This window comes from Ascaphus truei, chromosome 6, assembly GCF_040206685.1.
Source record: "Ascaphus truei isolate aAscTru1 chromosome 6, aAscTru1.hap1, whole genome shotgun sequence".
In the NCBI taxonomy this organism is placed as follows: Eukaryota; Metazoa; Chordata; class Amphibia; order Anura; family Ascaphidae; genus Ascaphus; species Ascaphus truei.
In genome coordinates this window covers 123,666,106-123,954,463 of record NC_134488.1, presented here as the reverse complement: position 1 = coordinate 123,954,463, position 288,358 = coordinate 123,666,106, and the positions used below count along the sequence as shown (strand labels likewise).

At 44.5% G+C, this 288,358-nt stretch overlaps 6 protein-coding genes across 10 annotated transcripts; 2 read left to right on the top strand and 4 right to left on the bottom strand.

Annotated features, from left to right (window-relative positions):
• Positions 1-6,649: 6,649 nt before the first annotated feature.
• Positions 6,650-13,570, bottom strand: LOC142496566 (chymotrypsin inhibitor-like). The gene is made up of 5 exons (XM_075603232.1): positions 13,517-13,570; positions 12,625-12,679; positions 9,642-9,683; positions 8,116-8,205; positions 6,650-7,033 (listed from the first exon to the last, which is right to left on the bottom strand). Exons 2-5 carry the CDS (start codon positions 12,656-12,658, stop codon positions 6,834-6,836), a joined length of 366 nt encoding a protein of 121 aa, XP_075459347.1. The 5' UTR covers positions 12,659-12,679; positions 13,517-13,570; the 3' UTR covers positions 6,650-6,833.
• Positions 13,571-29,213: 15,643 nt separating this feature from the next.
• Positions 29,214-36,899, bottom strand: LOC142498155 (venom serine protease inhibitor-like). The gene is made up of 5 exons (XM_075606664.1): positions 36,679-36,899; positions 36,229-36,282; positions 33,229-33,276; positions 30,495-30,680; positions 29,214-29,272 (listed from the first exon to the last, which is right to left on the bottom strand). Exons 2-5 carry the CDS (start codon positions 36,266-36,268, stop codon positions 29,214-29,216), a joined length of 333 nt encoding a protein of 110 aa, XP_075462779.1. The 5' UTR covers positions 36,269-36,282; positions 36,679-36,899.
• Positions 36,900-47,242: 10,343 nt separating this feature from the next.
• Positions 47,243-60,196, bottom strand: LOC142497830 (cysteine-rich venom protein 6-like). Of its 3 annotated transcripts, none has more exons than XM_075606190.1 (5): positions 59,789-60,196; positions 59,339-59,392; positions 55,820-55,867; positions 49,606-49,791; positions 47,243-47,938 (listed from the first exon to the last, which is right to left on the bottom strand). In XM_075606190.1, the coding sequence occupies exons 2-5, from the start codon at positions 59,376-59,378 to the stop codon at positions 47,922-47,924; spliced, it is 291 nt and encodes a 96-aa protein (XP_075462305.1). In that variant the 5' UTR covers positions 59,379-59,392; positions 59,789-60,196; the 3' UTR covers positions 47,243-47,921. The 3 variants fall into 3 exon arrangements, with proteins under 3 accessions (XP_075462305.1, XP_075462304.1, XP_075462303.1); XM_075606189.1 differs by having other exon boundaries at positions 47,243-47,983; positions 59,789-60,195; XM_075606188.1 differs by having other exon boundaries at positions 47,245-47,898; positions 59,789-60,188.
• A 19,369-nt stretch (positions 60,197-79,565) lies between these two features.
• Positions 79,566-242,029, bottom strand: LOC142497828 (zonadhesin-like). Its single transcript, XM_075606185.1, has 28 exons — positions 241,867-242,029; positions 229,683-229,839; positions 211,202-211,246; positions 208,121-208,171; positions 197,949-198,137; positions 197,097-197,282; positions 196,243-196,431; positions 187,219-187,407; positions 178,895-179,083; positions 177,464-177,652; positions 176,601-176,789; positions 175,164-175,352; positions 174,306-174,494; positions 173,452-173,640; positions 162,313-162,381; positions 157,207-157,395; positions 156,510-156,572; positions 131,077-131,265; positions 130,514-130,702; positions 129,636-129,701; positions 114,087-114,275; positions 113,524-113,712; positions 112,647-112,712; positions 107,780-107,968; positions 106,944-107,132; positions 106,082-106,270; positions 98,631-98,816; positions 79,566-80,153 (listed from the first exon to the last, which is right to left on the bottom strand). Exons 3-28 carry the CDS (start codon positions 211,236-211,238, stop codon positions 80,089-80,091), a joined length of 4,002 nt encoding a protein of 1,333 aa, XP_075462300.1. The 5' UTR covers positions 211,239-211,246; positions 229,683-229,839; positions 241,867-242,029; the 3' UTR covers positions 79,566-80,088.
• On the top strand, positions 241,977-253,667 carry LOC142497829 (tRNA selenocysteine 1-associated protein 1-like). 2 transcript variants are annotated; one of them, XM_075606187.1, is made up of 7 exons: positions 241,977-241,998; positions 245,419-245,516; positions 246,106-246,205; positions 246,770-246,822; positions 249,027-249,174; positions 251,699-251,732; positions 252,870-253,667. In XM_075606187.1, the coding sequence occupies exons 2-7, from the start codon at positions 245,431-245,433 to the stop codon at positions 253,004-253,006; spliced, it is 558 nt and encodes a 185-aa protein (XP_075462302.1). In that variant the 5' UTR covers positions 241,977-241,998; positions 245,419-245,430; the 3' UTR covers positions 253,007-253,667. The 2 variants fall into 2 exon arrangements, with proteins under 2 accessions (XP_075462302.1, XP_075462301.1); XM_075606186.1 differs by lacking the exon at positions 241,977-241,998 and adding an exon at positions 242,549-242,661.
• A 20,289-nt stretch (positions 253,668-273,956) lies between these two features.
• On the top strand, positions 273,957-287,152 carry LOC142497827 (tRNA selenocysteine 1-associated protein 1-like). Of its 2 annotated transcripts, XM_075606184.1 has the most exons (8): positions 273,957-274,584; positions 274,651-274,692; positions 275,595-275,692; positions 276,926-277,025; positions 277,596-277,648; positions 281,995-282,136; positions 285,437-285,470; positions 286,354-287,152. In XM_075606184.1, exons 2-8 carry the CDS (start codon positions 274,669-274,671, stop codon positions 286,488-286,490), a joined length of 588 nt encoding a protein of 195 aa, XP_075462299.1. In that variant the 5' UTR covers positions 273,957-274,584; positions 274,651-274,668; the 3' UTR covers positions 286,491-287,152. The 2 variants fall into 2 exon arrangements, with proteins under 2 accessions (XP_075462299.1, XP_075462298.1); XM_075606183.1 differs by having other exon boundaries at positions 273,958-274,692.
• The last annotated feature ends 1,206 nt before the right edge of the window (positions 287,153-288,358 follow it).

Below are 288,358 nucleotides of genomic sequence, written 5' to 3'. Positions count from 1 at the left end.
AATGTGCCAAATAACTATTATCCAGATATGGATAATAGAATAGTTGCCCATTATTAAACACATAAAACATGCATAAATCAAAACATGAATTTTTAATCTTAAAATCACCACATTGCATGTTTAAATAAATCCAGCAGCCATTGTAAATATAAACCAACAAAAATGCAGCTCCACAAATGTCTATGAAATGTCACACAATTGCATTGATGTGTACATGATGCAATTCATCTGTGCATCATGAAACACTATGAAAAATATATGTAACAATAAAATACAATATGAACAATGTCCCCTAACCAGCAATGCCATCATGACAATCAAATAGAAACTAAGCAACATCAATACAATTAGCATCAATCAATTAATCCATTTCCTCAAACAATTACGATGCAACGCAAATCAATTATACAATTCCCTACTCAATTCCTAAAGCCAAACCATTGCCAAAACAATTCTAATTTAAAGAAACCACCATCATTCTAATCTAAGCACCATAAAGAAGTCATTACAATTAACATGTAACTAAAAACAAATTACATTATTCACAACAATTACAAAATAAAGCAGATAAATACATTAGCCATACATGAAAAGAACATAAACTTTGGCAAACCAATCAATTATTATCCCTGTATGTCTATCCATATAGATAGATATACATAAAATACAGGGGCAATAATACAGCATAAAAAACAATGCATTTGCATATAAACTTCACATACAATACACCCATTCAGTGTCCGTGAATGTATGTATATACATAGATACATTCACGGGCATTAAATGGGACTTTAAAAATAAAAGACATGAATGAAAAATCAAAAAAACCTGTAAAAGTTAAAATAATAAACTTTTCTTTTGTTTACTCACCTTTAGATGCCCACTCACCGAAATCCAGGCGACCGGGAAGCACAGGAACCAATCCACAGGTAAACCATAAAATAATAAACCATTACAAAATCCACGTCTGTGTCTTTTTCTTCTATTTGTAATCCTTCCCGTCTGTCTTGGGGTCTTATTTTATTCTTTGGGGTCTTGTGGGGTCTTCTCCGGCTTCTTCCGTCTTCTTCTGTCTTCTTACGTCATGCCCTTCTTCTCTTCTTAGGAGGGGAGATGTTCCCTCCTCTGCGACTAGCTTCAAAATGAGGCGACATAGGCTTTTATAGGCCTATGACATCACATTTTGCTCAAATGTTTCCCAAGTGATTTGGACGGACAAAAAAATTTTGATGACGTCATTTAAAGGCAATGAAAGCACAACAAATCAGAACGGCTGTGCTTCAATTGCCTTTAAGATGACGTCATGAAAACTAACATGGCCACCCTCACATGGTACAGTAGCCAATCAGAGCGTGGGAACTACATCCCAACTCTGATACCCGATGAGACCTGCAGGTGGTCTCCAGAGGTCCCACGCGGAACCACGGAACAAACCCTGAATGTAAAAAAAAATAAACCTGACCTATACATTCAATACATACCCCCCCCCCCCCCCAACACCTACAGTACAATAATGTGCAAAATAACTATTATCCAGATAGGGATAATAGATTATTTGCCCATTATTAAAAACATTAACTAGCATATTCAAATAAATTAAGTACTACTGATCTCATAAATAAGAAGTCTCCGTCGCCAGAAACATCCTTGTCTTGCCCACAAAATACATAGCCAAAACAAAGCCAATACATTGCAATTACATTCAGATATCAATTAACCCCTTAAACACCTTATCGGATAATAACCGCAAAGGTAATTAAAGGGTTAAGCCACACTGGCCCGATACCCACCTTTCACCCATGAATTTGTACAGTGGCTTCATCATGCAAAAAAAAAATATATATATATATACAGAGAGAGATATATATATATATATATATAGACACACACACATGATGAACCAATATACAAATAAATGTAGAAGGGTTATCAAAACCATGCTGTACTCAAAATAACAGTTCTCCATAAATATACACTACAATACAATTAATTTCCTTTCATAATCCTAACTGATATTACAATCAAAAAGATCATATGCCAATCAAAAACCTCAAATCACAATCAACACATTGCATTTACATTGTATATATGATGCATACAATCTAAGCACCATATAGATTCTGCAACTGAATGTTAACAATAACATTGCAAACAAAATACAGATACCTCCCAACAACTATACAATTTAAACCAATCCACTAAACATAAATCAATTACCATTCATTAATGACATCCCTAAACAATTTACATTCCATCCCTAACAATTAAACAATTAACAAATTCAAGCCTTTAACATAACAATTTAGCCTGTGAAAAAATATAAGTACCAACAAGAATACAAAATTGAAAACCAAGGCTAACCCTGACCTCAAGTACACAGTACGATATCAACAATTACATCTATCTAATTTTAAAATACTTTAAACACACATTGAAGCATAGCAGCATAGACAAATTAATTTAAAACATATCAAATCAAGCTTTTAAAACAACATAATTTCTTACCCTGTATGTATGTATCTCTCATACATACATACATACATACATACAGTGGCAAGAAATGATATACCAAAAATAAAAAAATACACATGTTAAAAAAGCATTTAAAAAAATTAACAAGTTAAATAAAATAAATTTCTTTAGTTCACTTACCATTACTTGACCCCACCGACTCCCGTTGAACAGCTTACTCACGAACAAAACCACCAGGCACAGGAACCCATAAAATAAAAAACCATAAAAAAATAAACATTACACTAAAAATCCAAATCAATCCACGGGTCTTCTAATTGTAATCCATCTTCATCTGTATTCTTCTTTCTTCTATCTTCTTCCGGGGTCTTCTTCCCATCTTCGGCCACGCCCTGTCCTTCTTCTTCTGTAGGAGGTCCTTCCTCCTCGGCGGCTGGCTTCAAAATGAGACGACATAGGCTTTTAAAGGCCTATGACGTCACATTTTCGTCATATGGTTCCCACGGCCCTGATTGGCCCGTGAAAACCATGTGTTTTGTCCGATAAAAAAAAAATGATGACGTCACTTAAAGGCAATGAAAGCACAGCCAATCAGAATGGCTTTGCTTCAATTGCCTTTAAGATGACGTCATGAAAAGAAACATGGCCGTCCTCACATGGTACGTTAGTCAATCAGAGCGTGAGAACTCCATCCCTACTCTGATTGGCTCTAGTATACCATGTGACAGAGGCTTGGGGGAGAGCAGATGTGACGTAATTGAAAGCCTGTCACATGGTACTAGAACCAATCAGAGATGGGATGGAGTTCCCACGCTATACAGTGTTCGACAAACCTATACATTTGCACGCCCCGGGCGAGTGGATTTAACATCGTGGCTAGCTCCTATTGGCCCAAGCAGCACACGTGTGGTACTAGGTGGCGAGTAGATTTTTTTGTTCGGCGAGTAGATTTTTGGGTGATTTGTCGACCACTGTATATATATATATATACTTAGTTAATGGTGGGTAAAAAAACTGACAAAAACCCTCCACAGCAAAGCAAATAGCAAATGGAAATATTACTGTATGCTCATTTGCCACAGCCTTCTTGGCTCCCTGGCGTCACGTGGGGTCCCCTAAGGCTCATGGGACTTGTATTCCCTGCTTAGAGCCCTCCTCTCATTGGTGGTGTTTCGCGCGCTTGCACTGCGGATACGCGAGCTACCAGGGGCCTCCCGTCGCATCGTCCTCACTGCGCATGCGCAAGGCAACTGACATGGCGGCGCCCTGCACCGGAAACCACCGGGAGCGCCCGGCCACACAATCATCGCCGCAACAGCTCCCCCAGCAACCACCCACACCTGCGGCCCGCCAACGGGTCCGCCATGGGGCTCGGCGGCACCCGCGATCACTCGGCAGCACCCGCGATCGCGAGCAAGGTGAGGGGGGGCGACAGGCAGAGGAGGACCTGGCTACATCCTCCCGCTGGTAAAAACCCAAACAGGTCACACAACAGGTTGCCCTAAGGCTGGCCTACACTCTTCCTCTTCCCCTTGGGGGAGAGTGAGTGTGTACCTTTCCCCTGCTCCTAATAGAGGTTCAGGGAAGAGCAAGCACTGCTGCGGGTCCCTTGACCTGTAGTGAATGTCCATGGTCCATCCTACAGCTGGGTAGCCGATCCAGAGACTGCATTGGGCAGTCAACTGCCGTGGCTGTCAGTGTTAATAGAATTAACCGTTCCTGTTATTTTACCTCCTGCCTGGTGTTTGATTTTACTGGGGAAGGAGAGAGGATTGTTTCTATCGTAGGAGATCACCTACATATATCTGGAGCCTGCGGCAGATTGAGGCGCTGTACCACTGAGACCAATGTGGGGTATGTACTCAAGAAACCTGTCCTGTGTCCCCACAACCATCGACTGACGACTCAGCCCTCCTGCTTACCAAAAGGTAGCATGCGTCACACATGATGTAATGGCAGCATCTCCTACCGGGTGGGGGAAACACTGCTACATATATATATATATATATATATATGTTATATATATATATATATATATCTACATACACACATATTGTATAGATACTGAAATGCATAATTGTATTGTTTACTAAGTTATGTATATATAAATAATTTTTAAGATTTATGTAGAAACAGAGGAGAGGTTTATTTATTATTTATTTAAATTTTTTCTAACGCTAAAATATAAACATTGGTTTGAATATATTTTGTTGGGGACGCAGGGTTAGGGAAGTACGTTTGGTCCTAGTGGACCTGAGGGAACGAGCCTGAGAAAGAGATCCTAACCCCAAAACGTTGCCCCCTTCATCCCTCCCACTCCACCTTTCCCCCCTCTACTCCCCACTTTCCCCTTGTTGTTTTCCCTGTCTTTTCCCCTTCCCCTGTGTTATTCCCCCACAATTTGTATTTTTGGCTAATTTGTGTATTTTTGTGATATCCACATTTATTATTCCATTTTGATTATATCTTTTGCTTCTATTAAATTTTTCATTTCAGCTTATTCCCACGTTTGAGAGTATTCTATAAGTCAGTGTGTGCTGGAACATGCTATCGTATTTTGGTTATTATTTTGGAGGAATTAGGGTCCTCTTTGTTCCTTTTGCACCCTGCATTTAGTCCATTTTCAATTTTGAGTGCTGTCTATCCCTTCTGTTCCTTACCAACACAGAAGGGGGACTGATGCAGAGTTACAGAACACAGAGGCAGCCATGACTTGAGTCTGACACCCAATTTTGTGCTGGAAATGCTGGATCCAAGTGCTGACTGCAGCGCCTAAGATTGTGAGTGGGAATTTTTTCCAATTTTAATCTCTACTATTGTAATAAAAATAATCTGCACCATGAGAGGGGTGTTGTGTGCTCTCCCCACCCACCACCCACTACCGTTCAATGTACAGTATTCGTTCTTTTTAACATGCTCGCCTGAATCTTTTCTTATACTGAGAGTGAATCAGATTAGGCCCAAGTAATTTATTTTACCCTGGGATTCTGCAGTTCAAGGTTCTGTACTAGTAGTTATATTTGTCCTCACGAAAGGCAGGTTTGATGTAGGTTGCAATTCCCTTTAGTGAACCACGATCAGATTTCTTCGTAGATTAAATTATATTGTACAGTGCTTCCAAACCCGCACAGGTTTCCTCTCCAAGCGCCGGAAGAATAAAGATAGGAGGTTTTGAAATCTTTGTACATAGAGACATCTGAAATTGCTGCTGCGAGTATTTGCAGCTTGGATCTAAAAGTTAGGCCAGGTCCCCGCTGGCTACTGCGGCGCCCACTGTGGTGGACGCGGCAGGGACAAGAACCGCCCCACAAAGGGCCGCGCTGCGCCGACAGTTTCTTTCGATCTCAAGAGAATTGAGATCAGGACTCGCGACGGAGCACTAGGCCACGCCCCACTCAGCAGTTCAGCCAATGAGGACGGACCTGTCGGGTGACATCACACCCTCCCCTGTCTTTCCCCCTGCAGCTCACTGCAGACCGGGGGAATCGCAGGCAAGCGTGAGCGGGGCCATAGCCATACATTCACCTACTGTGCATTTATGTGTATGCAAAACCACCAGCTGCCACTGCACATTCAATTGCAATGGTTTATGAGAGAGGTGTGTGGGTGCCCCCTGAAACCTCCCTTCAAACAACACATGGAGAGCACCTATGCTCAAAAAAGAACCCACCTAAGATACATGGGAGATATGCTAATAGGATATGCAAAGTATATTGTAATAATTGATATTAGCAGGTATCTCAGGTGGGCTCTTTTTTGATCATCGGTGTCTCCCCATGTGCTGTTTCAAGGTTGGTTTCAGGAGATATACATAGCATTTGGGGTGATCTATATTTTTACCCTAAAATGTAATCTATGAAGAATGTCAATGTTAGCCCACTAAGACATATCACCGCCTACATCGAATAATCACCGCCTACATCGATTAAACCATCTTTAGGTGGAGTATTTTTGTCTAATTGCCATGGAATACTTTAATTTAAATTCCATGAGCCGATAACATGGAGTTTTATGGAAGAATATGAAGAGGGATAATTTGAAGTATATTAATATCTTACACATTCGACAGTACCTTTTCAGGTAACAGTTAAGCTGCCAGATATAAGTTGTCATTAACCTTATCAGCCTAAATACTCAGTCAGATATATACAAAGTTATCAAATTTACCTTCAAACTTTATTTTGAAAAGTTATTTCACTGAAACATTTATCATGCATTTTAATTAGTTCTTAAGGATTATAAAAGGAGCCCATTAATGATTGTTCCTAAGCAGAGTGAGGAGTGGATGGCAGCAGCATTTACACTCCTGGAATGCACCGCTGTGTTGAATTTGCATCGTATGATAGCTGGACGGAACAGGCTCAACTGCAATTTTCCGGGAGAACGCAGGCTCCGCTGCTGTTATGCATGTAGCCTCCTGTACAGAAGCAGCCTGTAACACAAACAGCAGGGCACTTCATGTTTGGAGATACGTATGCCACAGGTGGGAGGCCACAGGTGGGAGGAGTAAAGCAGCCAGAGGCACACTCCAAATACATGCTGTGTTCAGGGCAAGGTTCCCCTGTAAGTCAAAAAAGAAACAAATTAAGGGAGTTAACAGCTGTAGGAAAAATAATTCAATAACAGACTAGTTACAGATGTAGCCAGACTTTCTGTGCTTGCGGCCGTGGAGACAAATGCTGCCACCTGCGGCCCCTCCGCAGCGCCCCCAGCAAATCTTGTAGCTCAGAAGGATTGACGCTGTGGGGTTCCATATTATTTAATGGGACCCTCAACGTTAACCCTTCGCTTTATGGGCCCACCCTGCAGCGAGAGAAACCCGTACTCACATTTCAGATGAGCTGTGCGGGTCCCTATCTGCCATCTCTGCCTCTCTCTGCCGGGATCTGTGTCTCCCCGCGCATTTAAGGTAAACAGGGCTGTAGTTCCCTCCCTCTTGATGATGTAGGTGCCCTTATATGGAGCTCTAAATCCCGAGAGAGAGGCTATATGGCATCTGTTCTGGACAGGAAACACAGTCCAGCTCCCTTCATGATGTAGATGCCCATATATGGCCGTACAGCCCCCTCATGCTGTAGATGCCCATATAAGGGCAACTACATCAAGAACGGGGAAGGAACTACAGCCCTGCTTACCTTCAGTGACAGACCCACCAGAGAGATGCTGCAACAGCAGACAGGGAGCTGCGCTGCCCATCGGAAATGTGAGGATCCCTTTTCTCTCCCGGCAGATGGTCCAGGAAGATTAACACTGCAGGATCCCATTCAAAGGCATTGAAACCTGGCAGAGTTATTCCTCCTGGGAAACTTACTGTCCCTGTGGCTGCGAGAGCTATAGCCACAATGTGGACGCACTCCAGCTGCACCACAGCTGTGTAAATCGCGGCACAGCAGACAGTATGTCTGGCTACATCTGTATAGACAATGCACCCTTCCCTACACCTACACTTTTCAATCCTCTTTTATACAAACATATGGTACTGTGGCAATGCACAGGTATGCCTTTCAGAAACCCCTGCCATTCATAAGGTTATGAACAAACTAATGTCAGGAGTCTTTCTGTTCTGTACAAGCAAGAATTCAGCACGCCTATCACATCTTCCTATATTATTTGTATAAAAGTGTAGCCAGGCCGCTCTCTTACCTCCGGGCTGCGTGTAGAGGACGGCTCCTTGGGTAGATTGCGGTGGTGTTTGTGTGCTGCCAGTGGGTTGCTGGGGGTCCGCGGTGGTACCTAAAAGAGGGAGCCGCCATCTTGAGTCTGTCGCACACGCGCATTGAAGCCTCGTGCATGCACAGGGCTAGATAGTGTGGTGGCCAACCGGAATAGGCTTACCAAGGGGACTACAAGTCCCAGCAGCCTCAGGGGCTGCTAGACATGTGTGGCAGGAGGACCAATAGGGCTCCTGAAAGCGTGGAGGGAGAAGTGGTTACATTTGGCGCAAATACAACGCCAAAGCAGGACGGAGAGGAGAGAGGTAGGTCCCAGGTGCCAATAGCCCTGGGATTAGGCCAGCTTTCCCTGTAGGCCCAAGTTAGTCCCGACTCACAGTAGGCACCTACATAGGGAAGCCCATAAGTAGGGACACTTTCAATGTATTGCATTGTGCCAGGGCCACAGTGTCTACGCCACACTGTAACAGTTAATCTCCGGCCCGGGATCAGATTCAGGCCACAGTATAAGAGACTCTTTATGATGGGATGCTCCTGCTGGAGGCCACCCCACGCAGAGGCGGAAGGCGTCATTTGAACAGACTGACCATTGACTGTTGTTCAGCTGCACCCGGGTGCTGGGGCCCCGGGCAGGTATACCAACATGTGCACCAACAGTCCACAGGCTAGCGCTACGCCTTATACAGTACTTGAGTGGGAGTGATATTGTAGGAAGGACACTAGGGCTCTGGTGCCCCTGCACCCCAAGTACAAGGCAAATACCTTGCAGGGATATATATATATATATTCATCTACATAGAGAATGCTTTGCACTGTATTTGTCATGCTGATTAGGTGTCTAGTTAGTACTGTTATACCATAACTTGTGTGTGTAATTACTGGGTACATTGTTCATGTGAGGGGCTATCCCGCTACGCTGGTATCCCTCACAGCTGGAGGTGCTGCACCAAGGAGATAGCACTATCACCCCAGGCTCCCAGTGGTGGAGGCCCAGGCCCTCTGTGAGCCAACAGGTTAAGGCAGTACCAGTAGTCCCTTTAATTACAGGGGGAACCAGGGCTACATAAGTAAAATGGAAATGGTGCACAACTCTCTATTTAGAATAAATAAAGGAAATGTCTTGACTGTTTTCATTATGATGAATGGTTAGGGGGGTTATTTAGTTGTTTGCCTTTAGTAAACATATAGTATCGGTTATACATTGTTGACCAAGCATTGTCCCTGGCCAGTGCTTGGCCTTTCATGTGTTATTTATCCAAGCATTCCTAGATGCTAATTTGGGAAAATCTGATACAAAAATAAAACTGTATCCATGTAATGAGATATTTTCTCTGATAAATCAGAAGGGTTTTTACTTTGTCAAAACTGACAGTGCTTTCCTGTACCTTTGTGTACTAATTTTGTGAATGGGAGACTTTGATACGGAAGATATTCTCACGACCCCTTTTCTCACCCGCCACACACATACTATCTCTTTAAAATAATTTAGGTTCTTACCGAGGGATAAACCAAATTCAGTCACCAGAAGCAGACTAATAACTGCAGGAAAGAAACAGAAACATGTCATTAGTGTCACGGAAAAGTAATTAGAATAATAATTTATTTGTAGAAGTTCTAATTTAGGTTAACATACATTTAGTCCCGTTTACCTTTCTAAAACAAAGTCAAACTTTATTTGAAGATAGCTATTGTATCTGTCATCAAAGTCACCAAGGGTAATGAATTCCACACTGTAAATGCCCTTACTGTAACAAAAAAAATCTTTCCTTTGTTGCTGGCGAAATCTCTTTCCTCCAACCTTAAGGGATGAATGTACGGAGAAGTGAAACTCCAATGCAATGCCTCAAAGATCCTGACTCAAGTCACATGGAATACAGGCTAATAAATTCCTTTTTAGTAGAAATCAGGATATATGTTCGTTTATTGAAATGTACCTTACTTATGAGGAGAGGCTAGTTAAATTAGATTTATTTACATTACAAAAGAGGCGTCTAAGAGGGGATATGATAACTATATACAAATATATTCAGGGACAATACAAGGAGCTTTCAAAAGAACTATTCATCCCACAGGTAGTACAAAGGACTCGGGGCCATCCCTTAAGGTTGGAGGAAAGGAAATTTCACCAGCAACAAAGGAAAGGGTTCTTTACTGTAAGGGCAGTTAAAATGTGGAATTCATTACCCATGGAGACTGTGATGGCAGATACAATAGATTTGTTCAAAAAAAGGTTGGACATCTTTTTAGATGGGAAAGGTATATAGGGATATACCAAATAAGTATACATGGGAAGGATGTTGATCCAGGGATTCATCCGATTGCCAATTCTTGGAGTCAGGAAGGAATTAATTTTTCCCCTTAATGGGTTTTTTTTTTTTGACTTCCTCTGGATCAATAAGTAAGTATAGAAATAGGATAAAGTATCTGTTGTCTAAATTTAGTATAGGTTGAACTTGATGGACCTACGTCTTTTTTCAACCTCATCTACTATGTAACTATGTAACTATGTAACTATGTACCTCTGGATCAAGATATGAGTGTGCTGAGCTAGACACCCAAATGGAGCCCCGCAGCCAGGCTGGGACAGCAGGTGGGCTCATATAAAACACAGCAGCTCTAGATCCAGGTAAGAAACAAATAACGTAACCTCCATAGGCAGGGACCCCAGATCTCGAACAACTTTAGCCCAACCTGAAACTTTCCCTTTATTAAAACTCTCTGTTCTCTATCCTTCAACCACTTTTCAATCCAAGTGCAACTATTTTTACTGTCCAATTTGCTTTATTATGTACACTAACCTCTTGTGTGGAACCGTATCAAAAGCCTTTGCAAAAACTAAGAAGACCACATCAAGTGCATTACTCTGGTCTAAATTACTACTTACCTCCTCAATTAAACAAATAAGATTAGTTTGGCACGACCTACAGTATCCTTCATAAATCCATGCTGATTATCACAAATTATTTTATTATCCATTAGGAATTCCTGAAAATTATCCTGTACTAAACATTCAAGTAGTTTCCCCACTATTGAAGTCAGGCTTACAGGTCTGTAATTCCCCGGTTGTGATCTAGCTCCCATTTAAAATATAGGCACCGCATCTGCTTTACGCCAATCTTGTGGGACCAGTACTGCTGCTTCTGGTACCAGTAAAATAAAACAGTAAATCTACTGGTCCTTATACTGTTGTCCCCCGTATGCAAGCCTGCTGCCCAGGAAAGCTCCCTCAGTTTCACTGGAGCGGCAGAACCCTCATGCCTCCTCCAGAATGCCTCCATTTAAAAACATAAAATCCAATAAAATGAAACAATGCTCTCTCTCTTCTCCTTCTCTCTCCTCCCTCCCTCACCTATCTCTCCCTCTCCAGCATTTTGATAGAACTTATACAAAAAAAAAAAAAATAGCGGGCAACTTTACAATAGGAAAATAATGCATTATGAACAATTTGGGCCGTTTTGCTATATATATATATTATATATATATATCAATATATCAGCTTTGTTATTTCAACTAATACATTCCACATTCCCCCTCCCCAATTCTTTTCCATGGCTGTTTCCTGATATCTGACCATAAACAGGTGCAGTGCTCTGTGTTACAAGTGAACAATAATTATTATTGTTATCGCAGCATTTTGGCTATCCTATTAAAATATAAATATGTGTCAGTAAATATTAATGCTGCTTATTACCGGACTTATCCCATGATCTTAGAAAATAAATAGGTAAAGTCCTGTGAGTGAGCAATGAGCACTGATGCTGGATATTAAAGGACTTGTCCCTAAATGTAAATAGCTGCAGAAGTATTTCTTGTTATCACAACTCTGTCCCTGGTATGATAAATCATAAATATGCTCATTGTTTTATGGATCAATCGGCTGTATTGCTGGCTGCGGTGATTCATCCCTGGATGCTAAAATATATGACACTGTGTGCTCATTTGCATGTTATTTCCCAGAATCCCTGGCTATAGTGGAAGCGCTGTATGCTAAGAGATAATTGTGAAAAGCAGTGTTACCGACCTGTCGGAGACATGTGAATGTGCTCACAAGTGACATTTGTATTTGCTGTACACTGTACGGTGGAGGAGTTGTGTTACTTTTTTTTACTCACCATAACTTACATAATTTGTGGTTGAAACCTATTTCAACTTTACATTGCAAAGCCAGTATAACTAGTCTCACACCAAAGAGGCCACAGGGAGAGGATCAAACCAGCTGTCTGTGAGTTGGGTTAATGGCTGTGCTGAAAGCTGTGTAGCCCATCAGGCATAAGCTTATAGGGGTCCATGTTAAAATGGACATGAAGTGAAAGGTGACACTGTGTGCTCATTTGCATTTCATTACCCAGAATCCCTGGCTGCAGTGAAAGCACTGTATGCTAAGAGATAATGGGGAAAGGCAGGCTTGCAGACCTGTCTGAGACATGTGAATATGCTCACAAGTGATATTTTATTTACAAAATATAAATCCCAAACTTACCCAGTACTCGAGTCATAGCTTTACCAGAATTCATCACTGCGACGTTCCAAGACACCTAAAGAAATCAATAAATAGATTCAATACTTTGTCACAGAAATACTGTAATCCAGCAGGGAATTATCAAAGCGTTACCTGATTTATCAGGATGTAGCCAGGTCCTCCGGTCACCCCCCTTGTCTCCGGTTTTCCCCCTTACCTCCGGGTTGGGTAGTAGGGCTGCGGCGACGGCCCCGTCGCTGGGGGCTCCTGGTAGTAGTTGCACAGGACGCCGCCATTGTGCTGGGAGGGTCGCGCATGCGCGGTGACCGTAGAGTGGTGACTGGCTCTGCAGATAGTCGCGCATGCGCAGTAAGAAGCGTGTGAACCGCAGCCAATCCGGAAAGACTATTGGCCGAGGAATACAAGTCCCAGGAACCTAAGGGGTGACCACCTGATGCCAGGGAGCGAATAGGGAGCAAGGGTTCTTTGGCAAGACAGAATACAGTCACTGACTAGGGACCACGTTAGCCAGTGGGTGCTGGGAGAGCAAGGGGAGAGGAGGTGCGTGGGTACAGGGGACAGTGACCCGCTGCATATGCCAGAATACCCCCTAGGCCCCAGTGCAGGCCCTGAGACACCACTAGCTTGTGGTTGCTGCACCCACAGATAGGGTTGCTGCCCTTAGATAGGGACCTGGCCTGTTTAGTGATAGTAGCAGTCAGGGACACAGTACTTCCCTGAGGTTACTGGAAGTTTGGGATCAGAGTAAGCTGCGGAGTCAAGACTCATGAGAGGCGATCACTACTCCCCTTTCCCCACTGAACAACCCAGGGCTCCAGTTGAGACTCTAATCCCTGGCCCCGGGAACGCTGACAGCTGCCCTGATTACCACTAAGAAATAAATATATCTTACCTTATTCTCTTCCTCTGAGACTTTCAGATTCTCGCTTCACTTGCAGGTTTTGTCATCTTTTATAGCGATTCCATGTTGGGAAAAAAATGAATAAATGCCAAAGGTGTGTCAATGAGGAAGCATTAATTGCTCCCTTCCTCTACCACCTGTGATTGTGTCATGGAGATTACTGTGTTCTCTTACCCAACTTGTGTACGAACGTCACAGAATGCATTTTTCTTCAGGCAGGTATTGTTACTTTGTGCACATCTTAAAACACACCTGCTTAATGAAGCATATGAGTAGCTCTGTGGTTGATACTATACACCTCATACATGTAGCCCACCTTCCCCCATGTCTAGGTTCACTACGTGTGGAACTCTGTTACCTGTAGACTCACAGGAGGCCTGATCCTCCGCTACAAGGAGCCTGGGGTGTACCTGGTTCGTCCAGTGACAGCGCCTTCACCTGTGAAGAATCCTAGCACTGCTGAATACCCCTTGCACAGGACCCAATGCAATACACACACGCTTGTATATATATATATAACAGGTTTACTGAACACAGATCAGAAAATAGATAACTGCTAAAAATGGATAACATAGGCCTCTCACATCCGTAACCCCACAGTGCCCCCAACCACCTTGGCCACACCCTGGTGGGGTTTCCCCCAAAGAACTGCGGTGCCCTGGGCACCTAACCACCCGGTGTCCACAGGAGCCAACTCACCCACTGTGTGTGTGACAGCGCTGTCCACAATAAGGGTGTTGTTGTTGATGCACTTGTTGAGGTATCTGCCCAGGTGCTCCAGCACCCGGGTATGGCCGAAGAGTAAACAAGGATCCACTGATCCAGCGATGATGTCGTCAGCGAAGCCTCTGTGTGGAGTGGACTCCCGCTGAAGTGTCCCACCATGAAGAGAGTCTCTAATTCGTTGGTGGTCTGGTCCGACCACAGGCCGCAGATACTGCAAGGCATCTTTCTTTGTCCCTGATCATTTGCAACTACAGGGCAGTGTCCCTATCTATTGGGCCTGTCTCTATAGCAGCCACAAGCTTATGGGGGAGTCGGGGCCTAGCTGGGGCCTATAAGGGTGTCTCTGGCCTAATGCAGGGGCCTACTGACACCCTGCACACACACCCTCGCCCTTCTGTGTCCCAGCCTTGACTGGCGTGGTCTGCAGAGCGCACCAATTGTATCCGTTCCTTACAGGACAATCCGGGCGCCATATTGGCTGCTGCGGGCTATGTGTCTCTACTCCCAAAGGCTCATGAGAGTTTTAGTTCCCCTGCGGAGCTATGTGAGTGGCCGCCGCTTGCAATGCATCCTGCGCACGTGCAAGGTGTACCAAGATGGGCGCCGGACCTGGAATGCTCTCCGCATGTGCAATAGCTCTAAAGCGCATGCGCAACTATTAACAACATGGTGGCACCCTGCTAAGGGAGCCACCGCAAACCTCTGGCAACCTGGTTGCCCTTTCAAATCCCGCAGCGCTCCGGCAGCCTTCCCCACACGCCACTGACCTCTGCCTCCACCTGCGCTGCCAGCCGAAGCTACACCGGGAGGTAAGGGGACAGAAAGGAACCAAGGGGGAGGCAGGCTATATACATAAACCTTGGCCCCTTGCAGATGCACTTACCAGAATACCTTCCTACTGTCTGTGTACATTCATCCTACTTACCAATTAGATTGTAAGCTCTTCGGGGCAGGAACTCTTTTTCCTAAATTTAACTTTTATGTCTTAAGCCCTTCTCCCATTATGTAATATTATTAATAATTGTTTATTCTTGTATAGCATTGCTAGGTTCCAAGTTGGGAAACAAATGAGAAATTGCCAAAGGTGAGCCAACGAGGAAGCATGAATTGCTCCCTTCCTCTACCACCTGTGATTGTGTCATAGAGAACATCTCTTACCCAACTTGTGTACGAACGTCACAGAATACATTATCCAAATTACCCTGTCATTCTCCAGACAGGTACAGTATTTGTTTCCTTGTACACATCTTAAAACACACGTGCTTAACGAAGCATATGTGTAGCTCTGTGGCTGATATTATACACCTCATACATAAACCTTGGCCCCTTGCAGACGCACTTACAGTACCAGAACACCTTCCTACTTTCTCTGTACATTCCGCCTACTTACCAATTAGATTCTAAGCTCTTCGGGACAAGGAGTCCTTTTCCTAAATTTTACTTTTATGTCTTAAGCGCTTCTTCCCATTATGTAATAACAGAGACATTTTGCAAACACAGCCCTTGCCCCGTGGAGCTTACAATCTCTGTTTTTTTTGGTGCATGAGGCAAAGGAAGATAAAGTGACTTGCCGAAGGTCAAAAAGAGCCGACACCGGGAATTGAACCAGGTTCCCCAGCTCACAAACTCAGTGTCCGTCAGTTCCCCTGCTCTTTTTACTCACTGAGCCACTCCTGTATGTAAACACATACACATACACATACACATACACATACACATACACATACACATACACATACACATACACATACACATACACATACACATACACATACACATACACATACACATACACATACACATACACATACACATACACATACACATACACATACACATACACATACACATACTGTATAGTATCTTAGCATTACCACCATTAAAGATGAGCTAATGTCACAACAGTTCTTCTAAACCCAATTTAGCACGAGATTTATTATAATCCCTATAGTTTCCACAATAAGTGTTTAGGTTTTACCGTAAAATGTTTGGATTCTATTTTCAAATAGGGCAAAAAATGGGATATAAACATATAGTAGGGTCAATTTGTATCTACCAAAGTCTCCTAGCTGCAAAACGGGGTTAAAAAAGGGCACCAAATGGAATAGAGAAAAGCATTCCCAATGAAACCAGTTGGATTTTCTACTTTGATAAATCTGGTGCAGTGTTTTGTATCCCCCGTGGTTTTTTTATTTTAACCATCGGGGTCAAGAGTGACTGAGAAATTGAACAAAAACATTTCCATTAAAAAATATATATATGTTGTTCTTCTTAGCAGTAAGTGTTACTTTCAACTGTAGCAGGAAAACAGTGATCCTGGGGGCTCTTCAGCTGAGCAGCTCAGTGAGTATAGACAATGTCTCTGTAAACAGTGATACTGAAGGGCCTATGCACTAAAGTCCAACAGAAAAAATCGCCAGGGATTTTAAATCGCCATTTTTGACAGCGTTGCTAGGACGGTATGCAGAAAGCCCCGAATACTAGTGATATCAACATTTCAACAAATGGTGAGTAGCCGGCGGCATGGTGATCTGCCGTCCGAAAAGGGCTTACCCGGCGAGTTGATTCTGATGCAGAGAGAGAGAGACGCCTCTCTCTCAGTGCAATATATTTTAATTTAAATTGATTTGAGGTCCGGGGATCCCCTTCTTCCCGAGATAAAGGCTCAGTTATGGGGTGCCGGTATCTCCTATGCAGTGAAATGTCCCGGTTACGTGACATGCAGAGCAGATACCGGCACCCACTAACGGGACCTGTATCTTGGGAAGCAGGGGGTCCCCGGACCTCAAATCAACGCGGTTCAGCTACAGAGACGCCCTGCTCATCTACACTAGTAATAAAATTTAAATATGTAGTAAAAAAACAATACACAACACATCCCATGCCCCCACATAAAAACATTTTTTATTTTTTTAGACACAGGATTAATACCACAGGCCGGCAGGGGATCCCAGGAGACTCCGTATGCAGGGAGACAGGTTGATAGTTAGAAAGACAGGTAGGGTCAAGCTTGCTGTTTTTGAGTAATGGTATGACTGTTGCATGTTTGAAGGAGGAGGGAAAGGTACCAGAATAGAGTGAAGAGTTAAAAATCTGTGAAAGCGTAGGGATTACAGAAAGATCAAGAGGTTTTAGGAGATGGGAGGGAATGGGATCAAGAGGGCAGGTTGTAGAGGGAGAAGAGGAGATCAGCAGTGACACATCCTCCTCCAAAGGAAAACAAGGGGAGCGCAGATCAACAGATGAATGCAGATATCAATAAAATAAATAAAATAAAATGGCAGAATGGTTAACGATGTAGCCAAACTTACCTAACACCTCAGTCATGCACACGGGCTAAAAATGAACCACAGTCAATGCACTTGCTGTAACATAGTCTACACATGGTGGTGAAAGCATATATAGTAAAATTACTCACATGGCCCTGTGTGAGTGTGGAGTCTTCAATGGTTTCTTTTCTTACTCCTTCTGCCCGGCTGGGCCTCTACTTGTTCTTTAGTCTGGCTCTTCCTCATACAGAGTTGCAGGATAGTCCCCCAGTTTAATAGTAGAATGCAGAGAGAGAGGATGTTGAAAGTAAGTCTTGTAGTATTTATTAAAACAATAGTAATAATACACACTTACATATCTAAAACATCCTGTTGGGTGTAGAAAAGTCTGTGTGGGTGGTTGCACCAGAGCGCTCGCTACATCACAGTACTGTAAGTGCATTGTCTGCGTTTCATTTTTGAATGATATCTGCATTGATCTGTTGATCTGCGCCCCCTTGTTTTCTATCTTCACAATTTCTACCGGGATCATGGAAAGATTCCCTTTAGGGTTCTGAGCTACGGACTGTGGACTCCGAAGCTGTATACCATCATTGGGGTATACGCATGGGCCCTCTAGCACGGTAATACAAGTGCTTTTTATCTTTTGTCTTAGTCAGAGAGAGCACCCTAGTATTATTTTTGCTAATACATTCTCCTTCGAGACAGTGAAAAAAGAGTCAAGGAAGGCAGGAGGAAAGCTAGGAAGCGTTGTGGGATGAGATGAGGCAACAGAGGGGATGTTCTGACGTATGGATTCCACATTTTCCTTAAAATAGTCATCAAAGTCCTGAGGTGCGATGGAGGAAGAAGAGGAGGCAGCCAAGGGTGGTCTGAGTAGAGAGTCAAAGACAGAGAAGAGTCAGCGTGGGTTAGACTTGTGCATGTTGATTAGTGAAGAAATGTAGGTTTGTTTAGCCTGAGAGAGGGCAGTCTGTGAGATTATAATATTTCCTCAAGAGGCCTTCAGAGGAACGAGTGGAGGAACGCAGCATGCACGTGTGGGAATTTAGCCAGGGTCTAGGGTTAGAAGGGCGAGGACGGCAGAGAGAAAGCGGGGCATGTAGATCAAGAGAGGAGGATAAGGCAGAGTTGTAGTTCCTGACCAGGTTGTCAGGGTCTGTAGCAGGACTGAGAGATGAGAGGAGGAGCGTAAAGTGGACTCAAATGCTGGTAGGTTAATAGAGTGCAGGTTTCTGCAGAAACGAGGGGAAGATGGAGATGGGGAGAAGTGAGAGAGAGAAAATGAGATGAGGTGATGGTCAGAGAGAGGCAAGGGGGAAATGGAGAAATCAGTGAGAGAAAAGTTTTTAGTGAACACCAGGTCTACGTAGTGGCCATCCTTGTGGGTGCTGGCTGCAGTCCACTGTAGAAGGCCAAAAGAAGAGGTTAGAGAGAGAAAGCGGGACGCCCAAGGGAGAGAGGGGTCATCAATGTGGCAATTGAAGTCACCAAGGAGAAGAACAGGGGAGTCTGAGCAGAGAAAGAGAGCCAGGATTCAAATTGAGAGAAAAGCAGAAGGTGGATGGGTAGAGGTAGGTGGGCGATAGATGACCGCCACATGGACAGGGAGAGGAGAGATCTGGACAGTGTGAGCCTCAAAGGAAAAGCAAGAGATGGAGGAATAGGAAGGGTTCGGTAACGGCAGAGAGGAGAGCAGGAGCCCCACTCCTCCATCCCTGCCATCAAGGCATGGAGTGTGGGAGAGAGAAAGGCCAACTTAAGAGATGGCAGCTTCCAGAGCAGAGTCAGATTGAGTGAGCCAGATCTCAGTTATAGCAAAAAGGTGCAGAGAGTGAGAGAGAAAGAAGTCATGCCCAGAGAGGCACTTGTTAGAAAGGGAGTGAGCATTCCAAATGGAAAAGAAGAAAGGGAGAGAGGAGGAAGGTTGGCAGGGGATGTGTATGAGGTTGGAGGGGTTGACACTAGAAGGAGTAGAAGTGGCATTTGGCAGGCGAGGACTAGAGAATTTGGAAATAAGGCAGGGACAATGATTGGGAGAGATATCCAGAAGCAAGGAGGAGAAGCATGGATAGAAAGAGGATGTGTGAGGAGGATTTGTAGGGGTGTGTTTTAGTGCAGGGTGTATAGCTGTGTGGTGTCAGAGGGCACAGGAAAGAAAGGAGTTCATGTGAACTGAGAGGTGACGAAGAAAGGAGAGATGGAGAAATATGAATAGTGTTAGAGACATAATGAAGGTGGTGGAAGTAAGTGCATAATTCGAAAAGAAGTGAGGTCACAGCAAATATAAAAAGTAAAGGCGTCATCACAGCAATAGTTAAGTGTTGAGATGTGCAGTCTGGGATAGATAATATCCTCCTTTCCAGTGTCGATCAAAATCAGGAATCAGGGCCAGTAGGTGTTGTCCACTTTTTCACTCCTTTTGAACTCCCTTTTAAACTCCACTATGCTTGCCACTTAAATGGGCCACTTGACATGGGACTGCAGACCCAGTGGTTATTACACCCTTCCCTTATATGTCAGCATTAATCTTATCTCCTAATGGTGCCTCAGACTCCCTGAAGAGTTACCTACTGTAAGAAAAAGTTATGATGTGCGTGATTATAGAGTGCTGTACAGTTATCTTCCCTAATCTGTGTATGGGTGGTGGAGCTGTATTTGCCCCAGCAACACTGCTTACAGAAGGGCCTACAGTGCCCCCGAAAGCTTGCTATTCTTTTGTAACCCAAGTCAGCTATTAAGGTATGATCGTTACCCTTCCTTGTTCGGAAATCTGCCCTCACACACAGTAATGCAAGAGTTATTTCAATCTCTTCCTGCTGTTGTAATGTGTTTAGAACTAATTTCCAATGCACATAGTAATTAATGTTAATGCACTGTGATTATGAAAAGGATGAAAGGGAAGATATGTGGCAATAAAATTTCCCCATGGCATTTTACATTGCATAGCAGGAATTCTGCTGAAAGAAGAAAATGTCAGGTGTTGTTGTGTTGTTGGGATTATGGTGGGATTATGATGGGATCTTTGTGTTGTAATTGTTTTGTCTATATCGAAGGTTATGATAAATAGATCCTTTTATCATTATGGGAAGGCAATGTGGTTCTATTTTTAAAAGTACATTGTTTATTGTTTTATGTGTCACTTTTTAAAGCTTAGTCGGATACTCTTACGTGAAGTTGGTTTACTTTGTGATTGAGAACATCCAGAAGTGGTCAGAGAAAAGCTTTTGAAGGAGGTTGAGCTTGGTCTAGAGGAGTTCTTTGGTGATTTAATCTCAGGGAGCTTTTAACCATGTTTCAGTTTTTGAGGGTGAGGAGCCGCTGCTTGGAGGGATTGTCTTTGCCCTCTCCAGAGTGTGGAACTCACTTTTTCCAGATATAAATGGCTAGATTGGGGCTGTGGCCGAATATTATTAAAAGTATTGGCTGAAGGGAGTTGATTCGTTTCAAGTCCTATGTTAGGTCAAAATTATTTTTAAATATCTAGTTTACTAGTGTGCATGGGACAAGTGTTTTTTCATATTTATTTTTTGAGGCAATCAACATACCTCGTTTGGATAATTAGACAGTCTCTTTTTTGTTTACTGGGACCACAAACGTGTTACAGTTAAAATAAATGGAAAACAGCCATTCTTTTGTAAGGACCAAATGGATGTTAGGTGGTTTGGTTTGGGAGGTATGAGGTGAGTGCAAGTGTTCCCGGCAGGGTCTTAATACAGTAGGTTGGTTAAGGGTCTGGATATTCTGGTAATTCATGAGGTGGTAATGACTTGGTTAAATCTCAATGCTATAATTGATAGGGGTAATAAAAAGGGATTTCATTTGAATTTGGGGTTTTTTTCCCCTAAAGTTCAAATTGTTTGGGGCAATGTGGTACCAATGCAAGTATGGAGACATTCCAAAAGCTTGTGGCTAATGATAAATGCTGGATAAATTAACACGTTGGTATTATCTATCATTTAAAAAAATAGAGGGTTATTTTCAGCCAAACATGAGAAAATGGAGAAGATGTAATCCATCTGAATAATATTGTCTTGGATATTTTGAATGAAGGTCTGCCAGAAAGCTCTTAACAGGCTTGTAAGAAGCATACTTTAAGGTGTTAAACAGGCGCACTCATGATAGTGGTCCTGGCCAAAGAGGGGACCCCATACAGGGACCATGGGGTTTTAGTGTGTTATGTTATCTGCTGTATGTTATCAACTGTTTTAACTAATGCTTAATAACGACTGTGGCCTATTCATCCACTGATCATTACCAATGTATTATTGGTGCTGGCAACATAAGTAATAGAGGAATCAACTATGCAACAGTCATGTTATCACACATGTTGCACATCATATTTATGCGGGACGCAAGGCTGAGGTGGGGATGTCAGAATACCCGCATCCGGATTACAGAGTCGTAGTCATGTAGCTAGGTCAGGGTAGGAGAGGTTAGAATGGTCGTGATACTCGTCGTGGTCTAGGATTGGAGAAGTCGGATGGTCGTTGTACATAGCCAGGGTCCAGGGGTAGAGAAGGTGGGAATCCAAATACAAGCTGAGGACAAAGGTAGAGAAATCAAGGCAGAATGCAAGAGCAACAGCAGGGCAACAGGATGCTTGAGGCAAGCACTTCGAAACATAAACAGAAGTTTATGCTCAGCCAATTTGCCTCAGGGCTGGCTGAGCATAAAAGGATCAGGAAGCCAATGAGAATGCTGCAGGCGATGAGTCATGAATAATCACAGATAGGTTGTCCAGTGATAGGTAGGGGCAAAGTGCACCACAGATGTGGAGTAATTGATGTTGCTAACCCCTTTCGTGTACCTGGGGATGTGTAGCCGGCGTGAAGTGTGAGCAGGAGCCCCTCCGTTGCGTCATGGGACGCGGTGCAGGGGCGAAGCCTAGGTCCGGTACTGGTAGTGGGAATGTGGCACTTGCGCGAGAAGCATCATGTGCGACGTCACAGGGGCGGGGCCTAAGGCCGGTCCGTGAGATGTCCCTCTGACTGACCGCACGACTCCTGTGCAGAGCCTCAGAGTGAGGTGCGTCACCCCTCCCGTCACGGGATGCGTCACGGGGGTGGGACCGAGGTCCAATCCTCACACCGGCTAGTCATGGAGGCTGATGGAGCTACAGGCAGTTAGAGGTGCGACTAGGTTGCCGGAGCTCCTCGGCAGAACACCGGTTAGGGCTCCGCCATCTTGGGAATGTTGTACATGCTCATCGAGTGCATTGCACATGCGCAGTACAGTAGTTACTGTGGCCATTACAGGGACAGGCTACGCAAGGGAACTAGAGCTCACAGCAGCCTCAGGGGCTGCTAGAAAAGTGGCGCGCAACAGCCAATGGGGCTGGAGGATTCCCCATGCACATTTGGCACGCTGGCCCCTCGCGCTCTGTCGGGAGCTGGACACAGAAAGATGAGGTAGTGTATCAGGTGCCAGTGGCCCCAAGACTAGGCCTAGAGTCTCCCAGGTCCCAGCTAGGCCCGGCTCATATTAGCTTGTGGGTGCTTCAGGGAAGGCACCTAGACAAGGACGCTACCCCATTTGCTGTTTAGTGTGAGGGACACAGTGAAGACGCTGCACGGGGACTTGTGGCCTTTGATCTGGGACCAGACCACCATCTTTCATCTGAGATACTCTTAAAGGTGAGACACTCTAATGGGAGTTCAACCCACGCATAGGCGGAGTCTTCGTTGGATCAGATGGATCCTTTTATCAGTGGTGGTACCCAGGTGCTGGACTGTCCAGCAGGTATCATCTTCTACATGTGCCACACACACTCTGTCGGTACCACTAATCCACACACATTCAAATTATGCATTTCCTTCCACCAGCCTCATCATGTCTCTAACTCTATTCATATTTCGCCATCTCTCCTTACTTCACCACTTCTCTGTTCACATGAACTCCTTTCTTACCTGCGTCCTCTGTCACCATACAGCTATACCTCCTGCACTAAAAGACACCCCTACAAATCATCCTCACACATTCTCTTTCTGTCCATGCTTCTCCTCCTCGCTTCTGGGGATATCTCTCCCAATCCTGGTCCCTGCCTTATTTCTACTTGCTCTCGTCCTCGCCTTCCACATGCAACTTCTACTCCTTCTGGTGTAAACCCCTCCAACCTCATACCCATCCTCTGCCACCCTCCCTCCTCTCTCCCTTTCTCCTGTGCCCTTTGGAATGCTCGCTCCCTTTCTAACAAGTTCCTCTCTGTGCATGACTTCTTTCTCTCTCACTCTCTGCTCCTATTTGCCATAACTGAGACCTGGCTCACTCAGTCTGACTCTGCTCTGGAAGCTGCCCGCTCTTATGGTGGCCTTTCCTTCTCCCACACTCCGCGCCCTGATGGCAGGGGAGGAGGCGTGGGGCTCCTGCTCTCCTCTCTCTGCCACTACCGAACCGTTCCTATTCCTCCATCTCTCGCTTTTCCCACCTTTGAGGTTTACACAGTCCAGATCTTCTCTCCTCTCCCTGTCCATGTGGCGGTTATCTATCGCCCACCTTCCTCTACTCATCCCCCTTCTGCCTTTCTCTCTCACTTTGAATCCTGGCTCTCTTTCTTTCTCTCCTCAGACTCCCCTGTTCTTCTCCTTGGGGACTTCAATTGCCACATTGATGACCCCTCTCTCCCTTGGGCTTCCCGCTTTCTTTCTCTAACCTCTTCTTTTGGCCTTCAACAGTGGACTGAAGCCAGCACCCACAAGGATGGACACTACCTAGACCTGGTTTTCACTAAAAACTTCTCTCTCTCCTATTTCTCCATTTCCCCTTTTCCTCTCTCTGACCATCACCTCATCTCATTTTCGCTCTCTCATTTCTCTCCATCTCCATCTCCACCTAGCTCTCGTTTTTGCAGAAACCTGCGCTCTATTAACGTACCAGCTCTTGATTCCACTTTACGCTCCTCCCTCTCCTCTCTCAGTTCTGCTTCAGACCCTGACAACCTGGTCAGGAACTACAACTCTGTCTTATCTTCCTCTCTTGATCTTCATGCCCCGCTTTCTCTCTGCCGTCCTCGCCCTTCTAACCCCAGACCCTGGCTAAACTCCCATACACGCATGCTGCGTTCCTCCACTCGTTCCTCTGAACGCCTCTGGAGGAAATCTCATACGCTTGCAGACTTCATTCACTAGAAATTTATGCTATCCTGTTTCAACTCTGCCCTCTCTCAGGCTAAACAAACCTACTTTTCATCACTAATCAACACACACAAGTCTAACCCACGCCGTCTCTTTTCTGTCTTTGACTCTCTACTCAGACCACCCTCAGCTGCCTCCTCTTCTTCCTCCATCTGACCTCAGGACTTTGCTGACTTTTTTAAGGAAAAGGTGGAATCCATACGGCAGAACATCCTATCTGTTGTCTCCTCCCATCCCACAATGCTTCCCAACTCGCCTCCTGCCTTTCTTGACTCTTTTTCCGCTATCTTGGAGGAGGATGTGTCACTGCTGATCTCCTCTTCTCCCTCTACCACTTGCCCTCTTGATCCCATTCCCTCCCATCTCCTAAAACCTCTTGCTCCTACTATAATCCCTATGCTCACACAGATCTTTAACTCTTCCCTCTACTCTGGTACCTTTCCATCCTCCTTCAAGCATGCAACCGTTATACCATTACTCAAAAACAGCAAGCTTGACCCTACCTGTCCTTCTAACTATCGACCTGTCTCCCTCCTGCCTTTTGCCTCCAAACTCCTTGAACGTCTTGTATTCTCTCGATTGCTACACTTTCTCAACACCTATTCTCTCCTAGACCCTCTACAATCTGGCTTCCGCACTGCTCACTCTACTGAAACATCCCTCACTAAAATAACTGACGACCTCCATGCTGCCAAAGACAGAGGTCATTACACTCTGCTCATACTACTCGACCTCGCAGCATTCGACACCGTGGACCACCCTCTTCTCCTTCACATTCTCCATACTCTTGGTATTCGGAATAAAGCTTTATCCTGGATCTCCTCTTACCTCTCCCATCGTACTTTCAGTGTCTCTTTTGCCTCCTCTATTGATCTCTCTGTGGGGGAACCCCAGGGCTCTGTCCTGGGACCCCTTCTCCTTTCTCTTTACACACTCTCTAGGTGACCTAATCACATCTTTTGGGTTTAAATATCACCTCTATGCTGATGACACACAAATTTACCTTTCAACCCCTGACCTTACACCTGCTATACAGACCAAAGTTTCTGAATGCCTCTCTGGAATATCATCCTGGATGGCCATCCGCCGACTGAAACTTAACATGGCAAAAACAGAGCTCCTTATACTTCCTCCCAAACCTGGCCCTACTACCTCCTTCCACATTGCTATTGGAAAACGATCATTCACCCAGTAGCCCAAGCACGCTGCCTAGGGGTTACACTTGATTCCTCTCTCTCATTCTCCTCTCATATTCAAAACGTTTCTAAAACTTGTCGTTTTTTCCTCCGCAATATCACAAAGATACGCCCTTTCCTTTGTTACTCGACTGCTAAAACTCTGACACAGGCCCTCATTCTCTCACATCTCGATTACTGCAACCTCCTGCTGTCCGGCCTTCCTGCCTCTCACCTGTCTCCCCTACAATCTATCCTAAACGCTGCTGCCAGAATCACTCTACTCTTTCCTAAATCTGTCTCCGCATCTCCCCTCCTGAAATCCCTCTCCTGGCTTCCGATTAAATCCCGTATCTCACACTCAATTCTCCTGCTCACTTTTAAAGCTTTACATTCTTCTGCCCCTCCTTACATCTCAGCCCTAATTTCTCGCTATGCACCATCCCGACTCTTGCGTTCTTCTCAAGGATGTCTTCTTTCTACCCCCTTTGTATCTAAAGCTCTCTCCCGCCTTAAACCTTTCTCACTTTCTGCCCCACACCTCTGGAATGCCCTTCCCCTCAATACCCAACTAGCACCCTCTCTATCCACCTTTAAGACCCACCTTAAGACACATCTGCTTAAAGAAGCATATGAATAGCACTGGATAATCATGGACACGATACATAAAGCTTGGCCCCCTGCAGACGCACTTACTAGAATTCCCTCCTACTGTCTCTGTACGTTCTCCCTACCTACCAATTAGATTGTAAGCTCCTCGGAGCAGGGACTCCTTCCTTAATGTTACTTTTACAATGTGTCTGAAGCACTTATTCCCATGATCTGTTATTTATATTATTTGTTATTTATATGATATGTATTACTACTGTGAAGCGCTATGTACATTTATGGCGCTATATAAATAAAGACATACAATACAATACAATACACATTGGGGTGGGCTTTGTTCTGTGGACACCGGGTGGTTAGGTGCCCAGGGCACCTCAGTACTTTGGGGGAACATCATCAGGGTGTGGATAAGGTGGTGGACAGTGGGGCACTGTGTGGGGTACGGCCGTGGGAGGCCTGTATGGTTTATGTTATTAGTTATGTGTTACCAGTAAAGATCAGTTGTTATATCACTGTGTGTATAATTATTCTTTACTGGGTGTTCCTGGGAAGGGGTTATTCAACTGCGTTTGGATCCATCTCAGGTGGAGGCGCTGTCATCAGATCTACTGTAATCACCCCAGGCTCCCTGCAGCGGAGGATCAGCCCTCCTGTGAGCCACTCAGGTAACGCACCACACGTAGTTTCCCTTAGACACGGGAAGGGAGCTACATATACATGTCCCGCGATGTGCTCAGAACAATTTGTCACAGTGAGATGATCACATAAAAATACACTCTGTATGCATATTAGTGCTTTCCTGGGATAGACTTGAAAATGACATCCACTCATTCCTCGGTTATACCAGGCTAGAGTTCGTACCTAGAATAGGGGTGCGAATTTTTCACCCACAAATCTAAAAAGAGCTAATTCAGCTTCAGCGCTTTTATTTCCATTTCAGAAAGTCCCCCAAAATATTCCCACTTTTATTTTGCATAAGAGATTTGGTAATCCGTCATCAAATTGCAGTTGTAATAAGCTCATGAAGCAAAATGCAAACACTATCAATCTTTATAGCTGCAGCCTTCTGCGCTATTCCATGGCAAGAATCTTTTCTCAGAGCCCTTAATCAGCAGCTGTTCATATTACTAGGTTCAATGGTTCTGGACTTGATGTAATAATATGCAGCCTACAGTGTATGTACTAAGATTATATTTTAGAAAATGTTGTGCATTGAAATTTCAAAATCAGTGCAAAAAACAACTCCATGTTTATCAGAAAATCTCATTAATCTGATAATGCTGCGTCGAAGCAATTGTGTTATCTTATTAGTGGCATAACATACAAGAGAACCAGATGATGTATTTACTCCTTCTGCGTTTTCAGTCGCGCATACGCCTACTGACACTATGTGACACATACAGTACACAAACGCATTCAGGGGTTATTTATATAACATGGTGTACTGTGGTGCATATCTGCTGGTTCCAGAAGGTGTGAGTCTCTGCCGATGGTACTGGGGAGTGGCAACAGGGCAGGCTTCAGCTTTTCTTCCATGATGCAGCGCCTCCAGTCTGCGAGTCCCCGGCCAAGGACAAGGGTTATTCCCACAGATAATCCTCAAACACAGATAGTCCAGAGATGGTACAACAGGTTTTTATTGCAGTCTCCATACTGCTCCTCCTGGTCCCTGGAACAGACCCAAGTGGCTTGAGGCCCAAAGATCCCCTCCATAACCCCCTTGCCCCCTGATGGGGTAAGGTGGAAGCACTCCCACTCTTCAAAGGGAGGGAAGGGACAGACACAATTTGGTGGGGTCCGCTTTTATACTTGGGTTGGGGTTTGTAACTCTGCCCCATAACAGGGCAGGTTCAGGTACTGACAGGCATCACACCACTACCATGTGATCCAGTCAGTACCCTCCCAGGCATGACACTCCAAACTGCAAGTAAGCCTGCACCTGGATAGGGTAACATTGTATCTATCCAGGCTGCAACTGCAAGCTAGGCCCCGTGCTTGTGTTTAACCCCATTACTGTCTGTTCTTATCAGGACATAGTATTAAGGCCAGGGAAAGGGGGCCTAGGCTACATTTATATAACTTTCCCACCTGCAAATTTGATGAACAAAAATTGTCACCTTAAATGCATTTTTCATTAACTTCACAAGTTCATACCCCTTTTTGTTTGAGGCAGCATTATATATCAATGGATCACACAGCAGAGTGCAGAGTGCAGAGTCGAGAGGCCTCTGTCTGCATATGGGAGAAGAAGTGGGTCAGTGAGTATAGACACTGAACTGGCACTGTTTGAAGCACGAACCTGGTTCAATTCCCGGTGTCGACTCCTAGTATCCTTGGGCAAGTCACTTTATCTCCCTGTGCCTTAGGCACCAAAAAACATAGATTGTAAGCTCCATGGGGCAGGGACTGTGTCTGCAAAATGTCTCTGTAAAGCGCTACGAAAAAACTAGCAGCACTATACAAGAACAAGCAAATATTATATATCATATTCATTACAGAATATAAATCATTATGCAGAAAATTTACTTTTATTGAGATTCAATTGTGCCAGGAAAAGGTAAGAAACACAGATATACAGGGAGAAGGTGTGAGAGGCGTAAAGCCCCCCATTCTTACAGATTATATGTCTTTCTCATAAAGGATACATGAAAAGAGTTCAGCTGCAGCTGCTCAATCACAATATTTCACATACTGACAGATACCAGAACTGTCAGATAGGTACATATCCTCGCAGAAACATCCCGGGACACAGAGTTTTTCACATACGGAGGGTGGATCAAAACGATTGGCAGGCAGAGCCACACTCATTATAAACTCTGTATTCCCCAACGCATTCTGCAAGAAGTAAGGAAAATACTGTGGTTAGGTATCAGAGTATAGATGATAAATTCCCCACTCCTTATCATCAGAGTAATGACTAAACTAGAAGGAAAGCCAATCACAGTTCCGCTTATAACACTATATGTGCATTGAGTTCTCACATACAGTATGGTGAATACCAGCACAGCATCCTGATACATTACTCTATACTGTATATTATGGAAAGAGAAAAACCCGGGCGCTACCTGTATGTATAATAAGTACGGGATAAAGGTATAATAACAACTTTAGAAGTTCATAAGGTATCCCTCTGATTCTTAGTCTCCTCCTGTGACTCAAACAACCCCAAAAAAGGATCTACCCAGGATCCTTAGTAAACAGGGAAACAAGAGAGAGAGATGGGGGAGCACAGGTGGAAGGGTGAAATGGAACAAAATATGGTTCAGGTGTGTTAAGCCCTGAAGCAATGACAATGGTGTTTTAAAGTGTATATTAACTCTTAACACTCACACGGCCTTGTGCAAATGCTGTCGCATCAAGGTATCTTTAGGTCTTCTCCTCTCTATCTTGTGGAGTCTTTCTTCACTCTCCGTCTGCAAACTTCTTCTCCTTCTTTGATGTGGTGTCACCTTTGTATTCAAAGAATCAGAGCAGGTATATGCAAACACATGGCGTTTCAGGACAGACACATCCTCTCCTCAGACCTGACACATCCTCTCCAGGTGAGTGAGGACGTGTCAGGTCTGAGGAGAGGATGTGTCTGTCCTGAAACGCCACGTGTTTGCATATACCTGCTCTGATTCTTTGAATACAAAGGTGACACCACATCAAAGAAGAAGGAGAAGAAGTTTGCAGACGGAGAGTGAAGAAAGACTCCACAAGATAGAGAGGAGAAGACCTAAAGATACCTTGATGCGACAGCATTTGCACAAGGCCGTGTGAGTGTTAAGAGTTAATATACACTTTTAAACCCCATTGTCATTGCTTCAGGGCTTAACACACCTGAACCATATTTTGTTCCATTTCAACCTTCCACCTGTGCTCCCCCATCTCTCTCTCTTGTTTCCCTCTATACTGTATATGCCTGTATGTCAGTTTGGAACCATGACAGGCTGCATGGACCCTACTCCTCATCTATACCTATGTTCCCCTACAGATCCCTTCTTTTGAATCATAGGAAGGTGATACAATTTTCTTAAGTAGACAATACAATCCTGCCCCAATCATGTTATATCACCTTTGCCAATGGAACATTGGTTCTTTTCCACACAAAGATCGGAGTCCTCACGAAGCAGCACAAAACTGTCATTACAGGCGCATCCTGGTTTGCACACGCCCGTACAAACTGGAGGATTTTGATGATTATCGCAAGTCAAACGGCAAGCGGACCCACATTTTTTATATTCCTGGTTTCGAGGGCAATCTGTTGGGTGTCAATAAAGAAGAAGTGTTAGACGGTCTATAAATTCATTAACCTGCCGCACAGTATTTGCTCAGTGGCGCTATTTCATAAGATACCAGCACCAGAAGGCGTCTTGTAGAATAACAACACTTAGCAAATATGGGCTGTAATGAGAATGGAGTTTTCTTGTGTTTCTCATGGCCTAGGTGCATGATGAGTTAACTTTTGTCTCTAAGATATGCTTATATGTAGTTTATTTTTCCGTGATGGAAAATAACTGTTAGATGGCTCTGAAAGAGGTGGTTATCAGAAGCCCACTCCCCTGGTTTCTGAAAATAACTGTTAGATGGCTCTGAAAGAGGTGGTTATCAGAAGCCCACTCCCCTGGTTTCTGAAAATAACTGTTAGATGGCTCTGAAAGAGGTGGTTATCAGAAGCCCACTCCCCTGGTTTCTGAAAATAACTGTTAGATGGCTCTGAAAGAGGTGGTTATCAGAAGCCCACTCCCCTGGTTTCTCCGTAGTTGGGATGTTGGCTGAATGCCTGGATGTGTTCTCTGATACATTTGTACAGCACAGAAATGTGCCAGATCTGTGCCTGTGGCAGACTTAGCTGGAGATGTACACAGCACTGTGCACAGGACTAATGTGATCACAGAATAACAACCACCAGGCATTCTATTTCAATGAAAATGGTGGGGGGTCCCCTGTTTGACATTGAGCGATATCCTGACAGAGTTCCATAGAATGCTGATTTATACTCGAAGCTAAGTGACCAATACATTGTATTTACTAATAACAACTGGTGTTGGTATTATTCATGTGTGCACTCGTGGCTCAGATTGACAACCCTAATCAACCTCTTGAATAAGAAAATGTTGTTGTTAGAATATGGGTCTAAATATTTTACAGACCTCTCTAAAAATGTAAGGGCTTAGTTACTAACGTTTTACAGAATTGCAGCAGAGTTATCAAAGGAAACACTCCAGTGGTTGGTGATTTTTGCATTACTATACCCCCAGTTTAGTAAATAGACCCTCTGGTATTCAGTCATATTGGGTCAAAAATTGTCTGTGCTAAAAAGTAATACAAACCTTCATTACATGTGTGTTGTCTGTATGAAGGTTGTTATCTAACTTAAAACATGTAACGCATCATTTATTGTTTGAAATTATTTTTTACACATCCCACATGTTGAATACCTGATACAATTTTAATGAAAACAGAATTATGTGTATTTTTTATTTATAACTAGTGTTGGCGTATATAAATTATTAGTGTAATATTACTTATAATAGCCATGCTGTGCAAATAATATATTTTGTTAACCCATAGAAAGACCCCTAATTCCCTGGTCGTAGCCAGGAAGGTACCCACCGTGCACCACCACACCTCAGGGAGGGTAACGCTACCTGCTACCTTCACACACTTTGGGGTGGGAATTGTTCTGTAGATACCAGCTCTTCCAAGTGCCCAGGGCACCCTCAGTATTTTGGGGGAACATACAGGGGCACTGTGGTACTGTGTTATTGTGTTATTGCATTGTGTCTACTGTATTCTTTGCCATACTGTGGGACCACAGTAAAGACGGGTTATATAATATCTGGTGCGATATTGTTTATTGCTGGGTATATTGTTTCATATGCAGAGAAATCCCGCTCACGGTGGGATCCTCATACGTGGAGGCGCTGCAACGCGAGGTATATCACCCCAGGCTCCCAAGAAGCAGAGGCTTTGGCCTCCTGTAAGCCTCACAGGTAACAGCAGCACGCGTAATCGTGCCATCGCGGTTTCCCTAGTATGCTAGCTGGTATCTAGCACTCTGCTCTCCATTTTTAATGCCCGTGATCATAAATCAAGTAATGTTTTAATGATGCAGGGCATACAAACACGGAAGAAAAGCCGTCGGAATAAGCTTCATACATGTTTTATACGGGACGCACACAAGGTATTCCAGGATTTCTGTGTCTGTTTAGCAGGATTTTGCTCTTTATTTACTTTCTTTAATAGCTCCAATACTGTCCCTGTTAGCTCAAGAAAATGAGTTCTCCTGTTGGAAGTGTGATTGTCCGACCCTTATCTTACAGCATAAACATTTTTACATTGACATTCAGGGACAGTTATCCTTATACACAGCACAGGGTGCACAGTGACCCGGGCAAAATTATGAGTCTGACCTCTAATCCAAGCCAGACGGCTTCTCCAAAAATACTGGACTCAATGGTGAAAGGTGCGTCAGGTCACTATGTCCAGAGAGGTAATACCGAACACATACATGTCCAGTATTACAGTACCTCTTATTTTTTACTGGACAGAGTGTCCAAATACAGGACAGTCCAGTTCAATACCTAACACCTGGCAACCCAACTAATCCAGTAAACTGCTGCTAAAAGTTCTGACTGTGATATGTATCTAGTTATGCTGCCTAATTAATCTCATTATTTAAGCTTCTTGCACAGTCCGGGCCAGTGCTCTGCTAGGCATGTCATACTTAACTAAATGTGTCCTTCTGCCTAGTATGTTTTAATGCAGCAGTGTCACTGTCTGTGCTGTATCATACAGTAACTTACGCGGGACAGGGGAAGAGTTTTCCATATTCACCACGGGCAGGAGAAGTCCTGCAAGAAACAATTAATATTATTAAATGAACCTTTCTTTCTATAGAACAAATATGTGTGAGCAGTAACGTTGACACAAAATATAATGAATATTTGCCACACAAATGCTGCATGGTGTGTGAGCGGGGATGAGTATAACTATCTGTTCCTGCAAATTACATTCTAATTACTGTACTGTAGGTGCAGAGGTTTGTGTGGGACCTTTAATACCGGCTCTTACAGCATCCGGGTCTGCATATTATACATACAAGTGTGTGCATATTATAATACATACTAGTGTCTGCATATTATAATACATACAGGTGTGTGCATATAATACATACATACAGGTGTCTGCATATTATAATACATACAGGTGTGTGCATATTATAATACATACAGGTGTCTGCATATTATAATACATACAGGTGTGTGCATATTATAATACATACAGGTGTCTGCATATTATAATACATACAGGTGTGTGCATATTATAATACATACAGGTGTGTGCATATTATAATACATACAGGTGTCTGCATATTATACATACTAGTGTCTGCATATTATACATACAGGTGTCTGCATATTATAATACATACAGGTGTCTGCATATTATAATACATACAGGTGTGTGCATATAATACATACATACAGGTGTCTGCATATTATAATACATACAGGTGTGTGCATATTATAATACATACAGGTGTGTGCATATAATACATACATACAGGTGTCTGCATATTATAATACATACAGGTGTCTGCATATTATACATACAAGTGTCTGCATATTATACATACAAGTGTCTGCATATTATAATACATACAGGTGTCTGCATATTATAATACATACAGGTGTGTGCATATAATACATACATACAGGTGTCTGCATATTATAATACATACAGGTGTGTGCATATTATAATACATACAGGTGTGTGCATATAATACATACATACAGGTGTCTGCATATTATAATACATACAGGTGTCTGCATATTATACATACATACAGGTGTCTGCATATTATACATACACACAGGTGTCTGCATATTATACATACACACAGGTGTCTGCATATTATACATACATACAGGTGTCTGCATATTATATATACATACAGGTGTATGCATATTATACATACAGGTGCCTGCATATTATACATACAGGTGTCTGCATATTATAATACTGTACATACAGGTGTGTGCATATTATAATACATACAGGTATCTGCATATTATACATATAAGTGTCTGCATACTATAATACATACAGGTGCGTGCATATTATAATACGATGAGAGAGAAAAGAAGGCCCTAAAAAAGCACTCTAGTATGTGTATTAGTACAAATCACATAATGTTTATTAATGTGTTGTCACAGAACAAAAAATGGTTAAAACAAAGCACAGAAATGGTTAAAATACAGCATGGATCCCCTGTTCATTACAAAGCTAGACACATCCTCCAAAAAGATGCCCAAAATACACTCAGATAGTGTTCTGAAATACCTGACAAGGTAAACCAGGTGTGACACCCAACAGACTAAATAGTCACGTCTAGGGCTATGTGATCATCAGCAAAAAATCAAATATGCCTACTATCCCCTGCAGTATAGGGTTTGTCTAGAGCGACAAAGAGTAGCAAGTGAGTAACAGCAGAGATACACAAAATACAGCCTGCAAAGCACATGAACACTATCTGAGTGTATTTTGGGCATCTTTTTGGAGGATGTGTCTAGCTTTGTAATGAACAGGGGATCCATGCTGTATTTTAACCATTTCTGTGCTTTGTTTTAACCATTTTTTGTTCTGTGACAACACATTAATAAACATTATGTGATTTGTACTAATACACATACTAGAGCGCTTTTTTAGGGCCTTCTTTTCTCTCTCATCCTATTTAACTGCCCTTATAGCACCACCGACCCATCACTGTATTTTGGATTTATCCAGTGTCGGTATTTAGCTGTGTTTATATGTCTTGCGGATGCGGGGTCCTTTCTTTTTCTCTTGCATATTATAATACATACAGGTGTGTGCATATTATAATATATACAGGTGTGTGCATATTATAAGACATACAGGTGTCAGCATATTATAATACATACAGGTGTGTGCATATTATAATACATACAGGTGTCTGCATATTATAATACATACAGGTGTCTGCATATTATACATACAAGTGTCTGCATATTATACATACAGGTGTCTGCATATTATACATACAAGTGTCTGCATATTATACATACTGTACAAGTGTCTGCATATTATACATACAAGTGTCTGCATATTATAATACATACAGGTGCCTGCATATTATAATAAATACAGGTGCCTGCATATTATAATACTTACAGGTGTCTGCATTATATGATACATACAGGTGCCTGCATATTATGATACATACAGGTGCCTGCATATTATGATACATACAGATGCCTGCATATTATAATACATACAGGTGTCTGCATATTATATACACACAGATGTCTGCATATTATATACATACAGGTGTCTGCATATTATAATACATACAGGTGTCTGCCTATTATGATACATACAGGTGCCTGCATATTATAATAAATACAGGTGCATGCATATTATAATACATACAGGTGTCTGCATATTATATACACACAGATGTCTGCATATTATATACATACAGGTGTCTGCATATTATAATACATACAGGTGTCTGCCTATTATGATACATACAGGTGCCTGCATATTATAATACTTACAGGTGCCTGCATATTATAATACATACAGGTGCTTGCTTATTATAATACATACAGGTGCCTGCTTATTATAATAAATACAGATGTCTGCATATTATAATACATACAGGTGCCTGCATATTATATTCATACAGTATAGGTGTTTGCATATTATAATACATCCATGTGTCTGTATATTATAATACATACAGTTATTACACAATTTGTCTTTTTTTAATCCTTACTTACCCAGTGCCAGCATGAGGGAAGTTGTGCTGAAATGTAACATTTTGGCGTTTTAATCTGAAAGATAAAAGGTAATCGTTAATGATATGGTAGAAATGATAACAATATGCAGTGGGATATCTCAAAGCCTTATATAAGATCCACTCCATTTCTCAGTTACTATGTGGCAGTTGTGTGTAAATACTCTGCACTGGAGCAAAAGGAGAGTGAATCCCTGCTTAACCGCAAAACTGTGTAGGATATTAAGGATAAACAACCACAATAATCAAAGTATAACGGACGCAAAAACATCCCACAGCACAAAACAACCAAATCAGGAGCAAAAAAGCAAGAAAGAGTTACCAGATTTATCACAGAAAAAAATGATCAATTTAGAGAGTCTCCCCACTGCAAACCGGGGGCAAAAAAGTGTGGTGCAATTATTTATAGATTATGTTGCAGAAAGATGTATACCTGAACCGTGGAAATGGTTTCTCCTGTCAGTCTGCTGCTGTTGTATTTGTTGTGCACCAGATGTCCCCCAGTTTTATAGCCAGGCACCTTCCACTTCTTCCTCTTTTGATGCTCTCCTGAACTCAGCTCCTGATGGACGAAACCTCAAATCCAACAGGATTTATAAGAAGTCACCCAGGGATGGGGAGTGAGGGTAACACATGGGAAAACTGCCAATAGTTATTAGGAGGAAGATAGTATGTGAGACACACAATGCTTATCGCTCTCCTAATTATTCTAATTAAAATATTCTTATCTCATGGTGCATAGGGTAGAGTTAACATGGACACAAAAATCCAAGTGGGGTAGAGACCCTCAATTGGACAAGAAACCCAAAATTGCACTCTATGAGAATAAAACACTTAATGGGACTAAAAAATATATCCCAGGCTGATAGCCAAAAGTGCTACACGACGCAAAACAAAAAAGAATTTATTAAATACATGAGGGAGCAATATCAGGGAGTGTGGGGTATAAATAAGGGTGTGTTTAAATATACGGTAAATGGTGGCCAGAATAGAGAGTGTTCTCTCTCACTCATCAGGTATAATTCACATATAGGGAAAGCCAATGCTAAAGCTTATAGGGTATGTCCCTTCAGAGAATACCTGGTGGTGCAATGAGGTATAATCAGCCAAACTCCTGACAAGGTATACGATAGAAAATTATACCAACAGCAGGAGATAGTATCTCTATTATTGCTCCCTCATGTATTTAATAAATTCTTTTTTGTTTTGCGTTGTGTAGCACTTTTGGCTATCAGCCTGGGCTATATTGTTTAGTCCCATTAAGTGTTTTATTCTCATAGAGTGCAATTTTGGGTTTCTTGTCCAATTGAGGGTCTCTACACCACTTGGATTTTTGTGTCCGGAAGATAGTATGTGCCAGCTTCTGGTATTATGTGGTTCCTTATTTACCATTCGGGTTACATAAAGTTTGAAAGGAAGTAATGACAGAACAGCCCCCAAGGTATCATTAATTACAGCAACTGTCTTCCCTGTTGACTGAAATATTTTAACTTAACCCTTTCCCTGACAGGGAGCTTAGCAATGCATTGCCGGCCTCACTGGGTGTGAAAGGTTTATAGTAAAATGAAAGGTTGGAATGACCCCATGGATGACTGGCCTAGGAGTGGAGTGGCCCTAAAAGGTTCATTGGGGTTTGTTTTCACATTGTTATAGGAGTAGGGGTTGGCAGAATGGAAAAGGGGTGCTGTTAGGTGCTATAAGCTCTTGTGTCAGGAGCTTAGTTCAGTTGGAGGGATCCGCTGAAAACGTGTGGGACTGCTCATTCATTTAGGGTAATTGAATCAGCCATGAAGAGAGGAGCTGAGATAAGTGGAGGTTCCAGAGTGGGTCATGGGAGTGGAAATTTGAACAGCGGCCGTGTGTTGCACAGAGTTGAGCCAGGGGAGACATGGTGGGCAGAGCCAGAAGGAGGGTGGGCAGAGCCAGAAGGAGGGTGGGCAGAGCCAGTAGGAGGGTGGGCGGAAGAGAGATTTCTCAATGAGTAAGTGTCTCCAGATGTATATATGTCCCTGCTAATTCGTTAGGGAGACATGTCTGTGCTGAAAGGAGCACACCTGAGGTACCTGGGTGGGAGATATGCTAATGACTATGCAAAGTATATTTAAATTAATCCCATCCCGCTCTCCTTAAGAAGGATTTCCATACCAAATATATAGGGTTGATAAACCTGAGGTACCAATCACTGGAATGGTGACAGACCCAACAGGATTAGAATCCACAGCCACTGCTTTCCTAGGAAAAATCCCTAGCACCTCACACCTTTAAGGAATATCTATTTTATTGACTGTGTAATCTCGTTTATACAGATTATATAGGGAGGCATTAAAACCCTTGTATGTACCTATCTATTTAAATGGACAGGGTCTCTTTGTAAAGAAGCCATGGGATTTAATGCATTTTGAATGATCAAATGGCTGAGACCATAATTCCCGTCACTAACACTTATCTAGTGAACCCCCATATTATATACGGGGGGCTGAAACCTCGCTAGTTTATCTGGTAATGCAGCGTGGAAGCAATTGTGTTATCTTATTAGTGGCATAATATACCAGAAGAACCTGATAACGCATTTCTGTATTCTGCGTTTTCAGTCGCGCATACGCATAATGACACTGTGTGACACATACACAAACATACTGACACTGTGTGACACATACACAAACATACTGACACTGTGTGACACATACACACACACATACTGACACTGTGTGTGACACATACACAAACATACTGACACTGTGTGACACATACACAAACATACTGACACTGTGTGACACATACACAAACATACAAACACTGTGTGACACATACACAAACATACTGATACTGTGTGACACATACACAAACATACTGACACTGTGTGACGCATACACAAACATACTGACACTGTGTGACACATACACAAACATACTGACACTGTGTGACACATACACAAACATACTGACACTGTGTGACACATACACAAACAAACTGATACTGTGTGTGACACATACACAAACATACTGATACTGTGTGACACATACACAAACATACTGACACTGTGTGACACATACACACACACATACTGACACTGTGTGACACATACACAAACATACTGACACTGTGTGAAACATACACAAACATACTGACACTGTGTGACACATACACAAATATACTGATACTGTGTGTGACACATACACAAACATACTGATATTGTGTGACACATACACAAACATACTGATATTGTGTGACACATACAAAAACATACTGACACTGTGTGACACATACACACACATACTGACACTGTGTGACACATACACACACATACTGACACTGTGTGTGACACATACACAAACATACTGATACTGTGTGACATATACACAAACATACTGACACTGTGTGACACATACACACACATACTGACACTGTGTGACATACACACACATACTGACACTGTGTGTGACACATACACAAACATACTGACACTGTGTGACACATACACAAACATACTGACACTGTGTGACACATACACAAACATACTGACACTGTGTGACACATACACAAACATACTGACACTGTGTGACACATACACAAACATACTGATACTGTGTGACACATACACAAACATACTGACACTGTGTGTGACACATACACAAACATACTGACACTGTGTGTGACACATACACAAACATACTGACACTGTGTGTGACACATACACAAACATACTGACAATGTGTGTGACACATACACAAACATACTGACACTGTGTGACACGTACACAAACATACTGACACTGTGTGTGACACATACACAAACATACTGACACTGTGTGTGACACATACACAAACATACTGACACTGTGTGTGACACATACACAAACATACTGACACTGTGTGTGACAAATACACAAACATACTGACACTGTGTGTGACACATACACAAACATACTGACACTGTGTGTGACACATACACAAACATATTGACACTGTGTGTGACACATATACAAACTTACTGATACTGTGTGACACATACACAAACATACTGACACTGTGTGTGACACATACACAAACATACTGACACTGTGTGACACATGCACAAACATACTGACACTATGTGTGACACATACACAAACATACTGACACTGTGTGTGACACATACACAAACATACTGACACTGTGTGACACATACACAAACATACTGTTACTGTGTGACACATACACAAACATACTGATACTGTGTGACACACACAAACATACTGACACTGTGTGACACATACACAAACATACTGACACTGTGTGTGACACATACACAAACATACTGACACTGTGTGACACATACACAAACATACTGATACTGTGTGACACATACACAAACATACTGACACTGTGTGTGACACATACACAAACATACTGACACTGTGTGTGACACATACACAAACATACTGACACTGTGTGTGACACATACACAAACATACTGACAATGTGTGTGACACATACACAAACATACTGACACTGTGTGACACGTACACAAACATACTGACACTGTGTGTGACACATACACAAACATACTGACACTGTGTGTGACACATACACACACATACTGATACTGTGTGACACATACACAAACATACTGACACTGTGTGACACATACACAAACATACTGACACTGTGTGTGACACATACACAAACATACTGACACTGTGTGTGACAAATACACAAACATACTGACACTGTGTGTGACACATACACAAACATACTGACACTGTGTGTGACACATACACAAACATATTGACACGGTGTGTGACACATATACAAACATACTGATACTGTGTGACACATACACAAACATACTGACACTGTGTGTGACACATACACAAACATACTGACACTGTGTGACACATGCACAAACATACTGACACTATGTGTGACACATACACAAACATACTGACACTGTGTGTGACACATACACAAACATACTGACACTGTGTGACACATACACAAACATACTGTTACTGTGTAACACATACACAAACATACTGATACTGTGTGACACACACAAACATACTGACACTGTGTGACACATACACAAACATACTGACACTGTGTGTGACACATACACAAACATACTGACACTGTGTGACACATACACACACATACTGATACTGTGTGACACATACACAAACATACTGACACGGTGTACACATACACAAACATACTGACACTGTGTGACATACACAAACATACTGACACTGTGTGACACAAACACAAACATACTGACTCTGTGTGAGACATACACAAACATACTGACACTGTGTGACACATACACAAACATACTGACTCTTTGTGACACATACACAAACATACTGACACTGTGTGACACATACACACACATACTGATACTGTGTGACACATACACAAACATACTGACACGGTGTACACATACACAAACATACTGACACTGTGTGACATACACAAACATACTGACACTGTGTGACACATACACAAACATACTGACTCTGTGTGAGACATACACAAACATACTGACACAGTGTGACACATATACAAACATACTGACACTTTGTGACACATACACAAACATACTGACACTGTGTGACGCACACAAACATACTGACACTGTGTGTGACGCACACAAACATACTGACACTGTGTGACACATACACAAACATACTGACACGGTGTACACATACACAAACATACTGACACTGTGTGACATACACAAACATACTGACACTGTGTGACACATACACAAACATATTGACTGTGTGAGACATACACAAACATACTGACACTGTGTGACACATACACAAACATACTGACACAGTGTGACACATACACAAACAAATTGACACTTTGTGACACATACACAAACATACTGACACTGTGTGACACATACATAAACATACTGACACTGTGTGACACATACACAAACATACTGACACTGTGTGACACATACACAAACGCACATGGGGGTTATTTATATAACTTTCCCTCCTGCAAGAAAGAAGGCACAGAGCTCACCAAGGTTGAAGTAGTATATTTATTTATTTATTTATAAAATATTTTACCAGGAAGTAATACATTGAGAGTTTCCTCTCGTTTTCAAGTATGTCCTGGGCACCGAGTTAAGACAAATAATACATGTTTACAAATACAGTTACATAATGAGCAGGGTATACATTATATACAAGACATTGCCTGCACGGTTAAAGATAATTTATATTATGGGCGAATGAAACAGTTACAGACCAGATTAAAATGTGTGACAGCCTTAGATTTGAAAGAACTTAGACTGGTGGTGGATGTAAGAGTCTCTGGTAGGTTGTTCCAGTTTTGGGGTGCTCGGTAAGAGGAGGAGGGGCCGGATACTTTGTTGAGCCTTGGGGCCATGAACAGTCTTTGGGAGTCTGATCTCAGGTGATAGGTGCTGCATGTGGTAGGGGTGAGGAGCTTGTTCAGGTAGCTGGGTAGCTTGCCCATAAAGAATTTGAAGGCAAGACTGGAAAAGTGAACTTTGCGCCGAGACTCGAGTGATGACCAATCTAGTTCTTTGAGCATTTCGCAGTGATGTGTGTTGTAGTTGCATTGGAGAACAAAACAACAAATTGAATTGTAGAGGGTGTTAAGTTTGCTAAGATGGGTTTGAGGTGCCAAGCCATATACTATGTCTCCATAGTCAATAATTGGCATTAGCATCTGCTGTGCGATACGTTTTCTGACCAGGAGACTTAGGGAGGATTTGTTCCTATAAAGTACCCCTAGTTTGGCATAGGTCTTGGTTGTCAGGGTATCAATGTGCATCCCGAATGTTAAGTGGGAGTCAAATCATATGCCCAGGTATTTAAAACTAGTAACAGGAGTTAGGGTGGTGTTAGTGTTGGTCCTAATCTGGAGCTCAGTCGCTGGAAGCTTTAAAAATTTAATCTTGGTCCCAAACACCATTGTTACAGTCTTGTCAGTGTTTAAAAACAGTTTGTTTTGGCAAATCCAGTTTTCGAGTCTGAAAAGGTCAGACTGAAGTATGTGTTGAAAGTCAGAGAGGCTATGGCTGTGTGCATATAGGATTGTGTCATCTGCATACATGTGTATTGAGGCATCCTGACAAGCTGTGGGAAGATCATTGATGAGCACTGAGAAGAGTAGGGGCCCCAGAACAGAGCCTTGCGGGACGCCACAGGTGATATCCAGGGGGTTAGAGTTAGAGCCAGAGATGGACACATGTTGGGATCTACCTGATAGGTAGAACTGAAACCAGCTTAAAGCATGCTTCCCTATTCCAGAGCTCTGGAGTTTGTTGAGCAGGAGAGCATGATCAACTGTGTCAAAAGCCTTTGCAAAATCTAGGAATACTGCACCAGTAAGTTGTCCCCGTTCCATTCCACATTGGATTTCATTGCAAACTTTTAGCAGGGTAGTTACGGTAGAGTGCTTGGGGCGAAAGCCAGATTGGAATTGGCTAGGGAAATTTGTCTTGTTATAGTAATCGCTTAATTGGGAGTAGACACATTTTTCCATGACTTTGGATAGGAATGGGAGAAGGGAGATTGGTCTGTAATTTGAGACAGTGTTTTTGTCCCCACTTTTGAAGATTGGGACAACTCTGGCAGCTTTCCAGGTCTTAGGGATATGGCCTGCAGATAGGATAGAGTTGACTATGGAAGCAGTTGGTTTGGCAATGGCTGGGGCACCAAGTCTTAGGAACCTAGATTGTAGTAAGTCAGGTCCACATTGGCTGCATAGTTTTAATTTGAGAAGCGCTTGTTTAATCTCCTCTTCGGATACTGGGCCAAATTGAAAATTGTGCGCAATGTTGGGAGGGGGTGGGGCTTTAGGGGTACTCCCAGGATGAGACTCAGGTTTGTGGTTTGGGTTGCGTTTTGCTAATAAGTTAGTAGCCCACCCCACAAAGTAATCATTGAATGCATTTGCAATGTCGGTGGGGTTTGTCAGACTAATATAGATCTTGGAAAAAATTACTTGGGTGTTGATGGTTAGAAGGCTGGAATATGTTGTTGATAACCTTCCAGAAGTTAGCTGGGTTTGATGTGTTCTGGAGGAGATTGTCAGAGTAATATTGTGCTTTTGCATGCCTTGTTTGCCTTGTGCACATGTTCCACAGGCATCTGAGATCCTTGGTAGTGCCAGTTATTTTGTGGCTTTTTCATAAGGCATCCCTGAACTGGTAGAGTGCTATAAGGTCAGGTGTAACCCATGGAAGGTGGGCACCCTGTACCCTTAGTCTGCGTAGTGGAGCATGGGTATCACAGAGTTTTAAGAACTCGGATTGGAAATAGTCAAGCGCAGAAACAGGGTCAGGAATTAAATTGATTCTGTGCCAAGGGCAGTTGGTAAGGTCAGCCAGAAACTGTTGTGGGTTAAAGTTTCTAAATGTCCTAGTGAGGAGAACTTTAGGGCTTGATTGGGGCAGTTTAATTTTCCTTACACAGTACACTATTGCATGGTCACTGAAAATGTCAGGAAGGATGCCAGAGGATTGGATTCTGCTGCGATTTGAGGAGAGAATCCAGTCAAGCAAGGAATGGTTGTGCGATTTCAGGTTTGTTCGTGTGGGTTGGGAAATGAGTTGCGATAGTTTAAGCGACTTTATTTGTGTGTGGATTTTGTGGTTTTTAGGGTCAAGCCAATTGAAGTTGAAATCCCAAAGAACTAGCAGCTCACTCTTCTCATTCAGAGAGGAAATGGAGCCAAGAAACTGGGTGATATCAGTCAGAGATTGTAGAGGGGCTTTAGGGGGGGCGGTAGATGCCAGCAATCAGGATGGGCTTAGAGAAGGGGAGGCAGATTCTGCCAACTAGGATTTCAAAAGAGGTTGGTCTTGGGGGGCAATTTAACAGTGTAAATTGTAAGGTGTCTGCAATATAAATTAACACCCCTTCTCCTCTCTTTAACCTATCTCTCCTAAAAATGGAGTATCCCTGAATGGCAATATGTGCATCAGGAGTTTTAGGGGTTAGCCGTGTTTCTGTAAGAACGATGGCTTTTGGTTTATGCATAAGGCACCATGCCCTTAGTTCATCCAGTTTGGGCAGCAGACTCCGGATATTTATATGGGCGAGAGATAGCCCTTTTTGGATTGAGGGGGGTATTCTCAGGGGTATGGGACAGAGTTGAAGTGGGAGGACCTGGGTTAGGTTCATTATCACCTGCTAAAGAGAGTAATAGTATGAGTAGAAATTTGAGTACTTGTTTGCAAGTTGTAACTTTATGATGTTTGCCATTTGAGTGTGCTGTTGTTGGTGTGCTTGTTTTTAGGGTTCTCCACCAACATTCAGTAGATAGTGCAAGGCTTTTGAGTAATCCAGGGTGTATGGTGATGTTGGGCGTGGGCCAGGAGGGAGGCGTTTGTAGTGGATAGAGAGAATAACATTTCATTGAGGCAATGAGAAAGAACAAAGTGGAGGTTCATTATGCCAGAGGCAGGTAATGCTGCATGGAGCTGTTTTGAGCCAAGTATGTGTGTGCGCAGACTAAACAGCAGGGATCATAGTGTGATCAGAATAGCTCACCGTTTGTTGCCATGCGTAGAAGAGTTTGCAGAAGGATGCAGTCCCCAGTCACACTATAGTCTAACTATATTTCTCACTTAAAAGCTCACTTTAAATGCCTCACTATCTAATGCCAATGCAGTCCCTGCAAATGCAGGAGGGGGGTATAAACTATTTAAATTACGAATACTGGAAAACAGATATTTTATATGTAAGTTGCTACATGCGTTTTTTTAACTACTATACGCTATATATATATATATATATATATATATATATATATATATATATATAGCGTATAGTAGTTAAAAACGCATGTAGCAACTTACATATAAAATATCTGTTTTCCAGTAAATTCTTAATTTAAATAGTGAAGTCCATGCTGCCCGTTGGTGATTGCAGAGGAGATTGCGCAGAGCTCAAGACAGGCGGTGACGAAGCAGATTAGTCTGTGAAACGCATTGTGGTAGAGCATCGTGAGCGTTCTGTGCAGACAAGCCTGTTGGCTATTTTCCGGCTGTTTCGAGAGAGACACTGTGAGTTTCGGAGACGTGCTAGGTAATGGCGTACAGGTTACGCTTCATTGCGCATACACCGAAGTAGCTGAACAAGATGGAGACACAATTCGATGCCAGCGTGCGGGAGAGAATGTCTCCTGCTCGGCGCCATCTCCTCTGCAATCACCAACGGGCAGCATTGTCTTCACTATTTAAGAATTTACTGGAGAACAGATATTTTATATGTAAGTTGCTACATGCGTTTTTTTATACTGTACATTATATACTGTACTACTTCAACCTTGGTGCGCTCTGTGCCTTCTTTCTTCTATGTTTGATCCACCTGTGGAGTGATCTTCAGTGGATTTTTCAGTGCAGGAGGGGAATACCTCCATGCACAGGAGCAGCCCAAGGAGGGAGTTGATTTACACCTAAGACTGTAGGAAGCATGAGCGCGGATCAGAAATCTCTCTGTCACCTTCAGCGTTGCGTTGTCATGGCAACGCGTCATCGCGTGACGTCACAGCATCATTTGACATTGGGTCACCATGACAACGCCACAGTGCAGGAGGAGGGCGCTCTGGAAAACGTAAGACCCCCCTATCACAATTTACTCAAACTCATACTCTCACCCTTTTTGCGGGGCCCGGAGCATCAAACTGCACAGCACAGTGCACACTACACTGTCCCCTGCAAGCACATCATTCATTACAGCATATAAATAATTTTTACAGAAACATTAAAGCAGATTGACTTTTATTGAAATGCAATTGTGCCAGGAAAAGGTAAGAAACACAGATATACAGGGAGAAGGTGTAAGAGGCGTAAAGCCCCCCATTCTTACAGATAATATGTCTTTCTCATAAAGGAGGAAAAGAAGGGATCCAGCGCTCCACGGATTTCTGAATAAGAAAGATTTATTGTGCCACACAACGTTTCGACCTTATGGTCTTTATCAAGATGCCTAGTCACTTGATAAAGATCATAAGGTCGAAACGTTGTGTGGCACAATAAATCTTTCTTATTCAGAAATCCGTGGAGCACTGGATCCCTTCTTTTCCTCAGTGTACTTTGGAGTTTTGGCAGGTACTTCCTTGAACCAGCAGCACCGGTAAATTGTATGCATCTTTCTCTTTTTTGTGGAGTGCAGCCTTAACCCCTCTTACAGTTTCTCATAAAGGATACATGAAAAGAGTTCAGCTGCAGCTGCTCAATCACAATATTTCATATAGACACAGATACCAGAACTGTTAGATAGGTACATATCTTCGCAGAAACATCCCGGGACACAGAGTGCTTCACATGTGGAGGGTGGATCAAAGCGAATGGCACAAGTGATGGGGCCGGCAGAGCCACACTCATTATAAACTCTGTGTTCCCCAACGCATTCTGCAAGAATATTTGCGCCCTGGTGTGTTTAAGACATTTGGGAAGATGCCTTGTGCTGGAGCAGAATCAATTTCCAGGCTTGTATTGCTTGGAGGTGATTTGTTTCACTATATGAAGCGGTTTATTCCTCACTATTAAATTTTCACTTTCTTTTTTGTTCAATTTGAGTAATCACACATTAATGCACTCTTGGGTATCTCTTTAGGTTACTGTTTGTTCTTGTGTTATTTTTCTTCTTTTTTCGTTGTCTTGTTTTTGGTGCATACTGTAAGGAGTAGGGAAACACAGTCATGTTGTGTCTGGGTCTGGATGACAAAACCCCATTCATTATCATCCCAGATATGACAAAACTGGAAGGAAAGCAAATCCTAGTTATATATAAAACACTATTTCTGTACTGCACTCTTACATACAGTTATCACGCACAGGGACTGCTGCATTACAGGCAACTTCGTAGCAGTCAGCTGTGCAGGCACCATCACAGGACCTCATCCTATAACAAGCCACCTGTCTCTCTACTCAGGGCTTCACAACTAACCTGCTACCTTGGAGGCGGGTTGTATGGCCCCCCTGTTTTTGATTACTCCTGACCCTGATTCCTGCTTCGTCCAACTACCCCTCTGACACCAGGCTTGACCCTTGCCTCGTCTTACTTCTCCCTGCCTTCAGACAGCCCTGACCCCTGCTTCGTCTGACGTCTCTCTGCCTGCCGCCAGCCCTGACCCCTGCCTCGTCCTACGACCTATCTGCCTGCCGCCAGCCCTGACTCATGCCTCATCTTACTACCTCTCTGCCTGTCACCAGCCTGACCCCTTCCTTGTCTGACTACCCTCTGCTGCCAGCCCTGACCCCTGTCTTGTATGACTTCTCTCTGTCTGCCACCAGCCCTCTGACCTCTGCCTCGTCTTACTACTCCCTGCCTGCTGCCAGCCCTGACCTCTGCCTTGTCTTACTACCCTCTGCCTGCTGCCAGCCCAGACTCCTGCCTCGTCCTACTACCTATCTGCCTGCCGCCAGCCCTGACCCCTGCTTAATCTCCATACACCTTTGCCTACCCAGATCGCTGGGTACAGAGTTATGACAATGTTACATTAAGTGAACAGGGTTATACATTATGAATAAAGACATTTCATGAATTGTTAAAGATAAAATATATTATAAGTGTGACCCTTTGGAACCTCGAGAGGCTTCATGGGCTCTGCACCACTTATCATACCTATGTTCCCATATATACATCCCTTGTGGTGAATCTTTAGGACCCTGGTACCATTTATTATTAAGTGTATTCTGCAGTTGTCGTGTGTTTGCCTATCAATGGAATAAATCTCAGTTTATTTTGCTTAACTTGTTCTGCTCAATTGGGATCCACAAAATATAAATTTGTTAAGAAGTGCGTCCATCGTGACAAGCTTTTAAAACACATCTGCGTTGCCCCAAAGGCGCACAGCCTGATGGCCCCCCCCCCCCAAAGAACTGCTCCCCTCTGCACAGGACCAGCGTGCTAAGGGCTAACATGTGCTTGATCTTTGTTGAATCGGCAACCCCACCCACTGGAATGTTAATGAGCCATGGGGACACAAAGGAAAGATCTTTTTGTCCACTCCAGCGTACATCTGCGTTGCCCCAAAGGCGCAAAGTCTTTGGTGCAGCCGAAGGGCAGCCAAAGGGCGTGAGCCGTTTGCTGATGTTAGTTAATGTTAAAGCTGCTCTATTTCTATCTGAAACTCAAAAGCCCTTTATCCCCTGTACCCAATTTTCCTACTTTATCTGTCCATGAAATGTCTGTGAAGTGACTGTATAACCCTGTTCTTTTATTGCAACCGTGTATTTTTTATAACTCTGTGCCCAGGACATACTTGAAAATGAGACGTAACTCCCAATGTATTACTTCCTGGTAACACATTTTTATAAATAAGAACATTTATTTATCTACTGTAGATAATGCAATCCCGCACCAGTATTTGTGTATCACCTTGTAAAACAGGACACTGTGTTTTTTCCACACAAAGATAGGAGTCCTCTTTGAGCAGCACCAATCCATCGCTACAGAAGCATCCAAGTTTGCATAGTCTGGAACAAGGTGGGGGATCTTGGTAATTATCACAAGTCAAAGGGCAAGAGGATGAACATTTCGAATATGTCATGTTCTTCGGGCAACCTGTTGGGTGTCAATAAAGGAGAAGTGTTAGACCTCCAATAAATTCACTAACTGTAAACATGATACACCGCATTTATATATCTGAAACTTTCTATAACCTTTAGTATTTTATGGACCTGTAGCACAGCAAGGTCCATATTTACTAAACTGTGTTATTCCACAAGATTCCTTCCAGTGCCTGATGACACCTTAGGGGTTCTGTCACTTAATTAGGCTGTAAGGTTTCTTGCTTCTCCTGCAAGTATCTTGTGAAGTAGCACCACTTAATAAATATGGGCTTAAATACGTTACAGACAAAGGGTTATTTACTTACATTTCCCTGGCCACAAACCTAGGAGTAGATCCACAGATTTCTGTTAAATCTGGGCAATAAATATAACGTTACCTAATTCGGTAACGTCCATTGGTTTTCCTGAGTTTAACCGGCAGCGACAAAGCTAAATATATGCAAACCCAGCGCCGTTGGGATCACATGGCGATCAGCCTATGCTAATGAGACGTTGGCACGGCCTTGCGTTGGCTTCCAATAACATGGCGTTATTCCTGTGTTACCCATAGGGGGCATTACTTCTGTCAGGTCCCTGAAAAAGTGTTTAATTAAAGTAGAAAGAGAGAAGACAGGAGAGGTAAATAAGGCAGTAATTAACAGTATGATAGTGAAATCAGACCTAACTGTGGTCTTACACTTACCCAGACCCTGTAACAGACCCATATCAGGGCCTGGGTGGGTGTAACGCCACCTTTACCTAACGTAACATTAAATCCCTGCGGTAACTATAACGGAGCTCTGGGGATCGACGCTGTTAGAGAGAACACCTCTTCTGCATATCGTTAGCACTAACGCTCGTTATAGCAACGCAAGGGCCCGTTACGGCAGAAAACAGCGCTTAATGCAGAGTTACAGAGCTTTGAAGATCCCCGTTAGCACTTAACGATACGTTAACTGAAGTTAACATATTAAGTATTTAATGGACCGCCGCGCGTGTGTGTGTGTGTGTGTGTGTGTGTGTGTGTGTGTGTGTGTGTGTGTGTGTGTGTGTGTGTGTGTGTGTGTGTGTGTGTGTGTGTGTGTGTGTGTGTTCTCAGTAAGCAGCTCAGTGCTGCATAAGGACTCCAATGTGTTGGTACAAAACACAGTGGCCAGATACATGAAACTCTCTCACTGACTCCTATCTCCCTCACTCCACCCGTTTTTCTCACTCTCCCTGTTCCTCACTCCTACCTCTCTCTCAATCTCATTCCCACTTCTCTCACTCCTGTCTCTCTCACTCGCCCCACTCTCTCGCTTCACCCTCTGGCGTCTTCTTCCCTCTCTCACTGTCACGGGAGACTCCTGTGGCGGGTAGGATCTCGGTGGCTGGAACAGCAGGAGCCTAGTAGGGGTCACAATCAGAGGGTCCGAGGCAGGCGGCAGACAGCGCAGTCGGATGACAAGCAGAGATCCGAGGCAGGAGGCAGATAGCGCAGTCAGGTAACAAGCAGAGGTCGGCAACGAGGAGACTGGAACAGGACAGGCGGGGCAGGACAGGTCCGGGAGCAGGGACTGAGAACAGAGAGCAGGGACTGAAACCGGGGAGCAAGGAACAAACAGGGACAAGCCAGATTACCAGCAGGGGCCTTTACTAAGAACAGAATCAAAATACAGGAACAGATCAGGATCAAAGACAGAGGCATGTGCAATAGGAGTCTGACTCGAAACAAAGGCAAGGGAAACAGACAGGAAGCAGAACTATAAGACAGAGAGAGGAGCAACAAGAAGACAGACAGACAGGGGAACCCAGAGCAAACAGAAGGCAGCAGCACACCCGGTGGATAAAGAAGCTATGGCTAGGCAGGAAGTCTAGGCGACCCTGACATTACTCCCCCCTCTCAAGAGCGTTCTCCGGACGATCCTCCAGGCTCTTCCCGGAAGCCTTGATGAAAAGTGGACTCAAGATGACCCACCTCTGGTGGTTTGTCAGCGGGCAGAGGGTACTCCACAGGTACATTGGGTGCTGCAAGGAACCTCCGAATGGGTGCGTTCAACCCAAATGCAGGGGCAGAGACATCAGGAACATGGGCATCAAGGACGGGTGCAGCGTTTCCACATGAGTCAGTGGGGACACAGAGTTCACTCTCCATGGTCTCCTCTTGCGACTGCCGTTTCGTGGTATCACCCAATGAAAGACCAGCTATTTGAGTTTTCAGCTCTTGAAGCTGTCCTTCTGCACTTCTTTTCACACTCAAAGCATTTGTCAGTTCAGCTTCTTTGGAGTTGAGTCGCGACTCCATCTCTCCCAGCTGACTTGGAACAAGGCTTAAATGTGTTTCTTTTTCTTTATTTCTGACCTGTAGCTGCCGGTACTCCTCCCAGACCTTGTCCAGCTCCAGCTGCAGCCGGGCCTCCTCATGGGCTGTGTGATTCAACACTTTGCAGGCATCAGCCATCTTGACCCCATAGCGCAGTGTCAGGCTAGACACTTGATGGACGGACACCTCCTCCCTCTCTTTTTTGGCAAGCTGTGTCTTGACCTCAGCGATTTGCGCCTGCAGCGCTGTGAGATACTGTGATGTGTGTTCAGCTGTCAGCTTTAGCTCTTTCATTTTTAGATGTTGTTGCAATTTCCACTCCTCAGTGAGAGATCCCTGGTTAAGTGTATCCTGCAATTCTCTTCTCAGGGCTTTCCTCTCTTCACTGTGATCATTTTGAGCTTGCTTCCATGCATCCCTCATCACATCTTGGAGCTCTGCAAATTCCTTTGCTAGGGTCTCAGCCGCATGTCTTTTCCATGTCTCTTTCTCGTGAGTGTACTGGCTGGTATGGATGGAGCAGTGTCTGTGCTCCTCTAACTCTTGCTTCAGTTTCTGGACCGCCGTGTGCTCCCTCTCATACAGGGTCACCTGGGCTGTAAGCTCCTCCACCAGTGAGGCTCTGGTTATGCTCAGTGTGGCCTACAGTCCCTCATGCTGTTCTGTGGGGACACACTGGGTACTCAAATACTCTTGCAGCATCTTTACTTTGTAGGCAGTCTGGAAACTTTCTTCCTGCAGAACTCGCTGCTTTTCCTCAGCATTCACCCATCTCTCCTTGGTGTCCTGCAGATGTGTACGCAATTCTTGCAGCTGACTCTGCAGCATATTTTCTGCTTGTGTGCGCTGCTCCAGCGAGACACGTTTTTCTTGCAGCACTCTCTCTGCATTCTGCAGTGCTGTCTGCACGTCTAACTTTTCCTGGGCTAACTGTTTCTTCTCCTCTCCCAATTCATGAAGTTTCTTATCTCATTCACTGACTTAGACATAGAGATTCTTGCACTATTGGGTTACAGTTTCAAGACTGCTATTTAACCCTCTGAAGATCTCTCTCAATGAGCATAGTTCTGTGTTTAAGTGGCAACTCTTCTCCGTGGAGGCTTCCAGCTCTGTAGTAAGCCTGTGAACCTCTTTCTGAGATGCTTCCAGTGCTGTGCCAACTTGAGCCATGAAACTCTGGTACTGGGCATTATCTGCGTAAGCCTTCTCCAGCTTACTTGACAAGATCACCCTGTCATTCTCCAACTGATACTTTTCTTTTTCCAAGTCACCCTCTGCTTTTTCCAGTGCTAATTCATGGAGTCTTTTATCTCCTTCACTGGCTTGGACAAAGAAGTTCTTACTCATTTGGTTTATAGTTTCAAACCTACTATTTAACTCTTCTGAGGCATCTCTCATAGAGCGTATCTCTGTTTTCAAGTAGCATCTCTCCTTCCGAACGACTTCCATCTCTTTTTTGAAGTAGCAAATCTCCTCCTGGGAGACTTTAAGCTCTGTATTAAGCTTGTCAATTTCCTTCATAGAGATTTCCAGGAATTCGTTACTTTTAGAAGCGAGGCGCTGATCCTCAGCAGCATCAGCATATGCCCTCTCCAGCTCACCTGACATGACATCCAGGTTACTCTCCAACTGGTGCTTTTCTTTTTCCTGGAGAACACACTTAGCAATTGCTGAGGATAGACAGCTCTGTAATGCAGCCTTGGCTTCTTGTGCTTTATCTAAACGTCCATGAAGACAATCAATCTCTTTTCGTGCAGAATGAAGTGTCTGAGTTAGGGCATCTTTTCCTTGATTAAGTACTTCTTTCTTTTCTTCCACTATTCTTGGGATAAGTCGGTGAGTTGCCTTAAGCTGCAGCATACCTCTTTCATCAAATGCAGACTCTGGGGTTAAAGGTTCATCCTTAATTCCTTCTGCAACTTCCACAGTAATACAGTACCTCCTTTCTTTTTCTTCTTCTTCCTTGCTTTGAGAAGTTCTGAAGAATCAGTGGTACTGTGTTCACATTTACTGCTCAAGACTGTTTTCAGAGTGGGAGCCATAACTTCGGACATACTGTAAGGAAACCAAACTTCCCAAGAAACCAGTAAAGCAGAAAATGTGTCTTTAATGCAGAAGCATTAGAATGAACAACAAGAATATTAGACAAAGAGAGACACAAGATAGGAGAGATGACCTTTTGAGACCTTAGCATCAGTCACAGAGATATCATAAATGCAAGGAAAAAACATAGACAGAGAAACCTGTAGTTATATCTGAAACTTTAGATATCAGGTGTAGGGATATCATATAAAACAGAAAACCTGCAGTTAAATATGAATCTTTAGACATCAGGCATAGGGATATCATATAGACAGAGAAAACCTGCAGTTAAATCTGAAACTTCAGACATCAGGCGTAGGGATATCATATAGACAGAGAAAAACCTGAAGTTAAATCTGAATCTTTAGAAATCAGACATAGAAATATCATAGACAGCAGGAAACTACTACAGAGAAAACTTGCAGTTAGATCCGAAACTTTTGACATCAGACATAGGAATATCAGACAGAGAAACCTGCAGTTAAATCTGAAACTTTAGATATCAGGCGTAGGGATATCAGACAGAGAACCCTGCAGTTAAATCTGAAACCCTTGATATCTGGTATAGGGATATCACACTTTGCAGAGAAACAAACTTCAGGGGAACTTGCAGGTAACCCTGAAACCTTAGATCCAATCATAGGAAGAACTACAGATTGCAGGAACAAAATAATGGAAGCACTCTTGTCTTTTGAAATGGGAACCCTGTGAACAGCAGTGGTCCAACCAGGGATGCAGAGACAAGCCTTGTCCAGGGAATGAAAGTCAGAGTCTAAAAAGGTGGCAACAGGTACTGCAAGGGTTAACCCAGGCACTGCACAAAAGAAAAAACCTCAAAGAAAGGTGCACTAGTCTTTCCAGCAAAAATGTATTCCCCCTCTCCCTCTCACTTTACTCCACTCTCTTTTTCGCTCTCACTTCCCCTTCATTTACTATTACTGCCACAAATAGTAAAGAAAAAGCAACAGTAATATGAGGGAAATGATAATATATTCAATATAATTGTGTGTGTGTGTGTGTGTGTGTGTGTGTGTGTGTGTGTGTGTGTGTGTGTGTGTGTGTGTGTGTGTGTGTGTGTGTGTGTGTGTGTGTGTGTGTGTGTGTGTGTGTGTGTGTGTGTGTATGCGTGTGTGTGTGTGTGTCTGTGTGTGTGTGTGTGTATGTGTGTATGTGTATGTATGTATGTGTGTACAATTGTCCCCCGGCACCCAATGTACTCTGGGGACACTCACTGTTGGTTTCAGGTTGGGGCCTATATTACCGTGTGGTACCAATATTATTGTGTGCAGTAAAGGTTGTTAGCATATATGTGTGTGCGTGCATCATTAGTATTGTTCCTGTAAGAGGATAATCCCACCCCATTGAGATCCCTTGCAGGTGGAGGCGCTGTCACCCGCCGAATCAGGTACACCCCAGGCTCCCAGCGACGAGGTTCAGGCCTCCTCTGAATCACAGGTAACGCACCAAACACACCGTAGCCACCACATCTTCCATAGGGGGGAGGGGGGAGGAATGTGCTACATCATTATTTAAGCTTCATACACAGTCCGGGCCAGTGCTCTGCTAGGCGTGGCATACTTAACTAAATGTGTCCTTCTGCCTTGTATGTTTTAATGCAGCAGTGTCACTGTCTGTGCTGTATCATACAGTAACTTACGCGGGACAGGGGAAGAGTTTTCCATATTCACCACGGGCAGGAGAAGTCCTGCAAGAAACAATTAGTATTATTAAATGAACCTTTCTTTCTATAGAACAAATATGTGTGAGCACAAAATATAATGAATATTTGCCACACAAATGCTGCACGGTGTGTGAGCGGGGATGTGTATAACCATCTTTCCTGCAAATTACATTCTAATTACTGTACTATAGGTGCAGAGGTTTGTGTGGGATCTTTAATACCGGCTCTTACAGCATCCGGGCCTGCATATTATACATACAGGTGCCTGCATATTATATATACAGGTGCCTGCATATTATATATACAAGTGTATGCATATTATATATACAATTGTATGCATATTATACATACAGGTGCCTGCATATTATACATACAGGTGTGTGCATATTATACATACAGGTGCCTGCATATTATACATACAGGTGTCTGCATATTATACATACAGGTGCCTGCATATTATACATACAGGTGCCTGCATATTATACATACAGGTGTGTGCATATTATACATACAGGTGCCTGCATATTATACATACAGGTGTGTGCATATTATACATACAGGTGCCTGCATATGATACATACAGGTGTCTGCATATTATACATACAGGTGCCTGCATATTATACATACAGGTGTCTGCATATTATAATACATACAGGTGTCTGCATATTATAATACATACAGGTGTCTGCATATTATATATACAAGTGTCTGCATATTATACATACAGGTGTCTGCATATTATACATACAGGTGTCTGCATATTATACATACAGGTGTCTGCATATTATAATACATACAGGTGTCTGCATATTATACATACACGTGCCTGCATATTATACATACAGGTGTCTGCATATTATAATACATACAGGTGTCTGCATATTATACATACAGGTGTCTGCATATTATACATACAGGTGTCTGCATATTATATATACAGGTGTCTGCATATTATACATACAGGTGTCTGCATATTATAATACATACAGGTGTCTGCATATTATACATACAGGTGTCTGCATATTATACATACAGGTGTCTGCATATTATACATACAGGTGTCTGCATATTATAATACATACAGGTGTCTGCATATTGTACATACAGGTGTCTGCATATTATAATACATACAGGTGTCTGCATATTATACATACAGGTGCCTGCATATTATACATACAGGTGTCTGCATATTATACATACAGGTGCCTGCATATTATACATACACGTGCCTGCATATTATACATACAGGTGTCTGCATATTATACATACAGGTGTCTGCATATTATAATACATACAGGTGTCTGCATATTGTACATACAGGTGTCTGCATATTATAATACATACAGGTGTCTGCATATTATACATACAGGTGCCTGCATATTATACATACACGTGCCTGCATATTATACATACAGGTGTCTGCATATTATAATACATACAGGTGTCTGCATATTATACATACAGATGTCTGCATATTATACATACAGGTGTCTGCATATTATATACACAGGTGTCTGCATATTATACATACAGGTGTCTGCATATTATAATACATACAGGTGTCTGCATATTATACATACAGGTGTCTGCATATTATACATACAGGTGTCTGCATATTATACATACAGGTGTCTGCATATTATACATACAGGTGTCTGCATATTATAATACATACAGGTGTCTGCATATTGTACATACAGGTGTCTGCATATTATAATACATACAGGTGTCTGCATATTATACATACAAGTGCCTGCATATTATACATACAGGTGTCTGCATATTATAATACATACAGGTGTCTGCATATTATACATACAGGTGCCTGCATATTATACATACACGTGCCTGCATATTATAATACATACAGGTGTCTGCATATTATACATACAGGTGTCTGCATATTATAATACATACAGGTGTCTGCATATTATAATACATACAGGTGTCTGCATATTATAATACATACCGGTGTCTGCATATTATAATACATACAGGTGTCTGCATATTATAATACATACCGGTGTCTGCATATTATAATACATACAGGTGTCTGCATATTATAATACATACCGGTGTCTGCATATTATAATACATACAGGTGTCTGCATATTATAATACATTCAGGTGTCTGCATAATATAATACATACAGGTGTCTGCATATTATAATACATACAGGTGTCTGCATATTATAATACATACAGGTGTCTGCATATTATACATACAAGTGTCTGCATATTATACATACAAGTGTCTGCATATTATAATACATACAGGTGTCTGCATATTATACATACAAATGTCTGCATATTATACATACAAGTGTCTGCATATTATAATACATACAGGTGTCTGCATATTATAATACATACAGGTGTCTGCATATTATACATACAAGTGTCTGCATATTATACATACAAGTGTCTGCATATTATAATACATACAGGTGTCTGCATATTATAATACATACAGGTGTGTGCATATTATAATACATACAGGTGTCTGCATATTATACATACAAGTGTCTGCATATTATACATACAAGTGTCTGCATATTATAATACATACAGGTGTGTGCATATTATAATACATACAGGTGTCTGCATATTATACATACAAGTGTCTGCATATTCTACATACAGGTGTCTGCATATTATAATACATACAGGTGTCTGCATATTATAATACATACAGGTGTCTGCATATTATAATACATACAGGTGTCTGCATATTATACATACAAGTGTCTGCATATTATAATACATACAGGTGTCTGCATATTATAATACATACAGGTGTGTGCATATTATAATACATACAGGTGTCTGCATATTATACATACACGTGCCTGCATATTATACATACAAGTGTCTGCATATTATACATACAAGTGTCTGCATATTATAATACATACAGGTGTCTGCATATTATACATACAAGTGTCTGCATATTATAATACATACAGGTGTCTGCATATTATACATACAAGTGTCTGCATATTATACATACAGGTGTCTGCATATTATAATACATACAGGTGTCTGCATATTATACATACAGGTGTCTGCATATTATACATACAGGTGTCTGCATATTATAATACATACAGGTGTCTGCATATTATAATACATACAGGTGTCTGCATATTATACATACAAGTGTCTGCATATTATAATACATACAGGTATCTGCATATTATAATACATACAGGTGTGTGCATATTATAATACATACAGGTGTCTGCATATTATACATACAAGTGTCTGCATATTCTACATACAGGTGTCTGCATATTATAATACATATACGTGCCTGCATATTATAATACAAACAGGTGCCTGCATATTATAATACATATAGGTGCCTGCATATTATAATACATGCAGGTGTCTGCATATTATGATACATACAGGTGCCTGCATATAATAATAGATGTTTGCATAATATAATACAGACAGTTATTACACAATCTGTCCTTTTTAATCCTTACTTACCCAGTGCCAGCATGAGGGAAGTTGTGCTGAAATGTAACATTTTGGCGTTTTAATCTGAAAGATAAAAGGTTATCGTTAATGATATGGTAGAAATGATAACAATATGCAGTGGGATATCTCAAAGCCTTATATAAGATTCACTCCATTTCTCAGTCAACATGAGGCAGTTGTGTATAAATACTGCACTGGAGCAAAAGGAGAGTGAATCCCTGCTTAACCGCAAAACTGTGTAGGATATTAAGGATAAACAACCACAACAATCAAAGTATAACGGACACAAAAAAAATCCCACAGCACAAAACAACCAAATCAGGAGCAAAAGAGCAAGAAAATGACACCAGATTTATCACAGAAAAAAATGATCAATTTATAAGAGTCTCCCCACTGCAAACCGGGGGCAAAAAAGTGTGGTGCAATTATTTATAGATTATGTTGCAGAAAGATGTATACCTGAACCGTGGAAATGGTTTCTCCTGTCAGTCTGCTGCTGTGGTATTTGTTGTGCACCAGATGTCCCCCAGTTTTATAGCCAGGCACCTTCCACTTCTTCCTCTTTTGATGCTCTCCTGAACTCAGCTCCTGATGGACGAAACCTCAAATCCAACAGGATTTATAAGAAGTCAGCCAGGGATAGGGAGTGAGGGTAACACATGGGAAAACTGCCAATAGTTATTAGGAGGGAGATAATATGTGTCAGCTTCTGGTATTATGTGGTTTCTTATGTCGTGGAAAAAAACTCAGTCCCACACTTTTTCTTTTTAGGCAAAAACAATCTGTTAACAAACTTTATTGCAGCAGCTGCTTGCAAGAGTGCATTTAATGCAAATCAAAACATTGCTGTCTGACTTAACACAAAGGCACTTCACTATAGGCTCTAAGCAAGTTATATTACAGTAGAAGAAGAGGCGGGCATACATAATTTTGCAATGTCTGCCCTTATGACTTCATCGGGCATCATACTTTTCTTTATCTTGTTTTTCTTGCAGTTACTTGGTTATACATTTTGCAATATATTTTAGCAGATTAAACAAAAAGAAAACTCATGTGCTAAGCTACCTCATCTTTCTCAAGGCCGACTGCTGGTACATCTCTGACTCTACAAGGAGGGGTAATAGATAAGACGAGGGGCCGAGCTAAACAAAGAAATTACAGTTTCAGCATTAAGGAAAGTGCGAAGGAAAAATGTGTTTTACACACACACACAATTTCACTTAACCCATAATGCAATGAAACAAAAAACATAACTCTTCTTATAGCTATGTGTAGCCCTTTCCCCCTAAATAGAGAAACTACCGGTGCTGCCATTACCTGTTGGCTCACAGGGGGCCCAAACCTCCGCCATGCAAGGGATCCCAGCGTAGTGGGAGGAGCCCCTCACAGGAACCAATAGTTATAGTAAACACACACAGTAACACATACATTATAGTGAACACCCCGCCCAGTACCACCAGTGATGTCCCAAAGTACATTGGGTGCTAGGCACCAATACCCTGCTGTCTCTTTCCCGATGTCAAGCCCACCAAAAAGTGTAGAGAGTAGCGATATCCTGTGAACTGTTGGTGCACTTTGTAGAGGTACCTGCCGAGTACTCCAGGCCGCGATCAACGTGTGGCGCCTTCACTGTGTCCCTGACACTACTGTAAAATGGGGAAGTGTCCTTATCTAAGTGCCTTCCCTGAAGCAGCCACAAGCTACACGTGATTGGGGCCTATCTGGGACCTAAGGGGATTCTCTGGCCTAGTCTGAGTGCCACTGATACTCAGACCCTACCTTCCCCTTGTCTGTCCTGGCTCCAATTGCCTGGCGTGGCTTCAAGCATGCGAAAAAAACGTATCTAACTTTCCTCAGAGGATCCTTACACCCTATTGGCTGAGCTGCGCCCCATGGCCTATGCCCCAAAGCCCTATGGGGCTTGTAGTACCCATGCGGAGCCTGTATGTAATGGCCACCGCAACTGTGGAGCCTCTGCGCATGCACGAGCTCCTGATTACCGCTGGGACTCTTCTGCGCATGCATGCCCTATCTGTCATGGCGGCCCCTGCTAGCCGGGTGCGCCACGGAGCCTCCGGAGCGACGGAGCTCCCTCTCCTTGCGTGCGCCGCCCTGCAGTGCCCCTGACAGCCGTCACAGTCTCCCCCTTTCCTGCATCGGAGGAATGGGGGGGGGCAAGGGGGACATGGCTAAATATGGAAAACAAAAACCTGGTTATAGCTATGCATAGAAATAATGTGAAAATATTATTCTTCCACACTTATTTACCATTCGGGTTACATAAAGTTTGAAAGGAAGTAATGACAGAACAGCCCTACAGTAAGGTATCATTAATTACAGCAACTGTCTTCCCTGTTGACTGAAAAGTCAAATATTTTAACTTAACCCTTTCAATGACAGGGAGCTTAGCAATGCATTGCCGGCCTCTCTGGGGGTGAGAGGGTTATAGTAAAATGAAAGATTGGAATGACCCCATGGATGACTGGCCTAGGAGTGGAGTGGCCCTAAAAGGTTCATTGGTGTTTGTTTTCACATTGTTATAGGAGTAGGGGTTGGCAGAATGGAAAAGGGGTGCTGTTAGGTGCTATAAGCTCTTGTGTCAGGAGCTTAGTTCAGTTGGAGGGATCCGCTGAAAACGTGTGGGACTGCTCATTCATTTAGGGTAATTGAATCAGCCGTGAAGAGAGGAGCTGAGATAAGTGGAGGTTCCACAGTGGGTCATGGGAGGGGAAATTTGAACAGCGGCCGTGTGTTGCCCAGAGCTGAGCCAGTGGAGACGTGGTGGGCAGAGCCAGTAGGAGGGTGGGCAGAGCCAGTAGGAGGGTGGGCGGAAGAGAGATTTCTCAATTAGTAAGTGTCTCCAGTTGTATATGTGTCCCTGCAAATAAATTAGGGAGACATGTCTGTGCTGAAAAGGAGCACACCTGAGGTACCTGGGTGGGAGATATGCTAACGGCTATGCAAAGTATATTTAAATTAATCCCATCCCGCTCTCCCTAAGAAGGATTTCCATACCAACTATATAGGGTTGATAAGCCTGAGGTACCAATGGCTGGAATGGTGTCAGACCCAACAGGATTAGAATCCACAGCCACTGCTTTCCTAGGCCAAATCCCTAGCACCTCACACATTTAAGGGATATCTATTTTGTTGACTGTGTAATCTCGTTTATACAGATTACTAGCTGAGAGACCCGGCGTTGCCCGGGAGTACAATTTCCCGCTCCCCCCCTCTCTCTCCACTCCCCCTGTCTGTTTCTCCACACACACACACATTGCCCCCCCCCACACACACCCTGCCACCCCCCCACACACACACACACACACTATCCCCACACACACACACACACACACACTGTCCCCCACACACACACACACACTGCCCCCCCACACACACACGCACACACACTGTCCCCCCCCCCCACCACACACAAACACTGCCCCCCCCTTGCAGCAGGGAAGTTGCGGGGCCTGTCCAGCTGAGTGGGGAGAGTGACGGCCACCAGGAGGGGGGAAGGTGAGCTGCAGTCCGGCTGAGGGGGAAGAGTGACTGAATTCCGGGAGGGGGGAGGTGAGCAGCGGTCCAGCTGAGGGGGAAGAGTGATGGCCACCGGGAGGGGAGAAGGTGAGCTGCGGTCCGACTGAGGGGGAAGAGTGACGGCCACTGGGAGGGGGCAAGGTGAGCTGCGGTCCACCTGACGGGGGAGAGTGACGGCCACCGGAGGCGGAGGAGGGGGGGGGTGTGTTGTGTGTGGTGTTGGACAGAGGCGCACGCGGTCACGGTGTGAGGAGAGTGTGCATGTGTGTCCCTTCTCCCTGCCTGGCTCCTGGAGATGAGTAGCGGGCGTGCGGAGTGCAGACAGACATGAGGTGATTTTGTAGTGTTGATGGTGACATGTTTTTAATGCGGATATTTTCAGAAGGTGAAGGTGGGAAGGGATTGTTCATGGTGCGGGAAGGCGGACATTTTGTGAAGAGTGTAAATTTTTGAAGTAGACGGGCATGAGGTGTTTTGGGAGTGTTGATGATGATGGTGTGTGTGTGTGTGTGTGTGTGTGTGCGTGCGTGCGTGCGTACGTGGGTGCGTGCGTGCGTGTGTGTGTGTGTAGGACTCCAATGTGTTGGTACAAAACACAGTGGCCAGATACATGAAACTCTCTCACTGACTCCTATCTCCCTCACTCCCCCCTCTTTTCTCACTCTCCCTGTTCCTCACTCCTACCTCTCTCTCAATCTCATTCCCACTTCTCTCACTCCTGTCTCTCTCACTCGCCCCACTCTCTCGCTTCACCCTCTGGCTCCTCTCATTCCTCCCTCTCTCACTGTCACGGGAGACTCCTGTGGCGGGTAGGATCTCGGTGGCCGGAACAGCAGGAGCGTAGTAGGGGTCAAAATCAGAGGGTCCGAGGCAGGCGGCAGACAGCGCAGTCGGATGACAAGCAGAGGTCCGAGGCAGGAGGCAGATAGCGCAGTCAGGTAACAAGCAGAGGTCGGCAACGAGGAGACTGGAACAGGACAGGCGGGGCAGGGGAAGAGAGTGGCAGTTGGGTGACGTCAGACCCACCAATCTGATTGGCCAGAGGCTGAGGACCAATCAGATTCACCGCAGATAGCACTAACCTTTTGATTTGATATATTACTAGCTGAGAGACCCGGCGTTGCCTGGGAGTACAATTTCCCACTCCCCCCTGTCTCTCTCCACTCCCCCTGTCTGTTTCTCCACACACACACACACTGTCCCCCTCCCCCACACACACACACTGTCCCCCCCCCACACACACACACACACTGTCGTCGTCCCCCACACACACATACTGTCCCCCCCCCACACACACACACACTGTCCCCCCCACACACACACTGCCCCCCCCCCCCACACACACAGTCCCCCCACACACACACATACTGCCCCCCCCCACACACACACACACTGTCCCCCCCACCACACACACACACTGCCCCCCCCCCCACACACCACGCACACACACACTGCCCCCTCCACCACACACACATTGTCTGTCCCCCCCCACACACACACACACTGCCCCCCCACCAACACACACACTGTCCCCCCCACACACACACACACTGTCGTCGTCCCCCACACACACACACTGTCCCCCACATGCACACACATTGTCTCCCCCCCCACACACACACTGTCCCCCCCCAAACACACACTGTCCCCCCTACCACACACACACACACACACACACGCACACACTGTCGTCCCCCCACCACACACACACACACACACACACGCACACACTGTCGTCCCCCCACCACACACACACACACACACACACACTGTCGTCGTCCCCACACACACACGCTGTCTGTCCCCCACACACACACACTGTCCCCCCCACACACTGCCCCCCCACACTGTCCCCCAACCCCCACACACACTGTGTCCCCTTCTCTCCCCCCCTACACATACACACACACACAAAGCCCTATCCCGTTACAGGACCACAAAGCCCCCTCCCCTCTGCCAGGACTCATAGCACCACTCCTCTCTCCCGCGCTCCTCTGATTGTTGCGCACCTAGCCCTTCTTTGCTCTCCCTCCTCCCGTCCGGGGAGCGGTGCTCATTTGCCCCCTCTCTGCAACTGTGAGCGCAAGCCACCGGGAAGCTTGCAGCAGGGAAGGTGCGGGGGCCTGTCCAGCTGAGGGGGGAGAGTGACGGCCACCAGGAGGGAGGAAGGTGAGCTGCGGTCTGGCTGAGGGGGAAGAGTGATGGCCACCGGGAGGGGGGAGGTGAGCTGCGGTCTGGCTGAGGGGGAAGAGTGATGGCCACCGGGAGGGGGGAAGGTGAGCTGCGGTCCGGCTAAGGGGGAAGAGTGATGGCCACCGGGAGGGGGGAAGGTGAGCTGCGGTCCGGCTGATGGGAGAGAGTGACGGCCATCGGGGGGGGGGGTGTGTGTGGTGTTGGTCAGAGGCGCATGTGGTCACGGTGTGAGGAGAGTGTGTGTGTGTGTCCCTTCTCCCTGCCTGGCTCCTGGAGATGAGTAGCAGGCGTGCGGAGTGCAGACGGACATGAGGTGATTTTGTAATGTTTATGGTGACATGTTTTAACTGCGGACATTTTGAGTAGGTGAAGGCAGGGAGGGAGTGTTCATGGTGCGGGAAGGCGGACATTTTGTGAAGGGTGAAAATTTTTGAAGCAGACGGGCATGAGGTGATTTGGGAGTGTTGATGATGTGTGTGTGTGTGTGTGTGTGTGTGTGTGTGTGTGTGTGTGTGTGTGTGTGTGTGTGTGTGTGTGTGTGTGTGTGTGTGGCCGGCCGGCCGAGGGGGGAAGAGAGTGGCAGTTGGGTGACGTCAGACCCACCAATCTGATTGGCCAGAGGCTGAGGACCAATCAGATTCACCGCAGATAGCACTAACCTTTCGATTTTATATATTAAGAAGATATAGGGAGGAATTAAATCCCTTGTATGTACCTATCTATTTAAATGGACAGCGTCTCTTTGTAAAGAAGCCATAGGATTTAATGCATTTTGAATCATCAAATGGCTAAGACCATAATTCCATCACTAACACTTATCTAGTGAACCCCCATATTATATATGGGGGGCTGAAACCTCGCTAGTTTATCTGGTAATGCAGCGTGGAAGCAATTGTGTTATCTTATTAGTGGCATAATATACCAGAAGAACCTGATTACGCATTTCTTCCTTCTGCATTTTCAGTCACGCATACGCATGCTGACACTGTGTGACACATACACAAACATACTGACACTGTGTGACACATACACAAACATACTGATACTGTGTGACACATACACAAACATACTGACACTGTGTGACACTTACACAAACATACTGACACTGTGTGACACATACACAAACATACTGATACTGTGTGACACATACACAAACATACTGACACTGTGTGTGACAATTAATTTGTACACTTTATTTACTTTTGTTCTCTATAATATATTAAAGTCTCACTACACTTGTTTGTTTATGTAAGGGCTCTCACCCCTGCACGATCATTCAGGTCTCCTTGGGCATCAGGCTGTCTTTTTCCACTCCAGGGCAGGTCTGATGCCTGTGCCCCCCCCGCCCCCCCCAGACATCTGACGTCATCGTGTCACGTCGTGAGGGCACGCTAACGTCACCAGGGGAGCCTTTTCTGCCAGTGAGGGGGCTGCTCCCTGAGTGTCCAGCATCCTGGACAGCCATCTTTTCCTGCTACAGGCATTGGGGAGGCTGTCTCCTCGTGGAGCCCTGGGATCCTCCCCTGGTCGCGCATGACGTCATCACGCCACGTCGCGCTGGTGCTCTGATGTCATGATGGGGGCGTCGACATCCAGGAGCTAGGCAGCAGTGATCGTGGAGGGGTGAGTACCCATTTGTGTATAAATAGTGGTATGTTTAGTATGTTCTGTAGCCCTCTCCTTGATAAAGGCAATCTATTGCTGAAACGTTGGACCTTTGGTGGCACAATAAACTGCACCTTTAGCAAGACCGTGTGCCTGCTTCCATTCCTTTGCTCAAGTACTTCTGGGATGTCTGGACCTCCCTGGACACAGCGCACCGGCAGATAAGTACCCCCCTCCAGCACCTACCAGCGGTGTGCATGTGCTTCTATATAAGAAGTATATATACGCATCATTATACTTTAAATACATAATTGGGTATTATAGGTATATTGACGATCTGTTCTTTGTGTGGAAAGGCACTGAGGACCAGCTACTGTCATTTTTTGATTATTTACACAATCTCCCTTCTCCTGTACAGCTTACTAATGTCTGGAGCTCTAAGAAATTATCCTTTCTAGACGTCATGATTTCCCAAGAAAATGGTGAGTTCCACACAGACCTTTACAGAAAAGATACTGACAGAAATGCCCTGTTACGTGCTGACAGTCACCAACCCCCAACTCTCATCAATGCCCTGCCTTTCTCACAAAAAGTGAGGGTTTCTAGGATCACTAGTCGACAGGATAAACTAGCACTGGCTATGGATGACCTTCGTGAGAGGTTCACTAAAAGGGGATATACCCCGGCAGTGCTTGATGCAGCCCTTAACAAAGAGGTGATTCCTAATAGGGCGACTAAGGATGAGAAACGTATTGTATTCACCACCACATACAATAGGGCTAGTCATTTTGTCAGATTTATTATCAGGAAACATTGGCACCTGCTGCAGAATGATGATGTGTTAGCAGATAGTTGACGTACACCCCTTTTGGTTGCTTATAGGAGAGGGAGAAATCTGTCAGACAACTTGATACATGCTGACAACAAAGACAACTACCATACGCCCCACTTCCTAGAAGGCGGTAAACAGGGTAACTTCCGGTGTATGAATTGTTCAGTGTGTAACAGTCTTATTACCGGGGACGTATTTTGTCATCCACATACTGTAGTGGTAAAAAAATCACTATTCATAATCGTATAACATGTAGATCTACATTTGTGGTGTACATCATCAGGTGCCCATGTGGTCTTGTCTATGTAGGCAAGACTACACGCATGCTTAAAGTGAGATACATTGAACACAAAAGTGTGATACGTAAGGCCCGGGCCATAGAGGGGTGAGGAGCTCCGAGACGTGCTGACGCTCGCCTGCTGAAATCTGCGCGATTTCATGCCCATGCAGGCGAGCCAGCGGGCGCGATCGGAGGCGGGGGGAGACTGAGGGAGGCGGGGCAGTGACGTCGCTGGGCCAATCGCCCGCGATGCACTGACGTTGACGTCACGGCGCCGTAACGTTGACGAAGCTCCGCGCTGATTGGATGTTTTCAGCCGACAGCATGCTGAAAAACAGCTTGGCGCTCGGCTGAAAACTCCAGCGCCTCAGCATGCCTGCGGACGCTCGCGTGAGCCCCCTCTAAAGGCATCCTCATTGAGGATGCAGGGGCTTAGCGTGGAGCGTCCGCACGGCTCAGCACGGCTTGTCCTTCTATGGACTCAGCCTAAGGGTACGGACCCCACTGTACTGGTACAACACTATGTTGAACACAGACACACTGTGGCATCCCTTAGAGTGATGGGGATTGAACAAATAGCACCAAGACAGGGATACGCTGATAGAGAAACCTTTTTACTGAGGCGTGAGGCTTTTTGGATCCACACATTGCAGACAAGTAATGGCAGGGGTCTTAATGAACAACAAAATTTCAAATGCTTTCTCGACAGGAGGTAGCTGAAGGACTCTGTAAGGCTCTGTGCGTCTCGCCATGGACCCCTGCGACCCATTATGAACACTATGCTCCTCTAAGGATTGCTGTATATGCATTAATCTATATGTGTCATGTATCCTTTCAGGTTCTCATTCTATACACAATGCTGCTAGCATAAATACAGTTCTACACCATTTTTAGACACTTTATCAGGTGACACTGTGGTTATACAATTAATTTGTACACTTTCTTTACTTTTGTTCTCTATAATATATTAAAGTCTCACTACACTTGTTTGTTTATGTAAGGGCTCTCACCCCTGCACGATCATTCAGGTCTCCTTGGGCATCAGGCTGTCTTTTTCCACTCCAGGGCAGGTCTGATGCCTGTGCCCCCCCCCCCCACCACGGACGTCTGATGTCTGACGTCATCACGTCATGTCGTGAGGGCATGCTGATGTCACCAGGGGAGCCTCTGCTGCCAGTGAGGGGGCTGCTCCCTGAGTGTCCAGCATCCTGCAGGACAGCCATCTTATTCCTGATACAGGCATTGGGGAGGCTGTCTCCTCGTGGAGCCCTGGGATCCTCCCCTGGTGGCGCATGACGTCATCACGCCACGTCGCGCTGGTGCTCTGATGTCACGATGGGGGCGTCGACATCCAGGAGCTAGGAAGCAGTGATCGTGGAGGGGTGAGTACCCATTTGTGTATAAATAGTGGTATGTTTAGTATGTTCTGTAGCCCTCTCCTTGATAAAGGCAATCTATTGCCGAAATGTTGGACCTTTGGTGGCACAATAAACTGCACCTTTAGCAAGACCGTGTGCCTGCTTCCATTCCTTTGCTGTGACACATACACAAACATACTGACACTGTGTGTGACACATACACAAACATACTGACACTGTGTGTGACACATACACAAACATACTGACACTGTGTGTGACACATACACAAACATACTGACACTGTGTGTGACACATACACAAACATACTGACACTGTGTGTGCCACATACACAAACATAATGACACTGTGTGTGACACATACACAAACATACTGACACTGTGTGCGACACATACACAAACATACTGACACTGTGTGTGACACATACACAAACATACTGACACTGTGTGTGACACATACACAAATATACTGACACTGTGTGACACATACACAAACATACTGACACTGTGTGTGACACAGTGTCAGTATGTTTGTGTAACAGTGGAGTTATCCCTGTTCAGGAAATGTGCCTCTAATCCAGCAGTGTGGTGGTTAACTGCTGGTAGTCAATTATCCAACACCACCTGCCTGATTAGCTTCTTAGAAAAGCCTGACTTTTGAGACAGGGAGGGAGATTGTGAGACTGACCATGGGGACAGATGTCTTGAGCCTGCCAGAAGAAACAGCTTGAGCCTGCCAGAAGAAACAGCAGAGCTGCTTGCAAGACACAGGGGAAACACCTCTAAACCTGAACAGAGAAGACTTTCCCTCCAACCACAAGAAACAGATAAGCCTTTCCTTTATAAGACTTTTGGTATATCTGCTCATATCAAGATATATGTTTGGGGCTGGGAGACATGCTTATCTAATGGGGGTTGTGGACTGCATAGGTTTCACTAGAAATACTCCCAAGTGAATAGAAGCTTTGCTTGACCCCTTGTTTTGATGGTTTTCTGATGTTAAGGAAACCGGCGCAATAAAAGCTTTATTTCATTTCACCATAACAAGTCTCCCTTGCATACCTTTGTGCGCGTTCCTCCTACATATGGTGTCAGAAGTGGGATGAGAGGTGGACCTTGAAGTTAAAAGGGGCCCGAAGCTTGACTATGAATTTTTTTTTGTGCTTTTTGCCTACAAACAGCCTGAGCAACATAAACAAAGATCTCATGCAGCAGAGATAAGAATTAAAGGGATACACACCCAGGCTGGAAATCTACACTGCACTGAAACTTACAAAACCCCAGGTGGACTCTTTTCCCTGATTCCAAGAGGAGAGAGAGAGACCGTGCTGAAGCAGGTAAACCTTATTTGCCTATCACAAATAATTTGTAATATGGTCATTGAAATAGGGGTTTTTCCTTCCAGCTGTAGTCAGGGATCAAGAAGTAAGTTAGCCCTTAAAAGCGATAGGCGTCCCCATATATAGACTAGAATACTTTGAACAGAGTGATACATGTGGTATTTAAATTGTCGAATACCGTGCGATATTGGTACAAATGCTACCCCTTCCTCCCCACCCCCGTTCTCCCTCCTCTCTATTGTTCCACAACCAGTTTATTTGTATTACTGTATCCCCTTTCCTTTTGTGTAGTATGTTGTTTTTACGTCATTTTGTATGTTTGAAAATGCTCTATAAAAACTTAAGTAATAAAAAAAAAAGCGATAGGCGTTTGTTGTTTTCAAATGTTTCGCTGAAGCAGTGAATACAGATGGTGACACACGAGCGGTACTGATTCTGCAAGTAAAGGCTGCCACACCGCATAGGACTACCAGTTGTGAATGGAGTATATGCATAAAAGTGTGAAAATTGATGCAAGACTATGCTGAAGCAGGGGAATTTTCAGTAAACAAGTGCTGAGGGTAAAATTGCCCTACTGGGGAAAAAGGAATTGCTGAGCTGTGTAAAAGGTATCCCAAAGTGTGAAGAGTGAATGCCATAATACCCAAAGTTGAGACTGAACATTACTGAACTCAAGCAGAAAACCACATTATTTGGCTGAAGCGGAGGGTATTGTACCTAGCAAGTAAATGGTGTAAAGCAAACAGAAGATTTTACCTAGCAACTGCATATCCAGTATACCTAATGAGAGACTAAACCTAGCAAGTAAATGGTGTAAAGCAAATAGAAGTTTTTTCCTAGCAACTGCACATCCAGTATACCTAAAGAGAGAGAATCCGTGCACAGTACTGCTGATATTGTAAAACTTACCCAAGAAAGAAAAAGTCTACAGAGATGCCTGTGAGAGCTACGACCTCTTCAAGCAAAATATGCCCACCTGTAGGACTACCACAATTGGGGGTTCTAGTAAATACAGTGGTAATAGCTGCAATAGCACCTCCTGAGATCAGGAAGAAAATTACACCTGATAGCCCCAAAATGGAGGACAAGATGCAGCGTTCCTGTAATAAATAAATAAATACTATGGTCTTTTCTTTGTTTCCATGTTCCTGTAATAAACCCTACCCCACGGAAGAGTGGCTCTTCCAGCCCAATAAAGAGGAAGACATGTCTTACGGGGAACCCGAACCGAGTCACACCCACAAATCACCCCAAGAATGGTGGGGGTGCCTGAACTCGGCACGAACCGAAAAGACCGTTCTCTATGATGACGAATATGATCAGCAGGAGAAAGAGCGGGAGCAGCAGATCACCAAATATTTCTGTCAGCTAACGCAACTGCAAGAAAAGCCTGGCGTATACAATGAAGCCGCTGAAGTATCAAATAAAGAAGGAGACCCCAGTATTCCTGATCAGACGGAGTCATCCAAAACAAAAAGGCGGAAAAAGAAAAGTGGTTCTTCACTTACCGTGGAAGGAACAGACACGTCCGCAGATCCAGTGGAGAAAAAGGGGGACCGAGTTGCCCTGCAGCCTAGAGAAAATGGAGAATTCGTCCTGCAGATAACCGAATATCCAGAGGGCCCAAGGCAGAAGTCGTGTACCCCAAAGAAGTGGCTGCCCGGTGCCAACAGTGAGGAACCATCAACCAACCATCCCAGGGAAGTGGAGCCTGAACCAGTGAGTGTCGATCCCTTGACCAGCCCTGAAGATGCCCTGAAAAATGCCAGGCATGACTGTGATATGCTCCGTGAACAATTGGAACAAAAGAAAGATGGTTACACAGAGCTACAGAAAAATAATGTGAACTACAGAAAGATGTGCTCACAATTTACTCTTTGGCCAGGACAGAATTGGACGATCTCAAGACTGAGCTAGATACTGCAAACGCTACTATTTCCGCCATGGATGAAAAGCAGAGCCAATCTGAGAAAATGATGGCTAAGCTGAAGCGGAAGTATGAGGAGGCACTAAAGCAGATGACAGTCTTTGAGCAAGAGGTTCACACTCTTCGCGTAGAGCTGAATGCCTCACAACAGGAGGTCAACAGTGTCCGGACAGAGGTGGACGTATTCCAGAAAGAGATTCAGACACTCCGCAGAGCACTGGATGCCTCACATCATGAGACCAACAGCTGCCGCACAGACCTGGAAGTCTCCAGAAAGGAACTACACAGTCTCACTGAGGAGCTGGACATTTCTAAAGAAACTATTGTCAATCTTAAAACAGATCTCAAAGTCTCTCAGAAGGAGCTTCAGACCCTCAACCTAGAGAAGGAAGTCTCATGCCGGGAGACTGTCATTCTCAAAGCAGATGTGCGTAAATGGAAGGAGGACTGCAAGGAGGCCCTAAATAGTACAGAGACTGAAAAAGGGGGAAATTTAAGATTAAAAAGAGAAAACTTAAAACGGGAAGAAGAAAATTCTCATTTGACAGACTACGTCAAGGAAAAGAATGAAAAGCTGCACGAGCTTAAAGAAATAAATCGACTTTTGGAAAGTGAGAAGGTTGAAGCAGAGCACCGACTGCAAAACCAACTGCAAGGTCTGCGTACGCACCTCCAGATGGCCGAGGAGAAGCAGCGAACTCTGCAGGAAGACAATCTGCAGGCTGTTAAAGAAATACAGATGCTGCAGGAACGTCTGATTACCCAGTATGTCCCCGCAAAGCAGCATGAGAAACTGAAGGCTACCCTGAGCCTCACCAAAGCATCGCTCGAGGCCAAGCTTAGAACCCAGGTGACTCGGAACAAAAGGGAGTACAAGAAGGTCCAGAAACTGAGACAAGTGACTGTGGCCCGAGCAAAGAAATTCATAGTGCTTCACAATGCAGTGAAAATGTGGAAGCAAGCTCAAAGAAAACAAAGTGTGCAGATAAATTCCCTGAGAAGAGATTTGCAAGACGCACTCAAAAAAAGGGGTCTCTCGCGGATCCCACAGCCACAAAAACCCATGAAGACAAGGGTACAGTGAGCTGGGAATATCGCTCGTCTGAAAAACAAGGTTGCAAAATTTGAACCACCTAAACAAGCACTAGCAAAACCTTCAGCCACCCAACGGGCCACAAAAGAAGGTACACGTGCTGAATCAAAACCAGAAGAATCCTTAGCTGATGAAGCTGAAAAGATGGGACATTCTCTGGAAGTGGAGATGGATTTCCAACTTAATCCCAAAGAGGCTGAACTAGCAACTACATTAAGTGGGAAAAGTGCAGAGAGACAGCTTCAAGAGCGGAAAACTCAAAGGGCTGTTTTAAACACTCTGCACCTGCTGCCATACAGTCTGCCTACAATAAAACGAGATCCCGACGCAAGGGAAATCTCATGTCTCATGACCGCGCATGTAGCAAAAAGACTATACTTAGAAAAAGTCCTCCTAGAGCGACTGTGGAGTGCTGATCTCAAGCACCTTCGGGAGGAGACACGAATAAACTGGAGAAAGGGCTCCGATCCCAGCGGAACTGAGGGTTCTCTTCCTCCTTCCACTCTCATTCAAGTCACAGATATATCTATAATGAGAGTGGAACGATGGGCTTTGGCCGTGGCAAGCCTGAGCTTCCCACAAACAGGGGAGGTATGTAACAGGGGAGTTATCCCTGTTCAGGGAATGTGCCTCTAATCCAGCAGTGTGGTTGTTAACTGCTGGTAGTCAATTATCCAACACCACCTGCCTGATTAGCTTCTTAGAAAAGCCTGTCTTTTGAGACAGGGAGGGAGATTGTTCCTGACTCTCACAACTTGTGAGACTGACCATGGGGACAGATGTCTTGAGCCTGCCAGAAGAAACAGCAGAGCTGCTTGCAAGACACAGGGGAAACACCTCTAAACCTGAATGCTGACAAAACCTGAGGAAAAAGGCAGCAACCCAGGAACAGAGAAGACTTTCCCTCCAACCACGAGAAACAGATAAGACTTTCCTTTATAAGACTTTTGGTATATCTGCTCAAATCAAGATATATGTTTGGGGCTGGGAGACATGCTTATCTAAAGGGAGTTGTGGACTGCATGGTTTCGCTAAAAATACTCCCAAGTGAATAGAAGCTTTGTTTGACCCCTTGTTTTGATGGTTTTCTGATGTTAAGGAAACAGGCGCAATAAAAGCCTTACTTAATTTCACCATAACAAGTCTCCCTTGCATACCTCTGTGCGCGTTCCTCCTACAGTGACACATACACAAACATACTGACACTGTGTGTGACACATACACAAACATACTGGCACTGTGTGTGACACATGCACAAACATACTGACACTGTGTGTGACACATGCACAAACATACTGACACTGTGTGTGACACATACACAAACATACTGACACTGTGTGTGACACATACACAAACATACTGACACTGTGTGTGACACATACACAAACATACTGACACTGTGTGTGACACATACACAAACATACTGACACTGTGTGTGACACATACACAAACATACTGACACTGTGTGTGCCACATATACAAACATACTGACACTGTGTGACACGTACACAAACATACTGACACTGTGTGACACATACACAAACACACACGGGGGTTGTTTATATAACTCACCCACCTGCAAATTTGGTGAACACAAGCAGAGGCAGATTGTACTTACCTGCCGGTCTGGGCGATTCCGTGATGAGCGGCCCTCCTGCAGCATCGTGACAACTCGTTGTCATGGCAACGCGTCATTGTGTGACATCACTGCATCATTTGACATCGGGTCACAGGACAACGCGACAGTGCAGGAGGAGGGCCGCTCTGGAAAAGGTAAGACCCCTGTGACAGAGTGAAGTCAACTCCTATCAGTTACGCCTGGGAGACATATGTCTGAGTGCTTCATCCAGCACTCATAAGGGTTAACTCAGGTGGAAGTTAGGTAGTCAGGATGTAATCTGAAAGCCAGCAAGGTAGAAAAGGATGTTGTTACTAGCAGTAGCTGGCTCTCTCAGACCAGAGCACATGGATAGATGTGCTGCTAGACAGACGGATACAGCACACTACTTACTGCAGCCAAAGTAAGATTTGTTTCATTTGTTTCATGACTGCTTAAAAGACTCTGAAGGTTTGGTTATGGTTTAGCCAGCCAGTCTGCTAGATAGGTCTGCTGTGTTAGTTAGTTTTTCTCCCAACATGGAGCAGGATTTATTTGTTTAAAGGGACAGTGTACCCGCATGTTATGTTGCTGTGGAGAAATAAAGCCATTGAACGTTTTTCATTATCCTGAAACTACACGTGTGGACTGTTCCCTGACCTCGGCTACAGGCCGTCCTGCCACAAGTGGTGTTAGAAGTGGGATTTGCTTCCTGGCTACCTGCTCCTGTTCTACTTGGCCGAGACTGGCCCTACCTCGAAACATTGTTGGCTCCTACTCCTACGGAGCCTACTTCTCTGGTACCGGAGAAGCCCGGAGACTTGTTCCCTTTTTCCCCAGAGATTTTTCCTCGTAGACACCATGTCCCAAAGACACGTAAACAGAGACGTGCGGAAAAAGAGGACTGGTTAAGAAAGGCTGGGACTCTTGGTAACATTAGTCAGCCCAAAGGACTGCAGGTCATGGCCGGGGATGACCAGGGTGGGGAACAGATAGATACGGGAATGTTGCAAGACCTGGATCTTCCTGCTTCCGTCAGAGGCAGAGGGAGGACCCAGCTCTGGCTAGACAATATGAGAAGGTGGTACAGGTCAACAACAAGATAATGGATGAACAAGGTGTAAAAGTGTTCCCACATTTTGAACTGTTGAATGACATCCTATATCGTGTGAATAAGGTTACACAAACAGGGGAGGTCATTCGACAGATGCTAGTCCCTAAAGGGTTAATTAAATCAGTGTTCACCCTAGCCCATACTCTCCATGGGGTGGTCATTTGGGCAGAGATAAGACCACGGACCGCATCTCGTCCCGGTTTTACTGGCCAGGCATACATGGTGACATCATGAAACTATGTGAGACATGTCCTGAATGCCAGTTAACTAGCCAAAAAGGACAGAAGCCGGCTCCCTTGGTTCCTCTGCCCTTGGTAGCTGTCCCATTTGAGAGAATTGGGGTAGATCTGGTCGGACCTTTAGAACCCTCTGCAAAGGGACATAAATTTATACTCGTTGTTGTTGATTATGCCACCAGATATCCTGAGGCCTTCCCTCTGAGATCAGCCACTGCTAAACAGGTTGCTCACAGGCTGTTAGAACTGTTTTCTAGGGTAGGAATTCCCCAAGTAATGTTAACTGACCAGGGAACACATTTCATGGCAAAGTTAATGCAGGATGTCCTGAAGTTATTGGAGGTAAAATCCGTCTAGACCTCGGTCTACCATCCTCAGACTGATGGATTGGTAGAGAGGTTTAACCGTACTTTAAAAACCATGCTTAGGAAGTTTGTGGACACTGAAAAGCGAGCTTGGGATGAACTTCTCCCTTTCCTGTTGTTTGCGGTACGAGAAGTTCCCCAATCATCCACAGGCTGCTCCCCGTTTGAGCTCCTATATGGACGCCAACCTAGGGGTATTCTCGACCTACTGAAGGAATCCTGGGAGGAGGAGCCTTCCCCCTGCAAGAATACCCTTCAGTATGTCTTAGACCTTAGTAACCGCCTAGACATGATAGGTCGGTTTGCTAAGGAAAACCTTAAATCTGCCCAAGAACGTCAAGAGAGGCAGTACAACCAAAATGCTCACTTGAGGGTCTTCCAACCTGGGGACCAAGTGATGCTACTACTACCGACATCAGAGAGTAAACTCCTTGCGAAGTGGCAGGGTCCTTTCCAAGTTCTCTGCCGCACCAGGGAGGTGAACTATGAGATCTCTCAACCAGGGTCCAGGAAGGGTAAACAAATCTACCACGTGAACCTCCTGAACCCTGGAAAACAATGAGATCGCTGTTCATTCACCCTCGGGAAGGAGAGACGGATTTGGGTCCACAGCTTCCAAAGGGTAGTACGTACAATGACCATCAGGTTCCCATGGGAGGGCAGTTAACAACGGAACAAAAGGTCAGACCTACTAGAGGTATGTGACCAGTTCCCAGATGTTTTTTCTGAGCTGCCAGGGCAGACTGATTTAGTGTCGCATAGGATTGAGACAGAACCTGGTGTAAAAGTACGGTCCGTCCCTATAGATTGCCAGAGGGCCAAAAAGACTTGGTAGAGAGGGAGATATCAGACATGTTGGAATTGGGCATGATCGAGGAGTCCCATAGCGAATGGTGTAGCCCTATCGTGTTGGTCCCTAAACCAGATGGGAAGGTGAGGTTTTGCGTCGATCTGCGAAAGGTAAATGCTGTATCCAGATTTGATGCATACCCCATGCCTTGGGTGGATGAATTGCTTGACTCGCTTGGTAAAGCAGAGTATATCTCCACCCTAGATCTCACAAAAGGATATTGGCAGATACCTCTAGCGGAAGAATCCAAATGCAAAACTGCCTTCGCCACCCCTCTCGGTTTATATCAATTCGTCACTATGCCATTTGGGTTACATGGGGCTCCAGCCACGTTCCAAAGGTTAATGGACAAGGTACTATGACCCCATAGGGCATATGCCGCGGCCTACTTGGATGACATTGTCATCTATAGCAGACACTGGCAGTCGCATATAAAAAGGTTAAGGGCAGTCCTAACATCCTTAAGAGAAGCAGGGCTCACTGCAAATCCAAAAAAATGTCCACTGGGTAAATCCACTACAAAGTACTTGGGCTATGCCATTGGGGGAGGGATAGTAAGGCCACTAGCTAGCAAGGTGGCCACCATAAAGGAAGTCCCCACCCCACAGACAAAGACACAGGTCTGCGCCCTTTTGGGGTTAGCAGGGTATTACAGGCGGTTTATCCCCAATTTTTCAGAAATTTCTGCACCCCTAATAGATCTGACAAAAAAGAGTGCCCCGACCCAAGTTAAATGGTCTTGGGAGGGCCAAGACGCCTTTGACATGCTTAAAAAGTGCCTGTCAGAGGGCCCCGCTCTTCGGAGCCCAGATTTTAAAGAGCCCTTCATCATCCAGACGTTTGCCTCAGAGGTAGGACTGGGAGCAGTGCTATCCCAGCAATTTGATGGTGTTGAACATCCCATACTGTTCATCAGCCGGAAGCTGTTCTCAAGGGAAGTGAGGTATTCCGTCATTGAGGAGTGCCTCGCGGTAAAATGGGCAATTGAGGCCTTGAGACATTATGTAGCCGGAGTACACTTCACCCTGGTCACTGACCATGCGCCCTTGAAGTGGTTAAACGCCATGAAGGATACAAACTCAAGGTTGACCAGGTGGTATATGGCCCTCCAACCCTTCTCTTTTGACATTCAGCAAAGACCCGGAAAGGACCATGGAAATGCTAATTTTTTGTCAAGAGAAGGAGTGGAGGGTCGGGCTTCAGCCGTGTGGGACACTAGCCACACACAAACAGGGGAGGTATGTGACAGAGTGAAGTCAACTCCTATCAGTTACGCCTGGGAGACATATGTCTGAGTGCTTCATCCAGCACTCATAAGGGTTAACTCAGGTGGAAGTTAGGTAGTCAGGATGTAATCTGACACCTGAGAGCCAGCAAGGTAGAAAAGGATGTTGTTACTAGCAGTAGCTGGCTCTCTCAGACCAGAGCACATGGTGCTGCTAAACAGACGGATACAGCACACTACATACTGCAGCCAAAGTAAGATTTGTTTCATGACTGCTTAAAAGACTCTGAAGGTTTGGTTATGGTTTAGCCAGCCAGCCTGCTAGATAGGTCTGCTGTGTTAGTTAGTTTTTCTCCCAACATGGAGCAGGATTTATTTGTTTAAAGGGACAGTGTACCCGCATGTTATGTTGCTGTGGAGAAATAAAGCCATTGAACGTTTTTCATTATCCTGAAACTACACGTGTGGACTGTTCCCTGACCTCGGCTACAGGCCGTCCTGCCATAACCCCCCTATCACCACTTACTCAAACTCATACACTCGCCCTTTTTGGGGGCCAGGAGCATCAAACTGCATAGCACAGTGCACACTACACTGTCCTCTGTAAGCACATCATTCATTACAGCTTATAAATAATTTTTACAGAAACATTAAAGCAGATTGACTTTTATTGAAATGCAATTTTGCCAGGAAAAGGTAAGAAACACAGATATACAGGGAGAAGGTATGAGAGGCGTAAAGCCCCCCATTCTTCCAGATAATATGTCTTTCTCATAAAGGATTCATGAAAAGAGTTCAGCTGCAGCTGCTCAATCACAATATTTCCTATTAGACACAGATACCAGAACTGTTAGATAGGTACATATCCTCGCAGAAACATCCTGGGACACAGAGTTTTTCACATGTGGAGGGTGGATCAAAGCGAATGGCACAAGTGATGGGGCCGGCAGAGCCACACTCATTATAAACTCTGTGTTCCCCAACGCATTCTGCAAGAATATTTGTGCTCGGGTGTGTTTGAGAGATTTGGGGAAATGTCTTGTGAAGGAGCAGAATCAATTCCCTGGGTTGTATTGATTGGAGGTGATTTGTTTCACTATATGAAGCGGTTTATTCTTCACTATTAAATTTCCACTTTCTTTTTTATTCAATTTGAGTAATCACACATTAATGCACTCTTGGGTATCTCTTTAGGTTACTATTTTTGGATTTTGTTCATTTTTGCCTTTTGTCGTTGTCTTGTTTTTGGTGCATCCTGTAAAGAGTAGGGAAAACACAGTGATGATGTGTCCGGGTATGGATGACAAAACCCCATTCATTATCATCCCAGATATGACAAAACTGGAAGGAAAGCAAATCCTAGTTATGTATAAAACACTATTTCTGTACTGCACTCTTACATACAGTTGTCAGGAATCAGGCACAGGGACTATTGCATTACATTGATAGCAGTCAGCTGTGCCGGCACGTTCACATGACCTCATCCTATAACAAGCCACCTGTCTTTCTACTCAGGGCTTCACAACTAACTTGCTACCGTGGAGGCGGGTTGTGTGGCTCCCCTGTTGTTGATTACTCCTGACCCCGATTCCTTCTTCATCTAAATCCTGGTTACGATTCCGTCTCGTCTGTTTACTATCCTGTTTGTCACCAGCCCTGACCCCTGCCTCGTCTGACTACCTCTCTGCCACCAGCCTGACCCCTGCCTCGTCTGACGACCTCTCTGCCACCAGCCCTGACCCCTGCCTCGCCTGACTACTCTCTACCTGCTTCCAGCCCTTACTCCTGCCTCGTCTTACTACTCTCTGCTTGCCCCCAACCATGACCCCTGCCTCGCCTGACTACTCCCTGCCTGCTACAAGCCTGACTCCTGCCACGTCTTACTACTCTCTGTCTGCTGCCAGCCCTGACCCCTGCCTCTTCTGACTACTCTCTGCCTGCCACCAGCCCTGACCCCTGCCTCGTCTGACTACTTCTCTGCCTGCTACCAGCCCTGACCCCTGCCTCGTCTTACTACTCTCTGCCTGCCACCAGCAGTGACCCCTGCCTCGCCTGACTACTCTCTGCCTGCTACCAGCCCTGACCCCTGCCTCGTCTTACTACTCTCTGCCTGCTACCAGCCCTGACCCCTGCCTCGTCTGACTACTCTCTGCCTGCCACCAGCCCTGACCCTTGCCTCGTTTTACCAGCTCTCTGTCTATTTCCCAGACATCTCAGGTGTGCTCCCAGGTATCTCTCCACCTGTCCCATAGAGTGTTTTGGAAGGGCACGTAAAAAAGTGAAGCCAAATGCGGGATTCACTAACAAGTGAAGCGCATTGTGGTCCGTGCGGCCAAAAATATGCCCTATCGCGTGAGCTGTTTCCCCCCCCCCCCTGCTATCATGCTTAAACTTGTAAAGCGCGGTAGCTGATAGAAAAAAATCAGCCTATAAGAACTGCATGGAGACGCTGCGTCTCCATGCACGGCTCTTACAGGCGATCGTACTGTATAAATATAAATTATAATACTAGTGTACATATGCAGGAGGTCTCCTGATCTGAACCGCATTGGTTACAGCCTCGGGGCCCCCTACTTCCTGAGATACAGGCCCCGTTACATTAAAGCAGCTTTATTTCCTTTGCGGCTATCCGCTAAGGTAATGAAGGGGTTAAGGCACACTAGCATGTTTATTGGGGACAATTGCCCTCAATAAACATTGTAGTACACAACACACCCACCCCATGTGCCCCCAACAACCCCTATACCCCTTAACATAAATAAAATATTTTTTTTTGTTTTGTTTTTTGGATGCACAGGAATTAGGCCAGCGGTGGCCCTCAGGTGTTCCTTGGGGGGTCCGGGGGCCCCACAGGGGTCCCCGGATGGTTCCCGCATGCTTGCGGTACCAATCCTGTGCACCCCTCAAAAAAAAACATAATTTTAAATAATATGTATGTTTCTTGTTAGATATACATACATACAGGGGACACGCAATGGTTGTTTTTGCTAATGCTTGTTTTGCTATATTTTACATGTATTTTGCTTCTTGGTTTTAAAATGTTTGGGTTATTTATTTTTGAGTTTTATTTAGTAAGATGTTATATTTAGTGGTGTTTTAAATAGTTTATTTCAGGAGGGGCTTGCTTTCTAATAGGGGCTTCATTTTGGTAGTTAGATTTTGTCTGATGCCATTTACTTTGAGCTTTCATTTTTTTATTAATGTTTGGCTTTGTTATTTGAATTGTTAATTGTGTTATTAATTTTTGATTAGATTTATTGATTGGTCATAATTTAGTTCTGTTGACTTCTTTATTTGTTTTTAGTTTCCCATTGTTTGAATTGCATTGGATCTTGTTTGTGAAGGGGTTTTTTTGCTTCACTATTGACTGGCATAGTGTTACATGATGCCCATATTATACGGCCAGGATGTGCCCACTGTGCCATTCAATTGTTTAATTGGCATTTGTTATCTATTTAATAGGCTATGTCATGTATTTTAATTGGCTATGTGATGTCTTTTATTTAGCTATGTGCTGTGTTTTATTTTGCTATATGCTGTATTTAATTTAGCTATGTAATGTTTTTTATATGTGCCTGCTTTTTTATTCCTTCCCCATTTTTTGATTTAGTGGTTATTGATGCCCATATTATATGGGCATGATGTACACACTGTACCAATGAATGGGTAAAGGGTGGGAGTAGTTGGATGTGGAGGGTGGTTAGGCCTCCTCGGTGGGTAGTGGCAGAGGGTTGGTTAACCCCTTTATTACTATAGCGGTTAGTAACCGTTAAGGTGATTAAGGGGTTAGGGCAGTGTTTCCCAAAGTGTGCGCCGCGGCTTGGCTAGAGCGGCGCCGCGATCAGGGCCGCCAGCAGCAGGAAACAAGGGCTGCTAGTTACTTTAAAAAAAAAAAAACCCTCTGAAGCCGGCGCCGGGTCTCCCTGGCAGCGCCTGACCCTCCGCATGCTTGCTGATGCGTGCGGAGGAGGAGAGACGGGCTGCAGGTTGTTAAAAACGGGCTGCAGGAGGTGGGTGGGTGTTAAAAACGGGCTGCAAGGGGTAGGTGTTTGTCTGTGAGAGAGAGTGTCCGTCTGTCTGTGAGAGTGTCCGTCTGTCTGTGAGAGAGAGTGTCCGTCTGTCTGTGAGAGAGAGTGTTCGTCTGTCTGTGAGAGAGAGTGTTCGTCTGTCTGTGAGAGAGAGTGTCTGTCTGTCTGTCTGTGGAAACAAAAAAGAAAAAAGCGCAAGGCCCATAGAGTAGTATGATTATGTTTATAAGCAATTAAAAACGATTATAAACACTTACAACAATGTAGTTGGTACAGGCACTTCGGTACTAAGATTAGACCGCAGGAACAGGGGCACTTTGCTCGTCTGTTTGTAAGGGTTTGTATGAGTCCTTGCCCTCCTCCTCCTCTCGATCGGCAAACTCCTTCACTTCCGCGTCAGGTGACTCGTGACGTCGGCGTGTGTCATCGATCGGGGGTTGAATTACGGGCGGTCATCAGCTCCCTCTCCAAACACGGCGGTCAGGGAGCTCTGCAATCTGTGTCTTCCCAGCAACTTAGTGTAGGTTCCCAACACTCACTAACAACCAGAGCAATGTCAGCCCTACGCGTTTCGAGAACTGTGTTCTCTTCGTCAGGGGCACTGTCATTGCTGGTTGCTTACAATAGATATATATAGAGTAGTGCATTAATTAATTAATTAATTATATAACACATGAAATTGATTTAGTCTAATCAGTGCCTATTGGTGTGTGTTTCCAGTATCCTCATAAGGATACAAGTTGGACAATGGACAAGAATTACTAATGGTTCTTTAATCTATTAATAATGAATAAAGAAAAGACAAAAATATATGTATAACAGAAAAATATATATATAAAGAGAAATAATAAAAATGTTTAAAAATCCTATTTTATTATATTAATTTGAAATGAAAAATGAAAAATTGTTAAAATCTCTGTGAACACTAAAAACAAACACCATTACATCAAAGGTAAATTACATACTATACACATAAAATCCTACATTTAGTTATAAAACTGTCTGTATTTAATTGTTTATTTATTTGATGATAGGAATGCAGTCATATCTATTTCTTCATTAAGCCCATTGGGGGACAGGGTATGGAGCTGATGTATCCAATAGGTCTCTCTTTGTCTCAATCTCAACACCCTGTCCCCCCCATGTTCTTTTGGTACAATGTATTCTATTCCTGTGACGTTTAATTTAGCTGGGTCTTTGTTATGTTTAAAATAAAAATGTCTAGGGATGCCATGTGTCATTAATCCTTTAATAATGTTATTCCTATGTTCTAAAAAACGGTTTTTGAGACTCCTCTTGGTTCTACCTATGTACTGGAGGCCACACTCACACTCCAATAAATACACTATAAAAGTTGTTTTACAATTAATTAAAGTTTTAATCGGATATAATTTAGATGAATGTTTAGATTTAAAAGAAACAGCCCCAGTGTTTATGTGCTTACAGGTAATGCACCTGCCCCCACAACAGTAATTGCCCACAGTTTTAGAAGACACTAGATTATGATTAGTAAGTGACTTAGTATTTCTTAGTTTTGAAGGTGCCAATATATTTTTAAAGGTCCGAGCTCGTCTGTATACTATTTTCGGTCGTTCTGAAATGGATGGCGCTAATAGAGGATCACATTTTAATATATCCCAGTGTCTACTCAATATCTTTTTTATCTGCGTGGATGCACCATTAAATTGAGTAATAAATAACACATCCTGACTATCTCTATCTGTCCTTTTCTTGTCATTCTTTTTGAGCGTAAGTGATCTTTCCATATTAAGTGCTCTCTCATAAGCTTGTTGAATATTATATTTGTCATGACCTTGCTTAATAATCCTGACTGTTTAATAAAATCTTCCCTTTTGTTGCATTTGCGCCTGATTCTTAAAAACTGACTATAGGCAATGTTCGCAATCCATCTCGGATGGTGATTGCTAGCAGCATCCAGAAATTTATTACTACCCACCTTTTTGTAATGAGTGGTAGAGACAATCTCATTATCAACATTGCTTGTTAATACCAAGTCTAAAAACCCTATATTAGTTGGACTATGATCATATGTAAATTTTAAATGAAAACAATTAGAATTAATATAACTTAAGAATTCTTCTAGTTCTGATAGGCTACCTCTCCATATAATTAAAATATTGTCAATAAAACGCTTGAATAAAACTAGGTTAGCCAAATGGGGATTGTTATTCCAGATACACAATTCCTCCCAGTAACCCATCACAAGGTTTGCATAACTGGGAGCAAAGGATGTCCCCATGGCTGTTCCCTTTTTCTGAAGATAAAAAGAGTCCTGAAATTTAAAATAGTTCCTAGTTAGTATAAATTGTATGCAATCTAAAATGAATTCTTGCTGTGGGGCAGATATAGATGTATCCCTAGTTAAAAAATGCTCCTAATGGGAGAATACCTATGACTCAATGGAACATCTGATCCTATAGTATCTGGATTTCTCAATTCTTTAGATAAATTGTCATTATCTATTCTTAATGATACTATAGTGTTAAAGAGTATGGTTATCTTTCAATAACTCATCCCAAAATTCCCTTTGTGTACCACTTGCCTAAAATACATAAAAATTCGATCAAACCCCCAGGCAGGCCCATAGTGGTGGGTATTGATAGTCTAACATCTCATCTCTCCAAGTATGTTGATTCCTTTTTAAAACAGTATGTTGTTCAGCTCCCTTCCCACATCAAAGATACCACACACGTACTTAATTTTATTCAACATGTTCAATGGCAACAAGAGTTTATTTGGGTCACATGTGATATGGAATCTTTATATACCAACATATCACATATTGACGAATTGTTAGCCATTGAGCATTTTTTAACTAAGGATACATCTATCTGCCCCACAGCGAGAATTCATTTTAGATTGCACATAGATTTGACAAAGGCCTTCCAGGCCGAAACGCGTAAAGAGGACTCGCTTGCACCTTGTGCAAATAAAGCTTATTTTTATCCCACATCAGCCTTCATCTATTTTTGTGCTGTGCGACGCATCTTTCTCTCCTTGAGAAGTTCCTTTACAATGTTGATAATGAGATTGTCACTACCACTCATTACAAAAAGGTGGATATAATAAATTTCTGGATGCTGCTAGCAATCACCATCCGAGATGGATTGCGAACATTGCCTATAGTCAGTTTTTAAGAATCAGGCGCAACTGCAACAAAAGGGAAGATTTTATTAAACAGTCAGGATTATTAAGAACTAAATTATTAAACAAAGGTCATGACAAATATAATATTCAACAAGCTTATGAGAGAGCACTTAATATGGAAAGATCACTTACGCTCAAAAAGAATGACAAGAAAAGGACAGATAGAGATAGTCAGGATGTGTTATTTATTACTCAATTTAATGGTGCATCCACGCAGATAAAAAAGATATTGAGTAGACACTGGGATATATTAAAATGTGATCCTCTATTAGCGCCATCCATTTCAGAACGACCGAAAATAGTATACAGATGAGCTCGGACCTTTAAAAATATATTGGCACCTTCAAAACTAAGAAATACTAAGTCACTTACTAATCATAATCTAGTGTCTTCTAAAACTGTGGGCAATTACTGTTGTGGGGGCAGGTGCATTACCTGTAAGCACATAAACACTGGGGCTGTTTCTTTTAAATCTAAACATTCATCTAAATTATATCCGATTAAAACTTTAATTAATTGTAAAACAACTTTTATAGTGTATTTATTGGAGTGTGAGTGTGGCCTCCAGTACATAGGTAGAACCAAGAGGAGTCTCAAAAACCGTTTTTTAGAACATAGGAATAACATTATTAAAGGATTAATGACACATAGCGTCCCTAGACATTTTTATTTTAAACATAACAAAGACCCAGCTAAAAGTCACAGGAATAGAATATATTGTACCAAATGAACATGGGGGGGACAGGGTGTTGAGATTGAGACAAAGAGAGACCTATTGGATACATCAGCTCCATACCCTGTCCCCCAATGGGCTTAATGAAGAAATAGATATGACTGCATTCCTATCATCAAATAAATAAACAATTAAATACAGACAGTTTTATAACTAAATGTAGGATTTTATGTGTATAGTATGTAATTTACCTTTGATGTAATGGTGTTTGTTTTTAGTGTTCACAGAGATTTTAACAATTTTTCATTTTTCATTTCAAATTAATATAATAAAATAGGATTTTTAAACATTTTTATTATTTCTCTTTATATATATATTTTTCTATTATACATATATTTTTGTCTTTTCTTTATTCATTATTAATAGATTAAATAACCATTAGTAATTCTTGTCCATTGTCCAACTTGTATCCTTATGAGGATACTGGAAACACACACCAATAGGCACTGATTAGACTAAATCAATTTCATGTGTTATATAATTAATTAATTAATGCACTACTCTATATATATCTATTGTAAGCAACCAGCAATGACAGTGCCCCTGACGAAGAGAACACAGTTCTCGAAACGCGTAGGGCTGACATTGCTCTGGTTGTTAGTGAGTGTTGGGAACCTACACTAAGTTGCTGGAAAGACACAGATTGCAGAGCTCCCTGACCGCCGTGTTTGGAGAGGGAGCTGATGACCGCCCGTAGTTCAACCCCCGATCAATGACACACGCCGACGTCACGAGTCACCTGACGCGGAAGTGAAGGAGTTCGCCGATCGAGAGGAGGAGGAGGGCAAGGACTCATACAAACCCTTACAAACAGACGAGCAAAGTGCCTATGTTCCTGCGGTCTAATCTTAGTACCGAAGTGCCTGTACCAACTACATTGTTGTAAGTGTTTATAACCGTTTTTAATTGCTTATAAACATAATCATACTACTCTATGGGCCTTGCGCTTTTTTCTTTTTTGTTTCCCCTGTCTCTAGTTTCTTCTGGTTCCGAGGTTGGTTCCAGATGCAAAGAAGCTGCATGCCCATATTTTCGTGACTGGACTCCATATGTGGGAACACGATTTTTGAAATTCTTCAAAATTTAAGTATTAATTTTTGTAGTAATTGTTCTTTTTATTGTATAAATCCCATCCAATTTATGCGACAAATGTATGTATATATATATACCAATTTTGTTAGTAAGAGCGCTGGTGGACACAGTGGATGATAGAGGGGCTAACACCCATCTAGACCCTTACTGTGTTTAACACATTCAAACTATATTCTCCGTCTGTCTGTGTCTGACAGAGAGAGAGTGAGGTCAGAGAGAGTGAGGTCTAAGAGAGAGAGTGAGGTCTGAGAGAGAGGTGAGGTCTGAGAGAGAGAGTGAGGTCTGAGAGAGAGAGTAGAGTCTGAGAGAGAGAGTGAGGTCTGAGAGAGAGAGTGAGGTCTGAGAGAGAGGTGAGGTCTGAGAGAGAGAGTGAGGTCTGAGAGAGAGAGTAGAGTCTGAGAGAGAGAGTGAGGTCTGAGAGAGAGAGTAGAGTCTGAGAGAGAGAGTGAGGTCTGAGAGAGAGAGTGAGGTCTGAGAGAGAGAGAGTGAGGTCTGAGAGAGAGAGTGAGGTCTGAGAGAGAGAGTGAGGTCTGAGAGAGAGAGTGAGGTCTGAGAGAGAGTGAGGTCTAAGGGAGAGAGAGAGAGAGAGAGAGAGGTTTGAGAGAGAGAGAGAGAGGTATGAGAGAGAGGGGTCTGAGAGAGAGAGAGGTCTGAGAGAGAACGAGAGAGAGAGAGAGGTCTGAGAGAGAGAGAGGTCTGAGAGAGAGAGAGAGAGAGAGAGAGAGAGAGAGAGAGATAGAGAGAGAGAGGTCTGAGAGAGAGAGAGAGGTCTAAGAGAGAGAGAGAGGTCTGAGAGAGAGAGAGGTCTGAGAGAGATCTGAGAGAGAGAGATGTCTGAGAGAGAGAGAGAGGTCTGAGAGAGAGAGAGGTCTGAGAGAGAGATAGGTCTGAGAGAGAGGCCTAAGAGAGAGAGAGAAAGTGAGGTCTGAGAGAGAGGTCAGAGAGAGGTCTGAGAGAGATAGTGAGGTCTGAGAGAGAGTGAGGTCTGAGAGAGAGAGTGAGGTCTGAGAGAGAGAGTGAAGTCTGAGAGAGAGAGTGAGGTCTGAGAGAGAGAGTGAGGTCTGAGAGAGAGAGTAGAGTCTGAGAGAGAGAGTGAGGTCTGAGAGAGAGAGTAGAGTCTGAGAGAGAGAGAGAGAGAGAGAGAGAGAGAGAGGTCTGAGAGAGAGAGAGAGAGAGAGAGAGAGAGAGGTCTGAGAGAGAGAGAGGTCTGAGAGAAAGAGAGGTCTGAGAGAGAGAGGTCTGAGAGAGAGGTCTAAGAGAGAGAGAGAGAGTGAAGTCTGAGAGAGTGAGGTCTGAGAGAGATAGTGAGGTCTGAGAGAGAGAGAGTGAGGTCTGAGAGAGAGAGTGAGATCTGAGAGAGAGAGTGAGGTCTGAAAGAGAGAGAGAGAGAGAGAGAGAGAGAGAGAGGTCTGAGAGAGAGGTCTGACAGAGAGAGAGGTCTGAGAGAGAGAGAGAGAGAGAGAGGTCTGAGAGAGAGAGGTCTGAGAGAGAGAGAGAGAGAGAGAGTCTGAGAGAGAGAGAGAGAGGTCTGAGAGAGAGAGAGGTCTGAGAGAGAGAGAGTGAGTGAGGTCTGAGAGAGAGAGAGGTCTGAGAGAGAGAGAGAGAGAGGTCTGAGAGAGAGAGAGGGATATGAGAGAGAGAGGGAGAGAGAGAGAGAGAGAGAGAGAGAGAGAGAGAGGTCTGAGAGAGAGAGATCTGAGAGAGAGAGAGAGAGAGAGAGAGAGGTCTGAGAGAGAGAGAGAGGTCTGAGAGAGAGAGGTCTGAGAGAGAGAGAGAGAGAGAGAGGTCTGAGAGAGAGAGAGAGAGAGAGAGAGAGATCTGAGAAAGAGAGAGAGGTCTGAGAGAGAGAGAGGTCTGAGAGAGAGAGAGAGAGAGAGAGAGAGAGAGAGAGAGAGAGAGGGGGGTCTGAGAGAGAGAGAATGAGAGAGAGAGGTCTTAAGAAGAGAGAGGAGAGAGAGGTCTGAGAGAGAGAGGTCAGAGAGAGAGAGAGTAAGTGAGGTCTGAGAGAGAGAGTGAGGTCCTGAGAGAGTGAGGTCTAAGAGAGAGAGAGAGAGAGAGGTCTGAGAGAGAGAGAGAGAGAGGTCTGAGAGAGAGAGGTCTGAGAGAGAGAGAGAGAGGTCTGAGAGAGAGAGAGAGAGAGAGAGAGAGAGAGGTCTGAGAGAGAGAGGTCTGAGAGAGAGGGGTCTGAGAGAGAGAGGTCTGAGAGAGAGAGGTCTGAGAGAGAGAGAGAGAGGTCTGAGAGAGGTCTGAGAGAGAGAGATGTCAGAGAGAGAGGTCTGAGAGAGAGATAGGTCTGAGAGAGAGATAGGTCTGAGAGAGAGGTCTAAGAGAGAGAGAGAAAGTGAGGTCTGAGAGAGAGGTCAGAGAGAGGTCTGAGAGAGATAGTGAGGTCTGAGAGAGAGTGAGGTCTGAGAGAGAGAGTGAGGTCTGAGAGAGAGAGTGAAGTCTGAGAGAGAGAGTGAGTGGTCTGAGAGAGAGAGTGAGGTCTGAGAGAGAGAGAGAGAGAGAGGTCTGAGAGAGAGAGAGAGAAAGAGAGAGAGAGAGAGAGGTCTGAGAGAGAGAGAGAGAGGTCTGAGAGAAAGAGAGGTCTGAGAGAGAGAGGTCTGAGAGAGAGGTCTAAGAGAGAGAGAGAGAGTGAGGTCTGAGAGAGAGGTCAGAGAGAGGTCTGAGAGAGATAGTGAGATCTGAGAGAGAGTGAGGTCTGAGAGAGAGAGTGAGGTCTGAGAGAGAGAGAGAGAGAGAGGTCTGACAGAGAGGTCTGACAGAGAGAGAGGTCTGAGAGAGAGAGGTCTGAGAGAGAGAGAGAGAGAGAGAGAGAGAGAGGTCTGAGAGAGAGAGGTCTGAGAGAGAGAGAGAGGTCTGAGAGAGAGAGAGAGAGAGAGAGAGAGGTCTGAGAGAGAGAGAGGTCTGAGAGAGAGAGAGTGAGTGAGGTCTGAGAGAGAGAGAGAGGTCTGAGAGAGAGAGAGAGAGAGAGAGAGGTCTGAGAGAGAGAGGGATATGAGAGAGAGAGAGAGAGAGAGAGAGAGAGAGGTCTGAGAGAGAGAGAGAGAGGTCTGAGAGAGAGAGAGAGAGAGAGAGAGAGAGAGAGGTCTGAGAGAGAGAGAGAGAGAGAGAGAGAGAGAGAGAGAGGTCTGAGAGAGAGAGAACGAGAGAGAGAGGTCTTAGAGAGAGAGAGGTCTGAGAGAGAGAGGTCAGAGAGAGAGAGAGTGAGTGAGGTCTGAGAGAGAGAGAATGAGGTCTGAGAGAGAGAGTGAGGTCTGAGAGAGAGAGTGAGGTCTGAGAGAGAGAGTGAGGTCTGAGAGAGAGAGTGAGGTCTGAGAGAGAGAGTGAGGTCTGAGAGAGAGAGTGAGGTCTGAGAGAGAGAGTGAGGTCTGAGAGAGAGAGAGAGAGAGAGGTCTGAGAGAGAGGTCTGACAGAGAGAGAGGTCTGAGAGAGAGAGGTCTGAGAGAGAGAGAGAGAGAGAGAGAGAGGTCTGAGAGAGAGAGGTCTGAGAGAGAGAGAGAAGTCTGAGAGAGAGAGAGAGAGAGAGAGAGAGAGAGAGGTCTGAGAGAGAGAGAGGTCTGAGAGAGAGAGAGTGAGTGAGGTCTGAGAGAGAGAGAGGTCTGAGAGAGAGAGAGAGAGAGAGAGAGAGGTCTGAGAGAGAGAGGGATATGAGAGAGGTCTGAGAGAGAGAGAGAGAGAGGTCTGAGAGAGAGAGAGAGAGGTCTGAGAGAGAGAGAGAGAGAGAGAGAGAGAGGTCTGAGAGAGAGAGAACGAGAGAGAGAGGTCTTAGAGAGAGAGAGGTCTGAGAGAGAGAGGTCAGAGAGAGAGAGAGTGAGTGAGGTCTGAGAGAGAGAGAATGAGGTCTGAGAGAGAGAGTGAGGTCTGAGAGAGAGAGTGAGGTCTGAGAGAGAGAGTGAGGTCTGAGAGAGAGAGTGAGGTCTGAGAGAGAGAGTGAGGTCTGAGAAGAGAGTGAGGTCTGAGAGAGAGAGGTCTGAGAGAGAAAGAGAGAGAGAGAGAGGTCTGAGAGAGAGGTCTGAGAGAGAGAGAGATCTGAGAGAGAGAGAGGTCTGAGAGAGAGAGGTCTGAGAGAGAGAGGTCTGAAAGAGAGAGAGAGAGAGGTCTGAGAGGAGAGAGAGAGGTCTGAGAGAGAGAGAGAGGTCTGAGAGAGAGAGGTCTGAGAGAGAGAGAGAGAGGTCTGAGAGAGAGAGAGAGAGAGAGGTCTGAGAGAGAGAGAACGAGAGAGAGAGGTCTTAGAGAGAGAGAGGTCTGAGAGAGAGAGGTCTGAGAGAGAGAGGTCAGAGAGAGAGAGAGTGAGTGAGGTCTGAGAGAGAGAGAGAGTGAGGTCTGAGAGAGAGAGTGAGGTCTGAGAGAGTGAGGTCTGAGAGAGTGAGTGAGGTCTGAGAGAGAGAGGTCTGAGTGAGAGAGGTCTGAGAGAGAGAGGTTTGAGAGAGAGAGAGAGAGAGAGAGAGAGAGAGAGAGAGAGGGGGGTCAGAGAGAGAGAGAGAGGTCAGAGAGAGAGAGAGATAGAGGTCTGAGAGAGAGATAGAGAGAGAGAGAGAGGTCTGAGAGAGAGAGAGGTCTGAGAGAGAGAGGTCTGAAAGAGAGAGAGAGAGGTCTGAGAGAGAGGTCTGAGAGAGAGAGAGAGAGAGAGAGAGAGAGAGAGAGAGAGGGGTCTGAGAGAGAGAGATCTGAGAGAGAGAGAGAGAGAGAGAGAGAGGTCTGAGAGAGAGAGAGAGAGAGAGAGAGAGAGGTCTGAGAGAGAGGTCTGACAGAGAGAGAGGTCTGAGAGAGAGAGGTCTGAGAGAGAGAGAGAGAGAGAGAGAGGTCTGAGAGAGAGAGGTCTGAGAGAGAGAGAGAGAGAGAGAGAGTCTGAGAGAGAGAGAGAGAGGTCTGAGAGAGAGAGAGGTCTGAGAGAGAGAGAGTGAGTGAGGTCTGAGAGAGAGAGAGGTCTGAGAGAGAGAGAGAGAGGTCTGAGAGAGAGAGAGGGATATGAGAGAGAGAGAGAGAGAGAGAGAGAGAGAGAGAGAGAGAGGTCTGAGAGAGAGAGATCTGAGAGAGAGAGAGAGGTCTGAGAGAGAGAGAGAGGTCTGAGAGAGAGAGGTCTGAGAGAGAGAGAGAGAGAGAGAGAGGTCTGAGAGAGAGAGAGAGAGAGAGAGATCTGAGAAAGAGAGAGAGGTCTGAGAGAGAGAGAGGTCTGAGAGAGAGAGAGAGAGAGAGAGAGAGAGAGAGAGAGAGAGGGGTCTGAGAGAGAGAGAATGAGAGAGAGAGGTCTTAGAGAGAGAGAGGTCTGAGAGAGAGAGGTCTGAGAGAGAGAGGTCAGAGAGAGAGAGAGTAAGTGAGGTCTGAGAGAGAGAGTGAGGTCTGAGAGAGTGAGGTCTAAGAGAGAGAGAGAGAGAGAGGTCTGAGAGAGAGAGAGAGAGGTCTGAGAGAGAGAGGTCTGAGAGAGAGAGAGAGAGAGAGGTCTGAGAGAGAGAGAGAGAGAGAGAGAGAGAGAGAGAGAGGTCTGAGAGAGAGAGGTCTGAGAGAGAGGGGTCTGAGAGAGAGAGGTCTGAGAGAGAGAGGTCTGAGAGAGAGAGAGAGAGGTCTGAGAGAGGTCTGAGAGAGAGAGATGTCAGAGAGAGAGGTCTGAGAGAGAGAGGTCTGAGAGAGAGATAGGTCTGAGAGAGAGGTCTAAGAGAGAGAGAGAAAGTGAGGTCTGAGAGAGAGGTCAGAGAGAGGTCTGAGAGAGATAGTGAGGTCTGAGAGAGAGTGAGGTCTGAGAGAGAGAGTGAGGTCTGAGAGAGAGAGTGAAGTCTGAGAGAGAGAGTGAGGTCTGAGAGAGAGAGTGAGGTCTGAGAGAGAGAGAGAGAGGTCTGAGAGAGAGAGAGAGAGAAGAGAGAGAGAGAGAGAGGTCTGAGAGAGAGAGAGAGAGGTCTGAGAGAAAGAGAGGTCTGAGAGAGAGAGGTCTGAGAGAGAGGTCTAAGAGAGAGAGAGAGAGTGAGGTCTGAGAGAGAGGTCAGAGAGAGGTCTGAGAGAGATAGTGAGATCTGAGAGAGAGTGAGGTCTGAGAGAGAGAGTGAGGTCTGAGAGAGAGAGAGAGAGAGAGGTCTGAGAGAGAGGTCTGACAGAGAGAGAGGTCTGAGAGAGAGAGGTCTGAGAGAGAGAGAGAGAGAGAGAGAGAGAGGTCTGAGAGAGAGAGGTCTGAGAGAGAGAGAGAGGTCTGAGAGAGAGAGAGAGAGAGAGAGAGAGAGAGGTCTGAGAGAGAGAGAGGTCTGAGAGAGAGAGAGTGAGTGAGGTCTGAGAGAGAGAGAGGTCTGAGAGAGAGAGAGAGAGAGAGAGAGGTCTGAGAGAGAGAGGGATATGAGAGAGAGAGAGAGAGAGAGAGAGGTCTGAGAGAGAGAGAGAGGTCTGAGAGAGAGAGAGAGAGAGAGAGAGGTCTGAGAGAGAGAGAACGAGAGAGAGAGGTCTTAGAGAGAGAGAGGTCTGAGAGAGAGAGGTCAGAGAGAGAGAGAGTGAGTGAGGTCTGAGAGAGAGAGAATGAGGTCTGAGAGAGAGAGTGAGGTCTGAGAGAGAGGTGAGGTCTGAGAGAGAGAGTGAGGTCTGAGAGAGAGAGTGAGGTCTGAGAGAGAGAGTGAGGTCTGAGAGAGAGAGTGAGGTCTGAGAGAGAGAGGTCTGAGAGAGAAAGAGAGAGAGAGAGAGGTCTGAGAGAGAGGTCTGAGAGAGAGAGAGATCTGAGAGAGAGAGAGGTCTGAGAGAGAGAGGTCTGAGAGAGAGAGGTCTGAAAGAGAGAGAGAGAGAGGTCTGAGAGAGAGAGAGAGGTCTGAGAGAGAGAGAGAGGTCTGAGAGAGAGAGGTCTGAGAGAGAGAGAGAGAGGTCTGAGAGAGAGAGAGAGGTCTGAGAGAGAGAGAGAGAGGTCTGAGAGAGAGAGAACGAGAGAGAGAGGTCTTAGAGAGAGAGAGGTCTGAGAGAGAGAGGTCTGAGAGAGAGAGGTCAGAGAGAGAGAGAGTGAGTGAGGTCTGAGAGAGAGAGAGTGAGGTCTGAGAGAGAGAGTGAGGTCTGAGAGAGTGAGGTCTGAGAGAGTGAGTGAGGTCTGAGAGAGAGAGGTCTGAGTGAGAGAGGTCTGAGAGAGAGAGGTTTGAGAGAGAGAGAGAGAGAGAGAGAGGGGTCAGAGAGAGAGAGAGAGGTCAGAGAGAGAGAGAGATAGAGGTCTGAGAGAGAGATATAGAGAGAGAGAGAGGTCTGAGAGAGAGAGAGGTCTGAGAGAGAGAGGTCTGAAAGAGAGAGAGAGAGGTCTGAGAGAGAGGTCTGAGAGAGAGAGAGAGAGAGAGAGAGAGAGAGAGAGAGAGAGAGAGAGAGAGGTCTGAGAGAGAGAGGTCTGAGAGAGAGAGGTCTGAGAAGAGAGAGAGGTCTGAGAAGAGAGAGAGAGAGGTCTGAGAGAGAGAGGTCTGAGAGAGAGAGAGAGTCTGAGAGAGAGAGAGAGAGAGAGAGAGAGAGGTCTGAGAGAGAGAGAGAGGTCTGAAAGAGAGAGAGAGGTCTGAGAGAGAGAGGTCTGAGAGAGAGAGAGAGAGGTCTGAGAGAGAAAGAGGTCTGAGAGAGAGAGTGATGTCTGAGAGAGAGAGTGAGGTCTGAGAGAGAGAGAGAGTGAGGTCTGAGAGAGTGAGGTCTGAGAGAGTGAGTGAGGTCTGAGAGAGAGAGTGAGGTCTGAGAGAGAGAGAGAGAGAGAGAGAGAGAGGTCTGAGAGAGAGAGGTCTGAGAGAGAGAGGTTTGAGAGAGAGAGAGAGAGAGAGAGGGGGGTCAGAGAGAGAGAGAGAGAGAGGTCTGAGAGAGAGAGAGAGAGAGAGAGAGAGAGAGAGAGAGGTCTGAGAGAGAGAGAGAGAGAGAGAGAGAGAGAGAGAGAGAGAGAGGTCTGAGAGAGAGAGGTCTGAGAGAGAGAGGTCAGAGAGAGGTCTGAGAGAGAGAGGTCTGAGAGAGACAGAGAAAGAGAGATGTCTGAGAGAGAGAGGTTTGAGAGAGAGAGGTTTGAAAGAGAGAGGTCTGAGAGAGAGAGGGGTCTGAGAGAGAGGTCTGATAGAGAGAGAGAGTGAGGTCTGAGAGAGTGAGGTCTGAGAGAGAGAGAGAGAGAGAGTGAGGTCTGAGAGAGAGAGAGTGAGGTCTGAGAGAGAGAGTGAGGTCAGAGAGAGAGAGAGAGAGAGAGTGAGGTCTGAGAGAGAGAGAGAGAGAGAGAGAGAGTGAGTGAAGTCTGAGAGAGAGAGAGAGAGAGAGAGAGGTCAGAGAGAGAGAGTGAGGTCTGAGAGAGAGAGAGAGGTCAGAGAGAGAGTGAGGTCTGAGAGAGAGAGAGAGAGAGAGAGAGAGAGAGTGAGGTCTGAGAGAGAGTGAGGTCTGAGAGAGAGAGAGAGAGAGAGAGTGAGGTCCGAGAGAGAGAGTGAGGTCCGAGAGAGAGAGTGAGGTCCGAGAGAGAGACTGAGGTCAGAGAGAGAGAGATTAAGTGAGGTCAGAGAGAGAGAGATTGAGAGTGTGTTAGTGTCTGAGAGAGACACCAACTGCGCACTGCAACTGTTAGGTATGTATATACACCTTTGTTTTTATCAGTAGGAAGGATCCGAAGATTCCAGCGGTGCACAGCTTGTAGAGATGAGAGACCAGCAAGGTGTAGATTAAAAATGAAATTTTATTGAAAAAACATATGGTATGGGGGACACACTCTGACGCGTTTCGGACCTGCGTCAGAGTGTGTTCCCCATACCATATGTTTTTTCAATAAAATTTCATTTTTAATCTACACCTTGCTGGTCTCTCATCTCTACAAGCTGTGCACCGCTGGAATCTTCGGATCCTTCCTACTGTTATATTGCACACCGAGCGTGGATGCACGCACAGGAGAACAGCCATATGTGAGTATTGTATGTCTCCCTTCATTGAGACTGGATGACCGGTAACAGTGCGGCAACACAAGGGTTATGTAGGGCGCAATCCTACAAAGTAACGGTACGTTAACCCTCATTCATGTTATTTGTCATATGTGATAGATTCATGTACTAAGCACTGGGTCCAATACCTAAAAAGTTATGCTTATAGGCTGACTCCACAACAAAATAAGGATTTTTTATTATCTACTGAAGTTCTGAACGAGATTGAGCACTGTTTTTGGGACTCTTGCCCCATAACCACATACACCTTTGTTTTTACTTTGGGCGCCGCGGAAAAATCCTGATCGCCATGGGGAGCCTTGAACAGTAAAAATTTTGGGAACCACTGGGTTAGGGGAACTTAGATTGTCTTCTTTTTATGTACTGTATTGGTTATGGCAACGAAGGACATGGACAGTGATGATGGATGAGGACAGTCTTCATCGTGGCAGCCTGGCAGGGGTGATTGCAAGATTTATTTACTTTATTTATGCTGCTTCATGTTGTATTTTAAATGGACAAATGTACTATTATCCATATTTGGATAATAGTAATTTTGCCCATTATTGAACTGTATGTGTTAGAGGGCGGGAAAGGTGGGTGTATTTATTTTAAAGCATTTTTAGTTTTTGGGGGGCACACGATTGGTACCGCAGGCCCGCAGGGACCCGCGGGATTACCCGGGGTCACCCGCCGGCCTGTTGTATTAATGATGTGTCTGGAAAAAAAGTAAACAACGCTTTTTTGTCTGTCTCCAGTTCTTTTGCGCCAGCCTTTAGCTGGCGGGAAATTCTGGCGTGCTTTTAAAGCACGATTGACTTATCACTGTTTAGTGAATGACGCGGGCTGGCAAAAAACAGCGCGTTTGCCGTTTTTTGCCTGATCGGACGTGTTTTTTTTACAGGCCAGGAAAAATGCCTTTTAAGGCCGATAAAGCGCTGTTATCACTGCTTGGTGACTTGGGCAGCAGCCTGTATCGGCCTTAAAATCCACTTATCGGTCTTAAAAGCACTTATCACTGCTTAGTGCATAGGCCCCTTAGGGTGTAGGTCAAAGCAGTGCATAATGCGAGTGATACATTGTTACTTTGGTTACTTTATTTTGATGGGCTGTTGCCTTTACAGTACATTTTCTTTCCATTATGTGCCCTGATTTAACACAGCCTTGTGCACATGGAGACCCATGTATTTATTTCTAAAAGTGTTTTACCCGGAAGTAATACACTGAGAGTTACGTCTCGTTTTCAAGTATGTCCTGGGCACAGAGTTATAATGACAAATACATGGCTACATAAAGTGAACAGGGTTATACATTATGTATAAAGACATTTTATGAATTGTTAAAGATAAAATATATTATATGTGTGAACCTTTGGAACCCCGAGAGATTTCATGGACTCTGCACCTTATCATACCTATGTTCCCATATATGTACCTTGTGATGAATCTTTAGGACCCTGACACCATTTTCTTAACTAGATCAGGGGCGCGCAAATTATTCGCGCTGCGCCCCCCCCCTGCCTATTCCCCCTGGTGCTCACGTCCCCCCTACCTTCCTTTCCGGCGTGCGAGGGTCATGTGACGTCACGCCATGACCCTGTGGCATCATTTGATGCCGTATTGCCATGGCGATGCGTCACACAGCCAGCTGAAGAAAGGTCAAGTTGAGTGTTGAAGAGGCCTCACGCGATGCCCTGGCATTAAATTAAATGCCTTGGGGAAGAGCGCGGGGCCTCTGCAACCGCCCGCACACACCCCTCCCACCCCCCAGCAAAATCTCCTGCCCCCCAGTTTGCGCACCGCTGATCTAGATAATGCGATCCCGCACCAGTATCTGTGTATCACCTTTGCAAACAGGACACTGGTCTTTTTCCACACAACGATGGGAGTTCTTTTTGAGCAGCACCAATCCATCGTTACAGAAGCATCCAGCTTTGCAGTCTCGGGTACAAACTGGGGGATTTTGGTAATTATCACACGTCAAAGGGCAAAAGGACCCACATGTATTATATGTCATGTTCTTCGGGCAACCTGTTGGGTGTCAATAAAGGAGAAGTGTTAGTGAATTCATTGGAAGTCTAACTGTTAACATGATACAGAGCATTTGCAAACCCTTTAATACTTTAGGGACCTGTAGCACAGATAGTTCCATATTTACTAAACAGTGCTATTCCACAAGATTCCTTCCAGTGCCTGATGACACCTTAGGCTTGGTCCATACAGATTGCGTCCGAGCGGCGGCGTGTGCCTGCATGTGTTTTTTGGCCATGCTAAACGCGCCGTGGGGGCCGTGTCTAGGGGCGTCACGGAGCTGGTTCACCCTCATTGGGCGAACCGCTCACGTGACCTGCCCGTCGCACCGAGAAATCAGTTTCAACTGATCTCTCGCGCAACGTGCTCCCCCTCATGCTGTCGTGCACGCGCTGTCTATGGGCGCGATCAATGACTCCTCTGCGCGGTCTGCGGCAGCATGGACTCAGTCTTAGTGTTTCATTCACTTAATTAGGCTGTAAGGTTTCTTGCTTCACTTGAAAGTATCTTGTTGGATAGCACCACTTAATAAATATGGGCTTAAGTAAATAACCCTTTGTCTGTAACATATTTATCTCCCAGCTGCAAACCTAGGGGAAGTTCCACAGATTTCTGTTAAATCTGGGCAATTATCATGACGTTACCTAATTCGGTAACGCCCATTCATTTTCCTGAGTTTAACCGGCATCCACAAAGCTAAATATATGAAAACCCAGCGCCCGTTGGTGATCACATGGCGATCAGCCTATGCTAATGAGACCTTGGCACGGCCATGTGTTGGCTTCCAATAACATGGCATTATTCCTGTGTTACCCATTGGGGGCATTACTTCTGTCAGGTCCCTGAAAAGGGTTTAATTAAAGTAGAAAGAGAGAAGACAGGAGAGGTAAATAAGGCAGTAATTAACAGCATGATAGTTAAATTAGACCTAACTGTGGTCTTAAACTTACTCAGACCCTGTAACAGACCCATATCAGGGACGGGGTGGGGGTAACGCCACCTTTACCTCTGACCTAACATTACGATCCCAGCGGTAACTATAACGGAGCACTGGGGGGCGGCGCTGTTAGAGGGAACATCTCTTTTGCATATCATTAGCACTAACGCTCGTTATCGTAACGCAAGGGCTCGTTACGGCAGAAAACAGGGCTTAACGCAGAGTTACTGAGCTTTGAAGATCCCCGTTAGCACGTAACGATACGTTACCTGAAGTTATCGTTAAGTATTTAACGGACCTCTGAGGATCTATCCCCCAATGCACAAAAATGACTCCAGATTGATCAAGAAAACATTCCAATTCCTATCAACGGGACTCCTATTCTTATTGGTGTTATTTTTATTTTCTAATATTGCCCCAGTTCCACAGCTGGGATTAGTTAGTAAATATAGCCCAAGTTATTCAGTCATATTGTCTCAGTCGCCAAGCTAACAATAAATGAGTTCTCCTGTTGCAGTGTGATTGTCCGTCTCTTTCTTATCTTACAGCAAAAACATTTTTAAAATGAGATCCAAAGTTGTGAGTCTGACATTTTGGCTCTATCTATCTCTTCCTCTCACTCTTTCTGTCTCTCTCTCTCCCTGTTTCTCTCTTTCTGTGTGTTTGTGTGTGTGTGTGTATGTGTGTGTGTGTGTCTCTCTCTCTGTTTCACTCTCTGTTTCTCTCTCAGTGTCGCTCTTTCTCTCTCTCTCTATCTGTCTCTCTCTCTCTCCCTGTTTCTCTCTTTCTGTGTGTGTGTGTGTCTCTCTCTCTGTTTCACTCTCTGTTTCTCTCTCAGTGTCGCTCTCTCTCTCTATCTGTCTCTCTCTCTTTGTCTCCTATTTCAGGGTCTGGATCTCAGTGTTGTGAAATTGCGCAGATTCCTGTAGCATCTAAGACTGACTAATCAATTTTTCTTTAACCTTATAACGCTGGGCAAAGTATGTTGCCAAAAGGGAAAAACTAAAAAAAAAAAATACTCACAAAAAATGTTCCGTCCACAGTTGGGACCATTTCATACATCTCTGGTATATATTATGTAGAGACTATTTTATTTTATTTTGTTCATTAATGGCGACATAATGTCCTTTATTTTCACCTTTAACAAAAGACGGGAAACCATTATTGCATAACTCCCCATAATGGTTATTTAGTGAATAAACCATGAACATTTATTGTATGTGTGTATCTATTCTCAGAAGACAGCTCAGTGCCAAACACATTAACAGACAATGCTTGACTGCCAGTTCCGGTGAACAGAGGACTTACAGTGGGGCTTAGGTCCCCGAGGAGTTGGTGACGTGAAGGCAGCTGAACTGAGAGACACAGACAGGGTGGAACCAGGAAGTGGCGGGAGGAGAGAGAAAGAGAGAGCCCCGAGGAGGGTTACAGAGGAGAGGTTTATTTTCCCCTGATTGGAGGAGATCTACTTATGTGGCGATTTCCCCTCTTGTGCCACTGTGGACGACACCTGAAAGGAAGCTGCACATGGAGCACTGGATTCACTACAAGGCTGCGCAAGAGACCCTGAGTGAGCGGGATCAGTGTGCCATGAGTAAACAGACTTAGTTAGTTAGGTAACCACTCCCACCATTCACACACCCCTTACACATGGTACGAATGTACAATAGAATCCCTTCTGTGATCACCCCAACTTCCTCATGGATGATTAATAACATGTACGCTACCTTAGCACATCTGGCCTGCAACGATAAACTGATTCATGTGCGTAGTTAATGCATATGAATTTATACATATAAACTGGTATCATACAGTAGCTACAGATGCAGCCACCAGTATCCGACCACTTGCCTTAGAAAATCTGGGGCAATCTCCCAGTAAACTGCAACATTTCCGTGAGATTTCTGCAGCCAGACTAATGGCTCAAACTGATTGGGACTGCAGGGACCCCCACTGTGTTAATCCGATGGGCCATTAGTCTGGCTGTAGAATCTCACAGAAAGTTGCAGCACTTACTGTGAGATTGCCCCAGTATTTTCCCAGGCAAGTAGTCGGATACAGGGGGCTGCAGATACTTTGCGTTATCTGCATTCTGAGTATTGTTTATCTGTTCAGTATCTGGTATATTCCTTGAGGGGAATGATGGGATTTCATCCCTGTACTCTGCCCCTTCTAGACGGAGGCACATCGTAGCACCCTATTCTAATTTAAGGAAATCCTCCATAGGTATAAGACATTACACGTTACCAGAAAAATCGGGAGATAAGCTCTGCCACCATTGTGTGTATACATATACATAGTGTGTGTTTGTGTGTGTGTAACCCCCTTTTGGGGTTACTTTTCTAACTTAAAAGGTCATGGACCTTAAAGAGTTAACACTATGTGCTTAGAAAGTGTAATGCCCACGCCCCATGGTACAGGGTTACTAGGCAGAAACCTAGCCAGGCCCACCTTCTAGCAGGTGTCTAGCCTGTCACCTGGTATAGGATGCCTGGGTAATATCCAGACCACTCCCCCTGTAGGCATGGTGACCAGGGATGCCACAAGTAGGTGTACATATAATGGGGGTAGAAGATTCTAGACTCTAGTCCCTGCTGGAGGAGACACAGATGAGGGATCTCACTGTATATAGTGTAAGTCATGTTTATGCGTATAGCTTTATGTTTAAGGATGTTAAGGTTAACTTTATTATGTTATAGCTAGGGAACGTGCCCCTTCTAGTCATAGGCCATAGCCACGGTCTGAGGTTAGCAGTCTACCCTAAAAGAGGAAGATGCATGGTACTCGGGGGGCATCTTTTTAAATAAAGGGTTCAAGCACACCGCGTGATTGGCCCATACTGACCAGTCCTAAATGCGGTTCCCTTCTGATGCCTTGGGATACGGAGGGGGAACTCTTCAGAGTGACAGGATATGTACTGTATCCCTACGATGAAAGTATCTCTGCAACAAGTCCAGGTGGGAAGGAGGCAAATCCACATGCAAGGACAGCAACAACCATGCAGATCCAGTGCTAAGGGTACTAAGTCCAGAACTTCCGTAGGATAGTGGTGAGAGCTGTCCAGTGAAGAATACTAAATGTAACTGGATGACTTGCCACACATTATTGTTGAAGAGAAGATGTCCTTATATGTGGAACCTAATCAAAGGAATTAATAAAGCTTGTTTGTACCAAAAATGTTCCTGACACCTTTCGTTACCACCTTCTAGCATACACGCCCAGCCAGCCTGTATGCCAGCAGCCTGGGCAGTTAATAAGAGACACTGAGCACCACTATTTATATGACACCTCGATGTAGCATTTTTTTTGAGCCGGGCAATGAGGGATCAAATATATATAATATATATATATATATACATATATATATATATAGATATATATATATATGTATATATATATAATCAAAAAATAAATAGATGATACCGTTCTGTGGCTAACGAAATGCTTTTATTTGTGCGAGCTTTCGAGATACACTGATCTCTTCTTCCGGCGATGTTACAATGAATGAAGCAAGCAAAAGGTATACTATAAACAGTGTCTCTTGGAATGTTATCTGTGCTGGTCCTTCCCCCAGTGTGGATGTGTTTTATGGCTAGAGGTGTCAAAAGGTTCCTGAAAGCAAGTGATGAAAGAGTGTGTATGTGTATCAGTGTGAATAAAAATGAATGGAGAGCCCACAGTATATACAGTGCTTTACAAAAGGTGTGTGGAGTGGAAGTGGATATGTGAGAGTTTGAAACACAACTAAAGGTGTGTGTGGATACTATGTGGTCCCTATTGGTGTATAGGGATGGAAAAACAAGGAGTATTAGTATGTGTGAGAGACAGCTGTGTGTGCATACATATAGCACAGTATGTACAGACATGGTCTTTGATAAAGTTGCATTTGTTGCGACGTAACGCGTCAGGGCGTACATTACGACACTACATCATCACACTGTGTGTATCCTTTACGGCCGGGGAGCACATGTAGTGATTGAAGGCCATACTCTGATACCAGAACTACCTGGATGATTTTCAAGCAAACCGAGTGAACCGGAGGGACAGCGCTGTTCGTGACATCAATTCCAGCCTGCTTTGGACTCTCTGCTGCGGTTTTTGGACGTGCCTTGGTGGTGATTATATATCACATACTGCTTATATTTTATTTGTCTATTGTGAGTGTTTTTAATCCCCCATCCACCCCTTCCCCCCACTAAATGTTACAGTGTTACACTATGGGGCGTGCGCTCTCTGTTTTGTTTTTCTCATAGATTTTGCTGTGGAACTGGTTATTCCATGTGAGAGCTGCCGTGGGCCCCTGGACTCTGTACAGTGTTCTGGTGCTACCTGTCAGGATTATTTGTGTGGTTTGGACATTGGACTTTTTTATTTATTTCATTTTTGGTATTTATGTATTCTTATGTTTGCAATTAGTACATATTACTTTTATATATAATATTAAGGTTATTTTTACCCTACAGGATTATTTATTATTTTTTAACCAATATCATTATCATTTGCTATATATATATATATACTTGTTGGCGCTACTTTTATTTTTTTCTTTTGTGTATATATATATATATATATATATATATATATTGAGATACAATCACTGTCTCTAGGTCATGGAATAGTGCAGCTAGTGGACTTTCCAGCGTGTAGGAGGTAAGCCCCCTGATGAAGCAAGGGTGAAACACGTGTTGGGGTGTTTGTTTTTCCCTGATTCCCCTGCGGATGGACCCCTCAATTGGAAGATCTTTACCCTTTGGACATTTTACTATCACAGTGTGGCATGGATAGTCTCATGGACTATGGTAAATGATGTAAACTGTTAACCATTGTTGATCCCATACTAACAGTCTCTTTTTGGTACTGTGCTTGGATTGCCTTGATTATACCAACTGCATTTACGGTGTATGTATATAATATATGTATTTGACATCAGCATGTATTAGGCAATTTGGTGCATGTGTCATCTATGCTTGCTGTGTGGTTTTATATTTACTAGGGGTGAGGCCGGCCTTGTAGGTTCAAGGAGTTATTGTTAACCCCTTGTTCTACATATATTTTGTGCTTATAGGCTTTTTTCCCTTGCCTTGGGTATTAGGGGTCAATCAGTATCTTCATAGGTGATTTCCCCTGTCTGATACATATTCTATCACAGGAGGATGTCAGGGTTTGTTTTAATATTTTTGTGCCTGCTTTACTAATACAATTCTTTTTGCTAATAAGTGTGCTGTCTCTTCCTTGCTGTGCCTACTTTGGATTCCCTGGATTCTCTGGTCTGCCTGGTAAGGAGCCTTTGATTTTATATACTGTATATATATATATATATATATATATATATATATATATATATATATATATATATATATATATATATATACTGTATATATATATTGAGATACAATCACTGTCTCTAGGTCATGGAATAGTGCATCTAGTGGACTTTCCAGCGTACAGGAGGTTTAAATCCTCTGTAGAAGCTTGCTACAGCTGCAACTAGCTGAGCAGGCTGGACTCCTAATTGCACAGGGAGTTAAAAGTCAGGAAATGGCTTGCTTCCCCAGAGAAGGGCGGAGAGAGAGCTCCCCAGCTAAGAGGAGGCTGGCACAGTCCATTAGACCCTCTGGATGGTGGTCACAGTGTCAGATAGGACTGACTGGGTCTTAATCCCAGAAAGAAGAATGAAGCACGCGAGACTGCGCTATAGCAGAGATGTCCTGTCCATCGTATGTTCTGTAAAATTGGAACTACAGAGAAGAGGGATTCTCTGAACTCTCGCAGGGTCCAGAGGGAATTACCTGGAGCCCCAACAGAAACAGATAAGAGATCAACACTATAGTGATCTGCAGATACTGTGTATATTGTTTAGAGATAATAGTACATGTTTTGAGCTGACAAACAGCTTAGCTGGCGGCTACCGTAACAGAGAGCTGTGAATACTGTGTAGTTAGACTCCTATGAATGAGTAGGTGTTATTTTTATGATTTCTTTTGACTTAAAGGGACGGTGGGCCTGTTGCTGTATAATTTAACCCTGTAAATAAACCCCGGGTAGAGAAATACAATGTTTCTAGCCTTAATCTGGGACTAAAAGATACTGCGACGTGATGCAGACATCATAATACACACACACGCACACACTCTCAGCGCCTGGGGCATAGGGTTACATTATGTTTTATATAGTGCAAGGTGATGTAGGCATCTCCTGGATTGAAAGGGCTAAAGATGAAACAGACCAAATGAGTCATATGTACCACGTCATTTTGTCAGCAGGTCCGGACTGATATATTTGTGTGGAACCCAGTTTCCATTTTGCTATTAGTAGTAAGTTGTATTACCTTTCCTGATAGGACATTGGTCCTTCCTCACACATTTAGAGGATCCCTCCGATAACAGTACATATCCCTTATCACAGACACATCTCCTCTTGCAGTCCTTGGTGCAGTTCTTAGGTGGGGACTTGTAATTATCACAGGTCAGTGGGCAACTGGTAGCACATTTCACAAAATGCATGTGACGTGGACATTCTGTAAGTAGAGGTTACACATCACATAGAGGACACACACAGAAATTCCCAGGACCAATCTTTCATAACCCCTCAGTGCTGGATAAGACTCCAATGTGTTGGGTCGGTTGATAGTGTAACATTTTTACACTAGATAATGCTGCTATTACAGTGATTCATTGTATTTCTCCATATACAGAATACTGTATATAATAAACACTTTTTGTCTGAGCTATATTTGTACACTTCTATTTTTATTAAAGGTGACCAAATCCATGAACCTTGGTACCGCTTTCATTTGAAGAAAGTACAGTATATATGAAGAAGAGACCTCTGAGTTTTCCAAAGCTCTGTATCCATAATTAATTTCACCTACTAAGAACTCTAATATTAGCCTAAAAATTACCATAACCTACCACACATACACTTTTTACTTTTAACAAAAGACTGGAAGCCATAATCATTGTTTAACAACAATTCACTTAAATGGAGCCAGAAAGGCTAACACTACTTAATGAATACAACCTGAATAATCATTGTTTGGAATTGTGATGCCGGCTTCTGGTAGAAAAAATGAGTTAAAATGGGACAGACGGAATCATAGATACCACATGTCACCTTGTCATAGTGGGTCCAGACTGAAATACTTGTGTGGAACCCAGTTTCCATTTTGCTATTAGTAGTACGTGTATTACCTTTCCTGATAGGACACTGGTCCTTCCTCACACATTTAAAGGATCCCTCCGATATCAGTACGTATCCCTTATCACAGACACATCCCCGCTTGCAGTCCTTGGGGCAGATCTTAGGTGGGTACTTGTAATTATCACAGGTCAGTGGGCACGTGGTAGCACATTTCACAAAATGCATGTGACGTGGACATTCTGTGGGAAGAAGTTACATATCACATATATGACTGTACAGGGCTTCCCAGGACCAATCATCAATAACCCCTCCGTGCTGGATAAGTCTCCAATATGTTGGGTGGGTTGATTGTTTATCTTTTTTTACACAAGATGATTCTGCTATTACAGTGATTCATTGTTTATCTTCATATACTGTACATATAATAAACACTTCTTATTTAAACTATTTTTGCACACTACGATTTTTATTAAAGGCGACCAAATCCATTAACCTTGTTAACGCTTTAATTTAAAAAAAGTATATATGAAGACGAGACCTCTGAGTTTTCCAAAGCTCTGTATGCATAATTAATTCCACCTACTAAGAACTCTAATATTAGCCTACCACACATACACTTTTTACTTTTAACAAATGACTGGAAGCCATAGTCACTGTTTAAAAATAATTCACTTAAATGGAGCCAGAAAGGCTAAAACTATTTAATGAATACAACCTGAATAATCATTGTTTGGAATTGTGATGCCGGCTTCTGGTAGAAAAAATGAGTTAAAATGGGACAGACGGAATCATAGGTACCACCTGTCACCTTGTCATAGTGTGTCCAGACTGAAATACTTGTGTGGAACCCAGTTTCCATTTTGCTATTAGTAGTAAGTAGTATTACCTTTCCTGATAGGACACTTGTCCTTCTTCACACATTTAGAGGATCCCTCCGATACCAGTACGTATCCCTTATCACAGACACATCTCCGCTTGCAGGGCGTGGGGCACTTCTTAGGTGGGTACTTGTAATTATCACAGGTCAGTGGGCAACTGGTAGCACATTTCACAAAATGCATGTGACGTGGACATTCTGTGGGAAGAAGTTTCATATCACATATATGACTGTTACAGGGCTTCCTAGGACCAATCATCAATAACCCCTCAGTGCTGGATAAGTCTCCAGTGTGTTGGGTGGGTTGATTGTTTATCTTTTTTACACTAGATAATTCTGCTATGACATGGATTCATTGTTTATCTTCATATACTGTATATATAATAAACACTTCTTATTTAAACTATTGCGTTACGGGCAAGATCTGGGGATAGGTGGGCTGTTCAGTTCCCACGCAGCGATTGACTGCAGAGCAAAGAGATAGGGTTTTTTACTATTTACAAAACCCGGCAGCCGATCGGGAGTTGAGATTCATCATGCAGTGAAAGATTCATCGCGCGGTACAAAATTATAACATCGTAACCAAGATTTGTATCCAGCTTCAAGAGTTCGTAAGAACTAAGGACTTCCAAACCAATTCTACGATGGTAGAACGAAGCGAGCAGTCCCAGCGGAGAAAAAGATTTAGTTCTGGAAGTAGAATATTTCGTTTTACCCTGTCCCAGTAAGTGTATTTTCGTAATATTTTGTAAATCAAACTGTGTATGTTCATTGTGTAAATACTGTAAATGACAATTTATTTTATCTTTTGCTTTGCTCAGTAAAATGATCCGGGTATTAAGTTGTTAAAAGCATTGCTCCCGTGACAACCTTGTCATAGTGGGTCCAGACTGAAATACTTGTGTGGGACCCAGTTTACATTTTGCTATTAGTAGTAAGTTGTACAGGCATACCCCGCTTTAAGTACACTCCCTTTAAGTACACTCGCAAGTAAGTACATATCGCCCAATAGGCAAACGGCAGCTCACGCATGCGCCTGTCATCACATCCTGAACAGCAATACCGGCTCCCTACCTGTACCGAAGATGTGCGCAAGCGGGGAGACTATAGAGCCTGTTACAAATGCGTTATTTACATCAGTTATGCACGTATATAATGATTGCAGTACAGTACATGCACCGATAAGTGGGAAAAGGTAGTGCTTCACTTTAAGTAAATTTTCGCTTTACATACATGCTCCGGTCCCATTGCGTACGTTAATGCGGGGTATGCCTGTATTACCTTTCCTGGCAGGACACTGGTCCTTCCTCACATCAGCTCAGTTTAACATTCCATTTTGTGCTGTTCTCGCAAGTTTCATTCAGGTGTCTTTGGCTATGTTACCTTTAATTGAAATATTGCTAAGCTTCTTTAAACAAACCTAATTCTGCATTAAAACATTAACCCATCTGTGACAGGGTGGCGTCCTTGTCTAATAGCTTGTTTTCAGGGAAAAGCTTATGTGTAACTCATAAGTCCAGCGGAGAGATGGTTAATCACAGCCTAAGATGATTAACCAGCTTCCACCTTGCTCGTTAGCAGTGTTTAAAAGGCTGGAACACAGCAGTCTGGGTGATCTCTGATCCAGGGAGGTATTCACCCTGGTCCGCTGTAGAGACCACGCTGCACTGGGACTCTCTGACCTAGGGTGACACCCTGGGCGCTGTAGAGACACAGCGCATTGGGGGCTCTCAGATCCAAGTTGACCCGCTGGGCCGCTGTAGAGAGCACACTGCACTTATCTCTCTGATCCAGGAAGCTACCACTGTGGACCTCTGGAGAGACCACCCTGTTTATGGACTTTTCACCCTACCCCAGCCAGTAAGCAGCTGGGGCCCCGAAGGGAAACTTTCTTATGCATGGCTTGTGTGTTATTGTTGGTAAGGAGCTTAGCCCCCCAATGTATAGATAAGGTAAACACTGTTGTAGTAAGCACTCCAGAGAGGAGCTAGGCCTGTTTATTTTTCTCCTGTATGCTGAACACAAGCAGTATTTATGTTGCTAATAAAAGCCTGTATTATTTTCCCTTAAAATACGTCTCCTGTGTTAAACCTCTGCACGCATCTCCTACACCATCCCTTGCTAGTTACTTTGTGCACAAGCTCGTCACATTACTCAGTCTCTCTCTTATAGTTGTCTCTTATAAGGGTCTTACAGCCCAAAGTTCAACACAGTGATTAATTAGAATTCTAACTCGTTACAGTACAGGGTATATCAAATAAACACTTTTTGTCTGAGCTATTTTTTTGCACACTTCTATTGTTTTTTTATTTTATTTTAGGTGGCAGAATGCAGGGGCTTTGTGTTAACGCTTTCATTTTTCAGAAAGTTTATTTGAAGAAGGGTGGTCTTGTTTTTTGTTTCACATTGAAGAGACCTCTGAGTTTTAAAGAGCCCAGTATACTATAATTCCACTTATTAAGAAGTGTAATATCAAACTCGGATCCAATTACGATCAAAAATTGAACCAGACAGGGCTGCCCCTTGTCTCTGCTTCTCTTTGCATTATCAATTGAACCCCTAGTGACTAAAATTAGAGATGAGGTCAATATACAGTACAAGGAATCCCCATTGATGAAACAAACTATAAAATCTCCCTATTTGTGGATGATATTATATTAACTCTGGCCAACCCAATGACGTCCCTCCCTAATCTCCAACTTCTTTTACTGTAGATCAATTTGGCAAAGTCTCGGGCTACAAAATTAATAATGATAAATCTGAGACCCTAAATTTAACTCTCCCAGCCCCAGAAATTAAGCTGCTGCAATTGAACTTCAACTGTAAATGGAGCTCCACCCATATCAAGTATCTAGGAATTAAGATTACAAACTCATACAAATCTCTCTACCAGTGTAATTTCCCGACCCTTTTTGACAAAATTAAAAAATATTTACAAGCATGGAATAAACTTCAGATATCATGGATAGGGAGAATTATATCCACTAAAATTAACATTCTCCCAAGAATACTATATTATTTTCAGACCCTCCCGATAAATATCCCCCTGCCTGAGCTGAAAAATATACAAAGCCGGATATTTAAATTTATCTGAAAGATAAATGACCGAGAGTGGCGAGGTCGGTAATCCTAGCCTAAAGAGCAAGAGGAGGCTTGGGTGCTCCGGATATTATTAAATATTATCAAGTAGTGTTATGGAATAATGACCCAGGACTTGCTGCTGGTAAGCAATTGAAGCTTACTACGTGAGACCCCTGTCTTTCACAGCGGCTCTGTGATCCCCAGGGATCGGGGAGACGCAAGCGGGAGGTTTGACTTGGGATCAATGAGGTGCACATGGAATATATGGTCCTAAAATAAGGGGAAATATGCATTAGCGCCCTCCCGATCTCAACTAACCCCTACTTTCAATAATCCAGAATTCCCTCCTGGATGTTCCCAAAGACAATTAGTCCAATTTCAAAATATGAATATCAAAATACTGTAGCAGCTGACCTGGTAGAGAAGGGAAAGGTCATGTCTGTCCAGGAACTTTAAAACAAACACCAAACACAGGATTTCCATCTTTTCAATTTTCTCCAAATTGACATTTCCTCACAACAATTTCTCAAATCTAAATTTGAAACATACTGTAAAAAAGGCACCTACCAGAGAGGCCTAATATCAGGAACATATGCGGGATTAGAGTCGTCAGTAAATACTCCGGATCATAACTACATGCTAGTATGGGCTGACGACCTCAAGGTTGAGATAGATAGGGACGACTGGGAGGATATCTGGGAATCGGCAGCTAAAACTTCAACTTGCACAATAACGTAGGAAAATATCTACAAAATCTTATTTCAATTGTATCTAACTCCTAGTAGGCTAAGCCAGATCTTCCCTGGAACACCCAATCTATGCTGGAGAGGGTGCGGTCCAAGAGGAGAGATGGCCCAAATTTGGTGGACATGCCCGCTGATCCAGAAATTCTGGACTATGGTCAAAAATATAGTACTAGAAGTCACAGAATTAAAAATCGCTCTGGACCTGTTGACTTTCTTGTTGGCTAAGCCAGTAGAAAACCTGTCGGCACCCATGAAGCGGCTGGTCTCCTTTATCCTAACTGCTGCAAGATGTTCCATAGCCATGGCATGGAAAAAAATCAACACCCCTTCCAGAAGAACTGTCACTAAAAGAATAAACAAGGTAATGTCTATGGAAAAACTAACAGCCCAACTGAAACAAACCACCGAACAGTTTGACAAAACGTGGGAGCCGTGGCTCCAGAGCTAGGAATAAGATAGATGATCCAAGGCAATACGGATTTTCAAGAGATTTATTGCGTCCAAACAGCACAATGTTTCGACCTTCCCAGAGGTCTTTCTCTAGTGACTAGTGAGAAAGACCTCTGAGAAGGTCGAAACGTCGTGCTGTTTGGACGCAATAAATCGCTTGAAAATCTGTAGTGCCTTTGATCATCTATCTTATTTTTATGCTCAGGATTTCTTTAGACAGGTTTTCCCTGAACCAGGAGCACCGGTATAAAATTGCAAGTATCTTGCCCCTCTTTGATTTCTCTATGGTGTGCAGCACTGTTATATCTTGTGTATTATATCCAGAGATAGGAAAACATAGAAACCAATAAAAGGTAAAAATCTCTTCCCTGAAAATAAAAGCAGGACATATAGATAGGACGGGGCTGAGTGAACTGGGCATGGGGGGGCTGCTGGGCGGAAGGGAGAGAGGGGACAACTTGTTCCCCCTCCTTCTCCTCCCCTCCCCCATCCCCACCATCTCTTCACGCTCTACCAAGCCTGCCCCCCTCCCCACCCTCCTTCCCCCACCCTTCCCCATGTCTCGTCCCCTTCTCCCTGTCTCTCTCTCTCCTCTTTACCTTTTTTCGTATCTCTCACTGTCCACTTTAAATTTTTCTCAGTGATTGCAGATTTGGGCGCCCCTACTGCAAAACAATAGGACAAAAGGGTATAAAGCCTGTTAGATCTCTCAAAATCACAAAATGTTAACAGATAATAAACCCAAATATAGAGTGGCAAGATTATGCCATGTACACCGTCTGTTGTTCCTAATGTAAACGCTTTTACTGCTCTGTAACAATCTGTATATCTCTGAAAACACAATAAAAAAGATTGAAACAAAAAAAAAAGAAGTGTAATATCGGTCACCAAAAAAATGATCATGACCTACCCTACCAATGTGTTGGGTGGGTTGATTGTTTATCTTTTTTTACACTAGATAATTCTGCTATTAAAGTGATTCATTGTTTATCTTCATATACTGTACATATAATAAACACTTCTTATTTAAACTATTTTTGCACACTACGATTTTTATTAAAGGTGACCAAATCCATGAACCTTGTTAACGCTTGCATTTTTCAGAACGTATATATGAAGACTAGAGCTCTGATTTTTCAAAGCTCTGTATCTATAATCAATTTCACCTACTAAGAACTCTAATATTAGCCTAAAAATTATCATAACCTACCACACATACACTTTTTACTTTTCACAAAAGACTGGAAGCCATAATCACTGTTTAACTTAAATGGAGCCAGAAAGGCTAACACTACTTAATGAATACAACCTGAATAATCATTATTTGGAATTGTGATGCCGGCTTCTGGTAGAAAAAATGAGTTAAAATGGGACAGAATCATAGATACCACATGTCACCTTGTCATAGCGGGTCCAGACTGAAATACTTGTGTGGAACCCAGTTTCCATTTTGCTATTAGTAGTAAGTTGTATTACCTTTCCTGATAGGACACTGGTCCTTCCTCACACATTTAGAGGACCCCTCCGATACCAGTACGTATCCCTTATCACAGACACATCTCCGCTTGCAGACCCAGGTGCAGTTCTTAGGTGGGGACTTGTAATTATCACAGGTCAGTGGGCAACTGGTAGCACATTTCACAAAATGCATGTGAGGTGGACATTCTGTGGGAAGAAGTTACATATCACATATATGACTGGTACAGGGCTTCCCAGGACCAGTCATCAATAACCCCTCAGTGCTGCCCAATGTGTTGGGTGGGTTGATTGTTTATCTTTTTTACACTAGATGATTCTGCTATTACAGTGATTCATTGTTTATCTTCATATACTGTACATATAATAAACACTTCTTATTTAAACTATTTTTGCACACAACAATTTTTATTAAAGGTGACCAAATCCATGAACCTTGTTAACGCTTTAATTTAAAAAAAAGTATATATGAAGACGAGACCTCTGAGTTTTCCAAAGCTCTGTATCCATAATCAATTTCAGCTACTAGTTTCCATGTTGCTATTAGTAGTAAGTTGTATTACCTTTCCTGATAGGACACTGGTCCTTCCTCACACATTTAGAGGATCCCTCCGATACCAGTACGTATCCCTTATCACAGACACATCTCGGCTTGCAGTCCTTGGGGCAGATCTTAGGTGGGGACTTCAAATTATCACAGGTCAGTGGGCAACTGGTAGCACATGTCACAAAATGCATGTGAGGTGGACATTCTGTGGGAATAAGTTACATATCACATATATGACTGGTACAGGGCTTCCCAGGACCAATCATCAATAACCCCTCAGTGCTGGATAAGTCTCCAGTGTGTTGGGTGGGTTGATTGTTTATCTTTTTTACACTAGATGATTCTGCTATTACAGTGATTCATTGTTTATCTTCATATACTGTATATATAATAAACACTTCTTATTTAAACTATTGCGTTACGGGCAAGACCTGGGGATAGGTGGGCTGTTCAGTTCCCACGCAGCGATTGACTGCAGAGCAAAGAGATAGGGTTTTTTACTATTTACAAAACCCGGCAGCCGATCGGGAGTTGAGATTCATCATGCAGTGAAAGATTCATCGCGCGGTACAAAATTATAACATCGTAACCAAGATTTGTATCCAGCTTCAAGAGTTCGTAAGAACTAAGGACTTCCAAACCAATTCTACGATGGTAGAACGAAGCGAGCAGTCCCGACGGAGAAAAAGTGGTTGCGAGCCGTGCCACTAGCCAAAGACTGTTTTTGCGGCTTTGCATATGCACAATCACCGTTTGTCACGAGAGACTCCTGTGGCGGGTAGGATCTCGGTGGCCGGAACAGCAGGAAGCGAAGTAGGGGTCACAAGCAGGGGTCTGAGGCAGATGGCAGGTAGCAAAGTCAGGTAACAAGCAGGGGTCCGAGGCAGGCGGCAGGTAGCGAAGTCAGGTAACAAGCAGAGGTCGGCAACGAGGAGACTGGAACAGGACAGGCGGGGCAGGACAGGTCCGGGAGCAGGGACTGAGAACGGGGAGCAGGGACTGAGAACGGGGAGCAGGGACTGAGACCGGGGAGCAGGGACTGAGACCGGGGAGCAGGGACTGAGAACAGGAACAAACAGGGACAAGCCAGATTACCAGCAAGGGTTTTTACTGTGAACAGACTCAAATTCAGGTACAGGTACAGAAAACAGATCAGGATCAGAGGCATGTGCAATAGGAGTCTGACTTCAAGCAAAGGCAATTGAACAACCAGGAAGCAGAAGCGATAAATGACAGAGACAGGAGCAACAAGAAGACAGACAGGCAGACAGAGCAACCCAGAGCAAACAGAAGGCAGCAGCACACCCGGTGGACAAAGAAGCTATGGCTAGGCAGGAGGTCTAGGAGACCCTGACATTACTCCCCCCTCTCGAGAGCGTTCTCCGGACGATCCTCCAGGCTCTTCAGGGAAACCTTGATGGAAGGCCAACTTAGTGTGAATGTCAAGTGCTGATGGGAAATCTGTGAGAGGTGCATTTATCCTTATTACAGGAGTGTAGGCATCAGCGTCAGGTACATTAGGCATAGCAAGGAACTTCGCAAGGAATCCGTCTAACGTCATAGCAGGGGCATCAGGAACAGATACAACAGGCTCTTCACATGCACCAGTGGGGACATATAGTTCACTTTCCGTGGTCTCTTTTTGTGACCAACATATCTCTTTTAGTTTTGGAATCAGGAACTTCCCAATGGGTACATACAACTCAATCACAGGGGCATGAACATCAGGAACATGGGCCTTAGGAACGGGTGCATCAGACTCTCCATACAAGTCAATGGGGACATTAAGTTCACTCTTCGTGGTCTCTTTTTGTGACTGCCATCTTGTGGTATCACCCAATGAAAGACCAGCTATTTGTGTTTTCAGCTCTTGAAGCTGTCCTTCTGCACTTCTTTTCCTACTCAAAGCAGTTGTCAGTTCAGCTTCTTTGGAGTTGAGTCGTGACTCCATATCTCCCAGCTGACTTAGAACAAGGCTTAAATGTGTTTCTTTTTCTTTATTTCTGACCTGTAGCTGCCGGTACTCCTCATAGACTTTGTCCAGCTGCAGCCGGGCCTTCTCATGGGCTGTGTGATTCATCACTTTGCAGGCATCAGTCACCTTGACCCCACAGCACAGTGTCAGGCCAGCCACTTGACGGACGGACACCTCCTCCCTCTCTTTTTTGGCCAGCTGTGTCTTGAGCTCAGCGATCTGCGCCTGTAGCGCTGTGAGATACTGTGATGTGTGTTCAGCTGTCAGCTTTAGCTCTTTCATTTGTAGGTGTTGTTGCAATTTCCACTCCTCAGTGAGAGATCCCTGCTTAAGTGCATCCTGCAATTCTCTTCTCAGGGCTTTCCTCTCTTCACTGTGATCATGTTGAGCTCGCTTCCATGCATCCCTCATCACGTCTTGGAGCTCTGCAAATTCCTTTGCTATGGTCTCGGCAGCTTGTCTTTTCCAGGTCTCTTTCTCTTGGGTGTACTGGCTGTTAAGAATGGAGCAGTGTTTCTGCTCCTCTAAGTCTTGCTTCAGATCCTGGACCGCCTTGTGCTCCCTCTCATACAGGGTTACCTGGGCTCTAAGCTCTTCCTCAAGTGAGGCAATGGTTATGCTCAGTGTGGCCTTCAGCTCCTCATGCTGCTCTTTGGGAACACACTGGGTACTCAGATACTCTTGCAGCATTTTTACCTTGTAGGCAGTCTGGAAACTTTCTTCCTGCAGAACTCGCTGCTTTTCCTCAGCATTCACCCATTTCTCTTTCGTGTCCTGCAGATGTATATGCAGTTCTTGCAGTTGACTCTGTAGCATATTTTCTGCTTGTGTGCGCTGCTCCAGGGAGACACGTTCTTCTTGCAGCACTCTCTCTGTATCCTGCAGTGCTGTCTGCACGTCTATTTTTTCCCGGGCCAACTGTTTCTTCTCCTCTCCTAATTCATGGCGTTTCTCATCTCCTTCACTGACTTGGGCATAGAGATTCTTGCACTCTTGGGTTACAGTTTCAAAACTGATATTTAACCCTTCGAAGATTTCTCTCAATGAACATAGTTCTGTGTTGAAGGGCATCTCTTCTCCTTAGAGGCTTCCAGCTCTGTAGTAAGCCTGTGAACCTCTTTCTGAGATGCTTCCAGTGCTGCGTCAACTTGAGACATGAAAGTCTGGTACTGGGCAGAATCAGCGTAGGCCTTCTCCAGCTTACTTGACAAGATCACTCTCTCATTCTCCAACTGATATTTTTCTTTTTCCCAGTCACCCTCTGCTTTTTCCAGCGCTAATTGCATCCTTGACTTTTCTTCTATCAATAGTCTCTTCTCCTCTTCTGATTCATGGAGTCTTTTATCTCCTTCACTGGCTTGGACAGAGAAGTTCTTACTCATTTGGTTTATAGTTTCAAACCTACTATTTAACTCTTCGGAGGCGTCTCTCATAGAACGTATCTCTGTTTTCAAGTAGCATCTCTCCTCCCGAACGACTTTCATCTCTTTTTTGAAGTAGCAAATCTCCTCCTGGGAGACTTTAAGCTCTGTATTAAGCCTGTCAATTTCCTTCATAGAGATTTCCAGGAATTCATTACTTTTAGAAGCGAGGCGCTGATCCTCAGCAGCATCAGCATATGCCCTCTCCAGCTCACCTGACATGACATCCAGGTCACTCTCCAACTGGTGCTTTTCTTTTTCCTGGAGAACACACTTAGCAATTGCTGAGGAAAGACAGCTTTGTAGTGCAGACTTGGCTTCTTGCTCCTTATCTAAACGTCCATGAAGACAATCAATCTCTTTCCGTGCAGATTGAAGTGTCTGAGTTAGGACATCTTTTCCTTGATTAAATACATCTTTCTTTTTCTTCCTTGCTTTGAGAAGTTCTGAAGAATCAGTGGTACTGTGTTCACATTTACTGCTCAAGACTGTTTGAGTGGGAGCCATAATTTCAGACATGGGGAAACCACACTTCCCAAGAAACCAGTAAAGAGGAAATGTGTCTTAAAAGTAGAAGCATTAGAATTAACAACAGAAATATTAGACACAGAGAGACAAGATAGGAGAGCTGACCCTTTGAGACTTTAGCATCAGTCACAGAGATTTATAAATGCAAGGAAAAAACATAGACAGAGAAAACTGTAGTTATATCTGAAACTTTAGAAATCAGGCATAGAAATACCATAGACAGCAGGAAACTACTACAGAGAAAACTTGCAGTTAGGTCTGAAACTTTTGACATCAGACATAGGAATATCAGACAGAGAACCTTGCAGTTAAATCTGAAACTTTTGATATCAGGCGTAGGGATATCACAGGTTACAGAGAAACAAACGTTAGGGGAGCTTGCAGGTAACATAAGGGTAAAGTTGCTCCGCGCTAACGTAGATACTGAGCGAAATCCCTCTTGCAGCCTGCAGTCTGAGGGGGCTTCCACACTTCCCCTATAAGAGTGAGCTCCCACAAGGGGGGCTCACAAACAGAAAAAACAATAGGCAGACAGGCGCACTGAGGGGTATGAATAGTTTATTAATCTAAAACAGTGGACAAAGCATCCACTGATGCAATGGATAAAAATAACGATAATGCAAATTATAACAAAATTGCGGCAAAATTATAACAAAAAATGTTAAAAACGGGACTGGAAAATACACTGGTATAATGGGTATGGAGCAGGGGGTAACCACAGGGTCTAGCTACGCACTACAGAAAGGATCCGGACCAATCTGAGTACTTACCCAACTAGAGACAAGGGGACCCGCTCCCACCGGCTGCAAAAACTCCACAGGAACTGCCACCACGTGACCTCTACGCGTTTCGCACGTAGTGCTTCGTCAGGAGGTCACGTCATAGCGTTGTCCCTGGAGTTTAAGTAGAGAGCAGCAGCCAATGGATCTAGTGTAATTAGAGAAAGTAGGAACACATGTAATACAAAGCAGAGGCAAATAGAGTTCCCTGCAGCATGTGGGGAGGATTAACTTATTAAAAGCACATATTAAATAGGAGCAATGTTAAGCAGGTCCCAATTTAGCTATAAATAAATCCAAATTCATACCAGCATAACTGTAGTGAATGTAAACCAGTATATACTGATATGGACAATTTTAAGGTAAACATATATTAAAAATCTATTTAAAACATATATAGTTATTAAATACTAAAACATGTTATCTAAAAATACAAAAACTGCTTGGAAACCGTGTAAACACCTAATAATTCATTCTTTAGAATTCATTCTTTTAAGAAAGGGACCAATTCTATGTAATCATTTAAACCATGAGGAAACCTCGTTTGCATGGTATAGATCCAGAATTGCTCCCTTCTACTTAGGCGTAAATCTCTATTGCCTAGGCGTTGATTTGCGGTAATTACTTCAATGCCCATGAAGGAAATGCCACTCGGGTCACACTGATGGCAATCATGAAAGTGTTTTAAAAGGTGGGTTAGGGGCATGTGTTTATCAATTAATTTTTGCACATTTTTGATGTTCCTCATGTGTTCCATTACCCTCACCTTCATACATCGTTTAGTTTTACCGATGTACTGTAACCCACATTGGCACTGTAAAATGTACACTACATATGTTGTGGAACAATTGATAAAATGGTTAACTTTAAAACTACGTTTTGTGGTAAAAGAGACAACCTCTTTTTTATTCATTAGGTTGGTACATATTTTACATTTACTACATTTGTAGTTGCCCTTCAGATCTAAATAGGATCTTAGTGTGCCCTTTTGACAAGAAACAGACTTTAATTGGCTAGGGGCTATTAATCCTTTCAGATTTTGAGCTTTTTTGTATACAATCTTTGGTTTCAACGACATCTCGGCACTCAACACAGGGTCTAGAGATAAAACCCTCCAGTGCTTAGCAATGGCCGATTGTATGGCCTTGTGTTTATCATTAAATTGTGTGATGAACACTGGAAATTTATTGCTTTGTTTTGGGTCATCTTGACTTACCCTCCCTGTTAGTGCAAGCTCAGTCGTAACCACTGGATTTTGATTGGTAGACCCTTTTCTAAAGTCAAGTCTTTTATCTCTTTTTTTCTTATTTTTTAGTAAATTCGTCCTTTTAACGAGATTGACTTTGTCAATGGCACGGTCAATCAGGTGTTTATCATAACCTTTCTGGATAAATCTTTCCTTCAGAAAGAGTACCTGATCCTGAAAATGTTCGTCATTAGTGCAATTTCTTTTAAGACGTGCAAATTGATTAAAAGGGATATTAACAATCCAGGGTTTAAAATGGCAACTGGATGGATGAATGTAAGAATTCACATTAGTATCCTTGAAGTATGTTTTGGTACAGATTAGCTCTGATTCGATGGTAATTTCAAGGTCCAAATAATGTACTGATGTTTCACTATTTTCCCCACTAAAACAGAGGTTACATGTATTCGTATTTAATTGTGCAACAAACTCTAAAAGAGAGGCTTCTGTACCATCCCAAATGATGAGAATATCATCTATATATCTCCTCCACAGAATTAACTGTGGAGGAGGTATCTCAGTAAGAGTGATTTTCTCCCACCACCCCATATATAAATTAGCGAATGATGGAGCGAACTTGGTACCCATTGCGGTACCAAGTATCTGCAAATAAAATTCCGATTCAAACAAAAAGTAGTTATGAGTTAATATGAACTCAATGGAGCATAACAAAAAATCAATTTGTGTTTGTTTAATGAAATTACATGCCTCCAAAAAGTGCCTAGCCGCCATACATCCAGCCTGATGAGGTATGCATGTGTACAATGATTGTACATCTAGCGTGGCCAATCTATATCCGGTTTTCCACTTGGTTTGTTGTAATAGTTTAATAACCGCAGTGGTGTCTTTTAGGTATGACGGTAACTCAGTAACTAAGGGCTGTAAATAAAAATCCAAATACTGGGATAAATTCGATGTCATAGAATTTATGCCCGATATAATGGGGCGTCCAGGAGGATTCGAAATCGATTTATGAATCTTAGGTAGATGGTAATATATGGGAATGGTGGGCGATGGAATATAAATGAACTCATATTCGGATTTTCTCAATATACCCTGGTCAAGGGCCTCATCAAGTAGGGCTTTAAGTGATAGGAGAAACTCCCCTGTAGGATCCTTTTTCAATTTTTTGTATGATTTGGGATCTGACAGGAGTCTCTCTGCTTCTAGGCAGTAGTCTTTTTTGTCCTGTATGACAACTCCCCCTCCCTTGTCTGCTTCACGCACTACAATATCAGTATTAGTGCGCAAGTTTTTAATGGATAGGGATTCGCTCGGTGTCATATTGGACCGACTACGCTTCTTGATTGAGGCCGAGTTACAGATGTGTCTGAACTCTTGTTCTAATAGTTTCCCAAACAACTCGACATATTGTCCTCTAGAGTAGTAAGGGTAAAAGATCGATTTGGGTTTATATCCAGAATGGAAAATTCTCGTGTCCTCAACAGTTTGACTATCTGTATGGTTCTCACGAAACAAACTTTCCAGATCCCTATATGTCTGTTGTTCTATGGGGTCGCTGTATAGATTAGTGGCTACTGGTAAAGGTTCCATTACATTATTTTCTATTTCCTTACAATTGGCAAAGTGCCTATGCAATGTCAATTTTCTCAGATACTTCTGAAGGTCTACGAATAATTCAAACTCCGAAGGGTTTGCTGTCGGAGCGAATGTTAGACCCTTAGACAAGACATTGCATAGTTGTAAGTCAATCCTAAGGGAAGAGAGATATAGGGATCTGGAAAGTTTGTTTCGTGAGAACCATACAGATAGTCAAACTGTTGAGGACACGAGAATTTTCAATTCTGGATATAAACCCAAATCGATCTTTTACCCTTACTACTCTAGAGGACAATATGTCGAGTTGTTTGGGAAACTATTAGAACAAGAGTTCAGACACATCTGTAACTCGGCCTCAATCAAGAAGCGTAGTCGGTCCAATATGACACCGAGCGAATCCCTATCCATTAAAAACTTGCGCACTAATACTGATATTGTAGTGCGTGAAGCAGACAAGGGAGGGGGAGTTGTCATACAGGACAAAAAAGACTACTGCCTAGAAGCAGAGAGACTCCTGTCGGATCCCAAATCATACAAAAAATTGAAAAAGGATCCTACAGGGGAGTTTCTCCTATCACTTAAAGCCCTACTTGATGAGGCCCTTGACCAGGGTATATTGAGAAAATCCGAATATGAGTTCATTTATATTCCATCGCCCACCATTCCCATATATTACCATCTACCTAAGATTCATAAATCGATTTCGAATCCTCCTGGACGCCCCATTATATCGGGCATAAATTCTATGACATCGAATTTATCCCAGTATTTGGATTTTTATTTACAGCCCTTAGTTACTGAGTTACCGTCATACCTAAAAGACACCACTGCGGTTATTAAACTATTACAACAAACCAAGTGGAAAACCGGATATAGATTGGCCACGCTAGATGTACAATCATTGTACACATGCATACCTCATCAGGCTGGATGTATGGCGGCTAGGCACTTTTTGGAGGCATGTAATTTCATTAAACAAACACAAATTGATTTTTTGTTATGCTCCATTGAGTTCATATTAACTCATAACTACTTTTTGTTTGAATCGGAATTTTATTTGCAGATACTTGGTACCGCAATGGGTACCAAGTTCGCTCCATCATTCGCTAATTTATATATGGGGTGGTGGGAGAAAATCACTCTTACTGAGATACCTCCTCCACAGTTAATTCTGTGGAGGAGATATATAGATGATATTCTCATCATTTGGGATGGTACAGAAGCCTCTCTTTTAGAGTTTGTTGCACAATTAAATACGAATACATGTAACCTCTGTTTTAGTGGGGAAAATAGTGAAACATCAGTACATTATTTGGACCTTGAAATTACCATCGAATCAGAGCTAATCTGTACCAAAACATACTTCAAGGATACTAATGTGAATTCTTACATTCATCCATCCAGTTGCCATTTTAAACCCTGGATTGTTAATATCCCTTTTAATCAATTTGCACGTCTTAAAAGAAATTGCACTAATGACGAACATTTTCAGGATCAGGTACTCTTTCTGAAGGAAAGATTTATCCAGAAAGGTTATGATAAACACCTGATTGACCGTGCCATTGACAAAGTCAATCTCGTTAAAAGGACGAATTTACTAAAAAATAAGAAAAAAAGAGATAAAAGACTTGACTTTAGAAAAGGGTCTACCAATCAAAATCCAGTGGTTACGACTGAGCTTGCACTAACAGGGAGGGTAAGTCAAGATGACCCAAAACAAAGCAATAAATTTCCAGTGTTCATCACACAATTTAATGATAAACACAAGGCCATACAATCGGCCATTGCTAAGCACTGGAGGGTTTTATCTCTAGACCCTGTGTTGAGTGCCGAGATGTCGTTGAAACCAAAGATTGTATACAAAAAAGCTCAAAATCTGAAAGGATTAATAGCCCCTAGCCAATTAAAGTCTGTTTCTTGTCAAAAGGGCACACTAAGATCCTATTTAGATCTGAAGGGCAACTACAAATGTAGTAAATGTAAAATATGTACCAACCTAATGAATAAAAAAGAGGTTGTCTCTTTTACCACAAAACGTAGTTTTAAAGTTAACCATTTTATCAATTGTTCCACAACATATGTAGTGTACATTTTACAGTGCCAATGTGGGTTACAGTACATCGGTAAAACTAAACGATGTATGAAGGTGAGGGTAATGGAACACATGAGGAACATCAAAAATGTGCAAAAATTAATTGATAAACACATGCCCCTAACCCACCTTTTAAAACACTTTCATGATTGCCATCAGTGTGACCCGAGTGGCATTTCCTTCATGGGCATTGAAGTAATTACCGCAAATCAACGCCTAGGCAATAGAGATTTACGCCTAAGTAGAAGGGAGCAATTCTGGATCTATACCATGCAAACGAGGTTTCCTCATGGTTTAAATGATTACATAGAATTGGTCCCTTTCTTAAAAGAATGAATTCTAAAGAATGAATTATTAGGTGTTTACACGGTTTCCAAGCAGTTTTTGTATTTTTAGATAACATGTTTTAGTATTTAATAACTATATATGTTTTAAATAGATTTTTAATATATGTTTACCTTAAAATTGTCCATATCAGTATATACTGGTTTACATTCACTACAGTTATGCTGGTATGAATTTGGATTTATTTATAGCTAAATTGGGACCTGCTTAACATTGCTCCTATTTAATATGTGCTTTTAATAAGTTAATCCTCCCCACATGCTGCAGGGAACTCTATTTGCCTCTGCTTTGTATTACATGTGTTCCTACTTTCTCTAATTACACTAGATCCATTGGCTGCTGCTCTCTACTTAAACTCCAGGGACAACGCTATGACGTGACCTCCTGACGAAGCACTACGTGCGAAACGCGTAGAGGTCACGTGGTGGCAGTTCCTGTGGAGTTTTTGCAGCCGGTGGGAGCGGGTCCCCTTGTCTCTAGTTGGGTAAGTACTCAGATTGGTCCGGATCCTTTCTGTAGTGCGTAGCTAGACCCTGTGGTTACCCCCTGAAACGCGTAGAGGTCACGTGGTAGCAGTTCCTGTGGAGTTTTTGCAGCCGGTGGGAGCTTGCAGGTAAACCTGAAACCTTAGAACCAATCATAGAAAGAACTACAGCTTGCAGGAAAAATCACAGCATGCAGTAACAAAATAATGGAAGCACTCTTGTCTTTTTGAAATGGGAACCCTGTGAACAGCAGTGGTCCAACCAGGGATGCAGAGACAAGCCTTGTCCAGGGAATGAAAAGTCAGAGTCTAAAAAGGTGGCAACAGGTACTGCAAGGGTTAACCCAGGCACTGCACAAAAGAAAAATCTCAAAGAAAGGTGCACTTGTCTCTGCAGCAACAGTTCTAGTCTCAGCAAAAATGTTTTTTCGTTATGAACGCAATAATTCTTGCAGAACACTTAGCAGCAAAAAAAAACCTTCCCAACTGGGATTTCCAAAAAAGAAACGAAAGTACTTATCTTCAACCATGCGGATGTGGTCTGCAGCAGCAGGCAGGAAAGGGTGCAGGCAGAAGAAGAATCTGTTCCAGCGAGGTCCAGAAGTGGCCTTTGCTTTCTGTCACGGGAGACTCCTGTGGCGGGTAGGATCTCGGTGTCCGGAACGGGAGGAAGCGAAGTAGGGGTCACAAGCAGGGGTCCGAGGCAGGCGGCAGGTAGCGAAGTCAGGTAACAAGCAGGGGTCCGAGGCAGGCGGCAGGTAGCGAAGTCAGGTAACAAGCAGAGGTCGGCAACGAGGAGACTGGAACAGGACAGGCGGGGCAGGACAGGTCCGGGAGCAGGGACTGAGAACGGGGAGCAGGGACTGAGAACGGGGAGCAGGGACTGAGACCGGGGAGCAGGGACTGAGACCGGGGAGCAGGGACTGAAAACAGGAACAAACAGGGACAAGCCAGATTACCAGCAAGGGCTTTTACTGTGAACAGACTCAAATACAGGTGCAGGTACAGAAAATAGATCAGGATCAGAGGCATGTGCAATAGGAGTCTGACTTCAAGCAAAGGCAATTGAACAACCAGGAAGCAGAAGCTATAAAGGACAATAAGAAGACAGACAGGCAGACAGAGGAACCCAGAGCAAACAGAAGGCAGCAGCACACCCGGTGGACAAAGAAGCTATGGCTACGCAGGAGGTCTAGGAGACCCTGACACCGTTCCTGGGAGATTGTGCTCAGAGACTCTATTTCCAAAGATTTAGTTCTGGAAGTAGAATATTTCGTTTTACCCCGTCCCAGTAAGTGTATTTACATAATATTTTGTAAATCAAGCTGTGTATGTTCATTGTGTAAATACTGTAAATGACAATGTATTTTATCTTTTGCTTTGCTCAGTAAAATGATCCGGGTATTAAGGTGTTAAAAGCATTGCTCCCGTGACAACCTTGACATAGTGGGTCCAGACTGAAATACTTGTGTGGGACCCAGTTTACATTTTGCTATTAGTAGTAAGTTGTATTACCTTTCCTGGCAGGACACTGGTCCTTCCTCACATCAGCTCAGTTTAGCATTCCATTTTGTGCTGTTCTCGCAAGTTTCATTCAGGTGTATTTGGCTATGTTACATTTAATTGAAATATTGCTAATCTTCTTAAACAAACCTAATTCTGCATTAAAACATTAACCCATCTGTGACAGGGTGGCGTCCCTGTCTAATAGCTTGTTTTCAGGGAAAAGCTTATGTGTAACTCATAAGTCCAGCGGAGAGATGGTTAATCACAGCCTAAGATGATTAACCAGCTTCCACCTTGCTCATTAGCAGTGTTTAAAAGGTTGGAAAATAGCAGTCTGGGTGATCTCTGATCCAGGGAGGTACTCACCCTGGTCCGCTGTAGAGACCACGCTGCACTGGGACTCTCTGACCTAGGGTGACACCCTGGGCGCTGTAGAGACACAGCGCATTGGGGGCTCTCAGATCCAAGTTGACCCGCTGGGCCGCTGTAGAGAGCACACTGCACTTATCTCTCTGATCCAGGAAGCTACCACTGTGGACCTCTGGAGAGACCACCCTGTTTATGGACTTTTCACCCTACCCCAGCCAGTAAGCAGCTGGGGCCCCCAAGGTAAACTTTCTTATGCATGGCTTGTGTGTTATTGTTGGTAAGGAGCTTAGCCCCCCAATGTATAGATAAGGTAAACACTGTTGTAGTAAGCACTCCAGAGAGGAGCTAGGCCTGTTTATTTTTCTCCTGTATGCTGAACACAAGCAGTATTTATGTTGCTAATAAAAGCCTGTATTATTTTCCCTTAAAATACGTCTCCTGTGTTAAACCTCTGCACGCATCTCCTACACCATCCCTTGCTAGTTACTTTGTGCACAAGCTCGTCACATTACTCAGTCTCTCTCTTATAGTTGTCTCTTATAAGGGTCTTACAGCCCAAATTCCAACACAGTGATTAATTAGAATTCTAACTCGTTACAGTACAGGGTATATCAAATAAACACTTTTTGTCTGAGCTATTTTTTTGCACACTTCTATTGTTTTTTTTTTTTATTTTAGGTGGCAGAATGCAGGGGCTTTGTGTTAACGCTTTCATTTTTCAGAAAGTTTATTTGAAGAAGGGTGGTCTTGTTTTTTGTTTCACATTGAAGAGACCTCTGAGTTTTAAAGAGCCCAGTATACTATAATTCCACCTATTAAGAAGTGTAATATCAAACTCGGATCCAATTACGATCAAAAATTGAACCAGACAGGGCTGCCCCTTGTCTCTGCTTCTCTTTGCATTATCAATTGAACCCCTAGTGACTAAAATTAGAGATGAGGTCAATATACTGTACAAGGAATCCCCATTGATGAAACAAACTATAAAATCTCCCTATTTGTGGATGATATTATATTAACTCTGGCCAACCTAATGACGTCCCTCCCTAATCTCCAACTTCTTTTAGATCAATTTGGCAAAGTCTCGGGCTACAAAATTAATAATGATAAATCTGAGACCCTAAATTTAACTCTCCCAGTCCCAGAAATTAAGCTGCTGCAATTGAACTTCAACTGTAAATGGAGCTCCACCCATATCAAGTATCTAGGAATTAAGATTACAAACTCATACAAATCTCTCTACCAGTGTAATTTCCCGACCCTTTTTGACAAAATTAAAAAATATTTACAAGCATGGAATAAACTTCAGATATCATGGATAGGGAGTATTATATCCACTAAAATTAACATTCTCCCAAGAATACTATATTATTTTCAGACCCTCCCGATAAATATCCCCCTGCCTGAGCTGAAAAATATACAAAGCCGGATATTTAAATTTATCTGGAAAGATAAATGACCGAGAGTGGCGAGGTCGGTAATCCTAGCCTAAAGAGCAAGAGGAAGCTTGGGTGCTCCGGATATTATTAAATATTATCAATCTGCCCAATTAAAACAAGTAGTGTTATGGAATAATGACCCAGTACTTGCTGCTGGTAAGCAATTGAAGCTTACTACGCGAGACCCCTGTCTTTCACAGCGGCTCTGTGATCCCCAGGGATCGGGGAGACGCAAGTGGGAGGTTTGACTTGGGATCAATGAGGTGCACATGGAATATATGGTCCTAAAATAAGGGGAAATATGCATTAGCGCCCTCCCGATCTCAACTAATCCCTACTTTCAATAATCCAGAATTCCCTCCTGGATGTTCCCAAAGACAATTAGTCCAATTTCAAAATATGAATATCAAAATAGCAGCTGACCTGGTAGAGAAGGGAAAGGTCATGTCTGTCCAGGAACTTTAAAACAAATACCAAACACAGGATTTCCATCTTTTCAAATTTCTCCAAATTGACATTTCCTCACAACAATTTCTCATAGAGCGAGCTTCTCAAATCTAAATTTGAAACATACTGTAAAAAAGGCACCTACCAGAGAGGCCTAATATCAGGAACATATGCGGGAATAGAGTCGTCAGTAAATACTCCGGATCATAACTACATGCTAATATGGGCTGACGACCTCAAGGTTGAGATAGATAGGGACGACTGGGAGGATATCTGGGAATCGGCAGCTAAAACTTCAACTTGCACAATAACGTAGGAAAATATCTACAAAATCTTATTTCAATTGTATCTAACTCCTAGTAGGCTAAGCCAGATCTTCCCTGGAACACCCAATCTATGCTGGAGAGGGTGCGGTCTAAGAGGAGAGATGGCCCAAATTTGGTGGACATGCCCGCTGATCCAGAAATTCTGGACTATGGTCAAAAATATAGTACTAGAAGTCACAGAATTAAAAATCCCTCTAGACCTGTTGACTTTCTTGTTGGCTAAGCCAGTAGAAAACCTGTCGGCACCCATGAAGCGGCTGGTCTCCTTTATCCTAACTGCTGCAAGATGTTCCATAGCCATGGCATGGAAAAAAATCAACACCCCTTCCAGAAGAACTGTCACTAAAAGAATAAACAAGGTAATGTCTATGGAAAAACTAACAGCCCAACTGAAACAAACCACCGAACAGTTTGAAAAAACGTGGGAGCCGTGGCTCCAGAGCTAGGAATAAGATAGATGATCCAAGGCAATACGGATTTTCAAGAGATTTATTGCGTCCAAACAGCACAATGTTTCGACCTTCCCAGAGGTCTTTCTCTAGTGACTAGTGAGAAAGACCTCTGAGAAGGTCGAAACGTCGTGCTGTTTGGACGCAATAAATCGCTTGAAAATCTGTAGTGCCTTTGATCATCTATCTTATTTTTATGCTGAGGATTTCTTTAGACAGGTTTTCCCTGAACCAGGAGCACCGGTATAAAATTGCAAGTATCTTGCCCCTCTTTGATTTCTCTTTGGTGTGCAGCACTGTTATATCTTGTGTATTATATCCAGAGATAGGAAAACATAGAAACCAATAAAAGGTAAAAATCTCTTCCCGAAAAAATAAAAGCAGGACATATAGATAGGACGGGGCTGAGTGAACTGGGGATGGGGGGGCTGCTGGGCGGAAGGGAGAGAGGGGACAACTTGTTCCCCCTCCTTCTCCCCCCCTCCCCCATCCCCACCATCTCTTCACGCTCTACCAAGCCTGCCCCCTTCCCCACCCTCCTTCCCCCACCCTTTCCCATGTCTCGTCCCCTTCTCCCTGTCTCTCGCTCTCCTCTTTACCTTTTTTCGTATCTCTCACTGTCCACTTTAAATTTTTCTCAGTGATTGCAGATTTGGGCGCATCTACTGCAAAACAATAGGACAAACGGGTATAAAGCCTGTTAGATCTCTCAAAATCACAAAATGTTAACAGATAATAAACCCAAATATAGAGTGGCAAGATTATGCCATGTACACCGTCTGTTGTTCCTAATGTAAACACTTTTACTGCTCTGTAACAATCTGTATATCTCTGAAAACACAATAAAAAAGATTGAAACAAAAAAAAAAGAAGTGTAATATCGGTCACCAAAAAAATGATCATGACCTACCCTACCAATGTGTTGGGTGGGTTGATTGTTTATCTTTTTTTACACTAGATAATTCTGCTATTAAAGTGATTCATTGTTTATCTTCATATACTGTACATATAATAAACACTTCTTATTTAAACTATTTTTGCACACTACGATTTTTATTAAAGGTGACCAAATCCATAAACCTTGTTAACGCTTGCATTTTTAAGAACGTATATATGAAGACGAGACCTCTGAGTTTTCCAAAGCTCTGTATCAATAATCAATTTCACCTAATAAGAACTCTAATATTAGCCTAAAAATAATCATAACCTACCACACATACACTTTTTACTTTTCACAAAAGACTGGAAGCCATAATCACTGTTTAACTTAAATGGTGCCAGAAAGGCTAAAACTATTTAATGAATACAACCTGAATAATCATTGTTTGGAATTGTGATGCCGGCTTCTGGTAGAAAAAATGAGTTAAAATGGGACAGAATCATAGATACCACATGTCACCTTGCCATAGTGGGTCCAGACTGAAATACTTGTGTGGAACCCAGTTTCCATTTTGCTATTAGTAGTAAGTTGTACTACCTTTCCTGATAGGACACTGGTCCTTCCTCACACATTTAGAGGATCCCTCCGATACCATTACGTATCCGTTATCACAGACACATCTCCGCTTGCAGACCCAGGTGCAGTTCTTAGGTGGGGACTTGTAATTATCACAGGTCAGTGGGCAACTGGTAGCACATTTCACAAAATGCATGTGAGGTGGACATTCTGTGGGAAGAAGTTACATATCACATATATGACTGGTACAGGGCTTCCCAGGACCAGTCATCAATAACCCCTCCGTGCTGCCCAATGTGTTGGGTGGGTTGATTGTTTATCTTTTTTACACTAGATGATTCTGCTATTACAGTGATTCATTGTTTATCTTCATATACTGTACATATAATAAACACTTCTTATTTAAACTATTTTTGCACACAAATTTTTTTATTAAAGGTGACCAAATCCATGAACCTTGTTAACGCTTTAATTTAAAAAAAAGTATATATGAAGACGAGACCTCTGAGTTTTCCAAAGCTCTGTATCCATAATCAATTTCACCTACTAGTTTCCATGTTGCTATTAGTAGTAAGTTGTATTACCTTTCCTGATAGGACACTGGTCCTTCCTCACACATTTAGAGGATCCCTCCGATACCAGTACGTATCCCTTATCACAGACACATCTCGGCTTGCAGTCCTTGGGGCAGATCTTAGGTGGGGACTTCAAATTATCACAGGTCAGTGGGCAACTGGTAGCACATGTCACAAAATGCATGTGAGGTGGACATTCTGTGGGAATAAGTTACATATCACATATATGACTGGTACAGGGCTTCCCAGGACCAATCATCAATAACCCCTCAGTGCTGGATAAGTCTCCAGTGTGTTGGGTGGGTTGATTGTTTATCTTTTTTACACTAGATGATTCTGCTATTACAGTGATTCATTGTTTATCTTCATATACTGTATATATAATAAACACTTCTTATTTAAACTATTGCATTACGGGCAAGACCTGGGGATAGGTGGGCTGTTCAGTTCCCACGCAGCGATTGACTGCAGAGCAAAGAGATAGGGTTTTTTACTATTTACAAAACCCGGCAGCCGATCGGGAGTTGAGATTCATCATGCAGTGAAAGATTCATCGCGCGGTACAAAATTATAACATCGTAACCAAGATTTGTATCCAGCTTCAAGAGTTCGTAAGAACTAAGGACTTCCAAACCAATTCTACGACGGTAAAACAAAGCGCGCAGTCCCGACGGAGAAAAAGTGGTTGCGAGCAGTGCCACTAGCAAAAGACTGTTTTTGCGGCTTTGCATATGCACAATCACCGTTTGTCACGGGAGACTCCTGTGGCGGGTAGGATCTCGGTGGCCGGAACAGCAGGAAGCGAAGTAGGGGTCACAAGCAGGGGTCCGAGGCAGGCGGCAGGTAGCGAAGTCAGGTAACAAGCAGAGGTCGGCAACGAGGAGACTGGAACAGGACAGGCGGGGCAGGACAGGTCCGGGAGCAGGGACTGAGAACGGGGAGCAGGGACTGAGAACAGGGAGCAGGGACTGAGACCGGGGAGCAGGGACTGGGACCGGGGAGCAGGGACTGAGACCGGGGAACAGGGACTGAGAACAGGAACAAACAGGGACAAGCCAGATTACCAGCAAGGGTTTTTACTGTGAACAGACTCAAATTCAGGTACAGGTACAGAAAACAGATCAGGATCAGAGGCATGTGCAATAGGAGTCTGACTTCAAGCAAAGGCAATTGAACAACCAGGAAGCAGAAGCGATAAATGACAGAGACAGGAGCAACAAGAAGACAGACAGGCAGACAGAGCAACCCAGAGCAAACAGAAGGCAGCAGCACACCCGGAGGACAAAGAAGCTATGGCTAGGCAGGAGGTCTAGGAGACCCTGACATTACTCCCCCCTCTCGAGAGCGTTCTCCGGATGATCCTCCAGGCTCTTCAGGGAAACCTTGATGGAAGGCCAACTTAGTGTGAATGTCAAGTGCTGATGGGAAATCTGTGAGAGGTGCATTTATCCTTATTACAGGAGTGTAGGCATCAGCGTCAGGTACATTAGACATAGCAAGGAACTTCGCAAGGAATCCGTCTAATGTCATAGCAGGGGCATCAGGAACAGATACAACAGGCTCTTCACATGCACCAGTGGGGACATATAGTTCACTTCCGTGGTCTCTTTTTGTGACCAACATATCTCTTTTAGTTTTGGAATCAGGAACTTCCCAATGGGTACATACAACTCAATCACAGGGGCATGGACATCAGGAACATGGGCCTTAGGAACGGGTGCATCAGACTCTCCATACAAGTCAATGGGGACATTAAGTTCACTCTTCATGGTCTCTTTTTGTGACTGCCATCTTGTGGTATCACCCAATGAAAGACCAGCTATTTGTGTTTTCAGCTCTTGAAGCTGTCCTTCTGCACTTCTTTTCCTACTCAAAGCAGTTGTCAGTTCAGCTTCTTTGGAGTTGAGTCGTGACTCCATATCTCCCAGCTGACTTAGAACAAGGCTTAAATGTGTTTCTTTTTCTTTATTTCTGACCTGTAGCTGCCGGTACTCCTCATAGACTTTGTCCAGCTGCAGCCGGGCCTTCTCATGGGCTGTGTGATTCATCACTTTGCAGGCATCAGTCACCTTGACCCCACAGCACAGTGTCAGGCCAGCCACTTGACGGACGGACACCTCCTCCCTCTCTTTTTTGGCCAGCTGTGTCTTGAGCTCTGCGATCTGCGCCTGTAGCGCTGTGAGATACTGTGATGTGTGTTCAGCTGTCAGCTTTAGCTCTTTCATTTGTAGGTGTTGTTGCAATTTCCACTCCTCAGTGAGAGATCCCTGCTTAAGTGCATCCTGCAATTCTCTTCTCAGGGCTTTCCTCTCTTCACTGTGATCATGTTGAGCTCGCTTCCATGCATCCCTCATCACGTCTTGGAGCTCTGCAAATTCCTTTGCTATGGTCTCGGCAGCTTGTCTTTCCAGGTCTCTTTCTCTTGGGTGTACTGGCTGTTAAGGATGGAGCAGTGTTTCTGCTCCTCTAAGTCTTGCTTCAGATCCTGGACCGCCTTGTGCTCCCTCTCATACAGGGTTACCTGGGCTCTAAGCTCTTCCTCAAGTGAGGCAATGGTTATGCTCAGTGTGGCCTTCAGCTCCTCATGCTGCTCTTTGGGAACACACTGGGTACTCAGATACTCTTGCAGCATTTTTACCTTGTAGGCAGTCTGGAAACTTTCTTCCTGCAGAACTCGCTGCTTTTCCTCAGCATTCATCCATTTCTCTTTCGTGTCCTGCAGATGTATATGCAGTTCTTGCAGTTCACTCTGTAGCATATTTTCTGCTTGTGTGCGCTGCTCCAGGGAGACACGTTCTTCTTGCAGCACTCTCTCTGTATCCTGCAGTGCTGTCTGCACGTCTATTTTTTCCCGGGCCAACTGTTTCTTCTCCTCTCCTAATTCATGGAGTTTCTCATCTCCTTCACTGACTTGGGCATAGAGATTCTTGCACTCTTGGGTTACAGTTTCAAAACTGATATTTAACCCTTCGAAGATTTCTCTCAATGAACATAGTTCTGTGTTGAAGGGCATCTCTTCTCCTTAGAGGCTTCCAGCTCTGTAGTAAGCCTGTGAACCTCTTTCTGAGATGCTTCCAGTGCTGCGTCAACTTGAGCCATGAAAGTCTGGTACTGGGCAGAATCAGCGTAGGCCTTCTCCAGCTTACTTGACAAGATCACTCTCTCATTCTCCAACTGATATTTTTCTTTTTCCCAGTCACCCTCTGCTTTTTCCAGCGCTAATTGCATCCTTGACTTTTCTGCTATCAATAGTCTCTTCTCCTCTTCTGATTCATGGAGTCTTTTATCTCCTTCACTGGCTTGGACAGAGAAGTTCTTACTCATTTGGTTTATAGTTTCAAACCTACTATTTAACTCTTCGGAGGCGTCTCTCATAGAACGTATCTCTGTTTTCAAGTAGCATCTCTCCTCCCGAACGACTTCCATCTCTTTTTTGAAGTAGCAAATCTCCTCCTGGGAGACTTTAAGCTCTGTATTAAGCCTGTCAATTTCCTTCATAGAGATTTCCAGGAATTCATTACTTTTAGAAGCGAGGCGCTGATCCTCAGCAGCATCAGCATATGCCCTCTCCAGCTCACCTGACATGACATCCAGGTCACTCTCCAACTGGTGCTTTTCTTTTTCCTTGAGAACACACTTAGCAATTGCTGAGGAAAGAAAGCTTTGTAGTGCAGACTTGGCTTCTTGCTCCTTATCTAAACGTCCATGAAGACAATCAATCTCTTTCCGTGCAGATTGAAGTGTCTGAGTTAGCACATCTTTTCCTTGATTAAATACATCTTTCTTTTTCTTCCTTGCTTTGAGAAGTTCTGAAGAATCAGTGGTACTGTGTTCACATTTACTGCTCAAGACTGTTTGAGTGGGAGCCATAATTTCAGACATGGGGAAACCACACTTCCCAAGAAACCAGTAAAGAGGAAATGTGTCTTAAAAGTAGAAGCATTAGAATGAACAACAGAAATATTAGACACAGAGAGACAAGATAGGAGAGCTGACCCTTTGAGACATTAGCATCATTCACAGAGATTTATAAATGCAAGGAAAAAACATAGACAGAGAAACCTGTAGTTATATCTGAAACTTTAGAAATCAGGCATAGAAATACCATAGACAGCCGGAAACTACTACAGAGAAAACTTGCAGTTAGGTCTGAAACTTTTGACATCAGACATAGGAATATCAGACAGAGAACCTTGCCGTTAAATCTGAAACTTTTGATATCAGGCGTAGGGATATCACAGGTTACAGAGAAACAAACTTTAGGGGAACTTGCAGGTAAACCTGAAACCTTAGAACTAATCATAGAAAGAACTACAGCTTGCAGGAAAAATCACAGCATGCAGTAACAAAATAATGGAAGCACTCTTGTCTTTTTGAAATGGGAACCCTGTGAACAGCAGTGGTCCAACCAGGGATGCAGAGACAAGCCTTGTCCAGGGAATGAAAAGTCAGAGTCTAAAAAGGTGGCAACAGGTACTGCAAGGGTTAACCAAGGCACTGCACAAAAGAAAAATCTCAAAGAAAGGTGCACTTGTCTCTGCAGCAACAGTTCTAGTCTCAGCAAAAATGTTTTTTCGTTATGAACGCAATAATTCTTGCAGAACACTTAGCAGCAAAAAAAAACCTTCCCAACTGGGATTTCCAAAAAAGAAACGAAAGTACTTACTGCACCGACACACTTTATTCGAGCAAATACCCAGTATGTACCTGGCAGATACCTGGAATGCGCCGCTCCTCACCTCTGACAAGCCCCGTTGCATTTGCCTTCCCAGCCTGGGTTCATGCCTGGCTGACGGGCGGCTGATCTGTTAAATGATAATGATTAGGATTTAATAGGCTGCAATGCTTCGCGTGTCTACCAGATGGCATAAATTCATGAATTGTAATGCAGTATATATATATATACTGTGCAGTATTGCAGCCAGCTGGAATAAAATGCTTCAATCCCTGCCTGGAAATACCTCAATGCACTCGGGCAGAAAACAGTCACAAACCTCAATACACCCGGGTATACCCGAATTCGTGGGACTAGCCGAGCTCGAATAAAGTGTGTCGCCAGTGTATCTTCAACCATGCGGATGTGGTCTGCAGCAGCAGGCAGGAAAGGGTGCAGGCAGAAGAAGAATCTGTTCCAGCGAGGTCCAGAAGTGGCGTTTGCTTTCTGTCACGGGAGACTCCTGTGGCGGGTAGGATCTCGGTGGCCGGAACGGCAGGAAGCGAAGTAGGGGTCACAAGCAGGGGTCCGAGGCAGGCGGCAGGTAGCGAAGTCAGGTAACAAGCAGGGGTCCGAGGCAGGCGGCAGGTAGCGAAGTCAGGTAACAAGCAGAGGTCGGCAATGAGGAGACTGGAACAGGACAGGCGGGGCAGGACAGGTCCGGGAGCAGGGACTGAGAACGGGGAGCAGGGACTGAGACCGGGGAGCAGGGACTGAGACCGGGGAGCATGGACTGAGACTGGGGAGCAAGGACTGAGAACAGGAACAAACAGGGACAAGCCAGATTACCAGCAAGGGCTTTTACTGTGAACAGACTCAAATACAGGTGCAGGTACAGAAAACAGATCAGGATCAGAGGCATGTGCAATAGGAGTCTGACTTCAAGCAAAGGCAATTGAACAACCAGGAAGCAGAAGCTATAAAGGACAGAGACAGGAGCAACAAGAAGACAGACAGGCAGACAGAGGAACCCAGAGCAAACAGAAGGCAGCAGCACACCCGGTGGACAAAGAAGCTATGGCTAGGCAGGAGGTCTAGGAGACCCTGACACCGTTCCTGGGAGATTGTGCTCAGAGACTCTATTTCCAAAGATTTAGTTCTGGAAGTAGAATATTTCGTTTTACCCCGTCCCAGTAAGTGTATTTTCATAATATTTTGTAAATCAAGCTGTGTATGTTCATTGTGTAAATACTGTAAATGACAATGTATTTTATCTTTTGCTTTGCTCAGTAAAATGATCCGGGTATTAAGGTGTTAAAAGCATTGCTCCCGTGACAACCTTGACATAGTGGGTCCAGACTGAAATACTTGTGTGGGACCCAGTTTACATTTTGCTATTAGTAGTAAGTTGTATTACCTTTCCTGGCAGGACACTGGTCCTTCCTCACATCAGCTCAGTTTAGCATTACATTTTGAGCTGTTCTCGCAAGTTTCATTCAGGTGTCTTTGGCTATGTTACATTTAATTGAAATATTGCTAATCTTCTTTAAACAAACCTAATTCTGCATTAAAACATTAACCCATCTGTGAGGCGCATGCGCGATGGTGAGGGGAATAGCTGCCTAATCGTATAGCTCCCACCCCCGCCAAAGCAACTTTCAAAATAAAGCAAACCAAAGCTACAGATTTTGTACACAAATAACATTTACCGACGCCGGAACACACAGCGATGGCCCCGCCATCAACAAAAAAGAAGAACACGGGGGATCTCCGGAGATATCTGAGCAGATCCTCATCCAGAGACGGGAGGGCAGAAATGGCGCCCGGCTCGGCACCAGGATCGGGGTCGGAACGCGAGGAGGACCGGGAGGAGATGCCAGAGCAGCGGCCAGTACGGCAGTGCGATTTCGACCGGCTGTATAACGACATGAAGTCGTTATTTAGAGCCAAAATAAAGGAACTCCGAAAGGAGGTACAGGGCTTGGGAGAAAGAACGGGGGCCCTGGAGGACAAAATGGTGGCGGTCTCCGCCACAATCAAAAAGTCTGACAAACGTTCCGCATACCTGCAAAACCAGATCACAGAGCTGGCCGAGAGACAGGAGGATGCTGAGAACCGGGACCGGCGGAGCAACATTCGCATCCGAGGCATACCAGAGGACATAACGGAGATTGAAGACTTTCTCACAAGATGGATGGCGAGTTTGCTCCCTGACACCCCGGCAGCAGAACTAATGCTGGATAGATGCCATAGGGCCCTACGGAGCAAACCGCTGGCGAATGCGCAACCCAGGGATGTGATCGCCAGGTTGCACTACTACCGCACCAGACAGGCAGTTTTTACAAAAGCCCGGGGGGAAAAAGCCTGTAAATTTGAGGGTATTTCTATACAGCTTTTTCAAGACCGGTCCCCCCTGACCCTGGCCAGACGCCTGAAGCTGCAGCCTATCACCCGCCTCCTCAGAGACAAAGCTATCCGATATCGGTGGACCTTTCCGTTCGGCTTACTAGTCATCAGGAACGGAAAGGCCACCTCAATGAAAAACCTGGAGGAAGGGGAGGAATTCCTGCGTAGACTGGGAGTGACGACCGGAGAAGCTAGGAGCCCCCGGACAGAGATAGAACCGGACAATGAGTGGCAGCAGGCCGGCACATCCCGGAAGACCCGAGCCTCCATCGAGCCGGAGAAGGAGTGGAAAAAAAAAAAAAGCATGTTCAGCTCAAATAAAATGTTCTGTTATCAGTTTTGGTTGCCTACAAGTTATGGCCTACAGTTTGGACTCACAGGACCGCTAGCAGCTGGAAGCACTAAGCAGTGGACTAGGCATATGTAGTGCCGCAGCTTCACCTATCTAATGTGGGACAGACATATTCTACTCCACGGGTTCAGACCTAAACCTGCAAAAAATAGAAACTTACCTGCAATTCCGATGACAATGGCTGCCCCGCAACCCGGAAGAGACGCGTGGTACGCACCCAAGGAAGATGGAGGCATCACGACTCGTGGCGGGAAGAAAAACTGCACGACCGGAAGAAGAAGAGCCCAACGCGGGAAGACGTCCACTTCCGCCGACATCCGGCGATGAATGAGCAAGGACCGGAAAGATGTCACCGGATATGGCCGAGCGGCCATCTTGGTAGAGGCGCCCGAAGGGGGGAAAGAGGATCTACGTCACGAGACGGCGCCGGAACAGCTAAGAGACCGGAGAAACCGGACATCCGGGGCAGCACACAGAGGAAGGCGCAGCCCCATGGACAGACTTGCAATGTCTCTCCGCCCGCAGACTCGCCGGCCGCAGACTCTCCTGCGGATGACACCCCTGCCCCGCTTGCAGACGCCCCCCCGACGGACAGTGCCAATACCCACACATAACTCGGACACGGAGTTAGGACACACTAAGGGCAGTAGGGGGCGGGGGGAATACCCAAGAGAGGCAAGGCAGGGCATAGCAGTATCACACAGCAGTAATGCAGCGAGTTAAAGGGGCGCAGGACCACCTAGTTTCATGCACCTAAGATAGGGGCCAATAGGGCAGGAGCTCTGAGAAAGCAGGAATAAAAAGAGGACCGTAGAACACCCTAAGGTAGATATAGGTCACAAGGCACAGAGACACCACACTAAGAGCTAAGGAATGGGAAAAGTCCCCCACATAGATAGGGTACACATATACCGAATCAGCTCGCGGTCCTGGAGATGCCGGACGATCACATTGACTATAAAGATTTGCCATAAGCATGGTTAAAAACCGAGGGGGGTGGGGGGGTAGCCTCCTTCTTACCGTCGCCATGAGTCTCCTCATGGATACTTGGGGGATAGACCCCAGGAGATCCATGCAAGACCCCGGTGGGCCGGTGAAAGCGGGTCAAGCTCAACCTCGCATGGTCGGAGGTGGACCCGCCCGAACCGGAACCCCACGTGGGGCAGTTCTGGTGCCCAGGGGATCTTGGTCCCCTGCGGTCACCGAAAGTTATCAAAGTTTATTTGTTGTCTCCCCCCTGTTCCCAATGTGTATACCCCATTGTTTCTTCCCTGCACAGATGAGCAGTGTACAAGGCAGTTCACAGGATCATACTCTGCTGGAGTTCATGTCCCCACTAGAAAGAGGTAACGCAGCAATCCCTATTGAAAACATCAATGGGTAAGGATTTTACTGTTTTATCACACAACACAAAAGGTTTTAATAGCCCCCTGAAAAGAAAACTCGCATTCACAGACTACCGGAGGCAAGACCCCGACATAATACTACTCCAAGAGACCCACTTTTCAAGGACCAGTTCCCCCAAGTTTCTGGATAGCAGATATAGAACATGGCTCTCCGCACCAGCCAACGTAAAAAAAAGAGGGATAGCAACCTTATTACACAATCGCCTTGCATTTAATATAATTCTAACAAAAAAGGATAAGAATGGTCGCTTCCTGATAATAGTAGGCGAGATGGGGGGACAGCCCCTCACAATTGCCAATGTATACGCCCCCAACGAGGGAGCTGATACCTTCTTCACAAAATTCTTTACCATTTTACATAGAGTGGCACAAGGCGGTATAGTTTTAGGGGGTGATTTCAACCTTACATTAGATCCTAAGGCCGACAGGTGCACACCCAAGGTAACGAAGCACACACAAAGCAGAGCAATTTGGAACCAGGGCCTCAAGACAAATAGGTTGGTAGATATATGGCGGGAACAACACCCAGGAGCAAAAGAGTACACGTTCTATTCGCACCCACATGACAGATACAGCAGGATAGACTACCTATTTGTGTCTAACAGAATGGTTTCGCAGATCTCCCATACGGGCATCCATGATATTTCATGGTCAGATCATGCACCAATTGAGCTGCGGTGCACAGACTTCAGACTAGACAGACCAGGAGCGACATGGAAGCTTAATGAATGCTTGCTAAAAATCCCTGAAATTGAAACGGAAATAAGGGATAAAATCAGGGTCTATTTTGAGGAGAATGTCGGTAGTGTGACATCCCAATCCACCCTATGGGAGGCCCATAAGGCAACTCTTCGCGGAGAACTCATAGGGATAGCCAGTAGGCGGAAAAAAGCGAGGGAAAAGAAAATTATGATCCTCCAATCCGAGTTATCAGCCCTCTCCGCCCTACACAAAACTACCAAACAAGCGCAGACCTTACAGGCCTGGCGTGACACTAAAACAAAATTGCATCTGTTGATGTCCTCCCGAGCTGAGAAGGAGCTGACCTGGTCTAGGCGACAATTCTATGAGAAAGCGAACAAGCCAGATACCCCACTTGCCAATAAACTCAAAAATTGTAACCGCAATTTCCATATTCAAACCATTCGAACCAAGAACGGTGACCTTACTTCTGATCCCAAACAAATTGTAGAGGAATTTTAAAAGTACTATGAGACCCTATATGACGGGGCGAAGGTCTCCCATTGTGAGAACACTCATAGGCAGCTGAAGACATTTCTAACTGAGGCAAAATTACCCAGCCTGAGCAGATTGGAAAGGGAGGCATTACAGGAAGACTTCTCAGGTGAGGAGATATCAGAGGTAATAAAAGCTCTAAAGCCATCCAAAGCCCCAGGCCCGGATGGCTTCTCTAACCTGTACTATAAAAAATTTAGAAAAACATTAGTACCTCACCTGGTCCGATTATTCAACTCGTTTCTATATGGTGCCCCTATTCCTAGCCAAATGCTCCAGGCGTCTATAACAGTGATCCCCAAACCAGGGAAGGACCCAGCAGACTGCAAAAGTTACCGGCCAATATCTCTCATCAATTCAGACACTAAAATCTTCTCCAAATTATTAGCCAACCGTCTGAATTCAGTCATGCCGAAGCTGGTCCACCCCGATCAAGTAGGGTTTATATGCGGAAGGCAAGCTACGGACAATACCAGACGGATAATAGATCTAATTGATTTGGCACAGAAAAAGCACATCCCGTCTATGGCATTGAGTTTAGACGCTGAAAAGGCCTTCGACCGCATTGATTGGCCCTATCTTACAGAGACGCTGCGAGTGTTTGGCATAGGGGGGAGAATGTTGGGCGCTATTCTGGCTCTCTATAGGGAACCGAGGGCGAAGGTCAGACACCAGGGCTTCCCCTCGGAAGACTTTCCAATAAAGAGCGGCACCAGGCAGGGATGCCACCTGTCCCCACTTATCTTTGCATTATGTATAGAACCCCTAGCGGCACACTTCCGCAACTCCCCAGATATAACAGGGATACAGATAAAAGATCAGTCACACAAAGTGGCCCTGTATGCAGATGACATTATACTAATGTTGTCCAAACCCCTTACCTCCCTGCCGAATGTTTTCAGCTTACTAGATGAATTTAATAAGATATCGGGTCTCAAAATCAATCAGACAAAATCAGAAGCCTTAAACATCAACCTGCCAAAGGTCACAGAAAAATTAATTGTACTGAATTTTAATTTCAAATGGCAAGCATCCTCCATTAAATATCTAGGTATCTATATCACCAAAGAATACAAAGCCCTTTACAAAGCCAATTACCCCAGACTAATTAGGACTCTGAGGGAGGATCTTCGGATCTGGTCAGGCCACACAATCTTGTGGATCGGCAGGATCCAGTGCCTTAAGATGAATCTCCTACCCCGAATCTTGTATCTGTTTCAGACCCTCCCGATACAAGTGATCAGGGACGACATCCTCCGCTTACAGTCCTCTATGGTGAAATTTGTCTGGGGTAATAAAAAACCACGGATAAAAAGTAGTATTCTCACGAGGCCAACAGTTAGAGGAGGTTTGGGGGTACCTTGCTTGATATCGTATTTCAAAGCGGCACAATTAACCCAAATTATTCAGTGGCACATGCACCCAAGCCTGCGAAGATGGGTTGAGCTAGAAAAAGCATGCTGTGACCCTGTAGAGATAAAGGATCTAATTTGGCTACCCAAAAAGACATATCAGACATTCAGTGAGCCGCTGGCCGCAGTGAATAGCTCGTTGGAGACTTGGGAGAACACCAAACACAAGTGTGCCCTGACAACCCAGTACACACTTATGACCCCGATTACGGGGAACCCTGATTTCGCTCCGGGTATGTTACGCAAGAACCTTGCGGTCTGGAAAGCAAAAGGCGTCACTAGATTACTACACCTGGAGAGACACCAAACTATCAAATCATTCGAACAAATCCGATCAGAAACAGAGATGCCCAACTCTGAATTTTTCAGATATCTCCAGGTGCGAGCATTTTATGCAAAAATCCCCAAACGCCCCAAACGCACAAATTTTGAGTAGCTGTGTTCCAGAGGCACGGACACCACGGGACTCACTTCTCGGATATACAGAGAGGTGGTCTGTCCTGGACAAGACGTAGACACTAAATTGGCGTATAGAATCAAATGGGAAACGGACTTAGGGGAGACATTAGAAGACAAGGACTGGTCCACAATAGTACTGGCAGCAGCGAAAAGCTCTATATGCACCACCTTGAAGGAGAATGCATATAAAGTCCTAATGAGGTGGTATCTCACCCCAACACGATTAGCAAAGTTTGTCAAAGGTTACCCCCCATTGTGCCCAAAACAATGTGGGGAACAGGCAGACTTGCTTCACATGCTGTGGAGTTGCCCCAAAGTGGCTCCTTTATGGGAGGAAATCCAGGATTGGCTAACGAGTATTCTCGGACAGGCGGTCCCCCTGGACCCTTGGCTGTTCCTGCTAGGCAGGCACACTCGGGGAATAGGCAGACCGGCACAGAAACTGATTGCACATTTTGCAACAGCCATGAGGTGCGAACTCGCAGCATTGTGGAAGCTCCCAGACTTACCCACCATTTCGAAAATTCGAAATAGAATCTGGTATATCTGGTATATTTGCCGGATGGAACAGTTGACAAGTCTGGTCAACGACACCGGCACAAATTTCCTTAAAATCTGGACCAAGTGGCTAGACCACTCCGATATCCCAGGGGTGAATACCACCACCATCATGCCATAATACACCGAAATGCATTCTCCTACGATGAGCCAGTACGGACAGCGCGTAAGAAGGGGCACAGGTAGGGCAGACATTTATAGAACTTCCGCAGCTGCGAGCTGCTCATAAGTAGGACAGCAAGAGTTGAGACGGTGAACACTCAGAAGACAATGAGCTCCCCCCCCCCTCCTCCCCCACCTCCCCTTTTCTGTGTCTGTGTGGTTTGTTAGGTATGTGAGTTGGTTTACCCAGTATGTCTTTGTAAGAACGGAGGAAGGTGAAAAAGAGAAAAATTGGGTTTTGGTACATTAAAAAATGACAATGGGTTGGTAGACACTGTATGCAATGTACTGTAGCTCAATAATAAAAACCTTTTTGTGGAAAAAAAACATTAACCCATCTGTGACAGGGTGGCGTCCCTGTCTAATAGCTTGTTTTCAGGGAAAAGCTTATGTGTAACTCATAAGTCCAGCGGAGAGATGGTTAATCACAGCCTAAGATGATTAACCAGCTTCCACCTTGCTCATTAGCAGTGTTTAAAAGGTTGGAAAATAGCAGTCTGGGTGATCTCTGATCCAGGGAGGTACTCACCCTGGTCCGCTGTAGAGACCACGCTGCCCTGGGACTCTCTGACCTAGGGTGACACCCTGGGCGCTGTAGAGACACAGCGCATTGGGGGCTCTCAGATCCAAGTTGACCCGCTGGGCCGCTGTAGAGAGCACACTGAACTTATCTCTCTGATCCAGGAAGCTACCACTGTGGACCTTTGGAGAGACCACCCTGTTTATGGACTTTTCACCTACCCCAGCCAGTAAGCAGCTGGGGCCCCGAAGGGAAACTTTCTTACGCATGGCTTGTGTGTTATTGTTGGTAAGGAGCTTAGCCCCCCAATGTATAGATAAGGTAAACACTGTTGTAGTAAGCACTCCAGAGAGGAGCTAGGCCTGTTTATTTTTCTCCTGTATGCTGAACACAAGCAGTATTTATGTTGCTAATAAAAGACTGTATTATTTCCCCTAAAATACGTCTCCTGTGTTAAACCTCTGCACGCATCTCCTACACCATCCCTTGCTAGTTACTTTGTGCACAAGCTCGTCACATTACTCAGTCTCTCTCTTATAGTGGTGGTCTCTTATAAGGGTCTATATGTAGATTCACAGATTCCGGGGGAGCATAGAGGAATAAAACACAGAAGCACAGAAAATCTAAGTGCAGGAGAAATACAATGTGAACAAATGTCAGCTCCAATCTTGGCTCTTAAGAAAGGCCTACTTACAAACTGTAAGAATTTCAACAGCAGTGGGTAATCAAGGCTTTAGGCAGTTTATCCAAGGTGAGTGTCAGCTCACCACAAATCGAAGGGAGAAGCAACTCCAGTACTCAGGAAGATGTAGCCCCAATAAAGAGAGAGAGAAAAAAGCTACATAGCACAGATCAACCAGCTTTAAAAAGTTTCAATCAAAGTGTAAAATTCGCACTTACAATTTATCAGTTAAAAACGGGCATATCAAACTGCAATAGTGTATTGAAGAAACCACTCAGCACACCAGCTCACCGTCCTGCAGCCACCGTAAGATCTCTGTTTGTCTCCACGCCTTACTCCATCGCATCAGGGTCACGTTTTCAAGATCAGGGCAGGGTGCAGCAGCATAGTCTGGGACACGGTCCAAAATCAGGGCAGGAGAAAGGCAAGTAGAATCTAAATTCACACAAAGGTTCAGGGCAGGCAAAGTGTGAAGCAAGAAACCTGGTGGGGGTTCAGGACCACAACGGATCAAACACTTTGCCTGCCCTGAACCTTGGCCTGAATTTAGACTCTACTTGCCTTTCTCCTGCCCTGATTTTGGTCGGTGTCCCAGACTATGCTGCTGCACCCTACCCTGATCTTGAAAACGTGACCCTGACTACTCTGCGGCACCTTGTCCCAAGCTTGGCTTGTGACCTGAACTTCACCACCCATGAAGAGAGAGGATTGGTGCCGAGTAGCTGCCTATCTCAAGCCATACCGGAAGTGACGTGACGCATTGGAGACCGTGACGGAGCTGAGTTCCATACGAAGACCGGAAGTGACGCGACGCAGCAGAACTCCAAATGCTGCAGTGTAAGCCAGACTGGAGATGGCCCGGTGCGGACAGGCCACATAACGGAGGCGGCGGGGTGAGCTTCGGCACGATCCATACCTATTCACCTTGTGCGATACATGCTGTTTTATCATTTTTGTATTGTAAGTGTGCAATTTTTAGCATCATTATAAAGCATTTATTTTGTACCATTGATCTGCACCATGGATATTTTTCTTTATCCTTTTATGCCATAACCGTATCGACTTCTGAGTGGGAGTGCAACTTTCCCTATATACAGAAGATTTTACAGATCCAAGTTACCTGTTGTTGCCCATACACTACTACCATCTTTTGAGTAGGCTGCACATAAGAGCCAAGTTATTCACCACAATAATTCCAACTGAATTGAATTGTCTGCACTTAGATTGTTCTTTTGTTGTTGCTTTTTTCCTACATGCTCCCCCTGGGTTGCGAGAATACATATCGACCATCTGGGACCAGTGAAGACAGTCCCTTCCAGAGGGTCTGAGCAGGGAGTTGCAACCTTTAATAATAACTTTATTTGGCACTATTTGAGTCACTAAAAGTCACCAATAATTTATTGTTTAATATTTCACTTTATTAGTAGTGATCACTAGTATTGTTTTAGCGCCTGTTTCTGCACCATCACTCTGTCACTGTTTGTACTATTATCAACAATTTTCGCAGATGTTTAAATGAAAGAGGGGTCTTTTTCTGTGGGATTGAGAAGCTCAGGGAGCGCCGTCTCATGTGTTTTTGAATCCCACAGGGAAACATATCTTACATTAATATGGGTCAAAGGAATTCTGTTCTGGGACAGGAGGATCCCTCTGCATTTTATTTTTAACCATTGCCAGGACAGAAGTTAATATAATAACAAGTGAAATAGAAAGTGAATAGGACAAAAATAGCACGTGAATTTGCTGATAAATAATCAAGGCATATGATGGTGTTGAGGAAGTAGATATTGAGGGTTATTTTCATGAAAGGTTTATATGCAGAAATCGGGATGCAATTAGAGACTGTGTATATTGTTTGGAAGGGACAGAAAGTGTTATAATAGTAAAAAAGGCAGGACATTTTGCCAGTAATTGCAGAGCAGCCCTAAGAGAGAGAATAGAAGAAGAGAATTAAAAAGAATGGGCATATGATAAAGTAGTCCTGTAACTGGTAAAAAATTTAAAGTTTATTCGTACTGGCCATGCGAATAAGTCTTTTAAACCAGAAAATATTATTTTTCCTTCTGTTCAAATGTCAACTAGAAAGAGAATCAGAATAACAGTAGCACAGACTGCGTCCCGGTTTATCCAGCTTGAGGAATGTGCAAAAGATACAAAAGTTAACTCAAAAGCTCCGGAGCATAAAAATTAGTTTTAAACGCAGGTTATTTATGAGAATAAAGAAAGAGAAAGAAACTTTTATTAATTTAGTTGCAGGATGAAATTGTTTTGTAAATAGGTGAGAAATATTTTTCTTTCTTTTATTTGTTTGTTATTTTTGTGATGTTGATTGGCTGTGCATGAGAGAAGTTTTGTGTCTCTGTTCTTTGTGTGTCTGTATTGTGCTTTCTATGTGTGTAAACCAGTAAAAACACGTCAATTGCATTTCTATAGGATTAGGATATGTTGGGAATATTTTTTTTTAAAATATGCTAGTAAAAGCTCACACGTATTGTTTAAATTATATATTGTGTGTTCATAAGCTATCTAACCTCATTTGTTTAAATGTCCCCTTTTTTATTTTTTGAGAGACCATAATTTTTTTTTGTTTTTAGGGCTGTGGAGGAAGCTCCATTTTTAACTTTAAGATGAAGTTCCAATCCAGTAATTAATATTAGAAACAGGAGAAGCTGTTTTGTGATCTGCTAGGTCAGCTTATCTCAAGGTTATTTGGCGAAACGCCTAGAAAGAACCAACGTGGCACAACGCCCAGGCTGGCTAATTGCCCAAGATAAAGAAGCTCTGAAATAATTTTTTAGTCAAATGAATAAGGCTGAGTGTCTTTAAAAATATAAAGCTGGCCGTGTGCTCAGCACTGTGCAAAGAGATTATATTACAAGAAATTAGTGTGAAGTCCTATACAAAAGCATTTGACTATCAACTGAATATGTGATGTATTTTATAACTTTTAACCATTTATTTTTTCCATAGTTGTCCCATTTTATTATAAGCAGTAGTTATTGTTAAAATCACTGTATAATATATCATTCGAATTCTGCTGATTAAGCAAACAACATCCTAGTTGCAAATTTATTTATTTATTTGTAGAATGTTTTGCCAGGAAGTGGTGCATTGGGAGTCACCCCTCGTTTTTGCGTGTGTCCTGGGCATAGAGTTAAAGGACAGGTGATACATAGTTGCAAATGCAGTTACATAAGTGAGCAGGGAATACATTATATACAAGGCATTTCACATTTTTAGCAGAATAGTTACAGTAGAGTGAACACATTCTTTGTCTATGACTTTGGATAGTATTGTATTGTAGTGTATGACTTTATTTATATGTAGCGTCAAAAATGTTCTCAGCACTTCACAAAGAATACAGTAGAGGGAATTATATAGAATAGTAAGTGCAGCAAAATCAGACAATAGGAAAGGAAATCCCTGCCCTGAAGAGCTTCCAATCTAAGGTTTGAGGGGAATTTACAGAGATAGCAGGTGAGGGAATAAGTGCTGTAGATGGCAGTACTTGGCCACAATGGGTGGTAGGAGTGACTTGGTGTGGGATAATAGCCATGAGTGCAGGCTATTGGGATGCTTGATTTGTGGGGCGAGTTTTAAGGTTAGTTAGTATTTAATGCAAAGGTTGATACCATTTGAATTGGAGGAGATGTCAGTGAGGCATGAATGGGAGCAAGTGAATATTGGGATAGAGATATTGGCCTGTAGTTTGAGACAGTGTTTTTGTCCCCACTTTTGAAGATTGGGACAACTCTGGCAGTTTTTCCAGGTCTTAGGGAAATGGCCTGAAGAAAGGATAGAGTTGACTATGGAAGCAGTTGGTTTGACAGTGGCTGAGGCCCCAAAGTCTTAGGAACTTAGATTGTAGAACAGTCAAGTCAACATTAGCTGCTTAGTTTTAAATGTGAGGAGCGTTAATAGGGGATACCTCTGTCTATATGCGGATTTTAAGACAGTAGTAAACACATTGATGCAAGAATTTATTCCTAGGTATAAATTATCTCCCAATGAGATACTTACGGGATGACTTATGACTATCAGTAGTCCAAAGGAACAAATTAAGGACCATCTATTGGTAATAAAACAATTAATAAGTATAGCCTGATGAAGTATACTTGGTATACGAAACGCATCATGAGTTGTGTTGCCGGCTTTCACATACCTTGTTAGCTAGCATACACACAAGTGTATCTTTCCCGGTCGCGATTATCAAAACGGACAGGCATCCAAAGACAGCTACGGAGGGCTTCATTCTACGCATGCGCACTACGCTCCCAACCACGCTCACACTCGTGGAGGTCAGATTGCGGATAGCGCTACAGTCAGCCCAAGCGCGCGGGACTGCTATCTGGAAGGATTGACATTGCCCCTGTATACCCTCTTGAGTGATGCCCTACTAAAGAAGATATCGTTTAGATCGAGACGTATTAAAGTTATATTCTATGTAAGTGTTTACTATTTTCTATACTTGGTAATACACTTTATTACTCTTACTTTGGTACGCTCTTGTGTTCCTTTTTTTATTGTATGCAACTAATAGATTTTTTGAGTCTCTCTAGGCATAAGACAAAGTTAAAAGGTCAAGTATTTCCTACGCAAGCACGCTCTTCACCCCAGATGAAAAGACCATTTCAAATACTTCTCACCACTAATACCGCAATTAATGTGTCAGAGATTTCTTGTTGGATTCACGTGGCTCATATAAAACTCTTTCCAGCTCCACCAAAGACCAAAGTCACCTAAAGCACAGCCGCATCAAGTTAACGTTTTGAAGGGTAAAAATAAACACCCTGACAGTTAACCCACGCGGAAAATAAGACACCAGGCTGTGGCCCTGTCTTATCAGAACATTTCATTTTTATTTCAAGGACTCAATATTTTTATTCTTTTAGAGTGTGTTTAAGTTAGAATTTTAAGATGTATGCACCATTGGGTTTGCGAAGGTATAACCCACAGAGAGATGACAAGATTGTAGTGGGAATGCTCTGCAGAGCCTTGTCAGCAATACTCATCTGCCTGTGGGCCTCATGCAGAGAGCATCGTTATTTCAAAACTCGCCATTTTTTGTACAATTTCGTGCAGAAAACGGCAGAAAATGGCGAGTTACGAAAAACGCGCCAATTTTTTTTTCTATTTCTAAAACTCGCCTCGCGGCTGGCGAGAACCTCCATCTCGCCATTTTTAAAACTCTCCGAATGCAGAGAGGTACGAACGGCATGTAGCGGCTGTTCGCGCCAGGAAAATGGCGCGATTTTCTCATTTTTACCGCGCCAGGAAAAGTTGGCAATAAGATGGCGCCACAATTAAACTCGCCACACGCATCCATGTTAAACATAGCAGAATTCGAACTTTTCTGCATATGGAGAATAAAACTCTCCAAAAAAGCTACTTTTTCTGAAATTCGCCATTTTTAAAATTCGATGCTCTCTGCATGAGGCCCTGTGTTCCTTATACATCGCAGATATCTATCACCATGGTCAAGGTAACACTACACAAAGCATCTAACTAACAAACATCACAAAGTCTATTCGTTTCCTGGAAGTGGGGCTTGTGAATGCTCTTGTATGTGTTTTGGCAGTACTCATCACTCTATGTATGCGTCATGTGCAGCAAAACTTTGATCCAGAAGTGTGTTGCACCCCCACCGAGAGGAGGGGGTCACCCAGGGGCGTGTGTCAGCCACAAGGAAAGGATCATAAGTCAGTCATTTTGACCATCGCAGACATTTTTTGTTCTGAGTGAATGATGTATATGATGCGTACAGGGGTGATGATCATGCATTCACTTCCACAGATACCAACCCCCCTCAATTCTCAGTAATAGAATGTTGTGCTAATTCTCCAAATATATGATGGTAGAGATAGATGCCATTTTCTTTAGCTAGCAGCAGAAAGGTAACTTGCATAAAATAAGGTTTTTTAGCATTTTGTGTATAATTTCTGTATGTTTCCATTTTTACACACTAGCAACACCAATCAATTTATGGGTCAAGTGCTTCCAACAACCAGAAACAAGAGAATAACACCAAATATTTCAGGGCTAAAAAGTAGTTTATGGAAAGAACAATTTTGGGCTAGTTTATTTCCAAATGTAAGAGTTGGGTTACTATATGACAGGCTTAATACATTAACAGATGTGTTAGATGATGTCCTCAATCACACCACTACAGCCAGTGCATCAGATCAGGCTTATGGCCTTACAAAACAGAATGGCTTTAGATTATATTTTAGACATCAAAAGGAGATGCAGAATGGGACCCTTTGGGGCTTGGTGGATTGGTAGGATCACTGGGAGTGAAATTTTTGAATGCGGTATGTGTGTACTTGTGATACTCATAGTCATCTATGTTTGTGTCACATTTGTCAAAGGTATGACCCACAAATATGCTACCCCCTCTGCAGACCTGATGCCATTGTTTGCAGGTCCAATCTACAGCAGTCCCTTGAAGAAAGAAGATGCCAAGTACAGTGTTCTAACTCTGGAAAATAATTTGGCCGCAACGCCATACGAGACTATGACTACATTTGGCAGGCACCCTCTTGCACTATCCTATACCCTCAAGCATTATCAGATGATGGAGCACCCCTGTGCCTTCCTACGTGTTTCTGGACTAAAATCATGGCAATAATTCTCAAAAAAACAATGTTTTAAAGAATCAGAGGAGGGACTGACAAAGTTGAGACATTAGGGGGTCTGATGTAAATAGCATTAGGGTCTAAGAAGCCATTTTGTTTGACTACTTTAGTCCGCCATTTTGTATTAAGTATTATCAATCAGCCCAATTAAAACAAGTAGTGTTATGGAATAATGACCCAGGACTTGCTGCTGGTTAGCAATTGAAGCTTACTACGCGAGACCCCTGTCTCTCACAGCGGCTCTGTGGTCCCCAGGGATCGGGGAGACGCTAGCGGGAGGTTTGACTTGGGATAGATGAGGTGCACGTGAAATATATGGTCCAAAAATAAGGGGAAATATGCATTAGCGCCCTCCCGATCTCAGCTAACCCCTACTTTCAATAATCCAGAATTCCCACCTGGATGTTCCCAAAGACAATTCGTCCAATTTCAAAATCTCAATATCAAAATAGCAGCTGACCTGGTAGAGAAGGGGAAGGTCATGTCTTTCCAGGAACTTTAAAACAAATACCAAACACAGGATTTCCATCTTTTCAAATTTCTCCAAATTGACATTTCCTCACAACAATTTCTCAAAGAGCGAGCTTCTCAAATCTATCCAAATTTGAAACATACTGTAAAAAAGGCACCTACCAGAGAGGCCTAATATCAGGAACATACGCAGGAATAGAGTCGTCAGTAAATACTCCGGATCATAACTACATGCTAATATAGGCTGAAGACCTCAAGGTTGAGATAGATAGGGAACACTGGGAGGATATCTGGGAATCGGTAGCTAAAACTTCAACTTGCACAATAACGAAGGAAAATATCAACAAAATCTTATTTCAATGGTATCTAACTCCTAGTAGGCTAAGCCAGATCTTCCCTGGAACACCCAATCTATGCTGGAGAGGGTGCGGTCTAAGAGGAGAGATGGCCCAAATTTGGTGGACATGCCCGCTGATCCAGAAATTCTGGACTATGGTCTAAAATATAATACTAGAAGTCACAGAATTAAAAATCCCCCTAGACCAGTTGACTTTCTTGTTGGCTAAGCCAGATGGAAAACCTGGCAGCACCCATGAAGCGGCTGGTCTCCTTTATCCTAACTGCTGCAAGCTGATCCATAGCCGTGACATGGAAAAAAATCAACACCCCTTCCAGAAGAACTGTCACTAAAAGAATAAAGGTAGTAGTGGGTGTAGATAGAGCACAGCCGAAGAAATCCTGCTTCTGGTATCCAGAGAGGGGAAAATAGCCAGGCAACTCCAAACTGAATAAATGATTGATTTATTGCAAGCTAGAAATACAGTAAAAACGGACTACATGAACGCACCTACGCGTTTCATGCAACAGCACTTTATCAAGGTGTACAAGGTAGTGAAAAGGCTGCTATTTTATACTCACGAGAGCTGTCCGTCGCACCGTCAGGATGACGTCATCAGCGGCGTCTGCAAACATCGTCGCATTGACATCACGTACATCCCCATAGGCCGTGCAGGTCAGGTGGTATGTGATTTTTTCTTTTAATAAACTTTATTCATATACAACAGTACAAAAGACAATACATTGTTAAAAAAACACAGAAAACTTGTTGCTTAAACAGCAGCAACCCTGAAGTAATATATGGTAATGAAGGCATGTAAAGACACAAAATAATACAAGTCATAACATATAAGTAATAATAATATCAAACATATCATATATGTGTGATCATTGTTAGTATATCCAAGCCTTTTTAACAACATATATACAGTCAGGGCAATTATTATAAACCTTGTAGTTCACAGAGGACAAATGTCAGTATGCGTGGAATTTATACAACCAAAATAGAACCATTGTGGTCTCATATACCCCATATAAAGGGAGTGACTGTATTCATTCAGTTATGATTGTGATACATAAGTAATTAAACCCACCCATACTGACAGAGTTTGTAAGAATTGTAATAAAGACCCTATAATAACAGAAACAGGATAAACATGAATATTGATTGGGAAAGAATGAAAAGCAAGTATATAACATAAATTAAATAAATTGATGAATTAAATTATTAATATTGTAAATAATGATATAATGGCAAAAATAATAAAATATATATATTTATGCACAAAAAAATATATTATTACTTATGGTAAAAAACCATAATAAATGATTTATAATAAATATAGCTGGAGCATAAATTGGTAACACAATAAATATAATTTATAATTTATATATAATTGAAGTTACAAAAATGACTCAAATCCCTATCAATGTTCATGCCTATAGGTGCTCTTGTTCTCAAGGTGAAAATCCAGTAAGCTTCACGTCTGTCCAACTGTTTAGTCCCCACCCCTTGGGGGCATTGGGATATGTTCAATGCCCTGAAATGTGAAAGTGCCCTTACTGCCATTGGGACAACTGGCAAAATGTTTGGATACGGGGTGATTTTGATCTCCGTTATTAATGAGTCTTAGATGCTCAAGCATCCTAACTTTTAAACACCTAGTAGTCCTTCCGACATACTGTCGGCCGCATCCACATTTTAACAGATAAATAATAAAAGTAGAGTTACAATTAATAAAGGACTTTATATTATACGTCATTCTTGTAACAAATGAACAAAGTGTTTTGCTTTGATTTATTTTAGGACATACATTGCAATGAGTGCAAGAGTATGATCCCTTGGACAGCAAGGGTCCTTCAACATTTGTTGATCCAAAAAGACTTAGTGATAATGAGTTGGATAATGTTTTGGCACTCTTAAACATAACATGTGTTATCTTTAGATCCTGTTCTAAAGCCTTATGTTGCGGCAGGCCTGAATGTTATTTTTAAGCGTGCCAAAACATTATCCAACTCATTATCAACAAGAGCACCTCTAGGCATGAACATTGATAGGGATTTGAGTCATTTTTTGTAACTTCAATTATATATAAATTATATTTATTGTGTTACCAATTTATGTTCCAGCTATATTTATTATAAATCATTTATTATGGTTTTTTACCATACGTAATAATATATTTTTTTGGTGCATACATATATATTTTTTATTATTTTTATTATTTTTGTCATTATATCATCATTTACAATATTAATCATTTAAATCATCAATTTATTTAATTTATTTTATATACTTGGTTTTCATGCTTTCCCAATCAATGTTCATGTTTATCCTGTTTGTGTTATTATAGGGTCTTTATTAAAATTCTAACAAACTCTGTCAGTATGTGTGGGTTTAATTACTTATGTAACACAATCATAACTGAATTAATACACTCACTCTCTTTATATGGGGGTATATGAGACCACAATGGTTCTATTTTGGTTGTATAAATTCCACGCATACTGACATTTGTCCTCTGTGAACTACAAGGTTTTTAATAATTGCCCTCACTGTATATATGTTGTTAAAAAGGCTTGGATATACTAACAATGATCACACATATATGATATGTTTGATATTATTATTACTTATATGTTATAACTTATTGTATTATTTTGTGTCTTTACATGCCTTCATTACCATATATTACTTCAGGGTTGCTGCTGTTTAAGCAACAAGTTTTCTGTGTTTTTTTAACAATGTATTGTCTTTTGTACTGTTGTATATGAATAAAGTTTATTAAAAGAAAAAAATCACATACCACCTGACCTGCACGGCCTATGGGGATGTACGTGACGTCAGCGCGATGACGTCTGCGGATGCGCGCTGATGACGTCATCCTGACGGTGCGACGGACAGCTCTCGTGAATATAAAATAGCAGCCTTTTCACTACCTTGTACACCTTGATAAAGTGCTGTTGCATGAAACGCGTAGGTGCGTTCATGTAGTCCGTTTTTACTGTATTTCTAGCTTGCAATAAATCAATCATTTATTCAGTTTGGAGTTGCCTGGCTATTTTCCTTCTCTGGATACCAGAAGCAGGATTTCTTCGGCTGTGCTCTACCTACACCCACTACTACCTTGAATCTACACCGGATGGATTGCACCAGATGATGCGAGTGTCCCATGGAGTGTACAGGTAAAGTGCCGCAGTGCCTTACTACATATCCTGTACACAACGGACATTATCTTATATATTTTCATATACTGGTTGGGTGTTTATTGAAGTGTACATAGTTGTAGATGACATGCGGACTCCACTAGACACTTATCCCTTCCAGTTCAATTACATTGTCATATTATGGACACTCCATCTTCATCTGGACACTTAATCATATATTTTCTACAGATGGAACTATCTCCAATTGTTGAGCACTACACTCACTTTACTGTCGACTAACAGAATAAACAAGGTAATGTCTATGGAAAAAACTAACAGCCCAACTGAAACAAACCACCGAACAGTTTGACAAAACGTGGGAGCCATGGCTCCAGAGCTAGGAATAAGATAGATGATCCAAGGCAATACGGACTTTCAAGAGATTTATTGCGTCCAAACAGCACAACGTTTCGACCTTCTCAGAGGTCTTTCTCTAGTGACAAGGGAGAAAGATCTCTGAGAAGGTCGAAACGTCGTGCTGTTTGGACGCAATAAATCTCTTTAAAATCTGTAGTGCCTTGGATCATCTATCTTATTTTTATGCTCAGGGTATCTTTAGACAGGTTTTCCCTGAACCAGGAGCACCGGTATAAAATTGCAAGTATCTTGCCCCTCTTTGATTTCTCTTTGGTGTGCAGCACTGTTATATCTTGTGTATTATATCCAGAGATAGGAAAACATAGAAACCAATAGAAGGTAAAAAATCTCTTCCCTGAAAATAAAAGCAGAAGGCCATATAGATAGGACGGGGCTGAGTGAACTGGGCATGGGGGGGCTGCTGGGCGGAAGGGAGAGAGGGGACAACTTGTTCCCCCTCCTTCTCCTCCCCTCCCCCATCCCCACCATCTCTTCACGCTCTACCAAGCCTGCCCCCCTCCCCACCCTCCTTCCCCCACCCTTCCCCATGTCTCGTCCCCTTCTCCCTGTCTCTCTCTCTCCTCTTTACCTTTTTTCGTATCTCTCGTTGTCCACTTTAAATTTCTCTCAGTGATTGCAGATTTGGGCGCATCTACAGCAAAACAATGGGACAAACGGGTTTAAAGCCTGTTAGATCTCTCAAAATCACAAAATGTTAACAGATAATAAACCCAAATATAGAGTTGCAAGATTATGCCATGTACACCGTCTGTTGTTCCTAATGTAAACGCTTCTACTGCTCTGTAACAATCTGTATATCCCAGAAAACACAATAAATAAGATTGAAACAAAAAAAAAAAGTGTATTATTGGTCACCAAAAAAATTATCGGAACCTACCACAAATCCACTTTTTAATTTTAGAAAAGACTGGAAGCCACCTTCACTATTTAACAACAATTCACTGAAATGGAGCTATAAAGGCTAAAACTATGTAGTGAATACTCCCTCAAGTCATTGACCAGATCCATAAAAGGGTGCTAAACATTGTCACGCCATTACTCCTATACATTTGAATGGGAGCTGAGGCGGGCTAAAGGTTAGCACCATTTCGTGGATTAGAGCCATTATTTTGAATTGTGATGCCGACTTCTTTTAGAGAAAATTAGTTAAAATAGGACAGACCGGAGACAAAGGTACCACATGTCACCTTATCACAGTGGGTCCAGAGTGAAATACTTGTGTAGGACCCAGTTTCCCTTTTCCTATTAGTAGTAAGTTGTATTACCTTTGCTGATGGGACACTGGTTCTTTTCCACACAAGAAGAGGATCCCGTCAATAACAGTATGTATCCTGCATCACAGACACATCCCGGCTTGCACCCCAGGGTGCAGATCAGAGGTGGGGACTGGTAATTATCACAGGTCAATGGGCAACTGCTAGCACATGACTTAAAGTGCATGTGAGGTGGACATTCTGTAAGGAGAGGTTACACATCACACAAAGGACATACCGAGATTAGCTGGACCAATCATTCATAACCCCTCTCAGTGCTGGATAAGACTCCAATGTGTTGGGTGTGTTGAGAGTTTATCATTTTAACACTAATCAGGGGTGCGCAAATTTTTTCCTCTGCGCCTCCCTGCTCCCCCCCCTTACCTTGGCTATGCCATGGCAACGTGACGTCAAGTGACCCTGCAACGTCATTTGAAGCCACATCGACTGAAGCCAAGGTACGAGAATTTACAGAGGCCTTGCTCAGTCCCCCGGCATTTAATTTAAATAATGTACTTTGGGGAAGAATGCTGGACCTCTGTTAGCACTGCACTCCTCCCAACCCCCCCCACCCCCAGGAAATCTAGCACCTCCCCCCCCCCCCCAGTTTGCGCACCCCTGCACTAGATTCTGCTGCTTTTACAGTGATTCGTTGTATTTCTCCATATACAGCACAGATCCATAAAAGGGTGCTAAATATTGGCACGCCATTACTCCTATACATTTGAATGGGAGCCGAGGCGGGCTAAAGATTAGCACCATTTCGTGGATTAGAGCCATTATTTTGAATTGTGATGCCGACTTCTTTTAGAGAAAATTAGATGAAATAGGACAGACAGATAAGGTACCACATGTCACCTTATCACAGTGGGTCCAGGCTGAAATACTTGTGTAGGACCCAGTTTCCATTTTCCTATTAGTAGTAAGTTGTATTACCTTCGCTGACGGGACACTGGTACTTTTCCACACAATAAGAGGATCCCGTCAATAACAGTATGTATCCTGCATCACAGGCACATCCCGGCTTGCACCCCAGGGTGCAGATCAGAAGTGGGGACTGGTAATTATCACAGGTCACTGGGCAACTGCTAGCACATAGCTCAAAATGCATGAGAGATGGACATTCGGTAAAGAGAGGTTACACGTCACAAAAAGGACGTACAGAGATTAGTTGGACCAATCATTCATAACCCCTCTCAGTGCTGGATAAGACTCCAATGTGTTGGGTGTGTTGAGAGTTTATCATTTTTACACTAGATAAGTCACGTGACCCCGCAAAGTCATTTGACGCCACGTCGCCTGAAGCCAAGGTAAGGGAATTTACAGAGGCCCTTCTCGGTGCCCTGGCATTTAATTTAAATACTGTACTTTGGGGAAGAGTGCTGGACCTCTGTTAGCACTGCGTTTCCCTCCCCCCCACCCCCACCCTAGAAAATCTCGCGCCCCCCAGTTTGCGCACCCCTGCACTAGATTCTGCTGCTTTTACAGTGATTTGTTGTATTTCTCCATATACAGCACAGATCCATAAAAGGGTGCTAAATATTGGCATGAGAAGTGGACATTCTGTAAGGAGAGGTTACACATCACACAAAGGACATACCGAGATTAGCTGGACCAATCATTCATAACCCCTCTCAGTGCTGGATAAGACTCCAATGTGTTGGGTGTGCTGAGAGTTTATAGTTTTTACACTAATCTGGGGTGCGCAAACTTTTTCCTGGATTTGGTAATATCAAACAATGTAGAAGTAATAACAAATATTCATCAGGAAACATTTGGGAAGCAGTAATTATAGCATGGTCTCGTTTTAAATAAATGATCAAAACCCATATTACACGGGTTCAACAAAGGCTCTATATTATAGAAAGGCAGATTTGAATAAACTAAGGAATACATTGTGACGGGAGAACAGGTACTCACACCTTTTTTTTTACCAGGATCATTTAATTGAGCAAACCGAGATGATGAAATAAATTGTAATTTATTCACTTAAAATAGGCAAACACACATTGTTGCACAAAATACAGATAAAAGCACACTTACTTGGGACTGGGGTAACACAACTATACTTCCTAGGTGCACATCCAGAAGTTTACCCCTCAATAGTCTTGAAACTGCAAAGATTCCAGGCAGACTTTGCTGAAGCAGAGCCTGGCTTCTTTCTCGCTGAAAACACTTTAAAAACCTTTTAGAGAGACTTAGAACTGAAAATCTGAGAGGACTTGGAGAACAGCCAGATTTGAGCTGCGTAAGGGCTTTTAAAACCTCTAAAAAAAAAAAAACCCTCTCCCTATCAGGGGCCTAAGAGATTTCCCTAGCCATCAATCTGAGCCTACTAAACGTGGTTTCTTTAACCTCTGACTGTCCACAGGGTCAGGTGACATATGGTCCTTCTGCCTCTGCTTTCCCCTATGCCCCCCACGGTGATTGACTCCTGCCTGTCTGGGGTAGGCCACATGGATATGCCCATGCATCCTTTCATCTGAGGATGTAGGTGCTTCTCTGAGCCATCCTGAACAAATGTCTCTCACACCTCTACATCCTTGACTGCCTTTGAAGCTAGAAGGCTTGGTAGCCATCATGTCTCCTATGCAAAATGGCTAAGGCTTGCACAAGCATATGTTTCAATACACTTTGCTAATAAAATGTACCTTACACTCTGCTGATTTACATTTTAATAAAAACCTCTTAGCTTTATCACCTAGCTGGAGTACTCCGTGACCCCTCATACTAGGGAGCCCGGGACCGGTCTGGGGATACCATACACCCCTATGTTACCTAGGGATCACCGCAGCTACAGGGACCCTTTCCATCCTTGTGCCTCATTTACAGTGCATCAAACATATATACCTTTATTAAATGTACCTGTGGACGGACGTTCACAGAGGTACGCAATTAGGAGGCTTTATAACGTGAAATTATAATAGGCTTTTGTTGTGCCTGTTCCTTTTCATCAGGAAAATTATCCAAACACAGGGGGGGGAACATAGCTTCCATTCACTTGGGAGTAATTCTAGTGAAAACACTATGCAACCAATTCACATCTCCCTAGTCAAGCATTTCTCCCCAGCCCCAAACATAGCATGAAAATAAGCAGATACAGTATAAGCAGTCTCTTAATCATGAAAGTCTTATCTGTTTATCAGCTGTAGAGTAAGCTTCTCTGCTCTCCTGGAACCGCACTGAGCGTGAACAGAAAATCAGCATCCAGATTTAGAAATCTTATTTGGGCCTTGTGTCTTGAAAGCAGCTCTGCTAACTTTGGCAGAGCTCAAAACAAGTGTGTCTCCAAGTTCAGCTCAGGTGTCAGCTAAAGAGTTCTCACTTCCTGTTTGAACAGACAGGCTTTTGTAAGCCATCTCAATCAGGCAGGTGGTGTTTAGTAATTAACTACCAGAAGTTAACCACCACACTGCTAGATTAAAGGCACATTACTGAACAGGGATAAGTCCCCTGTTACAGTACCCTTTAATAAAATATGCTTTTACACTGTATTTTGTGTTAAAATGTCCCCCTTGCAGGTGTCAGGGATAGAATAAGAATATATCCTCTCTATTCTTACTAGCCTTATCCCTGCCACACTGTAGAAACCTGACTTTACATTTAGCACACAAATAAAAGCCTCACAGCTTCATCACATTGCTGGGGCACCCCCTGAACCCCTTTACCGGATACAGGGTGACCTGGGCATATATCAGGCATCCCACCTTATACTAGGGACCCCGTGTATGTTGCAGGGGTACCTTGATCCCCTATGCCCCGTTTTACCTTTCCCGTTTGTGCTGAAGCAGGGAACCCTGGTGGTGAGTCGCAAGAATGTTTCCAGGGTAGGATTTTGACCGGAGCACTGTGCTTCAATGCACCCGGGAATCCTACCCGGGTACATCTTTGGGGTATCCCATAACTTGGGGACCCCGCTACATAGTCACAATCTGACAAGACTTTCTCCGCAAAACCCACCCTGAAACTCATAGCCCAGCAATCTCCTGGTCCCAGCACCCCTGAAAAGGTAAAAACACAAAAAATCTCTAATGTCGCATATCTTACATTTACACCTGGTAATACATATGCAGACCCTGGGTCCCAGAGCTGACTCTCTAGGTTCCAGGTTCCCCTGATTCAAACTTGCTGTCATTGAATACAGTAGATAGTGTCTTTACTCACTGATCCACACAAAATGTTTCCAACAGCCTCTGAAGTATGTTGGAAGTGTGGTGGGACTGCCTGCTCATTAGACCTTTCTGGCGAAGTTCTAAATACCATAGATCACATATGAAAAATCAAAATACCCAGGGATCCATGGACATTCCCCTTTAACAGTGATTGTGGAAGTCCTACACACTGTCCCATAGAGACAACTGGCTAACAAACAATGGACATATTTACTATGGCAAAATTGTTGTTTGTTGCAGGACTGTTTTAAAAGAAATACCCCACCCTGCCCTTATTATTGATCTCTAGTATGTTTTGAATAGCAAAAGTTGTTTTGTTAATTGTGTGCTGCTAAGCGTCCAACTTGTAACAGACAGATTTATTGGGGGGGAGGGTCACGTGACTGCTTAGATGTATAAATGTGATACCAGTTTAAGGGAAAGCATTGTCAGGGTAGCATTGGCATCTAAAATTATGCATCTTAAAGTGATCATCTTTAAGTGAGAATATATAGTTAGACTATAGTTTGACTAGAGGTGGACTGGAGACTGCATCTTTCTGCAAACTCTTCTATACAAGACAACAAACGGTGAGCTACTCTGATCACACTATGATCCCATGCTTGTCAGCCTGCACTTGTAACCCCCCCCCCCTCCCTATTACACCTTATTTACTGCAGTCTCTCCCAACAGACTGCACACAACTACCCCCCAACCAACTCCCTCTGAAATCCCTGAATAGGCCTTAGCATTGCATCACTTGTATCTAGGCGCACAGTTCATCTTTCCTGTCTTACCTTCAAATACTTTCTGGGCAAGCTACCCATGTGTAAGAAATCCAATTTAACAATAAATATATTGTAATGAATGAATCTGTTATCAAAGGCAGAATGTCATAAGTATACAGTATAATTGTCTGCTCTTTCTTTCATATATATATATTATATCTGATTGTATGTTCCGTTACCTTGGAGAGTTACTTTGGAGGGTACAGCTGTTCCACTTATTTTGTAGATCCCATTACAAGTGACAAAATCTAAGTAAAAGAGATAGAACAAAGAAAGGAGCACAGATAAGGCAGGACGTCAAAGAAATAGTTCACATTTATTATTACACATAGTAACTTAAAAACTTACAGGAAGTTCAGCCACTTAATCAATCCGATTCCCCTCACACCGCCGACATCAACACCACGAGATCCGCAGAGTCCCCCCTGCTCCAACTAGCCCGGATCACCACGCGGTTGTTAAACCGGAAGTGAACCAGAAGTTGACTACCAGGAAGAGCCTGTTCCTCACATTAGAGCTGCATGCCTTGCTATAGCAGCGCTCGCAGTGATTTGTCTTTGGGGAGGTTCAAATGCCGAAATAATCCCACAAACACATAAAGTGTATCATTTTACTTTGTGGGAACTGTGTGGTAGCCCTCTACGCGTTTCGCGCTATATTGCGCTTCTTCAGGAGGTGTCTAAGCACCCTGGATGTGTCCCTTAAATAGGGTCTACACAAATTACCCCAGGTGCTCAGATTAAGGTGCATAATTATGACAATTGCTCATATACCATGATACATGGTATCATAGATAAACCGCTAATCCTGAGCGGGAACTACAATAGTATTATATTATGTCAATATAGATTTGGCTGCATATTATTAAATCGCTGGAAGTGTATTTACCTTGAACAGCCTCTCTATAAGCCACTTGACTACGGGGATTTTATCGTTACATATATATGTTTTTATACCTTTACATGAACTTTCTATTGTGATTATGAAATAAAACTTTATTACTTTTATTATTTGATCTTCCTGGTTCTCATGGGTCATTGGACCGATCTACAGCAATTATCTGTAAGACCACTGCTGTCTGTCTACTATTACCCAGCATTGAGTGCTAGAGATATGGGAAATCTTTCTGATCTTTCTTAGATCACCTCTGTAAAAATAGTTATACCAGTTCCCTAAGCACCTGCTTGAATCTTTGTATATAATTATAAGACATACATGGTGTAAGCGGTCTAATTTCTCTAATTGTTATGGGCAGTTTATAACATAAACTACGTATTACATGGTACTAAAGAGCAATTGTCATAATTGTGCATCTTAATCTGAGCACCTGGGGTAATTTGTGTTACATACACTTATAATATAATAACCTATAATATATATTATCTCTAACTGTGCATGCAATGTCTTGTATATAATGTATACCCTGTTCCCCTATGTAACTATGTAATTGTAACCAGGTATTATTTGTCATCATAACTCTATGCACAGGACATACTTAGAAACAAGAGGTAACTCTCAATGTATTACTTCTTGGTAAAACATTTTATAAATAAAATATGGAAAGGTTTGAGGAGACTTGGCTCCCATGGCAGATGTATACATCCAGGGTCTGATATGTATATAACATTTATTATTTCCTCTCTGTCTTGTGAGATTTTCTGGAACAATCCAACGTTACCGTGGTGTACAGCCACTCTAAAGTATCTACCATTAAAATGGTCCGTATTCTGTCACAGTTCTACTGTTACCATACTTTTATGAGGGTAAATCCCTCGTACATAACTCTGCTCTCAAGCCTACTTTTATTATTTTAGTATTTCCCTTTTTTTTATTGTTATGTAAATATACAGAACCCATTTGGTTAAATACCTAATATGGTTTTCAGTTGGTTATCTTTACTGGAAAATGTTACACTTACTATGTTGGTTTATCATTCTCATTATCAGAATACCAAATCATAGGTATTTACCTAATACTGATGTGGAAAATCTTCTATGTTTTCTGTATTCTATATTGTACTACTGAATGAGTAACAAAAATAAAGAATTTGAGGGGGGGGGAGGGAAGCTACAAAAAAAGAAGATGAAAAAAAGATTGCAGTAGAAAGTAAGATCAACCATAAAACAGTCTTTAAGAGGGCTATGCACTAAGCAGTGATAAGTCGTTTAAAGAACGCAAAGTGCTCTTAGAACGTGATGTTCCGCCGAACACGATTCACAGAGCCACGCAAACAGGCACTTTGCGTTCTAAAACTGGCTTTTTTCAGGAAATTTTTCAAAGTCCAACTTTGCTCGTACGATAACCTGTTTGCGTTCAATTCTGCCCTTCTCCGGGATTCACTAAGCTACGCAAACTTATCGTACGCGAAAGTTGCATTCAACAAAGCTCGCCAGCTAAAGACAGATGATAAAAAAGCTGGACTTTCAAAAATTTCTTTGTTTACATTTTTGCATGCGCAAAACCCATACAACAGGCCAGCGGGTGTGCCCGGCTGACCCCGCGGGGGTCCCTGAGGGAGGCCGGGGCTCCCGCGGGTGTCCCCGGCTGACCCCACGGGGGTCAGGGGGTCCCGGCTCACCAAGCTGGGGTCCCCGCGGGAGTCGGGGGGTCCCCGCGGACATCCTAGGGTACCCCGCGAGCCTGCAGTACCAATGTTGTGCCTCCAAAAAAAAATAAACTACTACAATTTCTAACTAAATACACCTCCCTAACACATACAATACAGTAATGTGCAAAAGAACTATTATCCAGATATTAGTAAGGAATTATATATATATTAGTACCATGTTAAAAATGGTTTTTGAGGCAAAAAGTGACACTGTGTGCTCATTTGCATGTCATTTCCCAGAATCCCTTGCTGCAGTGGAAGTGCTGTATGCTGGGTGATGATGGGGAAAGGCGGGGTTGCAGACCTGCCTAAGACATGCAGATGAGCATACAGTTGTATTTGCATATATATTAGTATATATACTTATATATAGATATAAGGTAAGGAATGATTGTTGATTGATATGTGTGTTTTGACAGTAGTGTAGATGTGTAGGGGATCTCCGGAGCTGAACCGCATTGGTTTCAGGTCCGGGGACCCCCTACTTCAGGAGATACAGGCCCCTTTATGGGGTGCCGGTATCCCCTGCAGAATGTAAATGTCCCGGTCACGTGACGCGGACGCTTTCAAAGTGCAGGGGATACCGGCACCCCATAACGGGGCCTGTATCTCCTGAAGTAGGGGGTCCCGGACCTGAAACCAATGCGGTTCAGCTCCGTAGACCCCCTGCTCATGTACACTATTATTAAAATGTATTTATTTAGTGTACGATCGCCTGTAACAGCCTTGCATGGAGGTGGCAAAACTCCATGCAAATGTTACATGCGGCTTTTTTTCTATCAGCTAGCATACATAAAGTTTAAGAACGCTAGCAGGGGGGAAAAAACCAACACGTACGCTGTGGCTGTTTTGAGCACATACGATAGAAAATGGGCTCAAGGCCTTAGTGAATCGTGTCTCCGGCTTCACTTTTTATCGGACGTGCTTTTTTTTTTCAGCCAGACGCAAAAGCACGGAGCTTAGTGCACAGCCCCCTAAGTACCTTAACAACAAAAAGATTAGATAAAGAGAATATAAAGAGAATATAAGATCCTTTCACTGTGAGGAGGGCATGCAAATTATTGGAGATAAGGAAAAAGCAGAGGTATTAAATACATTCTTTGTCTCTGTATTTATCAAGGAGGAACCAATTGCAAAAATAGTGCAATAGGCAGAAGCCACAACTATATTAACAAACAATTAGTTAACTGAGGAGGAAGTGGATAGGCGGCTTGATAAAATTAAAGTAAATAAAGCACCTGGCCCCGGTGGCATGCACCAAGGGTTCTTAAAGAGCCAAGTTCAGTAATAGCCAAACCCTGGTTTTCACTAAACTTTTAATTCTCTGACTTCTCCATTTCCCCCTTTCCTCTCTCCGACCATCTTATCTTGTTTTCTCTCTCTCACTTCTCCCCTTCTCCACCTCCATATTCTGCAGAAACCTGCATTCCATTAACCTCCCGGCACTTGACTCTACTTTACGCTCCTCCCTTTCGTCTCTCAGCCCCGCTACAGATTGACAACCTAGTCAGAAACTTCAATTCTGCCCTATCCTCTTCTCTTGTTATACATGCCCTTCTTTTTCTCTCCCGTTCTCGTCCTTCTAACCCCAGACCCTGGCTAAACTGCCACCCAAGTATGCTCCGCTTCTGCACTCGCTCCTCTGAACATCTTAGGAGGAAATCTCATGCTCTCGCAGACTTCCTTCACTACAAATGTATGCTATCCAGTTTCGATTCTGCCCTCTCCCAGGCTAAACAAACCTACTTTTCGTCACAAATCAACACTCACAAGTCTAACCCATGCAGACTCTTCTGTCTTTGATGCTCTACTAAGACCACCGTGTTACCTGTCTTTCTTCCTCTATTTCACCTCAGGACTTTGCTGACTATTTCAAGACAAAGGGGAATTCTATTCTGCAAGAAGTCCCCTCTATATCCGCCTCACATTCTGCACACCTTCCTAAAGCTCTTCGTGCCTTCCTCGACTCCTTTTCCTCTGTCACAGAGGAGGGCGCTGCGCTACTGATCTCTTCTCCCTCTACATCATGCCCTCTTGACCCCATTCCCTCCCGTTTCCTCAAACCTCTTGCTCCTACTCTAATCCCTAAATTTGCACACATTTTCAACTCCTCCATCTATTCTGGTACCTTTCCTGCCTCCTTCAAGCATGCAACAGTTATACCCTTACACAAAAATAGCCAGCTTGACCCGACCTGTCTCTCTAATTATTGCCCTCTCTCCTACCTTTTGCCTCTAAACTGCCCTCCGTCGACTCAAACTTAACATGTCCAAGACAGAGCTCCTCATACTTCCTCCCAATCCTGGCCCTACTGCCCCCTTCTACATTACAGTTGGCAGAACTATCATACACCCAGTATCACAAGTACACTGCCTAGGGGTCACACTCGACTCACCCCTCACATTCTTCTCTCACATTCACACTGTAGCTAAAACCTGTAGTTTTTACATCCATAAAATTGCAAATATACGCCCTTTACTCTGTCCATCTACTGCAATTGTTAATGTCATGTCTGACACGCTTATTCCCACTATCGGGCCTATTCAGTAAACTTTGATAAGTGAATTATCAACAGCTTTGAGCACTTTTCAGTTTGTATGTGTGCCTATTCACAGAGCTCCGATAAGATGCCAAACTCACTACAAAACTGCTTCTTCCCGATCGGTAGCACTCTCGCATTGTCAAACCAACCATTAGCTCAAAATGTATAGCCTCGTATAGCCTGGCCTTCGGCAGCTATTGCTAATTCTGGGCTTTTCCTCTGTCAGAACAGGCAGTGGAAAGGTTAATTCCTTCAGTTAGCCTGTTTGCATTTCAGCTCTGAGTATGTAGCAATATTCAGGGGCAGGCTTAAGCAACCTTTGAGCATGTTAATCCAAAGGGTGGATATGGGTTGGAACCCCCTCCTGATATGTGTGAGCCAATCGGTATCCAGCTTTGAGTTGTAATGATTCAAAGCTAGAGACACTCCCTGAGGATATTCAAATTGAGACATGTTTCCTAAAATAAGTGATCAGTAAGGAGAGGAGTCAGTAGGAGAAGAGATATTGAGTAGAGCTGATAGAGAAGCGGTCTCTCCCTCTTACCCCACCTGGGTGAGAGGGAGGGAAATCATGCTGCCATAAGCAGAGGGCAGAGAAGCAAGAGCAGGCCTATGCTGTGTTGCTGTACTACGGTATGCTGTGTATGCTGCTCTGAATAAAGAACAACAGAAAGAAGCTGCTGTGTGTGTGTCACTGTTCATGCTCCTAGTGTGAGGAGGATGGAGTGTCAGTGGGGGGTCTCTCCTCTGGAGATACCTAGGGGATCCCTACTGTCTAGAAGCGCTGTGCACCATGAGATGACAACACAAGGTAACCTGTCCCACACCACCTCCTGTCCCTGTCCTGGTTCTCCCTACAACACCGCGGAGCCCTCAGCCCTCCTGGTTGCCAGCAGGTCACAGCACCAAGACCGTGTACAGTAACCAGAAGAAGTGTACCCCCCCCCCCAATATCATGTTGGGTGGGGTGAAAGAGGGCTACACTCGCATTTTTTGAGAACATGAGCTATTCAGGTAGCTCCAATATGCACATTGCGGCTGCAACTCGCAGATTTTGATCTCGTCACCTAAATGGTGGTGAGATGGGATCCGCGATGTGGTTCTGGTGGAGAAAATGTATTCTTACTAGATTGGATTGGAGACGAGGGTCTCTGGAGCTGCCCTGCATTAATATCATCTTCGGAGACCCCCTACTTCCATCCTATGTATTAAAAGTACATTTACAGGCAGCTTCATTACAACCGCTAAGGTAATGAAGGGTTAACCCCTCCCACAAGTCTTGTTATATGTATTGGGGGGAGTGGGGGCTTCTTTATATGTCTTGGGGATTTTTATATGCATTGGGTGGGTTTTATATGCATTGAGGCTTTTATATATATGCATTTATATGTATTGGGGGGAGTGGCGGTCTTTTTATATGTATTGGGGGAGTGAGGGTCTTGTAATATGTATTGGGGGGTCTTTTTATATGTATTGGGAGGGAGTGGGGGCTGCTTTACATGTCTTGGGGCTTTTTTATATGCGTTGGAGGGGTTTTATATGCATTGGGTTTTTTTATATACGCATTGGGGTTTTTTTTATATGTATTGGGTTTTTTTTAATATGTATTAGCTGTCTTTTTTATATGTATTGAGGAGGTAGGTTTTTTTTATGTATTTGGGGGTGGGAAGTTTTTTGCATTGGTTGTGGGTTTTTTTGGTATGTATTTTGATGGGGGGGATTATGTGAAGGGGAGAGGGAATCGAGTGAGAGTGGTGTAATTGACGGAAGGGGAAGAGGAGAGATGGGGAGGAGAGAGGGGGGAGAGGGAGTGAGGAAAAGAGAAAGGAGGGGAGAGAAATACATGAGGCGGGGGCAGGGATTGAGGGAGAGTGGGGTAATTGATGGAGAGGGGAGAGTGAGAGGTGAGATGGAGGGGAGAGAAATACATGGGAAAAGGGAGGGAAATAGAGGGTGTTCGCAAGGTGTAAAATGGGGGGGCTCGCGGGGTGTGAAATAGGACTCGCAACACTGCAATTTAAGTAAAAGTTGCACCCTAAAAAAAAATGTCATGGTAGGTGTGCTATGGGGGGGCCTGCTCCTTGCATTTGTCCTGGGCCCCAAGATTTCTGTAGGAGGCCCTGCATACGGACACACACACACACACACACACTTAAACACACACACACACACACTTAAACACACAATTCCCCACTTACATACAGACACACACACAAATCTCCACTTGCATACAGACACATACACAATTCTCCACTTACACGCACACACTGTTTCATGCATGTAAACCACTGAGGGTCTATGCAGGACATTTGAGGGTTTCTGCTTCTCCCACAGTCTGCAAGGGGGAGTATGAGGCCGCACAGACTCTGCAGCTAGGCTGGTTACCATGACTGCCACACAGCCACACTCTGCCTCCATAGTCACATGATGACATGAGGAGGCCGGCCTTTAAGGAGGCACGAGGAAGCTCTTTGCAGGCAGTGGCAAAGCAGAGAGTAGAAGTGCCAGCTGGCCAGCTGAAAGAGCTGCAGGTTGCCAATCCCTGGTATAATACATGACACAGTAGGCAATAAACCCATTGATTGTCACTGTGGTAAGCTATGCCCACAATATGAGCGTAAATTGACACAATGGCAATGAATGGAAAACCTAAAAAAATAACATCCAAAAAATTAAATACATTACAATTACATTTAAAAAAAAAAAAACATTTGCCAAAAAATGCATTGATCGTCAATGTGGTTATCTATATCCTCAAAGGGGCATATATAAACATGTTGCCAATCATTTGGCAACCTAAAAAAAAAATACAGTTTGGGGTGCCGGTATCTTCTGCAGATTTAAATGTTCACGTCACGTGACGTGTGAGAATTATACTTGCCGGAGATGTCGACACCCCCTACGGAGACCTGTACTAGGGAAGCAAGGGGTCAGGTACCTGTACTAGGGAAATGAAAGGTGTTCAGGTCCAGAGACCCCCTGCTTTAGTAATATGTTAATAACATTTAAATAAAAACAGTGCGGTTGCCTATGAGAGCTGTGCAGGGAGATGCAGTTCTCTCTGAGCAGCTCTTACAGACTGCAGGCAGATCGCATGGGCAGAACACTCAAAAAGACACTGCTAACTCGATCGGTATGGAATTTTCCTACCAAACGGTATCTGACTTGCGATAACTCTTTCTGAATACCATAATAACACAAATGAAAGACTGTGAGGTATGAACATCCAAACCCAATCAATATGGCAGTGATCTTATTGTAAGGAAGCAGGGCTCTCACAACCCCTCCTTACCTCTTCCAGGGACTGTCTCCGCTACCCCTTCTCCCTCCCAGCGGTACCCCCGCTGCAGGCATGTTCCGTGTCAGCTAACGCTGACACACGAGGCCGCCATATTTGCCGGGAAGCGTGCGGGACGGCCTTACACTGCACGCGCTCCCGGCTATAATTTATTCACTGCACTTCCAGTTTGGCCATGCCCCTGGCACTCGCTCCAGCCGTACCCACATCCCCCTGCTTCACAGCTGATGCCGCTCCTGGATTACAGCGCGCACCTATCAACTTGCGCTCCACGGCACACCTCTGCTCCACCTACCTCTGTGATTGGCTCTCACCTTTATTACCCCAGTTCCTCCCTCGAATCATTGCTCTGCATAGCCTTTGCTAACCTAGTGTGGATCTCCATGTGCTTGCTTTGCGTTTCTAAGGTTTTGATCCGGCTTGACTTACTACTCCTCCTCTGGCTCTAAACCACGGCTTGCTCCTCACTACGTTGACTCTCTCTCATCCCTCGATCTTGGCTTGGACCTCGAGCTTCCGGAATTCTCTCGTCCCGACCCTCGGCCACGGCATCTACCACGGTACCTCTATTCCGGATCCGGCAAGTATCTGTTTCTACAGCTATACCCACTGGCCTGACCTCACCTTTACCACACTCCAGACACGCTCCCTCTGCTGCGGGTGCATGTTACTATATGTCCCACCTCAATACAGGGATGGATCTGGTCTGCGGGCAGCACTTCTGTGACACTTATCGGAACTACCTGAATAGACCTCTGTGTTATATTATTATGTCACGTGTATTACAGGTGAGAAGCGCTATGTACATAAATGGCGCTAAATAAATGAAGACATACATACAGTACATACATATTCAAGGTCTCAATTTCCACATTATCAGTACTACAAGATTTGTGTAAAGCAGACGTGGTGCCTATATTTAAAAAGGGAACTAGATCCCAAACAGAGAATTACAGACCTGTAAGCCTGACATCAATAGGTGGGAAGCTACGTGAAGATTTAATACAATATACAGGAATACCTAATGCATAACTAAATCATTAGTAATAGTCAGCATGGAATTATGAAGGCTAGATTGTGCCAAAGTAACCTTATAAGCTTCTTTGAGGAGGTAAGTAGGAATTTAGACAAGGGTAATGCAGTTGATGTGGTCCACTTAGACTTTTTAAAGGCCTTTGATACAGTGTCACACTAGGTTAGTGCAGGGGTGCACAAACTTTCCCATCTGCGCCCCTGTGCTCACGCTCCCCACTTATCTATTCGCCGGCATTTTCTGATGTCACAACATCCTGTGAGATCACATTGCCATGGCGACGCGTCGCTAGAGGCCGCCGGAGACCAGGAAAGTGACTTAGAGGCCTTGCGCGCACTCCCTGGCATTTCATTTAAATGCTATGGGGAAGAGCGTGGGGCCTATGCAAGCACTGTGCCCCCGAAGAAAATCGGGTGCCCCCCAGTTTGCAAACCCCTGGGTTAGTGTACAAAATAAAATAAATTGGTCTGATTAAAAATATTTGCTGCTGGATTGAAAGCTGGTTAAAGGATAGACAACAGAAAGTTGTCAGATATTGAACCTTTTCAGGTTGGGCTAAAGTTGTAAATGAAATACTGACAGGTTTGGTATTGGGACCCCTGGTTTAATAATGACATTGAGGTTGGCATCGAGAGCAAAGTCTCCATCTTTGCTGATGACATTGAATTGTGTAAGGTTAGTAGAATCAGAGCAGGATGTACTTTCTCTCCAGAAAGACTTGGAGAGACTGGAAACGTGGGGAGGTAAATGGCAAATGAGGTTTAATACAGATAAATGTAAGGTGATGCATTTGGGAAGCGAGAATAATCAGTCTACTTACAAATTAATTGGGACAAAATGAGGTTAATCCTTGATGGATGAGGATTTAGTAGTTTTTGTAGAATATACAGCAGGCTTAGCAATCGTTCCCAATGTAAGGCAGTAGCAGCAATGGCAAATAAGAACAAACCTTACATAGAACAGGGAATGGATGGAAGGGAAGTAAGCATAATTATGCCACTGTATAAATCATTACTAAAACCACACCTGAATATGGAGTACAGTTTTGGGCACTATTCCATAAAAAAAGATATTATGGAACTAGAAAAAGTGCAGAGAAGAGCCACCAAATTAATAAAGGGGCTGAAAACTCTGACTTCTGAGGAGAGACTAGCTAAATAATATATATTTACATTAGAAAGGAGGCATTCTTTACAGTAAGGGCAGATAAATTGTTGAATTCATTACCCATGAAAGGCTGATGGCAGGTACAATCGATATCTTCAAAGAAAATGTTAAACGTCTTTTTAGAAAGCAAAGGTATACAGGAATAAACCAAATAAGTAAATATGGGAAGGATGTTGATCCAGGGAGAAATCTAATTGCCATTATCGGAGTCCGGAAGGAAATTATTTTTACCTTTTTGAGACATGATTTGATAATATTTCAATGTGGGATTTTTTTTTACCTTTCTCTAAATTTTTAACATACTGTAGGTTGAACTCGATGGACATATGTCGTTTTTCAACCTCATCTAATCTGTAATTACGGTATATATGAGTGGCCCCCAAAAATGATCAAACCTACCACAAATCCACTTCTTTTAACAAAAGACTGGAAGCCATCATCCCTGTTTAACAATAATTCACTTAAAAGGAGCTAGAAAGGCTAACACTATTTAGGGAATACAACCTGAAGAGTTATTGTTCTGAAATGTGAAGCGGCTTCTTTTAGAGAAAATTCATTAAAATAGGACAGAACAAAGTCATACTGTAGTTATCAGTCACTTTGTCATAGTGGCTCCAGACTGAAATACCTGTGTAGGACCCATGTATCTATTAGTAGTAAGTAGTATTACCTTTCTTGACAGGACACTGGTCCTTTGCCACACAGGTAGAGGATCCCTCCGATAACAGTACATATTCCGTATCACAGACACATCGCGGATTGCAGTCCAAGGTGCAGTCCACAGGTGGGGACTGGTAATTATCACAGGTCAGTGGGCAACTGGTATAACATTGCGCAAAATGCATGAGAGGTGGACATCCTGTGGGAAGAGGTTACACATCACACAAAGAACATATACAGATCTTCCCAGGACCAATCATTCATAACCCCCAGTGATGGATAAGACTCCAATGTGTTGGGTGTGTTGAGAGTTTATCTTTTTTACACTAGATAATGCTGCTATTACAGTGATTCATTGTATTTCTCCATATACAGTATATATCATAAACACTTCTTATCTGAGCTATTTCTTGCATAAGTCTATTGTCTTTTTTGACCAAATCCATGAACCTAATGTTATCTCTTTCATTTTTAAGAAGGTATACTTCAAGAAGAGACCTCTGAGTTTTCAAAAGCTCTGTTTACTATCATTCTTCCTATTAAGAACTCTAATATTGACCCCCTAAAAATGATCGTACCCTTCCACAAATCCACTTTATCCTTTTAACAAAATATTGGAAGCTACTGTCACTGTTTAACAACAATTCACTTAAATGGAGCCAGAAAGGTTAAAATTATTTCGCGAATACAACCTGAAGACTTATGGTTTTGAAATGTGATGCCGGCTTATTTTAGAGAAAATGAGTTAAAATGGGACAGACCGGAGTCATAGGTACCACCTGTCATCTTGTCATAGTGGGTCCAGACTGAAATACTTGTGTGGGACCCAGTTTCCATTTTCCTATTTGCAGTAAGTAGTATTACCTTCGATGATAGGACACTGGTCCTTTGTCACACAATCAGAAGATCCCTCCGATAACAGTATGTATCCCTCATCACAGACACATCGTGGATTGCAGTCCGTGGAGCAGCTCTGAGGTGGGGACTGGTAATTATCACAGGTCAATTGGCAACTGCCATTACATGGTGCTAAATGCATGCGAGGTGGACATTCTGTGGGAAGAGGTTACACATCACACAAAGGACATATACAGAGCTTCCCAGGACCAATCATTCATAACCCCTCAGTGATGGATAATAAGACTCCAATGTGTTGGGTGTGTTGAGAGTTTATCTTTTTTACACTAGATAATGCTGCTATTACAGTGATACATTGTATTTCTCCATATACAGTATATATCATAAACACTTCTTATCTGAGCTATTTCTTGCATAAGTCTATTGTCTTTTTTGACCAAATCCATGAACCTAATGTTATCTCTTTAATTTTTAAGAAGGTATACTTCAAGAAGAGACCTCTGAGTTTTCAAAAGCTCTGTTTACTATCATTCTTCCTATTAAGAACTCTAATATTGACCCCCTAAAAATGATCGTACCCTTCCACAAATCCACTTTATCCTTTTAACAAAATATTGGAAGCTACTGTCACTGTTTAACAACAATTCACTTAAATGGAGCCAGAAAGGTTAAAATTATTTCGCAAATACAACCTGAAGAGTTATGGTTTTGAAATGTGATGCCGGCTTATTTTAGAGAAAATGAGTTAAAATGGGACAGACCGGAGTCATAGGTACCACCTGTCATCTTGTCATAGTGGGTCCAGACTGAAATACTTGTGTGGGACCCAGTTTCCATTTTCCTATTTGCAGTAAGTAGTATTACCTTCGATGATAGGACACTGGTCCTTTGTCACACAATCAGAAGATCCCTCCGATAACAGTATGTATCCCTCATCACAGACACATCGTGGATTGCAGTCCGTGGAGCAGCTCTGAGGTGGGGACTTGTAATTATCACAGGTCAATTGGCAACTGCCATCACATGGTGCTAAATGCATGAGAGGTGGACATTCTGTGGGAAGAGGTTACACATCACACAAAGGACATATACAGAGCTTCCCAGGACCAATCATTCATAACCCCTCAGTGATGGATAATAAGACTCCAATGTGTTGGGTGTGTTGAGAGTTTATCTTTTTTACACTAGATAATGCTGCTATTACAGTGATACATTGTACAGTATTTCTCCATATACAGTATATATAATAAACACTTCTTATCTGAGCTATTTCTTGCACACTTCTATTGTCTTTTTTGACCAAATCATGAACCTAATGTTATCTCTTTCATTTTTAAGAAGGTATATTTCAAGAAGAGACCTCTGAGTTTTCAAAAGCCCTGTTTACTATTATTCTTCCTATTAAGAACTTTAACATTGACCCCCTAAAAAATGATCGTACCCTTCCTCAAATCCGCTTTATCCTTTTAACAAAATATTGGAAGCTACTGTCACTGTTTAACAACAATTCACTTAAATGGAGCCAGAAAGGTTAAAATTATTTTGAGAATACTACCTGAAGAGTTATGGTTTTGAAATGTGATGCCGGCATATTTTAGAGAAAATGAGGAAAGGAGATTTCACCAGCAACAAAGCAAAGGAAAGGGTTCTTTACAGTAAGGGCAGATAAAATGTTGAATTCATTACCCATGAAAGGCTGATGGCAGGTACAATAGATATCTTCAAAGAAACGGTTAAACGTCTTTTTAGAAAGTAAAGGTACACAGGAATAAACCAAATAAGTAAATATGGGAAGGATGTTGATCCAGGGAGAAACCTAATTGCCATTATCGGAGTCCGGAAGGAAATTATTTTTCCCCTTTTAAGACATGATTTGATAATATTTCAATGTGGGATTTTTTTTTTTTTTACCTTTCTCTAAATTTTTAACATAGTGTAGGTTGAACTCGATGGGCATATGTAGTTTTTCAACCTCATCTAATCTGTAATTATGGTATAAAAGATTGGCCCCCAAAAATGATTAAACCTACCACAAATCCACTTCTTTTAACAAAAGACTGGAAGCCATCATCCCTGTTTAACAATAATTCACTTAAAAGGAGCTAGAAAGGCTAACACTATTCAGGGAATACAACCTGAAGAGTTATTGTTCTGAAATGTGAAGCGGCTTCTTTTAGAGAAAATTCATTAAAATAGGACAGAACAAAGTCATACTGTAGTTATCAGTCACTTTGTCATAGTGGCTCCAGACTGAAATACCTGTGTAGGACCCATGTATCTATTAGTAGTAAGTTGTATTACCTATCTTGACAGGACACTGGTCCTTTGCCACACAGAAAGAGGATCCCTCCGATAACAGTACATATTCCGTATCACAGACACATCGCGGATTGCAGTCCAAGGTGCAGTCCACAGGTGGGGACTGGTAATTATCACAGGTCAATTGGCAACTGCCATTACATGGTGCTAAATGCATGCGAGGTGGACATTCTGTGGGAAGAGGTTACACATCACACAAAGGACATATACAGAGCTTCCCAGGACCAATCATTCATAACCCCTCAGTGATGGATAATAAGACTCCAATGTGTTGGGTGTGTTGAGAGTTTATCTTTTTTACACTAGATAATGCTGCTATTACAGTGATACATTGTACAGTATTTCTCCATATACAGTATATATCATAAACACTTCTTATCTGAGCTATTTCTTGCATAAGTCTATTGTCTTTTTTGACCAAATCCATGAACCTAATGTTATCTCTTTCATTTTTAAGAAGGTATACTTCAAGAAGAGACCTCTGAGTTTTCAAAAGCTCTGTTTACTATCATTCTTCCTATTAAGAACTCTAATATTGACCCCCTAAAAATGATCGTACCCTTCCACAAATCCACTTTATCCTTTTAACAAAATATTGGAAGCTACTGTCACTGTTTAACAACAATTCACTTAAATGGAGCCAGAAAGGTTAAAATTATTTCGCAAATACAACCTGAAGAGTTATGGTTTTGAAATGTGATGCCGGCTTATTTTAGAGAAAATGAGTTAAAATGGGACAGACCGGAGTCATAGGTACCACCTGTCACCTTGTCATAGTGGGTCCAGACTGAAATACTTGTGTGGGACCCAGTTTCCATTTTCCTATTTGCAGTAAGTAGTATTACCTTCGATGATAGGACACTGGTCCTTTGTCACACAATCAGAAGATCCCTCCGATAACAGTATGTATCCCTCATCACAGACACATCGTGGATTGCAGTCCGTGGAGCAGCTCTGAGGTGGGGACTTGTAATTATCACAGGTCAATTGGCAACTGCCATCACATGGTGCTAAATGCATGAGAGGTGGACATTCTGTGGGAAGAGGTTACACATCACACAAAGGACATATACAGAGCTTCCCAGGACCAATCATTCATAACCCCTCAGTGATGGATAATAAGACTCCAATGTGTTGGGTGTGTTGAGAGTTTATCTTTTTTACACTAGATAATGCTGCTATTACAGTGATACATTGTATTTCTCCATATACAGTATATATAATAAACACTTCTTATCTGAGCTATTTCTTGCACACTTCTATTGTCTTTTTTGACCAAATCATGAACCTAATGTTATCTCTTTCATTTTTAAGAAGGTATATTTCAAGAAGAGACCTCTGAGTTTTCAAAAGCCCTGTTTACTATTATTCTTCCTATTAAGAACTTTAACATTGACCCCCTAAAAAATGATCGTACCCTTCCTCAAATCCGCTTTATCCTTTTAACAAAATATTGGAAGCTACTGTCACTGTTTAACAACAATTCACTTAAATGGAGCCAGAAAGGTTAAAATTATTTTGAGAATACTACCTGAAGAGTTATGGTTTGAAATGTGATGCCGGCATATTTTAGAGAAAATGAGGAAAGGAGATTTCACCAGCAACAAAGCAAAGGAAAGGGTTCTTTACAGTAAGGGCAGATAAAATGTTGAATTCATTACCCATGAAAGGCTGATGGCAGGTACAATAGATATCTTCAAAGAAACGGTTAAACGTCTTTTTAGAAAGTAAAGGTACACAGGAATAAACCAAATAAGTAAATATGGGAAGGATGTTGATCCAGGGAGAAACCTAATTGCCATTATCGGAGTCCGGAAGGAAATTATTTTTCCCCTTTTAAGACATGATTTGATAATATTTCAATGTGGGATTTTTTTTTTTTTTACCTTTCTCTAAATTTTTAACATAGTGTAGGTTGAACTCGATGGGCATATGTAGTTTTTCAACCTCATCTAATCTGTAATTATGGTATAAAAGATTGGCCCCCAAAAATGATTAAACCTACCACAAATCCACTTCTTTTAACAAAAGACTGGAAGCCATCATCCCTGTTTAACAATAATTCACTTAAAAGGAGCTAGAAAGGCTAACACTATTCAGGAAATACAACCTGAAGAGTTATTGTTCTGAAATGTGAAGCGGCTTCTTTTAGAGAAAATTCATTAAAATAGGACAGAACAAAGTCATACTGTAGTTATCAGTCACTTTGTCATAGTGGCTCCAGACTGAAATACCTGTGTAGGACCCATGTATCTATTAGTAGTAAGTTGTATTACCTATCTTGACAGGACACTGGTCCTTTGCCACACAGAAAGAGGATCCCTCCGATAACAGTACATATTCCGTATCACAGACACATCGCGGATTGCAGTCCAAGGTGCAGTCCACAGGTGGGGACTGGTAATTATCACAGGTCAATTGGCAACTGCCATTACATGGTGCTAAATGCATGCGAGGTGGACATTCTGTGGGAAGAGGTTACACATCACACAAAGGACATATACAGAGCTTCCCAGGACCAATCATTCATAACCCCTCAGTGATGGATAATAAGACTCCAATGTGTTGGGTGTGTTGAGAGTTTATCTTTTTTACACTAGATAATGCTGCTATTACAGTGATACATTGTACAGTATTTCTCCATATACAGTATATATCATAAACACTTCTTATCTGAGCTATTTCTTGCATAAGTCTATTGTCTTTTTTGACCAAATCCATGAACCTAATGTTATCTCTTTCATTTTTAAGAAGGTATACTTCAAGAAGAGACCTCTGAGTTTTCAAAAGCCCTGTTTACTATTATTCTTCCTATTAAGCACTTTAATATTGACCCCCTAAAAAATGATCGTACCCTTCCACAAATCCGCTTTATCCTTTTAACAAAATATTGGAAGCTACTGTCACTGTTTAACAACAATTCACTTAAATGGAGCCAGAAAGGTTAAAATTATTTCGCAAATACAACCTGAAGACTTATGGTTTTGAAATGTGATGCCGGCTTATTTTAGAGAAAATGAGGAAAGGAGATTTCACCAGCAACAAAGCAAAGGAAAGGGTTCTTTACAGTAAGGGCAGATAAAATGTTCAATACATTACCCATGAAACAAGAAAAAAATATAAAAACCGGGCGCTTCTCAAAGTGAATTATTAAATAACTATATAATATACGTGACAGTGATGTATAATTAATAATCAGTGCACAAAATTGTGTTTAGTGACCTTCACCAGTGTATGAAAAATTATATAAATATTAAAGTGCAATACAATGAATAAAAAAGCAGCTCTACACCCTTAGGATGGACTGTTCAGGTCCAGATGGTTCTTGTGTGGATTTTCAAATTGGAGCGGAGCGCTGGATGACTCAGGATTATGAAAAAGAAAAAGAAATACAATAGTGCAGATGGTAATGATATAAAAATATAATAAAATGTTCTCTGTAGTAGTGGTACTCACAGATTGCACTATCAAATATAAGCGTATCAGAGACCCTTCTCTCTCTGATGGGAGCCCTTTAATGGAAATCCCTCAGAGTGGTATGCTGATACTGGAAGCTTGTATTATGGTGGTTCAGTTATCCTCCCAGGGGTATGTGAAAGTGAAAGAGAGAACACACAATAGAGTAGTATAGTCTAAAATTGTATTGGCAGCAATCGATAATCATATGTATAATACACTCACATTTTGTAATAAAATTTGGTTCGTGGGAGAGGACAGCTGTGAATGGAGAACGCCGGTTGTTCCTGGAGCGGAGGAGCCCTTCCGCATACGTCACTGGTACCTTCGTCACGTCCTGTGGTGTCGTAAGTCAGGGCGGAAGAGGCTGCCTGGTGTGTCCGTCTCCTACTGGTTTGCCAGCAGTTGTCTCCCGGTTTCCTCAGCACAATCACCTCCCACAGCGGATCGATTCAACGCGTTTCGCTGTGGCTTCTTCAGGAATCGAATAGGTTAACCCCATAGGTCCTCCCTTATATATATATAGTCCATCATAGAGCTAATTGGGGGTCCTATCAGCTGATTACAATATTACATATCATTGGTAATGACGGTGTGTGTCAGTTATTTTAAACAGTGCAAGCAATATAAAAAGTTCATATTCTCCAATACAATTAATACAATTTCTATTACAACAGATAAAACAATAAGATTTTAATTCATAATATTTAAAACAAAAGATGATGTAAAAAGAAGTATATAAAAAGATATATGAAAAATATATGGAAAACGACGCAATGAGTGACGGAGTTCTAAAATGGATGAGGAAGATAAACAAAATTAGAAGCAAATACTTTCTATAATATTATTGAAATACAAACATCACATTCTCTTAATGAAATTATATTAAGAACTTTGATATTAAAATTACCATAATAAAAACACCATAATGTAGTTAAAAACACATATTATATAAGAACAATATTAAAAGACAATATTTTAAGAATGATGATGTTAATTAAGAACGTGTGTGCAAACTATTATATTAAGAAGGCACCAATGTCTATGTCAACATTCAGACCCTTTGGACTGAGGGTCTGTAACTTATGAATCCAAAAGGTTTCCCTTTTTGCTAAAGTGTTTAATCTATTGCCCCCCCTCCAATGTACTGGGACATGTTCAATACCTTTAAAAGTTGCAAAATTGGGATTTGATTGATGACACATATAAAAATGTTTGGAGACATTGTGTGTTAAAATACCCTTCTTAATATTTAAAATATGCTCTAAAATCCGTACTTTTAGAGGCCTTGAGGTACGTCCTATGTATTGGAGACCACAAGGACACTCTAAAAGGTAGATGACAAAGTCAGTTTTACAATTGATGTACCCCTCAATTTTAAAAGTTTCACTAGTAGTGTGAGATTTAAAATTGAATTTATCCTTGTGTTTATGCGTGCATGCTTTGCATGCATAACAACCATAGAAACCTTTTGGTTTATCTAGCCATGTACTGGGTTCTTCATTTTTTTTCCCCTTCAGGAAGGTGGTCGGTGCTAATTTGCTCTTAAGATTTGGAGCTTTTTTAAAAATGACAACAGGTTTGTCAGGTATATGATCTTTTAAAATCACATCATTTTGAAGGATATGCCAATGTTTACGTATTATATTTTTGATCTGTGATGCTTCTCTATTGTACTGAGTAAGAAAAGCCATATTAAAATTGACATTTTTGCTTGTATTCTTATCTTTTTTACTTAATATTTCTTTGCGGTCTATAGTGTCTGCTCTAGTGACAGCTTTATCGATAGTATTTGAGTTATATCTCCTTTCCTTGAATTTATTCAACAGGACCTTAGATTGATCGTGATATATCTGTTCATCAGTACAGTTTCTTTTGATTCGTCTTAACTGACCATACGGGATATTACGAATCCACTCTGGATTATGGCAGCTGCTTTCTAATATGAAGTTGTTGCTATCCACTTTTTTAAAAAATGTTTTCGTTTTTATCAAATTATTTTCAACATAAATGGTTAAGTCCAAGAATTCTACCTCTTTTTTACTCCAATTGGTAGTAAATTTTAGATTCAAATTGTTCTCTCCCATATGTGTGAAAAAAGCTTCAAGTTCTTCTACACTGCCTCTCCATATGAACAGGATATCATCTATAAAACGACTCCATGAGACGAGGTTCGCACCAAATTCCTGGTTGGACCATATATAATCGTCCTCCCAGATTCCCATAAATAGATTCGCGTAACTTGGTGCGAACCTCGTCCCCATTGCGGTACCTTGTTGTTGCAAATAATATGTGTCATTAAACCAAAAATAGTTTTTTTCCAGAATAAATGCAATAGATTCAAGAAGGAAATTAATCTGTTCATCTTCCATTTCGATGTCAGCTCTCAATATTCTGTCAATGGCCCTAAGTCCGTCATTGTGTACAATAGAAGTATATAGAGAAGTAACATCTGCTGTTACTAAAATGTATTCTTCTCTCCATGAAATGTTTTCTAGAATATTAATTACATCAGTAGTGTCTTTAATATAAGATTTGAGTAAACTGACATGTTTTTGTAAATGGCAATCGATATAATGTGATAAATTACTTGTTAAAGACTCAATACCTGATATAATAGGTCTACCTGGTGGGTTTACTGGATCTTTATGAATTTTTGGGAGAAGGTAAAAGAGCGGGAGCTTTGCATTTTCTCTCCAGAGATATTTAAATTCTCCTTCATTTAAAATTCCCTGCTCTTTTCCTTTTATTAATAAAGTCTTCAAATCATTTGAAAAACGTTTCGTTGGATTATCTTTTAATATTAAATATGTATTTTTGTCTCCTAGGATTCTGTTTGCTTCTCCCTCATAATAGATGCGGTCCATAATGACAACTCCTCCACCTTTGTCTGCCTGCTTTATAATAATATTATCATTTGTAATCAAATCATCTAGGGCTTCTCGTTCTTTTTTTGTGAGATTGTGTTTAAATTTGGTGGGTTGTTTTGTAAGGAGGTTAAAATCATTAAGAACCATCTGATAAAACACTTCTAAAAAATGACCTTTTTCATGACTAGGATAAAAAGTAGATTTTGGTTTTAATGTGGTATGTTTAAAATTATCACTGTTTCTATTTAGGGGTAAATTTCCATCAGTATTCTGGATTTATTGGTCCCAATAATTTTAAACTTTTTATTGATGCAAATTTATTTTTAAGGAAACTAACTGTGCAAAGACATTTTTTAAATCAATCCACAATAAAGAGAGAAATCCAGAATACTGATGGAAATTTACCCCTAAATAGAAACAGTGATAATTTTAAACATACCACATTAAAACCAAAATCTACTTTTTATCCTAGTCATGAAAAAGGTCATTTTTTAGAAGTGTTTTATCAGATGGTTCTTAATGATTTTAACCTCCTTACAAAACAACCCACCAAATTTAAACACAATCTCACAAAAAAAGAACGAGAAGCCCTAGATGATTTGATTACAAATGATAATATTATTATAAAGCAGGCAGACAAAGGTGGAGGAGTTGTCATTATGGACCGCATCTATTATGAGGGAGAAGCAAACAGAATCCTAGGAGACAAAAATACATATTTAATATTAAAAGATAATCCAACGAAACGTTTTTCAAATGATTTGAAGACTTTATTAATAAAAGGAAAAGAGCAGGGAATTTTAAATGAAGGAGAATTTAAATATCTCTGGAGAGAAAATGCAAAGCTCCCGCTCTTTTACCTTCTCCCAAAAATTCATAAAGATCCAGTAAACCCACCAGGTAGACCTATTATATCAGGTATTGAGTCTTTAACAAGTAATTTATCACATTATATCGATTGCCATTTACAAAAACATGTCAGTTTACTCAAATCTTATATTAAAGACACTACTGATGTAATTAATATTCTAGAAAACATTTCATGGAGAGAAGAATACATTTTAGTAACAGCAGATGTTACTTCTCTATATACTTCTATTGTACACAATGACGGACTTAGGGCCATTGACAGAATATTGAGAGCTGACATCGAAATGGAAGATGAACAGATTAATTTCCTTCTTGAATCTATTGCATTTATTCTGGAAAAAAACTATTTTTGGTTTAATGACACATATTATTTGCAACAACAAGGTACCGCAATGGGGACGAGGTTCGCACCAAGTTACGCGAATCTATTTATGGGAATCTGGGAGGACGATTATATATGGTCCAACCAGGAATTTGGTGCGAACCTCGTCTCATGGAGTCGTTTTATAGATGATATCCTGTTCATATGGAGAGGCAGTGTAGAAGAACTTGAAGCTTTTTTCACACATATGGGAGAGAACAATTTGAATCTAAAATTTACTACCAATTGGAGTAAAAAAGAGGTAGAATTCTTGGACTTAACCATTTATGTTGAAAATAATTTGATAAAAACGAAAACATTTTTTAAAAAAGTGGATAGCAACAACTTCATATTAGAAAGCAGCTGCCATAATCCAGAGTGGATTCGTAATATCCCGTATGGTCAGTTAAGACGAATCAAAAGAAACTGTACTGATGAACAGATATATCACGATCAATCTAAGGTCCTGTTGAATAAATTCAAGGAAAGGAGATATAACTCAAATACTATCGATAAAGCTGTCACTAGAGCAGACACTATAGACCGCAAAGAAATATTAAGTAAAAAAGATAAGAATACAAGCAAAAATGTCAATTTTAATATGGCTTTTCTTACTCAGTACAATAGAGAAGCATCACAGATCAAAAATATAATACGTAAACATTGGCATATCCTTCAAAATGATGTGATTTTAAAAGATCATATACCTGACAAACCTGTTGTCATTTTTAAAAAAGCTCCAAATCTTAAGAGCAAATTAGCACCGACCACCTTCCTGAAGGGGAAAAAAAATGAAGAACCCAGTACATGGCTAGATAAACCAAAAGGTTTCTATGGTTGTTATGCATGCAAAGCATGCACGCATAAACACAAGGATAAATTCAATTTTAAATCTCACACTACTAGTGAAACTTTTAAAATTGAGGGGTACATCAATTGTAAAACTGACTTTGTCATCTACCTTTTAGAGTGTCCTTGTGGTCTCCAATACATAGGACGTACCTCAAGGCCTCTAAAAGTACGGATTTTAGAGCATATTTTAAATATTAAGAAGGGTATTTTAACACACAATGTCTCCCAACATTTTTATATGTGTCATCAATCAAATCCCAATTTTGCAACTTTTAAAGGTATTGAACATGTCCCAGTACATTGGAGGGGGGGCAATAGATTAAACACTTTAGCAAAAAGGGAAACCTTTTGGATTCATAAGTTACAGACCCTCAGTCCAAAGGGTCTGAATGTTGACATAGACATTGGTGCCTTCTTAATATAATAGTTTGCACACACGTTCTTAATTAACATCATCATTCTTAAAATATTGTCTTTTAATATTGTTCTTATATAATATGTGTTTTTAACTACATTATGGTGTTTTTATTATGGTAATTTTAATATCAAAGTTCTTAATATAATTTCATTAAGAGAATGTGATGTTTGTATTTCAATAATATTATAGAAAGTATTTGCTTCTAATTTTGTTTATCTTCCTCATCCATTTTAGAACTCCGTCACTCATTGCGTCGTTTTCCATATATTTTTCATATATCTTTTTATATACTTCTTTTTACATCATCTTTTGTTTTAAATATTATGAATTAAAATCTTATTGTTTTATCTGTTGTAATAGAAATTGTATTAATTGTATTGGAGAATATGAACTTTTTATATTGCTTGCACTGTTTAAAATAACTGACACACACCGTCATTACCAATGATATGTAATATTGTAATCAGCTGATAGGACCCCCAATTAGCTCTATGATGGACTATATATATATAAGGGAGGACCTATGGGGTTAACCTATTCGATTCCTGAAGAAGCCACAGCGAAACGCGTTGAATCGATCCGCTGTGGGAGGTGATTGTGCTGAGGAAACCGGGAGACAACTGCTGGCAAACCAGTAGGAGACGGACACACCAGGCAGCCTCTTCCGCCCTGACTTACGACACCACAGGACGTGACGAAGGTACCAGTGACGTATGCGGAAGGGCTCCTCCGCTCCAGGAACAACCGGCGTTCTCCATTCACAGCTGTCCTCTCCCACGAACCAAATTTTATTACAAAATGTGAGTGTATTATACATATGATTATCGATTGCTGCCAATACAATTTTAGACTATACTACTCTATTGTGTGTTCTCTCTTTCACTTTCACATACCCCTGGGAGGATAACTGAACCACCATAATACAAGCTTCCAGTATCAGCATACCACTCTGAGGGATTTCCATTAAAGGGCTCCCATCAGAGAGAGAAGGGTCTCTGATACGCTTATATTTGATAGTGCAATCTGTGAGTACCACTACTACAGAGAACATTTTATTATATTTTTATATCATTACCATCTGCACTATTGTATTTATTTTTCTTTTTCATAATCCTGAGTCATCCAGCGCTCCGCTCCAATTTGAAAATCCACACATTACCCATGAAAGGCTGATGGCAGGTACAATAGATATCTTCAAAGAAACGGTTAAACGTCTTTTTAGAAAGTAAAGGTACACAGGAATAAACCAAATAAGTAAATATGGGAAGGATGTTGATCCAGGGAGAAATCTAATTGCCATTATCGGAGTCCGGAAGGAAATTATTTTTCCCCTTTTGAGACATGATTTGCTAATATTTCAATGTGGGATTTTTTTTTTTTTACCTTTCTCTAAATTTTTAACATACTGTAGGTTGAACTCGATGGACATATGTAGTTTTTCAACCTCATCTAATCTGTAATTACGGTATAAAAGATTGGCCCTCAAAAATGATTAAACCTACCACAAATCCACTTCTTTTAACAAAAGACTGGAAGCCATAATCCCTGTTTAACAATAATTCACTTAAATGGAGCCAGAAAGGCTAACACTATTTAGGGAATACAACCTGAAGAGTTATTGTTCTGAAATGTGAAGCGGCTTCTTTTAGAGAAAATTCATTAAAATAGGACAGAACAAAGTCATACTGTAGTTATCAGTCACTTTGTCATAGTGGCTCCAGACTGAAATACCTGTGTAGGACCCATGTATCTATTAGTAGTAAGTAGTATTACCTTTCTTGACAGGACACTGGTCCTTTGCCACACAGAAAGAGGATCCCTCCGATAACAGTACATATTCCGTATCACAGACACATCGCGGATTGCAGTCCGAGGTGCAGTCCACAGGTGGGGACTGGTAATTATCACAGGTCAGTGGGCAACTGGTATAACATTGCGCAAAATGCATGTGAGGTGGACATCCTGTGGGAAGAGGTTACACATCACACAAAGGACATATACAGATCTTCCCAGGACCAATCATTCATAACCCCCAGTGCTGGATAAGACTCCAATGTGCTGGGTGTGTTGAGAGTTTATCTTTTTTACACTAGATAATGCTGCTATTACAGTGATACATTGTATTTCTCCATATACAGTGTATCATAAACACTTCTTATATGAGCTATTTTTTGCATAAGTCTATTGTCTTATCAATGGTGACCAAATCCACGAACCTAATGTTATATCTTTCCTTTTTAAGAAGGTATACTTCAAGAAGAGACCAGTGAGTTTTCAAAAGCTCTGTTTACTATCATTCTGCCTATTAAGAATTCAAATATTGGCCCCCTAAAAATACCCTACCACAAATCCACTTTAATAGGCAGTGGGTGGTCCCGTGGGGTCCGACGGCGGAGCACTGCGGCTGTAGACAATGGGGGCTGCACACCAGTTCCAGTTCCCCACGATTTGCGCAATTGGTTAAGATATCCACCAATGAGCAGGCCGTTTTACCAAGTCACGCGATATCCATAGAGCATGTGACGTCACCATTGGGGGCGGGAGTAAGAGTCTTTAACTCAAAGGTTACTCCCATAAGGAAATTATTCACCCACGGCTTGCGCTATTGGCTAAGAGGTCATCCAATCAGGAGGGTGTTTCACCAAATCACGTGATATCTACGGAGCGCGTGACGTCACCGTTGGGGGCGGGAGTAAGATTTTATAACGGAGAACCCAGTAGACGCGCAGCTACTCTTTGATAAAGGGACAACAGTCCTGAAACGCGTCAGAGTGTTTATCTGTACTCCTGATGACCACCAAATAAAGTCGTTTTTTAACTGGAACTGGTGTGCAGCCCCCATTGTCTACAGCCGCAGTGCTCCGCCGTCGGACCCCACGGGACCACCCACCGCCTATTCAAGTTACTGGCGTGATGCACGCACACTTCTGAGTCAGAGCAGCTGTCTTACTGAGACTCCATCACTGAACGGTTGATCAATAGGTATGTACTTTGGTTTACTGGGGATTTAGACAGTGCCTTTATGGTATATATAGAGTTCTGTGTCACTCCTCCAGTTGTACCTGTACACCTATCTGCACATATACTATATTGAGCCTCATACAGCTAATTACATGCTCTAATGACCAGATGTATTGTGATTGAAGCTTCAATCAATATATTATCACATACAGCTGAGCCCTGAAGACTGGGATTATATCCCACATACACAATATACAAATCCACTTTATCCTTTTAACAAAAGATTGGAAGACACTGTCACTATTTAAGTAATAATCCCTGAAGAACAGGTCATTACTGGCATTACTCATCTCTTATTAGAAGAGAGAGGGGTGAGGGGGGGAGAAGAGAGAGTGGTGAGGGGGGGAAGAAGAGAGAGAGGTGAAGGGGGGAGAAGAAAGAGAGGTGAGGGTGGAGAAGAAAGAGAGGTGAGGGGGGGAGAGAGAGAGGTGAGGGGTGAGGGAGGAGAAGAGAGGCAAGGGTGGGGGAGAAGAGATAGGAGAGGGGGATCGAGAGAGGTGGAGGAGGGGACAAGAGAGAGGTGGGGGGAGCGAGGTGAGGTGGTGGAAGAAGAGAGATGAGGGGGTGGCGGGAGAGAGAGGTGAGGGGGGAGATAGGTGAAGGGAGAGAGAGAGGTGAGGGAGAAAGAGAGAGGTGAGGCAGGAAGAGAGAGGTGAGGGGGGAGCCAGGTGAGGTGGTGGAAGGAGAGAGATGAGGGGGTGGGGGGAGAGAGAGGTGAGGGGGGAGAGAGAGAGGTGAGGGGGAGAGAGAGGAGAGGGGGGGAGAGAGAGGAGAGGGGGGGAGAAAGAGGTGAGAGGGGGAGAGAGAGGTGAGGAAGGAAGAGAGAGGTGAGGGAGGAAGAGAGAGGTGAGGGGGTAGAGAGAGGTGAGCGGGGAGAGAGAGGTGAGGGAGGAAGAGAGAGGTGAGGGAGGAAAAGAGAGGTGAGGGGGGAGAGATAGGTGAGGAGGGAGAGAGAGGTGAGGGGGGGAAGAGAGAGTTGAGAGGGGGAAGAGAGAGTTGAGAGGGGGGAGAAAGAGTTGAGAGGGGGAGAGAGAGTTGAGGGGGAAGAGAGGTGTGGGAGGAAGAGAGAGGTGAGGGAGAAAGAGAGAGGTGAGGGAGGAAAAGAGAGGTGAGGGGGGAGAGAGGTGAGGGGAGAGAGAGAGGTGAGGAGGGAGAGAGAGGTGAGGGGGAAGAGGGAGGTGAGAGGGGGAGAGAGAGGTGAAGGGGAGAGAGAGGTGAAAGGGGGAGAGAGAGGTGAGGGGGAGAGGGAAAGGTGAGGGGGAGAAAGAGAGAGAGGTGAGGGGGGAGCGAGAAAGGTGAGGGGGAGAAAGAGAGGTGAGGGGGGAGAGAGAGAGGTGCGGGAGGAAGAGAGAGGTGAGGGGGGAGAGATAGGTGAGGATGGAGAGAGAGGTGAGGGGGAAGAGAGGTGTGGGAGGAAGAGAGAGGTGAGGGAGGAAGAGAGAGGTGAGGGAGGAAGAGAGAGGTGAGGGAGGAAAAGAGAGGTGAGGGGGGAAGAGGGAGGTGAGAGGGGGGGAGAGAGGTGAAGGGGAGAGAGAGGTGAAAGGGGGAGAGAGAGGTGAGGGGGAGAAAGAGAGGTGAGGGGGTGAGGGATGAGGGGGGAGAAGTGGGGAGGGGGGAGAAGTGGGGAGGGGGGAGGTGGGTGAAGGGGAGAATGGGAAGAGAAGTTGGGGGACTGAGTTTAACTACAAACAAAAAAAAACAGATACAAATTACCTTAGCAGGAGCTATACAAGTGGTGGAAGAAATATTACTTTGTTGCAAGTAACAAAGTTACTATTTGGGACCCACCCGCTTCTGACAGCACTAGCAGCTGAGAGCCTGCGTGTGCTGTGTGAGAGCCTGCATGTGCTGTGAGAGAGAGCCTGCGTGTGCTGTGAGAGAGCCTGCGTGTGCTGTGAGAGAGAGCCTGCGTGTGCTGTGTGAGAGCCTGCATGTGCTGTGAGAGAGAGCCTGGTGTCCTGTAAGAGAGCCTGCATGTGCTGTGAGAGAGCCTGCGTATGCTGTGTGAGAGCCTGCGTGTGCTGTGAGAGAGGGCCTGCATGTGCTGTGAGAGAGCCTGCGTATGCTGTGTGAGAGCCTGCGTGTGCTGTGAGAGAGGGCCTGCATGTGCTGATGTGCTGTGTGGTAGCCTGCATGTGCTGATGTGCTGTGTGGTAGCCTGCATGTGCTGATGTGCTGTGTGAGAGCCTGCGTGTGCTGTGTGAGAGAGAGCCTGCATGTGCTGTGAGAGAGCCTGCATGTGATGTGAGAGAGAGCCTGCATGTGCTGTGTGAGAGCCTGCGTGTGCTGTGTGAGAGCCTGCGTGTGCTGTGTGAGAGAGCCTGCTTGTGCTGTGAGAGAGAGCCTGCGTGTGCTGTGAGAGAGCCTGCATGTGCTGTGAGAGAGGGCCTGCGTGTGCTGTGAGAGAGCCTGCATGTGCTGTGAGAAAGCCTGCGTGTGCTGTGTGAGAGCCTGTGTGTGCTGTGAGAGAGAGCCTGCATGTGCTGTGAGAGAGCCTGCATGTGCTGTGAGAGAGGGCCTGCGTGTGCTAAGAGAGAGCCTGCGTGTGCTGTGAGAGAGCCTGCGTGTGCTGTAAGAGAGCCTGCATGTGCTGTGTGAGAGCCTGCATGTGCTGTGAGAGAGAGCCTGCATGTGCTGTGTGAGAGAGCCTGCGTGTGCTGTGAGAGAGCCTGCATGTGCTGTGTGAGAGGGCCTGCATGTGCTGTGAGAGAGAGCCTGTGTGTGCTGTGAGAGTGCCTGCGTGTGATGTGAGAGAGCCTGCGTGTGCTGTGAGAGAGAGCCTGCATGTGCTGTGAGAGAGCCTGCATGTGCTGTGAGAGAGAGCCTGCGTGTGCTGTGTGAGAGCCTGCGTGTGCTGTGAGAGAGGGCCTGCATGTGCTGATGTGCTGTGTGATAGACTGCATGTGCTGATGTGCTGTGTGATAGCCTGCATGTGCTGTGAGAGAGCCTGCATGTGATGTGAGAGAGAGCCTGCATGTGCTGTGTGAGAGCCTGCGTGTGCTGTGAGAGAGCCTGCGTGTGCTGTGAGAGAGCCTGCGTGTGCTGTGAGAGCCTGCGTGTGATGTGAGAGAGAGCCTGCATGTGATGTGAGAGAGAGCCTGCATGTGCTGTGTGAGAGCCTGCGTGTGCTGTGAGAGCCTGCATGTGCTGTGAGAGAGCCTGCGTGTGCTGTGAGAGAGCCTGCGTGTGCTGTGAGAGAGCCTGCGTGTGCTGTGAGAGAGCCTGCGTGTGCTGTGAGAGAGCCTGTGTGTGCTGTGAGAGAGCCTGCGTGTGCTGTGTGAGAGCCTGTATGTGATGTGAGAGAGAGCCTGCATGTGTTGTGAGAGAGAGCCTGCATGTGTTGTGAGAGAGAACCTGCATGTGCTGTGAGAGAGAGCCTGCATGTGCTGCTGTGCTGTGAGAGAGAGACTGCGTGTGCTGATGTGTTCTGTGAGAGCCTGCATGTGCTGTGAGAGAGCCTGCATGTGATGTGAGAGAGAGCCTGCATGTGCTGTGAGAGAGCCTGCATGTGCTGTGAGAGAGAGCCTGCATGTGCTGCCACGCTATCAGAGGAGAGGAACATAGATGCATGTGCTGTGTGATAGCCTGCATGTGCTGTGAGAGAGCCTGCATGTGATGTGAGAGAGAGAGCCTGCATGTGCTGTGTGAGAGCCTGCATGTGCTGTGAGAGAGCCTGCGTGTGCTGTGTGAGAGCCTGTGTGTGCTGTGAGAGCCTGCGTGTGCTGTGAGAGCCTGCGTGTGATGTGAGAGAGAGCCTGCATGTGATGTGAGAGAGAGCCTGCATGTGCTGTGTGAGAGCCTGCGTGTGCTGTGAGAGCCTGCATGTGCTGTGAGAGAGCCTGCGTGTGCTGTGAGAGAGCCTGCGTGTGCTGTGAGAGAGCCTGCGTGTGCTGTGAGAGAGCCTGCGTGTGCTGTGAGAGACCCTGTGTGTGCTGTGAGAGAGCCTGCGTGTGCTGTGAGAGAGCCTGCGTGTGCTGTGTGAGAGCCTGTGTGTGATGTGAGAGAGCGCCTGCATGTGTTGTGAGAGAGAGCCTGCATGTGTTGTGAGAGAGAACCTGCATGTGCTGTGAGAGAGAGCCTGCATGTGCTGCTGTGCTGTGAGAGAGAGCCTGCATGTGCTGATGTGTTCTGTGAGAGCTTGCATGTGCTGTGAGAGAGCCTGCATGTGATGTGAGAGAGAGCCTGCATGTGCTGTGAGAGAGAACCTGCATGTGCTGTGAGAGAGCCTGCATGTGCTGTGAGAGAGCCTGCATGTGCTGTGAGAGAGGGCCTGCGTGTGCTGTGAGAGAGCCTGCATGTGCTGTGAGAAAGCCTGCGTGTGCTGTGTGAGAGCCTGTGTGTGCTGTGAGAGAGAGCCTGCATGTGCTGTGAGAGAGCCTGCATGTGCTGTGAGAGAGGGCCTGCGTGTGCTAAGAGAGAGCCTGCGTGTGCTGTGAGAGAGCCTGCGTGTGCTGTAAGAGAGCCTGCATGTGCTGTGTGAGAGCCTGCATGTGCTGTGAGAAAGAGCCTGCATGTGCTGTGTGAGAGAGCCTGTGTGTGCTGTGAGAGAGCCTGCATGTGCTGTGTGAGAGGGCCTGCGTGTGCTGTGAGAGAGAGCGTGCGTGTGCTGTGAGAGTGCCTGCGTGTGATGTGAGAGAGCCTGCGTGTGCTGTGAGAGAGAGCCTGCGTGTGCTGTGAGAGAGCCTGCATGTGCTGTGAGAGAGAGCCTGCGTGTGCTGTGTGAGAGCCTGCGTGTGCTGTGAGAGAGGGCCTGCATGTGCTGATGTGCTGTGTGATAGACTGCATGTGCTGATGTGCTGTGTGATAGCCTGCATGTGCTGTGAGAGAGCCTGCATGTGATGTGAGAGAGAGCCTGCATGTGCTGTGTGAGAGCCTGCGTGTGCTGTGAGAGAGCCTGCGTGTGCTGTGAGAGCCTGCGTGTGATGTGAGAGAGAGCCTGCATGTGATGTGAGAGAGAGCCTGCATGTGCTGTGTGAGAGCCTGCGTGTGCTGTGAGAGCCTGCATGTGCTGTGAGAGAGCCTGCGTGTGCTGTGAGAGAGCCTGCGTGTGCTGTGAGAGAGCCTGCGTGTGCTGTGAGAGAGCCTGCGTGTGCTGTGAGAGAGCCTGTGTGTGCTGTGAGAGAGCCTGCGTGTGCTGTGTGAGAGCCTGTATGTGATGTGAGAGAGAGCCTGCATGTGTTGTGAGAGAGAGCCTGCATGTGTTGTGAGAGAGAACCTGCATGTGCTGTGAGAGAGAGCCTGCATGTGCTGCTGTGCTGTGAGAGAGAGCCTGCGTGTGCTGATGTGTTCTGTGAGAGCCTGCATGTGCTGTGAGAGAGCCTGCATGTGATGTGAGAGAGAGCCTGCATGTGCTGTGAGAGAGCCTGCATGTGCTGTGAGAGAGAGCCTGCATGTGCTGCCACGCTATCAGAGGAGAGGAACAGAGATGCATGTGCTGTGTGATAGCCTGCATGTGCTGTGAGAGAGCCTGCATGTGATGTGAGAGAGAGAGCCTGCATGTGCTGTGTGAGAGCCTGCTTGTGCTGTGAGAGAGCCTGCGTGTGCTGTGTGAGAGCCTGTGTGTGCTGTGAGAGCCTGCGTGTGCTGTGAGAGCCTGCGTGTGATGTGAGAGAGAGCCTGCATGTGATGTGAGAGAGAGACTGCATGTGCTGTGTGAGAGCCTGCGTGTGCTGTGAGAGCCTGCATGTGCTGTGAGAGAGCCTGCGTGTGCTGTGAGAGAGCCTGCGTGTGCTGTGAGAGAGCCTGCGTGTGCTGTGAGAGACCCTGCGTGTGCTGTGAGAGAGCCTGCGTGTGCTGTGAGAGAGCCTGCGTGTGCTGTGTGAGAGCCTGTATGTGATGTGAGAGAGCGCCTGCATGTGTTGTGAGAGAGAGCCTGCATGTGTTGTGAGAGAGAACCTGCATGTGCTGTGAGAGAGAGCCTGCATGTGCTGCTGTGCTGTGAGAGAGAGCCTGCATGTGCTGATGTGTTCTGTGAGAGCTTGCATGTGCTGTGAGAGAGCCTGCATGTGATGTGAGAGAGAGCCTGCATGTGCTGTGAGAGAGAACCTGCATGTGCTGTGAGAGAGCCTGCATGTGCTGTGAGAGAGAGCCTGCATGTGCTGTGAGAGAGCCTGCATGTGCTGTGAGAGAAAGCCTGCATGTGCTGTGAGAGCCTGCATGTGCTGTGAGAGCCTGCATGTGCTGTGAGAGCCTGCATGTGCTGTGAGAGAGCCTGCATGTGATGTTAGAGAGAGCCTGCATGTGCTGTGAGAGAGCCTGCATGTGCTGTGAGAGCCTGCATGTGCTGTGAGAGCCTGCATGTGCTGCCACGCTATCAGAGGAGAGGAACAGAGATGCCGCGCTCCCCTGCATCTCTGAAAGTTGAGTTGCCACAAATGACGGGCATTACTGAATGAATAAAGCCCGGAATTCTAACCAATCAGAGAGCAGGGGTTGCTTTAGTAGAGCGTCACGTTCGGTGACGTCATCGGAGCTCGACATCAGCCAGCTGAATACGGCTTGTATCTTCGCCTCCTCCACTCCTGACCCGCCACGGCAGGGTGGTTGTATTTATACATATATACACTGTGTCCCATTACAAACTGCCTCTCCTCTTAGCCAGAATTTTACACACCTTTGTGGACACCTACTATTTGAGTGGATATCAATTGCTGTACCTCTCATTATGGAGATTGGTAGTGTCCGTTTCCACTACATGTGATGTTGTATTAATAGCTTGGGTATTACAGAGAAAGAAGGCTAAAACACTATTGAATTATATGTGTTTTTGGGACACGTGTTTACTTAAGGTTACCAACAAAGACTCCTATATCAGCATTTCAACTAAGATTGGATTGTATCTGTCTATGCGGATAGGATTACTCCGGTGAAAATAATTTCTAATACAAACACCTTATACATCCTATACATCCACAATTCAGACATATTTAGTACAAATGCAAACTTGCAAAAAGTCTACTAGAAAACTAAATGCACTAAAGTGAAAAAGAAATTGGGTGCCAAACGATAATGTGTTATATACTACACCCAATCCGGAAGTAAGGAGCATATATGTTGCTATACCTGCAAGTAACCTAGATAATAAGTTGGCGAAATTTGCAATTCAGTGACTCACAAAGAGAAAATAAGACTGAATATCTCATGTGTTTCACTAAAGTCACTTGAAGAAAATATATATACAGTGCCATAAATTACCTTTTGGAGAATAGTAATACTCCGCTGATGTCGAAGTAATATTGGATTGGACCATTTTTGGTAAAATAAACAAAATAAATGCCTATATACACTTGGCAATAAAGACAAACAATATTAAAACTCCTCAACGTGGATTTTAAACACTGTTTTTGTTAGAATAAAATCACATAGTCACATACATTGATGTTAATAAAATTTTATTATTTTTGTTTTTACTAAGACCCTGATATCTCCATAGAAGCCATTGTAATTTCTGTATACTTACCATATCAGTTTAATACGATCATAGAGTGCATGCATTTAGGGGGTCTTTTTCTTGATCCCTTTGGGACCAATTTGTGTAACCCTATAATTAACAACAATTCACTTAAATGTAGCCATGAAGGCTAAAACTATTTAGTGACTAAAACCAGAAGAGTAATGGTTTTGAAATGTGATGACGGCTTCTTTTAGAAGAAATTAGATAAAATGGGACAGACCGGCGTCATAGGTACCACCTGTCATCTTGTCATAGTGGGTCCAGACTGAAATACTTGTGTCGGACCCAGTTTCCATTTTCCTATTAGTAGTAAGTAGTATTACCTTTGATGACAGGACACTGGTCCATTTTCACACAATCAGAAGATCCGTCCGATAACAGTATGTATCCTGTATCACAGGCACATCCCTCCTTGCAGTCCGTGGAGCAGTTCTGAGGTGGGGACTGGTAATTATCACAGGTCAGTGGGCAACTGCTAGCACATGGATCTAAATGCATGCGTAGTGGACATTCTGTAAAGAGAGGTTACACATTTCAGAAAGGACACATACAGAGCTTCCAGTCATTCATAACCCCTCGGTGCTGGACAAGACACCAATGTGTTGGGTGCGTTGAGTGTATCCTTTTGCACTCAATGATGCTGCTATTACAGTGATTCACTGTATTTCCCCATATACAGCATATCAAATAAACACTTCTTGTCTGAGCTATTTTTTGCACACTTCTGTTGTCTTTTTTATAATGGTGACCAAATGCATGGGCCCTAGGGTATCTCTTTCATTTTTAAGACAGTATACTACCAAAAGAGACCTGTGAGTTTTCAAGCGCTCTGTTTTACTATAATTCTGCCTATTAAGAACTCTAATATTGGCTCCCTAAAAATGATCGTACCCTACCACAAATCCACTTTAATCTTTTAACAAAAGATTGGAAGCCGCTGACACAATTTAACAACAATTCACTTAAATGTAGCCATAAAGGCTAAAACTATTTTGTGAATACAACCAGAAGAGTTATGGTTTTGAAATGTGATGTCGGCTTCTTTTAGAGAAAATTAGATAAGATAGGACAGACTGGAGTCATAGCTATCACGTATCACCTTCTTATAGTGGGTCCAGACTGAAATACTTGTGTATAACCCAGTTTCCATTTTCCTATTAGTAGTACGTTGTATTACCTTCGGTGACGGGACACTGGTACTTTTCCACACAATCAGAAGATCCCTCTAATAACAGTATGTATCCATCATCACACACACATCGCGGAATGCAATCCATGGTGCAGTTCTGAGGTGGGGACTGGTAATTATCACAGGTCAATGGGCAGCTAGCACAGTCTTTATAATGCATGTGATGTGGACATTCTGTAAGGAGAGGTTACACGTCACACAAAGGCAACATACAGGGCTTCCCATGACCAATCATTCATAACCCCTCAGTGCTGGATAAGACTCCAATGTGTTGGGTGTGTTGAGAGTTTATCTTTTTTACACTAGATAATGCTGCTATTACAGTGATTCGTTGTATTTTGCCATATACAGTGTATATCATAAACACTTCTTATCTGAGCTATTTCTTGCATAAGTCTATTGTCTTTTTTGACCAAATCCATGAACCTAATGTTATCTCTTTCATTTTTAAGAAGGTATACGTCAAGAAGTGACCTCTGAGTTTTCAAAAGCTCTGTTTACTATAATGCTTCCTATTAAGAACTCTAATATTGACCCCCTAAAAATGATCGTACCCTTCCACAAATCCGCTTTATCCTTTTATCAAAATATTGGAAGCTACTGTCACTGTTTAACAACAATTCACTTAAATGGAGCCAAAAAGGTTAAAATTATTTCGCGAATACAACCTGAAGACTTATGGTTTTGAAATGTGATGCCGGCTTATTTTAGAGAAAATGAGTTAAAATGGGACAGACCGGAGTCATAGGTACCACCTGTCATCTTGTCATAGTGGGTCCAGACTGAAATACTTGTGTGGGACCCAGTTTCCATTTTCCTATTTGCAGTAAGTAGTATTACCTTCGATGATAGGACACTGGTCCTTTGTCACACAATCAGAAGATCCCTCCGATAACAGTATGTATCCCTCATCACAGACACATCGTGGATTGCAGTCCGTGGAGCAGCTCTGAGGTGGGGACTTGTCATTATCACAGGTCAATTGGCAACTGCCATCACATGGTGCTAAATGCCTGCGAGGTGGACATTCTGTGGGAAGAGGTTACACATCACACAAAGGACATACTGTATACAGATCTTCCCAGGACCAATCATTCATAACCCCCAGTGCTGGATAAGACTCCAATGTGCTGGGTGTGTTGAGAGTTTATCTTTTTTACACTAGATAATGCTGCTATTACAGTGGTACATTGTATTTCTCCATATAGAGTGTATATCATAAACACTTCTTATATGAGCTATTTTTTGCATAAGTCTATTGTCTTATCAATGGTGACCAAATCCACGAACCTAATGTTATCTCTTTCCTTTTTAAGAAGGTATACTTCAAGAAGAGACCAGTGAGTTTTCAAAAGCCCTGTTTACTATCATTCTGCCTATTAAGAATTCAAATATTGGCCCCCTAAAAATACCCCACCACAAATCCACTTTATCCTTTTAACAAAAGATTGGAAGACACTGTCACTATTTAAGTAATAATCCCTGAAGAACAGGTCATTACTCATCTCTTATTAGAAGACAGAGGGGTGAGGGGGGGAGAAGAGAGAGTGGTGAGGGGGGGAAGAAGAGAGAGAGGTGAAGGGGGGAGAAGAAAGAGAGGTGAGGGGGGGAGAGAGAGAGGTGAGGGGTGAGGGAGGAGAAGAGAGGCAAGGGTGGGGGAGAAGAGATAGGCGAGGGGGATCGAGAGAGGTGGAGGAGGGGACAAGAGAGAGGTGGGGGGAGCGAGGTGAGGTGGTGGAAGAAGAGAGATGAGGGGGTGGCGGGAGAGAGAGGTGAGGGGGGAGATAGGTGAAGGGAGAGAGAGGTGAGGGAGAAAGAGAGAGGTGAGGCAGGAAGAGAGAGGTGAGGGGGGAGCCAGGTGAGGTGGTGGAAGGAGAGAGATGAGGGGGTGGAGGGAGAGAGAGGTGAGGGGGGAGAGAGAGAGGTGAGGGGGAGAGAGAGGAGAGGGGGGAGAAAGAGGTGAGAGGGGAGAGAGAGGTGAGGAAGGAAGAGAGAGGTGAGGGAGGAAGAGAGAGGTGAGGGGGTAGAGAGAGGTGAGCGGGGAGAGAGGTGATGGAGGAAGAGAGAGGTGAGGGAGGAAGAGAGAGGTGAGGGGGGAGAGATAGGTGAGGAGGGAGAGAGAGGTGAGGGGGGAAGAGAGAGTTGAGAGGGGGGAGAAAGAGTTGAGAGGGGGAGAGAGAGTTGAGGGGGAAGAGAGGTGTGGGAGGAAGAGAGAGGTGAGGGAGGAAGAGAGAGGTGAGGGAGGAAAATTGAGGTGAGGGGGGAGAGAGGTGAGGGGAGAGAGAGAGGTGAGGAGGGAGAGAGAGGTGAGGGGGAAGAGGGAGGTGAGAGGGGGAGAGAGAGGTGAAGGGGAGAGAGAGGTGAAAGGGGGAGAGAGAGGTGAGGGGGAGAGGGAAAGGTGAGGGGGAGAAAGAGAGACAGGTGAGGGGGGAGCGAGAAAGGTGAGGGGGAGAAAGAGAGGTGAGGGGGAGAAAGAGAGGTGAGGGGGGAGAGAGAGAGGTGAGGGAGGAAGAGAGAGGTGAGGGGGGAGAGATAGGTGAGGATGGAGAGAGAGGTGAGGGGGGAAGAGAGAGTTGAGAGGGGGGAGAGAGAGTTGAGAGGGGGAGAGAGAGTAGAGGGGGAGAGAGAGTTGAGGGGGAAGAGAGGTGTGGGAGGAAGAGAGAGGTGAGAGAGGAAGAGAGAGGTGAGGGAGGAAGAGAGAGGTGAGGGAGGAAAAGAGAGGTGAGGGGGGAAGAGGGAGGTGAGAGGGGGAGAGAGAGGTGAAGGGGAGAGAGAGGTGAAAGGGGGAGAGAGAGGTGAGGGGGAGACAGAAAGGTGAGGGGGAGAAAGAGAGAGAGGTGAGGGGGGAGCGATAAAGGTGAGGGGGAGAAAGAGAGGTGAGGGGGGAGAGAGAGGTGAGGGGGTGAGGGATGAGGGGGGAGAAGTGGGGAGGGGGGAGAAGTGGGGAGGGGGGAGGGGGGAGAAGTGGGGAGGGGGGAGGTGGGTGAAGGGGAGAATGGGAAGAGAAGTTGGGGGACTGAGTTTAACTACAAACAAAAAAAAACAGATAAAAATTACCTTAGCAGGAGCTATACAAGTGGTGGAAGAAATATTACTTTGTTGCAAGTAACAAAGTTACTATTTGGGACCCACCCGCTTCTGACAGCACTAGCAGCTGAGAGCCTGCGTGTGCTGTGTGAGAGCCTGCGTGTGCTGTGTGAGAGCCTGCGTGTGCTGTGAGAGAGAGCCTGCATGTGCTGTGAGAGAGAGCCTGCGTGTGCTGTGAGAGAGAGCCTGCGTGTGCTGTGAGAGTGAGCCTGCGTGTGCTGTGAGAGAGCCTGCGTGTGCTGTGTGAGAGCCTGCGTGTGCTGTGAGAGAGAGCCTGCGTGTGCTGTGAGAGAGCCTGCGTGTGCTGTGAGAAAGGGCCTGCATGTGCTGTGTGAGAGCCTGCGTGTGCTGTGAGAGAGAGCCTGCATGTGCTGTGAGAGAGAGCCTGCATGTGCTGTGAGAGAGAGCCTGCGTGTGCTGTGAGAGAGAGCCTGCGTGTGCTGTGAGAGAGCCTGCGTGTGCTGTGTGAGAGCCTGCGTGTGCTGTGAGAGAGAGCCTGCGTGTGCTGTGAGAGAGAGCCTGCGTGTGCTGTGAGAGAGCCTGCGTGTGCTGTGAGAAAGGGCCTGCATGTGCTGTGTGAGAGCCTGCGTGTGCTGTGTGAGAGCCTGCGTGTGCTGTGTGAGAGCCTGCGTGTGCTGTGAGAGAGAGCCTGAGTGTGCTGTGAGAGAGAGCCTGCGTGTGCTGTGAGAGAGCCTGCGTGTGCTGTGTGAGAGCCTGCGTGTGCTGTGAGAGAGAGCCTGCGTGTGCTGTGAGAGAGAGCCTGCGTGTGCTGTGAGAGAGCCTGCGTGTGCTGTGAGAGAGCCTGCGTGTGCTGTGAGAGAGCCTGCGTGTGCTGTGAGAGAGAGCCTGCGTGTGCTGTGAGAGAGAGCCTGCGTGTGCTGTGAGAGAGAGCCTGCGTGTGCTGTGAGAGAGAGCCTGCGTGTGCTGTGAGAGAGCCTGCGTGTGCTGTGAGAGAGAGCCTGCGTGTGCTGTGTGAGAGCCTGCGTGTGCTGTGAGAGAGCCTGCGTGTGCTGTGAGAGAGAGCCTGCGTGTGCTGTAAGAGAGCCTGCGTGTGCTGTGAGAGAGCCTGCGTGTGCTGTGAGAGAGCCTGCGTGTGCTGTGAGAGAGGGCCTGCGTGTGCTGTGAGAGAGCCTGCGTGTGCTGTGAGAGAGACTGCGTATGCTGTGTGAGAGCCTGCGTGTGCTGTGAGAAAGGGCCTGCATGTGCTGATGTGCTGTGTGGTAGCCTGCATGTGCTGATGTGCTGTGTGGTAGCCTGCATGTGCTGATGTGCTGTGTGAGAGCCTGCATGTGCTGTGTGAGAGAGAGCCTGCATGTGCTGTGAGAGAGCCTGCATGTGCTGTGAGAGAGCCTGCATGTGATGTGAGAGAGAGCCTGCATGTGCTGTGTGAGAGCCTGCGTGTGCTGTGTGAGAGCCTGCGTGTGCTGTGTGAGAGAGCCTGCTTGTGCTGTGAGAGAGAGCCTGCGTGTGCTGTGAGAGAGCCTGCATGTGCTGTGAGAGAGGGCCTGCGTGTGCTGTGAGAGAGCCTGCATGTGCTGTGAGAAAGCCTGCGTGTGCTGTGTGAGCCTGCGTGTGCTGTGAGAGAGAGCCTGCATGTGCTGTGAGAGAGCCTGCATGTGCTGTGAGAGAGGGCCTGCGTGTGCTGTGAGAGAGCCTGCGTGTGCTGTGAGAGAGCCTGCGTGTGCTGTGTGAGAGCCTGCATGTGCTGTGAGAGAGCCTGCATGTGCTGTGTGAGAGAGCCTGCGTGTGCTGTGAGAGTGCCTGCGTGTGATGTGAGAGAGCCTGCGTGTGCTGTGAGAGAGAGCCTGCGTGTGCTGTGAGAGAGCCTGCATGTGCTGTGAGAGAGAGCCTGCGTGTGCTGTGTGAGAGCCTGCGTGTGCTGTGAGAGAGGGCCTGCATGTGCTGATGTGCTGTGTGATAGCCTGCATGTGCTGATGTGCTGTGTGATAGCCTGCATGTGCTGTGAGAGAGCCTGCATGTGATGTGAGAGAGAGCCTGCATGTGCTGTGTGAGAGCCTGCGTGTGCTGTGAGAGAGCCTGCGTGTGCTGTGAGAGCCTGCGTGTGATGTGAGAGAGCCTGCATGTGATGTGAGAGAGAGCCTGCATGTGCTGTGTGAGAGCCTGCGTGTGCTGTGAGAGAGCATGCGTGTGCTGTGAGAGCCTGCGTGTGATGTGAGAGAGCCTGCATGTGATGTGAGAGAGAGCCTGCATGTGCTGTGTGAGAGCCTGCGTGTGCTGTGAGAGCCTGCATGTGCTGTGAGAGAGCCTGCGTGTGCTGTGAGAGAGCCTGCGTGTGCTGTGAGAGAGCCTGCGTGTGCTGTGAGAGAGCCTGCGTGTGCTGTGTGAGAGCCTGTATGTGATGTGAGAGAGAGCCTGCATGTGTTGTGAGAGAGAGCCTGCATGTGTTGTGAGAGAGAACCTGCATGTGCTGCCGTGCTGTGAGAGAGAGCCTGCGTGTGCTGATGTGTTCTGTGAGAGCCTGCATGTGCTGTGAGAGAGCCTGCATGTGATGTGAGAGAGAGCCTGCATGTGCTGTGAGAGAGCCTGCATGTGCTGTGAGAGAGAGCCTGCATGTGCTGCCACGCTATCAGAGGAGAGGAACAGAGATGCATGTGCTGTGTGATAGCCTGCATGTGCTGTGAGAGAGCCTGCATGTGATGTGAGAGAGAGAGCCTGCATGTGCTGTGTGAGAGCCTGCGTGTGCTGTGAGAGAGCCTGCGTGTGCTGTGTGAGAGCCTGTGTGTGCTGTGAGAGAGCCTGCGTGTGCTGTGAGAGCCTGCGTGTGCTGTGAGAGAGAGCCTGCATGTGATGTGAGAGAGAGCCTGCATGTGCTGTGTGAGAGCCTGCGTGTGCTGTGAGAGCCTGCATGTGCTGTGAGAGAGCCTGAGTGTGCTGTGAGAGAGCCTGCGTGTGCTGTGAGAGAGCCTGCGTGTGCTGTGAGAGAGCCTGCGTGTGCTGTGAGAGAGCCTGCGTGTGCTGTGAGAGCCTGTGTGTGATGTGAGAGAGAGCCTGCATGTGTTGTGAGAGAGAGCCTGCATGTGTTGTGAGAGAGAACCTGCATGTGCTGTGAGAGAGAGCCTGCATGTGCTGCCGTGCTGTGAGAGAGAGCCTGCGTGTGCTGATGTGTTCTGTGAGAGCTTGCATGTGCTGTGAGAGAGCCTGCATGTGATGTGAGAGAGAGCCTGCATGTGCTGTGAGAGAGCCTGCATGTGATGTGAGAGAGAGCCTGCATGTGCTGTGAGAGAGAACCTGCATGTGCTGTGAGAGAGCCTGCATGTGCTGTGAGAGAGAGCCTGCATGTGCTGTGAGAGAGAGCCTGCATGTGCTGTGAGAGAGAGCCTGCATGTGCTGTGAGAGAGAGCCTGCATGTGCTGCCACGCTATCAGAGGAGAGGAACAGAGATGCCGCGCTCCCCTGCATCTCTGAAAGTTGAGTTGCCACAAATGACGGGCATTACTGAATGAATAAAGCCCGGAATTCTAACCAATCAGAGAGCAGGGGTTGCTTTAGTAGAGCGTCACGTTCGGTGACGTCATCGGAGCTCGACATCAGCCAGCTGAATACGGCTTGTATCTTCGCCTCCTCCACTCCTGACCCGCCACGGCAGGGTGGTTGTATTTATACATATATACACTGTGTCCCATTACAAACTGCCTCTCCTCTTAGCCAGAATTTTACACACCTTTGTGGACACCTACTATTTGAGTGGATATCAATTGCTGTACCTCTCATTATGGAGATTGGTAGTGTCCGTTTCCACTACATGTGATGTTGTAATAATAGCTTGGGTATTACAGAGAAAGAAGGCTAAAACACTATTGAATTATATGTGTTTTTGGGACACGTGTTTACTTAAGGTTACCAACAAAGACTCCTATATCAGCATTTCAACTAAGATTGGATTGTATCTGTCTATGCGGATAGGATTACTCTGGTGAAAATAATTTCTAATACAAACACCTTATACATCCTATACATCCACAATTCAGACATATTTAGTACAAATGCAAACTTGCAAAAAGTCTACTAGAAAACTAAATGCACTAAAGTGAAAAAGAAATTGGGTGCCAAATGATAATGTGTTATATACTACACCCAATCCGGAAGTAAGGAGCATATATGTTGCTATACCTGCAAGTAACCTAGATAATAAGTTGGCGAAATTTGCAATAGAAAATGGGCAGTGTATGGAGCACAGGTAAGCAGAGAGCGGAGCACAGGTAAGCAGTGCATGGAGCACAGGTAAGCAGAGCGTGGAGCACAGGTAAGCAGAGCGTGGAGCACAGGTAAGCAGAGCGCGGAGCACAGGTAAGCAGAGCACGGAGCACAGGTTAGCAGAGCACAGGTAAGCAGAGCGCAGAGCACAGGTAAGCAGTGCATGGAGCACAGGTTAGCAGAGCGCAGAGCACAGGTAAGCAGAGCGTGGAGCACAGGTAAGCAGTGCATGGAGCACAGGTAAGCAGTGCATGGAGCACAGGTAAGCAGAGCACGAAGCACAGGTAAGCAGTGCATGGAGCACAGGTAAGCAGTGCATGGAGCACAGGTAAGCAGAGCGCGGAGCACAGGTAAGCAGAGCGTGGAGCACAGGTAAGCAGAGCGTGGAGCACAGGTTAGCAGAGCACGGAGCACAGGTTAGCAGAGCACGGTTTGAGAAGAAAAAACTCGTGTTCACTAGAATATCCCCCAGAGCGTGAAGCACAGGTAAGCAGAGCTCAGAGCACAGGTTAGCAGAGCACGGAGCACAGGTTAGCAGAGCACAGGTAAGCAGAGCGCAGAGCACAGGTAAGCAGTGCATGGAGCACAGGTTAGCAGAGCGCAGAGCACAGGTAAGCAGTGCATGGAGCACAGGTTAGCAGAGCGCAGAGCACAGGTAAGCAGAGCGCAGAGCACAGGTAAGCAGAGCGTGGAGCACAGGTAAGCAGTGCATGGAGCACAGGTAAGCAGAGCACGGAGCACAGGTAAGCAGTGCATGGAGCACAGGTAAGCAGTGCATGGAGCACAGGTAAGCAGAGCGCGGAGCACAGGTAAGCAGAGCGTGGAGCACAGGTAAGCAGAGTGCGGAGCACAGGTAAGCAGAGCACGGAGCACAGGTAAGCAGAGCACGGAGCACAGGTAAGCAGAGCGTGGAGCACAGGTAAGCAGAGAGCGGAGCACAGGTAAGCAGTGCATGGAGCACAGGTAAGCAGAGAGCGGAGCACAGGTAAGCAGTGCATGGAGCACAGGTAAGCAGAGAGCGGAGCACAGGTAAGCAGTGCATGGAGCACAGGTAAGCAGAGCGCGGAGCACAGGTAAGCAGAGCGTGGAGCACAGGTAAGCAGAGCGCGGAGCACAGGTAAGCAGAGCGCGGAGCACAGGTAAGCAGAGCGTGGAACACAGGTAAGCAGAGCGCGGAGCACAGGAAAGCAGAGCGAGGAGCACAGGTAAACAGAGCAAGGAGCACAGGTAAGCAGAGCAAGGAGCACAGGTAAGCAGAGCGCCTCACTCATTCCCAAGACGAGTCGTTTATCAACGTTTCTCTGCGGAATTGTTTGGAATCAGTGGGGGGTTATTTGCTGACGTCTACTGGCTAGAAACTGGGGCAAAGTCTGTGCAAAAAATTTGCACCCGTTTTATCAAAGGAAAAAATCCCAGGAATTGGATTCCTTATCTTTGATGAATATGGCTCTGTTTTTTGCCCTACTTTTGCAGAGCACAGGTAAGCAAAGCGCGGAGCACAGGTAAGCAGAGCGCGGAGCACAGGTAAACAGAGCGCGGAGCACAGGGAAGCAGAGCACGGAGCACAGGTAAGCAGAGCGCAGAGCACAGGTAAGCAGAGCGCAGAGCACAGGTAAGCAGAGCGTGGAGCACAGGTAAGAAGAGCGCGGAGCACAGGTAATGCGTGCACAGAGCACAGGTAAGCAGAGCGCGGAGCACAGGTAATGCGTGCCCAGAGCACAGGTAAGCAGAGCGCAGAGCACAGGTGCAGCCAGGAGACATTAGTAACTAGACCCCAGTAGGTTCTAAGTGCAAAGTCTGGTGCTGTTGATATTCTTTAAAAGGTGAAGTTCTTAAAGCAGCAATACTATGTTCCCACTTTTTTTTATTATTATTATTTGTATAAGTAAAGCATGTGGCAATGTATAATTCTACATTCTTACCGAAGTTGGCAATCGTTTGGTGCTCCTGTTATAAATCTGTAACAATCCAGCTAACATAATGGCTGGTTTAGTCAGTGTAACACATCAGCTACATTGCATCCTTATATTACTACGGTTAGATTATCTATCGTTACAGTTTGCAGCACAAACTGCTGGGAATATTGGCAACAAATTATCACAAACAGGAAAATGTTGCAAGGATTTGGTACTGTTGGGGAAGTGGCCTAAATAAAGCCTGCTATATACTGTATATCAAAAGATACTCTAAAACTCATTAAAAATGGCATAAGTATTTCTATCCCACCAAGAAATTAGAATTACTGTGTATTATGTAACCTTAAAAGTGTGGAAAATGTTATTAATGCAATTCAATTTTTTCTTTCCTCCATTTTCTGTCTTTTATCATTTGGTATTTGTATTTTATTACAGTGCAGTTATTCATTTCTACGCCATTAAACGTGTAACTTACTTATGTATACAAATGTTTGTAATTTAAAAGTAATATGTTACCCTTTTATTTTCTGTATCCCCCCCCCCACACACACACATTTTTTGTAGAAAATTCAAAGTACAAGATTTTTTTTTTTAAATGGCAGCGAGTTGAATAATATTTTTTTTTAATACAGTAAGTATTATCTAATACTACAGAACTGATTTATTTAAAAAGGTAAAGGAAAATGGCCAATTTCTCAGGGTTTTTTTTAATCAACAAATTGAGCTTAATGAGACATAAAGGATCATAGTTTATATAAAATTACTAGTTGCAAAACTGGGGCAAAAACCGGGGCTAAAAAATGTCACCAGATTTAGCGCAGAAAAAACTTGCATTGCTTTCAAATAGGTGGATACTCTTATTCACAAATTCTGTATGTATGTGTTGCTTTTGGGCACTGTTTTGCGCTCCTGCGTAAGGGCATGTGCGGTGAGTCTAGGGCCTCGTCCAGGGTGCCGCAGAGCGGGCGCTCACGTCGCGCTGGCCGCGATGAAACACATTTCAGCAATGTGTGTGTGTGCCAGCGTGAGCGAACGCCTGCGCATGCGTGGCGCTTTGCTGCTTGCCGAAGCGAGCACGTTTGATTGTGCCGCTCGCTGGCGCGTCACATGAGCGGTTCGACAAATGAGGGCGAACCAGCTCGGTGTCATCATGACCATGCCCTCCCGACACGCCCACCCCCCTCCCCACACACGCGCAACTAGCTGGCCAGGAAAAGCACGGCCAAGCAGAGCGCGTGACGTCACTACGCACGAGCGCCAGCGTGCTCGTTCCCTGCCTGGTCGCAGCCTAAAGGGGTAATCTTAAGAGAGACCCCTCAGTGGTACCAACCAGTAACGCTCACTGGGTCATGTAGTGACAGTGAGCATACTCACTTTATTTTGCGGATTTGGCTCTGTCTCAGATCGGCCGGTTCCTTTCGGTTGCGGATATCCACGAATCAGTCTCAAAAAGGGCGATTCGTCTTTTCCGTTTTTTTTTTTTACCGACAATCCAAACCGTGGATTCCGCGACACGCTGGAGGATTTCAAGAATGCAATTTTGCTGAATGCGCGTATTGGATTAGTTAAATGCACCAGCGAACTGTATCCAATGGCAGTCTTTGGTTAATCCGCACGGATTGAAACTGGAAACATCCGCCGACGGATTTCACACCGCGGAGCGGATTTTGAATGGAACGGTCGGGTAATTCCGCGGAACCGATTGTGACTGATTTGCCCATCTCTAGATATAAATCTAAGTTGCTCTGTCGCTATCTACTTAGACAACCAACACTAGGAAAATGTTTACTGTACCTGGTGGCATTTCGGTAAAATCATCTCCATCCACCATCGACAGACAAAGTACTAGGAAATAAAGAAAACGTTTTCAGTTGATATTTTTTTCGCTGCGGCAAAAAAAAGACTTTGCAGTTCAGAAGACATGCAGGGACATGCTGGGACATTCAGGGACACGCTGGGACATGCAGGGACATACAGGGACATGCAGGGACATGCTGGGACATGCAGGACATTCAAGGACACACAGGGACACGCAGGGACATTCAGGGACACGCAGGGACATGCAGGGAAAATCAGAGACATGCAGGGACATGAAGGGACATGCAGGATATGCATGGACTTTCAGGGACATTCAAGGACACACAGGGACACGCTGGGACATTCAGGGACACGCAGGGACATGCAGGGAAAATCAGGGACATGCAGGGACATGAAGGGACATGCAGGATATGCAGGGACATGCAGGACATGCATGGACTTGCAGGGACATGCAGGAACATGATGGACATGCAGGACATGCAGGAGCAGAGATGCCAGTAGTAGGGCATTACCCACAGGAAATCATTACGCAGGTCTGCATTACATTGATCAGTGTGCTTATTAACGCAGACATGTTAATCAAAGCTACAAGAATCAGAATACACAGCAGGATAATAAAATCTATAAGATTATTTTGAGCAAGGGTAGCCAACTCCGGTCCTCAAGAGCTACTAACAGGTCAGGTTTTCGGTGGAGCAACTGGTTGAGCCACCTGTGTTGAAGCAGGGATATCCTGAAAAGCTGACCTGTTGGTAGCTCTCTAATAGCGTGTCTGAACCCCAACCCTCTCTGATAGCGCAGAGAAACTGCAGGGGATTGGTTGACAGCGCAAACACGGAAAAAAGCATTCACCGCTCACCGGGTGTTGCCAAAAATAAGGAACCCCAACCCTCTCTAATAGCGGAGTCTGAGATCAGATGCATTGCAAGGAACCCCAATCCTCTCTAATAGTGCGTCTGAGATCGGATGTATTGTAAATTCTTCTTTATTTGGTACATGTAGTTATGTGATGTGGAGCCCAGGAGCAAAACATGCGTTGGGCGCTGGGTGCACTGACGTCATAGACATCACAAAGGGTCATACTGGAGGTGTAGGTTAGACCTACACAAGGGAGAGGCTATGAATGAGCCATTGATGGCGGAGGTATAGAGCAGCTGGCAGCATAGTACTAGCGAGAACCGATTTCACATGGAGTCGGCTACATGAGAGCTATAGAGCCTATAAATGTACTTGCCTGAGAATTCTCTAATCTTGGATACTATCGACTTCCCTGGCATAAGCACCATAACATAGGAACCAATCTCACGGCTGCCTATTTTAGTTCCTCTTCCCCCCATCCCACACCCACACTTCCCGGTGTGATGCCGCTCTTTTCATTGATGTATGAGATATATATATATATATAATTGTGATGCCTCTGTCAAGGTGCAGGGTCTTTTGTCTCAGATTAAGGCAGGAAACCTTGGGATTTGTTGAACAGGATTTTTATTACTGCACTGTAATAACTACATAATAGGCACACCGTCCCTTTAAGGCAAAACAAAACATAAAATAAACATCTACTCCTCGTAGGAGACTAACTACACAACTCCAGCCATTTCTAGCTGGGTGGCTAGCGAAACTGTTACCACCCCAAAACATGGACTGCAAATACATAAGTCCAATAAGAAAATATAACAGTCCTTATCTAAATACATAAGTCCAATAAGAAAATATAACAGTCCTTATCTATTTTGGTGCTGTAGGGTAATCCCACCCATGAATGTCCAGGAAATCACTTTGGATCAAATGTCATGGACAGGATCGCCCTGCTTCTACAGCAGTCACATCCTTGCTTCCTGGGTGTGTAACCCAGGCAGTCCCAGAAGACTCTCCGACCAATGTCCTGTAAGCCTAGGGGACCATGCCAGCCAGCTTTCTAAGCTTTCTCCTGGCTGGGGAGAAGTCCTCTCTCGTTCGCTCTTGTTCTCTCTCTCTCATTATCTCTTTCTCATTATCTCTCGCAGTCTCTCTCTCTCGCAGTTTCTCTCTCGCAATATCTCTTAGTGTGAGAGCTGCCTGCCTGCTTATTAAAACCCTTGTTCCTTCAGGAATTCTCTGCTAATTAGCTACACCTGTAGCTAGACTCTGCAGGAGGAATATAACTTCCTGCATGCTGGAACCTACACTAGCTGCACTATCCAGCAGATAGAGACGGTGACTATCACTATATATATAATATATATATATATAATATATATAGTGATAGTCACCGTCTCTATCTGCTGGATAGTGCAGCTAGTGTAGGTTCCAACATGCAGGAGGTTATATTCCTCCGGTAGAGTCTAGCTACAGGTGTAGCTAATTAGCACTATATATATATACATATATATATATATATATATATATATATATATATATAGCACTATATATATATAGTCACAGGAAATGACAAGTATGTCAGCTAGAGCTCCAGAGGAAGCTAGGTATTTTGTTTTGTTTCTGCACTGGTAAGGGTATCTAATCTACTGTTGACAAAGTTGTCACACACACAAAAAACAAATATATATATATATACTGTATATACATTGGATGCCATTATACAGTATCTTGCTGCCAATTCATGGTGAACCTGGGCTGTTTACATCCACTCTGTAAACCTGGGACTTACCATACCACCGCAGATAACCACAATAGAGATTTCTGTCCCACGAATGGTTCTGTTTGAAATCCTGTAAGTGCACATTCTTATGGGTTGCTGATTTTTTAAATAAATGTACCTTATTTTTTACTCAGTTACGTGCTATGGAGCTTGCGCTTTTGTTTGTTTTTTGCTTTTATATATATATATATATATATATATATATATATATATATATATATATATATATATATATATATACATACACATTGTATGCTTGTTTTTGTACACACATCACTTGTCTTTATTTTTAACCAAGAAAATTCTTTAGAAAACCCACGAAGGATGCGCGTGCCTCCAGTCAAAACTCTAGAGACAAAATGATTTCCCAGACACAAACGGGATTAAGAATTCACTACGTTAAAATCTTCACTCACCACATCCCAGCAGCAGCAGAACTGCGATTCCCTGCATACTGCAATCTAGTATTTTGAGATAAAGACAGTAAAAGACAGTGAATGAGGGACTGAGAACAATTACAAAAATCAAAGACAGCGCCAAAAAGACATCATTTGTGTGATTGATCCCAGTACATTACATGCTCTCGCTCTCTCGCTCTCTCTCTCGCTCTCTCGCTCTCTCGCTCTCGCTCTCTCGCTCTCGCTCTCTCGCTCTCTCGCTCTCGCTCTCTCGCTCTCTCGCTCTCTCTCTCGCTCTCTCTCTCATAAAAGATATAAATCGAGCAGTTAAAAGGTATGTAGATAGGAAATAAAGTAGACATATCAGTGTCATTGTGTAACTACACATTACCTATAGAATCCCAGCCCAATCACGGCACACACATTAACTAGAAAGAACCATACACAGAAAAACGTAATCTAGCCAAGCCCAAATATTAACAGTGATTATAAAACCACTTCTGTGATATAATGGGGGGGAAAGGTCATGCTCTAACATATTTACTGAGCAGCGCTCCGCTATACGGCACCTTCCAGCAATGGGAGACAGCGTACAGCCTATTCCAGTAAAGTCTCCTCTGCTTTACAGACCAAGTCTCCAGGTATCTTCTGGCAAAACACTGCTGGGTAAATATGGGCCTGACTTATTTCCACCATGTATATTATAATTGTAACCTTTAGACTAAGCTATCATGGGCAGGGCCCTCGGTACCTCTGTGTATCTGTGCATGTTTGTCCTTATTTATACGTAGCTCTGTTTTCATCATTATCAAATACCTGAACCCCCATTGTACTGCGCTACAGAATATGTTGGTGATTTACAAATAAACAATAATAATAATTGTAAATATCAGGGATTCTAGCAATCTATCTAAGGGTAATGGTATCTAATCCAAGGGTAATGGTATCTAATCTATCTAAGGGTAATGGTATCTAATCTATCTAAAGGTAATGGTATCTAATCTATCTAAAGGTAATGGTATCTAATCTATCTAAGGGTAATGGTACCTAATCTATCTAAGGGTAAGGGTATCTAATCTATCTAAGGGTAAGGGTATCTAATCTATCTAAGGGTAATGGTATCTAATCTATCTAAGGGTAATGGTATCTAATCTATCTAAGGGTAATGGTATCTAATCTATCTAAGGGTAATGGTATCTAATCTATCTAAGGGTAGTGGTATCTAATCTATCTAAGGGTAAGGGTATCTAATCTATCTAAGGGTAAGGGTATCTAATCTATCTATCTAAGTGTATCTAATCTATCTATCAGGGTAAGGGTATCTAATCTATCTATCTAAGTGTAAGAGTATCTAATCTATCTTTCTAAGTGTAAGGGCATCTAATCTATCTATCTAAGTGTAAGAGTATCTAATCTACCTTTCTAAGAGTAAGGGTATCTAATCTACCTTTCTAAGTGTAAGAGTATCTAATCTATCTAAGTGTAAGGGTATCTAATCTACCTTTCTAAGGGTAAGGGTAAGGGTATCTAATCTATCTAAGGATAAGGGCATCTAATCGATCTATCTAAGGGTAAGAGTATCTAATCTATCTATCTAAGGGTAAGGGTATCTAATCTATCTTTCTAAGGGTAAGAGTATCTAATCTATCTAAGGGTAAGGGTATCTAATCTATCTTTCTAAGGGTAAGGGTATCTAATCTATCTTTCTAAGGGTAAGAGTATCTAATCTATCTATCTAAGGGTAAGAGTATCTAATCTATCTATCTAAGGGTAAGGGTATCTAATCTATCTTTCTAAGGGTAAGAGTATCTAATCTATCTATCTAAGGGTAAGAGTATCTAATCTATCTTTCTAAGGGTAAGGGTATCTAATCTATCTTTCAAAGGGTAAGGGTATCTAATCTATCTATCTAAATGTAAGAGTATCTAATCTATCTTTCTAAAGGTAAGAGTATCTAATCTATCTATCTAAGGGTAAGGGTATCTAATCTATCTATCTAAGGGTAAGAGTATCTAATCTACCTTTCTAAGAGTAAGGGTATCTAATTTACCTTTCTAAGGGTAAGGGTATCTAATCTGTCTATCTAAGTGTACGGGTATCTAATCTATCTTTCTAAGGGTAAGGGTAAGGGTATCTAATCTATCTATCTAAGGGTAAGAATATCTAATCTATCTATCTAAGCGTAAGGGTATCTAACCTATCTTTCAAAGGGTAAGGGTATCTAATCTATCTTTCTAAGGGTAAGGGTATCTAATCAATCTATCTAAATGTATCTAATCTATCTTTCTAAGGGTAAGGGTATATAATCTATCTATCTAAGGGTAAGGGTATCTAATCTATCTATGTATCTAAGATCCTCACCCCTACCACATGCAGCACCTATCACCTGAGATCAGACTCCAAAAGACTATTCATGGTCCCAAGACTCAACAAAGTATCCGGACGTTCCTCCTTCTCCTTCCGTGCACCCCAAAACTGGAACAACCTACCAGAGGCTCTCATATCCACCACCATCTTAAGTTCTTTCAAATCTAAGGCTGTCTCACACTTTAATCTGGTCTGTAACTGTTTCATACGCTCATAATATATATTTTCTTTAACTGTGCACGCAATGTCTTGTATATAATGTATACCTTGTTCATTTATGTAACTGTATTTGTAACCATGTATTATTTTGTTTTACTCTGTGCCCAGGACATACTTGAAAACGAGAGGTAACTCTCAATGTATTACTTCCTGGTAAAATATTTTATAAATAAATAAATAAAATCTAAGGGTAAGAGTATCTAATCTACCTTTCTAAGAGTAAGGGTATCTAATCTATCTTTCAAAGGGTAAGGGTATCTAATCTATCTATCTAAGGGTAAGGGTATCTAATCAATCTAGCCAAGTGTATTTAATCTATCTATCTAAGGGTAAGAGTATCTAATCTATCTTTCTAAGGGTAAAGGTATCTAATCTATCTTTCTAAGGGTAAGGATATCTAATCTATCTATCTAAGGGTAAAAGTATCTAATCTATCTAAGGGTAAGGGTATCTAATCTATCTAAGGGTAAGAGTATCTAATCTATCTAAGGGTAAGAGTATCTAATCTATGTAAGGGTAAAAGTATCTAATCTATCTTTCTAAGGGTAAGGGTATCTAATCTATCTTTCTAAGGGTGAGTATCTAATCTATCTTTCTAAGGGTAAGAGTATCTAATCTATCTTTCTAAGGGTAAGGGTATCTAATCTATCTTTCAAAGGGTAAGGGTATCTAATCTATCTTTCTAAGGGTAAGGGTATCTAATCTATCTAAGGGTAAGAGTATCTAATCTATCTAAGGGTAAGAGTATCTAATCTATCTAAGGGTAAGAGTATCTATCTATCTAAGGGTAAGAGTATCTAATCTATCTTTCAAAAGGGTAAGAGTATCTAATCTATCTTTCTAAGGGTAAGAGTATCTAATCTATCTATCTAAGCGTAAGGGTATCTAATCTATCTATCTAAGGGTAAAAGTATCTAATCTATCTTTCTAAGGGTAAGAGTATCTAATCTATCTTTCAAAGGGTAAGGGTATCTAATCTATCTATCTAAGGGTAAGAGTATCTAATCTATCTTTCAAAGAGTAAGGGTATCTAATCTATATTTCTTTTTGCACAGATTGTAATGTCCTATTTTGCTTCCCAGGGCTGGGTCTGTGAACAATTTGAACAATATGTGTATATTATATATATATGTATATAATTATAACAATTTTTTTTTTGTAATGCATGTAAAAAGAAAGAGGACATGAATATCAAAAGTGCTGTGTTTCCATATTTTTTGAATAACGATTTAGAAATAAAGTACAGAATATGGAAAAGTGAGTTGGGTTTATTCGAGAACACAAACGAGCTTGGTGTGATGATATATATGATACAGATATAATGTACAGAGATACAGAGTAAGTATACAGGACACATATTTACCCAGTCCCTGGTAGACAGATGACGTACAGATACACCGCAGAAGCCGAGATACCTATTTGTAATGGGTTATGACTATTGACTCCTCTTTTATACCCATTATACACTACATGACATACTCTCTTGAATTCTAAGATCGTCACGCTCTTAACCCACATTTTCTGCTTGCTATCAGCACAACTAACTTTTGGCCAGTTGTACAAGTTTACCGTCTGGTCAAAAACACTTTATTCTTCCTCTCCATTGTTGTATCTGCGTTCATCTGTTTGAGTTGGCCAGATTTCCATGCACATATTATTTGATCTTGTTATCTACTACATACACTCCCTGGTAATTAGGCACAATAATAATACACACAAAGGTGCACAAACTGTGGCTAAGTGAGCGAGGCCTGCACCGGGCTGTACATTTCTGGCAATACTAGTGTATCAGATGGTGTGTTAGAACCTGGATGCAACTACACTGTAAATTAGTTGTGAGAATGGTTCATTATCAAACCATTTTCCTTTTTTTATATAAGTGTAGCCCCTGCTAGAAATATATATACAGTATACAGTGGACAATACAGAATTAATCTGTTGCACCTATCACATGGTGTGATAATGAATAAGATACGCGGTCCCTGATCTGCCTGGCAACATATGACAGGAGATACTGTATGGGATTGGATAAGGAGAAAAATGTATAGAATTCGGAGACTAATGGCCTCATGCAGTAAGCACAGATACAAAATTTTCGGCACGAATTGCGAAAAGGCTTTTTTTGGGCGATTTGCCCTCGCAGTATTCAGTAAGGGCCGAATCCTTCCGATCCCTGCCGAAGCACTGCGAAAACAAAGCTGCCGATGAGCTGTGGCGATATAGCCTGGCTCCCGATAAGGCTCCCGATAAGCCTTTGGTGCCGATAGATGTTTGCAGCTGAGAGAGACAAGCCGCTCTCTCAGCGCAAACATCGGCACCAAAAAAAGTATTTAAAAACAACTTTTACTCATAGTGTACATGTGCAGGGGGTCTTCGGAGCTGAACCGTGTTGGTTTGAGGTCCGGGGACCCCCTGCCCCCCGAGATACAGGCCCCTTTATGAGGTGCCGGTATCCCTCGGCGTTTAAAGGTCCCGATCACGTGACCGCGACCTGTAAACAAACCAGAGGGATACCGGCACCCCATAAAGGGGCCTGTATCTCGGGGGGCAGGGGGTCCCCGGACCTCAAACCAACGCGGTTCTGCTCCGGAGACCCTCTGCACATGTACAGTATAAATAAAACACACACACATCAATAAAGACTCGTTCCTTACCTTGGCGGCTATGTGCAACGGTAATGAAGCAGCATGAATGTCTTTTTAATTATACTGTACAGTGAGCAGGGGGTCCCCTGAGCTGAACCGCATTGCTTTGTGGAGCAGGGACCCCCTGCTTCCCGAGTTACAGGCCCTGGTATGTGTCATCGGGTGGCAGCGTCGCCGCCATGTTTATAGCGTCCCCGCAATAAACATGGCGTCCACACTGTAACCGATGGCCCAAACCGGGGCCTGTAACTCGGGAGGCAGGGGGTCTCTGAGCCACAAATAAATGCGCTTCAGCTCAGGGGGCCTCCTGCTTCCGCACAATATTATTAAAATACATTAATGCTGCTTCATTACCATAGCGGATAGCCGCTAAGGCAATGAAGGGGTTAACGCATAGTAGCATGTTTATTGGGGACAAATGCCCCCAATAAACATAGCAGCAATACACAACATACAGTATAGTAATGGGCAGAATGACTATTATCCACAAATGGATAATAGTGCAGTTGTCCATTTAAAATACATACACAACAATAAAGACTTTAAATACATATAGCACTCACCCATGTCCCACTGCCACGATGAAGGCCATCCTCATCTTCATCCTGCCCATGCCCCATCCGCTTCTGCAAAACAAACACAAGAATTACAACATCCAAATTAATGTCCCCTAACCCCATCATCACCATAGCGGTTATTAACCGCTACAGTTATTAAGGGGTTAAGCCACCATCACCCACATACCCTCCCCCACAAAGCCCCCCAACCACCCTCACCCAATACCCACAGGGGAGTCCTACCAAATACCCTTGGGCCTAATACCCCCTCCCCCAGCACATACAGTACAATAATGAGCCAAATAACTATTATCCACATAGGTATAATACATTATTTGGCCATTATTAAACACATTCAATACCGTTAAAATGTAAAGAAAATTGTACTAACCTCATCAATAAGAAGTCTCCGTCGCCAGCATCATCCTTGGGGTCCGTTGCCAACATTATAAATAGCCACAACATTTGAATATCATTAACATAACACTGAACCCCTTAATCACCTTATCGGGTACTAACCTGAAAGGTAATTAAGGGGTGAAGCCATCCTGCAATGCCTACAACAGTTATGCATAACATCCTCAGTGAAATAAATACCCATTGCCTAACCAAATTCCATTTAATCATTCAATCTGTAGGCTCACATGCCTCATAAAACATTGCATTTACAGTGTATACATGTAGCATAACATGTAAACTGCATGTACACGCTGCAAATCAATGTTAACAATACAATAATCCCACTCAAATCGCCATACATCACAAGAAGTATATTATTTAATCCAATAAACTCACCATCAATGAATTAACACACATCAATTACATCCCTAAACAATTAAAATACCATCCATACCAATTACACAATGAACTAAAGCTATCCTAACAGAGAACCACTTCAAAACATAGAAAAAAGTCCACCAACAATTACAATATACTAAAGCAAGGCTTTCCATATCCTACTGTACGGCCTGGAAGCCCAAAACTTACATCTGTCTAAAAATAAAATACATTTAGCACACATCAATGCATAGCCACAATGATTAACAATACAGAATAAGAAGCTTTAACAACACTATCATTTCTTACCCTGTATATATATCTGTACACATACATACAGACATACATACAGTGGGAAGAAATGATATGCATTATAAAAAATGAAAACATGAAAAAGCAACAAAAAAAACAGTTACATTCAATACATTTCTTTCTTAAACTTACCATTACTTGCCCCCACCGACTCCCGTTGATCAGCTTACTCACGAACCAATCCACGACACCATCCACGACACCATCCACGACACAATCCAGGAACAGGAAACCATAAAAGAAAAAAACATTACAAATTAAACATTAAAATAATAAAACATGACAATCAAGGGTTGTACTAGTTTTATTCTTAGTGAATCTGTATTAAAATACCTTGTTCCGGGGTCTTCTTGACGTCCGGTGCCACGCCCTGGTCTTCAATCTTCAGGAGGAAGTCCTTCCTCCTCGGCGTCTGGCTTCAAAATGAGACGACATAGGCTTTTATAGGCCTATGACGTCACATTTGTCGTCATATGGTTCCCACGGCCCTGATTGGGCCGTGAAAACCATGTGTTTTGGCCGATGTGAAAAAATTTGATGACGTCACTTAAAGGCAATGCCAGCACAGCCAATCAGAATGGCTTTGCTGCTATTGCCTTTAAGAAAACGTCATGAAATGACACATGGCCGGACTCACATGGTAAGCCAGCCAATCAGAGCGTGGGAACTCCATCCCTACTCTGATTGGTTCAAGTACCATGTGAGTCCGGCCATGTGTCATTTCATGACGTTTTCTTAAAGGCAATAGCAGCAAAGCCATTCTGATTGGCTGTGCTGGCATTGCCTTTAAGTGACGTCATCAAATTTTTTCACATCGGCCAAAACACATGGTTTTCACGGCCCAATCAGGGCCGTGGGAACCATATGACGACAAATGTGACGTCATAGGCCTATAAAAGCCTATGTCGTCTCATTTTGAAGCCAGACGCCGAGGAGGAAGGACTTCCTCCTGAAGATTGAAGACCAGGGCGTGGCACCGGACGTCAAGAAGACCCCGGAACAAGGTATTTTAATACAGATTCACTAAGAATAAAACTAGTACAACCCTTGATTGTCATGTTTTATTATTTTAATGTTTAATTTGTAATGTTTTTTTCTTTTATGGTTTCCTGTTTTTGGATTGTGTCGTGGATGGTGTCTTGGATGGTGTCGTGGATTGGTTCGTGAGTAAGCTGATCAACGGGAGTCGGTGGGGGCAAGTAATGGTAAGTTTAAGAAAGAAATGTATTGAATGTAACTGTTTTTTTTGTTGCTTTTTCATGTTTTCATTTTTTATAATGCATATCATTTCTTCCCACTGTATGTATGTCTGTATGTATGTGTACAGATATATATACAGGGTAAGAAATGATAGTGTTGTTAAAGCTTCTTATTCTGTATTGTTAATCATTGTGGCTATGCATTGATCTGTGCTAAATGTATTTTATTTTTAGACAGATGTAAGTTTTGGGCTTCCAGGCCGTACAGTAGGATATGGAAAGCCTTGCTTTAGTATATTGTAATTGTTGGTGTACTTTTTTCTATGTTTTGAAGTGGTTCTCTGTTAGGATAGCTTTAGTTCATTGTGTAATTGGTATGGATGGTATTTTAATTGTTTAGGGATGTAATTGATGTGTGTTAATTCATTGATGGTGAGTTTATTGGATTAAATAATATACTTCTTGTGATGTATGGCGATTTGAGTGGGATTATTGTATTGTTAACATTGATTTGCAGCGTGTACAGGCAGTTTGCATGTTGTGCTACATGTATACACTGTAAATGCAATGTTTTATGAGGCATGTGAGCCTACAGATTGAATGATTAAATGGAATTTGGTTAGGCAATGGGTATTTATTTCACTGAGGATGTTATGCATAACTGTTGTAGGCATTGCAGGATGGCTTCACCCCTTAATTACCTTTCAGGTTAGTACCCGATAAGGTGATTAAGGGGTTCAGTGTTATGTTAATGATATTCAAATGTTGTGGCTATTTATAATGTTGGCAACGGACCCCAAGGATGATGCTGGCGACGGAGACTTCTTATTGATGAGGTTAGTACAATTTTCTTTACATTTTAACGGTATTGAATGTGTTTAATAATGGCCAAATAATGTATTATACCTATGTGGATAATAGTTATTTGGCTCATTATTGTACTGTATGTGCTGGGGGAGGGGGTATAGGCCCCAAGGGTATTTGGTAGTACTCCCCTGTGGATAGTGGGTGAGGGTGGTTGGGCCTCAGGGTTGGGGGGGTTAGTGGGAGAGGGTATGTGGGTGATGATGGGTTAACCCCTTAATGACTGTAGCGGTTAATAACCGTTATGGTGATTAAGGGGTTAGGGGACATTACATAGAATGTTTTAATTATTGTGTCTGTTTTGCAGAAGCGGATGGGGCATGGGCAGGATGAAGATGAGGATGGCCTTCATCGTGGCAGCCGCACATGGGTGAGTGCTACATTTATTTAATGTCTTTATTGGTGTGTATGTATTGTAAATGGACAACTGCACTATTATCCTTTTGTGGATAATAGTCATTGTACCCATTACTATACAGTATGTTAGGGGGGTATAGGTGTTGTTGGGTTTATATATATATATATATATATATATATATATATATATATATATATATATATTTCTTTAATTATTTATTTATGTAGTTATTGTGGGGCTGGGGTGTGTAATTATTTTAATATTATGGTTAGTGGGGGTGGGTGAAAGGGGTATTAGCCCCAACGGTGGTAGTTTAGGGCTTGCGGGTGGGTAGCGGGAGGCCTTAACCCCTTCAGGACCGTAGCGGTATTAACTGCTACGGTCGTGAAGGGGTTAAGTGCCCCCGCAACCCCCCCGCAAGTCCTAAACTCACACCCAGGGCCAAATACCCCCCTCACCCATCCCCGCTACCCACAATAACGCTGCCACGGTGGGTTAACCCCTTCATTGCCTTAGCGGTTAGCCGCTAAGGTAATGAAGTGGCTTTTAAATGCCTTTTTCCTGCCTCGGATGCATGCCGGGGGGCTCCGGTGCGGGTATCAGCTCCGGAGACCCCGGCATCAATCACAGGCAGGAAAAAGGGCTGATTTTTTCTAAGTGTCGCCCTTGCCGATGCTTCTCCTTCAGCAAGTTGCCAACTTTAGTTGGCGGGCTGGATTGGCCATAAAATCTCCAATCTGGCCTGCCGATCAGCACCGAAAAGCTGATCGGGGCTTACTGAATTCAGGCGGGGAAAAAAAGTCCCGATAAGTGGCTTATCGGCAGCCGGGTGGCGAAAAAAAAATTTTCGGCAGAAAAGTTGCCGATAATTCCCACTTATCGGGGCTTACTGAATCAGGAGGGCAAAAAACGGCTATAAAATGCCGAAAAAGCCTTATCGGGGCTTACTGCATGAGGCCCAGAGATAGCTAATGACAGTCTGAGAGGTACACAGAGAGACAGCCCAGGTGACAGTGAGAGGGGCTTTAGAAAGATAGCCTGACACACACAGAGGTGAGCGAGGAGGCTTGTAGGAGACTGTTAGCCAAGGAGAGAGAAAGTGAGAGCAGCAGAAACACATCCCCTACACAGGAAAAAGAGAGAGGAGAAGAGCCACAGCAAGAGAGATCCAGATTCTTGCTGGGCTGTTAAAGCTCCACCGCAGAACAGACAGCCTGGATACCCTATCCCGTAACATGTGAGTATCCTTTGTGTATTACACACACCTCACAAATATTTCATTTTTAGCAGGTCTGCAACGCGACTACGTGCTATTTTGAGATAATAACTCCAACACACTACTAGCAATAATATTGGCCCATTGGACACAGGGACAAAAATAAGGTATAGTTTTTTTTTTAGAGTTAGGGCTGCTGGGTTACATATGTCCATTAAGTTCAACCTATGCTAAATTTAGACAGATACTTTATCCTGTATCTGTACTTACAGTATATTGATCCCGAGGCAGGCAAACAAAAAACCCCAGTGACACATTATCCAATGATATCTCATAAGGGGAAATATAAACTCCTTCATGACTCCCAAGAATTGGCAATCAGATTACTGCCTGAATCAACATCCTTCCCATCCATATATACTTATTTGGTATGTCTCTGTATACCTTTCCTTTCTAAAAAGATGTCCAACCTTTTTTTGAACATATCTATTGTATCTGCCATCACAGTCTCCATGGGTACTGTGTTCCACACTGTAACTGCCCTTACTGTAAAGAACCCTTTCCTTTGTTGCTGGCAAAATCTCCTTTCCTCCAACCTTAAGACAGGGGTGCGCAAACTGGGGGGAGATTTTCTAGGGGGGGGGCAGGTACTTAGAGGACCCGCACTCTTCTCCAAAGCATTTAAATGAAATGCCGGGGAACCGCGCAAGGCCCCAGTAAGTTCCCTTACCTTGTCTCTGATGGCTTTGGGCGACGCATCGCCATGGCACCGTGACATTACATGACCATGCTGCGTCATTTGATGCCGGAGACAAGTTAAGAGGGGGCGCAAGCAAGGGGGGTGAGCAGGCAGGGGGCGCAGGAAAAAAAAGTTTGTGCACCCCTGCCTTAAGAGATAACCCGTGTCCTTTGTACTGCCCGTTGGATGAATAGTTCTTTTGAAAGCTCCTTCTACTGTCCCCAAATATATTTGTATATAGTTATCATATCCCCTCTGAGACGCCTCTTTTCTAATGTAAATAAATCTAATTTAGCTAGCTTCTCCTCATAAGTCAGATTATCCATCCCCTTTATTAATTTGGTGGTTCTTTTCTGTACTTTCTCTAGTTTCATAATGTATTTTCTAAGGAGTGGTGCCCCAAATTGTACTCCATATTCAAGGTGTGGTCTTACAAATTGTCGGGGTCTTCCTAGACATCCTGCTCCCAGCCACAGTTCTTTTATTTGTCCACCGGGTGTGCTGGTGTTTCTGTCTGCTCTGGGTTTTGCTCTGTTTGTCTCCTCTTGGTGCTCCTGTCCTCTGTCCCTGCCTGTCTTTATAGTTTCCTGTTTCCTGATCCTCTTTGCCTTTGCTTTGTGTACCCTGACCTCTGCCTGAACCTGTGCCTGTAATTGTTCCTGTCCCTTAATAAAGGCCCTTGCCTGCACTAGGCTTGTCCCTGTCTGTTCTTGTCCTGGTTCTGTTCCTGTGGTTTTTTTGCTGCCGACCCCTGCCTGTGACCCCGAACACGATTCTTGCCTCCTGCCCTAGACCCCTATTTGTGAACTTGATGCCTCCTTGCCTGCCCCCTGGCCACTGAGGTCCTATCTGCTCCTGAAGTCTAGACATAATGCTTTATAGAGGGACAGAATTATGTCTACTTCCCTTCCATCTACTGTATTGCCTGTTTAATGCAAGTTAAGGTTTTGTTTGCTTTTGCAGCTACTGCATGACTGTGGGCACTATTGCTAAGCCTGCTGTCTACAAGCACTCCTAAATCCTTTTCAAGGATTCCCCTAATTTATCCCCATTTAATTTGTAAGTCGCCTGTTTATTCTTGTTTCCCAAATGCATAACCTTACCTGCATTTATCTGTATTAAACCTCATCCGCCATTTCCCTGCCAAAGTTTCCAGTCTATCCAAGTCCTTCTGGAGAGAAATTGCATCTTGCTCTGATTCTACTACCTTACACAATTTAGTGACATCAGCAAAGATGGAGACTTTGCTCTCAATGCCAACCTCTAGGTCATTAATAAACACGTTAAAAAGCAGGGGCCCCAGTACCGATCCCTAAGATACTCCACTTACGACTTTAGCCCAACCTGAAAAAGTTCCATTTAGGACAACTCTCTGTTGTCTATCTTTCAACCAGTTTTCCATCCAGGTGTAAATATTTTTTACAGAGTTCAATTTGCTTTATTTTGTACACTAACCTCTTGTGTGGAACCGTATTCAATGCCTTTGCAAAATCTATGTAGATCACATCAACTGCATTACCTTGGTCTAAATTCCTACTTACCTCCTCAAAGAAACAAATAAGGTTAGTTTGGCATGATCTATCCTTCATAAATCCATGCTGACTATTACTAATAATTTTGTTTTCCATTAGGTATTCCTGAATATTATCCCGTATTAAACCTTCAAGTAGTTTCCCCACTATTGACGTCAGGCTTACAGGTCTGTAATTCCCCGGTTGTGATCTAGCCCTTTTAAATATTGGCACTACATCTGCTTTACGCCAATCTTGTGGTAGTGAGCCTGTGGAAATTGAGTTTTTGAATATTAAATATAATGGTTTGCTATTACTGAACTTAACTCCTTAAGAACTCATGGATGTATGCCATCGGGGCCAGGTGCCTTATTTACTTTCATTTTATCAAGCCGCCTATGAACTTCTTCCTCAGTTAATCAATTGTTTGTTAATATAGAGGTTGTGGCTTCCTCCTGCGGCGCTACTATTGAAATTTATTCTTCCCTGGTAAACACAGAGGCAAATAATTTGTTCTACCCCTGCTTTTTCCTTATCTCTAATAATCTGTCTGTCCATCTCACACTGAAAGGGTCCTATATTTTATTTTCTATTTTTTTTATTTTTTTTTATTAAGGTACTTAAAGAACTTTTTAGGGTTGATCTTACTTTCTATTGCAATCCTTTTTTTATTATCCATTTTTGTTAATTTGATAGCCCTTTTGAATTTTTTGTTACATTCCTTATAATTTTGATACGATGCCTCCGTCCCTTCTGACTTCAAGGATCTAAACGCCTGCCTCTTCTTTTCCATTTCCTCCCCTACCTGTTTATTTAGCCACATTGGTTTAGACATATTTCTTTTATATTTATTACCCAAGGGTATACACTGATAAGTGTGCTTTTCTAACAATGTTTTAAAGATTGCTCATTTATCTTCCAAATTTTTCCCTGCAAAAGCATCATCCCAATGTATTCCTTGTAGATTAGTCCTCAGTTTATTCAAATATGCCTTTCTAAAGTTTAAGGTCTTTGTTGAACCCAAGTAATCTGTTTTTTGATAATTTATTTAAAATGAGACCATATTATGATCACTGTTACACAAATGTTCCAGGACTTGAAAATGTGTTATTACTTCGACATTGTTTGATATTACCAAATCCAGTATTGCCCCTCTCCTGGTTGGTTCCTCAATAATTTGGGACATAGAATTGTTTTTAAACACTCCCAAAAACCTGTTTCCTTTTGTTGTAATGATAATCTCATTGCCCCAGTCTATGTCTGGATAAATAAATTCCCCCATTATGAAACATGACCTACTTTTGATGCTTTCCCCATTAGCAAAAAAGTATTTTAGCTTCCTCAATCTCACAGATTATTTGGTGGTTTATAGCATATCCCTACAAACATTTTCTTTATACTTTTACCTCCACTGCTAATTTCCATCCACAAGGTCTCTACATTTTCATCATTCCCTTCATAAACATCTTCCCTTATAATAGGTTTTAGATCCGGTTTAACATATAAACATACTCCAACTCCTCTTCTATTTGATTGATCCTTCCGAAAAAGGGAATAACCCTCTAAATTAACTGCCCAGTTATGAGTTTCACCCACCATGTTTCAGTAATGCCTATGATATCATATCATATCATACTGCTCCCTTGTAGCTATTAATTCAAGCTCCCCCATTTTCATGGGAGACTGAGGCATCACCTCACACAGATAAAATTGGATCTTTGGAAACAACAGACTATGAGAGTTATTCTCTAACCTTCAAAGCGGCCGATCGAACCATTTTTTTCTTCAATGGGGAAAGTCAGCCTGAACTGGGTAAATAAGCCCCTATATAGTCTGGCAGCAGTATGAACTACTTTGCCCATAATTCCATTACGAACTTTTGGTCCCAGTGGCCTGGTCAAGGAAGTCTCACAAAACCAAATAAGCATGTTTTTGGCACTCTCGGTTGGGGGTTCTATAAACGTGCACAATTCACTTCACACAGATCCCGGCTTAAGCTGCATGGTCGCTAAACAAAAACAATGAAAATAGATAACAGCACACTAGCTGACACATCATAATGTATTGGAAAGTTGACATGCAATGAACAAAACACTAAGAGATAAGGTCTTTTGTCCCGGTACCAAAACGGTAGATAAATCACTTTCAGATAGATGACCAAATAGATACTGTAGCACTATAAATAACCCTGTAAACTGGATTACTGTCTGATATAAGTTATATTTCTATAGCAGGAGTAACTCCCTGTTCAGTAATGATCATGTCCAGGCAAACACAGTAACTCTGATATTCGCAGGTTATTTCTCAGATGAGATGAGATTTCCTGGAGGGAAAAAAACACCAGGACTCAAGATTATGCATTAATGCTGGTAGGTGATGGACTGAGACAAAAATGCTTGTTTTGCAGAAAACAAATATGGAAAAATCATCCAGCGGAAGTAGTAATGGCAAATACAAATCGATTCATTTAACATTGCTTGGGGCAGACACAAGGGGTGGGAAGGTTCAGGGGAACAAAGTCATTCATTTTAGTACCGTCTGTTATTGTAGGAATATGGGACATTTTCTCATTCAGTTCCATTTCCTTTATCTACGGCCAATGATTATGTTTCTATGCTTCTGTGCAGCTAGAGAAGACTTGGGGAGCATGTGGAAGACGAGGGAGGAGGGAGGGGGGTTTGTTTGCTTGTTTTTCCTCCTTCTTCCAATACTCTTTCAATGGGGACGCTATATTATTGTGGAAATTTGGGTTTAAAACTTCTTTTAAAATAAAACAATAGACCAAGATGCCCCAATGCTACGGCCAATGTGACAAGTTCAATACTACCTGTTATTTCTCTGTTTCTCCTTTTCATAAGTATGGGTCGCTTTGTTCAAATCCTATGGCCAAAACATTTCGAGCCTGCGACCGCGTCAAGATAGACCCTTTCAGCAGGTCCTACACTACCAAGTGATAAAAGGAAAAAAGCGCAAACCCATAAACGAAATAATATATAGTGATAAGTGATCAGTGAAAATTGAAATATAAAAACCAGCGTGGTATATTAAAAAGTGCTTGGTGTTCATATATCAGAGCGGTCTCCCAACCGCAATAACACCAAATATCAACAATACGTATCAGCGGCTTTATCTGATTAAACGTGAATAGTACATGCAATAGTGTGAATAAAAACCCCGTGCAATAGTTACTGGTTCTCAATTTCCACTGGTTGCACCCAGCAGATGTTTTCCGTTGAGCAGGATGTTTGTGGGGGAAAAACATATACAAAAACGTATGAAGCATTAAGGTTTTACTTATGTACACAAACAACACAGAGGGAGGAGGATACACTCACAATCACCCCACTGGTCAAACTCAATGAGTGACTTGAGGCGCACTCCAGTCTGGCTCCGGTTATGTCAGCCACAAGTCCTCTGCGTGCGCACGGCTTCCCTGGTCTGCCTCTCTCATTATCTGAACAGCAGGGCTCCTAGATGAATGCGTGCTGAGCTGCCGGTACGGTGGCCTCAAGTTTCCAAAATGTCCTACGCGTTTCGCCCGTTTGTCGGCTTCTCCTGGAGTTCTATAAGGCTTCCCATGTCACCAACTATTTATACCTTACATCCCACAGTATAAATTAGCTCATTTTAATTCAATTAAATGGTATTTCTATTATAACAATGTTAAAGCTGATTATGAGATTCAGGGTTAGCCTTGATAATCGGAACTGTCTAAATTGCGTTTTCAAAATTTTATACAATGAAAATGTACATGCACTTATTATATAGTTTCAAAAAATACATTAATTGACTACATTTAAATATTGATTGATTTTAATTAATCATAACAATATAAATAGCAATATTAAAACACAATTACAAGTAGCTTAATTGATGGCCACTTGTACAACAGCTCAAATGAAAAGACAAGGAAAAACAAAAGCAAGTCATCAATGTAAATTTTAACCATTAAATGTATAATTTCAATGATATTAATTGGACTATAAATAACAGACATTAAATGACTGCTGTTACTAGACCCTATGCTGTATTTAGATGCTAATCATACAGGATCTGATATAGAATACATCAGAATACAATTAAAATATAGAAATAGCCAATTGCAAATATGACTTCTTCTTTCTCTTTCAATGGGGGGTGCTCTATCATTGTGTGTAACGAGTGCTCACCACAAACAGGACGGGACCGCAGGGCTGAGGTGGGGATGAAGAATACACCGACCTACAACTGTGCAACCGTGTCCGGATTGCAGAGTCATAGTCGTGTAGCTGGGTCAGGGTAAGAGAGGTCAGGATAGTCATAATACTCTCCGTGGTCTAGGATCGGAGAAGTCGGGTGGTCATAGTGCGTAGCCGGGGTCCAGAAGTAGAGAGGTCAGGATGGTCGTTGTGAGTAGCCAAGGTCCAGGGGTCAGAGAAGGTAAAGGTCTGGTTTAAAGCTGAGGTCAAAGGTACAATATATGAAGCAGAATGCACAGAGCAACGGCAGGGCAGCAGGATGCTTGAGGCAAGCACAAGTACATAAACACAAATTTAAGCTCAGCCAATTGGCCTGGGGGCTAGCTGAGCAGATAAAGCACAGATAGCCAATGGGAAGGCTGCAGGCAGTGAGTCTTCACACATAGACTGATAGGCATGGGCGGAGTGTATCCCAGCTGGGGAGTAATTAAGGGAATTAGCATTAACCCCTCAAGTGTTTCTGGTCATGCGATGCAGACGTGTAGTGGAGACAGGAGCCTCCTCTGTGGCGTCACGGGAGGCGGTGCGGGGGCGGAGCCTAGGTCCGGTGCCAGCAGGAGTGCTGCGGAGTTCGCGCGCAGTGCATGTGTGAGAGGCGTCACCCAATGCGTCACGGTTTCACGTCACGGGAGCGGGACCGCGGTCCAATCCTCACAGTACCCCCCTTCAGGGGAGACCTCCGGGCATCCCAGGGAAGGTTTGGAGGGAAAGGTTTGCGCTTGTGCGGTGCCCCTTTCCCTTGATTTCCTCTTCCCCCTTCTCGTCGCCTTTCGTTTTTTGACGGCGTCACAGTGTTGCGACGCGTCACTGGCGCGCATGCGCAGTGTGTCTTCACTGAGTTTTTGGCGCGAAATGGGGCTTATAAATGTTAGAAGGTTAGTATACATGTTACAGCTTGATAAAGTCCCACGGATTCCCTTACCAGCAGTGCTCCTTTGCTCTCATCGTTCTTGTTATATACCCTATCAGGATTGCACGCAAGTGGAACTTACTTACAGATGATCTCTGGACTTCAAAATACCCCCGTGTTCAGGTAATGGGCAATAGCCCTTATACTTTTACTTTGGAGCCTATATGGGGAAGTGTGGATATTAAGGGGGGGGTGCGGTTGGATCCCATCTGCGACAGTCTGGCTGACTGATCCCTTGGTCCTTTATTGTTGCCCCCCCCCTTAAAGTGTTATTATATACATGAAAGTTCCCGTCTACCTTTATGTCTACAGTATTTTTGTGAGTTTTAACACTTATATTCAGCGTCAGTCTCTATATTAATATACAAGAGTCTCAGGAGGAGGGGTCGAAGCAGGGATCTGGGAATCCTGGATGAAAGGCTTGAGCAGAGAGGTGTGGAAGACCGAAGGAATCCTGATGGAAGGTGGCAACCATAGCCGGCAGGCCACCGGATTGACCTTTTCGATGACCGGTAATGGACCAATGAAACAAGGTGCCAATTTATCTGTAGGCACCTTCAACAGGATTTTTTAGTGGAGAGCCATACCTTTTGCCAGGATTGTAGTTAGGTGCTTCACGGCGATGCCAGTCGGCCTGCTTCTTCTGCATGGAGACTACATTTCTGAGATTCTCCTGAATCGTTCTCCATGACCCCTGAAGATGCAGAATCCTATTGTCCGTAGCTGGTACCCCGGATCCAGGTCCTGCAGTAAGAAGTGGGATTAAGAGAAGCATAAAATAATTAACAACAACGAAAAATAATAATCAGGCTTCTCTGTGCAGCTTTAAATAAACAGTCTCTAGTAAACTGTATAAAATAGTGATAGTGAAATAATAAAGCACAATAGAGTGCTAACCACACAAATACAAAACTAGTAATATCCAGTAGGAAATGTGCTCATGTGATATAGTGAAATCACTCACATAGATGTCAACAGGAGAATGTCTGGTCACGCTTAACTCTCTCTTAAGAAATACATAAAGAGGACATAGCATGATACTGTTTAATGCACATGTAAAAAATGAGATGGGGAAAGGACACACTCACATTCTCCCAAATTTCAAAAGCATTGAGGGCCTTATTCAGATAGGGTTGATAAAAAAAATCGCCAGGGAATTTAAAATGCTATTTTTTTGGGTGTTGCTATCCCGGTATTCAGAAAGGCTCGATTACCAGTGATAGCAAAATTCCCAAAACGGGCGAGTTGCTGCCAGCGAGAGCATAGAACCTCTGAAAAGGCCTAAACCGGCGATTCATTTCTGCTGCAGAGAGAGAGGGAAAGGGGGGGGATCCTAAGGCGCGTCGTTCTGCTTGTAGCTCCAGGGCATATGTGAAGGTAGAAAAGATAGGGGACCACAAGGAGGAATATTTCAACATAGATAGGTGCCTTTAATCTTTGGGAGGATATGTATAAATGGGAAAAGGAGACACACTCACATTAAATATCTGGTCTTGATCAGATGACTGATCCTCTGGTGTAGATGGGGGGGAGGGAGGGAGAGAGGGGGGAAGGCTCCTCTGATGATACAAGCGGCCAAACAATATTGGCATAGAGAGGAGATATGTTCAGGCTTTACAGAGCGTCCCTCTAGGAGATGGGTAGTCTTGTGTGGCCTGGATTCCAGCTGGTAGGGTCTTTGGATGGTGCGTGGTGTTCAGCAGATAACAGGGAAAGTTCCCACGAGCCTGTGCACGGGCTGGGTCCTTCTCTGTCTGCTTCTCTCCTTACACACTTCCTTCACGGCTCCCGTTCCGTTGCGCATGCACATGCGCTCCAGGCGAGATGTGTACCAAGCTGGAAAAACTTCACTTCCTCACTACGGTGGCCTGTGGTGACCAAAAACCGTCAGACGCATTTCGCATTAGCTTCCTCAGTGACCTGAGGTCAATACACTAAATCCAAGATGGCCGCTGTATCACAAAGTAGTTCAGCCAATCAGAGTGTTGAATTGGTTCCCACGATCTGATTGGCTGAAATACCATGTGACGCCGGCTTCGTGACGTCATCTTAAAGGCAAATGAAGCACAGCCATTCTGATTGGCTGGCATCATTCCCTTTAAGTGACGTCACGGCAAAAAAAAAAATTAAGTCGGAACATGGTTTTAACAGCCATTCAGGTGGCTGTTAACCATTTTGAGGGTAAATGTGACGTCACAAGCCATATTTAAGGCCGTGACGCCTCATTTGAGCCCAAGAAGCCGACGAGACAGCATTGGCTGGGATTTAACATGGGGTATTTTGGATTGACAGATGAAGAAAGAAGATAAAGAAGAACAATGAATGGTTACAGATGAAGATAGAAGAAGGTAATTAAAGAAAGAAAAAAGAAGATTGGGGTACCTTTGCTGGATCTTCATGGCGGATGGCATCGGATGCTGTTGGAGGCCTTCAAGGTACATGAGCTTCCTGTTTCCCCGGGAGTCGGAGGGCCAGCACTTCTAAGGGTAAGTAATATATTCAATGTTTGTAAATGTCTCTTTCTACAGGTTTAATCTTTGGATGTGTTTTTTGATTTTTTGGGGGAGGCACATTGACTGATAATATATTAATCGGTACCTCTTTAGGGTACAGATTAATACATTATTATGACAATATTTGGGGGCCTTTCTCGCTTGTTATTGCTTTTTTTCATTGCAGTTTATTATGTGGATGTGATTGTTTGCTTGTTCATGCTTAATGTAATAAAAGGTTTGCGATTGGTGTTCGCTTGTACTTAATGTTATATTATGTTAGCTAATGTGTTTTATGGTTACTTCAGAGATTGTTTTAATTTATTTCTTTGAGTTTTAATGGTTACATTCATTAATGTTGGAGTAATTCATTGTTTGGATTGGTTAGTGTTACTATTCATTTTGAGTTGGTTTAGGAATTAATTGGTTTGATTGGGTAATGGTTGAATTAATTCATTGTTGATGTTGTAATTGCTTCTATTGATTGGATTAGCTGGCTACTGTTTTTATTTAGTGAAGTGTGTTTTTTGGGAGTTTAGTTACGTTTTATTACTGTGTGTCTTGTGTATTAATTTATTGTTATTAGGGTGCCCATTGAGTGCTATAGAGGCTTATCATGCCCATATTATTATTATATGGGTATGATGTACCACTATACTACTCAATGGGTATAGTTTGGGTATAGTCAGTCAGGGGTGTGTGCTTAGGCCTCACGGATGGGTGAAGGGGGTATTAGCCCTAAGGATGGGTGTTTAGACCTTGCGGGTGGGTAGCAGTTGGGTTAACCCCTTTATTACCTTAGCGGTATTAACCGCTAAGGTAATGAAGGGGTTAACTCCCCCCGCAACCCCCCCCTCGCAAGGTCTAAACAGCCACTAAGGGCCAAATTCCCCCTTCACCCAACCTTGCTAGCTACAGTATTGTATTGTATGTTTCTTACAGTAAGCCTAGCACGGGTGTTTAACCCCTTCATTGCCTTAGCGGTTAGCCGCTAAGGTAATGAAGTTGCTGTACATGCATGTTTCCTGCCTCGGATGCATGCCGGGGGGGTCCGGAGCTCCTATTAATGGCTATCAGCTCCGGGGTCACCTGGCATCAATCCGAGGCAGGAAAGGGGCCTGATTTTTTCTAAGTCCCGAGACATCGCTGCTCATCGAGGCCATCTCCCCACCAATTTACCAACAAATTTGTGGTGAATTGGATTTGGGGGGAAGAACGCCTTTTAGGGCTGCGATGGGCTGCGATAGGCCGCGACAGCCGACTCGCGGGTCTCTGAATCGCGCGAGTTTATCAACCCTCCGAAAATGGTCGATAAGCGGCTGATCGCCGCTCAGTTGGCGAATTTCGGATGGTGATAAAATTTTGCGTCGATACAGGCCGTTATCGAGTACTTATCGAAGCTATCTGAATACGAGTAGCCATTTTGGGCGGTAAGTGCTCCATAAGGGCCTTATCGAGGCTTTCTGAATAAGGCCCTGAGTGCTTTAAGGGCACACTCTTGCCTCTCTGGGTCACCCGAAATCCTCTGGAATGAAAAGTCCGTTGATGTACAGCCCCGCGCCTGAAGCTTGGATCCTCCGATCCACGTGGTCGATTCTTTGTCGACCTCATGGTCGATTCGAGACTCTCTTTGATAAAGCGCCTCCCGCGTGAAACACGTTAGAGTGTTTTTTTTAACCCATATGTGCCAATAAATAGACGTTTTACTGCACTTACCTTGTCCGGTGGAGTTTTCTTCTGCAGTGCACCACCCTTCGTTTCCTGTTCTCTCTGATCACCAACCAAGCAAGCTCTCAATGCACCTAACCATAATCCAACCATAATGTTCCTATCCCTGCCTACCAACCAAGCAAGCTCTCAATGCACCTAACCATAACCCAACCATAACCCAATGTTCCCATCCCTGCCTACCAACCAAGCAAGCTCTCAATGCTCCTAACCTATAACCCAACCATAATGTTCCCACCCCTGCCCACCAACCAAGCCAAGCTCTCAATGCACCTAACCCATAACCCAACCATAATGTTCCTACCCCTGCCCACCAACCAAGCAAGCTCCCAATGCACTTAACCCCTAACCCAACCATAATGTTCCCACCCCTGCCCACCACAAAGACATAGAAGAAATTGGTCTAAAGAAAGACCAAAATATCCGGAGCTCTAAAAACAGTGATAGTGGTCACGCTGGAATCAAATACTGTAATATAAAGACATATGTCCAGTATTTGAAGGGTCTATGATGAAACTCTGCAAGTGTGTGGTTTGTAAGTGCTTTTTTCAATGTCTCAAGCAAAGTGGCAATAAAGGGTTAAATTCAATAACCACTCGTATACAGCAGGCAATGGTTGCTTTACTCACGCAGCTTCAGACCGGTAAGACCCAATCAAACCGGAGCCCCGATCCTTCACATTTGGTGGCGGTTCCCCTGCGAAGATCCTGGAGGTAGGTAAGCGTGGCGCCACTCGTGGTAGTATTCACCGGGTGTTGGTCAGGCGATCACGCTGACTCCATGGCACCCTGCGTGATGTCGTCGCCTTCCATATGCGCGTCCTCCTCAGCTCAGGAATCACCGAAATCCTCCAAGGGGTAGGTTGCCGTGCACCAAAGCAGTTGGCGCAGGGCATGAACAATAAGGCCTGGGACATAGTGGAGTGAGCAAGGCTGAGCCGCGCTCACACTCGGCACTGAGCCCCTGCAGCCGCAATGAGAGCGGCTTTAGCAGGGGCTCGCGCATGCGTCCGCACGCTTGGGGAAGCGTGTGTCTCAAGAAGTTTTCAAATTTGCAGGGCCGGTCACGTGAGCGGTTTGCCCAATGAGGGCGAACCAGCTCCGTGACGTCACTGACCCGCCCCCAGACCCACCCCTGACACGCCCACGGACGGCGCGCTGTGCCTCAGCGCGCCTCCGCACTGATTAAATCACTATGTCCCAGGCTTAAGGCAGGAAAGCCTCTGCACAGCGTATCCAGACTGGCGCGCATCCAGGCAGGTAATCAGCAAGAGTGTACATCCACGTAGGAGCCGAAGCACAGCCACACCAACGGAGAATAGGACACAAAAGTTCTTTCAAGAATTTATTAGCTAAAAAGGCATAAGGACAGACATCCTAATAGCACTCTGACATGTTTCACGAGCTTTGATAAAGCGCCCTGTGTTTCGGCTCCTATGTGGATACACTCCCCACCACAAAGACATCTTAACAATGACTCTATAATCTAAGTGTAGCCATGTCCCCCTGGGCTACTGATTCCCTGGAACCCTCTAGTACTGTAAGTCCCAGTAAGGAGTGGGCAGTGTTGGGAGCAAACCCTGCAGGGCTGGTTATGTTGTTATGTGTATGTTACCTAATACAGTTCAGGAGTCGATACACTAGAAGATGAATAGAACCCCTGTAGATAGCACTCTTTCCGGTGTGAGATGATGGATATATTAAAATAACTTTATTTACACAACTTCGTTAAAACAATGGGGTTTAAAACAATCATTAAACAGTACCAAGTTCTTGCCAACTCTTGGAGTTAGTTGCTCCAGAGGAGTATATCTAAGATGTTAATGTCCAGTGTTAGGGAACTCACTGGCCCTAGTGTCCCCCATATAGAGTGATTGGCTAGAGGTTGGTGTATGGTAGGAACGGTGATTTTGACCATATATGTAGTGCCACAGTAATTGAATACTAATTGATGCGCTAATGCTAGAACCCTTTACTGTGCTGCTGTATAGTGCAGCCAGTAATATATTAATTGATTTGTAATGTGCAAATCTAGGTAGTTCGGCACCAGATGGTGTTCACTAACGCCAACAATGGGATCATGGGTGTCCACAGAAATTTTTTCGGGGGGGGGCATAATTTTAACAGCCAGTGCCCGGCGTAAAAGTGGTAGTGAGTGCATTGTGGCGAGCGAGGCCGACCAGCATAAGGGGGGTTCTCCCTCCCGAGAAAATTTTGAAAAAAAGTGTGCAAATGGTGCATTTTCAAGCAAATTTGAGAAAGCAGGTTAATAAAGCAATTGTGAAAGTGTAATTATGAAATTTTAAAAAAAAGGACCAGGGGAGGCCTTGGGGGGACCAGGGAATGTCTTGGGGGGACCAGGGGAGGTCTTGGGGGGACCAGGAAAGGTCTTGGGGGGACATGGGGAGGTCGTGGGGGGACCAGGGGAGGTCCATGGGAGGCCGTGGGGGGACATCTGGAGGCCGTGGGGGGACCTCTGGAGGCCGTGGGGTGACCAGGGGAGGCCGTGAGGGGATCACTGGAGGCCGTGGGGTGACCAGGGGAGGCAGTGGGGGGACCAGGGGAGGCCATGGGTGGACCAGGGGAGGCCGTGGGGGGACCAGGGGAGACCAGTGAGGGGGCCAGAGGAGGCCAGGGGAGAGGCATGGGAGGACATGGGACATTGCTTACCTGCTCTATGCTGAGCAGAAGAAATGGCAGCTTCACAGCCCAGAGCCTGGCTGCCAGCCAAAAAAAAAAATCCTGGCAAAGCGCCAGTCAATCAGGTTTGGGGGGGGGGGGTGAGGAGGCGTCTGGCAGGGGAATTGTAGGGATCGTCAGCGGGTACAATCTGGTTGCCATTGGCGACTGGAAGGCCGGATGTGTCAGCACTGCGCACGGGGATTTATTTTTTTTGAGACTTAATTTTTTTTTTTTGATGGGCGCAGCCAGGACTGCGAGTGATCCAGGGGGGGGGGGGCATGCGCCCCCCCTTGCCCCCTCCTGCGGATGCCCATGAATAGGATTGATGGTGCGTGAGTGCAAAAATGGGTTTTATTGATATAACATGTGAACCTAGGATCTGGAATAGCAGCTCTAAAGTTGACACTAGTATTCAGCGTTTTGTTACTGATGAGAGTATTGGCACTGCTAGAACTCCTGTATGTTCTAATACGGAGTTAACTGCTAAGTGCTGCACCTTGTAGGGAGAATAGACAGGTCAGCTGTTCCCTAATTGGTACAGCACTAATACATGTATGGTAGTGAACTGGTTAATTTCTGGGTAGATTTCCGTTTGCTCGCAAAGTATATCCTTTAAGCTCAATGCTGTGGTAGGATGCTTGCATTCAGGTAATCTTTATTCAAATAGTAAACTGCCAGATAGATTGTACCGTTCCTATTGGAGTGACGCTCGCGTTTCGCGGATGTGCTTTGTCAAGGCTAGTAATCAGAGGGTGTCCTATGTCTCCGGAAGATATTTATACCACTTGGTTTAAACTCATGTAACCCCATCCGGAGATAGCGCATGCGCACTGTGAGGCTGGTAAGTATTGATAGTTAAAGCCAGCGCTGTGTTTCCTATGATATGTGAAACTTGTAATAGCTGTGACATGCTGCTACAGTATTGATAGCAAATTGCTTAGCATGTTTCAACTAGGTGTACTGGTTGGTTATTGGATAGTGGCTCTCACTATTATGCCACGATAGTGGAATGATGTAAAATAATAAATAAATAAATCAGTATTTTGTCTGTGTTATTATGTCCTTATTAAGTGTTACTTTTATGTTGGATGTTAGAATGAATGGTATGGCAAAATTGAAACAGAGAGGTCTATCTCCAGAATGGTGTTACATAGCATGCCTAATTTATAATCATATTTGTGGTTATAAATTGGATGAACTGAGAGAAATTAAATGAAGGGACTGTAAACAAAACCTTCGTTGAGGCCTTTAGGTGTGAGTGCTTGTAATTTATAGATCCAGTGTGCTTCCTTCTGCAGTAGCACTGTGTCTATATCACCTTTCCTCTGGCCTAGGGAAAATTGGTCAATACCTGTAAAGAGTATGGATTTGGTGTTTCCATTTTGGCAAGAGTTTATATGTCTTGCCAGTGGGGTATCTACATTGTTGCGTATAGTGCCTATATGTTCCAGTACACGCTGTTTAAATTGACGTTTGGTTTTGCCTATGTAGATTTTTCCACATTTGCAGAGACCTTGGTATATTACTCCAAAGCTCTGGCAACTGATGAATTTCCTGATCTGATAATTTGTGAATTATTCCAATTCTGGAATGTTTTTATAGTCGTGATGTTTTGACACGCTTTACAATGTTGGCATGAATAGCTTCCATGTGGTTTAGGTGGTAGCCATGATCTTGTGGGTGTTTCCGTATAGTGGCTGTGAACTAGGATGTCTTTGAGATTTCTGGCTCTTCTGCTGACCATTGATGGATAGGTGGGGATAACTTCCTTGATGTCCTCGTCCGCCAGAAGAATGTGCCAGTGTTTGCGGAAAACTTCCCTGGCTAAATTCCACTGTTTGTTGTATGTGCCGACAAAACGTATCGCTTTATTCTCGGTGTTTGATGTTTTATCAGTAAGCAGGTTAGCACGTGGAGAGTATTTTGCTCTCTTATATGCTGTTTTTATATTTTTGTTGCTATATCCTCTTGCTTTGAAACGTTGGGTCATTGTTTTTGCCTGTGTTTCAAATTCTGCAATTGTGCTGCAATTTCTCCTGAGTCGTAGGAATTGGCCTACTGGTATGCCCTTGATTAGGGTACTTGGGTGGTGGCTGGAGGCCTCTAGAAGGTTATTAGTGGCCGTGGGTTTACGATAGACAGTTGTTTCTATCAGATTGTCTGTCTCTCTCGATAGTTGTAAGTCCAGGAAACAGATAGAGTTGTAATTGTACTCTAAAGTGAGACTTAAGTTTAGTTGGTTATGATTGAGGATTTCAATAAATTATTTTAGTAATGTAGGGGTGCCTTGCCACAGCATGAACACGTCATCTATGAAGCGCGTCCAAAGTATGATGTGTGACGTGTAGTGTTCCCTTTCTTCAGTAAAAACATGTTTTTCCTCCCACCACCCTAAGTAGAGATTCGCATAGGATGGTGCACATTTCGTGCCCATGGCAGTTCCCTGTGTTTGGTGATAGATTTTGCTGTTAAACAGGAAATAATTCCTTGTGAGGACGAATGTGAGAAGTTCTATCACGAAATTGCTGTAGGTTGTGAAATGTTTGCCTCTTGTCTGTAAATAGTGCTTAGTAGCTTCTAGACCTATGTGGTGTAGAATGCTAGTGTAGAGACCTTCTACATCTAGACTTACTAGAATGGTGTCTTGTGTGATGACTATACCTTCTAGTCTCTGAAGGACATCTTTGGTGTCCTTCAGGTAGGATGGTAATGACGCCACAAAAAGCCTTAGTATTTGGTCAACGTAGCTACTCGCATTTTCAGTGACATTGCCCACCCCGGAAACGATGGGGCGGCCTGGAGGAGGTGTTTTGCGTTTATGTATCTTAGGTACACTATAGAAGGTTGCTGTTCTTGGATTTTTATTTAGGATAAAGTCATACTCCCTTTGGGAGATGACTTTGTTTAGTAATCCTATATCCAAAATAGAGCGCAGCTCTGTTAAATAGTCAGAGGTGGGGTCCCTTGTGAGGACTTTATAACAGGTTCTGTCTGACAGCAGTCTTAGATTTTCGGCTTTGTAGTCAGATGTATTGAGTATGACTAAATTCCCACCTTTGTCTGATGGTTTGAATGTTATTGACGTATTGGTTGATAGCTCTTTGAGAGCTTGTTTCTCAGGATTCGTTAGGTTGTCAGTCATTCTGAACTTTGGCAAATTCTCAAGATCTCTAGTTACGAGATCACAGAACACGTCTATATTTGCGAATTTATCCCCAAATGGTAGGAACTTCGACCTAGGTCTAAGTGTGGTGAGAGGCCCTTCTCCTGGGTTTCTATTTGATTCCTCCAGAAGGTGAGGTCATTAAGGGCTTCAGTCTCTTGAAGGCTGAGTGGAGGGATTTCTAGGGATTGAGCTATCCTCTGGTCTCGTATGCGATGGAATTTGTGAAGTTTCAGTTTTCTACTGAAAAGATTAGTGTCCTTCACCCATTCAAAAATGTCTATGTTGGACGAGGGTGAGAAGGACAACCCTTTATTGAGTAGATTAATGTGATCTTTATTGAGTGCAAAATTAGAAAGGTTTACTATTATGGACTTAGCTGAGTCCATAGGGGTGTCTAGTATCTTTGTTGTTTCCCTTTCTTTTTGCCCTGTGTTTGTTGGTTGTTGCTTCTCAGAACTCTTCCCTTTTCCTCTTGTGGTCTTCCTCTGCCTTTTGTCCCTGTTAATATGCCTCTCTGTTGATCTAAAAATTGTGGAACGAGGGATGTGAGGAATGAACCTGAAGTGCCTTCACCACTATCTTGTCTTGTCTCGTCTGTGTCAGAGGTTTCCCACTCTGTGGATAATCCTGTAATTCTGCAGCTCTAGGTGTGTATTTGTTTTTTTTTGGCAAACTTATATCTGAATATTTTCCCTTCTTTGAAATCTTTCTTATCTCTTTCGTACTTTCTGCGTTTCCTTTCTTTCAGATCTGATGTGAATTTAGAAATATTGGTTTCTAGCTTTTTCTCTATATCATCAAATTTGGGATCATCTTTCCACTTTTCTACCTCTTTAAGTTTGGTCTCCAACTCAGAGCTGAATGTTTCAAGCCTCTCTCTCTGGTGTTCTACTAGTAGCTGCATGAGCATGATAGAACATTGTGTAAGTTCCCATGAGTGGTGGAATTCTGGATCAGTTATATAATGGGCTGGTGCGATGTTAGCTCTAAGGCCCCTTGGTGTGATTTCTGCTTTGAGGTAATTTTCAAAGCTACTGACCTCCCACCAGGTCTTGAGGCGAAGTTTAAGAGTTTTATCTATCTCTGTGAAGAAGTTAGAGACATTGGGTTTGGAGTTCAGGAGTCGCCTGGTATTACAAGGGGGGCCCTACGACTGATAGGTTGCCAGCTTACAAGCCACTCCCCTGGGAAGGAGGGGGTTCCCTCTAGACTGGAGGTTAGAGCAGCGGAGCGCAAACTTTTTGTGCTGCACCCCCGTCTCTCTCCCCCGGCACTTGCGCCCCCCGCCTACATTAATCCGCGTCAGATGACGCTGCGGGTCATGTGACGTAACGCGTCACGTGACCTGCGACATCAGTTGACCCGTGTGATGTCACATGGCGCCGCAGCATCATTTGACGCTGCGTTGCCATGGTGACACGTCACAGAGTGGCTGAATCCCGGCAAGTAAACAGAGTTACACAGGCCTCACGCGATCCCCCGGCATTTAATTTAAATGCCTGGGAGAAGAGCGCGGGACCTCTGCAACTGCCCGCGCCCCCCAGCAAAATCTCCCGCCCCCCACTTTGCGCACCGCTGGGTTAGAGTAAGTGTTTCTGGGAGTTCTGTACTGTTCTCCCTGCATGGATGAAGCACAAGACAGTCTCTCCTGGATAGGAGTGAGTTGAGGCCTTGCACTGTTAGGGGGCATGGTATGCTGAGGAGGGGTGCTTAGGGCCTCAAGCCATGGGTACTGCCTTAAGGGAATGGAGCCTGCAATGCTGTACTGAACCAATAAAGCCCAGTTATATCATCTCTGGTGTGATGCTTGCATTGTGAGCACGTGAGAAGCGTTGCCTGTGAGGACCATCCTGGCTGCCCCAGGCTCCTCATTGGATGGAGGCGCTGAGCTGACAGAGGACCCATCATGGAGAGCCTGTCCTGATGCCTCCTCATACCATCGCAGAGCTCTCAGGCCTTCTGTTCTACCTAACAGGTATGCACCCGCTCCATCATGCACTCGGTAGCAGCTAGAATCTCCCTCCAGGGGGAGTAGATGGGCTACATGATCTATATGTAACCACACCTTTGTTTTACTAACTAATGCACGGTGCCCTGGATAAGGGCGCTATATAAATGTTTTTATAAACTAATAAATAAATCACCCTGTGTACCACAACTAGGTGTTTACTGCTGTTTTATTTCAGTCAGATCACTATACTGATGTTCTCCCCCTCAAAAACAGCCTGCTTTGAAATAGATGCTGAGACATATATCACCTCGCATTAATCAGTTAGAAGGTGCATGGCACCTACTTTTCTCTCCTTTGATGAGTTTCAAAAAAAGGAATTATGTTGTAGGAATAAATGTTGTACATATTATAAGTAGGTGGCAGTCTAATGGTAATAGCACTATAGCAGGGTAACGAGTAACACTCTTGTAAGAATAATTACAATTCTACTTCCTTCTAAAATAAAGGGTTTGCTCTTCTCTATTTTACAGCATAAATGTTTAACTTTTATAAAAAAAAAATAATAATAATACACTTGTGGTTCTATTAAGCCATTTCCAGCACTTCTCCAACACATGCCTGATACTGCCCAACTCTGTGCATCCTGCTCCTATTCTCACTGCGCCCTCTGCCGGACAGCTATCGCATAACACCAGCACATACTCACCGCGCCCTCTGCCGGGCAGACACCGCATAACACCAGTCTATGCTTACCGCGCGCTCTGCCGGGTAGATACAGGCCACGCCCCTTTCCTATTGAGGGACATTACAATGAGGCGCGTGGGTGGGCGGAGCCTATCTGAGGCCTAGGAGGAGAGGAAGCGAAACTCCTGCCGGGAAAAGAGCGTGAGACCGGGGGGGACAGGAGCGTGAGACCGGGGGGGGGACAGGAGCGTGAGACCGGGGGGGGGACAGGAGCGTGAGACCGGGGGGGGGACGGGAGCGTGAGACCGGGGGGGGGACGGGAGCGTGAGACCGGGGGGGGACGGGAGCGTGAGACCGGGGGGGACGGGAGCGTGAGACCGGGGGGGGGACGGGAGCGTGAGACCGGGGGGGACGAGGGGGAGAGAGAGACCGGGGGACGACGAGGGGGAGAGAGAGACCGGGGGACGACGAGGGGAAGAGAGAGACCGGGGGGGACGGGGGGGAGAGAGAGAGACCGGGGGGGACGGGAGAGAGACGGGGGGGACGGGAGAGAGAGACCAGGGGGGGACGGGAGAGAGACGGGGGGGGGGAGAGAGACGGGGGGGGGGGAGAGAGAGAGACCGGGGATTTGGGGAGAGAGAGACCGGGGGGGACGAGAGACAGAGAGATTGGGGGGGACGGGGAAGAGAGACTGGGGGGGACGGGGGAGAGAGACCGACCGAGATCTCAGACTGGGGGAGAGAGAGGCCTGAGGTTGGGGGGGAGAGAGAGAGAGAGGCCTGAGGCTGGGGGGGGAGAGAGGCCTAAGACCGGGGTAAGAGGCACAGAGTTGGATCCGGGATGGCGACTCTGTGGATGGGAGATGTAAGTAGATGTTATATATACACGCACCCCTTAAATGTCTCCCCCTGATATCACCTTCATAGGATTGTGCAATCACTTAGATTGTTAGCTCTTTGGGACAGGGTCTCCCATTGCCTTATGTTATTTACCATTGCACTTAAACCCACTTTTTGTTATTGATTTATTTAGGATTGTAATTTTTTGAAGTGCTGTGTTCAATGTTGGTGCTATATAAATACAATTATAGATGCACGCACACCCGCATACATGCACGCACACCCGCATACATGCACACCCGCATACATGCACACCCGCATACATAAAAAGTTTAACAAGAATAGAATCAGATTCAAATTCAGCTGTTTTCCTAAAGCCGCGGTGGGATCGGATTAATGTGCTCGGGAATGTATTGTATGTCTTTATTTATATAGCGCCATTAATGTACATAGCGCTTCACAGTAGTAATAGACGTGGTAATCAAATAAATAACAGATAATATAAATAACAGATCATGGGAATAAGTGCTTTAGACATTAAGGAAGAGGAGTCCCTGCTCCGAGGAGCTTACAGTCTAATTGGTAGGTACGGAGAACGTACAGAGACAGTAGGAGGGAGTTCTGGTAAGTGCGTCTGCAGGGGGCCAAGCTTTATGTATCGTGTGTCCAGTATAATCCACAGTGCTATTCATATGCTTCTTTAAGCAAGTGTGTCTTAAGTTGGGTCTTAAAGGTGGATAGAGAGGGTGCTAGTCGGGTACTGAGGGGAAGGGCATTCCAGAGGTGAGGGGCATTCCAGAGGTGTGGGGCAGTCAGTGAAAAAGGTTTAAGGCGGGAGAGGGCTTTAGATACAAAGGGGGTAGAAAGAAGACATCCTTGAGCAGAACGCAAGAGTCGGGGTGGTGCATAGCGAGAAATTAGGGCTGAGATGTAAGGAGGGGCAAAAGAGTGTAAAGCTTTAAAAGTGAGGAGAAGAATGGAGTGTGAGATGCGGGATTTGATCGGAAGCCAGGAGAGGGATTTCATGAGGGGAGATGCTGAGACAGATCTAGGAAAGAGTAGAGTGATTCTGGCAGCAGCGTTTAGGATAGATTGTACGGGAGACAGGTGAGAGGCAGAAAGGCCGGACAGCAGGAGGTTACAGTAATCAAGACGGGAGAGAATGAGGGCCTGAGTCAGAGTTTTAGCAGTCGAGCAACAGAGGAAAGGGCGTATCTTAGTTATATTGCGGAGGAAAAAGCGACAGGTTTTAGAAATGTTTTGAATGTGAGGGGCGAATGTGAGAGAGGAGTCGAGTGTGACCCCTAGGCAGCGTGCTTGGGCTACTGGGTGAATGATCGTAGTTCCAACAGTAATGTGGAAGGAGGTAGTAGGGCCAGGTTTGGGAGGAAGTATGAGGAGTTCTGTTTTAGCCATGTTGAGTTTAAGTCGGCGGAGGGCCATCCAGGATGATATAGCAGAGAGACATTCAGAAACTTTGGTTTGTACAGCAGGTGTACGGTCGGGTGTTGAAAGTATATTTGTGTGTCGTCAGCATAGAGGTGATATTGAAACCCAAAAGATGTGATTAGGTCACCTAGAGAGAGTGTGTAAAGAGAAAAGAGAAGAGGTCCCAGGACAGAGCCCTGGGGTACCCCCACAGAGAGATCAATAGAGGAGGAGGTGTTAGCAGAAGAGACACTGAAAGTACGATGGGAGAGGTAGGATGAGATCCAGGATAGAGCTTTGTTCCGAATACCAAGATTATGGAGAATGTGAAGGAGAAGAGGGGGGTCCACGGTGTCATGCTGCAGAGAGGTCGAGTAATATGAGCAGAGTGTAATGACCTCTGTATTTGGCAGCATGGAGGTCGTCAGTTATTTTAGTGAGGGCTGTTTCCGTGGAGTGAGCAGTGCGGAAGCCAGATTGTAGAGGGTCTAGAAGAGAATAGATGTTGAGAAAATGGAGCAAGCGAGAGAATACAAGACTTTCAAGGAGTTTAGAGGCAAAAGGCAGGAGGGAGGCAGGTCGATAGTTAGAAAGACAGGTAGGGTCAAGCTTGCTGTTTTTGAGTAATGGTATGACTGTTGCATGTTTGAAGGAGGATGGAAAGGTTCCAGAGCAGAGGGAGGAGTTAAAAATGTGTGTGAGCGTAGAGATTATAGTAGGTGCAAGAGATTTTAGGAGATGGGAGGGAATGGGGTCAAGAGGGCAAGTGGTAGAGGGAGAAGAGGCGATCAACAGCGACACATCCTCTGAGACAGTGGAAAAAGAGTCAAGGAAGGCAGGAGGAGAGTTAGGAAGAGGTGTAGGATGGGAGGAACAAACAGAGGGGATGTTCTGACGTATGGATTCCACCTTTTCCTTAAAATAGTCAGCAAAGTCCTGAGCGGAGATGGAGGAAGGAGAGGCAGCTGAGGGTGGTTTGAGTAGAGTATCAAAGACAGAGAACAGTCGGCGTGGGTTAGACTTGTACAGAGTATTTCTTCCTCTGGTTCTCTGAGGGATTGGATAAGATTATTCTCTTTAACCTCTTGGTGATATGCATCTTTTTGGGACATTTCTCATATTTTCTCTGTGGTACTCTTGATGATTTCCAGCAGCAAGCACCCCAATCACAAGCAAATTGTAACCCAGAATACATGCCATATACACCCCAACCAGAACTGGTAAAATCCCCCCTGATTGTGCTAATGCATGAGACAACACACTTCTGCACCCAGAAATAAGCGTGTAACCGGTCTAATATTCTCTTCGTGCCATTCCTACTCCATCTCATGTTTTATATCTGCTTCACCAACAGCTAGAGCCATACATGAACGAGGGTTTCGTCTCCAGAGCCTTTGCCACTATGGGAGAGCCGGTCCTCAGTGTCAAAATCATCCGGAACAGAGCCTCGGGGTGAGAAGTTTTGGGGTAAATAGTGGGGGAGATGATTCAGCTCCTGTGTATCAGCCATTGGTTGTCATTTCTGTGGCCACATTTACTTTTGTGTATCTAGATGGATCGATCTGGGCAAACCAGCCCCACACACAGGGTGAAGTGCAAATAGGAAGGCATTTGTGATGCACGGTAAAGGGGATTAGATGCAAGTCAATATAAATCACACTAGTGATCTGCAATTCCAGCACAGCATTAAAAGGTAACTTATTATATCCGAAGTGCAAACATAAGCCCGTCATATGGGGACTGTAATGTTGGGCTTATGCTTGGACACAATACATTTAATTTATTATTTTTTTTGCTACTACTGTGCTGGTATTGCAGAGCGTGTGTGCACGTATGCGCACCTTTAGAGTTTGCACGGTATCCATATCATTAAGTCCCCAAGCAGTATGTTTTTCCCTTTGTTCAATAGCTTTGTACGTTGAAACTTAGTATAATACCTTTCTGGGTATTCCGCACTCTGATAATTATTTGCCACTCCCCCGTCCCTTACCCCTCTTTCTCCTTATCTTCCCATTTCTCTCTATCCCTCCAATCTTTACAGGCTCCCAGTTGGTTACTGTTTTGTTGAAGTTCCTGACCAAGCATCGGCAGACAGGTGTTTGCACAGGCTCAATGGAAGACCCCTTCCAGGTGCTGCCTTTGTAAGTATTCACCGCATCTTGTAATGTACACTATCCACGGTGAATCCAACACAGACTGGACAGTACCAGGAGAAGGGTTAGATTAGGTGGGCCAGGTGGGTTTTTATTTGCCAAATGGTCTCCTATTGGCTTACTGGACCTCTCGGTTACTCATGGGGCTAAATCCTAGAACCGGAGTCTGTTTGAATGAGATACTTTCCCTGTAACCCTAAGTGGAACAGAGTATTGATTATAAAACCTTCACATGTACAGATTAAGGCAGGGGTGCGCAAACTGGGGGGTGCAGCGGTTACAGGGGCCCTGCGCTTCCCCAAAGGCATTTAAATTAAATGCCGGGGGATCGTGCGAAGCCTGTGTAACTTCCCTTACCATGGTGTCGGCGCCATAGCAACCAGGCGTTAAATGACGCTGCGGGGTCACGTGACGTCGCATGACCCCATGGCGTCATTTGACGCCGGAGCAGGGGGCGAGCAAGCAGGGGAGAAACAAATGAGTAAAGCTTCATTTTCTATCTGCTAATCTGCTTCTATTTTCTTCTTCCCTTTATTTTTTATTTTTTTTTAGCCCAAACGATTTAAGCTGAACTATTCACTTTATGGAAAAGCACCAGAAACCAGGTTATTATTAATGTTTGTTTGTGTGGCGATAGCGAGCGTTTCCCACTGGGTGGAATTATTTAAAAGTGAAACAAGTGTGAGACTCTTTGTAAGATATCTCATCAACCTCTTAGGCTTCGGCCAGGGTGCCGCTGAGCGGGCGCGCTAACGCTGGCCGCGATGAAACACATTGCGGCAATGTGTGTGGCCAGCGCCTGAGCATGCACGACACTTAGCTGCTTGCCAAGCAAGCGCATTTGAATTTGCTTCTTGCGCTGCGGCGCATGAGCGCCTGCACGCTCAGCGCCACATGAGCGCCTGCACGCTCAGCGCCACCCTGGCCGCAGCCTTAGGCTGCTGCATTGCTACCATTTGTTGATATACATATTTATTTTTTCTCATCACTAAGTAACCGTACAATAAACTTTTGGCCTCTAGCCCTTAGCTTGTTGGAGAACTACCCTATAATGGAAATATTAGGTTTTAGGCCATTATCCAATCTTAACCACTTTGCTGCCACAGCAATCAGCAGCCCACCTGACAAGAAAGGGGTTAATAGTTGTTAAAATGACTGGGAGCTAGTTGTAGTAAACTTCTAATCCTACCCTGCACAAAGCCCCCGCTCTCCGTATCACTCTCGCTAACTGGTTTCTACATTGGTATTGCGACGTTGTGACATTAAGAATAGGTAACACAACAAGAGGAGCGAGCAGTGCCCGGACATCGGAGCAGAGCTCGCAGCCTGTAAAGCTCAGTGTAATAGTACAGAACGGTTAGAAGTGTGTCCCGGACTAACCCGACTTTATTACCCGGACATCAGAGCAGGACTCGCAGCCTGTAAAGCTCAGTGTAATAGTACAGAACGGTTAGAAGGGTGTCCCGGACTAACCCGACTTTATTGCCCAGAAACTGTGCTGTGAATCGCACTTGCACTTACCCTGAAACTGTTAAACAAAACAGTGCTGGAGTTAATCGAATGATCCCAATCCCCACCCGAGGTTTTATACAATAACTTCTCATGCATCACAATAAGGCTACGGTTATAGTGACGGCGACGTCAGGCTACGGTCGCTGGAAAAATCAAATAGAGATGACTTCCAGCGATCGCGACCAAGCTGTCGCTCTGTCGCGCTTACTATAAGCGCACGTGATTGCGGCAGTGCATTTGTTTTGACGCAACGTCGCTGTCACCGGCACTATAAGCGCAGCCTAAAGCAGCAATATTACACCCCCCCTCCTAGTGTGTGTGTGTGTGTGTGTGTGTGTGTGTGTGTGTGTGTGTGTGTGTGTGTGTGTGTGTGTGTGTGTGTGTGTGTGTGTGTGTGTGTGTGTGCGTGCGCGCGCGCGTGCGTGTGTGTGTGTGTGTGTATGATTTTTTTATTATTATTTATTTATTTTAAAAAAAAATCTTGCTGGTGTATGTAAAGCATGTGACAATGTATAATTCTACATAAGCTGGCAATTGTTTGGTGCTCCTGTTATACATCTGTCACAATCCTGATTCTGCGCCCAACATAATGGCTGCTTCATTTGGTTACTCAGCAGCTACAATGTATCCTTATATTACTAAGGTAACATTGTCTATTGTTACAGTTTGCTGCTTAAACTGCTGGGAACATTGGCAACAAATGATCACAAACAGGAAAGTGTTACAAAGGTCTTGCACTACTGGGGAGATGGCTACACCTGCTAGAGATATCAAAGGATGCTCAGTATATTAAATCTCATTCAAAACCATTAAGAGTTTTAATAATAGTAATTAAAAAAAAAATACAGGCAGTATTATCTACTACAGAACTGATTTATTTAAAAAAAAAAAAAACATAAGCTTTCACATGTTTTGCTGCTTTAATCCAATATAACTGTTTGTTTCTGTTTTTGCTCCTGCTGTCGGTGTGACAGTGGCGCCTTCATCAGGTTCACAGCAGTGGGATTGATGATGCGGTTTCATTTTGATCAAATCATTGCTATGTCAATCCAATATAATACACAGATTAGCGGTAACATGACACGTAACAGTCAGCGCGGATATATAGAGCTCCTATTTTGTATATGAGCCATAAAGCTGCTATTGCTTCTGTGTTAAGCGATAGGGAACCTATACATTTCTTATGTAACTTTCCTCCAAACATCATCTTATATGCATACATATTATTTTTGTGCAGAAATGTTAATCAACATCATAATCTCCTGTATCTCGTCTCTCTCCTCTCTCTCCTCTACAGCATTAACAAAACGCCAACCTTTGAACAGGGGCAGGCCTATAATTACTATTATCAGCAGTTTCAACAGTTGTTTAGTAACTGGAAGTACGACCAGAAAACTGGCAGTTACAGCTGCCCACAGTACGGCTACACACAGAGCACCTCACAGGTAAAGCGGGAGAATAGCGGGAAGCACAGGGTTAGGGGTTACCCTGATGCGTTTTCCCGGGGGCCTCGGTTACAGCGGGGCTGTGCAGCAGTGTGTCTCTCGCTGATGGGAGTTATTCTGTATTGCTTTCCTGAACAGTGAGAGAGCTTTGAAAGTTTGTTCTAGAATTGTGTGTGTATTTCTGCTGTGTTTTATAAGTGTGTTGTCATATTTGATTTGCATGCACCAAAAAAATGTGGTTCTCGCTCTTTAAAATAACGCCCGCGATACAAGTAGGCATTCACTGCTAGAAATCTGTGCTAAGTGGGCTAGAGATGCAGTTTGTTTGTTTGTTTGGTGGGTGATGTGGTTGGAGATGTCACCATTTTATAACATGGGGTTCTGTAATAGGCCAAACCCTATGGCAGAAAATGATTTGCCCCATTGATGGCTGAGGCTACCAATGCAAGGAGTGGCTCCAGGCACCAACAGGGATAACACACAACACAGACACCATACTAGTATTACACAAAGTGTAATAGCTACAGCATGTATGCACATTTTGTTTTATTTTTTATGCCTTTGGGTTTCATGGGGGGATTAATATTTTAGTGTGTGTGTGTGTGTGTGTGTGTGTGTGTGTGTGTGTGTGTGTGTGTGTGTGTGTGTGTGTGCGTACAGTTGTGTGAAAAAGAAAGTACACCCTCTTTGAATTCTGTGGTTTTACATATCAGGATATAATAGCAGGTCTAAAAATTAGGTAAATACAACCTCGGCTGAACAACAACACATGACAAATTACACCGTGTCATGATTTATTTAACAAAAATAAAGCCAAAATGGAGAAGCCATGTGTGAAAAACTAAGTACACCTTATGATTCAATAGCTTGTAGAACCACCTTTAGCAGCAATAAGTTGAAGTAATCGTTTTCTGTATGACTTTATCAGTCTCTCACATCGTTGTGGAGGGATTTTGGCCCACTCTTCTTTACAACGTTGCTTCAGTTCATTGAGGTTTGCGGGCATTTGTTTATGTACAGCTCTCTTAAGGTCCCACCACTGCATTTCAATCGGGTTGAGGTCTGGACTTTGACTGGGCCATTGCAACACCTTGATTCTTTTCTTTTTCAGCCATTCTGTTGTAGTTTTTGCTGGTGTGCTTGGGATCGTTGTCCTGTTGCATGACCCAATTTCGGCCAAGCTTTAGCTGTCGGACAGATGGCCTCACATTTGACTCCAGAATACTTTGGTATACAGAGGAGTTCATGGTCGACTCAATGACTGCAAGGTTCCCAGGTCCTGTGGCTACAAAACAAGCCCAAATCATCACCCCTCCACCACCGTTCTTGACAGTTGGTATGAGGTGTTTGTGCTGATATGCTGTGTTTTGGTTTTCACCAAACGTGGCACTGTGCATTATGGCCAAACATCTCCACTTTGGTCTTGTCTGTCCAAAGGACATTGTTCCAGAAGTCTTGTGGTTTGTTCAGATGCAACTTTGCAAACCTAAGCCATGTTCTTTTTAGAGAGAAGAGGCTTTCTCCTGGCAACCCTTCCAAACAAACCATACTTGTTCAGTCTTTTTCTAATTGTACTGTCATGAACTTTAACATTTAACATGCTAACTGAGGCTTGTAGATTCTGAGATGTAACTCTTGGGTATTTTGCAATTTCTCTAAGCATTGCACGGTCTGACCTTGGGATGAATTTGCAGGGACGTCCACTCCTGGGAAGATTGGCAACTGTCTTGAATGTTTTCCACTTTTGAATAATCTTTCTCACTGTAGAATGATGGACTTTAAATTGTTTGGAAATGGCCATATAAACCTTCCCAGATTGATGGGCAGCAACAATTGCTTCTCTAAGATGATTGCTGATGTCTTTCCTCCTTGGCATTGTGTTAACACACACCTGAATACTCCAGACCAGCAAACTGCTAAAACTTCGGCTTTTATATAGGTGGTCACACTTGCTGATGATCAATTAATCGGGCATTTGATTAGCAGCACCTGTCTGTTACTTAGCATCTTAATTCCTATGGAAGCAGTAAGGGTGTACTTAGTTTTTCACACATGCCTTCTCCATTTTGGCTTTATTTTTGTTAAATAAATCATGACACGGTGTAATATGTCATGTGTTGTTGTTCATCTGAGGTTGTATTTACCTAATTTTTAGACCTGCTAAGGAACAGATGATTGTTATTATGTCCTGACACACAAGCACACATACACACAAATATAACAAGAGCTGTGCTGAAGCGTGGAAGGCTCAGAGGAGATGTGAGGGTTCTTGGAATAGAAATCCTGTGGAGATGGAAGGTGAATACAATAAAGGACTTTAAAACTGCTTGTGGGATAGACGACACTAAGCCCGTCCTAAATATGGAAAAGCAAAAGCTCTAATTACATCGGATGTTTCAGAACAAATGGGGAAAAGGGGTCAGACTCGGTGGTTATCCGCTGTAACCTTGTGTTTCTGGCTGGGAATCCATAACACCGCATTGTGCATCTTCCATTCTGACTGTAGACGCTTCTTTTGTTTCAGACACAAGAGGAGTTGGGAGATGATGCATTGGAAGGTGAGTTTTGTTTTCATACTTGTACCAGCCTCATTCACCACACAGAAACCCTACAAGGCTGCTGCTATTACCCCTTCTCCACCGGTGGGGCCAGTGTTCTAGATGGTCTTCACCTTTCACCTCCTCCTGCCTGACCGGGATTCGCATAACGCTGGCCTTGGGACAAACGGCTGGAAGAAAATAAATCTGATCTATACAAAAAAACAAAGCCCCATTGCACGTCCAATAGGAGAAATTTGATTCATTTCTATGGGTTTATTTTTTCTTAGAAGTATGGGTCATCTAGAGCAGCGGTGTGCACACTGGGGGGCGTGCCCCACCGGGGGAGGGCGGGAGATTTTTGTGGGGGGAGCGCAGTGCCGGGGATCGCGGGGATTGCTTACCGAGATTCAGGCGGCTGCTGGTGTATTGCCATGGCAACGTGGCGTCACATGACGCCGCCGCATCATTTGACGCAGGGAATGGAGGTAAAGTGGGTGTGGGCAGGGGGGGCACAGCTACAAAAGTCTGATCTAGAGCAATATTTTGTCCAAAACATTTCAAGCCTGCAAACCACGTAACAGCAACCACGTAACAGTGACCTTATCAGCAAGTCCTACACTACCAATATTTTACTGTCTGTTGTATTTCTTCCACTGCATAGAGAGAAGAGAACCAACAGCATGGAATGTGTGACGTGCCTGAAAGGGTTAAAATTTAGAAGCACTGTGAGATGCAGTGCAGTTAAAAAAACACACGGCTAAATCAGTGGTTCCCAACTCCAGTCCTCAAGGACCACTAACCGGGCAGGTTTTAAGGATACTCCTGGGTTGAGCACACGTGGTTCCGTCAAAATGATTGGGCCACCTGTGCTAATGAGAGGATAGCCTTAACCTGCACTGTTAGTAGGACTGGAGTTAAGAAGCTCGGGCCTAAATAATACTACCCCTTTACGATAACGGGGCAAATGACTGTGTGCGGTGTGATGCATAGAGAGAGCCTTTGGGGAGTGACCTATGCAGTATGATTTGCCGTGAGCTCCAAGGATGATCAGAGGGCTGGGCAGCTACCTCCAACTGTTGTGAACCCCGTTCTAGAACAGCCACTGCGACTTATAGGCCAGGGACAGCAGTTATGAACCTGGTTTTGTCTCCACAGATCCTATGCCGCAGCTGGATGTGACCGAAGCCAATAAACAATTTATGGAGCAGAGCGAGGAATTGTATGATGCACTTATGGAATGTCACTGGCAGCCACTGGACACCGTCTCTTCTCAAATACCCTCAGGGCTTTAACCCTGTGACCCACAGGGAGGACATTGGTGACAGATGTAACCAGCAAAATCCAGCAGCCCTGGATTTGACTATTTCTTGTATTATTACATAAGTCTTTGACGACGCAGCTCGGTGTTCCAAGAGCGCTTTTGTTAAAAGATGAAAGTGATGGAGCCATACAAAGTTAATGTGTTCCTAATGATGTGTGTTGTTGCCAGATGGGCAAGTTACCGTCACAGTTCCTGGACAAGACACTAGTGTAGAGGAAATGTTACTTTGTTCAATAACTATTGGAAGAAGTCGGCAAACCTACGATTCAAAAATACTTTTGGTTTAGGTAGAGGGATCTTTTTGAGGACAAAAATGCAGTGCTACTTTAGTGACGGGGAGGCTAGAAATGCCGCACTGCTTTAAATGTCTGCGGTTAGAAGACTGCGGGCAGGCTCCGAATACACACATCCTCCCCTCAGTTCAAACCATAGCGTGAAAGGGCCCAAATTCCCTGAGTTTGCATTGCAGTACTTGCTAAATTGTGTGCAGCATGGAAAGGACATTCAGGCTTCATGTGCATTGATTAAAGGTGTGGAGATAACCAGACATGAACTGTACAGTTAAATAAGATTATTAATGTGTTTTTGTTGTAATGCGTTGCATAAATAAATTGCACTGAATTGTTACTTAATGGGATAACAGATGTATCGTCAATTCACCTTCCCACGCACCGCTAATTGAGCTTGCAGGGTCAGCTTCAACAAATCGGTTCAGTACACCAGTAATGAATGTTCGGATCAGTCGTGTTCACTGACAGATGCATTAGCAAGGAATCCAGAAACTTCAACACAAGTATTACTGTCTATATACATAGACATATTGGTCTCCTAAGCATTGCCCCACTTTGTAATTCATTTATTTGCCCAATTTTATGTACAATGCATAGGCGCACATATATAGTTACATAGTAGATGAGGTTGAAAAAAGACATAGGTCCATCAAGTTCAACCTATGCTAAATTTAGACAACAGATACTTTATCGTATATCTATACTTACTTATTGATCCAGAGGAAGTCAAACAAAAAACCCCATTAAGGGGAAAAATTAATTCCTTCCTGACTTCAAGAATTGGCAATCGGATTAATCCCTGGATCAACATCCTTCCCATGTATACTTATTTGGTATATCCCTGTATACTCTTCCCATCTAAAAAGATATCCAACCTTTTTTTGAACAAATCTATTGTATCTGCCATCACAGTCTCCATGGGTAATGAATTCCACATTTTAACTGCCCTTACAGTAAAGAACCTTTTCCTTTGTTGCTGGTGAAATTTCCTTTCCTCCAACCTTATGGGATGGCCCCAAATCCTTAGTACTGCCCGTGAGATGAATAGTTCTTTTGAAAGCTCCTTGTATTGTCCCCGAATATATTTGTATATAGTTATCATATCCCCTCTTAGACGCCTCTTTTCTAATGTAAATAAATATAATTTAGCTAGCCTCTCCTCATAAGTTAGATTGTCCATCCCTTTTATTAATTTAGTTGCTCTTCTCTGCACTCTCTCTAGTTCCATAATGTATTTTCTTAGGATTGGTGCCCAAAATTGTACTCCATATTCAAGGTGTGGTCTTACTAATGCTTTGTAAAGGGGCATAATTATGTTTACTTCCCTTCCATCCATTGTCCGTTTGATGCAAGATAAGATCTTGTTTGTCTTTGCAGCTACTGCATGACATTGGGCACTATTGCTAAGCCTGCTGTCTACAAGCACTCCTAAATCCTTCTCCATCATGGATTCCCCCAATATATCTCCATTTAATTTGTAATTTGTATATTCATAGCAGAGGACATCTGATATTGTGTAGTAGTTGGCAAGATCTTCATAGGTGAACATTTATCAGTTCAATGCAAAGTGACCTTACTTGTATTCTCAAATACTTGATTCTTGCATCCCAAATGCATAACCTTACATTTATCTGTATTAAACCTCATCTGCCATTTACCTGCCCACGTTTCCAGTCTCTCCAAGTCCTTCTGAAGAGAAATTACATCCTGCTCTGATTCTATTACCTTACACAATTTAGTATCATCAGCAAAGATGGAGACTTTGCTCTCGATCCCAACCTCAAGGTCATTAATAAACAAGTTAAAAAGCAGGGGTCCCAGTACCGATCCCTGAGGTACTCCACTCACGACTTTTAGCCCAACCTGAAAAGGTTCCATTTATGACAACCCTTTGTTGTCTGTCCTTTTAACCAGTTTTCAATCCAGGTGCATATATTATTACTGAGTCCAATTTTCTTTATTTTGTACACCATCCTCTTGTGTGAAACCGTATCAAAAGCCTTTGAAAAATCTAAGTAGACCACATCAACTTACTTTACCCTGGTCTAGATTCCTTCATGTTCCCTTAGCCCTAGAACTGTGACATTTCGTGTCCGTTTTAGGGGGGATATTGGGGTGGAAATGCAATTATTTTGTTTGCGGGAATTCAGGGGCCAAAGTTGCCGGCAGTGATTTAATTCTCCCCGGCGAGCAGGCATGATTTGCCGGTATGTGGGGTGAATTACACCGGGGCTACCCAGTCTCCTGGATTTCGAGCCCAAATATCCCCAATCCATTTGCCATATAAGTATAATGTTCCCCAAAGTATATTCTTTGTTAAAGTGCACTTTATAATGTGTTTTACATTTACTATAAGGCTCTATGCAGTCCTCCAGGGCATATGTTTATGGTGCCAGCCAATCTGCATAGAGTCCGTAGTTCAAAGAGGAGACGGGATGCTGAGAGATTTTGGGGTGCTAAGTGGACGGGTGAGGGCGGAATATTGGGTCCAGAGAACAGAGACCCTCCTGCGGGAAGGATCCTCTGGTCTGCCAGACTTAGTTGAGCCTGCCCAGTAGGTGGCAATGGGTTGACCATGGGCAGTGGCAGAATAGTGCGTTTCCCATTGGTCGATTCATATGTCCCGCCCATGGGGCATCCCAAGCTGTCTTGACGCCCCCTCTGATGTCAGCCAACAGACTGGCCCCTGTTTCTATTCATTAGTGGGATATGTTTCCCACGCTCTGATTGGTCGCTCCTCCTACCTCCATGCTAAGGATAACTTTGCAGAGTTTATGTAAGGAGAAGCCCCAGTCGGAGAACCAGGTGATTTTGTGGCTTGAGTCGCTGAAGCTAGGGCGGGCTTTTCAAAGTTGCTCTGTCCCAAATAACAGAGCAACCGGCTTCGTTTTGAAGCTAGGAAAGTCTGCCCTGTAGAGACTAAGGCAGACGCGAGGACCAAGTTCTCATCCGAGAATGTCGCGGTCAGGAGTTCCTGCCGGAATCAGTTCCAGGAGTATCCGGACTAGGTCCCGGTCAGGAGTTCCTGTTGAATCTCGGTCCAGGACGTCCTGAACAAGGTTCCGATCAGTGCAAGCCCTTCCAAGCGGGCGCCCAGCCCCTAGGAACGGCTAGATTTCAGACCCCAGTAAGTGTGTATATTTCTGTGTTTTGTATTTACGAGGTTTTATCCAAATCCATTTTATTTCACTGCCTTGTTTTCATATTGACTGATCCCCTCTTACCCATGCAGTGTGTGGTACTATTTGATTTGTGTAATCGCAACGGTGGCAGATAATCATTTGTTACTCTTATGAATTGCTGTAAGGCCCGTAATTTCTTATATTTATTAAAGTCCTCCAACTAAGAGCTGACTTGTGTCTCACCCCTCTCTGATGCACAAGTGATCATTCAAGACGGTCACAGTTTCTTTTGAAAGTGGCTTGTTTATAAACATGTCAAGAAAGCTGTCATTTAATCCCATCTCTTGCAAAACAAATACCCTTATCTCCTAGATTCTATCCGTCCCATACAACACAAATGGTACTTTTAGTGGCCATAAGTGATAACCCACCAATTAAGACCTTTTTGTAGATCTGCACAGACCCAGGAAGGGTTATGACCTGTCATAAACCCAATATATTGTATTTTTTAGACAAAGGTAACCATATTAACCCCATAAGCACCAGATTGATTAAAATACTTAATATCCCCCACCATTTCCATTACAGTGAGCGTTTTGTTAGATGCTGCAGTGGGTGTTTCGGCTACACCCCTCCCAGGCTCTGTGTCTCAGTGTGTATCTGTGACACATAGACACCCCCCCTAGGGAGTTAATGGGGTTTTAATGAGCTATATTTTAATATTTCACACCTCTGCAGTTTTACACAGGGCTCTTTAACTGGCGGCGAAATGTGCAAACTGCAAATTTTCACACTAAAATGTACTAGTAAGGGGCGCACGCGTGACGTCACGCGGATGCAAGCTAAGGGAGCTCCATGCACTCCGCCAACATATTTAACTATAACCCCCAATCGCCGCACTGATTGGTCCCGCGGGACACTCCAGAGGCCTGGGGAACTAGTGGGGATGGCTAACAAGAGAACCTCGAAGCCGATCTCACCCGCTTGCAGCCAGCGGTGGCTGAAAAGAAAAAAAACAAAGATGGCGCAGCTGAGCGAGCGCTTGTCATGGGAGACCAGGCATTTACACCTTTTTACCAGGATCAAACATTGAGCAAAACATGTAAAGCAAAATAAATTGAAATTTATTCGCAGGAAAAGGCATAAACACAATGATACACAAACTACATAAGAAAACACACTTACTGGGGGTCTAGGGTACAAAACTAGACATGCCTAGCTGCAGGGGCTCCTAGAAAAGAAGTTTAACCTGACACTGACTCAGCCCGAAATATCCTAGAACTCAAATCGGCATGAAGTTCCAGACACCACCGCTGCCTTCTCTCCGGAGGACTTGAATTTGCTTGACCGGGACTTAGCTCGAAACATCCTGGAACTCACATCGCCTTGAAATCCCAGCCACGACCGCTACGTTAGTTTCTGAGAACTTGGCCCCGAAAAGCTGGATTTAGAAAATATTCTGGGTTATTTTTTCTGAAGCCGGTGCCTTGCTATTCACGCAAGAGCATCTTTTTAGACATTCAAATATACCGCTTCACTTCTGGCACTGAGAATCTGATGAACTGATTGGCTGAGGGATTCATATAGTATTTCTCAGTTCATTTATGAAATACTACAGCCAATCAGAGTGTGGGAATTTTCGAGTCAGCCAATCAGAGTGATGCCAGTCTGTAAAGCCGGGAATGACAACCCCCAAGAAGGTAAGGTGAGGCGGAGCACAGCCGTGCCGATGAGGGATATATCAGGATAACAGCCGATCAGATAAAAACTTCTTTATTTGGACAACATGGTGCAGACAGGAAAGCTCTTACGCGTTTCACGCCACGATTGGCGCTTTGTCAGAGATCGGCTGTTATCCTGATATATCCCTCATCGGCACGGCTGTGCTCCGCCTCACCTTACCTTCTTGGGGGTTACCATTCTATTGATTCCAGGGGATGCACACCCACAGAGGAATACCAGGACTACGCATGTTAGTTACCTTTCAATTGGTTACTGGGATGTATACATATGGTGGATGTCAGCGCTTGAGATGCAGTCCCACTTGGAAGTGATTTAGTGGAGCTATTATACCTTCATCTACAGCACCAACCAGGACATTATATATGTGTCTTTTTAGCGCTTACCTGTGTATCCCAGCACTCACTACACTCGCACATTCCTGTTTGAGGAAGTTCTTCAATCAAGACTACTTGTATTATTTGTCTTATTCAGACTAGTTAACACAGTCATTAGAGCGCTATTTACCAGAACTTGTTCTATTACCTTGTAAACCCGGGAAAGCGGGGAATCTGAATCTGCCAAGGGACATGCGCAAGTTTGCCACCTCCGTCCCTTACTATGAAGATGCCACCCGTTGGGTTAGGCTCCTCCAAGTCTGGAGAGACAAATGGTAGCCCGGACGACTTTAATTCATCCAAGGACGTGGGTACTTGAGTCCTTCCCTGCCACCCAAATGGCTTGACACCTCGGGCATCCTCTGGTGGCTTTCAACTCCGATGTCTGGCAGACTTACTGGCACCAAGTTGGTAGCCCAGTAGCAAGTCAGCACATTGGTTCTGAAAGTCCCAGCTCATAATACCGTTCACAAAGCATATATACGATTAAACACTCTGCTAATAAACTATACACTTTAATATCTGCTAAGTCTTTCTGGTATGGGTAATAGGATAAAAAGCTGCACTTTATGTCTTACTAGCCATATTCCCCACACACTATTAAATAGACTTGGAACCGATTCTAAGAATCCCCTCATCACCTTATATGTATGTTGGAGCACCTAAGAACCCCTATACAGGTTCTGGGTATCCCCCAGGGACACCTCACATCCATATGTCCCATTTACCTGTCTGGTCTGTGCTGAAGCAGGGAACCCTAGCGGTTTTCAAGGGGAGATATTGCCTGGACAATGTGCCTATATGTATCCAGGAATCAGTCCTGATTCCTGGGTACATTTTTGGGGTATCCAGCAACTCTGGACCCCGGCTACATAGACACATTCTGACAAGACTTTCTCTGCAAAAAAACCTTGAAACTCATACCAGCAATCCCTGCTTGATGGCGCTCCTGGAAAGGCAAAAACACAAAAAAATACTTTATTGTCGCACATTACAAGTTATGCATGTACAATCACTGGGCTCAAGAGCTGACACTCTTGAACCCCAAAACATGGATCATAGGTAACCAAACAGGCTTAAACCTTTATTGTGAGCCTGGCTACCCCCTCACCGTCACAGCGCTCATAAAGGTAAATAAAGAAGGAGAGAGGCAAGCTGCGGGATCTGAGGGGGATATCCCTGATAGAATAGCACCCCTTAGAAACTCTGCAGAGAGGGCCACAGAAGAGAAGGGGCCAGGGGGGAGATATGTTTCCAACAGTGAGCTGGATATGGCTGAGGGTGACACAGTAATCATAAAGCAGGACCTCCAGAACATGATTAGAAAAATGCAGGCGCGCTTTCAGTCAGCTCTGGATAGAGCTGTAAGGGAATTTAAAACAGAAGTTTCCTTACCGGCTAAAAGAATTACGGAGCTTGAAAATAAGATGGACATTTCCCCACAAAATCTGGTAAATACTGACAATGAGGTCCTGGGTCTCAATGACGAGATAAGAGCTACTGTATGAGAGATGGCATAGACTACCTGGAGAACAGGGAGAGCGGAGGCAGAATCTACGAATCCGTCATGTCCCTGAGTCGGTGTTTGCAGAAGCCCTCCAGCCACATCTTTAGACAGCGTTGCGCAAACATGGAGGATTTTTCCGGGGGGGGGGGGGGCGGGTGGTTGCAGAGGCCCCACGCTCTTCCACGATTCATTTAAATTAAATGCCGGGGGACCGCGCAAGATCTCTGCAACCTCAACTTACCGGGATTCAGCCGGCTTCTGGTCACGTCGCCATGACAAAGCAGCATCGAATGAAGCCGCAGGGTCATTTGACGTGACGCCTAGCCATGGAAATGCCCGTGAAATGACGCTGCGGGGTCATGTGACATCACATGACCCTCTGTGTCATTTGATGCCAGGTCACTGGGGAGGGGTAGGGGGCGCTGGCTCTGGAGCCAGCACATAGGGTGAGCGCAACAAAAAAACTTTGCGCACCCCTGTCTTAAGAGACTGTTTACGTCAATTGACCCCCAGCTACAAGATGGCGATCTTTTGATGGATAGAGCCCATAGACCCATAGGTCCGAGATTTGATGACCCTAAGAGATGCAGAGATGTAGTTCTGAGACTCCACCAATATGCAACCAAGGAAAGGATTATGAAAGGCTGCAGAAACAGAGACTCCATTGAATTTGAAACAACTCCATCCAGATTTTTCAAGATCTGTCCAGGGTGACAATTGAGAGGAGGAGGGGGCTGCGACCTGTAACGGCGGTACTCCAGGAAAAGGGTATTCGCTACCGGTGGGCCTTTCCGTTCAGTCTGGTGGTAAACCAGACAGATCTCGATCCGTTACCCTGAGGAATGAGCATCTATTCTGTCGGCGCTGGGTCTGACCCCCAGGAATAGATCGGGCCAGCACCAAAGACCACGAGAAGATAACACGGATGATGACCAATCAGCTGAGGGTGAAATTGCCCGAAAATAAAAGATTTAAGACCAACTGTGATGTTGTGGGACTCTCGTCGGGTTCGCGGCAATCTCTTTGACTGGCAATCTGGCAGCCAATGGCAACCCAGGGAAAGATACCCTGGATGTGTAGCTATATTTGGTTTCTTTTATCTCTCCGCTGTTCTCCCTGTCTCCATCAATATTTTTTCCAATCTATTATATGGTTTGTTTTATATACGGTTTGGAGTCTACTGCCAGGCCCCTCTATGCCGGCCTGCTACAACTGTTCGGTGGATGAAACCGGTGGACATACGGATCGAACGCCCCGGCGATGGGTGAAGGGACTTTGGCCCAAAGACTTGGAAAGGCTGGGGGCCTTTTTTTTTTTTAGAAACAGGAGACACCAAACCTCATGGAGAAGCCAAGAGCAATGTAATGTAAATAGACATTGAACACTTAGAGATAAAATAGGAAAACGGGTTTTTATATTTGTATTCCTACCCGGGAAGCCTATTCCCTATAAGCGCACGTTAACATGACAAAAGTTTTATATGTTTATCTGTCCCACGATTGTCAGGGATTAATATGTTTTATAGGCTACTAGCTGAGAGACCCGGCGTTGCCCGTGAGTTAAATTTCCCGCTAGGAAAAGGGGGGGAAAGGGGGGGAAAAGGAGGGGGAAAAGGGGGGGGAAAGGGGGGCGAGGGACAGTGGACAGGAGGAGGGGAGGGGGGGAGGGACAGTGGACAGGAGGAGGGGAGGGGGGGAGGGACAGTGGACAGGAGGAGGGGAGGGGGGAGGGACAGTGGACAGGAGGAGGGGAGGGGGGAGGGACAGTGGACAGGAGGAGGGGAGGGGGGGAGGGACAGTGGAAAGGAGGAGGGGAGGGGGGAGGGACAGTGGACAAGAGGGGAGGGGGGAGGGACAGTGGACAGGAGGAGGGGAGGGACAGTGGACAGGAGGAGGGGAGGGGGGAGGGACAGGAGGAGGGGAGGGGGGAGGGACAGTGGACGGGAGGCGGGGGACAGTGGACGGGAGGGGGGGGGACAGTGGACGGGAGGGGGGGGACAGTGGACGGGAGGGGGGGGACAGTGGATGGGAGGGGGGGGACAGTGGACAGGAGGGGGGGGGACAGTGGACAGGAGGGGGGGGGGACAGTGGACGGGAGGGGGACAGTGGACGGGACCCCCCCCATGCGTAGCTCCGGAGTGTCTGACACACACACAGTGACTCACACACACACAGTGTCACACACACACACTCACACACAGTGTCACACACACACAGTGTAACACACACACACACATTGTCCTACACACACACACACATGAGACACACACACAGTGTCACACACATAGTGTCACACACACAGTGTAACACACACATAATGGAAAAGGATAACCGTAACAAACACAAGGGCTTGTTTAAATATGCAGCCCCACATCTCCACGAGCTGAACTAATAACAGTAATGTGCCATGTTGGTAATTGATGCTTTCCTTAAATGGGGAAGTAATGTTGGGTAGTTCAAAGGTGTGTTCAGTGTAACACACACACAGTGTAACACACACACACACACAGTGTAACACACGCACACACATTGTCACACACACACACACACACAGTGACACACAGTGACACACAGTGACACACAGTGAGACACACAGTGAGACACACACACACACGTCACCTCGAGGGAGGAAGGTGGTCCTTCCGGGCGCCGCCATCTTAGGCGCCCCGCGTGGCATCTGCAGGCTGCCTGCCCAGTGCCTGTCGGAGCACCGAGGGGGAGGTTAGTGGAGCACCGGGGGGGAGGTGAGCGGAGCACCGGGGGTGAACTGAGCGGGGAGCTGAGCAGAGCACCGGGGGGGAGCTGAGCGGGGAGCAGAGCGGAGCACTCCCTCGCGAGGGAGGAAGGGGGTCCTTCCGGGCGCCGCCATCTTAGGCGCCCCGCGTGGCATCGGCAGGCTGCCTGCCCACTGCCTGTCGGAGCACCGAGGGGGAGGTTAGTGGAGCACCAGGGGGGAGGTGAGCGGAGCACCGGGGGGGAGCTGAGCGGGGAGCTGAGCGGAGCACCGGGGGGGAGGTGAGCGGAGCACCGGGGGGGGAGCTGAGCGGGGAGCTAAGCGGAGCACCAGGGGGGAGGTGAGCAAAGCACCGGGGGGGAGCTGAGCGGAGCACCGGGGGGGAGGTGAGCGGAGCACCGGGGGGGAGCTGAGCGGAGCACCGGGGGGGAGCTGAGCGGAGCACCGGGGGGGAGCTGAGCGGAACACCGGGGGGGAGCTGAGCGGTGAGCTGAGCGGAGCACCGGGGGGGAGCTGAGCGGGGAGCTGAGCAGAGCACCGGGGGGGAGCTGAGCAGGGAGCTGAGCGGAGCACCGGGGGGGAGCTGAGCAGGGAGCTGAGCGGAGCACCGGGGGGGAGCTGAGCGGAGCACCGGGGGGGAGCTGAGCGGGGAGCTGAGCGGAGCACCGGGGGGGGAGCTGAGGGGGGGAGGTGAGTGTGATGGGGGGTTGGAGAGGACAGAGAGAGAGAGAGAGAGAGGTGTGTGTGTGTGTGTGTGTGTGTGTGTGTGTGTGTGTGTGTGTGTGTGTGTGTGTGTGTGTGTGTGTGTGTGTGTGTGTGTGTCGTCACTCCGCCTCAGGCCAATCAGTGGTGCGGGAGCGGGCGGGCCAAGGGACCAATGAGATTTCCCCTAGGGACACAGGAAGATGCAGACAGGCATACAGTGCTTTCACAAATATATAATAAGATTTTATATTCTAAGCGGGCCGCAGTGAAGGTGTGATCAGGGGAGGGTGAGCAGATAGAGGCGGGTGTGCAAGTTCTGGGAGCCCTGCATGACCGACGTCAGATGAGCCATATGCCCGCCAGGCCACGTAGGGCCTGGCCGCAAATCTGGGATGAGTGGCTGGTTACACTCATCTTACTTTAAAATGTAATTTATTTATTTTTTCCCAAGTCCCCAGAGGGGGAAAATCCCTTCCCTTCGTTTTTTCTATCCCCATTTGTTTCCTACAACCATTAAAGTCTTCAGTTCACAACTTTCACATGAGAGAGAGAGAGAGATACGATATCAGAAATGACTAGCCAAGTTCAATTGAAGTTAGTATCTCTGAATGTTAAAGGTCTTAACAGTAATGGTAAACGTAGACTGGCCCTAAAAGAATTCAGGAACTTGAAAGCAGATGTTGTTTTCTTGCAAGAGACGCATTTTGATACTCAGGAACCCCCAAACACTTTCAGCGGGACATAGCCTATAACATTAAACTGTTCTTTTACTAGCAAAAAAAGAGAGCTTGTGATACTGATTAAACGGGACATTCCATTCCAGGTATTGGAGCTTAAGATAGATCAAGGGGGGGAGGTGCCTAGTGGTCCATGGGCTTCTTTCAGGGCAATATATCACGTTAGTGAATATATATGGTATGCACCCAACGAGGGACAAATTGATTTTTTAAGGGAAACATTGGAATCCACGGAAGCTAGCCGAGAGCAACTGCTGATATTTGGTGGTGATTTTAATATGGTACCAGACCCGGATGTGGATAAGTCCTCCCACTCAGATTAAGCACACTCTGCTATGACATATAGTGTAACCTAGAAATTTAGACTGCTACTTAAATAATACGGTTTATGCGATGCTTGGCGTAGTTCACATAAAGGGCAGAGGGATTACTCCTTTTATTCACCCCCTGTCAGGGTCACGCCTGGGCCACACCCCCTTGGCACGTCACGCCAGCAGTCCGAAGACGTGCGCAGCCGCAACAGGCCAGCATAACCGGACCACCTGGGTCGCGCCTGCTCCACCTCTCCCTGGTGCGTCACGCCAACCATCAGGGGATGCACGCGTGGCGGCCGCTCTGCCTGCAATTCATGGATTACCCTCAGCTGGGCTACACCTGAACCTCAGGTAACGTCCTCCTATCAGCTTTCCTCCTACATCTAACCACTCCCCTTCGCTTCCCTTCCATTGGCTCTTCTCTCTACTTATACCCATTCAGCCCTCTACTTGTTGCTGAACCTTCATTTATGCACCGTGCTCACAGCAGCCTGAGTTCTTGCTTGTATCCTGACCTTGACTGTTTACCATTTTGACCCCTGCCTGTACCTGGACCTGCCTCTTCTCTACTCCTGGACTTTGGCTTGTATTGGATTCCCGCTCTCTCCTCGACCTCGGCTAACAGACTACGACTATTCTCTCTCCCACCCCGGACCACGACAAGTACCACGACCTACCAACACTCTCCTACCCTGACCCGGCTATACCTCCTTGACTCTGCTATCCGGACCTGGCCCTGTGGTTGTATGGCGGCGGTTATACACATCCCCCCTCAGCCCCGCGGTCTAGCCCAGGTTGTAGTGAGCATCTGTGACACCCCCACATGATTCGTACTCCAGAATTGACAATATATTTGGATCCACGGGTATCCTGGAGGTATTGATCCACTCAGATGTAGGGCCTATCACGTAGTCAGACCACGCCCTGGTGGTGATTCTGTTCGATCCCCCTTTTGCTAGGACTCAATCATTCCATTGGAGGATGAACGACTCATAACTGAATTATCCAGAGATTAACTCATAAATTGGAGACTCCTTAAACAAATTATTTCCATATCACCAATGGCTTTGTAGAATCAACACCAACACTATGGGAGGCACATAAGGTCACGATCAGGGGACTGCTCATCTCAATAGCATCCCACAGAAAGATAATTAAAATAGAAAAACAAAAAACTGTAACAGAAAAAATTGTAAAATTAGAACAATCATATAAGAAAAATCCATTGAGGGAAAATTGATAAAATCCTGACCCAGGCAAGGGAGGATCTTAAGAGGGTGCAATTAGAGGATACAGAGAAAGCTCTTAAGTGGACCAAAGAAACGTATTATGACAAGGAAGATAATGCGGACAGTTTATTGGCTAATAAACTTAGAGGGATCAGGTTGAGAGCATTATTCCCGCTATTAGGTTAAAAGGGGGAGAAGTGACTTATAACCCCTCAAAGACAGCAGAGGAATTTGCTAAATTTTATACGGATCTCTATGATCTCGACAATTTAACTCTGAATGCTAAAGTCCCGGACCTGACCCAGATTGAGGCCTACCTTAGAGATTGTTACCTCCCAAAACTACAAGTGGAAGACCACAAAGTCGTCAGGGAATTTCCGATGAAACGCCCGGACCAGTCTGGGGGCATGGACATCCCCGGAATTAATCCATGAATTCTCTTCGGGTCCATAACCCATCCAATGGACCAAGTATTGTAGCCCGCCCTGGGATCTACGGGAATCCAGTATCTGGCATACTTCAAATTCCTCCTGGCCATCCACCATAAAGGGTCTAGGAGGAGGGAGAATAGGAGAGAAAGTGTTCTGGACGAACGGTTTGAGGAGGGAGATGTGGAACACTGGAGGTATCCTTAAATTATCTGGAAGTTCCCGTTTGAATGCCACTGGGTTGACCTGTTTCAGAATTTTGTACGGTACAATTAACTTGGGCCCGAGTTTGGAGGAGGGCAATTTTAGTCGGATATTTTTTGTAGCCAACCAAACCTGATCTCCCACTGGAAACGGGGGAGGTGGTCATCAACGTTTATCCGCCTGGGTTTTTTTGCTGGAGGGCGGCTTTGGTCAGATTGGTCTGGATCTTCTTCCAGAGTAATTGCAGTTCTTGGATGTAACGAAAATAGGGTTAATCAGCGCATTAATAAAGGCAATATGCTCGGCTGGTTAACCCTAATTCGCATTGGGGAATGAAGGGGTTAATTTTATATGCATTACCCATGTATTATTTTCCCTTCTATGCATTGTTGTCCCCCTTTTTGCAGGCTAGTCTCTACCTGCAGTGCTGTATAACAAGAATGTTCCACTAATTCAGGAACGGAACGAGCCAGCACCCTGATTTTTGGTGTGCAGTCTCCATGTAACCCCCCAAGCACACACATAGTAAAAATATAACTTTGTCATTTGCAAAACATATATTTTTGATAAAGTGCCTTTCTGTTGCAGGTTTAGATGTACAGGCAGGATGCTATTTTTTCTGCCTGCCTTTGTAATGCATGTAACGAACAAATGTTTTACATACATGAGCTGGGGGCACTTTCTTCTGCACTTTCAGAGACCCCCTGTTGAGGCAAGGCCTATGGGTCTCGTGAAGTGTTGCAGATGAAAGCCCCCAGAGTCTTAAAGTTTGACTTAATCAGGATGTTTCTGAGTAGCAGATCCTTTTACTCATACTGGATTTTCACACCTTGGGACCAAACTCCAGACGTTGCGTCCCCAGAAACGAGTGGCCCCTTTTTACTCAGCGGTGCTACCAAGCTGCTCACTGAGCATGCATAGAGTTACCTGGGCTGGCTGTAGGATTTTCCCACGTTACATGGCAGGCTCTGATAGGAAAAAGATAATTCCTTGCCAATGGGATGAGGCTAATGAAAATCTGCAAGGGCCCCTGTGTGCCCTGTCCTTAAAGAGGCCTGTAACCCTCATTCCTGTGGTTGTTACCTGATTTCTTCAAGCGGATAAGATCTAAGTGCAGCGGCTGCGATTCCAGAATGCATGGGGTTAAAAACATTGCAACAAGGAAACTAGCCCTGCTTCAGGATTTCGTTAGCCCTGGGGATTCCAGAACGAACCCCAAAGAACCAGAACGAACTTTTCACATTTTTCACTGACTTATGGGCCTGGCATCTTGCGCCCCTTTGCAAACGGACTGCAATTTAAAGGGACATTATTTCTGTGCTTTTCATTCACTGGACAATTTATCCTGTTCCCTATCCCAGTAAGTGTAATTATTAAGTGTATTCTAAGGTCGTGTGTCTGTCTATCTAGGAAATAAATGACAATTTATTTTGCTCACTTGTATGCTCAATCTAAACCCAAAATATAAATGTGTTAATAGTTGTGTCCATCATGACATTGGATCTTATCATCCACTGCAGGGACTCTGGAGAGAGGACTGGAAGAAGGAAGGGGAGCAGGATGGTACCCGTATGCACAAAAGAACGGAGATTCCAGTGTGGAATCTTGCTTCATAGAGTTGTGGGAAAACTCGGCCCACAGAAGCAAATCAATCCAGTCGTTTTGTAGTTCAGATACAAAACATCGCAGGAATTGTTCTGACTAATTTGCTCTTTCCGTGTGTCCGTTGGACTGGGGATGGTACGAAGAAAAATGAAGGGAGATGCCCATTCTTTGACAAAAGGCCTTCCAAAATCTTGAGACGAATTGGGATCTGTGGTCCGAATCCATATCCGCCGGGACTCCATGAAGACGAAATATCTCTTTAATAAAGATTTATTATAATAAGTGAAAAACTGAGATTTCTTTTTCAGCGGAGAATTTTGTAATAAAATAAGAAACGATTTATGTGGTATTTGCATATCTCCGGTTCTGTAGGTCGCAGCGGGCTGAAACTTGGACCCTATAGTGTCCCAGTTCCGGCATTAAGGCCTGGGTTGTTTGGACCCACTTGACCTAACAGAACTGGTTATTTTAATATGTTTGTGTATTAACAACCATACTGTATTTCAAAGCGGGGACAAAAGCCCGCGAAGATTCCTGCACACTAAGGAATGCAAATGATCCGGAGGGCGACCTAATGTCTAAGAACCATGCCCCTGATCAAAGACTCAGCCACTCTAACTGTTTACATGAGGGCGGAGAAGCGTGAAGCTGGAGTGATTTGTAGGTGCCATAACTCACACCTACAAACAAAGAATATCCTGCCAGATACCCTATCTGGCAGACTGCCCGGCGCCCCTGACTTGGGTGTGGGGCTACAGAAATGAGACCCTCAGGGTCCCAGTACGCATGTGCCAACTAGCTGGGGGGGCATGGGTTAAACTGTGTTCCCACGTTAGAGATTGGATGCAGGTAATTGTTCACCAATAGTCTGCACTCAATAGTAAGAATAGGGTTGCAAAGATATATAAACTGTTGTCAACCCTACAGTCTTTGTCTTCTTGATACATCTTGATTGATACCTGATTGCTGGAGAATTGCTATTTGATACTTCTTCATTCCAACCCCTAAGTAAGTGTTACCTTCTTGTCTGTTAATTGTACTATCTTGCTGTGTTTACCTATCTAAGGAATAAATATACTTTATTATATCTAAGCCTCGTTCAGTTCAACCCAGTTATTTGGTGTAAATAATATCTTGTCATAAGTTACCGTGACAGTGGGTGACTGACTGACTGCTTGGGTGACTGACTGACTGCTTGGGTGACTGACTGACTGCTTGGGTGACTGACTGACTGCGTGGGTGACCGACTAGGTGGGTGGGTGATTGACTGCCTCGGTGGGTGGGTAGGTTGTTGACTGACTGACTGACTGCCTGGGTGGGTGACTGACTGCCTCGGAGACTGACTGCCTGGGTGGGTAGGTGACTGGGTAGGTGGGTGACTGACTGCCTGTGTGGGTGAAAGACTGCCTGGGTGGGTGACTGACTGCCTGGATGGGTAGGTGGGTGACTGACTGACTTGGGTGGGTGACTGACTGCCTTGACTGACTGCCTGGGTGGGTGGGTGACTGCCTGGTGGGTGGGTGGGTGGGTGGGTGGATGGGTGACTCACTTCCTGGATGGGTGACTGCCTTTACTGCCTGGGTTGACTGCCTGGTGGGTGGATGGGTGATTGGCTGGGTGGGTTGGCGGGTGGGTGGGTGACTGCCTGGGTGGGTGACTACCTGGGTGGGGGTCACTGACTGCATGAGTGGGTGGGTGACTGACTGCCTGAGTGGGTGGGTGACTGACTGCCTGAGTGGATGGGTGACTGCCTGGGTGGATGTGAGGGTAGGTGACTGCCTTGACTGCCTGGGCGGGTGGGTGGATGCCTGGGTTTACTGCCTGGGTGGGTAGGTGACTGACTGCCTGGGTGGGTGACTGCCTGGGTGGGCGAGTGACTGCCTTGGGTGACTGCCTGGGTGGGTGACTTACCCTTGACTGCCTGGGCAAGTGGGTGGGTGACTGCCTGGTGGGTGGTGACTGTCTGGGTGGGTGGGTGGGTGGGTGGGTGACTTGGGTGACTGATTGCCTTGATGGATGACTGACTGCCTGGGTGGGTGACTGACTGCCTGGGTGGGTGACTGCATGGGTAGGTGGGTGACTGCCTAGGTGAGAAGGTGGGTGACTGTCTTGACTGCCTGGTGGGTGGGTGGATGTGTGACTGCCTGGGTGAGTGGGCTGGTGGGTGACTGCCTGGGTGGGTGACTGCCTGGGTGGGTGGGTGACTGACTGCCTGAGTGACTGACTGACTTGGGTGGGTAACTGACTACCTTTGGGTGACTGACTGCCTTGACTGACTGCCCTAGACTGCCTGGTGGGTGGGTGACTCACTTCCTGGGTGGGTGACTGCCTTTACTGCCTGGGTGGGTGGGTGACTGCCTGGTGGGTGGATGGGTGACTGCCTGGTGGGTGGTGACTGTCTGGGTGGGTGACTTGGGTGACTGATTGCCTTGATGGGTGACTGACTGCCTGGGTGGGTGACTGCATGGGTAGGTGGGTGACTGCCTAGGTGAGAAGGTGGGTGACTGTCTTGACTGCCTAGGGTGACTGCCTGGTGGGTGGATGGGTGACTGCCTGGGTGGGTGGGCTGGTGGGTGACTGCCTGGGTGGGTGACTGCCTGGGTGGGTGGGTGACTGACTGCCTGAGTGACTGACTGACTTGGGTGGGTAACTGACTACCTTTGGGTGACTGACTGCTTTGACTGACTGCCCTAGACTGCCTGGTGGGTGGGTGACTCACTTCCTGGGTGGGTAACTGCCTTTACTGCCTGGGTGGGTGGGTGGGTGGGTGACTGCCTGGTGGGTGGATGGGTGACAGCCTGGTGGGTGGTGACTGTCTGGGTGGGTGGGTGGGTGGGTGGGTGACTTGGGTGACTGATTGCCTTGATGGGTGACTGACTGCTTGGGTGGGTGACTGACTACCTGGGTGGGTGACTGCATGGGTAGGTGGGTGACTGCCTAGGTGAGAAGGTGGGTGACTGTCTTGACTGCCTAGGGTGACTGCCTGGTGGGTGGATGGGTGACTGCCTGGGTGGGTGGGCTGGTGGGTGACTGCCTGGGTGGGTGACTGCCTGGGTGGGTGGGTGACTGACTACCTGAGTGACTGACTGACCTGGGTGGGTAACTGACTACCTTTGGGTGACTGACTGCCTTGACTGACTGCCCTAGACTGCCTGGTGGGTGGGTGACTCACTTCCTGGGTGGGTGACTGCCTTTACTGCCTGGGTGGGTGGGTGACTGCCTGGTGGGTGGATGGGTGACTGCCTGGTGGGTGGTGACTATCTGGGTGGGTGGGTGACTTGGGTGACTGCCTGGTGGGTGACTTACCCTTGACTGCCTGGGCAAGTGGGTGGGTGACTGCCTGGTGGGTGGTGACTGTCTGGGTGGGTGGGTGACTTGGGTGACTGATTGCCTTGATGGGTGACTGACTGCCTGGGTGGGTGACTGACTGCCTGGGTGGGTGACTGCATGGGTAGGTGGGTGACTGCCTAGGTGAGAAGGTGGGTGACTGTCTTGACTGCCTAGGGTGACTGCCTGGTGGGTGGGTGGATGGGTGACTGCCTGGGTGGGTGGGCTGGTGGGTGACTGCCTGGGTGGGTGACTGCCTGGGTGGGTGGGTGACTGACTGCCTGAGTGACTGACTGACTTGGGTGGGTAACTGACTACCTTTGGGTGACTGACTGCCTTGACTGACTGCTCTAGACTGCCTGGTGGGTGGGTGACTCACTTCCTGGGTGGGTGACTGCCTTTACTGCCTGGGTGGGTGGGTGACTGCCTGGTGGGTGGATGGGTGACTGCCTGGTGGGTGGTGACTGTCTGGGTGGGTGACTTGGGTGACTGATTGCCTTGATGGGTGACTGACTGCCTGGGTGGGTGACTGACTGCCTGGGTGGGTGACTGCATGGGTAGGTGGGTGACTGCCTAGGTGAGAAGGTGGGTGACTGTCTTGACTGCCTAGGGTGACTGCCTGGTGGGTGGATGGGTGACTGCCTGGGTGGGTGGGCTGGTGGGTGACTGCCTGGGTGGGTGACTGCCTGGGTGGGTGGGTGACTGACTACCTGCGTGACTGACTGACCTGGGTGGGTAACTGACTACCTTTGGGTGACTGACTGCATTGACTGACTGCCCTAGACTGCCTGGTGGGTGGGTGACTCACTTCCTGGGTGGGTGACTGCCTTTACTGCCTGGGTGGGTGGGTGACTGCCTGGTGGGTGGATGGGTGACTGCCTGGTGGGTGGTGACTATCTGGGTGGGTGGGTGACTTGGGTGACTGCCTGGGTGGGTGACTTACCCTTGACTGCCTGGGCAAGTGGGTGGGTGACTGCCTGGTGGGTGGTGACTGTCTGGGTGGGTGGGTGACTTGGGTGACTGATTGCCTTGATGGGTGACTGACTGCCTGGGTGGGTGACTGACTGCCTGGGTGGGTGGGTGACTGCATGGGTAGGTGGGTGACTGCCTAGGTGAGAAGGTGGGTGACTGTCTTGACTGCCTAGGGTGACTGCCTGGTGGGTGGGTGGATGGGTGACTGCCTGGGTGGGTGGGCTGGTGGGTGACTGCCTGGGTGGGTGACTGCCTGGGTGGGTGGGTGACTGACTGCCTGAGTGACTGACTGACTTGGGTGGGTAACTGACTACCTTTGGGTGACTGACTGCCTTGACTGACTGCTCTAGACTGCCTGGTGGGTGGGTGACTCACTTCCTGGGTGGGTGACTGCCTTTACTGCCTGGATGGGTGGGTGACTGCCTGGTGGGTGGATGGGTGACTGCCTGGTGGGTGGTGACTGTCTGGGTGGGTGACTTGGGTGACTGATTGCCTTGATGGGTGACTGACTGCCTGGGTGGGTGACTGACTGCCTGGGTGGGTGACTGCATGGGTAGGTGGGTGACTGCCTAGGTGAGAAGGTGGGTGACTGTCTTGACTGCCTAGGGTGACTGCCTGGTGGGTGGATGGGTGACTGCCTGGGTGGGTGGGCTGGTGGGTGACTGCCTGGGTGGGTGACTGCCTGGGTGGGTGGGTGACTGACTACCTGCGTGACTGACTGACCTGGGTGGGTAACTGACTACCTTTGGGTGACTGACTGCATTGACTGACTGCCCTAGACTGCCTGGTGGGTGGGTGACTCACTTCCTGGGTGGGTGACTGCCTTTACTGCCTGGGTGGGTGGGTGACTGCCTGGTGGGTGGATGGGTGACTGCCTGGTGGGTGGTGACTATCTGGGTGGGTGGGTGGGTGGGTGACTTGGGTGACTGATTGCCTTGATGGGTGACTGACTGCCTGGGTGGGTGATTGCATGGGTAGGTGGGTGACTGCCTAGGTGAGAAGGTGGGTGACTGTCTTGACTGCCTAGGGTGACTGCCTGGTGGGTGGATGGGTGACTGCCTGGGTGGGTGGGCTGGTGGGTGACTGCCTAGGTGGGTAACTGCCTGGGTGGGTGGGTGACTGACTGCCTGAGTGACTGACTGACTTGGGTGGGTAACTGACTACCTTTGGGTGACTGACTGCCTTGACTGACTGCCCTAGACTGCCTGGTGGGTGGGTGACTCACTTCTTGGGTGGGTGACTGCCTTTACTGCCTGGGTGGGTGACTGCCTGGTGGGTGGATGGGTGACTGCCTGGGTTTGACGGCCTTGGGTGGGTGGGTGGATGGGTGACTGCCTGGGTGGGTGACTGCCTGGGTGGGTGACTGCCCGGGTTGGTGGGTGACTGACTACCTGGGTGGGGTTGGGTAACTGGGTGCGTTGGTGGGTGCGTTGGTGGGATGACTGCCTGCGTGGGCGGGCGGCAGCTACAGGCCACGCCCCTTTCCTTTTACGAGCGCGTGTGTGGGCGGAGCCTATCTGAGGCCTAGGAGGAGAGGAAGTGAGAGCCCCGGCTGGAAGAAGAGAAAGACACCGGGGAGAGCGACCGGGGGGACGGGGAGAAATCGACCGGGGGGACGTGGAGAGAAGCTTGAGACTGGGGGACGGGGAGAGAGGCCTGATACTGGGAGAGAGAGGCCTGATACTGGGAGAGAGAGGCCTGATACTGGGGTAAGGGGAGAGAGAGGCCTGATACTGGGAGAGAGAGGCCTGATACTGGGGTAAGGGGAGAGAGAGGCCTGATACTGGGAGAGAGAGGCCTGATACTGGGGTAAGGGGAGAGAGAGGCCTGATACTGGGAGAGAGAGGCCTGATACTGGGAGAGAGAGGCCTGATACTGGGGTAAGGGGAGAGAGAGGCCTGATACTGGGAGAGAGAGGCCTGATACTGGGGTAAGGGGAGAGAGAGGCCTGATACTGGGAGAGAGAGGCCTGATACTGGGGTAAGGGGAGAGAGAGGCCTGATACTGGGAGAGAGAGGCCTGATACTGGGGTAAGGGGAGAGAGAGGCCTGATACTGGGAGAGAGAGGCCTGATACTGGGGTAAGGGGAGAGAGAGGCCTGATACTGGGAGAGAGAGGCCTGATACTGGGAGAGAGAGGCCTGATACTGGGGTAAGGGGAGAGAGAGGCCTGATACTGGGAGAGAGAGGCCTGATACTGGGGTAAGGGGAGAGAGAGGCCTGAGACCGGGGTAAGGGGAGAGAGAGGCCTGATACTGGGGTAAGGGGAGAGAGAGGCCTGATACTGGGGTAAGGGGAGAGAGAGGCCTGAGACCGGGGTAAGCGGCACAGAGTTGGATCCAGGATGACGAGTCTGTGGATGGGAGATGTAAGTAGATTTATTATTGGGAGATTCAATCCCAAACTGAAAATGGGACATCTCATGGAGATCTGTGTGCAAGTGGGATAAGATTCACAAATACTATATTGTGTGTGTGTGTGTGTGTGTGTGTGTGTGTGTTATATATATATATCTATATATATATATATATATATATCACACACACACACACACACACACACAATATATAGTATTTGTGAATCTTATCCCACTTGCACACAGATCTCCATGAGATGTCCCATTTTCAGTTCCAGATATATATATATATATATATATATATCACACACACACACACACACAATGTGTCTCCCCCTAATATCACCTCTTCATAGGATTGTGCAATCACTTAGATTGTTAGCTCTTTTTTGACAGGGTCTCCCATTGCCTTATGTTATTTACCATTGCACTTAAACCCACTTTTTGTAATTGATTTATTTAGGATTGTAATTTTGTAAAGCACTGTGTACAATGTTGGTGCTATATAAATACAATTATAGATGCATACACAGACACACACAGTTTAACAAGAAAATAATCAGATTCAAATTCAGCTGTTTTCCTAAAGCCGCAGTGGGATCGGATTAATGTGCTCGGGAATGTACAGAGTATTTCTTCCTCTGGTTCTCTGAGGGATTGGATAAGATTATTCTCTTTAACCGTTTGGTGATATGCATCTTTTTGGGACATTTCTCCTATTTTCTCTGTGGTACTCTTGAGGCTTTCCAGCAGCAAACACCCCAATCACAAGCAAATTGTAACCCAGAATACATGCCATATACACCCCAACCAGGACTGGTAAAATCCCCCGAGAAATAAGCGTGTAACAGGTTTTATATCCTCTCTGTGCCATTCCTACCCCATCTCATGTTTTATATCTTCTTCGCCAACAGCTAGAGCCATACATGAACAAGAGTTTCATCTCCAGAGCCTTTGCCACTATGGGAGAGAAGGTCCTTAGTGTCAAAATCATCCGGAACAAAGCCTCAGGGTGAGAAGTTTTGGGGTAAATAGTGGGGGAGATGATTCAGCTCCTGTGTATCAGCCATTGGTTGTCACTTGTGTAGCCAAATGTATTTTCGTGTGTGTCTCTCTAGAGCGATCTGGGCAAACCAGCCCCACACACAGGGTGAAGTGCATATAAGAAGGCATTTGTGATGCACGGTAAAGTGGATTCGATGCAAGTCAATATAGATCACACTAGTGATCTGCATTTCCAGCACAGTTGTAGCATTAAAGATAATATATTATATCCAAAGTGCAAACATAAGCCCGACATATAGAGAACTGTAATGTCGGGCTTATGCTTGGACATAATACATTTCCTTTTTTTTTTTCCTTGCTACTGCTGTGCTGGTATTGCAGAGCGTGTGTTGTGAAAGCGTAGAAATAAAATCAATGAGTCAAGGGTTCAAAGTATCAATGTGAGTTTATCTGCACCAAGGTACAATTGAGAGAGAATTCAAAAATGAACTCATGCCTCTGAAAACATATTGCTTGGTATCACATTTTTATACATTTCAAAATGAGCAATACGCCCTTTAAGGGGGCTGGCTTAGAGATAAAAACAATATGATGACTTATACAAAAATACATATTGATACATAAATATGCTATATTCTTATCCTATATATTACAGCAATGTGGGCCCCTTAACCTTTAAGGAGTAACCCTGTTTAGCTCTCTGTGTGTACTGTATCTGTCAGATAACAGAACCTACGGTCAGCAGAAATATATAAGGCAGGAAAAACCTCTTACGAATGTAATTTCAATTTCTTTCATGACTCGTAGGAATTACACAAGGGCTAGTTACATCTAGAAGCGATACTCTGCAGGATCTCAATCATTCACAGATCATATACAAATATGCATACATTCAAACACTCAATATGGCTACTGCGCCAAAATGGAGGTGATGATAGTCTGTCTTCATATAGCCTGAGCCACACACACTATCTCAATCTTCACTGCGTGTGCGCGTGCGTGTGTGTGTACGTATGCGCACCTTTAGAGTTTGCACGGTATCCATGTCATTAAGTCCCCAAGCAGTATGTTTTTCCCATTGTTCAATAGCTTTGTACCTTGAAACGTAGTATAATACCTTTCTGGGTATTTATTCCGCACTCTAATTATTTGCCACTCTCCCATCTCTTACCCCTCTATCTCCTTATCTTCCCGTTTCTCTCTATCTTCCCCTTTCTCTCTATCCCTCCAATCTTTACAGGCTCCCAGTTGGTTACTGTTTTGTTGAAGTTCCTGACCAAGCAGCGGCAGACAGGTGTTTGCAGAGGCTCAATGGAAGACCCCTTCCAGGTGCTGCCCTTGTAAGTATTCACCGCATCTTGTAATGTACACTATCCACGGTGAATCCAACACAGACTGGACAGTACCAGGAGAAGGGTTAGATAAGGTGGGCCAGGTGGTTTTTATTTGCCAAATGCTACATACTGTAAATGGTCTCCTATTGGGTTACTGGACCTCTCGGTCACTCATGGGGCTAACTCCTAGAACCGGAGTCTGTTTGAATGAGATACTTTCCCTGTAACCCTAAGTGGAGCAGAGTCTTGATTATAAAACCTTCACATGTGCAGATTAAGGCAGGGGTGCGCAAACTGGGGGGTGCAGCAGTTACAGGGGCCCGGCGCTTCCCCAAAGGCATTTAAATTAAATGCCGGGGGATCGTGCGAAGCCTGTGTAACTTCCCTTACCATGGTGTCGGGCGACACGTCACCATAGCAACCCGGCGTTACATGACGCTGTGGGGTCACATAACGTCGCATTGTCGTGGCAACGTCATTTGACGCGAGAGCAGAGGGGAGAGCAGGCGGGGAAAACAAATTAGTAAAGCTTCATTTTCTGTCTGCTAATCTGCTTCTATTTTTTCTTTTTTTTAGACCAAACGATTTAACCTGACCTATTCACTCTATGAAAAACCACCAGAAACCAGGTTATTATTAATGTTTGTTTGTGTGGCGATAACCAGTGTTTCTAACTGGATGGAATTATTTAAAACTGAAACAAGTGTGAGGATCTTTGTAAGATATCTTATCAACCTCTTAGGCTGTGGCCAGGCAGGGAGCGCGTGCGCTGGCTCTCATGCGCTGCGCCCTGCTCTGCCGGGCGATTTGTGACCGGCTAGGTGCGTGCTCGCCTGGGGGTGCAGCCACGACGTCACGGTGCTGGTTTGCCCTCATTGCAAGCGCGTCACGTGAGCTCTGTTCGCACAATCGGCAAATTCAAATTTGCTTGCTCTACAAGCAGCTAAGCGCCAAGCAGGCGCTTGCTCACGCAGGCCACACATTGCCTCAATGTGTTTCATCGCGGCCCGCTTAGCGCCACCCTGGCCGAGGCCTTAGGCCACGCTTATAGTGCCGGCGACGCGACGTCGCCCGAAAACAAATACATTGCCACCGCGTGCGCTTATAGTGCACGCGACGGCGCGAAAATCTGAAGCCGGCAAAATGTGACTGTTCAAGAGCCGTGACGGCCCTTGAACAAATCAAATTGCCGGAATCCCGCAACCCCGCTGCCTGGCGAAATATAACTTTCGCCGGTGGCGACGGGTGACGTCACCCGCCGTGTCGCCGTCGCCAACCACAGCCCTATAGGCATGGCCTTAGACTGCTGCATTGCTACCATTTGTTGATATACATAGTTATTTATTTATTTTTTCCACTAAGTATGGGGTGAGAAACTTTTTATGCCGAGCCCGCCTTTTCATCCATAAAATTTCTCGGGCCCCCCCCTGCCTGATGTAATCAAAATCACATGGAAACCCCCCCCCTTTATTAAACGGTATACAATATAAATCCAAATATGTCTAAATACTTACATATTTCAACAGCTCGCGCTTGCAAAATTAGGCTGCGTCCACGCTGCTGCTGAGAGCGGTGACATCACCAACTCTCCAAGCATGAGCACAGGGTGTCCTGCATAATTTTGCAAGCGTGGACCGGGGCTATCTGTGTGTGTGTGTGTGTGTGTGTATTGACTGCTGCTGAGCGCACATCAAAGTCAATTTTGTTTGTCTCCCCAAGCGCCAAGCTTGGGAGAGCGTACGTGCACAAAGGCAATCCTTTGGGGGGGCATTCATCCACCTCTTTGCCACCTCCCTTCCCTCTCCCCCCACCCCCCCCCCCTTTTTTTTTCTTCCTTCCCCTCCATGCTTTTTGTCTTGCTATCCCCATTGTCATCCACACTTCTACCTACAGTATTATTTATTTTTTCCCGTTTTTAATGTTGTATTTTCACAGTTTTTTTTACATTATTTCTGTACATTCATAGTATGAGTGATATAGGTGCAGCCGACCCTTTCACTTGCATAGGATCGCAGCGAAGCAGGTTGCCAGCGGAGGAGAGCAGGAACACAGCGCTATTGCAGGGCAGACACCGAAGGAGGGGCGTTTTACTTCACCGTGCTCGGGCGTGCTCCTCCCCGTACCTCCGAAGCCCCTGCGCGTGCGCTCACACACCATCACGTTGCCGCCACCTGCACTATCCTGTTCAGCCACCTGCACATATCTTCGGCTGCCCGCCCGTGCACATCTTCTTGGCCGCCCCTCTGCTGGCCCTCGCACCCAGTTTTCGTCGCACGCCGCCTGCGCCCCCCTAAATAATCTTGCGCCTCATTGCCCCCCCAGTTTGCGCACCACTGCATTACAACACACACTCTCAATCAATCAATCACCACACACACACACTCAATCCCCCCCCACACACACACACTCAATCCCCCCCACACACACACCACACACACAATCCCCCCCCACACACACACACACAATCCCCCCCACACACACAATCCCACACACACACACACACAATCCCCCCACACAATCCCCACACACACTCAATCCCCACACACACTCAATCCCCACACACACTCACTCCCCCCCCCACCACACACACAATCCCCCCCCCCACCACACACACTCAATCCCCCCCACCACACACACTCAATCCCCCCACACACACTCACAAACTCAATCCACACACAATCCCCCACACACACACACACACACACACACACACAATCCCCCACACACACTCAATCCCCCCTCAAACACACTCAATCCCCCCCCACCACACACAATCCCCCCCCCCACACACACACAATCCCCCAAACTCAATCCCCACACACACACTCAAATACACACACACACACACTTTCTCCTGGGGGGGGCGACATTCTCCGATCCCCCAACCCCCCATGCTGCTGAAAACTGGTGCGGGAAGCAGACAGGAAGAGAAGGAGGGGCTGTCTGTGTGCAGAGAGAAGCCCCGCCCCCTCTGCAAGACACAGACACATAGAAGCAGCAGCACGGAGCTTCTGGCCGCCCGTGCACAGCTCTGCCCGCCCCCAGGTTTCCCTGCAACCAGCCCGCGCCCCCCCCCCCCTACATAATCTTGCGCCCCCCCAAGGGGGCGCGCCCCACAGTTTGCGCACCGCTGCACTAAGTAACCGTACAATAAACTTTTGGCCTCTAGCCCTTAGCTTGTTGGAGAACTACCCTATAATGGAAATATTAGGTTTTAGGCCATTATCCAATGTTAACCACTTTGCTGCCACAGCAATCAGCAGCCCACCTGACAAGAAAGGGGTTAATAGTTGTTAAAATGACTGGGAGATAGTTGTAGTAAACTTCTAATCCTACCCTGCACAAAGCCTCCGCTCTCCGTATCACTCTCGCTAACTGGTTTCTACATTGGTATTGCGACGTTGTGACATTAAGAATAGGTAACACAACAAGAGGAGCGAGCAGTGCCCGGACATCGGAGCAGAGCTCACAGCCTGTAAAGCTCAGTGTAATAGTACAGAACGGTTAGAAGTGTGTCCCGGACTAACCCGACTTTATTACCCGGACATCAGAGCAGGACTCGCAGCCTGTAAAGCTCAGTGTAATAGTACAGAACGGTTAGAAGGGTGTCCCGGACTAACCCGACTTTATTACCCGGACATCAGAGCAGGACTCGCAGCCTGTAAAGCTCAGTGTAATAGTACAGAACGGTTGGGCAAGGGCCATACAGCTTTCGCCTGCGCGGAGGCGTGCAAAGGCTGTGACGTCACCCGCGTGAAGCGAGTGTGTTTTGTGTCCAGTGTAGATGCGCCATGGGAGGCGTCACGGAGCTGGTCCGCCCTCATTGGGCGAACCGCTCACGTGACCTGCCGTCAGCAACGCGCGACCCCTCCCGCTGCTGTGTGGTCTATGGGCGTGATCAATGCCGTTAGCCAATGTTATCGCGCCCTGCATGGACGCCTCCGCGCGGCCTGCAGTGCCATGGACTTAGCCTTAGAAGTGTATTCCGGACTAATTCGACTTTATTTCCCATAAATTGTGCTGTGAATCGCACTTGCACTTGCCCTGAAACTGTTAAACAAAACAGTGCTGGAGTTTATCGAATGATCCCAATCCCCACCCGAGGTTTTATACAATAACTTCTCATGCATCCCAGTAAAGCAGCAATACCACCCCTGCCCCTCTCCCCCTCTGGCTACACATGCTAGAGAGATCAAAGGATGCTCAGTATATTAAATCTCGTTAAAAATGGCATTAAGCGTTTAATAATATTTTTTTTGTTTATAAACAATACAGGCAGTATTATCTAATACTACAGAACTGATGTATTTAAAAAAAAAAAACATAAGCTTTCACATGTTTTGCTGCTTTAATCCAACATAACTGTTTGTTTCTGTTTTGCTCCTGCTGTCGGTGTGACAGTGGCGCCTTCATCAGGTTCACAGCAGTGGGATTGATGATGGGTTTTCATTTTGATGAAATCATTGCTATGTCATTCCAATATAATACAAAGATTAGCGGTAACATGACATGTAACATTGTCAGCGCGGATATATAGAGCTCCTATTTTGTATATGAGCCATAAAGCTGCTATTGCTTCTGTGTTAAGCGATAGGGAACCTATACATTTCGCATGTAACTTTCCTCCAAACATCATCTTATATGCATACATATTATTTTTGTGCAGAAATGTTAATCAACATCAGAATTTGCCGGTGTTACCCCTATTTGATATAAGAAGCAACTTGTATAAAATGTTTCCCTTTTTTCTGGATGTATTTATAGGAATCTCTCTCTCCTCTCTCTCCTCCCTCTCTCCTCCCTCTCTCCTCTCTCTCCTCCCTCTCTCCTCTCTCTCCTCCCTCTCTCCTCTCTCTCCTCCCTCTCCTCTCTCTCCTCCCTCTCTCCTCCCTCTCTCCTCCCTCTCTCCTCCCTCTCTCTTCTCTCTCCTCTCTCTCTCCTCTCTCTTCTCTCTCTTCTCTCTCTTCTTTTACAGTACTAATAAAACGCCAACCATTGAACAGCGGCAGGCCAATTATGACTACAGGCAGTTTAAACGGTTTACTAACTGGAAGTATGACCAGAAAACTGGCAGTTACAGCTGCCCACAGTACGGCTACACACAGAGCACCTCACAGGTAAAGCGGGAGAATAGCGGGAAGCACAGGGTTAGAGGTTACCCTGATGCGGCTTCCCGGGGGGCCTCGGTTACAGCGGGGCTGTGCAGCAGTGTGTCTCTCGCTGATGGGAGTTATTCTGTATTGCTTTCCTGAACAGTGAGAGAGCTTTGAAAGTTTGTTCTAGAATTGTGTGTGTATTTCTGCTGTGTTTTATAAGTGTGTTGTCATATTTGATTTGCATGCACCACAAAAATGTGGTTCTCGCTCTTTAAATAACGCCCGCGATACAAGTAGGCATTCACTGCTAGAAATCTGTGCTAAGTGGGCTAGAGATGCAGTTTGTTTGGTGGGTGATGTGGTTGGAGATTTTATAACATGGGGTTCTGTAATAGGCCAAACCCTATGGCAGAAAATGATTTGCCCCATTGATGGCTGAGGCTACAGGGAATACCTAGCGTCTCTGTCTTCTTCCGTTGTCACACCATTCCAGCGCAGACCTACCCTAAGGAGCGCTACTTCCTTTGACCGTCATCCCTATCTGTACCTCGTCTGGTTACTGTCAGTACCGTTACTTCGGAGGAGAATGCATCTCAATCTATCAGGGCAGTATGGTGGTGGCATCCACCCCGGGGATGTCTGATTGGTCTAGCCACGGGGCCCAGACTTTTAGGAAGTTTGTGCCGGTGTCATTGACCAGACTCGTCAATTGCTCCATCCGGCAAATATACCAAATTCTGTTCCGAATTTTCGTAATTGTGGGTAAATCTGGTAGCTTCCATAATGCTGCAATTTCGCACCTCGTGGCTGTTGCAAAATGTGCAATCAATTTCTGCGCTGGTCTGCCCAGCCCCCGGGTGCGCCTGCCCAGGAGGAACAGCCAGGGGTCCAGGGGGACCTCCAGTCCGAGAATTCTCTGTAGCCAATTTTGGATTTCCTCCCATAAAGGAGCCACTCTGGTGCAACCCCACAGCATGTGCAGCAAGTCTGCGTGTTCCCCACATTGTTTAGGGCACAATGGGGGGTAATCTTTTACAAACTTAAGTAGTGCATATGGAGCTTTTAGCTGCTGTGGTCCAGTCCTCGTCATCTATCGTCTCCCCTAAGTCCGATTCCCATTTGTTCCTGTAGCTAAGTTTGGTGTCGTCGTCAGTTCCAGGACAGACCACCTCCCTGTAAATCCTAGACGTAAGTCCCGTGGTGTCCGTTCCTCTTAAACACAGCTGCTCAAAATTTGTACCCCGGGGGCGTTTTGGGATCTTTGTGTAGAATGCTCTTATCTGGGGGTATCTAAAGAATTCAGCGTTTGGCATCTCTGTTTCTGATTTAATTTGGTCAGAGGATTTTATTGATTGGCTTCCCTCCAGATGTAGTAGCCTCGTGAGGCCCTTTGTTTTCCATGTGACTAGGTTCCTGCTCAACAGGCCCGGAGCGAAATCAGGGTTCCCCACAAACGGGGTCATGAAGGTGTGCTGGGTAGTACGGGCACACCTATATCTGGTGTTCTCCCAAGTTGCCAACGAGCTACTCAGTGCGGCCAGCGGCTCTCCCATGGTCCCATGTACCTTTTTTGGTAGCCAAATTAGATGTTGTAGGTCTACGGGGGCGCAGCATGCTTTTTCTAACTCCACCCATCTACGCAAGCTAGGGTGCATATGCCACTGAATAATTTGGGTTAATTGGGCCGCTCTGAAATACGATATCAAGCAAGGTACCGCCAGTCCTCCTTTAACTGTTGGTCTGATTTAAATTGCTAGATTTAATGCGTGGTGTTTTGTTATCCCAAACGAATTTCACCATGGAGGACTGTAAACGAAGGATGTCATCCTTGGCCACTTGTATCGGGAGGGTCTGAAAAAGATACAAGATTCTGGGAAGAAAATTCATCTTGAGGCTCTGGATCCTGCCGATCCATGAAATTGTGTAGCCTGACCAAATCCTGAGATCCTCCTTCAGAGTCCTTATCAGTTTGGGGTAATTGGCTTTATATAGGGCGTTATAATCTTTGGTGATATTAACCATTAGGTATTTAATGGAGGAGGCATGCCATTTGAAGTTAAAATTTAGATCAATTAGTTTTTCGGTGACCTTTGGCAGGTTTATATTTAACGCTTCTGATTTGGTTTGATTGATCTTGAATCCCGAGATCTTGTTAAATTCGCCCAACAGGCTGAAAACATTCGTCAGGGAGGTAAGGGGCTTTGATAACATTAGGATATCATCCGCATACAGGGCCACCTTGTGTGACTGCTCTTTGATTTGTATTCCTGCTATATCGGGGCTATTACGGATATGTGCCGCCAAGGGCTCTATACATAATGCGAAGATAAGTGGGGACATTTTTAGAAATGTTTATGCCTTTTGTATCCCAGGTGGCAAATTAGTTTAAGCTGTGTGTGTGTGTGTGTGTGTGTGTGTGTGTGTGTGTGTGTGTGTGTGTGTGTGTGTGTGTGTGTGTGTGTGTGTGTGTGTGTTTAACTAGGGTAGGTGATAAAAATGGCTATTTTGAGGCACTAGCGACATATCGCTGTATCGGACTTAGGTGAGCAGTATGTGAATAGGTTATTAGCCATGAATTCCTCATTTCCTTGCTTATTTGTGTTACTGCCGTTACATTTCACGCTATTGCATATGTAACTAGGCCATACATGTTAATTACCAATCGTGCAGTGATCACATTATCGCGGTATTATTTAAGCGTTGAAGTTTTATTTAAAAATATATATTTTTATTAGATTGTCGTTTAGTAAATCTGGACTACCTATAGAGGTTATACAGATGTTGCAGGCTAGATGTTACACAGAAATTATCTTCAGGTCTCTGGCGGAGGAGGAGGAGGAAAGCCCATATCTGGGGGAGGGGAATGCTTTAAACGCCTCCTTTTTAATGAGGCACATGTGTAACTTTGCTGGCAGGTACTATACATTTCATATGCATTTACTATGGCCCCTTACAAGAACTCCCTCCTACTGTCTCTGCCAGTTCTCCCTATTTACCACTTCGATTGTAAGCTCTTCGGGGCAGGGACTCCTTTTCCTAGGAGGCTCAGAGAAGATGTGAGGGTTGTTGGAACAGAGATCCTGCGGAGGTGGGAGGTGAATACAATAAAGGACTTCAAGACTGCTTGGGGGATAGACGACACCAAGCCGGTCCTAAATATGGAAAAGCAAAAGCTCTAATTACATCGGATGTTTCAGAACAAGTGGGGAAAAGGGGTCAGACTTGGTGGTTATCCGCTGTAACCTTGTGTTTCTGGCTGGGAATACATAACACCCCATTGTGCATCTTCCATTCTGACTGTAGACTCTTCTTTCGTTTCAGACACAAGAGCAGTTGGGAGATGATGCATTGGAAGGTGAGTTTTGTTGTCATACTTGTACCAGCCTCATTCACCACACAGAAACCCTATAAGGCTGCTGCTATTACCCCTTCTCCACCGGTGGGGCCAGTGTTCTAGATGGTCTTCACCTTTCACTCCTCCTGCCTGACCGGGATTCGCATAACGCTGGCCTTGGGACAAACGGCTGGAAGAAAAGCTATCTATACAAAAAAAAACAAAGCCCCATTGCACGTCCAATAGGAGAAATTTTGATTCATTTCTATGGGTTTATTTTATTTTTTAGACGTATGGGTCATCTAGAGCAATATTTTGTCCAAAACATTTCAAGCCAGCAACCATGTAACAGTGACCTTATCAGCAAGTCCTACACTACCAATATTTTACTGTCTGTTGTATTTCTTCCACTGCATAAAGAGAAGAGAACCAACAGCATGGAATGTGACGTGGTGCCTGAAAGGGTTAAAATTTAGAAGCACTGTGAGATGCAGTGCAGTTAAAACACACGGCTAAATCAGCGGTTCCCAACTCCAGTCCTCAAGGACCACTAACCGGGCAGGTTTTACGGATACCCCTGGCTTGAGCACATGTGGTCAAAATGATTGGGCCACCTGTGCTAATGAGAGGATAGCCTTAACCTGCACTGTTAGTAGGACTGGAGTTGAGAAGCTCGGGCCTAAATAATACTACCCCTTTACGATAACGGGGCAAATGACTGTGTGCGGTGTGATGCATAGAGAGAGCCTTTGGGGAGTGACCATGCAGTATGATGGGCCCTGAGCTCCAAGGATGATCAGAGGGCTGGGCAGCTACCTCCAGCTGTTGTGGACCCCGTTCTAGAACAGCCACTGCGACTTATAGGCCAGGGACACCAGTAATGAACCTGGTTTTGTCTCCACAGATCCTATGCCGCAGGTGAATGTGACCGAAGCCAATAAACAATTTACGAAGCAGAGCGAGGAATTGTATGATGCACTTATGGAATGTCACTGGCAGCCACTGGACACCGTCTCTTCTCAAATACCCTCAGGGCTTTAACCCTGTGACCCACAGGGAGGACATTGGTGACAGATGTAACCAGCAAAAGCCAGCAGCCCTGGATTTGACCATTTCTTGTATTATTACATAAGTGTTTGACGACGCTGCTCGGTGTTCCAAGAGCGCTTTTGTTCTAAGATGAAAGTGATGGAGCCATACAAAGTTAATGTGTTCCTAATGATGTGTGTTGTTGCCAGATGGGCAAGTTACCGTCACAGTTCCTGGACAAGACACTAGTGTAGAAGAAATGTTACTTTGTTCAATAACTATTGGAAGAAGTCGGCAAACCTACGATTCAAAAATACTTTTGGTTTAGGTAGAGGGATCTTTTTGAGGACAAACATGCAGTGCTACTTTAGTGACGGGGAGGCTAGAAATGCCGCACTGCTTTACATGTCTGTGGTTAGAAGACTGCGGGCAGGCTCCGAATAAACACATCCTCCCCTCAGTTCAAACCATAGCGTGAAAGGGCCCAAATTCCCTGAGTTTGCATTGCAGTACTTGCTAAATTGTGTGCAGCATGGAAAATACATTCAGGCTTCACTTGCATTAATTAAAGGTGTGGAGATAACCAGACATGAACTGTACAGTTAAATAAGATTATTAATGTGTTTTTTGTTGTATTGCGTTGCATAAATAAATTGCACTGAATTGTTACTTAATAGGCTTACAGATGTATCGTCAATTCACCTTCCCACGCTCCGCTAATTGAGAGCTTGCAGGGTCAGCTTCAACAAATGGGTACAGTGAGCTTGCAGGCTCAGCTTTAACAAATAGGTACAGTGAGCTTGCAGGCTCAGCTTTAACAAATAGGTACAGAGCGCTTACAGGCTCAGCTTTAACAAATAGGTACAGAGCGCTTGCAGGCTCAGCTTTAACAAATCGGTGCGGTGAGCTTGCAGGCTCAGCTTTAACAAATTTGGTGCAGTACACGAGTAATGAATGTTCATCTCAATTGGATTCACTGACAGATGCAACAGCAAGAAATCCAGAAACTTCAACACAAGTATTACTGTGTATATACACACAGTTAGGTCCGGAAATAATTGAACACTGACACAATTTTCATAATTTTGGCTCTGTACGCCACCACAATGGATTTGAAATTAAACAACCGAGATGCAATAGAAGTGCAGACTTTCAGCTTTAATTCAAGGGGTTGAATAAAAATATCGTAAGAAACGTTTAGGAATTGCAACCATTTTCATAGACAGTCCCCTTATTTCAGGGGCTCAAATGTAATTGGACAAATTAACACAATCATAAAATGTTCATTTTTAATATTTTGTCGAGAATCCTTTGCCGGCAATGACTGCTTGAAGTCTGGAACGCATGGACATCACCAAACGCTGGGTTTCCTCCTTTGTGATGCTTTGCCAGGCCTTTACTGCAGCTGTCTTCAGTTGTTGTTTTTTCGTGGGTCTTTCTGCCTTAAGTTTTGTCTTCAGCAAGTGAAATGCATGCTCGATCAGGTGATTGACTTGGCCATTGCAGAATATTCCACTTCTTTGCCTTAAACTCCTGGGTTGCTTTCGCAGTATGTTTTGGGTCATTGTCCATCTGTAAAGTGAAGCGCCGTCCAATTAACTTCGCTGAATTTGGCTGAATCTGAGTAGACAATATATCACTATACACTTCAGAATTCATCCGGCTGCTTCTGTCTTCTGTCACATCATCAATAAACACTAGTGACCCAGTACCATTGTAAGCCATGCATGCCCATGCCATCACACTGCCTCCACTGTATTTTACAGATGATGTGGTATGCTTTGGGTCATGAGCCGTTCCAAGCCTTCTCCATACTTATTTCTTCCCATCATTCTGGTACAGGTTGATCTTAGTTTCATCTGTCCAAAGTATGCTGTTCC

Coding starts and splice junctions, on each gene's coding strand:
- LOC142497829 (XM_075606186.1), top strand. CDS start 242,638: ATGGCGACTCTGTGGATGGGAGAT. Junction 245,517..246,105: donor ATCCGGAACAGAGCCTCGGG/GTGAGAAGTTTT, acceptor CAATCTTTACAG/GCTCCCAGTTGGTTACTGTT. Junction 246,823..249,026: donor GGAAAAGCACCAGAAACCAG/GTTATTATTAAT, acceptor TCTCCTCTACAG/CATTAACAAAACGCCAACCT.
- LOC142497828 (XM_075606185.1), bottom strand. CDS start 211,238: ATGCAGGGAATCGCAGTTCTGCTGCTGCTGGGATGTG. Junction 175,353..176,600: donor CCAGTGTCCTGTCAAGATAG/GTAATACAACTT, acceptor CTCTTCCCACAG/AATGTCCACCTCTCATGCAT. Junction 162,382..173,451: donor CCAGTGTCCTGTCAAGAAAG/GTAATACTACTT, acceptor TCTTTTACTTAG/ATTTTGTCACTTGTAATGGG.
- LOC142496566 (XM_075603232.1), bottom strand. CDS start 12,658: ATGAATTCTGGTAAAGCTATGACTCGAGTACTGG. Junction 9,684..12,624: donor AGCTATGACTCGAGTACTGG/GTAAGTTTGGGA, acceptor TCTTTCCTGCAG/TTATTAGTCTGCTTCTGGTG. Junction 7,034..8,115: donor CCTCTACACGCAGCCCGGAG/GTAAGAGAGCGG, acceptor TTTGACTTACAG/GGGAACCTTGCCCTGAACAC.
- LOC142497830 (XM_075606188.1), bottom strand. CDS start 59,378: ATGTTACATTTCAGCACAACTTCCCTCATGCTGGCACTGG. Junction 55,868..59,338: donor TTCCCTCATGCTGGCACTGG/GTAAGTAAGGAT, acceptor TGTTTCTTGCAG/GACTTCTCCTGCCCGTGGTG. Junction 49,792..55,819: donor AAACTCTTCCCCTGTCCCGC/GTAAGTTACTGT, acceptor GACACCCAACAG/GTTGCCCGAAGAACATGACA.
- LOC142497827 (XM_075606184.1), top strand. CDS start 274,669: ATGACGAGTCTGTGGATGGGAGAT. Junction 277,649..281,994: donor GAAAAACCACCAGAAACCAG/GTTATTATTAAT, acceptor CTTCTTTTACAG/TACTAATAAAACGCCAACCA. Junction 282,137..285,436: donor ACACACAGAGCACCTCACAG/GTAAAGCGGGAG, acceptor CTTTCGTTTCAG/ACACAAGAGCAGTTGGGAGA.
- LOC142498155 (XM_075606664.1), bottom strand. CDS start 36,268: ATGTTACATTTCAGCACAACTTCCCTCATGCTGGCACTGG. Junction 30,681..33,228: donor AAACTCTTCCCCTGTCCCGC/GTAAGTTACTGT, acceptor GACACCCAACAG/ATTGCCCTCGAAACCAGGAA. Junction 29,273..30,494: donor CCAATGTTCCATTGGCAAAG/GTGATATAACAT, acceptor TACTTCTTGCAG/AATGCGTTGGGGAATACAGA.